Here is a 236,197-nt window from a genome sequence, read left to right as displayed (position 1 = left end):
GAGCCCAGGTTAGTTGTCTCTGTGGTTGTCTTGTGATAACCTTGATCACCCCCCACCCCCCACCCCTCCCACCCCCTGCTTATGCAATTCTTCCTCCCTCTCTTCAAAAGGATTCCTGGAGCTTGGCCCAGTATTTAGCTGTGGATCTCTGCTTCTGCTTCCATTAGTTACTGGATGAAGCTCTCAGATGACAATTAGGGTAGTCACCAATCTGATCACAGGAGATGGCCAGTTCAGGCTACATATCCACTATTGCTAGGAGCCCTGGCTGGGGCCATCCTTATAAATTTGTGGGAGTTTCCCTTGCACCAGGTTTCTATCTGACCCCAAAATGCTCCCCATCAAGACATCTCTTTCATCACTCCCCCTATTACTGTCTATTCCACCTGAACCCCATCTATCATGTTCCCATCCCCACCTGCCTGCAGGTTACCCAGGAGATCTCTTCTATTTCCCCTTCCCAGGGAATCAATGTATCCGTCTTTGGGCCCTCCTTGTTATCTAACCTCTCTGGGTCTGTGAATTGTAGCATGGTTATCCTTTACATTAATATCCACTTAGGAATGAATATGTACCATGTTTGTCTTTCTGGGTCTAGGTTACCTCACTCACGGTGATTTTTTCCTAGTTCTATCCATTTGCCTGCAAATTTCCTTATGTAATTGTTTTTAACAGCTGAGTAATACTCCGTTGTGTAAATGTACCACATTTTCTTTATTCATTCTTCAGTTGAGGCACATCTAGGTTGTTTCCAGGTTCTGGCTATTATGAATAACACTGCTATGAACATAGTTGAGCAAGTGTCCTTGTGGAAGAAATCAAAATTATACAATGGAAAAAAGAGAGCATCCAAGCATAACTGGATGTAGGCATGCAGAAGAATGCAAATAGATCCATATTGATCGCCCTGCACAAAACTCAAGTCCAAATGAATCAAAAATCTCAACATAAGTCCAGTTACACTGAACCTGATAGACAAGAAAGTGGGAAGTAGCCTTGAATGCATTGGCACAGGAGACAACTTCCTGTAGAACACCAGCACAGACACTGAGATTGACAATTAATAAATGGGATCTCATGAAACTGAGAAGCTTCTGTAAGGCAAAGGACACCATTGACAGGACAAAACAACAGCCTACAAAATGAGAAAAGATCTTCACCAATCCCACATCTGACAGAGGGCTGATCTCCAAAATGTATAAAGAATTCAAGAAACTAGACATCAAAAATCAAATAATACAATTTAAAAGATGAGGTACAGAACTGAACAGAATTCTCAACAGAAGAATCTCAAATGGCCAAAAGACACTTAAGGAATTACTCAATATCTTTAGCCATCAGGGAAATGCAAACCAACATGACTCTGAGATTCCATTTTGATCATCCTTTCAGAATAGCTAAGATCAAAAACACTAATGACAACTTTTGCTGGAGAGTATGTGGAGCAAGGGGAACACTCCTCCACTGCTGGTGGGAGTGCAAACTTGCACATCCACTTTGGAAGTCAGTGTGGCAGTTTCTCAGAAAACTGGGAATCAATCTTCCTCAAGAACTAGCTATACCAATATTGGGCATATACCCAAAGGATGCTCAATAATAAACCTTTTCTTTAGCTCATCAAGAATCAATGGATGTACTGGCCAGAGGCCTCAGAATTCTTTAAGATTTTGCCAAAAGTTTGGGTACATATTTCCTGATATTTAGAATGATCAAAAGATAGTATCAGAAAACTCTCAAGTAAAAAGGACATTCAAACTTTCCTTGTCCCATCAACTTAACAGTACTTAAAAAAAAATTGAAGTATCATCTTCTACTTAAGAGTTTCACCATCCAGTTCCATATCAGAATTGCAAGATTCTAGTGGCTTATTTTCAACCAAATCATATTTGATGGCTAGTTATTTTAACTCATTGTACTCTGTGTAATCATAGTAGCAGATTCACAACTAAACTACAGGCCCTGGCCACCCAATGAATAGTATTTTAACAGAGAAATGCATTCAAGGGATCTAGCCAAGCATGCTAGATATAGGAGATACTTCCTTTCCCTATCTTCTTTGAGCTTCTGTCATGCAGAGCATATCCAAATTCTCCCCATGAAAAACTTGGCGGGGAGTGGTAACACATGGGAGTGAAGGCTTTCAGAGCTTTGGGCTGGGCTGGCAAGCATTGTGAGAAGCTATGACATTTTTCTTGCTCAGTTTTAGAAACTCTGCCTCAGTTTCTCCCCTTGTTTTCACTAACCCTGCCACAAACAGCCTCTTCCTTCAGAGAGAAGCATCTGTCTTCTGATTTTGAACTAAAAAAGAGCCATCCATAGTTCCCTGGCCTTTGAAGTGAATACACAACTTTCTCCATACTCTAGGCCATCATATTTTAAGTAGGATCTACAGACTAAAGTGAATCCTGGTTAATGGTAACTCTTTTTCCTCCTTAAGGAACTCATGCTTGGCTTGCCTACACTTCAAGGGAAACCTAGTTTTAGGTTCTCACAAACTTTTTTTTTTCAAAATCTGTTGGCTAATAAAGGTTTGGAGTAAGAACATGATCAAAGGGGATGGGGTGATGTGGGGGACAGGAGTTCATGTGTCGTAGTTTCCCCTAGTGTAGAGAAGCAATGGCCAGAAGAAGAAATGTTACAGATTTTCTCATGCTCCTTTGCTCCAAACACCCTCCTGAGGAGCCAGAGATTCCAGGGCTGGGGACAGCTACTCAGAAACTTATAAGGAAAGAACTTAAAGGAATCTGAGAGGCATCATCCTTAGTTAAAACACCATCAAAAGCCTGCTGTTGGGTGGGAGTAGGAGGATCTCTGTGAATTCAAGGCTCCCTAGGGCTACATAGCAAGACCATCCACTATCACACTCCCCAAAAGACATCATCAAAAGAGACAAGGGATAGCTGGGCATTGGTGGCATATGCCTTTAATCCTAGCACTCAGGAGGCAGAGGCAGGTAGATAGATCTCTGTGTGTTTGAGGCCAGCCTGGTCTATAGAGCGAGATCCAGGACAGGCACCAAAACAAACACAGACAAACCCTGTCTTGAAAAACAAAAAACAAAGAAGAGACAAGGGACACTGGTGAAAATTCAAGTGGCAGACAGTGAGATGGACAATGGGGTGAGCTCATTCAAAACACCCACATCTAAGCACAGCATAGGGAGACTCCTTGAGCTGCTTTGAGGAGGAGGTGTGGGTGATGGGAGGTGGGGAAATGCATAGAATTCTTTTCTAGAGTTCTCAAGCTCTAAGAGGGAGAGAAGATTCTGATGGTGCAGACTTAGTTATCAAACTTAGTTATCAAACCTTGATCACCACAGTCCTGTCTGACATAAGGATAAGAGAATGCCAGAATGGAAAGAGTCAAAGGTCTTGAAGACACCCCCTGAAATGAAGCAGGCAAATGCCTTCCAGCTAGTTATACTGCAGGTTAGACCTCCTCTGCCTTCCGGCGCTTGTGTGTGTAGGGACTCCAGACACCTCGTTAGTTTGGATCTGGTTTCCTTGGACTTTTGTTGAAATGATATTTGTTATTGTGCCACCCCATTCTAACTGCAAACTACAGCTCACTCGTTTTTTCTTCTTGATCGTTGTAGCCTATCCTGCTGATCAGCCTAATGAGTACACTTAAGGTCTACTAGGCCTTTCCCTGGACATATGCAACCATCATTTTGTGCTCTTCCTTATATGCAAGCTTAAAAAAATTCAGACACACCCCTGCACTCTCTCAGGCTTGGGGACCACAGGTGCCACTATGAAGAAGAACGAATTTGGGTGATGGAGAGGTGGGAAAGGGCTGAGGTCACCAGTGGAGTTGGCAGAGTGGCGTGCAGCTGCCTGCAGACTCAGCCCCCGTACATGCTGCCCAGCTGCAGGATTGCCCTGGCTCTGGGCAATGAGAGAGGCCCAAGATGAGGAACAATTCACTTTCTGGATTGGACCTCCCTGAAGGACCAACATGATCCATGATGCCACATGAGGGCCATGTGTAGGTCAATAGCCCTGATGGGGCTGGAGCTGGGTTGATGTTCAAGGCTGGTGTTACTACCTAGTACATATGGATGTCCATGGTCCATGCCATAGCCTGAAGCCATCTTGATGTCCATGGGCCATGCTGCCACTAGGGGCCATGCTGCCGTTAAGGACCATGTTGATGTGTATGGCCTGTACTGCCACTTGAGGCCATGGTAATGTCTGAGTCTGAGCTGCCACCAAGGGCCATGTCTGAGTCTGAGGCCCTGCTGCAGCTAGGGTCTGTGTTGACATCCATGGCCCTTGTTACCACTGAAGGCCATGTGGCTATCCATGGCCTATGCTGCCACCTGAAGCCATGTTGATGTTTGTGGGCCATTGGAGCCATACTGATCTGAGTGACCTGCACTGCCACCTGAGGCCATGGTGATGTCCAGGTCCATGCTGCTGCAGAGGGCCGTATCTGGGTCAGTGGTCTTACTGCAGTCAGGGTCTGTGTTGATGTCCATGGCCCATGTTACCACCAGAGGCCATATGGATGTCCATGGTTGTGGGAGCCCACAAAGGTTTTTCTAGTGAGTTCTGAGCTTCCTTTACACAGCAGGGCTGCATTAGGAGATGGCTTGACCACGTGCAAGGTCACCAGTGTTTGGGATGGTCTGCACTTGGCTGTGCTGGGGGGAGGCCTTTTGCTCCACCCCTTGGCATTCCTTTAAAAGGCCCTGTAGTAGAGACAGAAGGGGCTGGTGGATTAGGATCCAGGCCCTCCCAAGCTATCCTGTGTTTTCTGTCTGTTTCTCTCCTCTATACTTCTAATATTTCTCACTTATCTCTCCTCAAGAGTACCCTGGGGGAAAAAGAGAGAGCTGGTCTCCCTCACATGGTCTATGCTACAGCCTGAATCCCCGCTGGTGTCTATGGTCTGGGCTACCTCCAAGGGCCTTGTCCATGGTCCTACTGTGGCTGGGCGCTGTGTTCATGGCCTGTGCTGTCTCCAGGAACACATGGAAGCCTATGATCTGTGCTCCTGCTGACTATAAAGAGCAAGGAAGCTACTTTGGCAGTGATATGATGACTGCAGATGCAGTTGAGAAAGAGGGACATGGAAGGCTTCTGCAACAACCCTAACCCCCTAACCACCCCAAAGTGACAGCCTAAACAGGAAGCTAGCAAAGAAAGCTCTTAAGTGTGATAAGGATGCTGAAGTGTAGCTCTCCACAATAGATGGCTTCAGGCAAGGGTGTGGGAGGGGAAGGTCCCAGTTGTATTTAAGGAGCAGGCCATTGAGAGCTTGACCACACTCCAGTGAGCATCCTGGAAGGACTGGGAAGTGAGTGTGATGGTGTGTATGATGTGAAATTCCAAAAGAAAATGGTGAAAAAAGTTGTGCTAATTTTGTTTCTAATTTTTCTTTACATTTTTCTTTACTTCTACTGTTCTTTCCTTCCTTTCTTCTTTCCTTCCTTCCTCCCTTCCTTTCTTTTTGTGGTGCTGGTGATCAAGTCCAGGACCTTGACAATGCTTGTCAGGTTACCCACCACTACACTACATCCTTAGTCTCTGTTCATTGGCCTGTTAGATACCCCAGACAATCACTTTTGCCAGAGGGAGTGGCCAGAGCAACAATGGGAGCTAAAACAATATTGGGTGCCCATTTTCTCATGTATACATCTGTGATCAGACACAGCAATCAACAATCAAAGCACAGGTGTTCAGGATTTGGAAGACACAGTCCTCTTTGCCCAACCCAGCCCCCTCAAACTGTATTCAGAACACTCAGTGCGCATATACTTAGCTGCCTGACACAAAGGGTCAGCTGCTAGGAATCAAATTTGACTAAAATAAACCACACTTTACAGCCCAAGCCTTATACTTTAGGTTTCAGTACTTCTGAAGTTTCCAGAGTCCATAAATTATCCCATCCAATGACTTTGCCAATGAAATTGTTGTCTAGGTCAGAAGACAGAATTGCCGTGCTTTTTTGACACCTTACTTTCCAGTCATCTCTCCACAATCAGTTTGATAGATTACTGCTCATCCTTTTTTTCACATACTTGAGTTCATGCAACAATTATAATTCTATAACCCTGTTGCAACTGGCTCTACTCCTTAGCGGCATCAATCATGACATCAATATTCCCTTAGTGGGTAAGGCCATCAAATCCATCATTTAACAGGTTCAGGCAACCTGTGCAGGTCTGGGTCAGTGGTCACAGTCTACCTCTCAGTGATAATTATAGTTTTCCCTCAAATCTGAAATTTTGCAATTTTTAATGGATCAAGTAGCAAGTGCTATAGAAGCCTCCAGAAGTTTCTGGTGAATTTTTTTAAAGTAATGCTGTGGTATGTAGGGCATGTATAGCGCTACTCTATACGAGGCTTGGTGATCTAGTCTCATCCTTGCCATGGAGCGTGTGACATGTGAGACACAACATTCAACTCTTGTGTCTTGGCCCATTTAAGCTGCTATAACAAAATTCTGTAAACTGGCTTATGAACAAGAGAAACTTGTTTTGGAGGTCAAGAAATCCAAGATTGAGGCAGAAGACTCACTGTTTCCTAATGTATAGATGGAGCTTTTTGTTTGTTTTCCTACAGTGGAAAGGGCAAACATGTGTCTTTGAACCCACTTATAAGAATATTCATGAAAACTGGGGTGCTCCAGCCTTCATACAAGGGGAGGCACCTAGTCTTATTGCAGCTTGCTATGTCATATTTAGTTGATATCCATGGGAGGCCTGCCCTTTTCTGAATAGAAACAGAGGAGGAGTGGATTGTGTGTGGGGGGGGATGGGTGGGGGGGGGGCTATGGGAGAGATGGGAGTGCCAGGGAGGAGAGGAAGGAGAAACTGCAGTAGGAATGTAAAAAAAAAGAAAGAAAGAAAGAAAAATAAATCCACATCAAAAAAAAGAATACTCAGGAGAATGAATTACTTCCCCCTAGGTCACATCTCCCAGTATCATCATCGTGGCAGTTAGGATTTCAGCATGTCATGGTGGAGGGCCTGACTGTTTAAGCTGCCTTCCAATCTTTACTCTCCAATCTCTTAGTTCTGCTAATGTGGGTGATGCAAGCCCAGAACATGGCAAGCCCTGGGGAATTTTGTTCATTATGCTGCAGCCAGTGCTTCTCAGGGGTAAGCCAACGTAGCAATGAGCATCTTTGAGCACACATATATTCCAGAAGTTGTTGGCAATTGCATCTTAAAATGATCAACTTAAGTTAAATAGGTTTATACTAAACTACAAAATCCAAGGCCTAAGTGAATAGAGGTGATTATGAAGGTCCAGGAGACAAAGAACGGAGGGGACCCAACACATGTTGTAGAAGCACATGGGAAAAAAATGGAAGTGGAGAGAAATCTTTATAAAGCAAACCCATGTTTGTGAAGACATTTTATATGACCCCTCCTGCCATTGTTACAGCTATGCTGAAATCCATTTAAAATCCAAAAGCAAAGTGAGTGTGCCGTTTCTGTTTCAGAGTTATACATTCTTATTATCTTGCAAATGTATTCATCTGTTTCTTCCTGGGAGATTCTTCCTCTTAAGTGGTTCTCGGTTTACTTCTCTGGCCACTGTTCCCTTTAAACTGAAGTGCTCTGAGCCCTCCTTGTTTCCTCTGGGGTTAAGTACCGCTGCCTGCAGCACTGTAGAGGACTACTTACTGATGATTTGGTGCCTGCTCTTTTCCATGCCCATCACTCACCATTCCCTTCCTTTCCTGGCTTCAGTGACTTTCAGGTATTTCCCGGCATATGTGTTCTGGCACATTCCTTCATGGCTCAGTTCTTCTGCACACCATATGAATACTCTACTTGTGTCTGTCTGGTGAAATTCTACTCTTTTTTTAGATTTTATGCTTCTATAAAGTTTATTTCCCTCCTAGACATGGTCTCCCTGTCTAGATCAGGCTGGCTTCAAGCTCTGAATCCCCTGCCTCAGACTCCCAATATATGTTGACCACGTTGGCTGCCTCTGTAGTCTTTACTGACCTTCCAAGACAGAAATGAGCACAACTTTGCAGAAGACTTTGTCTGTGCCACACAGCTCTGTTTAGGCACCTACCACAGTATAATCACAATGATTCAACAATCTGAGTGTTTCTAGAGAACATGGACCATGTCTACATAACCTCTGTGCCTTCATGGCCTCACATAGCTCCTAACACACAGGAAGGCCTGTTTATCTTCAAATACCTTTAACAAATATTATTTTTTGTTTAAAAGCAGGAGGTTCCTATGCCAGTTTATATTGTTAATAATCTCTTGGATCCAAGATTTGGTATCTAAAATATGTGATATTCTTCCATTAATTTAATGAGAATTTATTGACTATTTACTTTAACTTAGACATGGTAGGATAGTGACTGATCAACAAAATCAGAAATGTGCTTTACTGGTCTCATGGAATTGAGAATTTATTGAAGATCTTCAGACACAGTGGGACATGACTGTAATCCCAGTACTCAGAAGTTTGAGGCAGGAGGATCAAAAATTTGAGGATATTCTGGGCTATTATCTAGTGAGACCCCATCTCAAAAAAATTATTCAAAAAAATTATAAGTTATTAAATAAAAGAGACTATATTTCAGGTTTGGCCCACGGTACCAATGAGACTGTTCACAACACTAGCCTTTCTGACGTGTGGGTTGTTGCCCATTGGCTTACTTTTCATTCCTTTTTGTTGATTCGTCTTTTGTTCTTCAGCCTAGAAAACTATCTTAGTCAATAACTATAATAACCCAAGAAATAAACACGCAAAAGACTTGTACATCTTATTTTAATCCAAACAAAGTTTGGCCTTTGGGACTCTGTGGAGAGCTGGGATTTATCAATGGCCATACAGTTTTCCCAGGAGCTTTTGCCTTGACAGCAGTATTTAGTTTCACTTTAAAGAACAAAAGGGATGCAAAAGAAATACTCAAGAGACAGCATAAGAGGACCAGGTGCTTGGACGGGAGGGCCAACTCGTAGGCAATGATGGGTTACTGAGATGTACTCAAGCAAATAGCAGCCTGCTGTGAACCAAGGCTACACAAACTCCTATTTCAGACAGTGTGGTGGGAGGAAAGAAGGAAGCTACCGGATGGATGTTTTGAAAGAGGAAACAAGAAACTAAACCCAAACATAAACCCAAACCCAAACCAAAACCAAAACATAGTTCCTGTGAAAATCCGATACTAGAAAGTTTGAACAAACTCAAACCAAGTTCCTTCAGGTTCCTATTAATCTGCTACCTTAGGAGAGTTGGTTGGGTCCTTCTTCCGAGTTGAAGTTAAAACCAAGGGCGGGTTTAGACTCAAGCAGACTAGTGATATACATTCAGTTAATTAGGCCAATTCAAAGGCATAACAGTCAGCATCACAGGGAGCTGGAATTCTTTTCAAAATGTTTAAGATGGAGGTGGGGGAGGCTTACCTTCCTTAAATCTGGCTATATTGTGTCCCTCCTGTCCCTTAGCTGAAGGTGATTACTAATTAGCAGTTGCTGCAGAAGAAGATGCAACTTGTGGTGGGGACATGCTGCCACAAGGGTTGAACTCTGAACCTCAACTTTAATGTACAAAGAGAACAAAAGGACACGCAATGTAAGTTTGCATTTTCACTTTGAGTCCAAAATAGTAATCACCTGAATTACAGCTAATTTGATTTGCTGAACTGACCACTGTGAAAAATAAAGTTTTATAATACGTATAGCTTTAGATTAGCAATCAGTGGCTCATATTTTTTTCCACTTTTCTAGGGGCCTTGAGATGGACAGTTTTCTTGATTGTACTGTGAAAATAAAAGCTATGAGGCCAGAGATGTAGTTCAGAAGTAGAGAAATTGTACAGCATGTGTGTGGCACGTGGCTGTATCCCCAGTACTAATAAAATAAAGGTTATAGGTCAAGTGGTGCTTGAAGGACATAGGCAGAATACATAGCCAGTTTATTTCACACCTTTTCTCAAATACAAATCTCACTGGCCTTTGGATATGCTAATATTCCAAAGAGTTTGGGATCTGGTCTAGGACTCCTCTGGAGCCATTACCCTGTCTGTTCAAAGTAATCTCAGAAAAGCTCACAGAGATGCATTCTAGATCTACAAACTTGTGTCAGTAACGACTATAAAACTTGGGCTTCACCCTCATGTAAGAACAGCAAATATCTATACACAAATGGGTAGTCCTGTTATCAAAACTGGACCGTGCCCTTGTCCAGAATTATAATAGCTTTTCTGTTGTTGGTTGTTTGCTTAATTTTGTTTGGCAAGTGTGATGCGGGAAGAGGGCTTCTGTACTGGTTTGCCAGCCAAGCAAGGCTAACAAAGGGCTTACTCTGGCTTCGGGACAGAAAGCAGTTGCTCTCCAGGCCCTGGAACGGAGTCATATCCACTCCCCGGAACTGAGTGTGGATCACTGCCACTCGCCAGTGAAGAAAGAAGGCCACTGCCAAGCTCTCTGCCACTTGCAACTTTTGCCTTGACTGTCCCCATCAGCCCTTCAAGGGATCTGAACGTGGACGACTTCTTCATGTCTTCAAGCTTCCTACAGATGGCTGAGCCCACCGAGGACAGGGCGGTCGAAGTCTTCTGCTTCATGCCGGCGTTGGAGGCCTGGACACCGTGCCATCTCTTGGACAGATTCTGCCTCAGCCCCACCAAGGCCATGCAGCCTAACTTCTTCCGGAGTTCCTCACATCGCTTCTCCTTGGCTGCCAGCTGGTCGTGTAATGTTAGGATCTCTTCCTCCAATCTAGTGAGCTCAGATTTGAGCTCCATTTGTTCAGCCTCCGTCAGATCTGGTTCTGAAGCTGGGTGGGATTCATTTGCGGACGCAGAGGTCTCTGTCATGGCATCTGGCGCAGACAGGGAAACGTCTTCGTCCAGGGAGTCCAGGTCCAGTTCTTGGTAGAGAGAGTCTGGTCCTCGGTTTGTGGAGAAATAGTTGGGGTTGGTGGAGCTGTAGTCTAGGCCTGCAGGCTCAGACTTCTCGCCAGTGGAATAGGACTCTGGATGAGACGGGTCCATATCTTGGGCAGCAAAACTCATGTGCTAGCTAGCCAGCCTTTATCCTTGCCAGAGAAGTGGACGCTCTGGGTGGGGACCCACTTCCGGTTGGTAGGGGTTGGGTGGGGGGGAAATGGAAGCTACAGAGGTGGGACTTCCGGCCCAAAGGGCTGCCAGTCATTCAGCACCTCGCTCAATGGCTGGCTGCTCTGAGAAGGTGTTTCAGTGGCTTGTTTCTGCATCACAAGGATGTTGTGAGGTAGGCAGAGCCCAGATTATTACTGAGAGAAATCTTTTCCTCTAGCAGTAGTGACATAAGCCAGGTGTTCATACCAAATTGTGTCGACCCTTTTCTACCACGAGCGTTTTTTCAAACCCTTGGAAATCAATAAGAGGTTACTCTAACAGAACTTTAAGAGAAAATCTAAAACATAAGTAAATAAAAGGGGTGTGGAGTTCAAAACTTCCAGGCTTGCCCACCTCCCCATCTTCTTGACCCAGGTTTCCAAAGGAGCCCTGAGAAACTCTATGGACCCTTAAGATAGATTTGAAAGTAATCAGTAGTGGGTAATACAGTCCCAGTGAAGTATCAGCAGTGCCAGGGGGTTGCAAAGCAGTATTCAGATTAAGTCTGGACAGCCATGATTGGCTTATTTTGAGCGATGAGTGGATGGGAACAGTAAATCTGTAAGAGTGGGTTTTGTTTGGTTGGTTTGGGTTTTGCTTTGTTTTAGAATTAAGCGCATTGAATGCAAAGACTATTGTACCTTGAGGATTTAGGGATAAAACATCTGCAATGGACAGCATGGCTTTTTAATACTGCAGCTGTGCTTCCTTTCCCTACCTGCATCTATTCATATTTCTGAAAGCATGTCTGTCTACACTTGATGGTTGCCAGTTGTGGGAGCTGGTCTGTCCAGCAAACCAGAGCCAGTTAGATGGAGTCTGATAGGGCAACCCACTTCTTCCCTCAATTCACTCAGAGTTTGTAACTCACAGGCTGAGGAATCAGAGCACAAACCCAGAGAGATCACGTGTCTAGTGTCACTCAGCTCCTTGTCCTATTCCCAGGAAATAGCCTTGATCAAGTCTTAGTTCTATCGATCTTGTTGAATATTCTGCTTGTCTTTGCAAGCAGGACATGGTGGAACATAATACACCCCTCCACACACTTCAGGAATTTGCTGTACCCATGTCTGTGTCTCTGCATCTGAGCCAACTTTAGCCCTCTCTCGGGTTTATAGTCAATAACCCTTTCACCCCACCTGGTAGTGCTTATTATTTTTTACTTGGGAGGGTGTGCTTCCCTGGTTTAAAAAAGGATACTTGCTTTATTGAGAGTATGAAGGTTGGTGTGGGATTTGGCTGTGTTTATGAAGTTCTGAGAATTACAGCAACATGTCCCTAAACACCGTTTTGTTCCTGGATAGACTTTTCCTCCTTTGTCTGTTTAAACTCTAGTGGTTTCAAAAGTACTTCCAGACTCTGAGTGCTCTCTGCTCATCCCCAGCTGATAATTAAAGGTTTTAAAAGCAAAAAGCCCCTGGATTTAAGCTAGTTAACCTGGGACATACATTGATCATTCAGAATTCCTATTTCAAATTACCAAGTCGGGACTTCCACCTGATTTTTTCCCTCCTTGGATTGTTTTGACCACTAACCTCATTGTCCATTCTCTTGTGTTTATGTTTCTCCACTCTTCAGTTAAAAATACAATTCTTTGTTGGCTTTGATTCCATTTGATACAGTAGTGTTTCTTTCCCATAGGAAAATGAGTTGGCCCATTTCTAACACATGGTTTCCAGGTCCTAGATCAAGACACGGCTTCTCAAAGGAGGGCTCCTCGTTGGCAGTGTTCTCACCTCCTGAGCAAACCTAGATAAATAAGTGCCACAGTGGAACAGTCTATTTGATTAGGCCTATGTTTAACTATATCCAAAACATTTATATTTTGAGATAGATCTCTTAAACGAAACCACTTAATTTACAGGGTTCCTAATGGTTGTTTTCAAAAGCCATCTTTTTAAGGTGTAAATATAGCTAACAGGAAATAATCTGTGTGATATAAAAAGACACGGAACTCCTCATCAGACACTGAAAGCTTTTTGAATCCATGTAGACAACAACATCAATCAATTTAGGAACTGGTGGTTTTTCCATCGTTTGTTTATAACAAAGCCGAAGCTGTTAATGACCTACATTTAGTAAAGAACCAACGTTGAATTATTTACCTAGTATGAGTGATGGGTTTATAAAAGTCCCTCCAAATGTAAAAAGTAAATGAAATTTTTAAAAAAAAAATTCTGTTATTTGTAAAAATCTATTTTATTAATAAAAATTCTTGAATATAAATAAAACAGTCCCCTCCACCAGAGATCCGTCCTGTCCAGATGTTTAGACCAGAGTTTCCTCTTTACATACTGGGAAAGGAGAGCATGGTGGGAAATAAGCCCTAAGAGCAATGTAAGAATGTAGATAAAGCTGGCCTGTAAGTCAGAAAAAGACTTGGTTCATTACATGCAGGTAGATAATAGGTTGTCTGCCCCTGCCAAGGAAAAACGAACATGGCATGTTTCTCTACTTATGATCTAGAAATTCAGAGGGTGCTTTAGAATGGAGCAGGGGCTGAACAGGATTGAGATTGCCACTGGGTTCTCACGACCCTCTCCAACTTACACTCTGACTGAGTTGAATGCCTTTCTAGCAGAGGCATAGGCCATACTGTATTCAAAGGAGCTGGTGACATGTTTCTGTATGTATGACTCATTAGAAAAAAAGGAAAGTTTATCTACAGACTACGCAGATCTTGAGTACCAGGAGGCCGGGTTTCTATCAGAGCAGGGTTCCGAGTGGTGGTAGGCGTCCTTCTCTTAAGTGCCTAGGTACAGGGTGTTTATCTGCCTAAGAAGAGCACTGAGATACCAGAAGGGTTAACCCTGAGCAAAAAGGACTCCCAGAAGTAACTAGGAGCAGATTCAGAGTGGGGGTTGTGTGTGTGCATGCGTGCGTGAACAGCGTTTATATGTGCCTGTGTGCTAAAGTCCTGAGGCTGGGCATTGATGGAGCCAGCAATTGGGGCCAAAGCATTCCGACTTCCTTGTATCTAAGGCTGCAGGTGTCTGAAAATACAAAGGCTATTAATAGAGCTTCCAAAGCTTTTAAAGGTTATGATCATTGTGGTGGATTTGCTGCAATGTAAAAATCCCACCACACCCTGGACTACACTCCCTAGCAGCTTAGCTATTCTTGTCTTAAAACTGTCGTGCCTGCTATGGCAACAGCATAATAATTACTTTATTTCCTCGATCCTGGGGCACAATCAATTATAAGGCACGTCTTCTCCTTAATAAGAGGTTTCTAGAAGGAAAGCCCAACAATATTAAATTGCACATTGATTTCTGAAATGAAATTCCGATTTTAAGAATACTAAAATGCCACAAAATGAGTATTTTAAAGTTGGAGAAGTGCAGTAGTGATCAGCCAGCTGCAGACATCAACACTGCTGTCTGGTTCTACCACAGCTGAGATCAGGCTTTCCTTCTTCCTATTCTCAGAGAGAAGACAGATGAGGAAGTGGCTTTTTGTTCATTTCTGCTATAATAATAAAACGAACGGAAGAAGAACAAAATATATTGATATTTATGCATGGAAATGCCACAATGAAACCCTTTATCTTACATGTCAACTTAAAAAATTAAAACAAAGCTGGGCGGTGGTGTCAGATGCCTTTAATCCCAGCACTCAGTAAGCAGAACCAGGTGGATCTCTGTGAGTTCGAGGCCAGCCTGGTCTACAGAGCGAGTTCCAGGACAAGCACCAGAACTATACAGAGAAACCCTGTCTTGAAAAAGAAAAAAAAAAAAAAGAAAAATTAAAACAACAACAAATAGAGACAGCCAATGTTTACTGACTACATCCCAGGAATTGTTAATATTTTCACATTAGTTCGCTCCTCAATATTCTTTTTTCTTCTTTCTTTCTTTTCTGGCAGGCAGGTTTATGCTCAGCTAGCGTTCATACACAGCTTAGGACAAGGTGTTGCCCACAGTGGGCTGAGCCCTCCTACATCAACTAACAATCAAAACAATCCCTCATAGACATGTGCACAATTCAGTCTGATCTAGGCAATGCATCAGCTGACTTTCTCCTCCCAGATAATTCTAGATTACATCAAATTGACAGTTAAGGCTAACCAGGTGATAGTCTCAGTCTCTCTCTCTCTCTCTCTCTCTCTCTCTCTCTCTCTCTCTCTCTCTCTCTCACACACACACACACACACACACACACACACACACACACACACGGGTGGGAGCAAGAAAGGAAATATTATGAGGGTTAAGCACCTAGCTCTCTTGCCCTGGTTTAGAAGTCCAGCCTTACAAACACATAAAAAGCTATTGACGTCTGTGAGACTGTCTTCCCAATTTTATAGGTCATGAAGAGGCATTACCTAGAGGACAATTGTCTGAGGATACACAGTTATTATTTGTAAAATCAGGGTGTTAATCTCCTAAGCTAGGTTGCTTTGAAAAGAAAAAAAAATTCATTTTCAAAAAAAATCTTTATCTTAAACTTTCTGAAATGTATCATACACACAAAATGTCTATGTACCTTTGATACTCATCAGTAAGCAATTACTTAGCAGCTATGCCTAAGAAAAGACATATTTCAATGACCTCACAGTTGCTTGCATGCTCTTCTTGTTCTCTCCTTTTCTGCCCAGTTAGTCACCACCAACGTTTTAGATTAGCCATTCCTTTTTTTTTTTTTTTTCCTATGTAAGATTTTTACCTCCTGTGTACCAACAGAAAATGTATTATTCAGTTGGGTCTGGTTTTGAACCTTATATAAATTTAATCACATCTATGTATTCCTCCCTGACTTGCCCACTGTTTCTAAGATCCATCCATGTTGATAGTGTCACTGTAGTCTACCCATTTTCACTGATGGGTGGTATTTTATGATGTGCCTAAATCTCAATAGATTTCTATATTTTGTAATTGATGGAAGTTTACTGAGACACTAGGTGACTCAAAGATCAGATTCTCCAGTGTGCCTCCCCAAGGTTCACGACCATCTAAAGTACATTCTCATGCATATAGTTAGTGTTTTAGGGCGTAAGTGATTTTATTCACAATTAGACTCCCCTTTTCTGAAATACGTCCTGATGCTCACTTAAGATCTTCCTTCTCTAGCCCCATTTCCTACCACTACCTGGTACTCATTCCGTGCGGGACTTCTGGCCTACAGCTAATTGCACTTCTGCAAACTGAGTTCCTTCACACTCTCCTGCTTCAAAGCCTTTGCCCGTGTCCTTTGCTCACTCTGCCTGGAAGTTCGTTTCTCTCCTGCCTCTTTCTCACAGGTGTCTTCTGGGTGGTGAAGCCTTTCTCTAGTTTGGGGTTTTCCTTGAGCGGCCAGAGGTCCCGCTGTCGGTTTCTCAGGGTTTAATTCATTTGGCTTTCAAAAAGTGTCAGATTTCAGGAAGTAGAACCCCACAGCTGTTCAGTGCCCGGAAAGGCATACCAGTTCTGCTTTGTGGGTTGTAAGTGTAGTGGGCAGGAACTATGGAAACACCACTTAGCATTGTCAGTACCTAGCTTTTCCAACTCCCTTGGTTAGGGCAAGTGTTGTGGGATATTTGTACACTGTGTGAAGATACATTGCTGTGATTAGTTTAATAAAGAGTTGAATGGCGAATAGCTAGGAAGGAGGTGTAGGTGGGATTTCCGGGGAGAGAAAGGAAGAGGAGGAAGAATCTCGGGGCGCAGGAGATGTCAGCAGACACAGAGAGAAAACAAGAGGTGCAAGATGAAAGAGAGGTAACGCCGTGTGATAGAACACAGATTAATAGAAATGGATTGATTTATGTTATAAGAGCTAGTTAGGGACAAGCCGAAGCTATAGGTCAAGCTTTCATAATTAGTAATAAGTCTCGGTGTCATTATTTGGGAGCTGGTAGTCCAAAGAAAAGTCGGCTTACATCTAGCGCCTAATGCCGGCCATGTATATCCACATAAGGCCTGAGGAAGAGAGAAAAACGTTCAGAGCACAGAGTTGAATGTGGCTTCCTGGCATGGCTTCCTGGTGACCATGGTCTCTTGGCTCCGTATGCAGAGGTGCGGCTCTTTTAAGCTGAGCACTTGAGCAGCCAGGCTTACTAGGTAAACCCGGAATCAGCAGCTTCCCAGAACTGGGACAGCTAGGTGCAGCTGCTGCTGCTGCCTGTGGACCCTAGGCGGGTGGAGCCAGCCTCCTTGCACCATATGCTAAATAGAGCTGCCTGGCAGTAGCCTAGCAGTTTGAGATTTGGCTCACATGGTCAGAGGAGGCTGCAGATATGCGTGTGTGCACACAGTCTCTCTCTCTCTCTCTCTCTCTCTCTCTCTCTCTCTCTCTCTCTCTCTCTCTCTCTCTCTCTCACTCTCTTTCTCTATTGAGAGCCACTGGTAGAGAAAGTTCAGGAGAGTATACAGCAGTGACAACTAGAGTTCAGAAGGTCAACCTATCAGAACTAAGGGTTCTGTTAGAGGAAACCATCACACAAGGCGTTATGGGATTACTGCCTTTTGAACGAACTGGCTGCTGTTGTTGTAAACTTCTGGTGCAGTAACAGCTATGATTCTCCCCATTTACCATGCATCTCCATGTTAGTGTACTTGTAATCTCACGATTGCATCTCAATCTTGGGCACAACTTTCCCTATACATTTGGGGTAATTGGACAACTGTTCCCAGCTGTGTTTATTTTTCATTAACATATATCTGGCTAGGGCCATTCTCCAGACAAAAGTATTTCAGCAAAGATACCTTTTTCCAAGGACAAAACTGCACATAGATAAACATTAGCTCATCTCACTCACAGATAGAAAAAAGAACCACTAACAATTAAATCCGCAACCCCTTACCTTCACCCCGAGTTATTTACACAGGACCCTAATTTAAGAGATTTACTGCTCACATTCCTGGGATGAAGTTTTAGCCATTGCTAGATACTGAGTTAAGGCAGTTACTTCCCACTGACCCAAGGAGATTGCCTACAGGCCAGGCAGGCAATAGGTGCCAAGCTTCTTTCTTGTGCAAATTAAGTTTTTCTTCCTCCTCAGCCAGGTGCTATTCCTAGATTTTCTCCTCAGCAATTACTCTGAGTGAAAGTGCTTTTACTAACCGAATACTACATGCTCTGACACAGGTTGCTTAGCCTCCTAACATATGTCCCCCTCCCTATCAGAGAGCAGCTGCAGCTGGGATGAGTGGGAAAAGTGGCACCAAAGACAGTTTACTTTCTTGTGACTTACTGATCCCTAACATTGTACCTAGCATTTCTAGATTATAGTTTGAGCACATAAATTCCCTGATTGATCTTAGCCTTTAGTTGACCCTACCAGAGAACTCCCCTGTAGTCACTCCGCTTTTGGGTTGTAATTGGAAGCTGACAATTAATTGCTTTATGTGTGGGTCCTTATCACCTCTCTCTGAGACCCTGAAAACTTCAAGCTTTGCATTGCTTTACCAAAGAATTACTGTGTGGGTATAAATACTGGTTCTCTGAGAGCACTGGAAGAAGAGGATTGATGGAGAAGAACAAAGATGAGGACGGAGATGGAAAGAACTAGGTAGAATGATGAGAGAACAGCAGAAGGGACTGAGAGGAGCTAAATAAGAGAGCAGAAAAGAAACTGTGTAGATAGAATCACCATAGAAGAATAAAGTGAATGGACTGAAGAACTCAGTGTGCTTAGATTCATTGAATATCCCTCAGATTAGAATCCTCAGCTGGTTGGTAGACTCTTCCACGGACCCTGGGAGCAAACAATATAGGCTGGACCTAATATTGCTTGTGTTACTTTCTCTCTCTCTCTCTCCCTCTCTCTCTCTCTCACATACACACACACACACACACACACACACACACACACACACACACACACACACACCAGAGCAAGGCAGACAAAACCTCTAAACAGGTTACAATGTGTTTAAAAATGTACTTAGATGCTAAATAAAAAAGATGGGTATGGACAGTCATAGAAGAATATAATAGTTTAAAAATAACAGTGTTTAAAGAAAGAGTAAAGTAATAAAAACTTAAGCCATGTTAGGATGGGGAATACACAGGACATTTGAATCCTGTATGGTGCTTTGTTGACTTTGAATTTGAATTTTTTGAATGCTGATGAACAAATGACAGCTGCTGAGAGATGTGGATTGTGGAAGGAACTGCTGAATTAAACCAGCCTAGATACTTAGAGATGTCTTGACTTCGAAAAGTAAAAAAAGTAAAAAAAAAAATGTTGCATTAGGGTACAGGTTATGCCTTTATGCTTCTCCTCAAAATTAATAAAAACCAAATTTGACTGGGGGAGACCTCTTGAAAATCTTGGCTACAGACATAAAGAGGAAAACCAAGAAAGACTACAGGACAGGTGAAGTATATGCTGATCCCTCTACTATGGGAACAGCTCTAAGACTGAATAAGACATGATAAGTCATGTTGACTACAGAGTCCTGGTGACTTAAATTACATGCCATCCTTTCATATGGCACGGATAGAGGTTTGGCTGTACAATCCAAACAGACTTATAAAGTTGGCAGCCTCCTTTTACCTTCTCAAACATAAAACAAAAAATCAGCTTTAATTGTACAAACCACATATTCCATACTTGTGTTCATACACACACACACACACACACACACACACACACACACACACACACACACACAAACACACACACACATATACATGTTACCTTTAAAAGTTTGTGTGTTTTCAGAACAAAAGGGCCAAACACCAATAAAGACAAATAGCCCAGGGATCCAGCCTCTCAGAATGCCTCTGTTACAGTTTCCTCAAAAGTCTACATCCAGAACAACTTTAAAGCTGCCAGCTGAGATGGTCCATATTCACAGACTATCCAGCCAAAACTTGAGATAAGTCCAATATTTTTTTATCACACAGAGACTAAACAAAAAAATAATACAGCTAGCTTTCCAAGGACTTGACCATTATCCCAACTTTCTTAGGGTCCCCTAAAGTTGCTGTCACCCTCAGACATTAGGAAGCAGTCTAGAGAACACAATGCCCACATTCCCAAGAGGTTGGATGGGTGGTTTTTGACCATTTGGAGGGTTATGGATGTTTGCCATCATTTTGGGGGGCCCGTTACAAGTTGTTCCTGGTCATGGTCAGGGAGGAAACTAAACAAAGGAGGTTAGATTCAGGGATCTTTTTCTTTTTTTTCTTTTTTTTCCCCCCAGACAGGGTTTCTCTGTGCAACTTTGGAGACTGTCCTGGAACTTGCTCTATAGACCAGGCTGGCCTTGAACTCACAGGGATCTGCCTGCCTCTGCCTCCCAAGTGTGCGCCACCACTGCCTGGCTTCAAGAATCTTTTTTTTCTAAAAAGATTTAAAAAAAGAGATATAAAAATGATGGGCAAAAGGATAGATTATTAAATCTACTTTTAAATTGAAAGCAACTATTAATCTCAAATATTTTATGTTGGTATGGATTTTTGTATATTGATACAAATTTAAGGTTATTTTTGTTATAACATACTGTATATTTGTTTCTATTCTTGTTTAAGGTATGGTACCTATAGAGTTCATTAAAAAATGTAATGTAAAGTTCTAGTCCTTGAAAGCTGTTTAGGATAATAAAAAAATACAGGTTAGTAGTTAGTCATCTAACAATCAAACTTATAGTCATCGTAGGTATGCTTTTAAGGTCAAACAGAGATATACTTTAAATAGCTAGATGGTCTTCAAACACTTTAGAGACCTACAAAATGTGGCATTTATAATGTTAATAAGACTTTTCATGACAGTGAGACACATCTGCTCCTGGAAGCACCAATTTACTTCAAAAAAGGATGATGGAGATAGAAGAACCTTCATATGGAGTTTGCTTTTGTTGTGGCTAAGTTAGCCACTGGGCAGGGAATTGCCCTTGCCTTGACTGCTGACAGTATGATGTCCAGATTGGACAAGAGGACACAAAAGAAGGAGACTAACAAACATGGTCAAGACAAGGTAGGACAGTCTTTCAAATTCCTGCTTCACAGAAAAGTCTTTCAGATATTCTAGGCCTGTAGGCTGAAGATTAATGCTCCAGCACTACAGAGGAACCTTGGGTGACTGTCCAGGCAGCCACAAGTCTCTTTCTATTGCCGGAGCATTGTCAGTTTTAATTTGTGCAGGTATACCCATGATGGCCATAACGTCTAGCAAATGAGTGATTACAGAATCAGCTTTTTCAGAACTCAAAGCAGTTGCCCATTGAAATCCTGAATAAGTATCAATGGTATGGTGTACATATTACAATTTTCCAAATTCTGCAAAGTGAAACACATCCATCTGCCAGATTTCACTCCTCTGAGTACCCTTTGGGTTACATCCTGCTGGTAATGGCGTTTGATTGTAAAAGGAACAAGTAGGATATTTCCTCGCAATTTCCTTGGCTTGTTGCCAGGTAATGGAAAAATCCTTTTTTAAACCTTTACTATTTACTATTCTGAGGCCTCCAGCACATTTAGTATCAACAATTTATCAATCTCATCATTACCTTGTGATAGAGGGCCAATATGGGATCAGATGTGAGTTATATATAAAGGATGACTTCTTTTCCTGATTATATCTTGTAACTGAATAAATAGTGAAGTTGATTCTGACTCATCAGGAATAAATTCTGCAGTCTCAATATGTAATACCACTCTTTCAGCATACTGAGAGTCAGTTACTATGTTGAGAGGTTCTGAAAAAATTTCATTAATACCAACAATAGCATACAATTCCGATTTTTTGAACTGAATTATAAGGACTGTGAACCACTTTATTTAAATTTTCTAATTTGTAACCTGCCTTTCCTTGTTTGTTGGCATCTGTATAAAATGTATGAACTCCAGATATGGGTTTTTCCCATACAATTCGAGGCAAAATCCAATCAGCTCTCTTTATAAGATCAATTCTACCACTTTTGGGATATTTGCTGTTAATTTCTCCCAAAAAATTACTATAAGCTCTTTGCCAAGGTTCACTTTCTGTCCATAATTTTTCAATGTCCTCCTTAGTTAAAGTTATGACAATTTCTGCTGGATCTATTCCTGCTAATTGACGAAGTCTCAATTTTCCTTTCAAAATCAAGTCAGAGATTTTTTTTCCACATAAGTTTTTAATTATTTATTCAGTTTATTTGGTAAAAGTATCCATTCCAGTATAATATCTTCCCTCTGCATTATATTCCTGTAGGAGAATGCCTGGAAGGTAAAATAACCAAAATGCAATCCAGCTTTGGATCAATACGATCCACGTGCCCTTCATGTACTTTCTTTTCTACCAAGGCCAATTCTTTCTCAGCTTCAGGTGATAATTCTCTTGGACTACTTAAGTCCTTGTCACCTTCTAAGGTTTTGAACAAATTATTCAATTCATCATTTTTTTTACCCCAACAATAGTTTGTAGATGAGAAATGTCTCCAAATAATCTTTGAAAGTCATTAAGAGTCTGTAATTGATCTCTCCTAATTTGCAACTTTTGGGGTCTAATTTTTTGTAGCCCTACTTTATATCCTAAATAATTAATAGAATCTCCTCTTTGTATCTTTCCAGGAGCAATTTGTAATCCCCAGCAAGGCAAAATTTTCTTTATTTCTTCAAACATTCTTTCTAAAGTATCTGCATTTGAGTCAGCTAGTAAAATATCATACATATAATGATAAATTATAGATTTAGGAAATTTTTTACGTATCACTTCCAATAGCTGTTGTACAAAATATTGGCACAGGGTTGGGCTATTCAATATTCCTCATGGGAGGACCCTCCATTGATAGCTCTTAACTAGTGGAGAATTATTATAAGTAGGCACTGTGAAAGCAAATTTTTCTCTGTCTTTTTCTTGTAAGGGTATTGAAAAGAAACAGTCTTTTAAATCAATAACTATAAGAGGCCATCCTTTTAGTAACAGAGTAGGCAAAGGAATTCCAGATTGTAGAGAGCCCATTGCTGAATTACTTTTTAATTGCTCTAAGATTTGTTACCATTCTCCATTTACCAGATTTCTTTTTAATAACAAATACAGGAGAATTCCAATACTTCCTGTGTGTCTGTATTTTAATTGACTTTCTGTTCTACCTTCTCATTGATTGTAAACCCAACCACATGACCTCCTCATCATTGCCTGTCTGTACAGACCTCCAGGTCTCTATGGTTGGTACTGAGATTAAAAGCATGTGTCTCCATGCTGGCTGTGTCCTTGAACACACAGACTCCGCCTGCCATGTGATAGGGATTAAGGGTGTGTGCTACCACTGCCAGACTTTTGCTAAATGTCTGGCTATTAGCTCTGATACCCAGGCAACTTTATTAACATACAAATAAAGTCATATTTCAGCACAAATAAAATATCACCATATTCTATAGTTTTGGGAGTTGCTTGCTCTGCACTTCCTGTTTACTTAGGGAATATTATGTACTTCTTAGGTCTTTGATGGGGATTAAAGACTAGATAGCATTCAGTTTTCCTTGTTACAATTTTTTTTTTAAATTTTACATAAAAGATACAAAGTTTATAAGGTTAAAAAACATAACCACAAACCGGGCGGTGGTGGCGCATGCCTTTAATCCCAGCACTCGGGAGGCAGAGGCAGGCGGATCTCTGTGAGTTCGAGGCCAGCCTGGGCTACCAAGTGAGCTCCAGGAAAGGCGCAAAGCTACACAGAGAAACCCTGTCTCGAAAAACCATATATATATATATATATATATATGGGTTAATTTAAGTTATAAGAACTACTGGCAGGGGTTGGGGGGAGGTTGGAGAGATGGCTCAGTGGTTAAGAGCACTGGCTGTTCTTCCAGAGGACCTGGGTTCAATTCCCAGCACCCACATGGCAGCTCACAACTGTCTGTAACTCTAAGATCTGACACCCTCACACAGACATACATGCAGGCAAAACACTAATACAAATAAAAATAAATAAATAAATATTTTTTTAAAAAAGAGCTACTGGGAAAAATAGCTTAAGCTGTAGCCAGAAGGTTTTCTCCAGTCCCGCCTGGCCCTGCAGTCCCTACATCAAAGACTCCCAAAGGATATAATATTACCTAAGTAAACAGGAAATGTATTGTAAGCAACTTCCAAAATTCTGGAAATGACAGAGACAGCTGCCTGCCGGGACAGTCATCCAAAGTTCCTCTGTAACATTGGGGCCTCCATCTTCAGCCTACAGGTTTAGAGTCCTTCAGTCGCTTCTTCTTGTGTCTTGTAGAATGTCTGGTAGTCTCCTCTGCAAAGCAGGAACTTCAAGGACCATTTTACCTTGTTTTGGCAAATTCAGTGGTCATTTTCCTATGGGTCCTGCATGTCCAGTTTATACAACGTATTATCAAACAGTCGACACAAGGGCACTTTTTTGCCCAGTGGCTAACTTTTGCCACAAAGAAAGCAAACTCCATAATAAGTTTCTTCAATGCCCATTATCTTCTATGAAGTAGATTGGTGCTGCCAGGAGCAGGCATGTCTCAATGTCTGGAAAGTCAAAGTTCTTAAAACATTTAAAATGCCATATTTTGTAGGTCTTTGAAGTGTTTGAAGATTACCTACCTAATTGAAGTATATCTATGTATACCTAGAAAACTTAACTAACATGACTATCATAGATGATTAATTATTAATCTGTATTTCTTAATTATTCATTACAATTTCAAATGAGCTGCACAAACATAGTACCTTAAACAAAAGTAGAAATATACATACAGTATAACAAAATTAACTTCAAATTTGCATCAATAAACTAAAATTCATAGAAATGTAAAACATTTCAAACATGTTGTTGCTCTTTAAATGTAGGTTCAATGCTGTAGATTTTGCTCTGTATAAATAACGTGCTGATTGGCCAGTAGCCAGGCAGGAAGTATAGGCGGGACAAGTAGAGAAGAGAATTCTGGGAAGTGGAAGGCTGAGGCAGAGAGAAGCTGCCAGCTGCAACCATGAGAAGATGTTAAGATACTGGTAAGCCATGAGCCACGTGGTTGATTTAAGATATAAAAATAGTTAGCAAGAAGCCTGCCACAGCCATACAGTTTATAAGTAACATAAGTCTCTGTGTGTTTACTTGGTTGGGTCTGAGCAGCTGCAGGATTGGTGGGCGAGAGAGATTTGTCCTGACTGTGAGCCAGACAGGACTGGAGAAAACTTCAGCTACGGTTCAATAATCTACTCTTTAATCCTATCATATCTATATCCTATCCTCCTTTTTTCTTTTAGAAAGACATTGACTATGACCAATAACAATTTGCAACCAACAATCTAAAAAAAGACAAATATCCATAATCATTTTTTGGGAATGTGGTTGTATTTTTCTAGGCTACTTCTTGCTGGATAGAGGTAGTCTTATGGGGATCATGAGAAAATTTGAGATAATGGTCAAGTCCTGAAAAAACTGGCTATAACCTTTGTTGATAGGTACTATCTGTGATGGTTCGGGAGGTCTGGCTTGATCAAATCTGATCCATCTTAACCTGGAACAAATCCATAGGCTCTTGCTTCCTGTGGAAAACAGAGCCTCCTTTCCAAAGCAATATGTCCTTAGATCCAAATTTTGAAGTCAAGATACCTTTAAAATATACATATTGGTTTAACTGAGCAGCCTTTATTATTAAATGTCTTTCTGCAGTTAAAAATCCCAAAGACAATGTAATTCAGACTTTCTGTGTGGTTTCCATCTTTACATGGCTTATTTTTTATATTACTTTTACTGTCTCTTTAAAGACTTTATTTTTTAAAACTTTTTCTTTATATAACTGTCTATATTCATTTCCCTTTTTATTCCAAGCCTGTGTATGGCGATATTGTATTCCCAAAAATATTGTGCACCCTAATAAACTTATCTGGGGTCAGAGAACAGAACAGTCACTAGATATAGAGGCCAGAAAATGCTGACACACATGCCTTTAATCCTATCACTTGGGAGGCAGAGATCCATCCAGATCTCTGTGAGTTTAAAGCCACACTGGAAACAGCCAGGTATGGTGACTCATGCCTTTAATCCCAGGAAGTGAGCCTTTAATTCCAGGAAGTGATGGTGGAAAGCAGAGAGGTATATAAGGTGTGAGGACCAGGAACTAGAGCTGGTTAAGTTCAGCTGAGATTCATTCTGGATGAGGACTTGGAGGCTTCCAGTCTGAGGAAACAGGATCAACTGAGGAATTAGCGAGGTGAGACTGTGGCTTGTTCTGCTTCTCTGATCTTCCAGCATTCACCCCAATACCTGGCTCCAGGTTTGTTTTTATTAATGAGAACTTTTAAGATTCATGCTACACCTGTGCACACTTTTATACACATTGTAAACTGTTTAGGGTTTATTTCATCTGAATCTGAAATAAATTGTGAATCTATTGCTTTAAACTGCAGAGTGGTTAGAACAGAAGCAGCAACCTTGGCTGTTGACTCTGCCCACCTCAGCTTTTCAACATGGTGGTGGTATGTTTTCCGCCAGTGTGTAGCCCAGAAACCTTTGTGTGTGTGTGTGTGTGTGTGTGTGTGTGTGTGTGTGTGTGTGTGTGTGTGTACTAGCAAAGGCTAAATCCACCACACTCTATGCTGCACTCAAGTCCATATGCTGTGAACCCGCCATACTGCAGCTCAAGTCTGCATGCTTTGTACCTTGGCTTCTCTATATCTTGGTTCATATGAGGCATGAAGTAGAAAGCTGTTTTTGGCTCCATTATTGTGTGTTTAGAAGCCCTTTTTAAACTCTTTTAGGCCTTATGAAAATTCGAGAGGCCCACGTTGGTACACTAAATTGTAGTTGGAAGTTTTCTCTGGTCCTGCCACGTCTCCACAGACCTGTGGCCTGCTTATAAAATAATCACTCAGAAGCTTATATTAATTATAACTGCTCAGCCATTAGCTCAGGCTTGTTACTGACTAGTTCTTACACTTAAATTAACCCATAATTCTTATCTATGTTTAGCCATATGGCTTGGTACCTTTTTTCAGTTCTGCCTTGTCATCTTGTTTTCTCTGTATCTGGCTGGTGACTCCTGACTCAGCCTTCCTCTTTCCAGAATTCTCCTTATCTGCTTGTTCCACCTATATGTCCTGCCTGGCTACTGGCCAATCAGCATTTTATTTATCAACCAATCAGAGCAACACACATTCACAGCATACAGAACATTCCACAGCACTAAGCTAAGACCAAGCTTTCATAATTAATAAGACGTCTCAGAGTTGTTATTTGGGGACTGGTGATCCAAAGATAGTCTGACGAGAAAGCTTGCTACAGGCAAGGACACAAATTACATTCTCGTTGTTAAAAAAGAGATGAATCTTTAATTGAACTTAAGGCCCACTCAACAAGAGAGAAATTATGCCTGGTAATGGAAACCTAGCCAGATACCCAGGACTAGTGAAGTCAAGGATCTTGGAAGAGAAACTACAACCACCACTTTACTAAACCAGCATAATCCCTAACTACACTCTAAATATTTATCTTTCTCTTCATAACAAATGGAAACCATTAGAGAAAACCACAACCAATCAAAATGCAGCTGTGGATCCCAGTCCAAATGGATACATCTACAGTGCATCTCCTGCTCCTAAGACTCGGGGATCTTTTTGGAAGAACAAAAAGTTTGCTGTGAGATTGTATCTCATAGAAATGTCAGAAGAAGCTACACCCATGAAGTCTCACCAACATGGCTGTCTACACATGTGCTGAATGAGGAGGACACTGATAGACTTGCTAAAGTGGAAGTTGAGGAAACTCAAAAGGCCTCAACCCTACACAAAGACGTACAGGCCACTAAGGAATGCAGAGAGCGGGATAGTCTTCCCCAGGAAAGGGTACATGAATCAGTTATCCAAAACCAAATAATCAGCCCTGGACCCATATATACAAGTAACATTATACAGACTGAGTAGGTATATTTTTATATTTAGGAATACACACACACACACACACACACACACACACACACACACACACACACACACACCGCCGCTGCCAATTAAAGAAAAAAAGGCTTTGAACAAGTCTTTGGGGAACACATGGGAAGGATATGCTAATCTCAAAATGTGGTTTTTAAAAGGAGATGGATAAATCACATTTTTACTTGCTTTTGGACAAGGAAACCCCACGGGACTTTCTCCAAAAGTAACAAGGTAAATTCACTCTTTTTCATAGGAGTTAATTTTATTGCATTGGAAAGGAAATCTCCCATTTGGTTTCCTCTGTATATTTTATTCAAGCTGCTTATTTATTGGACAGCTCACTAAGAAATACCCAAAGGGATAGGTAGAGATGGGAAGTAAACACCAAATTAGTTAGTTACATATTTATTTATTTATTTATTTATTTATTTATTTATTTATTTATTTATTTATTTTGAGACAGAGTTTCTCTGTGTATTAGTCCTAGCTGTTCTGGAACTTATTTTGTAGACTGGGCTGGCCTTGAACCATCACAGAGATCCACCTGCCTCTGCCTCCCTGGTGCTGGGATTAAAGGCATGCACCACCACCTGGCTAAATTAGTTGCATTTTAAAAATAAACTTTTCATCCAGGTGCCAGTGGTGGATGCCTTTAATCCCAGCACTTGGGAGGCAGAGACAGGCAGATCTCTGTGAGTTTGAGGCCAGCCTGGTCTACAGAGAGAGCTCCAGGACAGGCACCAAAACTACACAGACAAACCCGGTCTTGAAAAATAAAAAAAAAAAAAAAAAAAAAAGCTTTTCATTTTAGAGTAGGTTAAGGTCTAGACAAAAGCTGAAAGAGGATAGAGTTCTTTTAGCCTTTCACTTAGTTGATTTCTTATCTACCACACACATTTGTCACAGTTGAAGAACTGTTCATACATTGACATTCATTGAGCGCCACAGTTACACTGTTTAGGCCCTCATGAGTATGTGCGTTCTCAAATCCCATCCACTGTACTTCACTTCATTTTCTCTTAATGTATCCCTGGCCTCCTCTAGTGTGCGACCATTCTTCAGACTTCTCTTAGTTTTGATGTCCATGGAGTTCTGAGGAATTTGGGTCAGGTCTATTGTAGAATGTCTGTCAATTTGAAGTTCTCTGATGCTCCCAGGTGCAGACAGGGGTGCTGGGTTTTGGAGAAGGTGATCAGAGAGGTAGGTTAGCATTGTTTGCACTGGGCTTACTTCAATTGCTGTCTTGGTTCGAGAGCCTGGTGTAGTAGAATATTATTTTAAGGTGTGTTACTTTTGTTTATGTTGCATTTGTTTAACTCTGTGAAGCTGTGTTACTGTGCCTGTCTAAGACACCTGATGGTCTAATAAAGAACTGAATGGCCAATAGCAAGGCAGGAGAAAGGATAGGCTGGACTAGCAGGCAGAAAGAATATATAGACGGAGAAATCTGGGACAGAAGATCTAGCAGCCAGAGAAGGAGGAGGACTCCAGTGGTCAGCCACCCAGCTACACAGCAAGCCACAGAGTAATCATAAGATTTACAGAAGAAAGAGAACAGGAAAAGCCCAGAGGGAAAAGGTAGATGGGATAATTTAAGTTAAGGAAAGCTGGCAAGCCAAGCTAAGGTCGGGCATTCATAAATAAGATTAAGCCTCCATGTGTGGTTTATCTGGGAGCTGGATGGTAGGGCCCCTAAAAAGAATAAGTATGGTGATATTTTATTTGTACTGAAATGTGATTTTATTTGTATGTTAATAAATAAAGTTGCCTGGGGGTCAGAGCTAATAGCAAGCCATAGCCGAAGCTGGGCGGTGGTGGTGCACTCCTTTAATCCCAGCTCTTGGGAGGCAGAACTAGGCAGATCTCTATGTGTTCAAGGATACAGCCAGCATGGAGACACACACCTTTAATCTCAATACCAACCATAGAAGACCTCGAGGTCTGTACAGACAGGCAGTGACGAGGCGGCCATGTGGTTGGGTTTACAACCAATGAGAAGGCGGAACAGAAAGTCTTTATAAAGACAAACACACAGGAAGTAGCTCTCTTGGCTGAAGAGGACAGCTGCAGAGTGAAGGGTAAGGCTCTTAGCTCTGACCTCTTGGGCTTTCATCTTTGCATTGGCTCTGTGTTTCTTATTGAATAAGATGGTTACTTTTACAAGTAAGAAACAAACAACAACAACAACTTGGTAGTGAGGACATAGAGAAGCCAGAGGCCATTTAAACAGAAGCTCAGCCATTTATTATCTATGCAGCTTTGGAAGGTTACACCATCTCTCTAGTCTTTGGTTTTCATCTATAAAGTAGAAGCAGTAATTCCTTAAGTTATTCAATGTAGAAAAGGTACTTAGAGTAGTGGCTGGCAAATGGGAACTATGATGTATGTGTGGGTGTATGACACTGTTGTTAATGTTCCTGGCTGGCATGAGATTTACATGCTTCTACTGTGTACAGCTCCCAGCTCTGTTTATCTCAGACAAGTAAGCTATTTATTTTTAGTGGTAGAAACTAAAATTGTAAACATTGGCTGTAAAAGATCTTTGTCTTGCTGTTTCTGGGAATTTTGAATTTATCTCCAAATAGTTTCCTTACAAATTGTGTCCTCAGGACTGGAGAGATGGCTCAGGAGTTATGAATGTTTGTTGTGCAACCATGAGGACTAAAGTTTGGATCCCAGGTCTCATGTAACAATTGAGGCATCCTGTGACTATCCCTAACTCCAACTCTGAGAGATCTGATGCCCTCCTCTGGCCTCCATATACTCACAGGCACAGACTCCCTCCACAAGTATACAAACACACACACACACACACACACACACACACACAGACACACACACACCATGTACCAGTGGGTGCTTCTGCAGAACCTGTTTTGTGAATTTTCATTATCACTTAGTACAGCTCACATGTTAACCTGGCATTCATGTACCTATCAATTACATACTCACTTGAGCATCTTGCCCCCTTTACCCACTGAGCCATTGACATGCTTTGTTCCCTAGGCCAGGAGAGCACTTTTGACTAGTTATTGATGATGGCGTTATGACTGCTTTCCTCCCTTTGGCCCAAGCAGAAGGATCCTCAGAACTTACTAGTATTAGAAACAAAGACTTAACATTGTTCACTGAACGTTACTGGTTGGTGTGGACACCCTTACAAAGGAAGACAGTTGCACTTGCAGACTGGTCAGTTTTCCGATGTGCTTTCCAGCTTTCCATCTGTGATTCTAAGTGACCATTTGAAATACTGGTTCCCAGTGTGAAAACATTCCTTAGCTGTTTGGGTTTCTGAAAATTCCATTAGAAACTTCAAAAAAAAATATTTGTGAAAATCCAAATGTGCACTTCTTTTGGATTTTTAAAAAAGACACAAGCCTCGATGACAAGACTTGAACTCACTATGTAGCATATACTGGCTTCAGACTCATAGTGATCCTCCTGCCTCACCATCCTAAATCCTAGGATTATAGACATGAACCACCATGCTTGAAAAAAATGCATATCTTAATATATTTTGGTCTCAATCTTGCTTTACTATTTTTTAAACTCTGAATTTTACCATCTGTTTTGTTTGTTTCTTGGTAAACTGGGCCAGTGGTCACAATAGAGGCACTTGTGGAGACTCTTGTGAACTCCACGTGTATACATGTGTATGCAATTGGGTGCCCACAGATGGCAGTTAGGTATTGAAAAGAGAATTTCTCTGTTTTCTTTTGGCAGAAGGAACTTTAATTGAGTGCTTACTGCAATCCATGGGTACTTTAAAGGATACCACATTCTTACAACAGTCCTGGGAGGGGAAACCGATCACTGCTCCCCTTTTTTGCAGATAAGGAAGCAAAGGCAGGGAGGTTAAAATCTTGCTCACATTCACAGAGATCATAAGTGGCAGGACTGGAATTCGAACCCAGGCCTTTCTGAGTCAAGATTCCATTTTCTTTCCAGTTGTCTGATCTCAGTATGATATTTGAGATGCATATATAACTCTCATAATACATTTCTGTGGATGTGTGTGGGCATCAATCCTTCTAGAATTACTTTGAAAAGAAAGGTGTATGTAAAGTGCCCACATCTTAGGTGTAGAAGTCAAGGAACTTGGAGATATGTATGCACTCGTATCACCATCCCCAGATCAAGGCAGAGTATTCCTAGCAGCCCAGAACACTGTCTAAAGCCCCTTTGCGATCATAACCTGGCCCCCGTGCACACCTAACTAGCAGCTTTTCTGGTTTCATAGCAACACACAGCTTTTCCCTTGTGTGAGCGTGTGTGGAATTGGCAATAAACACTCTTCTGTAGCTTCTTTCTAAAATTTTTATTGCATTATTTATGTTTGTGTGTGTGCACACACACGTGCACACATACAACTCATGAGACGTGATTCTCTCCTTAACCACGTGAGACCTGCAGATTGAACTCAGGTCGTCAAGCATGGCGGCAAAGTGACTTCACCCACTGAGCGGTCTCAGCAGCCCAGCTTCTTTCATTTGAAACAATCGCTATGGGGATTGTTTATGCTGTTCTTCTGGAGCTTTTCCGTATGTTTATAAATAGACAAGGGGGCGTTTCATTTGTGTTGTCTTTCTGCTAAGTGTTTTCCTTTCAGTGCTGGGGCTTGAACCCAGGACCTTGGGCCTAGTAGGCAAGCACTCTGTTGCCGAGCTACCTCCCCAGCTTCTCAAAACTGGTGTTCTCTTTTGGCTTTGAAAGTAATGTTTTCAAAGCAGAGCATTTGGAAAGTAGGGAAAGGCACACAACGGAATTCTGCTACCCGGAGATCATCACTCAAGGTCCTGATTATACCCTCCCAGCGTGCTTTCCCTGTGTGCTGTGTTTGCTAGCTTCGGATTATATGGACACTTCTGTCTTATAACCTGCTATTTTCTCTCAGCGGCTCATATCAACATTGCCCAGGTCGCTAAATATGCATTCTTTTATAATGACTTAAGACTATTTTTAAAATACTTTTATTTTCAAAATTATCCTTTTTTAATGTTGGTGGTAGGGAAATATGTAAAGTAGTCACAAGACATAAAACAGTGACAGAAACCTTGTCTTCCCCCCTGCTCCAAGCTCCCCAAAGTTTCAGGCTTTTCCCTGCCCGTGTGCTACCCTGCCGCTATTCTGGGCACATATAAACAGATGTGAGGACAAATTATTTTTCTCTTCCTTATGCGCAAATGTCAGCACACTGAACTAATTTTACCCTGTGCTTTCTTTGCTTTAGGTTTCAGAGAGAACACTTTATATCAGTATTTAAAGAGCTTTCTCGTTTTTTAAAATATAGGATTAAATGCTTGCACAAGTACAGAGTGCAGCTACACGGGAGGCCACAAAATGACATTCTGCTTCGTCAGTGACATCACTCACATAACACAGAGGGCGGTAGACTGTGCGTATCTCTGCAGAGAACAGCTAGGCAATGCCTATCAAAGCTGTGCAGGAACTCTGATCAACAATCCACTTCTAGGAAACTGTTTCCCTGTGTACTAGCCCCACGTATGACATCCTGTCCATGCTTGTGTTTTGTTGTTTTCATTTTCTTTAGAAATATTATATTCTGTCATAAATACCCAAGGCTTCTTAACTGTATACACACATTTAAATGCTTTCTTTTTTTGAGATGGTCTGACAATGTAGCCCAGGCTGCAGTCTTCCTGTCCCCCAAGTATTGGGGTGACAGACATGTGCCCTCAGTGATCGGCACCTTATTTTAAAAAGCTAGAAGAAATTTCTAACATAGTCTCTTTCAGGTTTTGGCTCCAAGATGACCGAAAGAAGAAACAACAGTCATACCCAAAAGGGCCGTGGCCATGTGCATCCAATTTGCCGCACCAACTGTGCTCAGTATGTGCCCAAGGGCAAGGCCATTAAGAAGTTCATCATTCAGAACACTGTAGAGGCCGCTGCTGTCAGGGACATATCCGAAGCAAGTGTCTTCGATGCTTATGTGGTTCCCAAACTCTGTGTCAAGCTGCATTACTATATGGTGGTATACCATTCATAGCAAGGTGTCAGGAATTGATCTTGTGAAACCCGAAAGGACCAAACACCCCCACCATGATTTAGACCTGCTGGTGCCGCACCATGACCTCCACCAAGGCCTGTGTAAAGAGGTGGCTTTGTAGGAACAGAAGGAAAACACCTTGAAGAAATAAAATGGAAGGTATACTTAAAAAAAAAAAAAACTAACATAGATAACAAAATACACAAAGGAAGGTGTGAACACAGTCCCTGCTTCCACAAATTATGTAGTCACAACATCTGAATGTGGGGAAATGACAGAGCTATCAGATCTAGAGTACAATGGGCGCGAGCCTTAGAGTGAGAAGACTGCCCTTGTGATCATAGTATCTCTCTCCCCTTCTAGGTAAGCACCACACGTCAGTGTTTTAGAGGAAAAACACTGACTAATAGACTTTCACACTTTGAGAACAGTCTTCAGAACATTTCACATGGTCTGGAAGTTACAAGTGTGTAGCCAGAGGTCCAGCCCCACAGTCCTGTAGTCACTTATAAAAAAAAAAAAATCACTCAGAGAGTGGTCCTCTTTTCCTCCTGGGCAGCTCAGGCACCATGGCCATCATGAATGACACAGTAACGATCCGGACCAGGAAGTTCATGACTAACCGTCTGCTTCAGAGGAAACAGATGGTTATTGATGTCCTTCACCCTGGGAAGGCAGCAGTACCAAAGACTGAAATTCGGGAGAAGCTAGCCAAAATGTACAAAACCACACCAGATGTCATCTTTGTGTTCGGATTCAGGACCCACTTCGGTGCCGGCAAAACAGCTGGCTTCGGCATGATCTACGATTCTCTAGATTATGCTAAGAAGAAGGAGCCCAGACACAGACCGGCAAGACACGACCTCTATGAGAAGAAGACGACCTCCCGGAAACAGCGGAAGGAGCGCAAGAACAGAATGAAGAAGGCCAGGGGCACCGCAAAGGCCAATGTTGGTGCTGGCAAAAAGTGAGTGGAGATTGGATACAGCCAAAGAAGTAGATCTGCAGTGATTTGATCTGTGGTGGTGTACAATTTCGGAGAGAACAAATAAACTAAAAGCTTATAAAAAAAATCACTCAGAAGCTTATATTAATTATAACTTCTTTGGCCATTAGCTCAGGCTTATTACTGACTAGCTCTTACTCTTAAATTAACCCATAATTCTTAATCTATGTCTTGCCACGTTTTCTGTGGCTTACCAGTCTGCTGGCATGTTTTTGTTCCTTTGGCGGCAGCTGACATCTCCTCTCCTCTGCCTTTCTTCCCCTCTCTCTAGTTAGAATGTACCACCTAACCTTATTCTGCCTCACCATTGGCCAAACAGCTTTACTTATCAGCCAATCAGAGCAACACATATTCACAGCAAACAGAAAGACATCCCACAGCACAGGTGTAACACTGTCAAAGAAGGAATGTTTCTGTACTTTTATGAAGGCCGTTAGAAAGAAACATCATTTAAAAACTAAGGTAGGTGGCCAAATGGCTCAGTAGGTATAAACACTTGCTACCAAGACCTGAGTTGGATCCCTGAGCCCTACATAATGGAAGGAGAGGTTTGACTCCAGCAAGTTGTCCTTGGATCCCCACACGTGCTGTGGCTCATGTCACCCTCCACCAAGTAAAGAGATAAGACGTAATATTAATAGTAATATAAACCAAAGGGGGATGGAGAGGTGGCTCAGTGGGTAAGATCCTTTGCTATTCAAGCATGAGGAACTGAGTGTGAATTCCTAGCTACATGTAAAACGCCAGACATGGTTGTGCAAGCCTGTAACCCCAGCACTGTTGGTGAAAGGGTCAGGAAGATTGTGGAGGCTTGCTGCTACCAGCCTGGCTCCCAATTCAGTAAGAGAGCCTGTCTCTAGAGAATAGAGTGGAGAGCGATAGAACTGCCTTCCTCTGGTTTATGCATGCACACTCGTGGGGGTGCACACCTGGACACACATGTGTCCACACCACACATACAATAGGAAAAATGCTAGAAGCCGTATAAAGGCTTTTGCAGTTTTTCTTCCTGCACAGTAAGGTAAAAGTTATTCAAGAATCCACTCTTCTTGCCCAATCGTAGTCTGTATCAGCCCTCGTGCCTCCTGCCTGCCCAATGCATCTTTGTGCCTGACTGAAATAAAAGTTTCCTGAACGTGAGTATTTGCACAACTCGAAGCTGTTCTGTACCCTACCAGTGCCTGCAACAAAGCATTTCAAAAACTAAATGTCACTGAAGAGAGCTGAGCTGCCCAGGAAAAGCAGCAGTCCTTTAATTCATCTTGTTGTATAAGTAAGGTATGAATCAAGAGAAAGCCCAGGATCCCCATGTTCCCATTTTACCACTGAACAGTGTCAGGTGGAGGCCAAGTGGGTCCCAGCCAGTGGAGCCCTGAACTAGAGGCTCTAGGTTTTTAGGATCTGGGAGCTAGGAAGAGGGTGCAGGTAAGAAATGCTTAAATGCCGAGTCAGAGTGGCATCAGGTATGCCTCCCTGCAGGTCCCTGGGAACGGCCTCTGTGGAGAGGCCCCCAAAGAGAGGTACCTGAGTGAGGAAGGCAGATGCAGAGGGCCCAGCTGGGACCTGAGTCCTTGATAGTGACTCCTGTCTGAGATCCCAGTACCTTGGCTGTGCCCCAAGTCTGGCGTAGGAGGGCAGATTTTTTCCCATGTATTCTGTAATTGCCTGTGGTCAGGCCTGAGAGATCACACACAGGCTTGGGGGCAGAGGCCAACCTCCTCCGTACGGTTGAAAACAATGTAAATGGTCCTCATTAGGGTACTGACTATGGCAAGCCGGGCCGTTGTTTTACAGTATAGTAGAGAAACCTGAGTCTATGGCAGCATGGTCAGGAGCCTTGCCGGAAATAGATGACTTACTTGAAATCAATGATTGACTAGAGGACACAGGGTTTAAAGAATGCGGTGGCCGCAGGGCTGGCAGCAGGGAGGCCATTGCTGTCCCTAGATCTGACTGAGTGCAGGAGAGAAAGCCGAGAGAAGCTCCTGGAGGGATGGGCAGTTCAGGAGACAAACATAACTGCCTCGGAGCTACAGCCTGCAAGGGGCCTGGCCTGTTAGTACCCAAGGAGGAGACAGCACCAGGAAACCATCTGTCTTTTGCTAACGCTTTTTCTCTGCTTCACCCAACTGAAACCAGAGGGTCAGCAAACCTGTTTGATGTGGCCTCTGATGGAGAAGGACATAAAATTTGGAGAAAGAAGAGAAAGTTGAAGTTGCAGAGGCAAACAAACCATCCGGTTCAGTAGTTTCCATGTGTAACTATATGTGTGTTCAATTTGGTGTCCATTATGCATTTAGTTTGTTTACAGATATAGCTTTTGCTCATTACTAAGTCATTTAATTAAATATTTGCATGCCTGTTCTAATTTTCATAAGGTAGATGGGAGAGAGTAGCTGATAAAAATCTCCAGAAAGCTAACACTAACGAGCATGGGGACCAGCTTGTCTTCCTGTGTCTTCGTTAACTCTAAGTATAATTATCGATCTTTGCCATTTTATTTTTTTATTTTTTTAAAGATTTATTTATTTACTTTATATACAGCATGTATGACCAGAAGAGGGCACCAGATCTCATTACAGATGGTTATGAGCCACCAGGTGGTTGCTGGGAATTGAACTCAGGACCTCTGGAAGAGCAGTCAGTGCTCTTAACCTCTGAGCCATCTCTCCAGCCCTGATCTTTGCCATTTTAATAGAGGGAAATTCTGACTTGCTGTTTTAACTGTTATGTCTTTGACTTCTAGTTTTACATAAACATACAAGACCAAGTTGCTTTTGGCATACCATATCACATATGACACTGGAGCTTCCCAGCTAAAAAGGGCCTCCTGATATCTAATGGTGCAGCCCACGGCTCACCTAATAGCTAATGGTGAAGCCCATGGCTGACCTAATGTCTAATGGTGCAGCCCATGGCTCAGAGCTTTGCATTAATGTTCTAGATCCTCACTTTGTTTGTTTGCTTCTTGGTGAAGACCTCCCTCCTGGCTTGTTGACTTCTTATCATGTCCTCATCTGGCCAGAGTTCTCTGGTGTCTCTTCCTCGTGATCTCATATGTAAGTCAGACTTTTCGAGGACAATTTAAGAAGAAAGCTTTATTTGGGGTCATGACTTCCGAGGTTTCTAAGGATGCCCAGATCCTTTGCCTTAGACCTGAGGCAAGGGGGCACAGCAGGGCAGGGGGATCCTGTGGTAGAGAAGGCTGCCACGTTCTAGAAACGAGGAAACAGAAAGTAATAGGAAGGGACAAAGGTCAAGCTATATACACTTTGAAGGCATACCACCAGAAACTCACTTTCTCTTATTATACCCTACCACCTAAAGATGCTACCACCTCTACAATAGTGCACCAGCTAAGGACTAAGCCTCGAATACATGATGAACATATCAGACATTTCATACTGAGACAACAATACCTTATTGAAATGAAATGGAAAACCATTAAACTGATTTCCTTGAGGCTCTGCGTCCAAAGACATTACAAACTAGGCTTTCAACTTAGAAATTTTGCGAGCTCATAAAAGTCCCTGCCCAGCCTAAGTTCCATGGAAAATCCTAGCTCTAGTCACTGGCCAATTATTTCCTGTCTAGCATTTGTAAAGCAGTTGAAGGGCAATGCCTCTTAAACTTTAACATACATGCAATTAGCCTGGGAGCAGTGTCCAGATGATGGATAGTGTTGGGATCCTTAGGCAGATCTTAAGAATACCCCTCTCCCATCTTCCCCCCATGCTGCTGAGAACGAACACTAGACCTTACAAGCACTCTACCATTGAGCTCCGTCATCAGTCCTTGGTCTTCTGAGACAGGGTCCCAGACCGGCCAGGAACTTGCTATACAGCCCCAAAGGGCCTCAAATTCAAGACCTTCTTCCTTCCACTACTGGAGGACTCAAATGCTGGGATTCCAAGTGTGAGCTGCCACGTCTGGGAAGAATCTGTTTCTACCCTCCTCCCAGGCAAAGCTGCTGCGGCAGTGATAAGGGCTGTATTTTCAGGAGCTATGATACAGACCACAAATACCCAGAAGCATTGATTTGGAAGCTTAGAAGAAAAAAGATTTGAGCTTTGTTTATAAGTACCACCTTATACCTAATCTATGTGTATAAATTAAATATGTGTAAAATTATGTATAAAAGAGCAAAGGCTGTTAGATACGGTTTAATATGTTAAAAATCATATTTGGTTTCAAATAGTATGCCAGCTGTTGTAGATCTTAGACCCAAACATTCCCAGCACTGTCACTGTCTGATTCTCTTTAAATATTCTACCTCTATCCTTCTGAATGGGAATGAGCAAAGATTCTCTCTTCAGAGAAGAAGTTAGGAGGTAGAAGGAAAAGATGGATGTTGGTAGGCATGGTTCAACCTCACTTTTTCTCAAAAATTGTATTGTGCCAGATATGGTAGTGTGTAACACGAATCTTAAATGGTCTTATTAATAAAAACAAACCCGGAGCCAGGTATTGGGGTGAACACTGGAAGATCAGAGAAACAGAACAGGCCACATCCAACCTCACCTCGTCAGTTCCTTAGCTGATCTTGTTTCCTCAAACTGAAAGCCTCTGAGTCCTCATCTGAATGGATCTCAGCTGAACTGCTGCTAAAAGCTAAAAGCTTAAAAACGCTCTAGTTCTTGGTCCTCATGCCTTATATAACTTTCTGCTTCCTGTCATCACTTCCTGGGACTAAGGCATGTGTCACCATGCCTGGCTGTTTCCAGTGTGGCTTTGAACTCACAGTGTGGATCTCTGCCTCTGGAATACTAGGATTAAAGGTGTGTGTGCCACCATTTTCTCACCCCTATGTCTATCTAGAGGTTGTCCTGTTCTCTGACCCCAGATAAGTTTATTAGGGTGCACAATATATTGGGGGACACAATATCACCACAGTAGTGCATGCCTGTAATCCATGCACTTGGAAGGTGGAGGCAGGAAGATCAGATTCAAGGTCATCCTTGGCTACCTAGTGAGTCTATGGCCAGCCTGGACTACATAAGCCATTGTCTCAAAACCAAACGTTCTGAACATTAAAAATACTTCTCAGGGGGCTGGAGAGATGGCTCAGAGGTTGAGAGCACTGACTGCTCTTCCAGAGGTCCTGAGTTCAATTCCCAGCACCCACATGGTGGCTCACAACCATCTGTAATGAGATCTGGCACCCTCTCCTGTCTACATAATAAATAAATAAATCTTTAAAAAAAAAATACTTCTCAGGCTTTAGGATCTATAACAACCACATGGGACGCTTGAGAACACTGCAGATGACGGGACCGTGTTCTGGTGTGTTAGTACTAGCAATGGAGGAGGCAAAAGAATGTGTTTTCAGGGGCACTCCAAGTGAGTCTGACAAAGTTGGATCTGGACCCTGTTTTGAGAAACATTGAATTTCCAGACTGGCAATCACCTCTGGAGAAGTAAAAGAAAATGGGCAAATATTCCCATCTGTTCGATTGTAGCCTTTTAATTCCAGTAAGAGAAAAACAAAAGACAGCACCCACCCATCTGCAGACAGTCTGCCAGCCCATCTCTCTGTAAATTTGGAAAATGCAAATCAACATCACCCAAAATCCACAGGAACCTAGGATTGCAGAGTTGGAGTCCCAGTGCTTCCTCCTTCGTTTCCATTTTACATGGGGTCCCAGGAAGCATACACCCAGAGGGCACATTCACAGAGCACACACCCCCAGACACAGATACACACACATATCACACACACCACACCACACACCCACACCACACATATACACACATGCACACCACACACAGACACCACACACAGGTACACAAACATATCACACCACACACACACACACACACACACACACACACACACCATACACACACCATACCACCCACACACCACATGCACACACCACACACACATACACACTACACACACACAACACACACAACACATGCACACCAACCACATACCACATACACATACCACACACACAATACACACAACACACACACACACACACATTTTATTAAAACAAAGGTTTAATCAGAATTTGTAACACACCGATTTTGTTGTTTCTCTCAGATGTTTTGTTGTCTGGCAACGATCATGACACTGGTTCTGTAGTTAGTGTAATGAACCCACTACTTCAGAAGCATTAATGTGACATGGCTACTTGATGTCACAAATGTTCACAAGCTTTTAGAGCAGTAAAAAGACTCTTCTAAGATCACATGGCTGCGAACAGGACCTCAAAGCTAATACTCAGATGTAGTGGGTAGCCATTCCAGCTTTGGTCTGGAAGCTCCAACCCCCATTGAGGCTTCGGTAACTATCATGCTTACAAGGTGGGGCCAAGGGAGGGCCCTGAAGACCCGAGATTGGGATGCACCCTGCTCTCTTGTTTCCTGGACCCTGGATGCTAGAGGTAGAGGAAGGGGAGTTCTCCAGAAAACACCTCCGGACTGCGCTGCGTCCTTCCTAGAACTCGAAACCTACCTATCCCTTCATTTGTAAGTTATGCCACTAAATAAATCTCCCTTTTAACTACGTGGAGTGGCCTTAATAATTTCACCAATACTCAGACATTAATTAGATTTGTAATCCAACGGTATGTTCACCATGACTGACTGTATAACACAATGTTGGTTTTATAGATCCCAGCTAGTTTTCTCCTAGGTCAGGGGACCTATTTATATTGACAGATCGCTTCCTTAGTTGAAATATTTTGAAGGGCACAAATGTCTTTTCCCTAAACAAACCACTAGATGGTAGTGTAAACTCTCCTGACAGTGGACTATTTGTTGAGTTTAGTTGAAATGGATTCAGGTTTGTATTCTGTATTTGCACCCATGTCTTGTGACTTTCCAAGTTGGTATTCCTTTGTGGGGAGGCTGAGATTATTCCCATCCTGGAGAAACTGTTATATGATAATTGCTTTTAGCATAGAAAGTCTAAGAAGGTGGTTAAAGACAACTGTAGTAACTTTAAACTCATCATCTGCAAAGAAATACTCTGCTTAGTACAAATAACCCACTTTTAAGCAGGGCGTTCTCAAAAGCTGAAACACAAATGACTGAGAAACACCTAGAGAAATGCTCAACATCCTTAGTCATCAGAGAAATGCAAATCAAAACTACTTTCAAATTTTATCTTACACCAGTCAGGATGGCCAAGAGCAATAAAACAAGTGACAACTCATGCTGGGGAAGATGGAGGGAAAGGACAGCACTTATTCACTGCTGGTGGGAGTGCAAACTTGTTCAGCCACTATGGAAATCAGCATGTCGGTTCCTTGGGAAACTGGGAATAGCTCTTCCTGGGAAACTGGGAATAGCTCTTCCTGGGAAACTGGAAATAGCTCTTCCTGGGAAACTGGAAATAGCTCTTCTTCAAGATCCATCTATACCACTTTGGGGCCCATATCCAAAGGACTCTACATCCTACAACAGAGACACTTGTACATTCATGTTTTTTTTTCTGCTTTATGCATAATAGCCAGAAATTGGGAACAATTTGGATGTCCATCAACTTATGAATGGATAATGAAAATGTGGTACATTTACACAATGGAATATTACTTAACTGTTAAAAAAATTAGAAATTTGCAGGTTAATTGGATGGAGTTAGAAAGAATCATCCTGAGTGAGATTAACCCAAACCTAAAAACACAATACTGCATGTTGTCTCTTATATGTGGATGTTAGCTTTCAATATGCCTGCTTACATCCCATATAACCAGAGAATTTAGGGATCTAGTAAGGAATTGGTGGGGGGAGTCTTCTAAGGAAGGAGAAATAGAATATATTTTTATGAAAAGGTAGGGGTGGGGCTGAAATAGGAAGATTAAATGGGGAAGTGGGGGGAAGAGGAGATTTGGTGGTTTGAATGAGAATGAACCCCTCCATAGGCTCATATGTTTGAATGCTTGGTCTCCAGTTAGTGGAACTATTTGGGAAGGATTAGGAGGTGTGGCCTTTATTGGAGTAGGTATGGCCTTGTTGGAAGAAGTGTGCCACTGGGGATGAGCTTTGAGGTTTCAAAAGCCCATGGCAGGCCCAGTCTCTATTTTTCTCCTCTTGCCTGTGGATCAGAATTTCAAGCTCTTAGCTACTGCTCCAGCACCATGCCTGTCTGTTTCCTGCAATGATGATCATGGACTAACTCTCAAAAATTGTAAGCAAGCCCCTAATGAAATGTTTTCCTTTATAAGAGTTGCCTTGGTTATGGTGTCTCCTCGCAGCAATAGAACAGTAACTAAGATGGGGGGACCATAGGGAGGGACAACTAACACTAAGGATTATTTGAGGACCATATGGACACCTACTACTGTAGAAGCTTCCTAACAGATATACGTATCTGAAAGAAATCTAAATGGAGTCACTGAACAATGGCAGAGACAATGCCTCAACTAGATATCTTATGTACCAAGTGAAACCTCCACTGCCAGGAATAGGTTACATCTAGTTGAATTTTATACCAAAAAGGCAACAAGGAAACCCCCAAACATCTCCAGCATTTGTCAAGACTATTGGCTGTGCTACAAGCTGATGGTAATTCCCCATTGCTGAAGAAAACACTTACGTATCTCATTGAATACAGAAAAGTTGAGCTGGTACCTAAGTAGGGGCTTCACCCCTACTGACTATTGTTCACTGTCCTGTATGGTACTCTGCACTTGATTAGGGGAGAAAGGTAACCATCAACCCAGCTTCAAACCCTGGGTTGTACAGTGGTGACCTGCCTGCAAGATATGATGCTGGTGGAATAGTGTCACACTGTGGGAGTAACCAAATACTCTCTGATTGGATTTAAGACCCACTCCACAAGGTGAAACTCGTCCATGACACTGCTCAAGTCACTAAGACCTTGAGACTGGACAGGCCGTGGACCTAAGGGAAAACCAAATACTATTGCTCTGCTACAGGAACATAGCAACAAGATATTGAATAATATTCTGTTATACCCATCAGTCAGTGCCTCACTCAGCCGTTATCAGAGAAGCTTCTTATGGTAGGTGGGAACTAACACAGAGACCCACAGCAGGATAATACACAGACAGTGCGAGATTTTGGAATACTCAGTCCTAAATGGCATGTTTTCATCAAACCCTCACCTCAGGCTCAGGGAACTGCAGAGGAGGAGGCAAAAAAAAATTTAAGAGCCAGCGAGGATGAAGGATATCAAGGAAACGGTGTTCCCCCAAGACAACGGGACTGATGCACAAATGAATTCACAGAGACTGGCAGTGTGCAAGAGCTTGCACAGGTTTAAGCCAGATGGGGTCCCAGCGCTGAGATGGGGAAGTGACAATGGGCCAACCAAGAAGCTACTTGCAATTGATGCCCACTTTCAAAGGAAAATATCAGTTTTCTCCAGTGGACTCTCACTGGGTATATTCACCACATTTCATAGGTAGGCCCTATGCCCGGCAGTAATGGTCAACACAAAATGAACTCAGTGGTATCTTTGTAGACTTTAGGTCTCATATTGCTTTGTTTGGGCACGTTTTTGTCTTATTGGTCTTCTACTTACATATTTTGGTTTCCATTTTGTGGAAAGTATGTGAGTTTCTTATTTTATTTTAAGACATGAAAGATGGAGTTGGGTGGCTAGGAAGGTAGATAGGATCTGGGAGGAGTTGGGGAAGGGAAAAAGTGTGATCAGAATATATTGTATGAAAAATTTTTTTCAATTAAAAACTTTTTTTTTTTTTTTTTGGTTTTTCGAGACAGGGTTTCTCTGCATAGCTTTGCGCCTTTCCTGGAGCTCACTTGGTAGCCCAGGCTGGCCTCGAACTCACAGAGATCCGCCTGGCTCTGCCTCCCAAGTGCTGGGATTAAAGGCGTGCGCCACCACCGCCGGCTTCAATTAAAAACTTTTAACAGAATAAAAAAGAAATATTCTGCTTTGTATGATTTTTGTCTTAGCTGCATTAAGGGTGGAAGCATGACTTATGTATGTACCATTAGCTAGTGGTCTCTCTCTCAATGTTTCTCTTTTTCTCTTTCTTTCTCTATTTTATCACTTTTTCTCATCCTCTCTTTCCCCCTTCCTCACTCCTTCTCCACACACTGTTTTCTCTTCTTCTTTGGAGAATCCTGATAAATACAACTAATAAGGAGATAGTTACAATAGATTACTTTAAAACGATCAATTTAGCATACAAAAGAGAAACTGAGTTAAATAAAGCAAATGGAGAGATAACTAGAAATCTCCACGACTGTGGTCTCCCACCCCAGTCACACTTCTCTGAGGCCTTGTGAAAGGAGGTACCCATCTGTGACCTGCACTATTGTGTCTCTAATGCTGACCACAACTTTTGCCACATCATAGGCACTTGGTAATATTGTTGGTTGAATGAATGAGCAGTTTTGAAATCTTCCAAACAGAAGGAAAGATGAACACTTAATGTCACAGGATCAGGAAAAAGTTATGACAACCATATACTCAGCAAAAAGTCGGTATCCAAGTCTGCACGTGAGTTCTACATCCCAGCTTTAAAAAGTTCAATAGAAAAATAAAAATGTGGACAAGAATTTCACAGCACAGGGAAGCTAGTCAGCTCATTCGCCAGTTAAACGGCCTCATTAAACGTCAAAGAAATGCACTTTATTAAAACAGGGACAGAACAACACCAACCAATGAGATTGTCAAGAAGCTGGTATTCTAACAATAGAGGATGGGCAAGAACATGGAGTAGAAAAAGGAATACATGCATTATGCATACGAGTGTAAATTGGTATAACTACTTAGAAAACAATGTAGCGTAAAAAATTATTCTACCCAAGGATTCTACAGTCCTACTCTATCAGTTCCAGTGATCAAATACCTGACAGAAGCAACGTAAGGGAGAAAGACTTAATTTTGGCTCACAGTTCAAAGGGATAGAGTCCATCACAATAACAAGATATGGCAGCAGGAGTGGCCCAGGGCTGGGACAGTGGAAGCATGAAGGGGCTGGTTACATGGTAGCAACCAGGAACCAGTGTGTTCAGCACGAATGTAACCCCATCTTTATGTCTCTGCAGCTATGTCCCACATCCAGAAGGTTCTACAACCTCCCAAACAACACCAAATGGGGACCAAGTATTCAGATACATGAGTCCATGGGGAACATATTCATCCAAAACATAACATACTCCCAGAGAAAGCCTTGCACATCTGTAATGGGAATCATGAGAAAAGTATGGGAATGTTCAGAGCAGTGCAGTTCCTAATGGAAAGACACAGAAACTTGATCAAATACCTATTGTCAGGTATATGTCTCTATTGATGAGCAAAGAGAAAGATGGCATGATGATGCCAGCTCTTGTATAGTCCCCAAAGAATGTCTTCTATATTGTCCAACCAGAAAATGCAGAATAAATGATTTTTTAAACCCAAGCAATGTAATTCATCATGTCCCTTCTTTTTCTTCCCACTTTCAAAATGATTTATAAGCCAGATGTGGTCCTTTAATCCCTGCTTTAAGTTCCTTCAGAGGCAGATGAAAGCTGTGAGTTCTAGGCCAACCTGGTCTACATTGAGAGGGTGATATAGAGAGACCTGTCTATAAACACACACACACACACACACACACACACACACACAAAACAAACAAACAAACAAACAAACAAACAAACAAACAAACACAACAAAATTTAACTTATAGTAGGAAGTATGGCTATAAAAGAGAAATAATTTGCCAAGTTGAAACTCTGACTTTACAAAGTCTAGAGTGTGAATGTATAAGAAAATACTTTTAAAAATAATTTCATGACCGACTTTGAAGTAAGTTTGTTAGTCTCTGACTTGCACACTGACTTCGTCTTCACTTTGAAACCCACTTACACCCTAATAAAATGAGCCAGAAAAGCCATGGGGAGGATGTGGTCAGTTCCTTTCGCAATAGTAATGACCTAATGCCTGCGAGAACTGCCTTTTCCTCATAGCTGAGGCCACTTCAGCCACTGATGAAAACAGCAGATGCCGTGGGACATGTCCCCTCCCGGTCAGCAGATGCGAATGGCCCTCTCATTGAAGAACAACAGTGCCAAGGAGTCTGTTTACTCCGCTAAGCCCCGTTATGAGAATACCAAATGTGCCCTCAAGAAAAGCACCATTAGTGTTAAGGGTTGAATTCCATCTCTCAGGAACAGAAAAAAGGCAAGAAGGAAGGGAAAAAAAGCCCGCTTGGGAAACAGGAGACTCAGTTAATATGCTAGAGGAAGAAAATGTAAAAAAATAAGATGCAAGCAAAGAGTGAGGAGATTAGAGGGTCAGCCACATTTGGCTCCTAGTGCTGGTTATTGCTAACTAGTCAAACTCTGATGTTCTGTCGTTTTGAGGAAGCTGATTAGAATGTTATGTCTCAGCTCCTTTATTTGAGGGATGGACGAAATACAAGAGCCACTTTGCAGAGTTATGAGAATATAATAATCCCCATTTCATTCTTAGTCTACTCCACAGCAGGGGCACAATGACCTTAAGAGGGGGTTCTGGGTTCTGAGTTGAGTGGCTTGTTTTATTTATCAAAGGTTGCTTTAGAAGTCTCTTAAAGGGTCTTTATACTGCCAAGTTCATGTTCTGTATTTAAGCCACCAGCTCATGATGACTATCCAGAAGGCACAATGACAGTGTAAATCTGCCACTAAACATGGGTTAGGTAGCAGCTAAACAACAATGGTGCAGATTTTACCTCTGTGAGTGACACTTCTGAGCTCCAGAATCCTACACAGAAGAACTTGTTTGACATCTGCACGTGGATATGTCAGGCCTTTCTAACTTGGCTCATCCAAACTGGAGCTCTTCCATCAACGAGTTGGCTCTTTCTCCATCTCAGTCAACTATGTTTTTGTGCATCCAGATGCTCAAGCCAGAAATCTTAGAATCATCGCCAAGTCATACCATCCCTTTCAAAAAATAAATCTTTGAGAATTTCTAACAATGTATTTTGATCATATATATGCCTCCCCCAACTCCTCCTAAAACCATCCTTACCCCATCCACCCAATTTCTAGTTTTCTTCTTCTTCTTTTTTTTTTTTTAACTGGAGTCCACTTTGTATTACGCAACTACTCCTGGGAGTGGGACCTGCCTTAGAATGTGATCATGCAACCATGGATCACACCATTAAGAAAACCGACTCTCCTTATGCCAGCAACTGTCAAATGCCAATGGTTCCTAAGTTAGTGGTGGGGTTTCATGGTTATCCCAACCCCTCCCATGATGACATTTTGTGTGGCTTGCTCTAAAGTAGGTCTCACAGTCGATGTGACTTTATATGCACAACTAGAAAATGGTTTCCTTGAGGTGATCTATCACCCCTGGCTATTGCAATCTTTCCATCCCCCTTTCTTTGAAGATCTTTGAGCTTGAGTGGAGGGGTGTGATATGTAAATCCCATTTAGGGTTGAACACTCCAGGGGTTCTCATTATCTGCATGATGACCAGTTGAGGGTCCCAGTCTCATGGTAATTGCCATTTACTACAAGCAGAAACTTCCCTAACTTCATCCCTTTCTAAAAGAAAATTTTTTCATATTAGAAAGTCAGTAAGTAGTCCATAAACCAGTCCTTGCTAAAGATAGTCAATAATGAAGATAACTTTGTTTCCAGGTGGATTTCTCACCTGGTCCTTGCTTTCTCCTGATTTGTTCTGTGTGTCACTTAATGAGTCTGCTCTCCAGAAAGTTCTCTGTAAGCCCCTCCTCCCCATGTATGTCCATGCCAAGGCTTCCAGGGCCATTTCTTCTATTCCACTCTTTGCTGAGGCTCGGCTCCTCTCCCGTTGCTTAGCATTCCCAGGACCTCTGCTCTGACTTCTCTACATCCTGACAAAGCTTCTGCTCCCTCTCTCCATCCAGGCTCTCTCTTCTCTGGACCATGTTGATGGCTTCCAATAGTTGACGGCTTTCATACTAAGAATGGCTTCATTTGTTAGTCGCCCCAGAACTCTCTCAGTTTTAGAAACCTAGACTTGGGGAAATGGAGTTTAGTTTAGTGGTAGATGCTTCCCTAGCATGGTCAAGGCCTTGCATTGAGCCCTCGGTACTAATAGGGGGGGGGGGGCGATGAAATGGGGGGAAGGGATTTTCATTGGCTTTATTCCTTACTTCTAGAAAGTTCTTCATAAAGATTTCTTTCTTTCAGACTTGTCCCCTTCACAGTCACTGTTATTTCCTGAATAGTTGTCTTTCTTTCCTTTCTCCAGTTTTATTTTTTCTTTGATTTTCCTCTTACTGGTGTGTCCTGAAGTCTCCAAAGAGAAACAGAGGAAGAAATGAAGAGAAGGATTTTTTTATGAGCTTTGCATGTGTTTGATTCTGCATTTCTGCAAACTTTTCTTTTTCTTTTTTAAATTTAATAAAGTTTATTTGTTACAGATGCTCTATTAACATTCTCTCAGATTGTCTTTCTCAAGGGGACAGTGCAGTTGTGATCCCAGTTTGTGTTTTTCTGACTATTTTCTTTCTTTTTTTTCATTTTTCTTTATTAAGAATTTTTCTACTCATTCCACATGCTATCTACAGACCCCCCTCCCCCTCTTCCCACCCCCCAGCTCTCTTTCCCATGCCACCCTGTATCCCCACATCCCCCAAATCGAGGTCTCCCATGGGGAATCAGCAGAACCCAGCCCACTGAGGCTAGGCAGATCCAAGCCCCTTCCCACTGCACCAAGGCTGTGCAAGGTGTCACACCACAGGCACCGGGTTCCAGAAGCCTGCCCATCTTGAGTAAGGTAACCCAGACTCAGAAGGACAAACACAGTATGTACTCACTCATGAGTGGATAATAAAGGGGAGGGAAGGGATGGCCAGACTGCTCCAGAGAGGCTAGCTAACAGGAAAAGACCCTAGGAGGGACACATGGATGACTCTGTGAAGGAAAAGTGGATGAGATCTACATGAGTGGACTGGGTGTGTGTGTGGGGATTGGCAGAGGGTGAGGAGTGGGAGATGAGAACATAGGGAAATGGGAGGGTCAAGCTGGAACAGGGACAGAGTGGGAGGGCAGGGAGGAAGATACCATGATAGATGAGGACATCATGGAAATAGGAAGAGACAGGGTGCTGGGGATGCTCTCAGGAATCCACAAGGTTGATCCCACCTGGGTCTGCTGGCAATGGTCCAGAGGGTGCCTGGACTGGTCTACTCTGGTGACCAGCCTAGCAAATAACCTATCTGTCATCATAGAATCATTGTCCAGTGACAGATTGAGGCAGATACAGAGATCCACGGCCAGGCACCAGGCTGAGATCCGAGAATCCAACTGATGAGAGAGAGGAGAGATACTGCAGGCGAGGGGCATCGAGATCATGATGAGAGGATGTGTAGAGATGACTGGCCACACTAGTGGAAGCCCATGAACTGTGGACTGGTGGCTGTGGAACCCCCATGGGACTGGACTAGGCCTTCTGGTTGTTTGGCTTGAACTGTTTGGGGGGCACCCAGGCAGGGGGATCAGGATCTGTCCCTGGTCTATGGGCATGCTTCTGCAAACTTTTCTTTTTAATATTCCTCCCCTGCCATCCCCTCCCACCCCCTCCCCTCCCCTCTCCTCTGCTCCCCTCCCCCCCCATCCCCTCTCCTCTTTTCTTTCCAAGTCTATCCAATTCATGAGAAGTTTTGCTTCTGTCTGGTTGTTGGGAACATTAAGAATTCAGCTAGGCGGGTCCCCTTCACCCTGAGTTGCAATGTTCTTTTGTAATGAGCCTTTTGTGGTCATTTCTCTCCGATACACCTTAGTTCAGGACAAACCTACTGTTTCTCAGCTTCCCCACAAGATCTGTGTTGACATGACTACATCTGGGACAGGAATGTGCTGCACATTTCGACCCTGAGCATTTAATTAAGTGCCAGGTGTCCGTGTCACCTTTGGCATATTTTTGGGGGAAGCTCCTTTCTGCCATTCTAGTTTGTTTTCTTGGGATGTCTTTCTCTTTGTGTAATGTTTTAGTTCCCAACAGGACTTTATATAGGAAATTTAAGCCATTCTCTACTCATTAATCTCCCAGAAACATGGTAATTATCAGATGATTCTTATTCATTAAGCTACAGTTGTATCAGTTCTTTTTATTGTTTTTCATTATACAATATTTTCTGTTCTGCCATCTACACCTTTCTAACTCTGGTTTTTCAGGTAAGATGAAAGTCCTTTTTGTACATGAGGCTGACGATGGGGTTTCCCATCCTGGGGTCTGAGCTGGGGAGGGCAGTGGCTAGGTCTGTGAGCAACATTAACAAATCCTACTGCCCATCAGAACTTTCTGTCTGTCGCTTCTTAACCTGGTGTGGTACTTGGGAATTTCCAAGAATTTGGAACATACTTCCCCAGAACTGTGGATAAAGGCCAAACAAATCTCCCATCTCTGTTCATGTATTCTGAAATGAAATCATGCTGTTAAATATTTTAATAAAACAAAAATCCACATCTCAGCATTCCAAAGCACACTGGTTTTCAGAAGTGTGTTTACAGCTGGGGGAACTTTAAATCTGTCAGCATATCTTATTTTAAAAACTGAAATGAGACAAACGGGATAAAGGTGAAATGAGAACTTCTGTCAGCAGCAGAAGCACAGGGAAAGAATTCTTCCTAATGTAATCTTGATGAAAATTTTACAAATTGCTGCACACCAAGACGAACTTCTGTCCTTTGTGTATTATGTATATATGTAAATAAACACCCCCCACCCACCCACCCACCCACCCACACCACCACCCAACACACACACAATTAGTCTCACTGTATGGCCCTGGCTAGCCAGACTTGCTATCTAGACTAGGCTGGCCACAAACTTACAGTGATTGGCCTGTCTCTGTCTCTTGGGTGCTGAGATTTAGTGTGTGCACCACCATACCCAGCTTGCGTAATATTTTTATAAAGTGCTTAACCCAGTTAGCCAAGCAACTTTAGATACATGATCTTATCTGGGATTTACAAAAGAAGTATGTAGGTGGAAATGAGCTGTTTCCCTTTTACAATCCAGGTAAGGTGAGCGGGGTTGGGAGTTATTAATGATTTGCTACTGGGTGGGACCCACGTGACAAACTGCTGTTCCCCTTATACTGACTGCTTTTTAACCTCCTTCAGTACTCTGTGCAAGTAAGGATGACGCCCACCTAGTGATAATATGCCTTAGTGTGTGTTTATAAATATTAACAATGAATGCCTGAAATTTATCTATACCCTGAGGCCAAGAGTTACTATGAAACAGGAGTTGAGATGCTGTAACATAATCAAAAATAAATATCTGGGTTCCCACCCTAGTTATTGTGCCTAACTCCTTAAACATTTGATAAGAGTGTCTTTTGTATGCTAACAGAATAGTTGGCCCCTCAAAGGGCTCACAGAGAACTTCAGATTAGCCCAAAAGGCCAGGTCATAAGTGGACTATTGGCAATTTCACACTCCCGTGCCTTATCCGCAGGAAGTGGTAAAGGGCTGGCTGAAGTGAGGTCAGTCACCAGTGGGAAATGATTATTCAGTATCTTTTTAATGGCATCAGCCTGAAAACCTCTGAAAGAGGGACTTCAAAGAGCTTCCTTCCTGTTGGGTGAACACACGAAAAGTGGCATTTCCAGAGAGAGGGGAACCTCAATATCCCCGCCCAGACCTCTTCCTTCTTACTGTTCCCGAGCTGTTTCCTTTATAATAAAAACGACAATGGCAGGCAGAATGGTTTTCAAGTTCTGGGGATCACAAAAGCAAATTACCAAGGGTGTCCCAGGAACCCCTGAAATTAATCAGGGAGTAGGACCAAGGATGGGGCTTAGGATCCAGCTCAGTGGGCAAAGCGCTTGTTTGGTATACACAAGACCCTGGGTTTCATCTCGAGGACTTGGGAGGGATGGAGATGAGGCAGAGTACCAGTGCCGACTGGGGACTTGTCTGGAGAACACCTGAGGTAGGGGTGGTTTTGTGAAGCTGAGCTTCCGTGTCAGAATTAAACTGTAGAACGCGCACACAGTATCTGATGAGCTGGAGAGTAGCTGGTAAGAGAAGACAGTATCAGCAGCCACAGCAAGCGCCGTGGGAAGAAACAACTTGAGATGCTGTTCGTGCTTGTGGGGCAGAGAGAAACTCAGTGGTGTGCATGGGACCTAGAACCTTGGTCTCATTTAGACCTCCTTTGCTGGTGCCGTCACACAGTCTTCCTGTAAGAAAAGATCCTCAACCACCTGGATGCCTGCACTAGCTGTGAACTTCTGCCAGGCTTCCCAGGCATCCTGGTTGATGGGGTCCTCGATGGCCCCAGATGAAGGACTTGCACAGGTCAGCCAGCTGGTTGGATGTGATGTACCTGCTGGCATCATCAGGAGACTTGAAGTCCAGGTCATACTTGCCAGACGTGAAGAACTCAGAGGCAGCCACATCTGGCCACTCGGAGCCCTGCTGGAGCCCCTAGCTTTGTAATCACGTGACTGGTCTGAGTCGTTTTTTCTGTCACCTCACTTCCAAGCTAGTATTGGAGCCCAGTGTCATCTCTAGGGTGGCCGCAGGCAAGACCCCTGCCCCAGCAGTTCTGCGGCAAAATAAAGCCTCAGTGACCCATTAAAAAAAAGAAGACCCTCAACAGTAAACAACATGAAACCATGAAGAAAGTAAGTTTGGATTTTAAAGTGTTCTATGCTGAAAACTGAGAGTCAAAAGATGAATTAAGTAAGCATCTATGTTGCTTCACTTGAATTTGTCCCACCTTCCCACTCCCTCCCTCTTCCTCCGGGGATAAGGTTTCTCTGTGTAGCTTTGGGGCCTGTTCTGGAACTTGCTCTGTAGACCAGGCTGGTCTTGAACTTACAGAGATCCACCTGCCTCTGCTTCCTGAGTGTTGGGCATAAAGACCTGTGCCACCACCGCCCAGCTTCACTTGAATTTGTTATGGAGCATTTTCTCTCTTCCAAGGAAAACAGTGACAAATACTTATATTCAAGCACGTTATTTGTAGCTTCCTGTGCTGTGGGATGTTCTGTATGTCCTGTGGGAGCCCTTCTTGGGTTCTTTGTGGCGTTACCCAGCAGGTCCGCATAGAGGATGATTAGGACCATGGGCCTGAGTGCAGGTGTTTGAGATGGTCTGCACTTGGCTGTGCTGGGGGATGGTCTGTATGTCAAGTTGCTCTGATTGGTTAATAAATAAAACCTGATCGGCCGTGGCTAGGCAGGAAAGATAGGCGGGACTAACAGAGAGGAGAAATAAAAGGACAGAAAGGCAGAAGGAGACGCTGCAGCCACCGCCATGACCAGAGACACTGCAGCCGCCACCATGACCAGCAGCATGTGAAGACGCCAGTAAGCCACCAGCCACATGGCAAGGTATAGATGTATGGAAATGGATCAATTTAAGATAAAAGCACAGTTAGCAAGATAAGGACAGTTAGCAGGAAGCCTGCCACGGCCATGCAGTTTGTAAGCAAAATAAGTCTCTGTGTTTACTTGGTTGGGTCTGAGCGGCTGTGGGACTGGCGGGTGACAGAGATTTGTCCTGACTGTGGGCAAGGCAGGAAAACTCTAGCGACATTCCTGTGCTAATAATATGTGACCCATGGCGTCCTTGATGCCTCATGGAATGATCAGGACAATTATTAAGAAAATGCACAGACAGGCTGGAGAGACGGTCCAGCAGTTAAGAGCATTAGCTGCTCTTGCAGAGGACCTGGGTTTTGTTTCCAGCACCCACATGATGGCTCACAACCATCTGCAACTTCAGCTCCAGGAAATCTGACACTCTTTTCTCGTCTTCACAGGCACTAGGCTTGCACATGGTATACATACATGCATACTGGCAGAACACCCATACACATAAAATAAAAATAAGTAAATCTTAAAAAAAAAAAAAAAGGAAACGAAAACCCACAGATTCTCTTATGAAGGTAAGATGGGCGGGAGGTTAGGGGTCACCCCTCTCGCTCCCCTTGCTGGATACATGTGGATGTTTCTGTTGTTTGACTGAGTGGGAGGTGTCTTAGAAGTTGTCTCAAATGAATTCTTCAAGAGAGGTGCTTGCTAAAAGACTCAAAGGAACATTACAGCTCTATGTGCCATGCAGTGGAGCCTGGTCAGGTTAAGTGGGTTTAGAGGCTCCTTAAAGATAAGAAAGAAAACAGGAGCTGAAGAGTTACCTGTTGTGCCTGTCACACAAGCAGGAGGACCTGAGTTTGCATCCCCAGCACCAACACAAAAAGTTAGGCATGATGGTTTAACTTTGTAAACCAGCGGTGGGGGTGGGGAGACAAGTGGACCCCTGGCCATCACTGGCCAGCCAGCCTACCCAATCAGTGATCTCCAGGATCAGTAAGAGACTCTGTCCCACAAAATGAGGAGAGTAGATGAGAAGGACACCTTATGACCTCTGACCTCCACATGTATGCGCACACATGCACACACATGAATGAACAAAGAACACACACATGAAGGAGGAGGAGGAGGAGGAGATCAATAGTGAGTCAAATACGAATCAAGGCTCTGAGACTCTTTATTCCAGAGCTAGACCATTTTTACCCATGAACTTAACCAAACTGTTAATGCTTTCCTTGTGTTCTTGGAAAAGATAATAATAATAATAATAATAATAATAATAATAATAATAATAATAATAATAAATAATAATATGAGAGTACAGTTCATACCTCAGGGCATTTGATAATTGGCTGTGTATCCTCAGAGTAGCTGATCTTCAGGAAGACATTTTAAATTGCACCTTGGTTATACTTTTTCAATAGATACTTAAATTAGATTCTTATGTATGGAAAACACTGGTGACAGAGGGGGAGGTACCCAAGCAAGGTTAGAGAGGAGGTGAGGGTGAGCAGGACTCTTGGCCTTTTCTGGTAATTTTCCTTAAGGACATGATACCTTTAAAAAAAAAAAAAAAAAAAAAAAGATCAGTGACAAATATGATTCTCAAAGTTGACCTTGGCTAGTTGTGGCTTGGGCAGAATTTCTTGCCTCATTTCTCCAGAAGTAAAGGAAGTGACAAATTATAGATTCTGCAGAGTCACAGGCAAGCTAAGTATTTAACTTTGTGTTAAGGGCTGGGCCCAGTGTACCTTGACAAATATTCAAAGCTTGCCAAATGTGTTCCTTCCAAGTATCAACACATAGGAAAAGGAAAGGCCTACTAGATAGTCTTACATGGATGGGGCAAGTTAAAGGCAGGTATTTGTCCTGTTAGTTTATTATCTGCACATTTACATACTAAACAATTGAAACAACAGCTTAGTTAGCAACAGCAACCTAAGACCAAGGCTAAATTTCTTAGGTGTTTAAAATAATAACAGCAGAGCTTTGTTTGAACACAGATTATTTCACTCATTAATTTTTTAGTAAGCATAGACAACAATGAGCTTTTCTATGACTTTTTTTTCCTATGTAGGTATGTGCACATATTTGTGTGTGTGTGCTGGAGTACATGTGTGTGCATTGTGCATGGAGGCCAGGGGTCATCCTCAAGTGTTGCTCTTCAGGAGCCACACATCTTATTTTTGGAGACAGGTTTGCTCATAGGTCTGTTCCAATAGGAATAGCCACGGAGGTGAGAGAGCTCCTAAGGGACCAATGGGGAGGAGAGGACCTTCCAAGGAAGGGGATGTAGAGTCTAGTGCTATAAAGAGATGAAGGGGGAACTAGAAAAGGAGGACTAGATGGAAAAGGGAATGAGAGGGCAGGGTAAAGGAGAGAAGATGAAGGTGGACGACTAACAGTAAAGACCTTTTGAAAAGCCATACGGAAATATACTGCCATAGAAGCTTCCTAAAATATAGACATACGTGAAAGAAATTTAAATGGAGTCACAATATAATGAGGGAGACAGTGTCCCAAGAAGACATCTTATGCCACCAAATAACACTTCCACTGCCAAGAATGGGTTAAATCTTGCTGAGCTATTGGCCAAAGGGGTCCCATAAGCCACTCCCAGGGGTTAAGGCTCCTGGTTACTCTCTATAATCTGATAGTAAGAGCCTACTACTGAAGACACAAGTTCTTTATGTCGTCAAATGTGGAGAAATTGAGCTGGAGCCCAAATGAAAGTTTCACCCCTACTGACAAGCACTCATGGTTCTGAAAGGTACTTTGCAGACCGGAGGACAAAAATGTAATTATCAACGGGAAGGCAGCAGGCTGAGAAAGCCTTGGAGAACAAGCCAGTAAGCCGTGTTCTTCCGTGGCCTCTGCTTCAGCTCCTGTTTTTAAGTTCCTGGTTGAGTTCTTGCCCTGACTTCCCCCAGTGATGCGCTGTGATGTGAAGGTGTAAGCCAAATAAACCCTTGCTATGGGATGGTCTGTATGTCAAATCTGTTGCTCTGATTGGTCAATAAATAAAACACTGATTGGCCAGTGGTCAGGGCAGGAAGTAGGTGGGACAAGGAGAGAGGAGAATTCTGGGAAGCAGAAGGCTGAGGCGGAGAGACACTGCAGCCGCCGCCATGACCAGCAGCATGTGAAGACGCCGGTAAGCCACCAGCCACATGGCAAGGTATAGATTTATGGAAATGGATTAATTTAAGCTATAAGAACAGTTAGCAAGAAGCCTGCCACGGCCATACAGTTTGTAAGCAATATAAGTCTCTGTGTTTACTTGGTTGGGTCTGAGCGGCTGTGGGACTGGCGGGTGACAAAGATTTGTCCTGACTGTGGGCAAGGCGGAAAACTCTAGCTACAAACCCTTTTCTTCCCCCCCCCCAAAAAAAAAGTAATTATCAAGTTTCATCCAGTGATCTACCTGCCTGCAAGATATACTGGTACAATAGTGGTCCAGATGGTATGGAGTAACCAACCACTTTTTAACATTTGATTTAAGGCACATTCCATGAGATAGAACCTATATCTGACACTTCAAAAGTGGTCAAGAACCTAGGACTAGAGATGTCATAGGCCCAGGCTACTACTATTTTTCTGCTAAAGGAACATAGCATAAAAATGAATCTTAATGACTGCATTGCTATATCCATAGAGCAGAGCGTCACTTAACCCTCATCAGAGAAGTTTCTTCTTACAGTAGATGGAAATTAACAAAGAGATCCTCAATTAGACAACGTGTAGAGATTGGGAGACTTTGGAGCACTTAGCCCTAAACAGGATGTCTTTATCAAACTCTTTCCTTCAAGGGCCAGGGATCTATGCAGAAGAGGAGACAGAAAGATTGTAAATGCCAGAGGTGGTGGCTGACTCCAAGGAAACTGTTTTCCAGACACAGCAGTGCCGATAGACACATGAGCCCACGGAGACTGTGACAGCATGCACAAGAACCACACGAGTTCAACCCAGACGAAAATCCCAGTCCTGAGAGAGGAAGTGGACATAACGTCCCACCTCTAACCAAGAAGCTATTTGTAATTGATACCTGCTGGGAAAGGGAAAATCAGTTTTTTCCCCAGTGGAGTGTCACTGGATGTATCAGTCGCTCTCCAGGACAGGCCCCATGCCCAGGAGTAGAGGGGCAACATAAAATAGACGTCACGCTTTTGTGTGTGCTTTTGATTTCGTTTGGGTGGGTTTTGTCCTATCTTCATTTTTCAGTTTGTCTGTTCTGATTTTCATTGTTTGTTGTTTTTTTGGTTCCATTTTGTTCTTCTTTAGGGAAAGAGAGCAAGAAAAACAGGAAGTGAGGTGGAGGGATGTGGGGGAGAATCTGAGAGGAGTTGGGGGAAGGGAAAGAAAAAAATTAAAATTAAAAAGCAGCCTCTCCAATACAACAGAAATTTAAAGAATATAAATAAAGTTACATAACTGTAAGTTTTGAGATAGCTATCAGATAGAATTATCATTTCTGATATAATTGAGTGGACAGATTACTTCCAATAACTTGTATCAAAGCAATACAAGTGAGACAAAATGTCAGTACACGTTTGAGTATTTTAATCAAATAGCACTGATTGTAAGAATGTGGAAAATATGTGTGTGTGTGTGTGAGATATGTGCTTGTACACGTGTGCAGAGGCCAGAGGTCAACATCACATTTCTTCTTCTGTTGCTCCTCTGTATTGTGAGACAGTCTCAAAACTGAAGCCTATCGGTTTGGCTAGGCGGGCTGGCCAGCAGCACTCCAGAGTGAGCCTGTCTCTACCCCTCTCCTGGCACTGGGGATTACAATCACTCTCGGTTTTTATGTGGGTACTTGAGGTCTGGACTCTGTTTCTCATGTTTGCTTAAAAGTCTCCTCAGCTCTGAAAATACCTTTTAAAAGAAAACAAAACTGAGTGAAAGTCACCTAAGTAAAGAGTCGGAAATTTTCGGTTAATTTTTAATGCAGGAACGTGTGTGTGTGTGTGTGTGTGTGTGTGTGTGTGTGTGTGTGTGTGTGTGTGTGTGTGTTTGGGTTGGAGCAAAAGTCAAAAGTCATTTGGGGGGGGGGAGGAGGTCTACCACAGTGAGCACGAGGAGGATGAAGGCAAAGTAGCCGCAATCCCTTGTCAGAGCTAGCCGTCGAGCGGACCAGGTAGCTGGGTGGAGGTGTGTGAATTGCAGACTGCCAGTCAGTTCCAGGCAGTGTCAGAGTTTATTTCACAGCCAGCTTATATACACACTTGAAGAGCAGAAGTAGAATAATGCACAGCGCAAGCATTTTCTATCCTGTTCTTGGGTCAAGGAGCAGGCAGTTTCATTTTCTATCACAATGTACCTTTGGCTGGAGCGTGTGTCTAGCTAGATAGTATGTTCTTTCCCATGGGAAATCAGGACTTTCTCACAGCCCTTTAAGGAGACTCTATGGGCTAATCAGGAGTTTCTCACAGCCCTGGAACAAGCAAGCCTGAACTCTGTTGACTCAGAATAGACTCAAGATTCAAACTGGGACACTGAGTCACTTGTGGACTCCCACAATCCCTTCTGTGAGAAGTTTTAGTTTTAAATACACTGAGTTGTGAAATAGCCTTCTCAGTTCCCTTGTCAATAGTGATGGACTGGAGTATGTTCATTTTCGTTCAAGACTCAGAACATTGGAGCATTCTGTGGTAAAGTCATGGTCACACGTGATTTTGACAAATAGTTTATTCAAGATTATAAACAATGTTATCAACATAATTGGCAACTTAATTATTATTTTAAGTATATTGTACAAATTCACATAGTCAACATTGTGGTTTCCAGGGGGATGGCATAGATTCTGTTTTTACTTTTGTATCTATAAAACAGTGAAAAATTAATTAAACGGTTATATCATGCTACAATTATATGATCTTATACAGCAATTCCTAGCCTCTTTTATGATACATCATACCAGCTATTATATACAATAGCTTTCATCAATTGAAAATTAAATGCTTACACTTTTAGAAATGGTCATATTGTATTCCATCAGTTTTTTGTTATTTTTTTTGCATTTACTGTAAATTTTAAGCCAATAAAAAAGTAGTAGAAATTGCTGTTGTCTAAATAAGCAAAGCTATTCCTTTAGCAGCTTGAAATATTACTATATGGTTGAATATAAAGTTCACTACTTCAGTAACAGTAAAACACACCAAAAAAAGTTCAGTGAACAACCTTGTAACCAATAGGTATATATAAAATTCTACAATGTAAAATAAACAAAGCAGAATAAAAGTGTTGGCATATAGATGGCAGAGAAAATAAAAATGAAGTTTAGGGAGTCGGAGATCTGTTAAGGATATGTTGGTCAAAAGAACCAAAGAAAGGGAGGAAGTTAAACTAATATAGTCCACAGTCAACAGTGCCACTGTGAACCCAAAGAACAAAGGATTTGTGTGTAAGGAAGCAAGCCAGAGATGAAAGTGATAGCTCTTTGGAAATTGGTGAGGAGGACACGGTGTGCCATAAACATAGGCCATGGCCAGCTCTCGAAAATCTGAAGTCAATTCAGTGTCTTTCTAGTGAGAGGACTTCTGAATTCACTGTGTGATCCCATTCTACTTGGATACCCTAACAGGTGTCCTGGTCAGTGCTTACAGAGGAGTTTAAGTTTGTTAAATATAGCCGATGATTTCAATCACAGTCGTGAACTAAAAATGTCTTCTGTTTCCTAATGTAAGCTTGGCTTGCTTAAATTTAAACTGATATCTTAAAAAAAAAATCGGAATTTAACAAAGGAAACAAGTAGCTGGGCATGGTGGCACATGCCTTTAATCCCAGCATTTGGGAGGCAGAGGCAGATGGATCTCTATGAGTTCGAGGCCAGCCTGCTCTACAAAGCGAGTTCCAGGACAGCCAGGGCTACACAGAGAAGCCTTATCTCCATCCCCCTCCGACTCCTCCACCAAAGGATACAAGCATTGGTAACATTATTCCACTTCACAAATACTGGCTTTCTTTCTCTTTAATTTTGTTTTTCAGTTATCCTGCCTTTTCACACATTTACCCTACCTGTCTAGGTACGTGGGCATTTGGAGCACTAGTTTCTTAACAGAAAGAGCTTGTCTGAGGGTTGCCTGGGGCATCTCCAATACATCTGCTTTATTCTGATTGAGAAGCTGTCAGTCATGTAGCAGCTGGCCCTGCACAAGCTGCTCTGGTGTGTCAGTCAACCTTTGATTAGGACCAGGGAAGATCGAGTATTTTTTTTTTTTTAAGGCTTGTAAATTGGACCCTTGTCAAAAGCATAGCACGAGCTATGGTGCTTGCTCATCTGGAGAGATCTGCAAGTGTGAGTTTGTTCAGGACTCAAAGCAGAGGAAAGTAAAAACCAAGGTGGAATCTCTCTCAGTCTCTTTACAAATGCCCAATGCCATATAGTCATGATTTTATTGAATGTGTAGTGATAGAGGAAAAGAAAAGACTTTTTACATATAATAAGATAACATTCCACAGCATCTTAAGCCATTCCCTTAGATGTCTCTTCCTTTCTCTCCCCCCTTTCTTTAGTGGTAACATTTAAGTCGTTCAACCCAGAGCCCACAAGCTTCTTATTCCATTAAACTTTAGAAAGCTTAAACATGATATTTTTGTTATCTTCATCCTCTTCTTCTATTAGAGCAAGCTGGTTATCTTTAACTCCTATGTACGTCCCAGGCTTTTTCTTACATTCAAATAAAACATAGTCGGAGGACTTTCTGTGAAGGACGAAATAGACCTGGTCTGGCAGTGGAACTTGACACTTTTGGAGCTGAGGAAAGAAGAGAAAAAGCCAATATGTGAATGGGAAGTCCAGGGCTGACATCGCCTTCCTGGGTTGGAACTCCTAGGAGAATCAGCGTTTATAACTTGGTCTCTCTAGCAAGTCTGTTGATGGAGTTGAGGAAGGAGGAGGGATGGGTGGAGGAAACAGCAGAGGGCACAGGGTGTGGGTAGGAGTGGAAGTGATTCACAGGGAGTTGGCCCATTGAGATAAGCTGCTTGGTGGAGACTGAGCAGATCTATACGTGGCCCTTCTGGATTTGGGCCCTCTTTTGCTATTTATTGTCTCTAATACAAAGAACATGGTGCTCTGTCTAGCAAACTTTCAGTCTAGCCAGCATTCCCTACAGATTGGTTCATTTCCAATTTAAATGTAGATGTAGTTTTATATACTTTTAATTAGATTGTTAGATTAAATCTGTAATTAAATTATTAAATACAGACCACTTATTTACATTATCTTTAAGGATTTATTTTATTTTAAATATGTCTCTGTGTGGGTATGTGCCCATGAATGTAGATGCCCGTGGAGACCAGAGGCATCTGACCATCTTGGAGCTGGAGTTACAGGTGGTTGTGAGTCGCCTGGCAATAAACCCTGGGGACCCAACTCAGGTCTTCAGTATAAGCTCTCAATCACTAAGGACTTAAGAGTGATTATGATTTTAATCCATCGGGTTTTGAGATGGTTTGTTGCACAACAATGACTGACTTCCTCTGAGGATTAAAAGAGACAGGACTGCTGGAGCATTAAGCAAGGACTTGATGCACCATGGCACTCTGCTTTTATTTTATTTTTTTTATTATATACATGCTAGATAGTGCATTATATACACTTGAGAATATTGTCTTGAGCAGAATGCTGACCACTGTCCACTGTTTCTGTTGATGTCCTACATGACTGGATCACTTTAAATTTTGTATATTTATAGAAATTGTCTTCTTTATAATGCTGTCCTGTTTTTCTCCTAACTTCTTGCTCTGACTTGTTTGTTCTTTGACATGGTCATCCTTTTTGGTCATGACCAGAGTATACCTGCCATTTATTAAGTAAGAATGGATCAGATGTAGAATTTTATGCTGCTAGTAACTGGTGATGTATGGACATGCTTGCTGACCTCCCCTTGGCAGGCTTGGAGCCAGAAATTATTTTAGAAAAGAATTTTTTTTCTGGAAGAACACAGCCAAATGGAAGGATGTGAGATCATTCTGTGTGGAAGTGCCTCTCAAACTGTAGTGAAGGGATGACGCTCTCGGGGGACTGATCAGACATTAGTTCTGATTCAGTTGTGGGGGAGCCTGGAATCCTGCTTTCTAGCAAGTTCCCTGGGGATTCTGTGCTGTTGTGGAGACCAGACTTGTGGTAACAAGACCACACATCCCGCTGCCCTTCTCCTCCTACTCCCGAGCAAGTCATTCAAAGCGACTGACTATGTTTTATTTACAATAGTATGCGCCCAACTCTGTCTCCAGAATTTCCCTAACATCTAAATGCACATCAACTGGTAGAATCGGTTTGTGGCTCTTACATAGTCACATTTCTGTTACCTCCACAGAGTGGTCCTCGTCGTTGGCCTTCAGCCTGATGTCCGTGTCTTTGATAGGACTCATGTTCACCATCAGCAACTTACCATCCACACCATCACCTAACAATGAAAATGATAGCGTGTGAGGTAAGGCATTTGCCACTTGGCTGCATTCTACCATTCTACAAGATAGATGGACAACAGATACCACCACACCAGAAGCTTTTGAGGTATCTATCGTGTGCTGTTGTGGGGGCCAGATAGATGCTTCTGTGGTTAAGAGCACCTGATGCACTTGCAGAGGACCTGGATTCAGTTCCCAGAACCCAGTGAGTGGCTCACTTACAGGGGATCCATTGCTCTCTTCTGGCTTCCTCAAGCACTGCACACATATGCAGGCAAAACATTCACACACGTACATTAAAAATAGAATATTTTTTAAAAGTCTCCTATTATAAATGATTAATACAATTTTACCTGTCAATTAAAATAAAAAGGACAGAAGAAATTATAAGTGAAAAAAACTAAGCCTTGTAACTCATCTTAATTTAACTTAACCCAAAGCATCCAAGATGTGAAGGAAAATAGATCATTAATTCATTTAGAAGTATTTGTACCCAAATAAAACTGAGGAGTCATTATCAAGTAAGTAAAAGGTCTTTCTTCCTATCTTTTCCTTCCTTTCTTCCTTCTTTCCTCCCTCCCTCCTTCCTTCCTTCCTTCCTTCTTTTCTCTTGTTCCTCCTCCTTCTTCTTCTTCTTTTTTTTTTTTGAGACAGGGTTTTCTTTGTTTAACAGCCTTGGCTGTCCTGGAACTTGTTCTGCAGATCAGGCTGGCCTTGAATTTAGAGATTGGCCGGCCTCTACCTCCTGAGTACTGGGATTAAAGGTGTGTGCCACCAAGTCTGGTCCAAGAGTCTTTCTAAATTCCTCAGAGGAGGAGGTTAGGTTTTTAATTTCTGTTGTTGTTCTGATCTTTTCTAGTTGAATTGATTCCAATACACACTACTTTGGGCATCAGCTTCCCTGTGTGCATGTGAAGCCACTGAGTTGTATTTTAATAGATGATCATAGAAAATTTCCCTGCCTGTGTTCTCACGACTCAATGTTGCTTTCGGGCTAAGTTCTGGCCAACTGAAGATGAGCAGTCATATGATGTGTAACTTCTATTTGTGTCCTGAAAGGGAAATAGAATTTATTCACCCACCTTCCTCTCGCTTGCTAATTGGGTATAGTGATGAGGTGTTAGACATGGACAGAATGATGATATAGAAGGAACTGCCTCTGGACAACCTTTGGGCAGGATCTTTTCAGCTGTGGCTGAAGATGGTCTATATTATTATAAGTAGCTTATTATTATAAGTATTATATGTAGCTAAGCCTTTATCCTATTAATCCAGAAATAGATGAGGTGGAATAAATGCTTTGAAGAAGAATGCATCTTACAAGGAGTGTGGGGTTGAAGATAATCTTTTGAACTGCTCTTTCTTTATTGTGGACTATTTTAGACTCATCTTTGTTCTGGATGAGAATTCAAGCAAACCCCCACCCCCACCCCCACCCTGCCTGCACATTACCTGACTCATTTGAGGGATGAGGAGACTCATAGTAACGTAGCAGCATCTTGTCTGAAAGACAACACGGTATCACTTGGTGAGAGACAATTTGTATCTGAAGGTTTCAGTTCCATCATACACAGGGCCAGAAAACCTTGCCCTTAACCTTGTCATATACCAATTAAAGCAAAACTTTAGTAGTTCTCACTTGGTGAGAGACAATTTGTATCTGAAGGTTTCAGTTCCATCATACACAGGGCCAGAAAACCTTGCCCTTAACCTTGTCATATACCAATTAAAGCAAAACTTTAGTAGTTCTCACAAAAATCTCAAAATATATTATGCTGTGATGAATTCTCCAACATGGGTGTTACACTGTTGATGGCAGAGAAATAGTCTTTCACAAATAGTCATTTACGCTAAGACGACATTGAAAAGGTTGGAAAGATCTAGTGAGTATTCAGCATTAATAAACACATGTGTTCTCTCCTTCTGTACTTCCCAATAGTTATTTCTCAACATCTGTATTCTTCCCTGAAGAACCAGACGACACTGAACCCTTCTTAACACAGGAAGACTGGAATTAGCAGAGATGATGAAACCCATTACTGTTGAATATCTCAGTTAATCCATTGTGGATAATTTGGTAGATTTTTTTTAACCTTGCCAGACATCATTACTAAGTATAGACATGAGGCAATAGTCTAAAGTTGTCTACCTTTTTCTTGGTCTTTTCCAGAATCTTCAACATTGATCACATAGCGTCCATTCTCCAATACTTTGAAACAAACAGATTGGTCATCGTATGTGCTCAGGGAAGCACAAGATTCTGTAAAAAGTGAAATTCCTGTCAGTAAGAATAAAAAACAAACAAACAATCCTCTGAACAATTTTCTTGGCTATTTTTTGAAGTAATTTCTCTCGAGAATTTTGTTTTTTAACGTGAGCTACACTTTGTCATTGTAACATAGGCAAAAGCCATAGTTGGCACCAGGGCGGGATTAAAGGTGGTAGCTTCCTGCCTGGTGGGGCTGGGGGTGAAGAAGAGGACAGACAGCTCCATTCCTGCCTTCCTACAGTCTAGGGAACTGTGGGAAAGAATGGCCATGTTTAGGAAGGCATAGGTTAACATATGCCCTTTTATAAAGCATGATTACTTAGGGATTTTTCGACACTCTAGGGCAGTGGTTCTCAACCCTTTTGGGTATTGAACAGTTCTTTCGCAGGGGTAGAATACCAGATATCCTGAGTATCAGATATTTACATTACAATTCATAACAGAGGCAAAATTACAGTTGTGAAGTAGCAACAAAAGTAATTTTATGGTTGGGGAATCACCACAACATGAGGAACTGTATTAAAGGGTCTCAGCACTAGGAAGGTTGAGAACCATTGCCCTAGGGGGATGCAGATGTATGCTAGTTTGTGCCTTTGCCTGAGATGCATACAGAGCACATGATAACATTTTTAAAGCATATATGGTTTAAACTGAAGCAGACTTGGATCCATTTGAGGAGCCTATATTAAAATTTACTGTATCTGCTACAGGTTACTGAATTTTGCAAATAAAAATAATATATAAAATAAGAATTTGTATGTGAACATCTAAAGCAAAGTAATTTAAAAACAGTTTATGAGAAATGAATATTGATTAGATTAATATTATTTGTATTAAATATATACTAAATACATACTATATATGATATATACTAAATTGTTTTATATAATATCCTATATTATATAAATTCTATAAAAAGTAATATATGTTAAAATAACAACATGTGATTTTTAATTGTGTTTCCTTAGTGGTGGGGTTGCTGTCACTTGTTAATTAATTAATTTGGGGATTTGTTTGTTTGTTTTTGAAATACTGTCTCACTCTACAGTTCTGGCTGTCCTGAGACTCACTGTGTAGCCCAGACAGACCTGAACCCACAGAAACTCATCTGCTTCCCAAATGCTGGGACTCAAGGCACATGCCACTCTGCCCAGGACTCTATTTTTCCCCACGTTGATGGAGATGAGATGCAGAGCCTTGCACACGAGGCAGTGTCCCACCTGAACTACATTCCCTGGGCTCTCTTCAGTTCCCGATGATCATGGTTTTACGTGGGACTTTGCACAAATGGTAAAAACTTAAACTATTCTTCGAGCCATACCATGTTAAACTTGTATTTTAAAAGATAATAGTTTTTTATTCTCTTTCATGGTGAACAATTTGAAATTTGGGGATTAATGCAGTTTTTTTCTCAAAGGATAATTTATTTTTCAGGACTAATGTAGACATGATTCCAACCTACAGCAAATATTCCAAAATATCCATGAAATGCTAACCAGAGAATACAAAGGCATAGTTACACCACACCCAGTTTGGATGCCATTGAGCCAGTACATGGGCAAGAAACAAGTTTCTGATACATGTTTGTTTTTTTTTGTTTTGTTTTGTTTTTGTTTTTTCTCGAGACAGGGTTTCTCTGTGTAGCTTTGGAGCCTGCCTTGGAACTCTGTAACTTACAGAGATCTGCCTGCCCCTGCCTTCCGAGTGCTGGGATCAAAGGCATGGGCCACCGCTGCCAGCGAAGATCTATCACCACCCAAGAAGATCTTGAGTCTGCTCTGTAGAGTAGCACTTGCCAAGGCCCCGTGTCATATCTTACACCTCACCACCGGCCCCCCAGCCCCCAGCAAGGCCCCTGTGAGTAGTCACACCTCGGATACTCTCTCTGACAGGTAAATCGGCGGCACATTCTTGGAAATTGGGTGTATTCAACATGGAGCGCTTCATGGCATCCCTTGGGTAAGCAGGGAAGTTCCCTTCACGCTTTCTACCTGCAAGACAGCAGTAGGAGTCAGGTGAACCCTCTATCTTCATTCTGCAAAGATGTCATCTTTTTGATGGGCAATATGGCCACAATGGTAAGTGATGCCAGGGCTGTAATCACCCAATGGTTTAATGGGATCGGTACCTCTTTAATGGGGAAATCTTCATTTTAAAAACCATTTTTTTTTCATTCACACTCCACCAGAGCACAGAGAAGAAAACTACTCACCACACTTGCAACACTCAAAAGCAGCCCCTGTGAACCATTCAGTTCACCTCTTTCACAGTAAAAAATGTCACCCCAAATGATTATGTACTGATTTAAAATCTTGTATCATCTGTTTTCACTCACCATTGTATCCATTTCTCCCATGTAACTAAAAACCCTCTCCAAAATGGCCAACACAGCATCATCCGTACTCTTTTCCTCAAGGAGAACTTGGATGAGGAAAACAATTGTATCCACAGATGTGGAAAGTAAAAGCTACTGGATGTTCATCAGTCTGCCCAGGGATGAACATACCTGATTTTAGTGAATAACCTTGGATGGGTTCTTTCTCAAAGTAACAGGCCTCCTTTCTTATGGTGAGGCCAGAACGAAGTCTCATGTAGTAGACATGGCAAATTTCTTTGGTCTTCTGTTGGGATCCTAACAACAGAAAAAAGTGTAGATTTACACAGGTCATATCCTGTAAATGTACACAGCGTCTCCAACAGAGACTGGAGTATCACTACTATTTGCATATAGTAAGGCATAGGATATGTTTATACAAAAGGAAATGAAGTCTTATATTAGTTACTTTTCTCATTATTGTGACCAAATGTTTGGCAAGAAGCAACTTAAAGGGGAAAAGTATTAGTCTTGCTCATGTTTCGGGTCCTTTTTGGAGGGAAAGGCGTGGCAGTGGGAGGCTGCCTGCTCACATCTCAGCAGACTGTGAGTGGTGGTGTTTAGCTGTCTTTATCTGTATCCTTTTTAATTGGTTCTGGATCCAGGCCATGGGATATTGCAGCTGCCCATTTTCAGGGTGGGTCGAAATTAATCCTTTCTGGAAAATGCTGTCATAGGCATACCCAAAGATATGCTTCAGTAATTTCAATCAAATTGACATTTGAAATTAACCATCACAGACCTTGGGATTTAACAGACAATAGGCTGGGTTGTATTTTGTTGCCAAATAAGTTGTAAAAACACTTAGGTCTTTAGAAATTTTTTTATTGTTGTTTTCAGAATGCCATCTGAGGGATCATGGCTCTGCATTCATTATGCATCAGCTGTTGCCTAGCTGAAGGGAATGTGAACATCCATAGGAGATTTGAGCTGTTTTTCTGCTTAACCCTGAATAAACTTTTAATAAACCTTTCTGGAGGGTGTCTGAAAACTATAAAGGGTATTGATACTAAAATAACTGCCATTAACCAAGTATCAGCCCTAGGCCAAACACTCTGCTAACTAATTTTATATGCCTTTTAACTTAACCACTCACAACAATCTTGCAAAGTATTATCATCTTAGTTTTGCAATGATATGAGGATGTTAGGAATCACAACACTGCCCAAGGTCACATGGCCCATGAGTTGTGCTAAGGGGTGTGTTAAATGTCCCTACAAACTCTTGTGCTTGAACACTTGGTCCTAACCTGGTGACACCCTTTGGGAGGTTGTGGAATCCTTGGGGTATAGGACCTTGCTGATATACATAGACCACAGGGGCCAGCCTCAGAAGACTATAGCCTGGTCCTCCAGTTCCCTCTTCCTGCTTGGTGCCATAGGAGAAGCTGCTGCAAGCTATGGCTGCTGTAGATCAAACTGATCCAGCCTCCATCCATGTCATGATGGACTGTGCATTCTAAGCCATGAAGCAAACTGAATTGTCTACCTTTAAGTCACTTTTGTAAGGTTTTGGCCATAGAGATGCAAAAGTAATTAATATAGCATGTTTGATATCAAAGCTATTCATTTGGCTCTACCTCCACTGACGAAAATGACCACAGGCCAGATGTGGTCATGCCTCTAGTCCCAGCACTCAAGAGGTTAAAGGAGGAGGGGGGTCATGAATTCCCAGATAAGTCTGAGCTACATAGAGCCTTATTTGGCCAGGGTGGGAGGTGGGGGTGAAATCTGCTCCTCAACCTAAGAGACTAGCCAAATGTAAATTCAATCAACCAAACTGAAAAAAAAATCAGTAATCCTGATTTTACTTAGCCAAAGAGAAATGTAAGTCTCATGTAGAACATTTCATTTGTGTCTTGGATTTCATAAATGCCTTTCAGGGTCACGTAACATGTGACTTCTAAGATCTCAGTATTCAAAGTGAGCTCTGGCACCAATGTCAGAAATTCTGGCATCTCTACTCCATAATGCAGTATCTATAAAGGGCCTCATTTTCTCAGTACTAAAACAGTGCGTTTTTTTTTTTTTGTTTTTTTTTTGTTTTTTTGTTTTTGTTTTTTTTTTTTTTTTTTTTGGTTTTTCGAGACAGGGTTTCTCTGTGTAGCTTTGCGCCTTTCCTGGAGCTCACTTGGTAGCCCAGGCTGGCCTCGAACTCACAGAGATCCGCCTGGCTCTGCCTCCCGAGTGCTGGGATTAAAGGCGTGCGCCACCACCGCCCGGCTGACAGTGCGTTTTTTAATATGGGGACATTTGGGCATACCAAGTCACTTCCACTCAATCACTGCTTCTGCACAGAGAATTCTGACATAAATACGAATGAAAGGATCAATTAAACTGTGATTTCCTGGACATTCAGAAACCATTGTCAGATTGGTTTTTTAAATCCTACCAAGAAGTGCGTGGGTGGGTGGTCCAGAGCCTCCGGGAGGGCAGAGGGGACATTGCTTTCTCTTTAGGTCATTCACGTTCTAGCTTCCTTCCAGCCCACCAGAGCTCTGTTACTCTCCTTGGTAGTCTCTTTCATTGTATTCCAAACTTTTGAGTTTGTAATTAGATAATTATATTTGGCCCATTCTTCTTTATTTGGGGGCCTGGGCATCTTCATTTTTGATTCTATCTTTTATCAATAATCAGTAAATCAATACACCAAAGGTCTTGACAAATATGTGGACTGAAAGTGGGTCAGTTTAGAGATTTGTCAGTTAATTAAGGGGAAAGGTTTTGGGGATTTGATGGCAGGAGCTGTGAGAAGTGTGAAGGGATTAATGCAAAAGACCATATTTTACTAAGTTACACTCTAGATTATCTAAGCCAGCCTATCCCGTGCTGTACCCAGTGACAACAGTGACAATATAAACTCTTCAAAAACAAGGTTTCTGTGTCCTCGGAGCCACCTCTGTGTTTCCCTTTCAGTTCTTATATTCTTAGGCACTTTTGGTAAGGTAGCATGTCTGAACATTGAAATAATAAGTATTTGATAATAGATTTCAAACAGTGTGTAAAACAGGAAAGCCGACGCTCTTACTTCTTGGCTTGCAAGGTTTTACCAAGGCTTTTCCAGCTGCGCTGCTCAGCTTTGCCGAGGACATTTTGGAGGTTGAGTATCTCATTGTAGGTCCCATTTTTCAGGTTTCTGTGGGATTAAAATATAATATAATATATAATATAATTAAAATAATTATATATTATATAATATATATAATATATAATAATTATATAATGTATAATATAATTAAAATATAATATAATAATTAAGCTATATGTACCTGAAATCACCAGATACAACCTCCTCAGCTAACTCAACATGAACTTGATAGCCATACAGAAAAAGTAAATAACTGAATTTGAGCATAGTATTCTGACTGTGCACTATGTGCTAGAATCTAGCCATAGAATAAGAAGAAAAAAAAAGCACAGAAAAATCTCAAGCTGAGTAGACTTATTGTTTGTGGCAATGTTTGTATTGAAACCTTAGGACAGTTTAGTTGTAGTACATAGTTATTAAAAAAAAAAAAAAAGTAACCATACAGATGTTGCATGGTTTTCACTGTAGGGGAAAGAAATAGAAATATGTAACTCAGAAGCCAAGACAAAACCCGTGTAATGTTAAATTTGAGTCAGTATTAAATGAATGCCCAGCAGTGTGTGCATGCATCATATTTTCCAACATTTTCTCCACTTAAAGGAACCATGACTCCAGATATTGGGCCAGGTTGTCTCAAACCCTATGGGAGCCTCCTTGGAGTTTCTGCCTGTCAGATTTGGCACCAGCTGAATATTTGAAAGAGTAATGAAAGCCGGGCGGTGGTGGCGCACGCCTTTAATCCCAGCACTTGGGAGTCAGAGCCAGGTGAGTTCGAGGCCAGCCTGGGCTACCAAGTGAGTTCCGTAGCAAAGCTACACAGAGAAACCCTGTCTTGAAAAACAAACAAACAAACAAACAAACAAAAAAGAAAGAAAAGAAAAAAAAGAGTAATGATGGTGATCAGAATAAGCATAGTTTCTCAATAATAAAGAAAGAGTAAGATTACTGATTTTCTCTGCTCACTCACAAGTTAGAAGATCAGGGTAACAAAGGAGAAACTATATTCCAAGGAGACAGAGTGGAAAATCACTGGGACTCAAGTGGCGGAGGGTTTATCTAATATGCATGGACAAAGAATAAGATAACGCCGAGAAGTAGGAAGCCCTCCAAAACTCCAGCCCTGGCTCCCAGCATGGGTGGAGGAGGGGTAGAGGGGCTGGGAGGGGTCAGGAGAAAGGGCAGCAGCAATCACGTGGCCAGTCGGGGTTTGGGTGGCCATCATGAGAACAGAGGCGCGGTGGTGGCCACGGGAGAAACCCGTAATTGACAGATCTCACAAGCGTTAATTCCAGGGCAGGAGTTTGGTCTGAGGTGAGTCCCCTCTTGCTGCTGCCTTAGCACTAAGGAGCCATCTCCTCACTCCCCGTATCCTAGAGCGTTGTGATCAGGAGCTACCTTCAAAGGGGTCTATTGTTTGAGACTGAGCAACTCTGGAGATCAGAAAATACAGGCAGGTGACCAGTGGGAACACTCTGCCATCGTGTCTGTCCAGGAGAAAACCCTGTAAGGAGACGGGATGACGGGTCCACTGAGAACTTTCGGTAACCCGGAGCCTGGGCTGTGGAAGGCACGGCGATCAGAAGTCCTGCCCCCTTGTGGCGAGGACTATGACCTGTAGCTTGAGGTTGTCGGTGGAGACTGAGGCCTCCAAGCCTCCAGTGGCAGGTTTCTGATAAACCAAGTCAGGCTGATTGCCCGCCCATTCAGACAGCAGTCCGCGCTCGGTTTGCTCTTCACGCTCAAGAAAACTGGGTGAACTTTGCCAGCTCGTGGGTTTCAGACTGAGGCTCTCCGGAATGAATGGGAACCTGCCCAGCCTATAGGATGTAGAGATCAGCGTGGGGTGCAAAGGCCCCATAAACGCAAAGGAAGAAAGCCTCTAGACTTTTATTAGAGTCTAGAGTGGACACAGCCGGGATGCAGATGAGATGCCCTCCACTCGCCTCACCTAACGCCAGCCTGCTTAGCGGGGGCAAATTCAAACCCACTGCCCTCCCCACACAGCCCTGGAAAAGCGCTGTCCCCCTTTTTATTGTCCTTTCATTTAAAACTATTGTTTATTATTTTAAATTTTAATTTTTACTCCTCTTCTAATTTTATCTGCTTCTTTTGTATTTGAGTTTTAAATCTCTTGTTATCTTTCTCACATCGTTTCAATCTTAACACGTTGTCTTTTCTCTTTTTAAAAAAGTTTTAAAAATTAAAAATATGATTACATTATTATTCAGGCAAATAGAACCATCTGATTCTGGACAGAGGCATCAAAAACATATATTGGAAAAACTGTAGCCTTAAACATTTTTACTGGGAAAACTGGATATCCACATGTAGAAGGAAAGCAGAAATCTATATCTTGTCTTACGCACGCGCGCACACACACACACACACACACACACACACAATGAAAGTCAAAATGTTATCTATTCTCTTTCTCCATTAGCATCCTATCTCCTTTCTCTGTTCAGACGGATTAAAAATTAGCTACTCTATAAAAGTTACCGCCCTGAAGTAAATGTAAAGCCATTTACCTGCATTAGGTAATAACCGTGGGGAGGGGTCCATGTGAGTCAGAACTTGGAATTTTGTTTTAAACATTCTGCTCTTTTTATACTCAAAGCCAATGCCCAGCTTCTTTGAAATAGTAATAATAAATTTCTGAAGATGTCAGCATAAGGCAGAGTTCTCTGAAGAAGTTGTATCTGTGTGAAGTATTCCAGACTTTTCTCCTTGGGTGAGCCAAATATTGTGATTATGGAGGGATGTAAGATCAAGAGCCAGGATTTTCTTGGACCGTCTCGGGCTCCACTTACTTTTAATAATGGAATCTGAGTTGATGCCCTCAGACTGTGATGTTCGTGTTACCACAAAGCTAAGGAGCGGTAAGATAACATACAAAACCTACAAAGAAAGATTTCCTTGTTTTTCTATGTCTATCTGCTGACTATGTTGCTTATGACTAATGCAGTTGCTGCATATATTGATTTATGACTTTCTTGGTCCCTTGCCTGCAAACCTTCATGTAACTGCTTTTGCTCAGGAATGCATCATTTAGGGTAACCTGAATCCATGCTACTGAATTATAATCAGTCACCATTGCTAGCTTAGAATAAACAATTTCCTTTAAAGCAGAGCTGTAACTTTTACAGAATAGTTAATTTTTAACCCTTATGCATGGGATAAAGGGTTAGGTAAACATAAGGTTAGCTTTTCAGTTGGACAGAACATAGTTTAAATAGTAGCATGTACCGGCAGGAATTGAGTCGGTGTGAACAGAATGCACGTTGCCCTTCTGAGCTGCTTCAAAAACAGTGATGGGTTTTGTCTGCTCTTTCCCCCAAGAGTATGTGTGTCCTAGAAACAACGTTTTTCTAGTCATAAAAATTGCCTCGTAAATAAATTTGTTTGTTGCGGTCTGTAGCCTATTTTCTTGGAGAGTTCGAATTCATGTTAGCACAGTAAAGACGCCATAGCCCCTCCCTGAAGCGTTGTGTTTGGCTTTGCTTTTCTCTACTTTCAGTGATTATCATAACCCTCTCTTTCCTTCATCACTCCCGTGGACTAGCTTGAGCAAACGCATGTGGAAGCACTCTGCCCTGAAGGACCACTCGCTTGCATGGTTGAACAAGATAAGAAGTCATCAAACTGGAAAGTCAGCGTCATTATTAGAATTACAAAATCCGAGGTTTGTAATCCAGAGCTATTCTCACATCCCATTCTGAAAAACAAACCACTCTATTCAATAACAAGCCGTTTATCTTTTATATATCGGAATTATTTGAGAGCCTATAAACAGTACTGTTTTCTCCCCTCCACAGCAGAGAGCAAATACTCTCTGATGTAGACTGATGAGGCACTCACCTCAGTCGTGGCAGGGAATAGCTGCTCCTGGATAACGTGCGTGCGTTCCTGCAGTCAGCACTTGCTGATAGGCAGTACAGTCACACTCCAGTTCTATTTATATGGAAGCTCAGATTAAGCAACGTAGGTGACAGTAACTGAGGAATGAAGCTATGCAAATAGAGCTAATCTGAATGGATTAGAATGTGTGGGTGTGTAGCTTTTTCCTACAGACAAATCCCAATACAGCAGTACGTTCAGAGTTCTTCTTAAGTACTAATTTAAAAAAAAACAAAAACATAATTTTTAAAACAGATGCCCAGTGGTGCCTTTTCTGGAATATATACAAGGGAACAGGTTGTCTCTTCTGTAGAAAGTTGGGTTTTCTTTTTCTAGGAAATTTTTTTTTCTGATTGTAAAAATGATATGTGTGTCCCTAGGAAAAAAATTTTACAAAAAGTATCAATGCTATCAATTTTTTTCCTCAATGTGGAAATGTTACACATGCATCTACTTTCAATTAGAAAATAGAATCATACTGCAAATATTTTGTGAACCACCTTTTTGCTCTCTGAAATTAACACTGTACCCTGGGTGTTTCCTGCTTTCAATCACATACATCGATCTCTCACCAATCCCTTCTTGATTCACAATACATTGGCTGTTTTCCGGCTTTTCTGCCTGCCTAACATTAGTGTTCCAGCTGAAGGGGGAGGAGGGCATTGCATGATTCTTAAAAAACTTTGAGGTTCATTGGTAACATACATTTCATAAAAGTAGAATTTGCTGGCTCAAGGGGTCTGGCATTTGTTTACTTACATTTTTATTTGCAGTTATTCCCATTGCAAAACATTCAGTGTGTTTTGTGAGCATAATTTTCTTAATATGTAAAATCCGAAAGGAAAAGAGAGGAAAGACCAGTTTAATGGCCAATAAAAATGATCGGGACAAAAAATAGTGAAAAAAAAAAAAAGCCAGGGTCATGTAGTAGGACAATACAAAATGCATGAAGCTGAATGCAGGCTATCCACACACTTCACAGAAGCCTTGGGTGTCAGTATGAGGAACTCCATAGCTCCGAGTCTTAAAACAAACCCAAAAAGGGCAAACTGTAATCCGTTATAAAGTGCAAATGTGTAGTGTGGCCTCCTTGGCTTTTAGAAAGTTACATTTAACAAATATTGCATTCTCACATTTTAGGCTAAGGACTGTCAGCATGAGCCCATGGGACACAATGTGAAATTTTCTTTTCCCTTTGTTGTATTATCTACATCTGGTCAACCAGCAAATCCTTTCCTGAAACGCCTATGTTCTCTTAGGTGTCTGCTGATGCCCTTTGCTGATCAAAGACGTTGACATATTGTCAGAATGTTAATCTGAGTGCTGACCTTTCTTTTCTTAGTGAGAATCTTACTTTGAAAACTTGACTTGGATAGATTGCCTATTGTTATAGGCAATATTGTTAAAATGCAAGGTTTTTAAGAAAATTTTCATTAAACGTGCATACTTAACTTGGTAAATCTGGATAACACTGAAAAGTTGAAATTCAACTTTGACACTCAAGAAAGTAATTAAATGCTTTGGAAATCGTTGCAAGGAAAGCCTAACTTCCCCGGGGTCCTGAGGTCATAGCAGTGATAGGCTTGGGTCTGTTTACAGAGGGCTGCCTCATGACAGTAACTATAATAAATCAAGTACTTGGTTGCGAGGCTAGGTGCCAGGGCTGCAGTAGTGAACTAAATCAGAGTTTTGCCCTCTGAAGTTTAGTCCCCATTGGGGAGGTAGCTACTGAGTAATATTCACACAGATACGTTCCAGAACACTGACGTCAGGAAGCAAAAGCAGAGGAAGTTCGGTCACAACACGGCGTCTAAGGTCCATCCGAAAGGTGCAAAGAGCGTGTGGAAGGGAGGGGCAGAAGTGCCTTCCAGGCAAAGAGCACTCCAGGACTAGGCACTCGATTCAAGACAGGCACGATAGGCTTGAAGGACAGGGGGAGCCTGGCCGAAACACAGTGGCTACCATGTTTGATGGACTTAGAGATGGGAGAGGGAAGGAGGCAGGTTTGGTAGAGCTCAAGGCACCAAAGGAAGTAGCTTGGCCTCAATTTAAAATATAGAAGAAGCCAAAGAAAAATTTTAAGTAATATGGATGTCATTTTCTTTTTCTTTTCTTTTCATTTCTTTTCCTTCCTCCCTCCCTCCCTCCCTTCCTTCTTTCCTTTCTTCCTTCCTCCTTTCGTCCCTCCCTCCCTCCCTCCCTTCCTTCCTTTCTTCCTTTCTCCCTTCCTCCTCTTCTAGACAAAGATTCATGTATCCAAGACTGGTATCAAAGTTACTGTGTAGGGGGACTTTATAAAATTACATTTATTAATGTATTCATATGCCATGGCATAGTCAGAGGACAACTTGTGGGAGCCACTGTTCTCCCTTCACTATGTGGACCTCAAGTATCGAACTCAGGTGACCAGGCTTAGCAGCAAGCACCCTTCCCCATTGTACCATCTTAGTGACCCAGCCTTGGACTTCCAATCCTCCTGACTCTATCTCTCAGGTGCCGGAAGTGCAGTCTGCCACCATGTCCAGTTACAGGATGCTGGGGTTTAAACCCAGGACTCTGTGCATGCTAAGCAAGCACTCTACCAACTGAGCTTTGCGTCCTGGCCTTTCCTTTAAAACAAACAAACAAAAAACAATGGTGCCACACTAGAAATATCTGAAGGGTAAGAGTTAAAAATTACTTAGTTTTTTTTTTTTTATTAATGTGTATGTGCCTGTGTGAATTTATTCTCTCTCTCTCTCTCTCTCTCTCTCTCTCTCTCTCTCTCTCTCTCTCTCTCTCTCTCTCTCTTTCTCTCTCTCTCTGTACCTGTGTCTGTGTCCACAGAAGCTAGAAGAGGGTGTCAGATCCCCTGGAACCAGATTTATAGGTGGTTGTGAGCTGCTGCCAGATATGGGTGCTGGGAGCCACCCCCAGGTGCTCTTCGAGAACAGTATGCACTCTTAACTGCTGAGCCATCTCTAGCCCATGGGTCAGATTCTTGAGTGAGGAGAGTGATGGTAACAGCAGCCAGTGTTAGGCCAGCATATGAGAGCTGGAGGCTTTTCCACTAGTTATTTAGATATGATTATCTCTCTTTTATAGGTGAGGCGTCTGGCAAAGGCTACATTGATAATGTAGATCAGAAACCAGATCTGATATCAAGGTCTCTTCTGGAGGATATGGAGAGCATTGACAGAAATGGGGTGATGCTGAAGTCCAGGGCCTCACGTTCCAGTTTACCACTTTGCCATGCTTTGTGCTCTGTCATGGGGAGACCATGCATGAGTCTGTGGTGGGATCTCAAAGGCCTGTTGCTACTCCATAGGAAAAGACAGTGTCCCCCAAACGGCCGCCCTAGTCTTGTCTGTGTTGCTGTGATAAAATAGTCCCACAATAAGCGACTTGGGGAAATGATGGTTTTTACTCACAATCCCAGGTTATATAATCCATCGTTGTGGGGCAGTCAAGGCAAGAACTTCCAACAGCTATTCATATCACATCCACAGCCAAGAGAAGAAAAATGAGTGCTTATATGTTTGCTTGCTTGTACTCAGCTCAGTTTCTCCATTCCTGTACTGTTCAGGATCCCTTGCTAGGGAATTGTCCCACCCACAGTGGACAATTTCACATCCATTAACCCAACTACGACAATCCCCCACAGACATCCATCCAGGCTGGTCCACTGCACACAATCTCTTATTTAGGCTCTTTTCTAGAATGGTTCTAGGTTGTGTCAAATTGAAACCATTGCATGGTCCTAGCTGTTAGAAAGGAAAAGAAACTGAGATCACAGCTGTTTCCTAACTAAGTATGACACCATCTCAGGACAGTAATGATGCAGGGTGGCCTCTCACACGAACCCTCTGCTCTCCTGGGTATAGTGATTTCACTTCTTTCTAGTGGAAGTCAGAATACAGGATGTATAGGAAGGGGAGGCTGAAGTGAAAGCAGCCTCCTCATTGAGCTGGATTGCTTTCTCCTTCCTTCCTCCCACTGCTCTGAAATTTCCCTCTCCAAAGGAAAGGAAATGTTCCGTGGAGAAACCTGACAAATCAGTGAGTCAAGACAGGTCACTCAGAGAAGACAGGGATGGTGTTACTACTGGGAAGATTTCTTTAAAGCCTTTAAAGTGAGAGGCACTCAGTATTTTTTAAAATTATCTTTATTTGTGTACACACACACACACACACACACACACACACACACACACACACACCATCTGTGTGCCGGTACCCAAGGAAGCCAGAAGAGGGCATCAGTTCTCCTAGACCTGGAGTTACAGGCAGTTGTGAGCAGCCTTACATAGATCCTGGAAACTGAACTTGGGTCTTCTAGAAGAGCAACAAGTGCTTGTAACCACAAAGCCGTCTCTCCAGCCCCATCTCTCTGCTGTGTTTTTCTGCTTCTTCTCTGGATATAGTGTTCTCCACTGATTTTCATACCTGCCAGGACGTGCTCCATCAGTCTGTATCACTTTCTTCCATACCCTCTACTTCTCAAAGGACAGAATTGTCTTCTTTGGTGCCTACCTGCTCTCACACCTGCACACCTTTACCCACCTGTTCTTGCCAGTGACACCTGACGACATTTCAATTTGACCCTTGAAACATAATTCAAGTGTTTATCTCCCTAACAGCCCACAACTAAGACAACTTTATTGCTTTATCTCTTACTTGCTTATCACTTCCAGATCTGTTTCTCTGCCCCTTTCCTTGGACTGCTAACTCATTGGGAGCCAGGGCTGTGCTGGCGTCATCATCATTTTCCAGTGAACTATCCATTGCAAGTACTTAGTACAAATTCTGTAGTTTGGATCAGTGCGTGCAAAATCAGCATGAACTACTTAAGGCAGGTATCACCCCTGAAGATATATAGGACACCACTCAAACTCCAAAGGTCTACAGAGCAGGGCAGATGGAACTCTGGGTAGAGATGTACAAACTGGCATTTCCGCTATTTTTGACCTATGGAGTAATGATTTACATATCTTAGCCTAATGGAACTCAGACTGTTCTTGGGTAGCAATTCTTCCTAAAGTATTTAAAGTAGCTGACCTGCTGACTGGCTTGCCCATGCTCTGCGATCTTAGATAGACCATTCAAAGTATTCAGTTCAGAATGTTCCTTTATTTCTCACCTTCCTCTCAAACCCCACTGTAGTGGGCAGCCATTCCAGCTTTGATCTGGAAGTTCCAACCCCCACTGAGGCTTCAGTAACTGTCACGGCTACAAGGCGGGGCCAAGAGAGGACCCTGAAGACCCAAGATCCGGATGCACCACCTTGCTTGGTTCCTGGACCCTGGACACTGGAGGTAGACAGAGCAGAGTTCTCCAGAGAACACCATCTTCCCCAGACCCTGCAACCTACCTATCCCTTCATTTGTAAGTTACGCCACTAAATAAACCTCCCTTTTAACTACGTGAAGTGGCCTTAATAATTTCACCAATACCCCACCTGATACTTTATGTATTTTGGATGTTCCCTATCTGGTGGGTGCGTTAATTCTGTAGTGATTTTGAATCTCTCTCTCTCCCGCAATGTGCTGCTTCCCCTTCTTGGGTCTTTCAGTGTCTCTATTAGATTTCCCATCTTCAAAGTGAGATGAGTGCATTTCACAACATGTGCATTGCTTCCGGTCTCCCAGAATCCCCTTTCGTACCTGCACCTGCCCCTTGCTCATCCTAAGGATGCTGTCCTGGTCCTCTTCCATCCACTATGAGCTCCTGCACACAGGATGAGGCAGGCAAGTCTGAAGTGGTGTTTGCTTCATTTTGTTTTTATGTCTTCAGAAAGCTGGCGGTGCCAGAAGAAAGCTGTGTGTAATGGCACGAAAAGTATGTGCGACAAATAGACCTTTGGCTTTAGTTTAACTCTCAAGGGTAGAGCCAGTTTTTCTTCTACATTTAGAATAGGTTTTAAATGAAACAACAAATAAATACATAAATGACTTATAAAAATTCAAAATAAATATGAAATATCCAATGAATATAGCTTTGTTTGTTTGTTTCATTCATTTTCTCTTTTTCAATACCCAACCAGGAACACATTTTAAAATCTACACAATATAAATATAATTAACACTTGAATAAGGACCGTGTGACAAGTGTGTTTTACATGGTTAAATATATAATATATATAATTAACACTTGAACAAATATTGTGTGACAAGTACTTTGCTAAGTGTTTTACATAGTTAACTTGGTCATCAGAGCAGTCTCAACAGAGTGGTACTATACTCTGTCTTATACAGATGAAGAAAATGAAGCACAGATATGTAAGTAATTGACCCAAGGTACAAAGGCTAAAAGCCCAAGCAAACACTTTAAGGAAATGGGTGGAGTGACTCAATCCTGCTGCATTCCAGATCTCCCTCACCACCCTCACATCCCAGCAAACTTCCTCTTCCATTCTGAGCTTATGCTTTTCTAGGCAGCAAAGGGTTTTGCTGCTAAGAAAACAAAAACTAGAAGCTGGAGATGTGACATTAGATCAATGTCATCTGTATTATTTGACCCCATGAGTGAAGGTCACACTCAAGATTCAGAGGATCATGGGATCTGGTCTCCATAGAGAACAGATTTAACAGTATAGTAAAGAGAAATCTATATGCTATAGTTAGAAGAGGGAACTCTCAAAACATTTCAAGACAGAGACTCCTTTTCTGAAAAAAGTAACATTTCGTAAAACTCTAGTAGATAAACAAAGAAGCAAAATCATTGATTTATTGATAAAAGCATGGTTTCTAAGTTTGAATTTGTGTTTGGTCAATATAAATGCAATTAGACACAAAATTGTTTCCAGCACAATGGTGAATAGTTACCATGGAAACCTTCCTGACAAGAATGCTGAAACTAAAAGATTAAAAAGAATAGGCCTGGAGAGATGGCTCGGTGGTTAAGAGCACATACTGCCTTTGGAGAGGATCTGGGTCAGTTCCCAGTTCCCACACATTGGCACACAACCTTCAGTAACTCTAGTTCCTGGGGACCCAACACTCCTCTGGTCTCCAGGGGCACCAGGCGTGTATGTAGTACATATACATACATGCAAACAAAACATTCATACACATAAAAACAAACAAGTCTTTAAAAGAAAGAAAATCAAGCCGGGAAGTGGTGGTGCACACCTTTAATCCCAGCACTCAGGAGGCAGAGGCAGGTGGATCTCTGAGTTCGAGGCCAGCCTGGTCTACAAAGCGAGTTCTAGGAAAGGCTCAAAGCTACACAGAGAAACCCTGTCTGGAAAACAAACAAACAAACAAACAACAAAAACCCACAAAAACATAAAAAAGAAAGAAAATCAAAGGCTGCATGTGGTGGTGCACAATAGTAATCCCAGAACTCTGGGAGATGGAGCCAGAGGACCTAGAATTTGAGGCTGGTCTGGGCTGTGGTGTCCAGATCAATGGCAAGCAGGCAAGCTCAGTTCTTTTCTAAAACTGTCCTTCATGTCCCAGAGAAAAGCTAGAAAGTTACACAAAGGGCCAAGGTTGGGAGCAAAGGCCCAGGACATGCCTAAGCCGGCACTTCTCACGGGAAGTTGGTGCCTAGAACAAGGCCTCTCAAGAGGCTGCACTCGGAGCAGAGGAAGGATTGAAATAGATAAAGGCAGAACACTAAGAGAACAGCTAGGAAGCCTGTCTCAACCACATCCCTTTGAGAATTTGTCTTCTCCTTACAAGTCAGGCCCCACACGAGTGTATATTCGGTCTTCATACTGACCCTGCGCTTCCTAACTACTGACCTAGAAAATTAAATGTAAAGCAGTTTTAATAAAACAGTGTCCTAAAACAAATGGGAACAGCAAACACAGAGTTTAAAGACATTAGCCAGACTAAAAAGCAGCTATTCCATGGGTGTTTCAGAGCAAATGAATAGTTTACAGTCCACATCCACAAAATGAGTAAGAGTTCTTATGAGGGTGAGAACCCGCGGAGAAAAGGAGCTGAGAGCAAAGACTTCATTCGTTGGAACAATCTGGAAAGTAATGTAAAAATAACTGGTTTTAATCTGTTGCTCAAGTATTCTCAAAGAAATAGAAAATAGGAATTTGGAACCTTGAATAAAAACATAGCACTAAAACTAACACCACGTCAGCGAAGCAGCAGATTCGACACAGGTGAAGCAAGTCCATTACCCAGGAAAGATGTAAAAGTGTTGGTTCAGATATGTCCAGAGACACAAACAGATGGGAAATGTGAAAAAGAGGGTAGGAAATTTGGAAGGTAGATGAGACAGTTGACTGTGCGTCCAAAGACGCAATATTGAAGATAGAATAGATGAGAACTTTTCAGAGCTTCTTAAAGATAACAATTCACAGATCCAAAGATTCCAAAGGCTCTTGAGCAGGAGAGGAGGGGGAGAAGGACTCCATATATTGATTTGTTGTTGTTGTTTTATCTTTTTTCAAGACATAGAGTTTGTCTGCATAGCCCTGGCTGGCCTGGAACTGGCTCTGTAGCCCAGGCTGGCCTCGAACTCACAGAGATTTATGTGCCTCTGCCTCCTGAGTGCTGGGATTAAAGGTGTGTGCCACTGCTGTCTGGCTCATAGCTTGATTTATTACTTGTGAAACTGATGAACATTTAAAAAGGAGATTATAATGTTAGTTCTGGAAGACAAAGAAAATATTCGTATGAACAAAAACAGAGTTTACCGTAAGCTTCTAGGTGGATGATTTATGTCTTACATTAGCCCCAGAACGTTAAGGTTAACACCAGATGTTTGCAGAAGTGCTCTGCCATCTACTAAACACCACTGAGACTGCAGGCATGGCCCCAAACACCTTGTTTTTCTGGTGAGGCATGTGACAGTGAGCTGGAGTCTGCTGGACCCGGGACCAGAACCCGGTCGTTCCACTCAACTCAAAGGGCAATTGTTGTGAATGTTTTGCTCCCATCCTCCTGTTATTGCTTTATCATGTTAAACAACAGCAAAGAAAAAAACAAAATGTGAGGAAAATTACAGTTCAATCTATCAGGGAGGGTTTTTGTTTTGTTTTTGGTGCTATTCCTGTTTCGTGTATGGGATTTAATCACTGACCGCATTGCTAGTCTCCAGGAAGACTGCTCTGCCCTTCACCCTGTTCATGGTGGAAGAGAATGTAGCCTGGACTTGTTTCCTCCTTGTGTGCAAGAAGGTATGTAGATGGAAGAGGAAGATTATAGACACGTGTTTAGAGCTCAGGCACAGAAAGTTTGGCACAACGTTGCGTGGAAGGCAGCCGAGGATAGACAGGAAGGACAGACAGAAATCTCAGTGTACACAAAGGCTTTGTTGAGAAATTAATAGACAGGGCAAGGGCATGGCTTTCGAATCAGTCAACTCACTGAGGTGGGGGAAATCCAATTTGTTTCACTTCAGCTCACCAGTTCTAACTGGTGTGGCTTGATGTCTAAAATGTCTATACCTTAGGCCCACAAAGGAAGACAGTTTACAAGAATACGGAACAGTGACTTCGAAATGTTCACACTGCTTATTCACAAAGAGAAAGGATCATACGCACTCATGACAATTTACTTCTAGTTCTCAGCTAATTTACCACAGAGATATCCCACCAGGTTTGAAAACATTTGTGGTTGGTAGCAATACAGTCCAAAGAGATTGCTTAACTGAGGATGAAAAGTTGCTCACTAATGTAAGCCTGGAAATAGTACCGAAATTCCAAAGCCTTAGATGGTTTCTGCAGCATGCATGATTCCAGATCCTAGCTAGAATAACTTTTATGGCAGGGCCCTGACTTCCGTCAGCTTGTTTGCTGTTTAATTTTTAAGGGAAGCATGAGATTTTCCAGACTCTAACACGTTGGATTTGGGAGCCCAGCCTCAAGTAAAGTTCACTGTCTCTTTAAATTGGTTCTCCCGTAAAGGAGCAGGCTTGTTGGAGTCTGTGGCATTTCTCAGTTACACAAAACACTAAAAAGAAGTTTGTTTTTCTCTGGACACTACAGGACTATGCTCAGAGCCAGTAAAAGTATCCTTAACTGCATTTGGTACACAGGATGCTCCAAGACGCTTCTAGAACAGACCCTATGCACCCCTAGATGTCATTGAAAGGCAACCTTAGAAAACAATAAGAACCAACAAGAGGAGTTGTGAAAGGGTGAGGCATGTGTTTATAGAAATGAGGAAAGAAGATTCTATACTTTAATGGTTAAGACCCAAAGAAGGATACTCAAAGCAGTAGATACAATAGCAAAATTGCCCTGGTGGAAATGTACCAACTCCATTTAAAAAGTTTTCATATATATCAAATGAATATCTGTGTTTTCAAGCCAGGCAGGTTAGTTCACATCTGTGACCCCAGCACTCAGGATGTTTAGGCAAGAGGATTACCACAAATTCAAGGCCAGCATGAGCTGCATAGTGAGTTCTAGGCCAGTCGGGGTCACACAGAGAGACACTGTTTCAAAATAAAACAAATATGTGTGTATATTCATATATAAATGTGTGTATTTTCAAGAAGGGAAGTCAAGTGCTGTTTAGTAAAGTGCTTGCTAATTAATTAAAAGAAAGTTTCAAAAATTTGCTTTGCCTGAACTTTTAAGAAAAGATTTATCATTTTATGTCAGTTTTATGTGCACCACATGTGTACAGTGCCTGAGATTGACGTGCATCACATGCATGCAGTGCCTGTGGAAGCCAGAAGAGGGGATCAGATCCCCTGGGACTGGAGTTATAGACAGTTGTGATCTGTCATACGGGTGCTGAGAACCCAAGCCAGGTCCTTTGTAAGTGCAGCCCATGTTCGTAAATACTCAGCATCTCTCTCCCCCAGTGCCTGAACTTGTTATCCCCAGGCTTCTGATGCCCATCAAGAGGTAAGAATTGTCCTCGGTGGAATGTGAGGGAGAAAGCTAGCTACCTGGATAGACTCCCTCCAGAGCCAACCCATAGCTTGAGGTGCTTTCAGTGTCGCATGTGATAAAGTGAACAAGGCAAATCATTTATTAACTAAATTATAAACCACTTCAACAGTATTGTTAATTGAGAAAATTAGTGGGACAGATTATGATTGATTTGTAATGACTCAACAATATCCTAACTAAATTTTCCTAATGTATAATACCTTCAAAAGTCTAAAAATTCATTGTTCTTGCCAGGAAGTGGTGGCGCACGCCTTTAATCCCAGCACTCGGGAGGCAGAGGCAGGCGGATCTCTGTGAGTTTGAGGCCAGCCTGATCTACAGAGTGAGTTCCAGAAAAGGCGCAAAGCAACACAGAGAAACCCTGTCTCTATAAAACAAAAACAAACAAGCAAACAAAAAAAAAAATTCATTGTTCTTGTGTTTTTTTTTTAAACTGTGGGATTAGATAACCTCCTTTTTTTTTTGTTTTCTCTTTATTTATTCTTTGTGTCTTTCACATCATGCCTCCGGATCCCACCTATCCCCACCCAGAATAAAACAAAATAAAATTTAAGAGAAGAAAAAAGGGGGCAGAGAGAAAGGGAAAATCTCGTTATGGAAGCTGCAGTGTGACCCAGTGAGTCACACAGTAAACCCCTTTATCTGTACATTTTTACATGCAGGTATTCATCACAAAGAATGGTTGGTCTGGTTCCAGGACCCTGGGCTCTGTTGTACCATCGATACTGGGCCGTCACTGGGACTCTTCCTGGACATCCTGTTGCTGCCCCTGTCATGGAAATCCTGGAGCCCTGTAACCCTCTTCTTAAAAAATAAAAAAATTCTACTACAGCAGAACATTGGAACAAGGGGTTATGACATGATCTCACTGTATGGCCCAGGGTGTCTTTCAGCCCTCTGGTTTCCACCTCCCAAGGCCCTGTGCCGGCACACCCAACAGGAGAACATTTTTAAAAGTGCTCTTGATCAACTGTTTTTTCCTCCAAAACACAAGTACTATGTGAGAGCTTGCTTCTTTTACTAATGTTTTCTTCACTTATTAACATTGCTTTGCAACTAGGGCATGGCAGAAGATTGCTCTGTCCCCAGACTCCAATTATAGGGGAGATTTTCATTTATTTTCCCCTAAAGTGTTTTTAGTGCAAGTCTGGGGTGGGGGAAAAAAAACAAGCAAACAATATTTCTTCAGACTGGCAGAGCATGTTTCCCGGCGAGGTATCAGAATAATTAAAATGAGAAAGATAGAAAAAAAAACCCACAAGCATTGACAAATTTGGGGAAGATCTGGAATTTTTATGTATGATTAGTAGAAGTGCTAATTTGCTTCTTCCACTATGGAAAACAACGTGGCATTTCCCTCTAAGCCTCAACAAACGCACATCTTTGGTCCAGAAGTTCCACTGGAAGGTATGCACTCAATACTGAGACACAAAAGTGTTCACCAGAAGGTACACAGGGAATGTTCTGAGCAGTCCTGGGCATCCATCTCTAAGTAGGGAAGAACACACACGTTGTCCATCTGCCTTCTAACAGATGTGCTATGCTGCATTTATTTTGGGGAATTCTAATCAGTTATGTGAAGTTAAAACCTGAACAACCAACAAAACTGCATCTTAGAAGCACAGATGTTGAGGGAAACGCAGGACACACCCTAATGTATTGTTCAAAACTGCACATGAATTACAGTCATGCATTGCTTAATGATGGGGACACATTCTGAGAAATACATCATTGTGTGACGGGATTACATGGTGTAGTTACTCGAACTGAGATGGCTCATGAGCCATATCAGCACTATAATCTTATGGGACCACTGTTGTGGTCTGTCATTGACGGAAGCATGATCATGCACAGAGGACCATGGATGGCATTGGGAAACATGATAATGGTTGCCTTTGAGATGGAATATTAGAGGGGTGAATGCGGAGACTTCTGGGGTCCAGTAGTCTTCTCATTGTTTACATAATTACAGAGGTTTGTGTAGTTCATGACAGTTCATTAAACATACAATTTGTTTAATTTTGTGCCATATTCTGTATATTTGTTAAAAATCAATAAAATGCCAGCTTCTTTGTTGTTAAGGGAGCGAGATCATCAGTGGATTCTAAAATACATGGATTCTACACTCACGGTGTTCTTGGTCAGAATTGATAAGAAAAATTAAAGTAATTCTTAAGAATTGTTATTTAGTTAACAAGGATTAAGTAACTTAAAAATAAATTTTAAATTTAAATAAACTATCTGAACCAATGTTAGGAAATAGTTGACAGGAAAGATAAAAATCCTCTCTTCTGTTAGACCGAAGATGAGCTTCTGATACGCTTGATTAAACACTAAGTTTTCTGTCCTTAAAGAACTGAAAGGTGATCATATTAAAGGGGATAGCTGAGATGTCTACGAGGTTATGGCAGAGTCCTTGGAGCAGCTTTCAAAGGCTTCAGCTGCCCTTCTTAGGTGTAGACATGAAGTCTTTAAAAAACAAAAAGCACTGGGTGGTGGTGGCACACGCCTTTAATCCCAGCACTCAGAAGGCAGAGGCAGGAGGATCTCTGTGAGTTCGAGGCCAGCCTGGGCTACAGAGTAAGTTCCCGGTAAAGACTCCAAAGCTATGCAGAGAAACCCTGTCTCAAAAAACTAGAAAGAAAACAAAACAAAACAAAAACAAAAGGCAAGGCTAGAGATGGCTCAGTGGGTGAGAACTCCTATTGTGCAAACACATGAGGACCTGAGTTTGAATCCCCAGCAGCCACGTAAAAGGCCAGGGGAGGCCATCTGTGTGCCTGTAACTCCAGTACCTTGGGGGACAAGGCAGGAGGGTCCCTGGGACTTGTGGCTCCAGCATCACTCTAGGTTCAGTGAGAGACCTCATGTCAGGGCATCAGGCAGAGAAAGTGATAGCGCTGGATACCCCTGGCCTCCGTGTGCATGTACACACACACACACACACACACACACACACACACACACACACACACATGTGCATGCAATCATTAGAATTTCTCAGACAAATTAGTTGATTTTGAGAGTTACAGAGATAAATTTTGTTTTTGAGGAAAAAAATCTCTTTTCAAATATACATTGTTCATGGCAATCTCATTTCTTAGTCAACAGTGGGTCTCAGCCAGATATGATGGATCATTCCTTTAACCCCCCCTGCTCTTGAGAGTCTAAGGCAAGAAGAGTGTCATGGGTTTGACGTGAGCATGGGCTACATAGTGAGCTCCAGGCCATCCTGGGCTACAAAGCAAGACCCTAACTCAAAAGAAACAACAACAGAACAGCAACAAAGAATGCCACCACCGCCACCACGACGACGACATAAGATCCTAGTGTCCACATAAGCATAGACATGTGACCCAGACCTGACCAATGAAATGGAAGAGGAACTTCACCTGGAATGTCTGCGGAAGTTATACTCCTGTGTGGTGGGTTGTATCTCTTTGTTCTCATGGGATAGTAAAATACCATGTCAGCATAGTCACCAAAAAAAAGTGTGTGTGTGTGTGTGTGTTTATATAAAAATGATTATAGGTATCATATGTGTATAAATCAAGCATGTTGTAGTTACAGATGAACAGATAATGACAGAATGACTTTTCAAGACTTTGAGCTGGAGATGATGGTCCCTGTAGTCGCAGCACTTGAGAAGGCTCAAACAGGAGAATCATGAACCCAAGGCCCAGTCTAGCCTTCATAGCCCTCACCCTAAAATAGACTTTGAAAATCAAATTTCACACAGCCATGAGGGTAAATAGGGAGTGATGAACATGAAATGCACTTCCTCAGGGGAGAAAGAGGATCTTTCCAGATCATCGAATGGGAGGACGTTTTAAAGTATTAGAAACATTTTGTTGTTGTTGTTAAAAAATGTTGTGTTACTATTTTTAAATTGTGTGTGTGTGTGTGTGTGTGTGTGTGTGTGTGTGTGTGCCACAGTGTGCTTGTAAAGGTCAGAGGACCACTCTTGGGAGCCAGTTTTCTCTTCCCACCTTGCTTCTGAGGCAGGGTCTTCCTGTGTCTACCTCTGTGTCGCATAAGCAAACACTCTTCTGTATCCACTTCCCATCTATCCCTAGAACTGCTAGGATTACAGATTGGAACCACTACATCCAACTTTGTATGTGACTTCCAGGGGTTGAACTCGGTTGTCAGGCGTGTGTGGCAGGAACCTTGACCCACTGAGTCATCTGACTGGTCCCAGCTGCATTCTTTTTGATGCTGAGTAGCAAATACATTTTACTCGATTTTTTTCTTCAGAATTTACATTTACATATGTATTGGTTTTTAATGTATGAAATGTTTCCTAATATAAAAGCTTCAGTTAAACATTTGCTTCATACACTGAGCTGTTGAACAGACATCCATTTTCCTCAGGAGCTAATATAACTCCCTAGTTAAAAGAAAAATTGTAAATACAACCAACATTAAGGGCAAGAGATGTGGCTCAGTGGTTAAGAGCACTGGTTGCTCTCGAAGAGGACCTGGTTTTGATTCCCAGTAGCTACATGGCATGTCATAACTATCTTTGACTCCAGTTCCAAGGGATACGATGTCCCTCTTCAGGCCTCCACCGGTACAAGTCATACATGCAGTATACATACACACAGGCAGACAACCACTCAGACCATAAAATAAAATGAAACACATCTTAGAAAAAAAAAAAAAAGCCCAACAGCTGGGTGGTAGTGGCACACACCTTTAATCACAGCACTTGGGAGGCAGAGTCAGGTGGATCTCTGTGAGTGTGAGGCAGTCTGGTCTACAGAGCGAGTTCCAGGACAGCCAAGGATACCCAAGGAAACCCTGTCTTGAAAAACCAAGAATACGGGACCTGTTCTTAGTGCATGGGCTGGCTTTTTGGAACCTAGGGCCTATGCTGGGCCTTTGCTCAGCCTAGGTGAAGGGAGGAGGGAACTGGACCTGCCTCAACTGAATCTACCAGGCTGAGCTGAATCCCCAGGGGAGTCTTTGCCTTGGAGGAAGTGGAAATGGGGGGAGGATGGGAGTGGGGAGAGGAGGGAGAAGAGGGGAATCCGTGGCTGACATGTAAAATTAAATTAATTATAAAATTAAAAAAAACAAGAATAAAATAAAATAAAAATTATAAATAAAGCCCAACATCAGCACTTGAAAAATTAAGCAGAACAACTTGTCAATTATGGCAATTTGACTCAAAAGAAGAGCTAACTAAAATGACTTAGCCAAAACAATCATGAAACTTCAACTTCACAGTGGCATTCAAAAGACAAAACGCCAAGATGTTTTCTGATTAAAATATGATTTCATATCACCTTTATTCTAAAGTTAATTTAAATGTATCAATAGGTACAGGAAAAGTCTCCCTGGTACAAAGGCTATCATCACTTCTAGTGTAGCTTTTATGGATTTTCTCTTGTGTCTGTGATGTCCTCATTGGAGGGCAACAGGAACACTCACGTTGTAGAGGAGGCCGTTAGAGGTTCTGCTCAGCTCCATGTGTTTCACAATGCATTCACCGCCACACCTTCCCACGCCAGCTGGCACAGTCAAAAGCCAAAAAAAGAGTCCCTCCCAGCACCGGCATTCAGCTGCCAGGCTTCATAGACTTAATTGTGTAAGACTGGCTCTCACTTCTGCTTGTTCCCCTTCTTGGGCATCTCCAGCTGCCGCCTAGCCCTCTGTTTTCATTGTTTTCACCTAGGATTCCCAGTGGGCTCTGTCTTGGTTACTAAAAGCTGGGCTGAAGTGAAAACATTAAGCAAAAAAGACTGTTGAACATGGGTCTTCTCAGAGGTGAGACTAATGAACAGCATCGTGTACCGAATATTAGCTAATGATCAGACATGTGAAAGCTGAGAGTCTAGGGGTTTTCCATGCACAGATAATGAGGGAGCCAGTGAACGAAGCATCAGTCCACACCTTGGCTACTTCATCCCACAGTCTAGTGATGATGCATTACACGTTAACAGAAATACCACTTAGAGATCTGAAGGGGCACCAGCATGGTGTGACAGACTTCACAGGCTGCAGCAGCTCTCTGCAGATCCCTGCCTCCATGGCTTTAAATGGGACCCTTAGCAGGCTTGGTCTTCCTGACCTAGTTACTGGGTTTGGCGTGAAAACGACTAGGGGAAAAGACTTTTAAGTACATCTCTTCTCAAAGCTAACACAGAGATGTCCCCTGTTTTATCAGAATACTAATGGCCTTAATGCATCTGTATCTGAGTCTGCTCTCATGGGTCTGGCACTGAGGAGAAAGCCTTCCACTTGATATAATGAAGAGGATAACAGTCAGATGCTCAGCCTGACTGTCACATTCTAGGCATGGCACTCTTCAAACAGTTAAGTTGTTTGAATTCATTGAGTTAAGGGCGCCGGATTTATTATATTAAATGTCTACTACATAATGAAAATTAGGATGTTTTCACAATACATACTCTTAGATTAGTGGAGAAAAAAATATGTGCCTTTTTTAATAATAAAAAAAGAATCTATATATCCATTCCAGTAATAGGGACGTTTTGTTATGGAAGTCAAAGCAGGAAGCTAAGCTAAAGACTGTCACTAAGTCAGAATATTGGTACCAGTTTCTCTGGCTGAAACTTTCAAACAATATTTGAAAGAATTAGTGTTCATGAAAGCTTAGCACCACTAGTAATAATTTGACAATATGAAGATGTTATATAGAGATCTGATGAAATGTGGTTTTGCTTTTGTTTTGAGACAGGCTCTCATTATGGATGCCTGGCTGGCCTGGAATTTGCTATGTAGACCTGGGAAGAACTTACAGAGATCTGCTTGCCTCTGCCTCTCCAGTGCTTTGATTACATGCATGCTCCACCACACCAGGCTACAAAGTAGTTTTGAATATGATTGGTGTGAACATGGACAGGTCATATACAATGTATGCATAAAAGATAACAGAAAATACAACCCCAGGGAGGAAAAATCTGGAACTAATAAATTCAAGGTTGAAGAAGTTCTGTTTGGTTGTGAGAACAAGTGATGAAAAGCTTACCATCCTTTATGAAAAACAAAAATGAAACAAAACATGCATGGTGGCTCATACTTGTAATACTAGCACTTGAGAGCCTGAGGCTGGAGGATTGCCATGAGTTCAAGGCCAGTCTGGGGGGTTCCAAACTAGCCTGGGGTACAGTATGAGACTGTGTCTCAAAAAAACCCAAAACTTTCTTTAAGAAGGTAAAAGGGTGGGGTGGGGCTGTTAAGAGAGCTCCGCTGGTTAAAGCGTTTACTCTGCAAGTCCAAGGACCTGAGTTCAATCCCCAGAACCCACATAAAGGTGGAAGGAAAGAAAAGACCCTACAGAGTTGTCTTCTGACCCCCCCACACACACATATGAACAAAAAAAAATAACTTGCTTAAATATCATTTCTTAAATATCTGTCATTAACAAGTCAACAAGCTAAAACTGGTTGAGACTGAGCAGAGCAGCCTTACACAACTACCAAGTTCCGTTAAACTCCTCACAAAAATGTCCAGTCCCTATTAGGATTCCATGGGAATTAATGAGCAAAACAGTCTTCCGATTATATTTTTTTTAGTGCATTCTCAGATGAACTCAAACTGCTAAGGAATTTTTTTTTGTGATCATTTGATTTACGAGTGTTGAAAGTGGAGAGAAATTAGAGGTAAACAGTAAAACACCCAGCCAAATTTGTGGGCGGATCCACCTTATTCATAGCAACAGGAATAGCATAAGAAATAGAGAAGAGGTGATGGGAACCTCTCCCTCAGGTAACAGTGGGTACAGCTTTGCCCAAATAGGTGGAAGACTCTAATGTTTTTTCACTAATATTTTATATTTAAAAATTATGGGAATTTTAAATCAAAGGTGTTCCTCCCCAGAGAGGCTTAGGGACATTAATGAAGTTGGTTTAGAAGCATGCTTACTTTTTTTGTTGTTGTTGTTGTTTTCTTAATGAAACTTAGCCTTGGATTTTAATCCCTGATCTGAAATTTACCAGCTTTGCTGTTTGGGGTAGGTACAGTCTTTCCAAATCTCACTTTCTTGGTTTCACAAATCACTATGGTAACACTTATGTCACAGAGATACTGCAAGAACAGGGTAACTCAAGGTAATCTCACGTTCAGTAGAGGGAATCATAATCTTTGATGATCACCTCCAACTTGTGGAGCCAGTCACAGAACTTCTCTTGAGTAGGGTTTTAGTGATGTTGATTTGATGGTTTTGTTTTGTTTCACATTTCACACCAGAGGGGCCAAAATCAGGTTCAGGAATGTTGAGTAAGATCCAAATTCACATAGCTAATAAATGATAGCTAGATGATGGACTTGAAGCTGCCACCGAAAACTGTGGCCTTTTCCCCCCATTACCCTAAATCATGCTTCCCCTAAACAAAAAGAAAAAACCCCTCAGGGGTATAACCTACCAATGGCAAAAACAGTATGTTCCGGGAGTCTGCAGCAAGGAGAAAGTACCCCAAGCTTCCCACACCCTTTGGTCTCCTCTCATCTTGAGATCTGCCTGCCCTGTAAGAGTTGTTACCTTAGACGTGCCTTTTGTGGGATATTCAATCACACTGTGAACCTCCAGTTTGTGTTTATGTTAATTAAATAAAATCAACCTTAGGTCTGCAGGCCAAGTTAGCAACTAGTTGACAGAAAGTAATCATAGAGTGTCATAGGGTGTCTATAAGATGATAAAGAGATGCACAAAAAGTAGTAGGGAGGGACTTAGGTAAGCATGGATTCTTTTGTTTTGGTCGAGCAGAAGAATGCTCTCTTTTAGGGACACCAGCAAAGAGAGAAGGTCAGCTAGTTGCTACTCAGCCTCTCTGAGCTAGCAGGTTTTCACCCCAGCTTCTGACTCCCGAGTCTTATTAACGATAGAGATTTAATTAAAAGCTGTATTTGGCAGCAGTGACACAGCCAGTGCCTGTGGGAACAGAACTTCTGCCAGGCCTGAGTGGCCCAGTTGTGCCAGAGAAGCAAGCCAGTAACTGTGGAGCCACATCTGCTGGCTAAAACAGCAGCAGGTTATAACACAGGCTCTGTGCCAACGGAAAAACAACAAGTGCCTGCAGGAGGCTGGAAAGAGAGTTCAGTGGTACGGTATTTACCAATATGTCCAAAGCCTTGGGTTTGAGTCACAGCACTACAAAACGAACAAAAAAGAAGTTCCCTTTGCACACCCACACCAGAGAAGCGGTAAGGAATGGATGAGACAAGAGGCTCTACCACAATTTCCTGAAGTCTGAACCAACCCTCGTTTTGCATTGTTCCGTGGAACTGTGATTCCTTCCTCCCGCTGAAGGAGGTCACATTTGATCCTGCACTGTCTAACTGTCTCTTCTGCAAACTGATGCACAAAGGGGAAATTCTCCCCCTACCCTTAGACTCACAGTGATTGCAAAAAAATGTCAACTGTTGCATAAAAGATGCATTGATGTTTGGCAAAGTCACACTCAGGTTGTTAAAAACCAAACAAACGCCATATTATTAAACTTCCTCAGCAGTAATATTCCCAGTCACATATTTATCTCCTCAAAGCACTGCCCCCTTTATAGCGTTTTCTTTTGATGACTTGATTTGTGGATGGAAAGTAACTTTTGACAACTGATACTCCAGTTCTCTTACAAGCTGCTCACAAAGCTCTTTTCCTGTAAGCCTTGGCAGACCCAAAGAGAAGTCCCCACTTCTTACTTTAAAAACAAAAAATCATTTTCAACCCTATCTCAACCTGTACATGAAAGTTACAGTTTATCATGGAATCGTTTTTTCTCTGTAAATGTGAAGTATATACTGCAAGTTAACAGGGATCCAAAGAAATAGCATTTAGGTGGCTGAGGAAGTCAGAAGCTACTACTCACCTTTGCATGAGAGATCGCAGAACCTCTCAGAGAAAAATGGGGAAAATGTGAAACTCAAGCTGGAGAACCATAGAGCAATCTGCGAGGCATGCTTAACTGTTTAAGGGAACTCTCTCACTGTGTGACAAGGTTCGGGGCGCGCGGGGGGAGGGGGGGGCAGAGTCTGAAAAATCAGAGGATTCTGAGATGCTTGGAACATAGCACTGTGCATCATCTGGGAGGGAACCAGAAGGGAAGCCTCAGGTATTTGAAAGACAAACATGAAAAGCAGTTGTCCAGGGTGCTGTGCCCAGCGCTGGACCACAGTATCAGTCAAGGATGATGAGAGGCAGGCAGGCACGTGCAGTCTCTGGCTCCTGTGTGACTCCAGCATGGGCACTTCATGCTGTATTCTTTACTAAAACAATCTGAAGGGCAAACATACATCTAGAACGGTTTTTCAAGCTGTGGGTCACAACCCCTTTAGGGGTTCAACCGACCCTATCACAGAGGTATATCAGACATACTGCATATCAGATTTCATAGCAGTAGCAAAATTATATTTATGAAGTAGCAACGAAATAATTTTATGGTTGGGGGTCATCCCGACTGTCTTAGAGGGTGGCAACATTACTCGGAAGGTTGAGGACCACTGATTTACAGAGAGGTAAAGTAGAGAAAAGTATAAGGAGGAAGGATTGTCATGAAGGACAAGCAGCCTTCAGAAGAGAGTCTCTCAGGTGAATAGTATCAAAATATAGATACGTTTTAAAAATGTGTCCATGTAGGTAATCAGCACCTTATTTTATCTTCCCCCACAAATGCTCTATTCTGTTTTTTTCTGTGATCTTCCTTTTACTGAGAGTCACTTGCATGCAATCGCTAAGCATAAAAGTAGAAAGTCGAGTTATCATCCTGCTTGGTAAGGTTTCATGGTAGGAAGGGATTTAAATGCTAACATTGTCTACTCAGGCACTTTATCAATAATTTAAACTGACTGACAGGAAAGCAATTGGCACTCTGAGTTAGTAGCAGCTGTTTCCATGGGTTCCTTCTCAGAAATAAACAGGGAGGGGAGCTCTGCAGTTCTGAGATTTTTCTTTGCAAAACCTGACTAAAAATTTCCCACGATTTGGTCTCACTCTTACCTCAGTGATCTTGTCCGGATTTCTCTCTTCAGCAGCTGCAATTTCTCCTCTGTGCAGAGCGTCTGAGCCTCTTTTTTATTGCCCAGGATTTGGCAGAGAACCAGACAGTCTTAGAAGGGAGATGTGGGAGGTGGGATTTGGGCCAATTTTTCTCACTTCTTTTGACAAAGCTAATGGCATTGCTCTTTTCAAGATTACTGCTGGCATTCTCTAAGATTCACCGACCTCTGCCTCCCCTCCTGCCTTTTCTTTATATGTTGATTTGTGTATGTGGCGGGGGTGGGGGGTGGGATGGAGGGGTGGGGGTGGGGGTGAGGGTGGGGGTGGGGAGGAGGTGAGGGACAAGGTCTTGCTGTCTGACCTAGGCCTTTAATTCAGGATCTTCCTGCCTTAGCCTCCAGGGCTGGAACTACAAGGTCACCACACCAGCTCTTCTCTGTCATGGCTGTAAATTTTAATTACCAATGATGGGTTTTATGTGTTCCCCCCCCCTCACCCCTTCTTCCAGACTCATGCCAGAATTATCTCACATGTAGCCCTTCTCCCATCTTCAGGCCCCAGTTCTTCTTCTACCTCTCCCCCACCCTTCACGATCGGGCTCATGAATTCCTAACTTCTAAGTTAAAGCCCCAAGTGTTACCTCCAGCACTCTTTTTATTGGCAAGCTTTTGATTTTTATGTTTCACTTTTGCCACTGGCTTATTTTGAAATCTTCATTAAGACGCCACATTTTTCTTTCAGATTCTTATATAATAAAGTCATTCCCTGTTGCATATCAGAAATATGCAGCTTATCTGCAAATAAGAGCTCTCAGAGCTCCATGTATCTCCTCATAGCTGATCTGCCTCCACACCCTGGCCACAGAGTAATTAAGCTAGCAATAATAATGATAATAGAAAAGAAAGCAAACACCAGTGGTTTGAAGAATCCACACCAGGAAAGAAGAAAAAGATCCTTCAGGCTAGCTAAGGTGATTGTCTCATGGGTGTAAAGTTACCATCGAGACAGCACAAATCTAGGCTTCCCACAGAGACCAAACAAGCTAGCTTGAAGACAAAAATAATAAAGGCATGTTTCTAGGGATAAGCAGTGTTTACCTTCTTGCACAGAGATGTCATTGCAAAGAGGCTGATCTGGAGTTGAAGGAGAGCCAAGCGTGGGAGCCCAGCTGGGAGACCGGCTCCCACATTTTACAACAGGGTACTCCTGAAGAGAGAGGGATAAGAGACATTAGAATGATAGAGGGGAGAGAAACAGATAGAAACACAGGATAGCCTTGGGAGGGCCTGGATCATTATCCACCAGTCCCTTCTGTCTCTTCTAAAGGGCCATTTATAGAAATGCCAAGGGGTGGAGCAAAAGACCTCCCCCTAGCACAGCTAAGTGCAGATCTTTCCAATCAGTATGTGGTCAAGCAATCCTCTAATGCAGCCCTGCTGGGTAAAGCAAGCTCAGATCTCACTAGGAAACCTTTGTGGGTCTCCACAGCCAACTTCCTTGTCCCTTCAAAGGAACCTTTCCCTCAGCCACTAAGCAGTATCAGGAACAGATCCCTAGTGTCAGCCCGTCAGAGCCTCAGATGTCAGCATGCCAGGCTGGATGAGCTTGGAGGAATGTGCACTGTCTGGTGGCAAGTGGTGAAACATGTGTTGTGTGGTGGAAAGTGCGGGCTGCCATGTTTTAAGAAAGGAACCAGAATGCCAGGTCACGATGCCTTCAGTTCTGTGAAAAGATGTGACTGGATGGAGAGGACAGGGGAGAGAGAAGCTGAAGGAAAGATGGAGGACATTCTCAGAATGTCTACCCTCCCCACTTAGGAGGAAGAGGAAATTACATGTCCTACAACTTAATTCTAAAAATAAATTTTTAGTGCACTTTCTCTACTCCTTAAGGAAACAGTTGGTGAGATCTTTTCAGGTCCGCTCACTAATGAACAATGAAAAGTCCATAAAGAGAATGGAGATGGCTTCCAGTAGAAGGGCTCTTGGTAACCCTAATTCACCAGGCAGGCTTCAACCTACTGATTCATAGGTTAGTGACCATCAGACACATCAGACAGCTACCCATCTTGGGAAGATTTCAAGCTAATGCTCGATATCATTCCCAACATCCTTGCTGGTTCCCTTTTTGCTGTGACGAGAAATGTGGCTAGAAAAGAAAGTGTTGCCTACCAAAATGGATGGTGCCAAGTTCACTGATTGGCCCAGTGTTTGCTTTGTGGAAGTCACGGACATGCCTCAAGGTCCCTCTCTTGGTTCTCCACATTAGGGCCTGAAAAGACCTACAAACCACGGTCTCTCAGAAATGGGGCTATTAGTGGTAGCAGGAGACTAGTCTGGTGATGCTGGCTATAATCTGAAGAGACCTAAGGACTTTGTGGGGGCACTTAGGGACCCAACCTACCTGTGGTTGGGATCCTGGTTTATGCTGTAGAAAAGAAATTCAGGCTGAGACATCACAAAGCAAAGTTGGATTTATTAAGAAGGAAGAGAGAGAGAGAGAGAGAGAGAGAGAGAGAGAGAGAGAGAGAGAGAGAGAGAGAGAGAATGCATTTTAGATATAAACACAGGCATTTGGAGAGGCAGATGTGACTTGAAAATAGCTGTGTATGATTTTTATAGCTTTTAAAGTCAAATTGCTTTGAGTCCAATTTCCAACCAGGGTCAAAGATGAAGCAAAGTTTAAAACTTCAGTAAAAATTTAACGTTGTGAAGTTAAGTTTAAAACATGGGCCAGTTGCCTAATTGCTCTTTGCAGAAGAAATTTCCTTTTGTAAATGAAATTATGTGGTGGTTTATGAGGTATACCATTCAGGTCTATGGGTGCCTGTTAGGGTCAACTCAAAGGTCACATTGCATTTAGGCTCTGAGTGAGCATGGTTTGCTATTTGGCACTCTTTTCTAGGGGGAGTTTCTTAGGAAAGTGAGCATTTCCCTGTAGGCAATCTTCATAACATGGTTTTTAGTTGTGTTTGAATACTTTATTTTCACCAATGAGAATCGCAAACTAGATCCAAATGAAACAAAGGGCTTTCCCCCCCTCCTCACATTCATTTAACTTTTCCCAACTTTCTGTCTTGCCTCGGGAGACACTTGATGCCAGATCCCTGTCTCTTTTTAGTTAGACCTCAGACAGTACTGCCCCAGGGAAGAGTCTGTCTGTGTATCTGACATTAGCCAGCCTCAGTTCTCAGACTTTCTGAGAGCCAGAACATTTTTTCTTTCTTTCTTTTTTTTTTTTTTTTGAGATGGAGTCTGGCCTAAACTCACAGAGTTCTGCCTCCCTGCTGGGGAATAAAGATGTGTGCCACCAACCCAGTCCCTAAGATACAATCTTAACCAAAACCTGTCAGTATGCTGACCTGTGGGAGTAGAGTCCCTATAGTTGAAGGGAATATCACTATTGCTTCAAGTCTCTAGTATGGGGAGGCTTCAAGACCCTAGAGTTCTGCAGAAGAAATGGAAAAGCTGCCCATATATCAGGATGCCCTACTGTGTCCCACAACTAAGGCAAGTTCTGAGAGAGGAAGTCCATCAGGATGCCCTACTGTGTCCCACAACTAAGGCAAGTTCTGAGAGAGGCAGCCTTTTCAGGATTTGATCCCAGAATGCTGGGGCACATCACAGGCCAAGAGAAGCTAGAAGTGAAATGACTTCTTGGTGGGTTGCTGGACTGAGTGTGTTGACGGAGTAGGGATCTGTGCTCTGGCTATAGGCACAGCTTCTGAGCCAGCCAGTCCGACCTTCCCTCCTGGTCTCTCGTTAGTGTAAAGCTGTTTGGGGCAAGTTCATCCTCACTACAGGACCCTGACTCTCTTGTCTGATTTGATTGCTTACCCATCCCACCCACTGTAGTTGGTTGTTTTTTTTTTTTTTTAACTCTTTGGGGACCAGCCACCCACTTCGCAAATAAATACATACAGACTTATTCTTATGTATGAACGCTCAGCCTTAGCTTGGCTTGTTTCTAGTCAGTTTTTCTAACTTAAATTATTCTGTTTCTCTCTAAACACATTTTGCCTCTGGGTGTTTTACCTCTCTCTCCATCTATCTATCTATCATCTATCTATCTATCTATCTATCTATCTATCTCTATATCTATCTATTTATCTATATCTATATATCTATATATACATATAGATATATATCTTTCATTCTTACTCCTTGGCTGGCTGTGTGGTTGGGTGGCTGGCCCCTAGCATTCTCCTCACCTCTCTTATCACTCTCCTCTCTCTCTCTAGCCTAGATTTCTCCTCCTATTTATTTTCTCTACCTGCCAGCCCTGCCTGTCCTTCTCTCCTGCCTAGCTATTGGCTATTCAGCTCTTTATTAGACAAATTAAGTGTTTTAACAGGCAAAGTAACACAGCTTCACAGTTAAACAAATGCAACATAAAAGAATGCAACACATCTTTGCATCATTAAACAACTATTCCACAACATAAATGAATGTAACATATCTTAAACTAATATTCCACAACAGCCTACTTATGCAGAGTCAATTCTAACTTTCCTAATTCATGATCACATTCACTTATTTCCTGTACAGGCTCTATTGTTTGATTATCAGCCAGTTTCACTGTTTTATAGAGTGTGCAAAATTTCATTATGTTCTTATTTATTAAAAATATTTTATGTACATGTGTGTGCATGTGAGTGCATGTATGTGCACCAGTGTGCAGGAGCCTGTGGAGGTCACAAGAGGCATCAGATTCTCTGGAACTGGAGTTACAGATGACTGGGAGCCACCATGTGGGTGCTGGGAACTGAACCTGGGTCCTCTACAAGAGTTGCATTTAGGCCGGGCGGTGGTGGCACAGCACTCGGGAGGCAGAGCCAGGTGGATCTCTTTGAGTTCGAGGCCAGCCTGGGCTACCAAGTGAGTTCCAGGAAAGGCACAAAACTACAAAGAGAAACCCTGTCTCGAAAAATTAAAAAAAAAAAAAAGAGTTGCATTTAAATGCATTATTCTTAACTGCTGAGCCATCTCTCTAGCCCCAATTCACTCATTTTCAAGAACGCAGTAAACAGTGTTATCATAGTGTTGTGCTGGTTTTAAGTAGGTGTTAAATTACTTAAGGGAGTTGTAGTTCTTTTCTCTTTGATGTAGTAACCTCAAGGGTATGTCTGCCAAGGCTTACAATTTCCTCCACCTAAAACTGGAAAGGAATCACTTTCTTATTGGTGTCATAGGAACTTACCGCAAACCCAATGGCTGAAAAGAACATGTTTATTATCTTACGTGTCTAAAGGTTACAAGTCCCCCACCAGGCTCATTAGACTAAGTTTGAGGTTTTGCTATGGTTTCATTCCTCTCAAGAATCATAAACTAGGAGCAGAGGCTGTGAATGGGAAGCACAGTTCCAAGGAAGGGATTTACAGATCAGAATGGGAATCTACCAGCCTACAGAGACCTGGTAACGAGGGAGGTCAGCAAAGGAAGGCTTTGACCTTTTCTCCCATCTGATCTATTCCAAGAGTGACTGATCCTTCAGCTGGAGTCCCCCGATGAGAAGATGGATGTGTTAGCAGACTCCCAGTGTCCCACATCCGTAGCTAAGCTAAAGAACCAGAGACGTGGTGCTTCCCATGACTCCCATACAAGAGACAGAAATAAGTGCTTGCTGTAAAGATCAGCTTGTTTCTGCACCCCATCACTCAGTGAAAGCTTATTAAATCCTGTCACCTTGCCTGGAAGAGACTTTGCACAAGGACAGCCTATAAAGTCAGGCTAGAGCATGTGGTGGTAATCTAATTGTATTGAAATATTATTTTGATTTGTACTGAAATATTAATTTGATTGTATGTTAATAAATAAAGTTGTCTGGGGGTCAGAGCTATTAGAGCCATAGCAAGAGTGTGGCGGTGGTGGCACACGCCTTTAATCCCATAAGATCTCTGTGTGTTCAGGGATACAGCCAGCATTGGAGACATATGCCTTTAAGACCTAGGGGGCTGTACATTCAGACAGTGACGAGGCAGTCATGTGTTTGGGTTTACAACCAATGAGAAGGCAGAACAACATACTTTAAAAATACGAACCGACAGGAAGTAGGTCTTTTTTTCGCGAAGCTGGGACAGCAGGAGGAAGGGTGAGATTTTAGCTCTGAGCTCTGACTTCTTGGCTTTCTCTTTTACATTGTTTCTGTGTTTCTTATTTAATAAGACGGTTGGTTACATCTACATCTGGCGCCCAACGTGACAAGAATCCATTAAAAACTGCTTGGCTTGGCGGTAGGTCCGCTTTCCCGCAAGGGCGGCAGGCGGCCCGCGGCGGCGGCGGCGGCGGCAGCGGCGGCACGCGGCCGGCGGCGGCGGCGGCACGCGGCCGGCGGCGATCGGCTTCTTAGTCCGAGCTGCTGGCGTCCTAGTCCGGGTAGCAACTTCTAGCCCGGGCCTAGGTCTGTGAGCAGCTTGCCTAAAGCCGGTGCTACAAACAACTCAGACCTGCCCTGCCGAACAGGGCCCTGCCTGTAAAACCAACGCACGTGGTCGGAGCTTAAGGAAGCCAGACCCAAGCCTTGACTCGGCACAAGAGGGAACACGTGGCTGCATTTAAGCTTTAGCCGGCTACGCTTTCTTGTGCGTTCTCTCTTTCCTCTCTCTCTCTCTCTCTCTCTCTCTCTCTCTCTCTCTCTCTCTGTCTCTGGATTTACACCTGGGACACTAGGTGGCTGCTTTGAAAATCCCCTCGGATTTCTACTGTTCTACGCAGATTTGGTAAGTCATAATATATCAGATATTTTAAAGGAAACTATCTAAAAGAGAATTTTTTCCACATTAAAAAACAAATGGGTTTTATGTGTACATTGGAAGAAAATTGGTTTTTGTTCGAAATTTTAGGCAGTCTGGCAATGGAACAACTATATAATATTAGTATTGGTGGAATTATGCACCTCATCACTATAATAATCCACATTTTAATATTTAAAAAGATAGTCAATTTAAGTGCCAGGATAACAGCGTTAGAAGAACTTGTTAAACCTGTAAAAATTCAGACAGAAGAAATTAACAGTGAAGTTGTCTCAAGTCGGGATCATAAGGTTGCAGAAAGAAAGCCTGTTTTCACACAGTCACCCTTAATTTATCCTGTAACAGTACAGCAGATGCCTGATCAAATGGCTACACAAAATACTTGGGCTCCAATTGAAATGTTGGATTTAAAAAGGTTTAAGGAGGCAATAGTATCTTATGGCATGCATTCCCCATATGTAAAGCAAATGTTAAACACTTGGTCAACATATAATAGGATAGTACCTCAGGACTGGCGGGACCTCGCACAAGGTGTTCTGGAACCCAGCCAGAGACTTCAATTTCTGACTTGGTTTAAGGAGGAGGCTAAAAACATAGAAAAACAATGGAGGGATAAAGGAGTACAAGTTTGCCAGGATCAGCTTATGGGCGAAGGCCAATATGCTTCAGCACAAGCACAATGTTTATATGATGTCCAAACCCTAATTTTATGTCGAACGGCAGCCTTGAATGCATGGGACAAAGTTGAGGAACCAGGAAAAAAATCTGAGTCATTTACAAAGGTGAAGCAAGGCCCAAAAGAGTCTTTTACAGATTTTTTACAAAGACTGGCTTCAGCAGTAAAGAGAACGGTCTCGGATTCAGAAGCTGGTAAGGCAATAATTGAATCTTTGGCCTTTGAGAATGCGAATGCAGCATGCAAAAGAATAATCAGGCCATTAAGGGCAAGATCTGCACCTATGGAAGATTGGATTAGAGAAACAATTAATGTTGAAGCGGATGAGCATGATGATACATGGGTAGGAGAAGTAATTTCAAAAGGTTTGAGGAGTGTTAGATGTTTTGGATGTGGAAAGCAAGGACATTTGAAAAGGGACTGTAGACAGGTCATTTCCAGAAACAATGTTTCTTCAAGGAACAATGGCAACAGAATGCCCCTTCCTTCTGGAGTATGCAGAAGGTGTGGTAAGGGAAAACACTGGACCAACGAATGTAGATCAACAAAGGACAGACAGGGTAATCCTTTGCCTCAGTCTTCGGGAAACTCCCAGAGGGGCCTCAGGCAGGCCCCCAGTGCAAATCCAGTTCAAACCTTTCCGGCAGCCATAGAGGAAATGCCTGCTCTGGAGAGCGATTAAATAACCAAATGCCTATTGGAATAAATCATGCTGGTCAGAATGATGAAACAGAGAGAATAGAAAATTCAGGAGAAAACATAAAGAAAATTTTTTGGCAAACTTCTATTAATGAACAAAGACCAAAATTAACGATAAAAATAAATGGTGTTTTGTTGTCTGGTCTGGTAGACACAGGTGCGGACGTTACCATAATTGCACCAGAATTTTGGCATCCAACTTGGCCTCTTCAGGAGGTAAACGTTCAACTGTTAGGAATTGGGACATTATCTCAGGTGAAACAGAGTGCAAGATGGCTCGAATGTATAGGTCCAGAAGGACAGAGAGGAAAATTAAAACCATATGTGGCTAACATAACTATGAACCTGTGGGGTCGAGACTTGTTGCAACAATGGAATACTCAGATTAACATCCCTCCAATCTCAGAAACAAATCATAAACTAGCACATGTTACTGAGAGAAATATTAGAAGATATTGTTCTAATGAGTGGTCACCAGCCATCCATATTATACAAGAACAGGGCACAATAACTGATGATCTTCCAAAGACACCAACAGCTCTACCTTTAAAATGGTTAACAGACAAGCCTGTATGGGTCCAGCAATGGCCTTTAACAACAGAGAAACTCCAGGCTTTAGAAGAGCTGGTAGAAGAACAGTTAAATGCTCAGCATATTGAAGAATCAACCAGCCCTTGGAATTCTCCTGTATTTGTTATTAAAAAGAAATCTGGTAAATGGAGAATGGTAACAGACCTTAGGGCAATTAACAAAGTAATTCAGCCAATGGGTTCTCTACAATCTGGGATGCCTTTGCCTACTCTGTTACCAAAAGGATGGCCTCTCATAGTTATTGATTTAAAAGACTGTTTCTTTTCAATACCCTTACAAGAAAAAGACAGAGAAAGATTTGCTTTTACAGTGCCTACTTATAATAATTCTCAACCGGTTAAAAGATTTCAATGGAGGGTCCTCCCACAGGGAATGTTGAATAGCCCAACTCTGTGCCAATATTTTGTACAACAGCCATTGGAAGTGATACGTAAAAAATTTCCTAAATCTATAATTTATCATTATATGGACGATATTTTACTAGCTGACTCAAATGCAGATACTTTAGAAATAATGTTTGAAGAAGTAAAGAAAATTTTGCCTCGCTGGGGATTACAAATTGCTCCTGAAAAGATACAAAGAGGAGATTCTATTAATTATTTAGGATATAAAATAGAGCTACAAAAAATTAGACCCCAAAAGGTGCAAATTCGGAGGGATAGACTACAGACTCTTAATGACTTTCAAAGATTATTTGGAGATATTTCTCATCTACGAACTATTGTTGGGGTAAAAAATGATGAACTGACTAATTTGTTCAAAACCTTAGAAGGTGACAAGGACTTAAATAGTCCAAGAGAATTATCACCTGAAGCTGAGAAAGAATTAGCATTGGTAGAAAAGAAAGTGCATGAAGGACACGTGAATCGTATTGATCCAAAGCTGGATTGCATTTTGGTTATCTTACCTTCTAGGCGTTCTCCTACTGGAATATTAATGCAGAGGGAAGATATTATATTGGAATGGATATTTTTACCAAATAAACCAAATAAAAAATTAAAAACTTATGTGGAAAAAATCTCTGACTTGATTTACAAAGGAAAATTGAGACTTCGTCAATTAGCAGGCATAGACCCAGCAGAAATTGTCGTACCATTAACTAAGGAGGACATTGAAAAATTATGGACAGAAAGTGAACCTTGGCAAAGAGCTTGCAGTAATTTTTTGGGAGAAATTAACAGCAAATATCCCAAAAGCAATAGAATTGATCTTATAAAGAGAGCTGAATGGATCTTGCCTCGAATTGTACGGCAAAAACCCATATCTGGAGTTCGTACATTTTATACAGATGCCAACAAAGAAGGAAAGGCAGGTTACAAATCAGAAAATTTAAGTAAAGTGGTTCAAAGTCCGTATAATTCAGTGCAAAAATCAGAATTGTATGCTATTCTGTTGGTATTAATGGATTTTTCAGAACCTCTCAACATAGTAACTGACTCTCAGTATGCTGAAAGAGTGGTGTTACATATTGAGACTGCAGAATTTATCCCTGATGCTTCAGAATTAACTTCACTATTTATTCAATTACAAGATACAATCAGGAAAAGGAATCATCCTTTATATATAACTCACATTCGATCCCATACTGGTCTGCCAGGCCCTCTAGCACAAGGCAATGAAGAGATTGATAAATTATTGATAGGAAATGTGCTGGAGGCCTCAGAATTTCATAAAAAACATCACCTTAATAGTAAAGGTTTAAAAAAGGATTTTTCCATAACCTGGCAACAAGCCAAAGAAATAATAAAGAAATGTCCTACTTGTTCCTTCTACAATCAGACGCCATTACCAGCAGGATGTAACCCAAAGGGTACTCAGAGAAATGAAATCTGGCAGATGGATGTGTTTCACTTTGCAGAATTTGGAAAATTGAAATATGTACACCACACTATCGATACTTATTCAGGATTTCAATGGGCAACTGCTTTGAGTTCTGAAAAAGCTGATTCTGTAATCACTCATTTGCTAGAAGTTATGGCCATCATGGGTATACCTGCACAAATCAAAACTGACAATGCTCCATCATATGTCTCTGTTAAAATGAAACAGTTTTTTGCTTATTACAATATAAAGCATATTACAGGCATACCACATAATCCTACAGGTCAAGCAGTTATAGAAAGATCAAACAGAACTCTAAAGGATATGCTAAATAAACAGAAATGGGTAACAAAAACCCCCAGAAATAGACTGCATAATGCTCTTCTAACTTTGAATTTTCTGAATGCCAATGAGAAAGGAACAACAGCTGCAGAGAGACATTGGATAATAGAAAAAACTACAGAATTAAATCAGCCTATATACTTTAAGGATGTGCTGACCTCAGAATGGAAACCAGGGTATGTATTACATTGGGGACGTGGTTTTGCTTTTGTTTCTACAGGAGAAGATAAGCTGTGGGTACCATCAAAATTGATAAAGGTTCGATTTGAACAAGAGAGACCTCTTAATTAGAGGAGGTGATAGTTCATCAACCAGCATGAACATCCAATTTAAACTAACTTGTATCAATAACACATGCCTTTTCATTTAATCAGATAATAACTTGTCAAAAGGAAACATCCCCAAAATTAGTCTTGGGGAAAGGTTTTTGTTTTTGTCTTTTAGGAGAATGAAGGTTAAGGAATCTGAAGAACACTGGACAAATGAGACAACTGAAGAAAAGGGACAAATCATCTATCCCAAGAAACAGAGTGAAACGGTGTATGGGTATATATTATCTAAAAAAATTTTATGTCTTCCTAAATGTTTGTTTCTGCTTTTCTCTAAAGATTTAACACTATTGGTCTTCTAACAGTCCCAGTTCAATTAAAATTTAAAGCTGACTTTGGAGTTGGAGAATGGCTCTCTCCTTCTTTAAAATCAAGCATGTTGTTAAAAGGAAAATGCAAACTCCCTGTATCATGCCAGAATAAAAGAGCCATTTCTGCTATGGTACAGGACAAAAGCAAAATTAATTAAGGGACTATTCTATTACTAATCTCAACTCTTTGATTCTATTCTGATTCTTTAAACTGTTCTCAAAGTATAAATTTTATATCAAAATTTACAAGATTAATATATATATATATATATATACATTTTAAACTTTGTTAAGATATGAATGGTCACATAGAGTACTAACTAATTCTAGAAAAAAGGCTAGCTGCATATATATGTTTTTGTGTTCGAGTCTCTTATCAGTTTTCTGCAGGAAATCACGGCCTGGCCTAATATCAACTGAAGTCTCCAGAAAGAAGATGGGGCCCCACAACAACAACAATTCCACGTGGACAATAATAATATCATTAAGCTGACAAACATCATCCACAGATCAGCTTCGAACTACAAGGTGCTCAGAGCAAATTTGAGATGACTAGCTGAGATGATCCAGTCTCAAAGACTACTTGAATAAGGACTTGAGATAAACCCTCAACTTTGGCATTATACACAGACTGGATAATGAAGGATATAGTTACCTCTCCTAGAATTTGACAATTAACCTAAAATTTTTCTTTCAGGATAAAGAAAACTTCGCCCATACCCAGCAGGAAGCAATTTTAAGAATACGACGCCCACATTCCCAAAGAGGTGGTGTGGGGCGGGTGGTTTTTTGGTCTTTTTAATGGGTTTTGGGTCTGGGATAATTTTCAGTATTTAGGGGGGTTGGTTACAAGTTATTGTCAAGGGTTAGGAAAAAGGCTAAGCAAAGGAGATTAGATTTAAAGTTCTTGTTTAAAAAAAAAAAGAGAAAGAAAGAAAAGAAAAAGACAATTACTAGTTTTAAATACTTTACATTGGATTGAATTGTTTTATATTGTACACAAATTTGAAACTGATATTGTTAGAAAATGCTATATGTATATTTCTAATTGTATTTATTCCATCCATTTAACAATGTAATGCAAATTTCTGATCCTTGAATGTTATTATTATCAACTATTAGGATATAAAGAAATGAAAGCTAGTAGTTAGACATTATCATAGAACTTGTAGTCATATTAGATATGTTTTAAAAATTGAGCAGAGATGTTTTAGACAGGTCATCTTCAAACCCTTCAGAGATCTACAGAATATGGCATTTAAAATGTTTTAATAACTTAGAAAATTTTTCTTTTTTGAGACATGTCGGCTCCTGGCAGTACCAATCTACTTTAGAGAAAATATGGGCATTGAAGAAACTGCATATGGAGTCAACTTTCATTCTGGCAAAAGTTAGCCACTGGACAACAAAGTATCCTCGAATCAACAGGACAAAATGGACAGACAGATCACGAAACAAGGGACTACTGATTCTTGCCAAAACAAGTGTGGTTATGGCTTTATCAAAAGGCATCTTCTGAGGCCAGGACAATATGGCCCCATCCCTGAAGTGGCCTTCGCATCCGGAAAAGGTACGGTGCCCTTTTCTTCGAAGGCAGCTTAACAGGCAGAGGGCCGATGGATTCTGTTGTACAATGGAACAGCAGCTGAAAGCTCATGCCTCTCAAAAGTAGACTGGCATTTAATAGAGGGATGTGGAGAAGAAGGGGATGCTGAGATGAAGCCATATATATACAGCCAAGAAGAATGGACAGCTGAATTAAAAAACTGTCAACAATTTCCAGAATTTAAAATCCTGAATCATGACAGGACACTAGTGGAATTCAGGTGTTTCTGGTACGTGGACTGCTCTCACCCAATGTGAGGTTGAACTGTTGACCTTGTGTACATCCTACTTCACAAATGAGTCTGTCAGATACACTAAGCCTATAGGCTGAAGATGATGCCCCAACACTGCGGAGAAACCTCAGGTGACTGCCCAGGTAGCTGGCTGTTTCTGTCAACTCACAAAATTTTTTTGGAAGTTGCTTGCATGCACTTCCTGTTTTTATTTTTGTTAGCTAATATTATTCCCTTCTTGGGTCTCTGAGGGAGTTGAAGATTAGTTAGTTATGGTTGAAGATTAGTTAGTTATAGTTGAAAATTAATTAGGATAGAAAGTACATTAGATACATCTTGGAATTATCAAAATAGGATAGATAATGGAATTATTTTCTCTGATTCGTCAAATACCTGTTTAGGTATTTATTACTTGTATATATTGTATATAGTTATTGTACTTTTGTATATAGTTTTTCTTTTGTTAGTCATAACCTTTTGCTTTTTTTCTTTTTATTAAAATAGAAAAGGGGAAATGTGGTGGTAATCTAATTGTATTGAAATATTATTTTGATTTGTACTGAAATATTAATTTGATTGTATGTTAATAAATAAAGTTGTCTGGGGGTCAGAGCTATTAGAGCCATAGCAAGAGTGTGGCGGTGGTGGCACACGCCTTTAATCCCATAGATATCTGTGTGTTCAGGGTCAGAGCTATTAGAGCCATAGCAAGAGTGTGGCGGTGGTGGCACACGCCTTTAATCCCATAAGATCTCTGTGTGTTCAGGGATACAGCCAGCATTGGAGACATATGCCTTTAAGACCTAGGGGGCTGTACATTCAGACAGTGACGAGGCAGTCATGTGTTTGGGTTTACAACCAATGAGAAGGCAGAACAACATACTTTAAAAATACGAACCGACAGGAAGTAGGTCTTTTTTTCGCGAAGCTGGGACAGCAGGAGGAAGGGTGAGATTTTAGCTCTGAGCTCTGACTTCTTGGCTTTCTCTTTTACATTGTTTCTGTGTTTCTTATTTAATAAGACGGTTGGTTACATCTACAAGAGCAGAGTTGAAAGGCTCGGGGTGCAGAGAAGCACACAGAAGCCATCCAGCCCACAGTCTAAGGATTCTCTAAGGCTATTTGATCTATCAGTCATGTTTGTCTGAGGGCATGAAATCTAGTCTTCTGATACTCAGTGATTGCAAGATATGTCTTTTTTATCCAGATACTTTCAATCTGTGTGTAAAGTTTCTCTTTTGTAGAGAGTATACTCCTGGGTTTTCCTCTTTGTGAATTCATCTGGAGGTAGTGCAGTGAGACCCCTCTCCTTAGGCAGATCCTATGTGCATAGACTCGGATTCCTTATACCAGAGTAAAGAGGGTACAAAAGCCAAAGGCTCATTAGAAACAAAGCCAGAGCATGTCCAATGGTGTCCCTCTCGGCCATTTTCATCTTTCCAACATTTGTTCCATGCTGTGCTAGTTAGTTTTTGTTAACTCACCACAAACAAGGTTCGCCTCTAGAAGACTGGCCTGTAGACAAGTCTGTAGGGTAAGTTCTTGGTTAATGATTGCTGTTAGAGGTCTAACCCACTGTGGGTAGTACCACCCCTGAGCAGGTAGTTCTGAGCTGTATTAAAAAAAAAAAAAAAAAAGCTGAGCAAGTCATAAAGAATGAGCCAGAAAGCAGCACTCCTCCAAGGTCTCTATTTCAATTCCTGCCTCCAGGTTCCTGCCTTGAGTTCTGGCCCTGACTTCCTTAAGGCTGGTGGACTACAACTCTAAACTAAAATTAACCTGTTCCTCCCCAAGCTGATTTTGGTCATGGTGCTCATTACATAAATAGGAACCTAACAAAGACACAGTCCAGAGATCTTTCCTTCTTGAACCACAACCTTAAACTGAACACACTCAGGGATGTTCTCACCCTTTAAATGATTTTCTGCATGAATACATTTAGGCAAGCTTCCTTTATTTGAGGAGGGCTTTGCTTTGGCAATGACACCCATGACCTGCTTACCTCCTGTGGGTGTTCTGTTGGAACTTCTGGCTGACCCCTGTACAAGCTGGAAAACCCTGTCTGCCCTACTTCACATTAAACATTAATAAAACACATCAATAAGTTTAAATCACAGATTAGGTAGACTGATCTCCACTCAGAGCAGAGAATTCCGAAATGATGAGTTAACATCTCTCCACACCCAACGGTATTGTAGTGATCTGAAAGAAAATGGTCCTCACAGGGGGTGGCACTATGAGGAGGTGTGGCTTTGTTGGGGGAAGTGTGTCACTGTGGAAGGGGATTTGAGGGCTCATATATGCCCTTAAGTGTGACAGACCACTTCCTGTGGTCTGGAAGTCAAGGTGTAGGGCACTCCGTTACTTCTCCAGCACCAAGTCTGCTTGCACACCATGTTGCTCCATGATGATAATGGACTAAACCTCTGAAAATGTAAGGGAGCCACCACCATTAAATCTTTTCTCATTATAAGCATTGCCGTGGCCATGGTGTCTCTTCACAGCAATAGAAACCCTAACTAAGACATATCAAATAGCTTCTGTAGAAACAGACCCCCTACTCCTCCATGTGAAGAAACAGGGGCTGTGTGCAACCCTGGCCTGAGGAGAATTTATAAGGAAAGGGGGGTGTTTGTGCATAAACTTGGATGTCTCTAAAACCCAGAGTGGGAGCCTCTGAAAAGATGCTAGAATGTCAGAATTGGGGAAGAGCAAGGCCTGTGGAGAGTTCCTTCCCTATGTAAGTAAAAGAAAATGAGGTCTACTGGAAAAGGGAGTTTAGGGTCTCCAGAACAGCATTGCACAGCTTGCTGGTGTCTCATCTCTCAGACTGAAGCCTAACCCTCTATCTACTGTGGCCCACCTGAGAACAAAGACAAAGCTCTTCTCCCAGTGCCTGAGGGGAGACTTTTTTTTTTTTTTTTCCGTTTTTCGAGACAGGGTTTCTCTGTGTAGCTTTGGGCCTTTCCTGGATCTCACTCTGTGACCAGGCTGGCCTCGAACTCACAACAATCCACCTGCCTCCCAAGTGCTGGGATTAAAGGCGTGTGCCACCACCGCCCACCTAGAGGGAAGACTCTTATTAGGTTACTTCACCAGCAAAATTATCCTCAGTGATGACACATCATGATAGTAGAAGCAACCCACCACAATAATAGCTAAGGAGAAGGTCCAAAAAGAGAACTCTTTATAAACAAAATTCAACAAAATGTCAAAAGAAATATGTTCATATGGTTTGTTAAGTCAAAAGATTTTGGGGATTCTGTTTTTACTTAACACCACCAAGCAATTCAGTAGATTTTTATGGTGGTGGTAGTGGGGGAAGCTGTTGATTTGCCACAAAGATACAAAATAAGAAGGAGGAGAGAGAGGATCTTTTGGAGAATACATCTGTCAAGATGATTTTTAGGGACTTCTAGAACAGGTAGGAAGGAGAGATTCCATTTTTAACTGATGAGAGGCTGGAGAGATGCTTCTGTGGTTACAAATGGGTACTGTTCTTGCAGAAGACCTGAGCTGGGTTCCCAGAACCCACAACAAGTGTTTCACAACCACCTGTAACTCCAGCGCCAGAAGATCTATTGCCCTCTTCTGGTCTCCTCCAGCTCCTGCACCCATGTGAGCTCTCTCTTAAAATTTTTGTTTTTAATGTGTTTGAATGTTTTACCTGTGTGTGTGTGTGTGTGTGTGTGTGTGTGTGTGTGTGTGTGTGTGTGTACTGCATGTATACTGTGCTGACTGAGGCCAGAAGAGGGCATTAGAGCTCCTGGAAGTGGAGTTATATATAGTTGGAAGTTGACATGTGGGTGCTAGGGATCCCAGCCAGCCTAGTCACCCCCTCCTCTTAATTTTAGACATAAATAGATAAAATCTTTAAAATACATGGAAAATTACTAAAATAAATCAAGAAAGAAGTAAATTAGAGGAAGATTAAATAAAAGTAAATTACTCATCAAAATATCAAATTCTAGCTAGGCATAATGGTGCACGCCTTTAATCCCAGCACATGTGAGGCATAGGCAGGTGGATCTTTATGAGTTCAAGGCCAGTCTGGTCTACATAGTGAGTTCCAGGATAGCCAGACCTACATATTGAGACTATGTCTCAGGAGGGGGAAATCATGCTCTAACCATCATTGGAAATCTCACGCCTTTCTAGTTATAGTGTAGAAAAAAAGACTCTAAGGTGAGGTTCCTCATTTATTTCTCTGCTGTCGCAATAAAACACTAACCAAAATCACCAAGGGGAAGGAAGGGTCTATTTGGCTTACAAGTTACAGCTGTCCATCATGGAGGGAAGCCAAGATAGGAACTTGGAGGCAGAGGCCATGGAGGAGTGTTGCTCACTGGCTTGCTTCCCATGGCTTGCTCAGCCTGCTTTCTTACACAGCCCAGGACCACTTGCTTAGGTACGGCACTTCTCACACAATTGGCCTACATGAAAATCTTATAGCGGCCTTTTCTCAATGATGGCTCCTTCTTTCTTGATGACTGTAGCTTGTGTCAAGTTAACAATAAAACTGACCGGCACAGGAATATTGAATGTTTTAGAAAGGAATTCAATTAGGAAGCTATTGCAATAGTTTAAAAGTGATGATAAAGGCCTATGCTGAGGTGACATTTTTATTTGGAGTATATTTTGAAAATGGAATCAGCAGAAAAATTTAAAATTGAACATTAAGGGAGAAATTGAGCTTCAGAGAACCCCCACCTCAGCCCTGCTGTGGGATGGTCTGTACGTCAAATGTGTTGTTCTGATTGGTCGATAAATAAAACACTGATTGGCCAGTAGCCAGGCAGGAAGTATAGGTGGGACTAACAGAGAGGAGAACTGAGAGAACAGGAAGGCAGAGGGAGAAACTGCCAACCACCACCATGACAAGCAGCATGTGAAGATGCTGGTAAGCCACAAGCCACATGGCAAGGTATAGATTTATAGAAATGGATTAATTTAAGATGTAAGAACTAGATAGCTAGAAGCCTGAGCCATTAGGCCAAACAGTTTAAATAATATAAGCATCTGTGTGTTTATTTTATTAGTGGACTGTCAGACTGCCGGGGCTTGGCGGGACTCGGAGACAAAACTCTCCAGCTACACAGCCCCACATGACATGAGTTATCATTTGCTGAGATTGGGATAAATAGGTAAAGATAAAGTTGTGGTAAAAGGAAAGACTATCCAGAGCCCTTTTGGAGACTCACTGATTATAGGTCTCTACTATATACATTTAAGTGGAAATGCAAAGGGCCAGACAGAGAGTGCTGGAGTTGGCATTTATGTGGTTTTGTCATTGCTCAAAAAAAAAAAAAAGACCACAAGGCTTGATGAAATTAGACAGGGAAGAAGTGAAGACTGAAAAGAGAAGAGACATGAAGATTAAACCCTGAAGCGTTTCAACAGAAAGGCACTGGAAAAAGCTGGAGAATCCAACAGCTAAGGCAAGGAAGAGACACTAATGAGGGAAGAGTAAGGAACATGTGATGTTCTGGAAACTAAGTGTAGACAGTCTTTCAAATGTCATGGCTGGATCAAACCTTAAGATATTAAGGGACATTTGTAATGACAAACCAATACTTGGTAATTTGTCTGAGATTTTGAAAAGGATGATTACGGTGGCAAGAGCTGCTTTAGAGGAAGGGTGGGAGGTTATGAAACAATTTTGCCAAAAGGAATGTGGTTCCAGAGGATCTTGATGTGCTGTTAGGGAAGACAGGCTGCTGGTCACAGTCCATGCTGATCTCAGAGAGCAAAGAGGAAATGGACTGATGCAAAAAAGATTAGGATGACACCCGGGCAGAATGTTGAGGCAGACTCTCCACGGGATATGTATAGGCTACTTTTCTCATCACCAACAGAACTCTTGGAAGATGTCACCTAAAGAGAAGTTTGTTTTGGTTAACAGCTTCAGACATACAGTCCTTCGTAGCTGAGAAGGCATGGAAGCTGAAGGAGCTCAGCCTGTGAGGCCAGGGCTTGTTCACATCTTGGTGGGTCAGGAAGTAGAGAGAGTGGACTAAACACCAGGGTATGGTCCATTCCCCTAGCCAGGTACCACAATCTCAAACAGTGTACCAGCTAAGGACCATGTACTCAAATACATAAATCTGTGGGAGCATTTCAGATCCAAACCACAAGATGTGATACACTTTGGAGTTAGCTAATATTAGACCCATCCATTGTTTTAGAAATAGAGGCAGGGTACATGGCATCATGCAACATGGACTATCAATTGGGGTATAGTTTCCGTGAAATTCTGTTTGCTTCTGTGTTGCCTAGAGGACTAAGAATGAGGCCGTTCAATGTTTGCATGGAAAGACAAGAACAGAACAGGACTAGAGATGTGTCTTGGTTGATGGAGTGCATGCCTAGCATGTACACAGCCCTGGGGTCAATCTCCAGAACTACAGAAAACTGGGTATTGTGTCACATGCTTGTAATCCGAAGGGAGGTAGAAGCAGGATGACTAGAAATTCAAGGTTATTCTTGTCTATGTAGCAAGTTGGGGGTCAGGTTGGTCTACATGAAACCCTGTCTCAAAACAAAAAACAAAAAACAAAACAAACAAACAAACAGACAAAAAAGATCAGAGAAAATTAGAATAGTTTTCTGAATCTTGAAATGTTGACCGGGAATACATAAGATTCTGGATAAGCCTGAGTACCACCTACATTTGGCCATCTTACATTTAAAGTGAGACCCATCAGCATACTTTTGCCTTTTTCTTGAGATATATTCAGCTGCTCTAGTACAAGTACTGAACAGATAGATAATTGTATTCAACTAGGAAGGATTAAGTTTAGGAGATGAGAATAATAGGAAGAAACAGAAGTGAAGGAGGAACTGAAGGTGTTTGCAAAGCAATGAAAGTGACTGAGCATGGAGGGTAACTAGAGGGAAACCACAGTAGCTCAAGAAATGCACAGTGCTAACTGAGGTGGTTAGATCAGTGGACTAAGGACCCATGTGATAATAAAATATTTCACGTTCATTAAAATGGTTACGATAACATTGGTGGTGAAGAAGATGTCTTTAAAGCAGGTATTCAAATCTCTAATGATGATAAAGGACCAACCAAGACAGTGATGTATGGTTGGATAAAAAGTGAGAGGATGGTAGGCATCATATTCTGATGAAATAGGTCTTACTTATGTCAATGACTTCCAGTCTCAAGTTTTCCATTTGAAAATGAGACCGTCTCTGTGTTAGGAAGACAGTTACCACTGTCTTCATGTTTTAGTTGACCTCCTCTGGATTTCATCTAGCTTTATTATGTCTTTAATATTTTTGCATTGGGACTTCTGTAATGGAAGTCTCCTGTGAAACAACTGTAAGTGGTGAAAAATTTAATGAAAATCTCTGAAAATTGTTCTAAGGGCATCCAGCAAATGGTGAAAAGTATATTAGAGAAATCTTTTCAATAATTTAGTTTTTAACAGGTGCATGAAAAATATATGTGATAGATAATGTGATGTTTTGATATATATGTGTGTTGTGTATATTCAAAACATGTTACACCTGTCTATCTTCTCAAACATTTGGCATTTCACTGTGGTAAAAAATTTTCAACATCCTTTCTTCTAGCCTTTTGGACTGTCCAGGAAATGGTTGATATCTAAGGTCATCACACTATACACTAGCATACCCAAACTACTTGTTCCTATCCAACTGTAATGTAATAGAGCAGTCAACTTTGCCCCATCTCTCTCCAAAGCTCTCCTCAGCCTCTGGTGATTCCACATTTGGGTGTGATCATGATTATGTCTTTCTATGGCTAGTTTATTTCACTCAACACAGTGACCTTCAGTTTCCTCTACATTGTCACAAATGACAAGGTTTCATTATTTGGGTGATTGAATAGAATTCTGCTGTGTAAGTATAACACCATTTTTTAATGGAGCAAATGTTGTATGAAGCTGCTTTTATATTAAAAAAAAATTTGGGGGACAGGAACAGGAGGATTGGGTGGGGAGGGGGAAGAGAGAAGGTTTTGCAGGAGGGAACATGGGTAGAGACAGCTAGAACTGAAGGACATTTGAGGGTTGGTATGGAAACCTAATGCAGTGGAAACTTCCCAAAATATATGAAGGCGATCCCAATAAAATCTGCAAAGAATGTGTGAGGCAGAGTTCCAACTGGCCATCTCTTATTACGAAACGAAGCTTCTGGTAATGGGACTGGGTCATATCCAATTGAGTTGTCGTCCAAAAGGGTCCCATGGAAATCCCCAAACAACTCAGGTTGCTACCAAGACAATAAATTGCTCTCCACAAACTGACAACAAGGCCCCATTGGAAAAAAAAAAAAGATTAAAAATTTAAAAAATCAGCCAGGCAGTGGTGGCACACATCTTTAATCCCAGCACTTGGGAGGCAGAGGCAGGTGGATCTCTGCGAGTTCAAGGCCAGCCTGGTCTACAGAGAGGGCTCCAGAACAGCCAGGGCTACCTACACAGAGAAACCTCTGAAAAAATTAATTTTTTCATAATTTATTTTATTTTGTGCGTATGAGTGCTTTGCCTGTATGTATATATGTACATCACATGTCTGTCTGTCTGGTGCCTGTGGAGGCCAGAAGAGGGTATCAAATTCCTTAACACTGGAGTTACAGACAATTATAATCCACTATATGGGTGCTGGGAATTGAACCTGGGTCTTTTGCAAGAGGAGCAAGTGTTCTTACCCACTGAGCCATCTCTCCAGCCCATACACCACATTTTAAAAATTCATTTATCACTGATGGGCGCTGAAGTTCCTTCCTTTGTTTGCTACCATGTTGCACCGACCAGTTCCTGTGTGTGTGCCCAGCAGCAGGATTGTTGGATCATGTGGAATTCTCTCTTTTCTTTTTAGCCAGGAATTTAGATTGATTTGTATCACTGCCTAAACATACGATCTACATCGTCCTTTAAAATAACACAAGCCATGAAAACAGATGGTCTAGACTCTGGATTTTCCTTTCTTGTCTATTCTAATGTCTTCATCACACTAGGGAAGCACACTGCAATCCTAGGACTCTGTGGTTCTAAGAAGAGTCTTGATGCTACTAGTTATTCTATTCAAGAGTCTGATGTGAGAAACAGCTTTCAGACATGCACTATTTAGTTTTTAACTGGTACATGAAAACAAACTTGTCTGTAACAGTGAGATAATGTGGCATTTTTAATATATCATTTTAAATAATGTTAAAGCAATATCAAGAAGATATTCAAATTCCTAGAATATGTAGTAGCATTTCTTCCATAGAGCATGGCATTGACAATACTGGATTATCCCTTAAACACCAATTACCTTTCTTCTCTATTCCTTTGTCCTCTCCACAGAACAATATTCCTTAGACTGTTCAGCCTTGTAGCTGCATCTGCCTTAGTACTGTAGCTCACTAAGTCATACACAGCAAGGACCTTTCGAAAAAACTTCTGAACCTGACATGAAAATATAGTGCAGTCTAGTTGCCAAACATACTCTATTGTTAGGCAAATCTCTGTGTTCAGCAAACCTTTGCATTGAAAAGATTTGTGGTTCTCTGAACAGTAGAGGTTGGCTTGCTACTACGTTAAAAATGGGGCTTTAACTGTGGCCCATGTTACCATCGAAGGCCATGTGGATGGGTGTCCATGGCTCGTGCCCTGCAGAGGGCCATGTGGATGCTCATGGTCAGTCTGTACTGCCACCAGAGACCACACTGAAGTCTGTTGCTTGTGCTGACCCTGGAGACCATGTGGAAGTCTGTGATCCCTGCTCTCACTGACTATAAAAGGCAAGAAAGCCAATTTTGTGGTGATGTCAATGACTGCAGACTCTCGGAGACATAGAAGGTGTGACAACCCCTGCTCTCCCCCAGCCCCCTAAAAAAAAGTAACAGCCTAGACAGAAAACCATCTAAAAGAACTCTTAAAAATTATGATAAGTATGCTGATATTTTATTTGTACTGTAATGTGATTTTATTTGTATGTTAATAAATAAAGTTACCTGGGGGTCAGAGCTAATAGCAAGCTATAGCAGAAGTCTGGCAGTGGTAGCACACACCCTTAATCCCGATCACATGACAGGCAGATCTCTGTGTGTTCAAGGATACAGCCAGCATGGAGACACATGCCTTTAATCTCAATACCAACCATAGAAGACCTGGAGGTCTGTATAGATGGGCAGTGATGAGGAGGTCATGTGGTTGGGTTTACAACCAATGAGAAGGCAGAATACAAAGTCAATAAAAAGGACAAACACGCAGGAAGTAGGTCTCTTGCTGAGGAGGACAGCAGCAGCAGTGAAGGGTAAGGTTTTTAGCTCTTAGCTTTTGCTCTGACCTCTTGGGCTTTTAACTTTGCAATTGGCTCTGCGTTTCTTATTTAACAAGACGGTTACATCTACAGATAAGGATGCTGAAATGTAGCTCTTCACAGTTGAGGGCTTCTGGTGGGGGGCAGGGACGGAAAGGATTCGGGTTTTCTTTAAGGGCTGGGCACTGGGAATTTGACCGTGCTCCAGTGAGTATATGGGCAACACAAATTGGACATGCTTTTCTTTCTTTTTCTGGGGTGAGGAGTCACAAGGGTAGAGGGCAGGCTTGGGAGGATTAGGAAGTGAATATGATCAGGGTGCATGATGTGAAATTCCCAAATAATCAATAAAAATATTATGTTGGAAAAGTAAGATCAGAGGGGGACATAAAAAAGAAAGATACGTACTTTTATCTTAAGCATGTTAATTGATCATTTCCATCTGCTTAAGCATGTTTGGTCTAAGTGAATTGAATTGAGTTTCCAAAGGGAATATCCATTTATTGTTTCATAGCCAGAACAGTTACATTTCTTTCCCACAGCACTTGTTTATCACATTTCAAGTTCAGCGTTCACATTGCAGCTTAAGGAAGAGGCCTGAAGCAATCAGGTACCAAGTGTCATGTACCATGGCTGTGAGTGAGATACTGAAGATGTTGTGGACACTGGCAGCCTTCACTGACTCATCTCGTCATTTTTTTTTTTTTTTTATCAGAATTGACTCAATTAATCTCTTCCTTTCCTGGAAGTGCACACAGGTTCTAACCTCAGATAGCTGCTAACGGGAAAGTCTGTGTCATCCCTGTACCCAACACAGAAGAGCACTTTTCTACTCTGCGGCAGTGATTTATCTCAGATGGACAAAAGGACCACTCTCTTTCCCCATTGATTTCTAAAGAAGAAGAAGAAAAAAAAAAAGCTCCCCCAAACCATCTATGCATTTAATTTTTTCTTTATTCTTCAGAATTTCATACATATTTCATTTAAGATGACCAAAATATTCCCATTTCCTTTCCCATCTCTACCCCTATACCCCCCACCATCCCAACTTAATACCATTTTTTAAAAAATATAACCCCCTAAGAGTACTTTCTGCTGCCCATATGAGCCTGGAATTTTGGCTGGCTCTGATTACTATTCCGGGGTTGGACTGTGAGACAGCATGCCTCTGTGTGGGTTTCATATAACTCTTCCTTTGGGTTAGCCCTCCCTCCCCCCTTCTGGTTCACCCCTTACCTCTACACCCCTTCCTGCTTAATCCTTTCTGCCCATACCGTTCTACATCCCTACTTTTGCTTTACTTATAACCTACTGCTCCCCCCCCTATTTAACAAGTATGCCCTCCACAAAAGGCCCCTCTCTAGTTTCCTGGCTTCCCCGTGTGCTCCAACTTAAACACAGAACAAAAGATTAGAACCGGCATCCTGACACAAGAGGGAACAAGCAGAATCTGTCTCTCTGGGCTTGCCTCCTTGGTCTCTCTCTTTTCTGGATCCAGCCATTTACCTGCACATTTCATGATTCCATTTTTTAACAGCCATAAGATGTGCCGTTGTGTATATGTAGCGCTATTTTCTTATTCATTCATCTGCTGATCGACTTGGCGAAGTCAACTCCATTTTCTAGCTGTTGCGAACACAGTAGCAATAAACACAGATGTGCAAGTGTTTCTGTAGTAGGATAAAAGCCCATTGTGTATGTGCCCAGGAGTGTGTATATGCACTGGGTCATATGGCAGTTCTATGTTTAGTTTTTTGAGAAACCTCCAAACTGATTCCCAAAGTTGCTGGACTGGTTTACACTCCCGCCAACAGTACATAAGTTTCCTTTGCACCATTTGCTGGCATTTGTAATCTTGCTGACGACCATTCCTGCTGTGGTAAGATGAAATCTTAAAGTAGTTTTAATTTACAGTCCCCAATGGCCAGGGATGTTGAGGACTTTTTTTTTTTTTTTTTGGTTTTTCGAGACAGGGTTTCTCTGTGTAGCTTTGCACCTTTCCTGGAACTCACTTGGTAGCCCAGGCTGGCCTCGAACTCACAGAGATGCGCCTGCCTCTGCCTCCTGAGTGCTGGGATTAAAGGCGTGCGCCACCACCGCCCGGCAAGGACTTTTTAAAAATAATATCTTAAAAAAAATTATAGCCAGGCAGTTATGGTGTGTGCCTTTAATCCCAGCACTTGGGAGGCAGAAGTAGGTGGATCTCTGTGAGCCTGGTCTACAAAGTGAGTTCCAGGACAGCCAGGGTTACACAAAGAAACCCTGTCTCAAAAAAAAAAAAAGACAAAAACCAAACATGATTATATATAATACATATAATATTGTGTATTATATAATTTGATGTATATTTTATGTAATTACATATTTTTATGTAATTTTATATATAATCTATAAATATATGTATATAATTATATCATTTCCCATCCCTTTCCTCCCTCCAACTTTGGTTTCCTCTGTTGAACAGAGCTTTTTGGTTTCAGGAAACCCCATCTGTTGATTGCTGATCTGCTTTCCTCACTCTCAGGGCCGTGTTCAGAAAGTCCTTGCCTGTGCCTGTAAGTTTAAGTGTGCACCCTACCTTTTCCTCTAGCGGCTTCAGAGTATCAAATCCGATGCTGAGGTCCTTGTTCCATTTAGACCTGAGTTTTCTGCAGGATGAGGATTAAGGATCTAGTTTCATTTCCTGAATCTGGAAATTATCGTCCAGGTGCCATCTGCTGAATATGCTGTCTTTCCTCTAAAGTGTATTTGGGCATCCTTGTCAAAATTCAGGCAGCTGAAGATTTTTTGACTTATGTTTAGGTCCTCCAGGCTATCCCGTTGATCTGTGTATCTGGTCTGTTTTCATTACCACATCTTTGTGTATAATTTGAAACTAGGTATGGCAGTTCCTCCTGTAACATTCTTTTTGTTCAGGATTGCTTTTACTATTCTTGGTCTTTTGTGTGTCTGCATAAAATTTTTTATTTTTTCTTGTGTCGGTGAAGAATGGCATTGGAATTTTAAGTGGGATTGCTTCGAATCTGTAGATTGCTTTTGATAGAATGGACATTTTTACAATATTAATTCTTCCAGTCCATGAGCATGGGGTGTTTTTTCTTTCTCTAGTGTTTTCCTCAGTTCCTTTCTTCAATGTCTTAAATTTTTCACTGTAGAGGCCTTTTATTCCTTTGTAAGGCTTATTCCCAGATTGTGTGTGTGTGTATTGTGAAAGGAATTGTTTCCTTAATTTTTTTTCAGTCTGTTTGCCGTTGGTATATAGAAAGGCTACTTTGTGTGCGTGTGCGTGTGCGTGTGCGTGTGCGTGTGCGTGTGCGTGTGTGTGTGTGTGTGTGTGTGTTGATTTTGAGTCCTACAACTGTGCTGAAAGTGTTTACTAGATCTAAAAGGTTTGGGTAGATTCTTTAGTGTCTCTTATATATAGAATAATAGAATCTGAAACTTGGGATATTTTAACTTCTCTTTATATCCCTTTTGTTTATTTCTCTTGTCTTATTGCTCCAGCTAAGATTTCAAGCACAATATTGAATAGAAGTAAGAGTGGACACCCTTGTCTTGTTCCTGATCTTGTTAGCAACATTTTGAGTTTCTCTCCACTTAGCATGATGTTGGCTGTAGATTTGTTATGTATAGCCTTTATTATATTGAAGCACGCTCTCTCCATCCTTAGCCTCGTCATGACTTTTATAAGGAAGAAATGTTACCTTTTGTCAAAGCCTTTTTTGTGTGTGTGTGTGTGTGTGTGTGTGTGTGTGTGTGTGTGTATTAAGATGACCATGTGATTTGTCTTTTATTCCATTAATATGATGAATTACCTTTATTTATTTACATATGCTGAACCATCCCTGCATTGATGGAATAAAGCACATTTAGTCATGATGAATGATCTTTTTAATGTGGTGTTGGATTCAATTTATGAGTATTTTACTGAGGATTTTCACAATGATGTTCATCAGGTAGATCAGTTTGTAGTTTTCTGTGATTTTTCTCTGATTTTTATATCAGAGTAATATTGACTTCATTCAAATAATTTTGAAACTTTCCTTGTTTTCTATTTTATGGAATGTATCAGTTATGTTTCTATTGCATTGATAAAAAACTACGACCAAGGCAGCTTATATAAGAAAGAGTTCATTTAGGTTTACAGTTCCGGGAGGGTTGCGAGTCCATGGTGCTGGGGAGGCATGACAGCAAGCTTCAGGCATGGCAGCTGGAGCAGGAATCCGAGAGCGCACACCTTGAACCACAAACAGGAAACAAGGAGTGAACTAGAAATTGTTTGAGTCTTTAAACTCTCACAATCCATCTCCAACACCACCACACCTCTTAAACTCCCCCAATAGTTCTACCCACTGGGGACCAAGCATTCTAATGCCTCAAGACTCTACTACCACATGGTTTCAAACCACCACACGGAGTGATTTGAATAGTGTTTGTGGTTGCTTGAAGTAGAATTCTGCAGCAAATCTGCCTAGTTCTCCGTATTTTTAAGGTAAAAGGCTTTTATTACTGCTTCAATCTCATTGCTGGTTATAGATGTTTAGACTGTTTACTTCATTGTGGTTTAATTTCAATATGTCAAAAACATCTATAAATTCATCCATTTCTTTTAAGTTTCTCAATTTAGTCAAGTATGGTTTTTAAAGTATGCAATGATGATTTTCTGGATTTTATTGATGTGTGTTGTAATGTTTCCATTTTTAGCTCTTATTTTATTAATTTGAGTCTTCTCGCTCCTGCTTTTGGTTAATTTTGCCAAGGGTTTGCCATTTTTCTTTATCTTTTCCAAGAGCTAGCTCTTTGCTTCATAAATTCTTTCTATTTTTTTGTTTCTATTTCATTAATTTTGAAATAGAATTATTTTGATGATTTCTCATTGCCTATGGTTTTGTGGTTTGTTTGTTATTATTGTGTTAGTATCCTTTAATTGTTCCTGTGGAATCTTCAGTGTGTTCATTTTTCCCTTTAGACTGAAGTATTCCTTCCACTGTCCTCTGTAGGGCTGACTTAGTGATCATAAATTCCTTTAGTCTATTTTTACCATGGTAAGTTCTATTTTTCCTGCAATTTTAAAAGATAGTGTTTGGGGTGTGTCAATTGTGTCTGGATTGGCAGTTGTGGTTTTTCAGACCGTGGAATGCATCTTCCCAGGCCCTTCAGCTTGCCATGTTTCTTTCTGTTGAGAAACCACGTGTTGCTGCGATAGGCCTGCCTTTAAAGGTGACGGGGCCCTTCTCTCTTGTGACTAACACTCTTATCTTTTTGGTCTGTGTATTTAGTATTTTAAATGTACTGTGTCATGGCGAGTTTGTTTTCTGGTCCTGTCTACTTGGTATTCTCCAGTCATCTTGTACTAGATGTCTAGATGGCTCTTTCTCTAAATTTGGGGACATTTTCTTCTTTGATCTTATTGAAAATATTTCCTATGCCCTTTCTGTGGTATTCTCCTTCTTCTATGTCCATAATGTGAAGATTTGGTATTTTCATGCTGTCTCCTATGCATTTTCTTATGTTATATAACATTCTCCTATATCTATATAATATATTTAACATATGTGTGTGTGTATATGTAACACTGATCTTTATTGTATGATCAATTCCTCTACTTTGTCTTCCAGCCTGGATGCTCCATTTTCTACATGCTCTGCTCTGTCACTGAGACTATTCACTGAGGTTTTCATTTGACTCATTGAGGTTTTTGTTTTGTTTTGTTTTTTTCTTAGCATCATTTCGGTTTGGAGTACCTTTAGCAATTCTATTTCTTTACTGAATTCAATTTTCATACCTCATGTTGACTTCCTTATTTTATTCAGCTTTTTGGTTTTGTTCTCTTGGAGTACATTCATATCTTCCTTAAATTTCTTGAACATAGCTGGGAATTCTTCTAAATCATTTTCACCAAGAGACATTACTATGGGATCAGAAATCTTTGAGGAAGACACATTATCTTGGTTTTCATGTTGTTTTTTGTTTCTTTGATGGGACTTGAACACCTAGAGTTAGTTTGCTGGTTGAGGTTTCTTTCAAGTTTTCTACTTTTACTTTTTAAATTTAAGACCCCCCCTCCAAATTGTCCAGTGGTGGCATCTGTGATATTCAGGAGAGAACCAAGTCATAGTAGGGTTGAGGTGTCATTTGCCTCTGGGGTCAGGGGCTTTATCCCAAGCCTTCCTTTGAACATCAGGTCTTGTCCTGTCAGCTCATGCTTCCTCCCTGTGTCTGCAGCTTTTGATGGTTGTGGAACTCAGTATGTGCTTGTGGGCCTTACTCAGAGTCAGCTATGGTCCTCCCTCCACACGCCCAAAGATTCAGCTGAAGTAGTTACAGGATGTGGAATTTCCCTCCAGGTCAGATACAGTTTTTACCCTCAGTCCCTCAGCTTCCATTGATGCTGCAGATGTGGAACTTCCCATGTTTCTCTGGTCTAACCCAGAGCCAGATGTGGTTCTACCTCGGGTCCCCATCTTCTCTCATTATATAACCCTAGATCATGATGTGTTGCCCATGCTGGCCTTGAACTTGCAGTGATCCTGATTCCTCTGTCTCCTGAGTGCTGGGGTTACAGGCATGTACCACCATGACTGACTCTATTTTTAATTTTTTTCGAAGAACCTCCATACTATTTTCCATAATGGATATATTAATTTATACTACCATGTGGAGACCCACAGAGGTTTCCCAGTGAGATCCAAGCTTGCTTTACCCAGCAGGGCTGCATAGGAGAATGACTGGACCATGGGCATGGTTACCAGGTGTTTGGAAGGGTCTGCACTTGGCTGTGCAGTATGATTTGATCTTGCAAGGGGTGGTCTTTTTGCCCCACCCCTTGACATTGTTATAAAAAGCCCTTTTGAAGAGATAGAAGGGGCCGGTGGATTTTGATCCAGCCCCCCCCCCCCCAAGCTACCCTGTGTTTCTGTCTGTCTCCTCTCCACTATCTTTCTATCTAAAAGTTTCTTTTTTTTTTTTTTTTGGTTTTCGAGACAGGGTTTCTCTGTGTAGCTTTGCGCCTTTCCTGGAGCTCACTTGGTAGCCCAGGCTGGCCTCGAACTCACAGAGATCCGCCTGCCTCTGCCTCCCGAGTGCTGGGATTAAAGGCGTGCGCCACCAACGCCCGGCCTAAAAGTTTCTTATTCCTCTCTCCATCTCATAGGAACCCTTTAAAAGGTGGAAACTGGCCTCCCACACTACTTCAAACAGTTTACAAAAATTCAAATTTTGGCTGCTGATGGAAATGTAAATGGTGTAACCACTGAGGAAATCATTCTGGAAGTCTAGCAAAAGATTAAACAAGTCTCCCATAGAGAGCAGGAACTGCATTCTTAAATATACAGTGGAGAAAAAATAAAAGCACGTGTCCATTTAAAAAAAGTGTATATGAGTGATTGCAACACATTCATAACAGCATAGGGGAGATTTGAAAAATCCATTGACTGGAATATTATTTGACAGTAGAAAGAAATGAAGTCTTGGTATGTACAATAACATGAATGACCCAGAAAACATGTTAAGTGAAGGCTGTGCACAGTGTGTTGTCTGATCCCACTTACATGAAAGACCCAGAATCTGCAAATCTTTAGGCGTACAGATATAGATGAGCAGTCATCAATGCCTAGCCTGGGATAAGGAGGGAACAGGTGTGATGGTACACAGTGTGGAGCTTCACTTGAGATGATGAAAATGTAAAATTGATGGTGGGGACGGCTGCGTAACTGTGAACATGCTTTAAAATACTGGCCTGTATGTCTTTACATGAGCAAATCATGTGCACAGAAATTGTATTTCAGTGAAGCTGTTAGTTTTTGACTAGTGATTGGAACAATTATAGCAACCACTATCAAAGCCTGATTTCTCACATAAAATGTCAGTGCTGTGTCTACGCTTTCATTCTCTTAACTGTCATGCTTATTTCAAGTTATCCCAAAATAAGGATTTTTGTGATAATCGCTCATGACCATTGGTATCAGATGAAAACATTTGCTTTAAATTCTTTTGCTATGCTCGATGACATTTAGAGCACTTATTACAACTTATTTTCAAGAAAGAACAAAGCGCTTCTCAGATCTGGGTAGAACACTGTATTTTTAAACCTTTTATTCCTGCTCTTATGTGTTTTGGAGAAAGTGGAAGAATATTGGCTTGGATATCCAGACACTTTCAAGTCAGGAGTAGCGGCCCTTGCCTGCAGCATTCAGATGGCAGAGGCAGTAGATTGTCAGTTCAAGGCCAGTTTGAGCTACATAACAAGCTCTTGTCGGGGGCGGGGGGTGGGTGGAGAGAGAGAGAGACAGAGAGACAGGGACAGAGACAGAGAGAGACAGAGAGACAGAGAATGTGTTTGACTTTCTAGACCAAGCTCTACCATTTTCTAGGCCAGAGAGAACAGCAGACATTCTTAATTTTATGCACATTTGTCAAAAGTGGGGCCTTTTTGATAATTTGTAGTTATGATAACTCAAATTATAATGAAAATATATTGAAGGAAAAATGTGAAATTAAGTGCCCTTATATTGATTTCTACACTGAAAATAAATGGCTGTGATCAAAGTCTGGTGTATTCTCGTTGGAGGGGCTCCTTCACTAGTCAGAGTCACAGGTCACACTGACGTGCTTCTTTCCTGGGACTCCTTCTCTTAGAGGCAAGAGAAGCCATCCCAGCTTAGCCAGGAAGACAAGAGCTAGGGCTTTCTGAGGAGAGCTCACTCCCATGTACAGGAAGCCTTGCAGACCTACATGTAACTTAGGAGCAGACCCTTGTGTAGTCTCATCTAAACGTAAGATGGTCAGAGGTGAGGGTCCTTAAAGTGTCACCCATAACTGGTACTGTATGAGCTGGTAATCCAGATCAGCAGCTTTTTTGAACAAAGGCATTATCCAGGCTTTTCCGCCATTTTTATTTATTTCCTTTGGACTTCAAATGCCTCTCTCTAGTGTCTGTGCTCTAAAAGGTTGAGGGAGATGCTGTGATGGGATGTGTTTTCTCTCCTAACATCTGTTACAACTCATACAAAGTCTTAGGAAATATGAAATTTCTGTACAAATACACAAACCCACTCCAGCTTTCCAGTTATGGAAATATCTGCAGTAAAGAGCTGCAGCTAGTCTTTCTTCCAAGAATGTAGGTATTTTCCATACACCAGGCCATAATTTTTCTGAGTGTGACTCCTCACTTATATTTGAATTAGGTTTTCCTAAAGTGAGGATTTTGTTTGGGCATCACATTTCTCTTCTGAGAAATAGGCTTTCTAGAAATTGCATTCCTTGCCAAATACTTAATTTCCCTCTAGTTGACTTTCTCGGAGAATCCATTTCTGTTGTGATCTAGGTTTTGTTGTTGTTTTATTGCATCTTAGTTCTTAGGATAAGATTTACTGACATGAAATCTCAGGAATCTATGTTCATAAATCCAAGCCATGCTCTGGCAAGTGCCAAATGAGGGTAATACAGAAAACTGAAATGCCTGAATACTTACAGAATGCCAGGCACTTTTCATATGTCATATCATTATGTGCACAACCTTGTCATTTCATCTACATAATGGTCCTGTGAAGGAAACTGAGGATTAGCTAAGTTTCTCGCCCAAGATAACAGTGGAAATAGATAATGGAGCTCGGTTTTTAACATAGGGCTGTCTGTGCCTTTCTGTGGCCGCCACTGCCATTAAACAGTGTGGTTGCTTTCTTCTCAGCCCAAAGTCTGCACGCTTCCGGGAGCTGTACACAATTGGCATTGCTCTCCATGAACTCTCCATCCCCACCCCCCATTCCACTCACAGCTCCTCTCTTCCCCCATTTTCCTAGTCTTTCCCCAAGACCTGCCTTTGACAAAATCTAGTCGCAACTACAAGGAAGCTTAGGAAACCAGTTGGCAGACCTTTCAGCCCCCTGCCCCCCAGGGAGGAGCATCATAGCATTGACTCTTGTCACCCTCTTGGTTTTACAGACCTCTTTTTGTGCAAACTGTGTAGCAATTCAGTGTTCCGGGGCTGAATGGCTTGGAGTTTTCTCCTGACTTCAGGAGAAATGGGATTTATTGGAAAGACATTCGGTGACTCACACTGGTACGGGAAACCTATAGAAACCAGTTTATGAAAGAGCAGGATCCGAGAACTAAGACGTGATGGAGTTGGGACTGCAAAGCACTTTTGTTCAATGGAAATCACCATTACCAGTTTCCCTTCTTTAGATTTTTGAAGGAGTCGAAGTCCAAAGGAAGAGAACTAAACTGGTCAGCCTTGGAGGGCAGCCCCTTCACTACGAGAGGCAATTTTTCAAACCAGTGCAGGAATTCTGTCACAGATATGAAAATAGTTCCTGGGCAGAAACAAAACACCACCAACAACAACAATAGGAACCTACAAACCGGATAGCCCCATAAGCCCTCTGACTCATTTGGTTCTCCTCTCTCTCCACTTGAGTCCCTCTCGTATTCTTCTAGGATCAAGGGATCCTCTCCCTTGATGGGTGCAGGGCCATCTTCCTTCCCTAGCTGATTGCCTGGAGCTTGGTGAATCATCTGGCCTAGGAAGCACTTTTCCCTTTAACAGCTCTTCTAAGCCACAGAGCAGGTGTTGCCGTTCAAATGGGAAATGCCTTCACTGACTCATGTGTCTGAACACTTGCTAACCACCTGGTAGTCCACTTTTGGGATGCTTTGGAACTCTGGGGACTCAGGGATGGACACTGGCAGGCGTGAGACACTAGAAGTTGCCTTTGAGGCCTACATCCCAGCCCTGCCTCAGGTCCCATCCTCAGCTACTTCTCTGACACTGGGATGTAGAAACCCCAGCCATCCACCACTGCCATAAACACTGTGGTAGTGGACTAAATCCCTTGTATTGTGAGCCCAAATAAACTCCTCCTCCCCTAGGGTGCCTTTGTCAGGGACTTGGTCATAGCAGCTGAACAAAGAAAAAAAGCAGCTAATACACCAGGTTTCTGTACACAAGTGGAACCATGCATATATTGACTTAACTTGGAACTTTGGGAGAGGATCCCTTAAGAGAAGTCCAAGTTTCATTTGAATGTGAACAGAGTTTTAATGAACTTTGAATCTGATGAAGATTTCTTTTTTTTTTTTTTTTTTGGTTTTTCGAGACAGGGTTTCTCTGTGTAGCTTTGCGCCTTTCCTGGAGCTCACTTGGTAGCCCAGGCTGGCCTCGAACTCACAGAGATCCTCCTGCCTCTGCCTCCCGAGTGCTGGGATTAAAGGCGTGCGCCACCAACGCCCGGCCTCTGATGAAGATTTCTTATCATCTTCTGCATTCCCTATGGAGGATGAGCTACAACAGTCATGTTTTTTGTTGTTTGTTGTTCTTCTTTTGAGTGATTGTGTCTATCGAGTATACAGCCAGTGGGAGTAAAAGAATAAAGCAGTGAGCAGCAGATTGGGGTGCCTCTGTAACGAAAGCGCCAGCTGGAGCCTCTGGTCGACAAAGAGGGTCCTGGGGCAGAAAGTCTTTCTCTGGGTGAGACTTTCAATTAGCCATTAGCAGCCTACGTGTTTTTCTATCACGGCATAAATTGTAGCCGAGCTTTTTTTTGGAGAAGGTGCCTTGGGATGATTGGCCTGTTTAAGAACACGATGTCAAAGGATTTAGTCTCTTTTTATTTTTAAGCCACGATGTTTTGGGATGTCTTAATGTTTTCATGTTCCCTTTAAACTGTGCTGTGGGACCAGCCCATCCCTGAAGAAGGGCTCATGGAAGCTACTCTAAGACAAACACGCTTAGGTCTGAAGTGTGTGTGTGTGTGTGTGTGTGTGTGTGTGTGTGTGTGTGTGTGTGTGTGTGTGTGTGTGTGTTGGGAGGGTAGCTCATCTCCAGAGCCAGCCTCACAGTGAGCTCAAACAGCACATCCATTGACAGATACAGCGTAAGTTAAACTCTGCAAACACCAGCATCCCAAGTGACCTTCTGAACTCACAGCTTCCCTAATGAGAACAAAAATCAGTGGTGTTTTCTTGTTCTGTCTACACCTTTCTTTCTCTCAAGGAATGTTTTCTGGATTCTTTTGTCCTTCTGGCTGATCTAGTCTCCATATTAAATACCTATGGCTACCATTTATTATGCATCTGTTTGTTTGGAAGCGTTATACATATTATTTAATTTATTTTGTCCCAACCCGAAAAAATTCTCAGTACAAAGATAGCACAATCTAGGGTCAGCAAAAGTTAAATACAGCATTCATATCTGAGTCGGAATCAGCCTGGTTTCCAAATCTCATGCTCTTGTATGGGATCCGTGCTGCCTGGTGTGGACACAGGAAAAGGAAGAAAGGTTGTGAAGTCCACTCCTGGCTCCGGAAAGGTTTTTGTTTCAGAAGAGCACTTTGGACAGAGGGATGTGGTGATGTAAACAGAAGTAGAGGAGCAGGGAAGCTTTTACTTTCGCATCTATTTGGGTATATCGTATTATTTAATACTGATACCTGCAATTAAAACAAAAGTTTGAAAGTTAGCTCAGATGACTGAATGCACTTTTTGCTTCCTTCCTGCCTGCCTGCCTTCTTCTTTCCTTCCTTCCTTCCTTCCTTCCTTCCTTCCTTCCTTCCTTCCTTCCTTCCTTCCTTCCTTCTCTCTCCCTCCCTCCCTCCCTCCCTCCCTCCCTCCCTCTCTCTCTCCCTCCCTCCCTCCTTCCCTCTCTCTCTCTCTCTCTCCTTTCCCTTCTGTGTTTTGTTTACAGTCCTGGGCTTAGCAGATAAGTTGATTGACAAGCAAGAGGACTGCAGTTCAGATGCGTAGACATACAGAGATGTCAAGTGACTTATGAGGACTTGCTTGTAATTCCAGCCTCCGAAAGCAAAACCTTGGGTCCAGCAAGACTAGCCATATCAATGTCTGGGTTGGACTGAAAGACTCTGTCTGAGAGATTCAGGTGGAGCAGCAATTAAGGAAGATTCCAGATCTGTACATTGAGGTACACGCACATACATGAACTTCTGCACACATGTATATGCATGCACATATACTTGCACACCACAAACACGTGTAAACAGGAAACATCTCTGTAGATAGAAGTTTCTCGGTCCCACCTAGTCCTGTCTGGGCAGTAGCTGCTTTTATAATACTCAGAGGCTTAATATTAATTACAAAACTGTTTGGCCTATGGCTCAGGCTTATCGTTAACAAGTTCTTAAAATTTTAAGCTATTTTTTTGTTTTGTTTTTTTGAGACAGGGTTTCTCTGTGTAGCTTTGGAGTCTTTCCTGGAACTCACTCTGTAGCCCAGGCTGCCCTCGAACTCATAGAGATCCACCTGCCTCTGCCTCCTGAGTGCTGGGATTAAAGGCATGCAGTACCACTGCCTGGAAAACTCTTAAAATTTAATTCAACTCATTTCTATTAATCTATGTTTTGCCACGTGGCTTCTTCATGGCATTACCAGTGTTCCATTACATCTTGCTCCCCACCCACCCAGCAGCGTCAGCATCTCCTCTCACTTTGCCTTTCTTCTCCTTGTCTCTCTCCTTAGCTTCCCTGCCTGGCTCTATTCTGCCTTGCCATGGGCCATAGCAGCTTCTTTATTAACCAATGGTAACAACACATATTCACAGCATACAAAAAGACCATCCCACAGCACTAGACAGTTACAGTCACAATCCTCTCATATCTTAGCTAAGAGAATGTTAGGTACTAGATTCAGATTCTTCAGGATAAGACAGCATTTGGAATAATCTCTGTAATTTTCCATTTATCTATGATCTGCACATTTAGTATGTTTCTTACTTGATGTTGTTCTTGTTGGTTATAGTTCCATTTTTGTTTATGTTATTACCCTTTATTTCTCTTAGACAATACTTGATAATCATTCTTATTGTATATAGTTTGCATTAGGTTTAGAACTTTCTTATTTAAACAAAAAGGGGAAATGTAGTGGTATTTGCTCCACCCATGATCTTGGGATATATGGCCCAAAGGAGCTAATGCTTCTTGCCTGTGGATGTGACCTCTTAAAAGGAAAGTTAGAGGGGTCATGGTCTCTTCTTGGCATGACTGGACACTGGATGGCCAGGTGCATTCACTTTCGGACAGAATAGAGGAAGATTTCAGCTGTTTACTTAGTTCTGTGTTTCTTGAGTATATTTCCTCAATCTTAATAAATTCCTGCTTAATAAATTAAGCAGACCCCCCCCAAGGATTTCTCACATCAAATCTGTTTACAAAGCCCTCTGAAAAGTCAGTTGTATCATTGAAGGCACCTTATCTTTACAGATTTGAGGAGGATTCTGTGTCTAAATGAAAACAGCTGTGCTCATCTCCCTTGCAAACGTTACATTCCTGGAATGATGAGTTCTTTACGTGTATTTGACAAGCTTACTGGAGCAGAGAGTAAATGCCAGAACACCCAAAACACAGGAATCATTGTATAAAACCTCATCTGAAGATGCACAACACTGCTGTGTTGTGTCTAAATGGAAGTAGCTGTGCTTGTCTCCCTTGCAAACATTACATTCCTGGAATGATGAGCTCTTTGTGTGTATTGTGATCAACGGTGACAAAGATTATTTCTTTGAGTTCCCAAAGTATTTCTCCTAAACAGCAGTGTGAGCGCCTGTCTTGCTGGACCCTCTCATCTCTCCTCTGCCTCAGGGATCAACTTGCTGCAGATGGCAGAAATCCAAATATCTTTTGTCCCTTCCTGGTCATGGAGTTTGTTGTCAGATGTATTCAGAGTCAACATCTCGGACCTCATGGGTCCATTAAACCAGGTTGAGCCACTCTTCTTCAAAAAACCAATTAAGCAAGTAATAGTAATAAACAAGGGTGGGGGAGAGTTATTTAGTGTGGCCAGCCACATTGAGAAGATGAACCTGGGAGGTACCTGGATCTTTGTCTCTCTTCTCAATGTGGCCACATAGAACAAATCTCCCTTTTCTGCTTTCACTATTGTTTCCATAATTGGCTAATTAAGGATGGGTGGCTCTGATACAGTACTGTTCTCCAAGCCAAACTGCCACCATTGTCATGAGTTCAACTGTGACTGCTTGTAAGACATCACCACAGCTGGCCTTGTTGACTGCCGGTAACCTCACACAATGCATTAATTGACAGTCGTAGGATGTGTTCAGGACCATCCTCGGAGCCAAACTGTCATCATCTTCACGAGTGCAGCTGTGTCACTTGCAAAAGATGCTCACAGGAGGGCTTGTGGCCTTTGGGTTTGGTGACTGTCGATAGTCCCCACAGGAGGAGAGGCGGGGGAGGTCTTGGCACTCCCACCCAAGTATCCAGCCATGCCTCTTCAACCAGTTGTATACAATTTCTTTCCTAAGTGCAAGTGGCCCCAGGAAGGGGCTAGAAATATACAAATTGGGAGGGGCTGGGGGGGGCCTTCATCTTCGGAGCCATAGGGAAGTTGTTGTCCATGTGCGGTGCAGACCGTCTAGTGTGGCTATTTCAAGGACACTGCCACTCCTGCCCCAAACTTCTCACCCATGCTCTGTAAGCAAGGCTAATAAACCCATTGGTTCCCCAGGGTGAGCTGTGGTGGAATTATACCTCGGGCTGTCTGGGGCTTTATAAGGAAGGGAGGTAGATGTTGCCTAGTTTCTCCTCACCACAGAGAAACTTATCACAATGGCCCAACCTGGTTTATTGCAGCAGGGCCCAGGCTGTTACTCTTGTAACTCTCATCGTTTAAAGGGGGCGTGGTTTGGGAGACCTTGCCTTGGAGGAGGTGGGAATGGGGGTGGGTTGAGGGGGAGGACTGGAGGGTGGGGAGAGGGAGGACTGGGGAATCTGTGGTTGGTATGTAAAATGAATAGAAAATCTCTTAATTAATTAATTAATTAAATAGGACATGGTGGGCCTTGGTTTCCAGCCACCTTTCTCCATATGCAGTTTCCTTCTCTAGGACTATTCTGTGTTCATATCTACAACTGCCTTATCAGTCAATGACTCTTAACTCTATGTCACAACCCAGAATGCCTTTCACATATCTCTCTGTCTGCCCAAATCTGACTGGGACAACCCACCGGCATCTGCAGTGATCTGCTCTGAATGGGAGCATTCTCTAATCACTCTGCTCTTCGTGTTCCAGCGAGTGGTTCCAGCGAGTGGCTTCATATTTATTGTCCAAATAAAACCCTGGGTAGTTTCTTTGGCTCTTCTTTTCCTTTGGCGTTCTCCACCCCACAAACCTCCACTTAATGGATAACCAAATCCTTCCAATTCTATTCTCCAAGTATCTCTGGAATCCACGTTCCTCTGTCACGGACCCTACAGAACTGGTAAATGTTCAAGTAGCTGATTTAAAATGTGCCAGAATGTGAGTAATATCCACGTCTTTAATAGTCCACTGAAAAATTCCAAGGAAGAGGCTGAAGAGGGAAGTGTGGTCACTCCCTGTTTTCTCCCGTGTGGATATGCTGGTGGCATCCATTTACCATTAAAGGAGCCACAAGTGAAAGGCTGGATGCCTGGGCCAAAGATGAATAAGATAAGGGAAGGGTAACCGTGGGGAAACACTTAGCATTGAGTCCAAGAGGGAAAAGTGCCTTTAAGGTTCAGAGAGAAGAAAAAGCCCTCCAAGTGGAGGTGCTTGGATGAGGAACAACAGTCCTGTGAAAGCATGGCGGACCGAATCCAAGCCTGCGACTCCAGAGACTGCGGTGCCTTGGCTGTGCATCTTGTCAGTTGTAGAAAAGATACGCTCCCCTCCCTCACCTCCCACTCCTGGCCCCGTGAGGCCTCCCTGAGAAAGCTCTGTGATTTTGCCCAAATCCTAATCCTACCACCTCTGTCCAGCTCCCCTGGCCCAGGACATAGTCCTCTCTAGCCTCCAGAGTCACAAGATCCACCTCACAGGTGCCCTCGAAACAGACCTCCCATCCTCCAACCTGATCTTTATTATTAGTGTGCATGAGCGTGGTGTAGGTGTGTGGCATTTGCATACATAAAAGGAGGTGTGTGAGCCTGTACAAACATGTGCAGAGGCCAAAGAGGTTGTTGGGTACCTTCCTCTATTACTCTCCACCTCATTCCTTTGAGACAAGGTCTCCCTCTGAATCATGTGGTCATGTTTTTTCAGCTAGGCTGGCTGCCAGTAAAGCCCAGTGATCCTGCCCAGTCTCTGCCCCTCCTCCCACCAACACTGCTGGGGTTGCTAGTACATGCAGAACCACACCTTGTAGCAAGTCTTTCTCTGTACTGCTTTCTCCCAAATAACAACACAGATATTTATTATTAATTATGAAAGCTTGGCCTTAGCTTAGGCTTGTCCCACTAGCTCTTATAACTTAAATTAACTCATTTATTCTAATGTATGTTCTGTCGCGTGCCTCGTTACCTCATCTCTCCATACTGCTCATGCTGTTTTCTCCTCATCGGGCTGGTGACCCCACCTTTCTTGCTCTCTGACTTCCCTCTGTCCCCAGAAGTCTGGCTAACCTCTCCCTGCCTAGCTATTAGCCATTCAGCTCTTCATTAAACCAATCACAGTGACACATCTTCACACAGTGTAAAGGAATATTCTGCAATATTTTCCCCTTTTTTCCTTAAGTAAAAAGGAAAGGTTTTAACTCTAATGTAGACGAATTTCTAAATAGTCTTACTAAATAAGAAACATGGAGCCAAATATAGGGGTTAAAGCCTTAGAGATCAGGGAAATAGTGATAGCCATTAACCTTACCTCTCCAGCTCTGCAGCTACCAAAAGGGGCTACTTCCTGTCTAACCTGCGCCTTTATTGCCTTGCTGTTCTACCTTCTCTTTGGCTCTTAGCCCAGCTACCTCACTTCTTTGTCACTGCCTGTCTGTATAGAGACTCCAGGTCTCTATGGTTGGTACTGGGATTAAAGGCGTGTGTCATCATGCTTGTCTGTTCCCTAGTGTGTCCTTGAATACACAGAGACTCACTCTGCCTGCCATGTGATCAGATTAAGGGCATATGCTACCACTGCCTGACTGTTGTGTTAATGGCTTGCTATTACCTCTGATCTCCAGGCAAAGTTTATTTATTAACATACAAATAAAATATCACCACACTCTAACATAATAAAACTATAAACAGTAAGAATCAGGTAAGAATTACATTGACAATGTCCAGTCTATTTGTATTTGGCATATTTGGAGGAAAATACTCTATTATCTATCTTATCTTGATGAATTTAGAGTTTTACACCTGAACCATTTCCTATCATAACTTGGATTACCATCTTAAAACTATCTTTTTAGATCTCAAAACATTTTTTAAATAGACAATTTAATCTCTTATGTCTCTCAACCTTATATATTTTATATCTCTTTTGTGAGTTTCTTTTCTGAATTTGGTAACAAAGAATATGTAACTATAACTATTTCATCTTCAAGTCCCATAAAGTCTCTACCCAAGAAAGATAAAATATTATCTGAGTATACAGGAAATTCAGAGCAAGAAACTTCCAGAACTGTGAAATGGCAGAGAGAGCTGGCTGACTGGACAGTCACCCCAGGGTTCCTCTGCAATGTTGGGGTATCCATTTTTGGCCTACAGGCCTAGAATGTCTGACAGACTTTTTTGTGAAGCAGGAATTTTGAAGGACTGTCCCACCTTGACTTGATAAAGTTCAGCAGTCACCTTCTTTTGTGTCCTGCTTGTCCAACAGCATGCTGTCACCACTCAAGGCAAGGGCAGTTTCTTGGCTTGTGGCTAACTTTACCACAAATGAAAGCAAACTCTGTAAGGAGGTTCTTTAATACTTGTCATTCTCTTTTGGAATAGATTTGGACCTGCCAGGAGCAGATGTGACTCACTGTCATAAAAAGCCTTATGTTATTAAAACATTAAAATGCCATATTTGGTAGGTCACTGAAGTGTTTGAAGACCACCTATTTATTTAAAATATGTCTGTGATTGACCCTAAAAATATACCTGACATGACTATAAGTTTGATCGACTAACTACTAACCTGTATTTCTTTATTGTCCTAAATAGCTTTCAAGGACTAGAACTTTACATCACATTTTTAAATGAGCTGCATAGGTACAATATCTTAAAAAATAAGTAGAAACATATAATGCATTATAACAGAAATAACCTTAAACTTGTATCAACATACAAAAATATCTTAGAGTAGAAACATATATACAGTATAACAAAAATGACCTTAAATTTGTATCAATATACAAAAATCCATACCAAGGTAAAATATTTGAGACTAGTGGTTGTTCAAAAGTAGATTCAACAATCTATCCTTTTATCCCATCAATTCTATACTATATCTCACCTTTTCCCTTTAGAAAGAGATCTCTTAATCTAATCTTCTTTGTTCAGTTTTTTTCCTGACCATGACCAATAACAACTTGTAACCAACACCCCCTAAAAGATGACAAACATCCCTAACCCACTGAATGACCAAAAACCACTCACCCCATCTCTTTGGAATATGGGCATTGTGTTCTCCAGACTGCTTCCTGTTGTCTAGGGGGGATGGAATCTTTAGGGGACCCTGAGAAAATTAGGATAATGGTCAAGTCCTGGGAGTGCTAGCTGTACCATTTGTTGTCCAGTCTCTGTGTAATGGAAAAGTGCAGCACTTATCTAAAGTCCTGGCTGGAGTAGTCTGTGAGGCTGGACCATCTCAGCTAGCAGCTTTGAAGAAGTTCTGGATGCAGAATTTTGAGGAAACTACAACAAAGGCATTCTTAGAGGCTGTATTACCTGGGCTACTTGTCTTTATTGTTATCTGGTGCAAATATGATTTAATATTAGGATCTTACATGTCCATATCATTAAGAACCCCCAATAGAAATGGACTTTAACTCAAATGGTTAAAATGAAAAGCTTTGGCAATGGGTCTGGTTAGGCAGGTATGGGCAGGATTAAAGAGATGGAAATATGTGGAGTTGTGTTCATCTGCAGGCCTAAGAGCAAGAAATGGTTATTCAGAGGGAGCTGGAGCCACAAAGGGGCATCTGTAAGGACCTGCAGTCAAAGTGAGGTAAACCCACTGTGACAGATGTAGAACTGAAGCAAGGGAGCCATGCCATGGACATTCCAGGGATGGACCCAGCTGGAAGCTAGTAGGCGGATACCGGGGTGAAGGACCCAGTGGGGGTCCTCATTCCAGGCAGGAGCAGAGAATGCGTGTCCAGAACTAGTGAAAACAGAGCAGCTCTTCTGCTTGAAGCTACCCATGTGCTCACACCGCATGTTGGGAGACACAGCTCCTAGGTATATATGGTTTCCGGGACCCCCTGGGCTGGGCAGGGCCTGCCTCACCAGTTCAGCACATGCTCTATCTGCTCTTTCTCTCCCCTTCGCTGTGCCCGGTGTATGTGGTTCTCTCATTCCCACAACGTTGTCAGAATTTTTCTCCTTTTTCCTCTTTTTTTAGTTATCCTCTCTTTAGTCTTGCTTTGTGTCACTCACTCACTGTATTTCAATTAAATTGTCACTCTCTGCAGGAAGTCTAGTGTCATGTGATCCTGACCGAGCTTATCATAGGTTCCCACATGCTATTTCTACTTCAATAAAATTCCCAATTTTGGGAAATTTTAGCAAATTTTTCTTGTAGCTCCAGTCCTATTAAAAACTTTGGGCAGCTCAGACTGCATCTACCATGTTCAGAGTTGTGTTCCCAGGATGCATCTGGTACTGGTAAGAACTTAGATACTTACAGAATAAACATGTATTTAGTATATTATATGAACTTTTTGTTAATTTTCCTTTTTCTTTAATTAATAGTGAAGCGCAAGTCTAGTCTGCTTAGTGGGTGGATTTCATAAGACAGCATGGGCCAATCCTTTTTACATGTATGTAAATATGTGTGTAATAAATACATAATATACATAATACATGTAATGTGGGGATTTAACAAGGCAACTCCACATAGTTAAAAAGGAGGTTTACTTTGGGGTAACTTACAGCCAGTAAAGGGGCTGGTTACAGGATCCGGGAGAGGTGAGGTGAAGTCCAGCGGGGTTCTCTGGAGAACTCCGACTTGGTCTTCCATCCAGCATTCAGGATCACAAGGAACCAAGAGGCCCTGCACGTCCAGATCTCTGGTCTTAAGGGCTGCCATCTTGGCCCCGCCCCAGGGGCAGGCATGGCAGTTATCAGAAGCCTCACTAGGGGTAGTACTTCCAGGTCAAAGCTGGAACAGCTACCCACTACATACATAAACACGTATGAATGTATATGTGTGCTACATATATATCATTATACAAATATGTGTATTGCATATATATTATATAGGTTAATGCTAAGTGGTATTATTTTAGGAATCTAAAAGTATGATCTAAAACCTATCATTTAACACCATTCACTACAAGAGAAATTTAAAAAAGAAACCCCACATAGTCACACCAGTACTTGATAAAATTCAGTAGCCTTGCCTAGTAAAATCTCCACTTAATGAATTGATGGTTTGTTTCATATTACACTTTACAGTCTATGATGTTGGGAAGCCAGGGCAGGAACTCAGATGGGAAGTGAAGCAGAGTCCATGGGGAAAAGCTGCTTACTGGTCTGCCCACTCTCTCTCTTATAGAACCCAGGCCCACCCACCTCAGGAGGGCACCACCCACAGTGGACTGGACCCCCCCAACTCATCAGTTAATATCAATTAGCAATTAAGAAACTGCCACACAGACAGTCGGGAACCCGGCGGGCCGCGCGGCCGGATGAGGGGCGCGATGGAGCCGGAGCCGGAGGTGCTGCTGCAAGAAGCCCGCGAGAACGTGGAGGCGGCACAGAGCTACCGGCGGGAGCTGGGCCAGCGGCTACAGGGGCTGCGGGAGGCGCAGAGATAAAGGAGAGTGCTTCACAGACAAGAGATGTCCTCAAACAACATTTCAGTGACTTAAAAGGAACCCTTGGAAAGCTGTTGGATGAGCGATTGGTGACTCTTTTGCAAGAGGTGGACACCATTGAACAGGAGACCATCAAACCGTTAGATGACTGCCAGAAGCTCATAGAGCACGGAGTTAACACCGCAGATGACCTGGTCCGAGAAGGTGAGATCGCCATTCTTGGTGGTATAGAAGAACAGAATGATAAATTGTGGAACTTTACCAAAAAGGCCGCACACATTCAGTTGGACAGCTTACCAGAAGTGCCTTTGCTAGTTGATGTGCCCTGTTTGTCAGCTCAGCTGGATGATTCCATTCTCAACATAGTGAAAGACCACATTTTTAAGCATGGAACAGTAGCTTCCCGCCCACCAGTGCAGATTGAAGAATTAATAGAGAAACCTGGAGGCATCATAGTGCGATGGTGTAAGGTGGATGATGACTTTACAGCCCAAGATTACAGGCTCCAGTTCCGTAAATGCACTGCAAATCATTTTGAAGACGTGTATGTAGGTTCTGAAACTGAATTCATAGTGTTGCACATAGACCCCAATGTTGATTATCAGTTCAGAGTCTGCGCCCGAGGAGACGGCCGGCAGGAGTGGAGTCCTTGGAGTGTCCCCCAGACAGGCCACTCCACTCTGGTGCCTCATGAGTGGACAACTGGCTTTGAAGGGTACAGTCTGAGTAGTCGGAGGAACATAGCACTGCGAAATGACGCTGAGTCCTCGGGCGTTCTCTACTCCAGTGCTCCAACCTACTTCTGTGGACAGACACTGACCTTCAGAGTTGAGACTGTGGGACAGCCCGACAGAAGAGACAGCATAGGAGTGTGTGCGGAGAAGCAGAACGGCTACGACTCTCTGCAGCGGGATCAAGCTGTGTGCATCAGCACAAATGGTGCAGTTTTTGTCAATGGAAAAGAAATGACTAATCAGTTGCCTGCAGTTACCTCTGGATCCACTGTCACATTTGACATTGAAGCTGTGACTCTCGGAACCGCTAACAGTGAAGGCGGAAACGTCAAGCTCCGGGTGACCATCAGCTCCAGTAACAGGGAGGTGGTGTTTGACTGGCTGCTTGACCAGGCCTGTGGCTCTCTGTACTTCGGATGCTCCTTTTTCTACCCGGGGTGGAAGGTGCTGGTGTTCTAGCATCGTGAGGGCTCGGCTTTGGGGTGAGCATCTCTATCCTCAGCCTAGTTTAGTTGTGCCTGACTTTTAAAAGGTGAACTTACCTCTGGGACCACCAGAAATAGAGAGCGTGGCTGGGTTTGCATTGTAACATTTCAGTAAGGGGCCTGTGGTGACGGCGCAAGCCTTTAATCCCAGCATCAGGAGGCAGAAGCAGGTGGATCTCTGTGACTTCGAGACCAACCTGGTCTACAGAGCAAGATCCAGGACAGCCAGGGCTACACAGAGAAACCTTGTCTCACCCCCCTCCCCCCCCCAAAAAAAAGTAGTATTTCAGTAAGACGTGAGCTGAATGGGGTGGACAAAACCATAGTTCAATTTTATTTTTAGCATAAATACCAAACTAGCTTTAAAACTGCATACTTGCCGGCGGTGGTGGCACACGCCTTTAATCCCAGCACTCGGGAGGCAGAGCCAGGCGGATCTCTGTGAGTTTGAGGCCAGCATGGGCTGCCAAGTGAGTTCCAGGAAAGGTGCAAAGCTACACAGAGAAACCCTGTCTCGAAAAAAAAAAAAAAAAAAAAAAAAAACTGCATACTTTTCCACTGTTCTTCTTCCTAAAGCGGGTCGTTAGAACAGAAAAATGTCACATGATTAAATCTTCAAGATCAAAGGCCGTAAGAACAACAGAAGAAGGCAGCTAGAGAGCAGGGCTCTGTAGTACTTGCAGTCCTGTTGCTCCTCCGGCCCCCACGCCTTGAGTGGGCTGACTGTTCCTGGGTTCAGTAGTCTCTGGGTCAGAAAAGCTTAGTGGTTTCTGCGTGTTCACAGTGCCTGAGCAAGCGTCTGTGACAGCCAGTGTCAGCATCCTCCCTCTTCCCTGGCAGTGCAAGACAAAGTAGGATGGAGGGAGCCTGGCTGTGGTGGCGCACGCCTTTAATCCCAGCATTCTGGAGGCAGAGCCAGGCGGATCTCTGTGAGTTTGAGGCCAGCCTGGTCTACAGAGCGAGATCCAGGAAAGGTGCAAAGCTACACAGAGAAACCCTGCCTCAAACCACCCCCCCCCAAAAGAAGAAGGATGGGACGGAGGGTCTGTATTCCTCACAGTGAAGCCGCTTACAGTAGTCCACAGCAGTGTTAGCCAGTTCATATGTGCATCTCGCCTCAGCCATGCACATGGGCCCATGCAGAGCGAGTGGATAGTCCAGTGTAATATCAGGTTGAGAAATGGTCTTTCGATGGACCAAAGAAATATAGGGGAAATACTTGACCTATTTTTTTTAAAACTTAAATTTGTGTAAAATATTTATTTGACTTACTTAATATGTAAAAAATGCGGTCTTGTTGTACCAGCGTACAGATGAGTGTTAATGTGAATTTTTTCTTTTTGTTTTTACCAGTAGTAAAAAAGTGGAAAAACAAGTGTGATATTTTTGTAAGATAATTTATTTGGGATTTATGTTCCCTTTTTGACAATCATGACCTTTCCTCCTTCCCTTGTTTTGTATAAGTAAGTGCCTTTTCTCATGTTAATAAGAAGTTCTAGAGTGTAGGTGCCTTTATCCAGCCTTCTGAAACAAAATAAAAAAATCAAAAGTTAAAAAAAAAAAAAAGAAAAGAAACTGCCACACACACATTGCCACAGGGCATTCTGATTGGGGCAGATTTTCAGTTAAGGTTCAGCACACGCCTTTAATCTCAGTGCTCAGGAGGCAGATACAGATGGATCTCTGTGACTTCAAGGCCAGCCTGGTCTGCAGAGTGACTTCCAGAACAGCCAGGGCTGTCTCAAAAAATAAAAACAAAAACGAACAAACAAACAAACCCTAACCATCACAGCTTCACCTAAAAACACAAAAGGGGTGGGTGGATCTTGGTTCCACCTAGGAACAGGTTCTACCACTCATAGATGGACAAAGATTAAGAAAATTCACTGAGCCCAATGTGACAGAAATACAGGAGTTTCTATAGCCAAACAAGATGCAGTTTGGGGACACAGAACACAGGATTATCCGTAGTCTTAAGGTCACAGTTGCACAGTCAGATGCAAAGAGGGGTCTTGTGCACTTGACCTTAGGAAGAAGGAACTTATGAGCCCCAACATGTTGTCTCCTGGTATACCTTTTTTTCCTTTCAGTATTGTTTTCATGTGTATGGGTGTTTTGTCCACATGTCTGTCTGTGCACCACTTATGGGCCTGGGCCTGCTGAGGCCAGAGGAGGGTGTCAGATCCCTTGGAACTAGAGTTACCCAGTGTTGTGAGCTGCCGTGTGGGTGCTGGGAAATGAAGTGGAGTCCTCTAAAGAGCAGCCAGTGCTCTTAACCTCTACACCATCTTCTCTCCAGCCCCCCTTCTAATGAACCTTTAAGGCAAACAGCCCTAGGCCCTAAGGTGACTTGGTTACAGTCATTTCTTAAGTCCACAGAAGATGCTGAAACACCACCTGATTTTTCTTCCCCAGATAACTTTTTCTCTTCAAGGCTCCTCTGGCAGGAAGATTGGGCTTTGAAGTCAAGGATTAGTGCCCCAGGAAAGGAAAGGCAGATGCCGCAAAGCACAGGGCAGCTCCATGTTTTGGGAAATCATTAAACCCCTTTGGAACTGACAGATTATCTGTAGGCTTCAATTAGACTGACTCAGAACCAAGTGAGGTAGAAAATTAACCTTAGATTATCTGATAGACTTCAATTAGACTGACCAAGAAGCAAGTGAGGTAGAAACTTAACCCTCTACCATTTTGATTCTCAGAACTGCAGACAGCTGTAACCACAGGTTGCCTAACTTGTTCCTGGAGCCTGTCAGTGACCAGTTGGCTATGGACTCATGGTGTTAACGCTTCCGTGCATCCATTACTGTAGGTTTCCACCTCCTTAAACCGCACCCTTTGTTCTCCTATTCAGAACAATCTTCTGGTTTTAATCAAATCTGTCTACCAAATCCCACTCCCCAGAGCCGTCAAATCAAGTTCTTTTGTACTGTCTAGCCTTGATATTGATCATGGATATTTATTAGATTAAGTCCAGACTTTCAAAGACCCATAAGCTAATGTTTACATGGTTAAAACAGAAGCTTATGTAGACAAACATAGATGAAATTTCAGTTGGAGAAGTTCCATTCCATGGAAAGGTTGCTTGGATGGAAGGGAAGGTTCAAAAATAATACTGTGTTCATCCCCAGTATCCTTCGATTTTGCTATGCTTATATCTAAGTGTTTTTATGACACATTGCCGGCTCCCCCCCCCCAACCTCCCCACCCCCGCAGTGCCGGGCAGTGCTCACTTCTCTCGTGTGGACTGGCAGCTGGGGTGCAGGAGGATGAGGAGGAGTAGGTCTCCTACTCCTCTTCCTCCTTCCCCTCCTAGGCATTTTTAAAGAATAGATTTGAGCTGTAGTAGACACCTAGACATTATGAATTTAGTATTCAGTTACAAACATCTGCAAGTAGCCACATCATTTCCTATGTTTGAATGAGAGATGCTGTGAAGTTGGAGTTACCAGAGAGCGTTGCCGGATAACACTTGGTATCTGCTCTTGTCTTCCCTTTATTTACCCCAGTCAGGAGCATGCTAGATGGAGGGTGGGGTGGACACACATTGTTAAAAATTTAATTATTTTGTGTTTATAGGTGTCTTTCCTGCATGTATGTTTGTGTACTGTGTGTGTGCAGTGCCCACAGAAGCCAGACAAGGATGTCAGACACTCTTAGAATGGAGTTACGGACAGTTGTGGCTGCCATGTATGTGCTGGGAATTGAACTCCTGGTCTCTGAAAGAGCAGTGAGTGCTATTACCTGTGGAGCCAGCTCTCCAGCTCCTGGACACAAGTTCTTTCAGATGCAAAATGACAGAGGGGAGAAGGCGCTAGCCTCTATGGCATGAGAACATGCCTAGGAAACATGAGATTTTCTACGGGAGCAGAGATGTGGGGGGATGCCAAGAGTCTGCCTGGACATCTCTTTTCTCACAAACTTGTGGGTGCATGACCATCTTGGAATGTGTCTGTGGTGAATGTTGGGATTTGTACAAGTTAACTATTTTCAGTCATGGGACAAGCTAATTAACTTACTCATAAATAATATACCATTTCTTCCTCACCTCGTTCACATGAAAGAAGTGTTTTTAAATTCTACCTTTGCAATCGGTCTGTTTTGACTGGCAAACCACATTCTCATTCTTCAAAATGATTGCCCGTGACTTGGGACCGAACAAAGCCTACGGCAGCCATGACTCAAACACTGTTCCAGTCATACCTCTCCGGAATTAACACAGAAGAATCCAACTGGAAGGATCCTTCTAGAGACTGATTTCAGCCAAATTCCTGTGAGTGTGGAAAGTACCCAGAAGAGTAAGCAGGTAACTTTTTTCATCCTTTTATTTTTCCCTGCAGGTAGAAAGATCTACCTTTATTATTATAAGTTTGGGGATCCTTTGTTTTAGATGAAAGGAATGGGAATGATGGCTAGGGAATGAACTGCCATGTCACAGACAGTGTGACCACATCCAGCTATTGGAAAGGGAAGTTGGAAGAGGTTGGTGTTTCTTGAGGCTTTTTAGTGATTTCAGAGCCAATTTTATGATTTTTTGCTACCACTGTATTCTTGTGTCAGTATTTTTATATTAACACATTATTACTGTGATGTCACATTTTGATGTGTTAGCTATATTTTCCCACTATGCACTGACGTGAAATCATGCACATTATATATAATTCGAGGGAAGGATTAAAAGAGTCCCATATAACTCAAGTTAGCCTCCACCTCTCATGTGGTGGAGACTGACCTTGATCCTTTTGACTTCCCCTCCCACAAACTGTGATTACAGGCATTTGCTACCGTGCCTGGGAAACATTACAATCTTAAATGATTATCTCTACACCCAGAGAGGCTGGATGGACCACAGTTTGGAAAACGAGCTTACAGGCTTCATGAGGATCCTTTCAGCTTTAATATTCTAGCTGATTGTCTTTTGCCACATGGGGAGCTGGTATTAGACAGCTAGCTAGGCATGGGGGACTTTTTGTATTCCCTCTGGTTCTGCCATTCGTTGGCTGTATAAACCAGGCGAAACCTCTTACCTGCATTGGCTTTTCCCACCTCATTGGGTTGCTATGAGTCAAGGAGACAACTAATGCCAAGTGTTTACTGAGTGCTTACCCCTGCAGCATGCACTTGGCTGAGTCAACCATTATTAGCAACACCAGAATCACAGGACGACAGAACAAGGCTTTGCTGCAGGGCACTGGAGCTCTAGAGATAACACAGTTTTAAAGCTACCGAATGGGCACATACTTGACTGTCTTGGGAAACTGCTTACGGGCACTTTTCGTTAAGGTTATCTGGCTTTCTCTGAGCCTAACACCAGTCCCCTTGAGATCAGGAGGAAATGAACTCAACAGGTAAAAGAGGACGACTCTAGTTCCGGCGCTTTTGAGACCCCATGCTAGTCTTAACCTGACAATCCCCCTGGCTCAGCCTCTCATGGGGTGGAATTTCAGGCCACCATGCCCTCTTTAGGTGGCTGTTTCGTTCCCATGAAAGAGGTGTTTTTAATGCTGCCTTTGCGATCGGTCTATTTTGACTGGCAAACATATTCTGGCTTTCTCTGAGCCTTAGGTGCCCTTTTAGGTGTGATGGGACCATGTCCTCCCCACAACATGCAAACCACACCACTGATTGGAAGGGAATGTGTTTCTGTTTGCTCTTAAACGAATTAGGGCTAGTTCTCATGAAGGGTGGACATGGGAGTCGAGGTAAGCTTTGAGGAGGAAACTGTTTTCCTAAAATTCAGGAGAACAGCCCTGCCTTGACGTAAGTTACTTTATGAAAGTGACTGTCTCTGCATATTTGAATCTTTCATGGTTGGTCCTGATCGCATTATCTAAAGTCATTAGCCCTCTATCACAGATGAGAAAAGTGAGACAGAGAAAATGAAATAACCCGAAGCCGTGGGACTGTGAAGTGGCCAAGCAGCGATTCAAAACCAGATGTTTTGGCTTAGAACATCTGTTCTTACCATACCAAACCCAATGTCTCAACATTTGCCTTTTGATGATGTAACCTCCTCATCCCAATTTAAAATCAACCCCTAATCTGTCTAGCCCCTATTCAGAGGAATAACAGCATGATGATCAAAGGTAGATCACGATGCTCACCTCAGCCACCTGCATATTTCCCTGCATAGAAAGTGGAAATGGTCATAATGCCTATTTCATGGGGCTCTTGTGGATATTAAATAAAGGGCTTGGAACTCATAATAAACACATCGTAACTGTTGGCTATAATTAGTTTCTTCCCTCAAGATTGAATATAAATTTATCATATTTACCACAAAATACTTGAAATTTAGACCCTTCTGTGGTTTTGTCAAAAGTGTCTGCAGTTTTGGAGAGGTTCCTTCCTGTGGAGCTGCTGGAGTTCCCAGCAGAGTGATCTCAGGGTTCCTCCCTGGACTCTGTGTCCTGGCCTGGCAAAGAATAAATGTGGCTCATACTTGAAGGAAATTCTTTCTTGAGTCTTTTTCTATAACCAAGAGCCTTCCTCCTCACTCAAATCTTTATTTTTCTTTTCATTTTGGAGAGCTTTCTTTTCCTTTTTTTTTTGAGGGGGAGGTGGTTGTTTGTTTATTTTTAAATATCTTCCTTCCTCCTCATCAAAAAGTTAGTTTTGATAGCTAATTTGCAGCAAATCTCTGGATTTCTATAATGTTCTTCTCATTCATCCTCTTTATCTGTGTTCTTACCAAAACAGAACTTTAGAAACCTATTTCAGAAATAGTGCAGTCATAAGCCTTGAAGATCATTTCTATAAAGAGCACAGAAAATGTATCACTCCCAGAAAGGGGATATTTCTTTCCTTTTGTAAATAGGAACATCTGTCCTTACCGTACCAAACCCAATGTCTCAACATTTGCCTTTTGATGATGTACCCTCCTCATCCCCACTTAATATGTGAAATAGGAAAACAAACAAACAAACAAACAAACAAAAACCCCTTTTTTGGGGGGGCGGGGTTTTTGAGACAGGCTTTCTTTGTGTAGCTTTGGCTGTCCTTGAACTAGCAGTCGCGGTCTGTGTTGATATGCATGGCCCGTGTTGCCACCAAGGGCCATGGGAACACCCAGAGTCTGGGCTGCCACCTAGGGCCAAGTTAGTGTCTGAGGGCCATGCTGCTGCCAAGGCCATATGTACTTGAGTGGCCTGAACTGCCTGCCCCTGGGGGCCATAGGGTCATCCAGACCGTACTGGTGCCTAGGGCCATGACAGTGCTGATGTCTGTGGCTCAGGTTACCGAGGACAGTAAGAACAGGGCTACAGAGTCGGCCCCGCCCCTCACTGCCGCGGCTCTGGGGAGAACCTGCCTGCCCCTCACTCAGGAGAGCTGGTCCTGCACCTAGCCTGAGCAGCACAGTCGAGCTGACCCCACTGGCCGGGTGCAGGTGAGCCCGCCCGGAGGCTGTGAGAGTGGGAGAGCTAGCTCCACTGCCTGTCTGTCACGGGGTGGTGTGGGCGAGGGAGAGATGACTCTCTTGACCCTCAACACCTAATGCACTGGGAGGGCTGGTCTCAAGGTGACCAGAGTGGGAGAACCTGCCCTGCTCCTCACTAGCTGCAGCACACGGGAGAGCAGACCCTGCACCTTGCCTGGGCAGCACTAGAGCTGGCCCTGTTGGGGGGGTGCTGGTGAGCTGACCCTGAGGGCATGAGAACAGGAGAACTGGCCCTGACCCTTGCTGTCTGCTGCGGTGGATGAGTTAGCCAGGGCAGTGCTGAGGACCTCACCCTGATGGTGACGATGAGGGAGAGCTGATAGCCTGATGAACCCAGCTACCACCCAGGCTCAGGGCTATGAGTTGGTCCATCCCAACATCCACCTCATCTGTGAACTGCTGGAGCATGTGAAGGGGCCGGATCTGCAGATCCAAAGCTCCAGAATCTCCATGACACAGGACAAAAACAAGATATCTAAGAGGAGTCCCAGTGAGGGCCCAGTATTGAGGGTGTAGCAGAAGCCAGAGGCCTCGAACCAGACTAATGACTAATTGTAATGAACACTTACAAGTAAAGATGTATGACCTAAAGGGTATACAGTGTGACTCACTGTGTCACACTACGGCTTCCAAACCAAGACTGTTTGTTTGGTTGGTTGGTTTTAGTTTTTAATTTTATTTTATTTTGGGAGGAGGTTACAAGGGCACAGGGTACTATGAAGGGACAGGGAGATGAATGGAATAGGGATGCATGATATGAATGACACAAATAAAAAATAAAAATGCATCAAGGATGCTAATGCACGCCTGCAATCTCAGTACTCACTTAGGAGGTGGAAGCAAGAGCATCAGAAGTTCAAGGCCAGCCAGCTACCTGAGACTTGGTCTTAAAAACACATTAAAATATTACTTACATACTCTGATCCATTTTACATTAATCTGCATAAATTCATTTTACCTTTTTTTTTTTTAACAGGGTCTCTCTATATATCCCTAGCTATTCTAGAACTTGCTATGTCGACCAGGCTGGCCTTGAACTCTCAGAGATGGATCTGTCTCTGCTTCTTCTTAAGTGCTGGGATTAAAAGCATGCACCACCATGCCAAATCCCATATTTTACCTTATTTTTAAGATTGTTTTTTTAATGTGTGTGAGGTTTGGCCTGCATGTATTTGTGCCACTTCTCTACCTGGCAAAGGCCAGAAGAAAGTGTCAGATCCCCTGGAACTGGAGTCACAGATGGTTGTAAGATACCAACCACATGGTTGCTGGTGAGCCAAACCAGGGCCCTTTCAAGAGCAGCAAGCGTCTTTAACCACTGAGCTGTCTCTCTAATCCTAGACACTTATTTTTTAAAATACCATACCTCATTTAAGACTCAGTCCCAAAATCTTTCAGGATTCAGATATTTTGTTTTACTTTAAAAAAAAAATTTAAATCTTAATTTGTGTGTGTGTGTGTGTACACTCACTCACATGTAGAGGTCAGAGGACACAGGGCTTTGGTCAAATGTAGATTCTGGGGCCCAAACTCGGGTTTGAAGGCTTGATAGTAAGTGTCTTTACCTGCTAAGCCAGCTTGTAGATGTAAGATATCCTAAGTGGATATCTTAAAGGTTCCTTCAGAGAATATTCTCAAGGGGGAAAATTTAGTAGTATATTCTTGTAATTAGGGTTTTTTGGTTGATTTTTTTTTTTTTTGAAACAGGGTTTCTCTGTGTAATAGCCGAAACTGTCCAGGAATTCACTTTGTAGTCCAGGCTGGCCTTGAACTCACAGAGATCCATCCACCTACCTCTGCCTCTGGAGTGCTGGGATTAAAGGTGAATGCCACCACACCTGGCTGTAATTAGTTTTTAAAACCAGATAGTGTACTTATATGACTATTACACATCGAAATTGATATCAAATACCTTCAGAAATATGGAAATTGGGGGTGGAATTCAACACTTCAGAGTGCTTGTGCTCTTGCAAAAGACCTAGGTTTGATTCCCAGCACCCACATCAGGCAACTCACAATTGCTTGTGACTCCTGCTCCAAAGGATTCAACACTTTTTTCTGGCCTCCATGTGTACCTATCTACCTACCTACACACACACACACACACACACACACACACACACACACACCCCACAAATTATAAAATAAAATACATATAAACTTATATAATTTAAAAATAAAATAAATCTTTAACTGTTTTAAAAGAGCAGGGCTAGAGAAATGGCAGCAGCCAAGAGTATTTCCAGCATCCACATGATGGCTCACAACCATCTGCAACTCTAGTTTCAGGGGATCCCGTGTCTTCTCTGGCTTCTGCAGGTTCCGAGTATGTACAAGGTACACACATACATGCAAGGCAAAACACTTCTACATAGAAAATAAAAGTAAATAAACTTCTTTAAGATTATTTTGAAGATGTGTACAAATTTTCATTCTTTATAGTTGGCATCCTCTTTGACCTGGCAATTCCATCTGAATAACAGTATCCCAAGGAAGAAGTCACATTAAGATGTAAATACTTACACTGATATACATACATTATTGATAACAAATAAAGACTTGAAAAGGGAAGAAATATGTTAGTAGAGAATTGGAAAACTAATTATAATATACCTGTAACACAGAATAGAAGGGTCCATTAAATTAATTAATTAAAATTTGGTTAGTGTCAATTTAGATTGAATGACAAAGGGAATTACTATTTTGAGTTTGTTTTTTTTTTTTTTTGTTTTTTTTTTTTTTTTTTTTTTTGATATGGAGTCTCCCTGTGTAGCTTAGGCTGACCTCAAACTCAAATTCACTTTGTAGCCCAAGCTGGTCTTGAACTCATGATCCTCCTGCTGTAACTTCTCAAGTTCTAGGATTACAGATTCATAGCTCTATGCCTGAATAAGACATGAATTAATTAATATGAAATTTTGTTTGCATCCATGCCTATGCATACACTTAAAGGTATATTTAGAATTGTGTCCACTTAAAAGGTACCTTTGGCTCTTTTTTTTTTTTTTTGCTTAATTTTAAAATTCTATATTTTGAAATAAACTACAGTCAGAAATTTTTGCTTCAAAGATTGTTCTAGCAAAAATGAATATATAAAAACATAAATATGTATGTAATTATTAAAGACAGGACCGAAAACACATCCTCAATTCCTTGACTTCTTATCTAAGCAAAGACTCCTTGGAGTTTGCCAAAAAGTTTTTCCAGGAATGCAATGATTCTGCAGTGAAACTCCACCGCAATCCAAGTTCCTGCAGGTCTTTCTTGACCCTGAGTTGTGGCTCTAACCGAAGTGTAAACAACACTATCAGCTCTCCAGTTACGAAGCACCCTGGAGCCAGCGCCCTGACCGGAACTCAGTTACTCAAAAGCCAGCTCACACAGCAGGCTGTGTCTTCCACTATCCTCACTTAGCCTTAGTCAAGTCATACTTGTGCCAAGGGTTTTCGATTCTTTCTAGAGATTTCAATTGATTTTTGTGTTGGTTCTTCTTGACTCTCAACTCGCTCGAGTGAATTGAAGTTTTCTTAAGAGGTTAGCCAAGTGCACACGGGGGTGTGCCTGTGCACATCTACACAGCACAACCATGTACCCTAAGAATGAGCGGCTCCATCAACAGGTGGGGGGCCTGCAAGGGAATCCATGAGGAGGGAGCAGGAAGGCACAGTGTGGAAGGATTCTGTCTCTACTTGATGGCTGACATGGGGTGAGCTTCTCTGCTCCATCATGCCCTCCCCACCATGAAACCTCTAGAACCATGGGCCCAAATAAATCTTCCTTCTATGTTGTTTACATCAGGTATAATTTATAACAGCAACAGAAAGGCAGCTAACACAATTTTTAACTAATACATAAAAGCATAAAAGTTGCACACATTTGTGGGATACCATGTATTGCTTAAGCATTACTTACTATACGATGCTTAAATCCAGTTGCATACATCTATCTGCTCGAACATTTATTATTTCTTTTTAAAAATATTTATTTATTTATTTATTTTATTTTATTTATTTATTTATGTGTAAGGGTGTGCTATTTGAATGAATGTATGGATCACATGCAAGACCTGGGGAGGTGGCTGGGAAGGCCAGAAAAGGGCATTGGACCCCTGGAACTAAAGTTATGAATGGTTGTAAGCCTCCATGTAAGTGGTAGGAATCGAACCTGGGCCCTTAAACCACTGGGCCATTTCTCCAACCCTGTTACTTCTTTACAGCAAAAACCAAAACCAAACAAACAGGACAAAAACCTTTTAAAATTCTCCTGTCTCTTCAGGGTAGACAACATCATTGTTTATTCTAAACTGCAACCCCATACCCATTCATCAACCATTTCCCATCCTCTCCCCAAGTTCTCAGGTTTTTTTTAGGTTGAGAATTCAAGATACTTTGAATTAAGCTTTTTAAATGACAGTATTAGAAACATCCTTTGGGCTCGTGTATCAAGTCCTCAGCCAGTTGTACTACTTTGGGAAATGCTGACAACTTAGGAATTAGGACCTGGTAAGAGTAAGCAGGTCACGGGGGTGTACCACCGAAGTGTGTTTTTCCCCTGGCCCCTTCCTGTCTCTATCTCTCTTTCCTGGTTGTCATGAGATGGGCATCCTTTATCACGTGCTCCTCAGTCATCGTCTTCCTCCCCTCAGGCCTAAAACAATAGATCCATCCAACCTTGAGCTGAAACTGAGAGAAAGCGTTTCCCTTTTAAGTTGTTCCTGGTGATCTGTTTCAATAATGAAGAAGTAACACAGAACTCTAAACTTTCAGTCCACTCACAGGTATTACAATGTTTAGTCTTGACTGTCAGTTTGATTGCTCGAGACATGTCCTAGGGGTTAGTAACACACCCTTTGGTAGGTTCGTGAGAGCATTTCCAGAGAGGATTCTCCAGGGAAGACCCATCCTGAATGCAGGCGGCCTCAGCAGGTAAACAGGGAGTACAGCCACTCAGGCAGGCATTCTCTCTCTCTTTCTGCATTCTGACTGCCATGATGTACTTCCTGTCTCACCACAGGCAAGAACAGTGGGGCCAAGGGAAAGGGACAGAAACATCTGAAAGTGTGAAGCAAAATAAGCCTCCCTGTCCTTTGAGCTGTTTTCTCTTGTATATATCACAGTGACAAAAGAACATGTCCCTCAGTTGATCTCAGGGCCAACAACATCGGCAACCAAGATAGACAGTCGTGCTACATGTCAATTAATCTCTAATCACACCTATGATTTACAGTATTTCCTCTCATTCTGTGGATTGCCTTTTTACTTTGTCGGTAGTGACCTTTTACTACATAAAGTTTAAAATTTTTTAGCAGTCTGATTTGTTTTGTGTTTGGGGTGCGTGTGTGTGTGTGTGTGTGTGTGTGTGTGTGTGTGTGTGTGTGTGTGTGTGTGTGTGTGTGTTTGTGTGTGTGTATTGCCATAATCAAGAAATTATTGGCAAATTCCATTTCATAATGCTTTCTCCCAATGTTTTAATACAAAGTTTTTAATGTTTTGTTTTGTTCTTTTTCTTTTTTGATTAATTCGAGACAGGGTTTTTCTGTGTAGCCTTAGCTGTCCTGGAACTTACTTTGTAGACCAAGATGGCCTGGAATCCACAGAGATCCACCTGCCTCTGCCTCCAGAGTGCTGGGATTAAAGGCATGTACCACCATCACCTGGCATACAAAGGTTTTATTATTTTAGAGTTTATATATTGGATCCATTTTTAGCTAAATTTTATGCATAGTAAAGTAAGATTCCAACCTCATGCTTTTCCATATATGCTCTTCAGCACAGTTTAACTATTGGTGGCATGAGCACCCTTGTGAAGAATTATCTAACCAAATGTGTAAAGGTTTACAGTTGCATTGGGTAAAGAAGTGGCCGTTTGGAGGGTGTGCTACCAAATCAGGGGAAGGAGAGGCAGCCCAGAGAGTGAGGCTTTATGGTGACAGAGTGGTCAGATTGAAAGGACCAAGGGACACTGGGAGGCAGAGTCAACTGGAGGTACCAGGGGCAATTCAAGCATTCAGCCTTATGTGTAGTTACTCAGTTGAAGTTTGCCAATTCCTGCCAACACTGGAAAGTTAAAACATCAATAAGGTTTAACCCCAGACTTCAAAATCCCGGTCTAATTCAAGATTAAACTGGCTTAGCCAGGAAATTTATTCAAGAAAATTTAAGTTCTTTGTGACTTGGTGGTAGATAATCAAGTGAGTTACTATGCCTTGGTTGAACCATCTCTGTTTGATAGTAACTATGTACCCCACAAGATTTTCCAGGAATCAAATGAACTGATATTTATAAAATATTTCAGTGATGCCTGGCAACTACTCACTTAGTCTACTCATTCTGAATCATTCAAGCCAGTTTCTTAAAGCCCAATGCTTTGTAGGCTTCACTCTTGGCTTAGTATGTGAGTCATGAGTCATGGTATCTCAAATTCATACCACTGATATGATCAAAGAACATTAACACTTCAGCTGACTTTGTAGAAATCTTTTTTAATATTTAGTTTTTATTGTTTCTAATTACATGTATGAATGTGATTATGTGCGTGTAACTGTAGCACCTAAGGCAAGGCAGCTGATCTCCCCACTCCACCAGCTAGAATTACATGTGGTTATGAACTGCCAGATGTGGGTACTAGGAACCAAACGTGGGTCCTCTGCAAGAGCAGTACATACTCGCAGCCACTGAACCATCTCTCCTTCCACCAGGAAGGTCCCAGTGATTGACCTCAGGTGTCAGGCTTGGCACCAAGACCTTTCCTTCACTTGCTGAGCCATCTCACCAGCCCCCATTATGCCTTTAAAAGAAAAAAACAAAAAACCACTGCTCATGATAGTGTGCGTTTGATGTCCTGAAATTCATAACAAGTTCATCAGAATAAGCATTAAAAATTCAGCGGTGGAAGCACCTGAGTTTATTTCACATCACAGCCACCCAGAACGCATACATTGTCTGACACCATGTAAGTCTTTGCTGAAGTGTTAAGTCCTTTGACTGAGATCCCTTGCAAATAGCTACCGAGTTTTTCTAGTTAGGGTGAGGTGAGATGCTGTCTCCAGAGCCCTTTTGTTTAGAAGAGCATTTCCTCTTAGCAACTCTTCCTAATAGTTTCTCAGCCCCAAACAAAACAAAACAAAACAAAACAAACAAAAAACTTCTTAAAGTATTTCTCAATTCCAAACTCTAGGTGTTGTGGGTTATCCACCAGAGAAGACTGCTTAGACCTGAGTTTAAGCCAATAGAAAGTTTTTATTAGCCAGCTGGCAACTCTACTGTGTGTTTGGGATCCCAGTGTAGCCCTGAGCCTTTCTCAGGATGAGCTTTTAAGCATAAAAACCTCATTTTAGGTTGACATATTTCAGTTAACAAGAACAGTTAGCCAGAAGCAGAGCTCCAGAAGCCAAATAGCAAGGTTAGTATATTTAGGGACTTTCCCAGAACTATGGACTTTGATGGATTAGGTCTTTCTTTTCATTTTTTGGCAGGTGGTGCTGTCCATGTGCTGAGTTTTACAGCCTGAATGGCACTTCCATCATGGAGTCAGTTGTGCTAAGGTCTGGGGGCCTGTTACATTGGAGAATTTTGGTCGACCTGTTTGGTCAAATATAGTTATGGAAATCATGTCATAAATTGCTTGCCACGGAAATGTAAGAAGCTCTCCGAGGAAAATCCCTGGGCAAGTCATCAGCTTGCCAACTGTGAAGACAATTTCAAAGTTGGGTCTTTTAACAGCTATTTCCTCTGCTTGTTTGGAAATAGACACTCAGGTCTCTTCCCAGCCTCAAGGTCCAACTTTATCATATAATATGGTTTCAACTCCTCTTCATCACACTGAGTGTTAATTTGGAGGCACACTCATTAAAGTAGTTAAGATGTTGTGTAATAGCTTCAGATTGTCTAGGTGTGGTAGCACATGACTTTAACCCTAGCACTCAGGAGGCAGAAGATGGGGGACCTCTGTGAGTCTGAGACCAGCCTGGTGTGTGGTCTGTATAGAGGTTTCCAGGATACCCAGGTCTACACAATGAGACCCTGTCTCAAATAAATGATAGATAGATAGATAGATAGATAGATAGATAGATAGATAGATAGATAGATAGATAGATAGATAGATAGATAGAGATAAGGCTGCAGCCCAACAGAAAAGTCACTGTACTCTCTATCCTCTATGGAGGTGAGTGTCATAGTTTTGGCCAGAGATGGAAGGAGATGGAAGGAACAATTCCAGACAAAACAGTTGTCTTGGTGGTGGTTACTTCTGTAGTTTATTATTGCTGACTACCTACAATTGCTCACTGTTGACCATTGTTTATACTGAAACTGGGGGAACCCTCTAGCTTCATTTGCTTTAGTGGCTTTTAAATATTACTCTTTGAGATGAACAGCGCTGAGCAATATATTATTCATCCCCCTCTAGTTCTGCTAGGGATGACATTTCCATCAGAAGCTGCCAAAGGGGTCAGAATTTTTTCCCTGGCCAAAGGTGTATTACGTACTGTCCAACCCTGATCTGTGTCTTAAATGGCGGGGTTGGACGTTTGTTTCCAAACGAGACGTAAGTCATTCAACTTACTCATCTGTGACTCCTCTTTAGATTTTTAGATCTCAGCACATGCAGCATCTTCAGACAATATTAAAATGTTGCCAAGGACTTGCTAATCGTGTTATGTAATTAAGACTACAATGATATTTGACTTCCAGGGAAATGATGTATTTGCTTAAAAAAAAAAATTCCAGATAGATACTAGCCCAGAAGATAAAAACCATTTATTAACACAAAGATGTTCTAGAAAGGACTAGAGAAATAGACAGTCAGCAGTTAAAAGTGCTTGATGCTTTTGTAGATGTCTGGGAGTCTGGATCCCAGGACCCACGTTGGGCAGCACACAACTGAATGAACTTTAGCCCCAGAGGAGCTGAGGTTGTCCTCTGGACTCCTCCAGCACCTGCACTCACTTGCATATACCCACATTCAGACACACACACACACACACACACACACACACACACACACACACACACACACACACACACCATATATACATAAATTAAATAAAAACAAATATTTAGGAGAGTAAATAAAAATGTCCCAAGTGACAGATGGTTAGGAGCCTGGATTTGTGCGACTCAGCTTGCAATCTTCTGCCTGTTGCTCCTCAACTCCTTTTCTCCATATAAAAGTTCCTGAATTCATTCTTGGGTTCCCAAAGATCAGCTTCTACTGTTAGGGTCAGCCCTGGAATAAAACTTAATTTCTGAGCTGCATAGTTCAGCAGTTAAGATGGAGTACTGATCTTCCAGAGAACCCATGTTCAGTTCCCAGCGCCCCCATCAGGTGGTCCAACAGCAGCTGTAACCTCAGATCCGAGGGAATCTGACACCTCTGGCCTCCACAGGCACCTGCACTCACATGCACATGCCCCCCACCCCCAACACAGAAACATAAAAGAAAATAAAAGTTTCAAAACTTGATTTCCTCCTCGCTAACTCTCAGTCCTTGGATACTGGCTTTTCAGCAGTGAACAGCTGGACTGGGGTTCGGTAACGGTACCAACTGTTCTGAACAACTACTTCTTCCAGACTGGTTCAAACCAAAGATAAGGTTCTCACTGGCCTAGAACAAAATGTGAAAAATGAAAACAATGTCAGGAGTGGAAACTGGCGGCAGTTCTCTCGGGGACGGTATTACCCTTTACTATGATGTACTCCTTCTGCTTGATTGGTGAAGGAGAGTGTTCTGACCCTGTTGTTCCCAGTCTCCCAAAGACCACCAAGAGACCAAATCCGATGCAAATACAGAGTCTTTTTATTCTGAGTTAACTCGGGACTCTCCATCTGATGCAGCAGCCGAGCAGGAGAGACCCTGAGTAGCAATGGGGCAGGATTTTTAAAGCAAGGGGGCTTGGGGTCTACAGACTACATAAAAGCAGACTCAGGATTGGTTTATGTGAGTGGCAATCATGGCAGTAACTTTTAATTGACTAGTTAGTTAGGGGTTGCAGTTATCCATTTTGGGGCAGGCCTGGACATGTCCCAGGCTTTGTCCTTGAACTACCATGGAGGGTGGCTGGCCTAGCATGTACTGACTGTGGGAGCTAGCTCAGTGGTCAGGCTTTCACATTGACCCATGCACGTATGTAGCTCTAAGTTGGTGAGGGGTCCCAGACAGTAAACAATTGGCTGAACTTTGAGCAGTCAGAGTATGAGCAGAAAGGGAGCTACTGCAAGGACTATGTTTTTTGTCCATAACCCTCCCAGAAACTGTTTGCTTAAGTCTCAGGAAACTGAAATTGAGGCCTGATCTCTGAGAGAAGACTGGGCAGCCTGTTATGGCATCTGCCTGGTCCTTTCAACCCTGTGTACAGTCTGCTAAACCTAACTACAGTAAAACTATATTTATGTAATATTCAGAACTAAGACAATTATTTTGATTATTCAGGTCATTAGCAGTATGTGTTTATTTCAATAGAAACCCTTACAAACTCCAGAAAGAATCCTAAATAATTGAAGATTTCTTCCTTTAACGTGGCCCAAAATACCTACAAGTGGCCTCATTTGTTTCAGAACTCAAGATTCCTTGAAGATGAGGAGAACTCTGAGCTTACATGGAGTTGTCAAGAGAAGAGAATTAGGGTCTGGTGATGTGCTCAGTTGGTAGAGTACTTGTGTAGTATATACAAAGCCCTGGGTTCAGCCTCCCACACTGGGTGAATTAGATGTAGTGGCAAACCCCTGTAATCCCAGAATTTAGCTGGTGGAAGTAGGAGAAGTTCAAGGTCATCCTCAGTTTCATAGCAAGTTCAGGACCAGCCAGAGATGCATGAGACCCTATCTAAACAAAAGGAAGATTGCTCAGCAGATAGCACATTTGCCAGCAGAGCTGAGGACATGAGTCTTCAGGACATCCTGGACCCACAAGGCGGAAGGAGAGAAAGAACTCCCAAAAGGTGTCCTGTGACTTCCATATGTGCTCCTCCATACACAAATCTTAGAAGCAATGTAAAAAGGGAAAATATCAAAGAAATTGATCGCTGGGACTTTTCACAGCAAACTTTTCATGGAGAAAAATATATATAGCTTATAGCTTTCATCTCTGACTTCAGAGAAGCCCAGCCCCGACCTTATTACTCCAGTTTCCTAGAGTCCAACAGTGCCTGATAAAGTAATGACAATCTTGATCTTTCATAGCACCCATATCTGACAATGTTGCCTGGGTCTACTCCTTCGCCCTGCATACCTCGGATTTCTCTGTGATCCAGTTCCACACTCTGCCATTTTTGGTATCCAGAATCTCCCTTCTACATTGCTTTTCTCAGATTTATAATCCTCAGTACTCCCTCCTGATTCATTCACTAATTTGTCTAACATATACTGGATATCTTTCTTGTGCCGACATTTCCCTAGGTTCTGAGGACAAAGATGAATAGTTTGGATTCTTTCCAAAGGAAATATTTGTGTGTGCACACACATGCCATGGCATCTGTGTGGAGGTCAGAGGACAATTTAGGAGTCAGTTCCCCACATCCGTGGAGGGATCTGGGGATCAAACTCAGGATGTCGGGTTTGCAGAGCGGGTGATTTTACCCACTGAGTCATCTCACTGGTCCTCGTTTTGGTTCTTGGAAGATGTCTGACTTGGTGAAAACCAGGAAAAGGGTAGACATACTAACCACTAGTACTGCTGCATTCTTATTATTTAAGCGAAGGTGCATGCTTCTAGTACACACAGTGCTGTTTCTGCTCAAACTCAACAATATCGCTCTGTCACAGACTGAAGAGAGAAGAGCAGAGGTGGATTAGTCAGGAGGCTTTAGAGGAAGGCCGGAAGTGCTTTATAACATTCGGACAAGTTCACCGAGGCTCTGCTGCACACTGCTCTCACAGAAATGGCCCCAGAGCACTGGCCCTTACACTTCTGTTCTAAGGGAAGTGTCCTTAGCTCTCCCTCAGGGATGTGTGCCAGGGTACCACTGTAGATGGAATTTAAACAAGTGCAAAACACACAGGACTTTGCAAGATACTAAGAGTGTTTCAAAAATAAAAAAGGAAAAAAGAGAGTATTTGACCAGATAATAGATTTTTAAGAATTTAATGAATTAAAAATTGTATTAATTTTTTCACACAATGTATTTAGATCATTTTCTTTGCCCTCTCCCAGATCCTCCCCACCTTGCTCCCCACCCAACTTCATGCTCAAGTGTGTACATGTGTGCTCTCTGTCTTTCTTTCTCTCTAAAAAAGGAACCAAAAAGAAATCCAAAAATGAAAATCAAAACAAACTAAATTTTATCTAATATAATTTTTGAAAAAGCACCTCTTACAACCAGGTAATTTATAAGGAATAGAGGTTTGCTTATCTCATAGTTCTGCAGATGGGGAAGTCCAAGCTTTTGAAACCAGCATCTCTTGAGGCCCTTCTTGTTGCCTAGTGAGACAACATTCAAGACAGAGAAAGCCTGCTGTTCCTGTCATAACCCAGTCATCCAGGAATAGAGCAACTCAATGATTAATCACTTTTTATGTTACTAAAGTAAAATACCAGACACAGCTACTTATGAGTAAAACGTTTATTTAGCTCAGAGCTTTAGGAGATTTGAGGTCATGGTACTACATCATCTTAAGTTTTACCTGTGTCAAATGGTGGTGGATGCTATGATGTGAGGACAAGAAAGTGGCTATATCTTGGGCCAGGAGCCCAGAAGAGCTTGCTCCTTTTATAGTGACACTCAAGAACTACCAAAAGGGCCACGTGGGAGCTGCGTGAAGGTTCCCAGAAGACAGCCCTTATGCTCTTAGTGACTTCAACACTTCCCACTGAGCCCTGCTTCCCAACAGCATCCCCTAAGGACCAAGCCTTCAGCTACACTGAACCCCTGGGGACTTCTGACCCAAACCGTAGCACAGTTTAAGAGGTTAAAAACCTCCACCTCAGACTCCCTCCTCAAAATGCCATTAGATATGAATGTGGAGATTGAGCTTAGTACAAATGCTGGGAGACACATCCAAACCATAGCCAAGCACTTGCCTGTTGCTACAATCATGCTGTGTAACAAACCATTACCGAGTTCAGTAACTCAGCATAAGCATTAACTTCAAGCTTGGAGAGCAGTAGAGTGGTTTGTTGATTCTGGTGGTACTCTTGTTACAGGTGGGACTCATCTCCTGGCTGGCTGGCTGTTGGTTGATCTAGGATAAGCTAGGCGAGGAAGAATGACTCAGCTCTGGTGTCTTATCCTCCAGTAGTCGAGCTCCTGCATGTTCTAAAGCAGTGGTTCTCAACTTTCCTAGTGCTGCGACCCTTTCCCCATGTTCCTCATGCTGTGGTGACCCCCAACCATAAAACTGTTTTGTTGCTACCTCATAATTGTAATTTTGCTGCTGTTATGACTCATAATGTGAGTATCTGTTAGGCAGGTTATCTGATATGTCATGCCTGTGAAAGGGTCCTTTGACCCCAAAGGAGTGGAGACTAACAGGTTGAGAACTGCTATTCTAATGAATGCAAATTAACAAGAAAGAAGGGAAGTATGTAGAATTTGAAGCCTAGGCTTAGGGCTAGACCAAGACACTTCTGTTGTGTAGCTCTTTAGAGTTTAAAGAACACAGACGTAAAGAAACAGATTGCACTTAATCTGGAGCTCACTGATCACCTATACTAGCCTGATAGCAAGTCTGGAAAACTCTCCTGGCTCTGCCTATCCATCGCTGGAGTGACAGATGTGCCATGCCCAAGTTTTTACATAGACTCAAGGGATAGAATTAATGTCCTTATGCTTCCATGGCTTCCCTGGTTTTAGGAAAAAAAAAAAAACCAACTTTCCTACCTTGGTCCTGTGGCAGAGAGGAAGAATGGTTAAAGCAACATTAGTATTAATAGCAAGGTGAAGGTCAACATACCAGAGGGTAAAAAATGCCAGATAAAGGAATAAAGCATTGCTAGTGTTGGGTTGGAAATGTTCACACAGTATCTTACTGATCTACTCAGAAACACAGCAATCATGGGGCCTTCATTAGTCAACTCTCCATCCTTTGACAAAATACCAAAGAAAACAACTTGAAGGAAGAAAGATTGATTTTCGCTCACAGTCTCGGAGGTCTCAGCACATATTCCATTATTTATGGGTCTGTGGTAAGGCAGGATATCATGGTAGCGTCAGTGTGGTAGAGAGCAGACTTGCTCTCCTGATGGCAGCCAGAAGGGAAAGAGAGAAGTGAGAGCCAGAAGGGACAAGGCACACCCAGGGCATGGCCTCAGTGAGCTACTTGCTTCAACAAGGCTCTACCTAGTTCAGTTTCCACCACTGCCCAACAGTCCTCTCAATTATGAATGCATCACCAGATTAATCTGTTGGTAAGGTTAGAGCCCCATGATGCAGTTACCTCTGAGCACTGAAGTGTTTAGGGATCAAGCCATCATAAACCCTCACAGCTGCTTCAGATCCAAGCCCTAAGAATGCTTACTCCATTAGCTTTAATCAGAAGCAATCCTGAAGACTGTTATAAGATTTTCATGTAGTTTATTTTTCTCCTTTGATATTTCCTATCTTCTCACTTCTCCCACAATCCCACCCCACTACCTTACATACTTTAAAGAGCCTATCTCTTGATTTGTTTTTTTTTTAATCCAAAGATAGAAAATAAAAGAAAATGTTTACAGAAAACAGCAAAATTAACAAAAAGAAGGATGCACACCCCAGCCCCGCACCCCAGAGACTAGAAAAGGATTTTGCAGGGAGAAGGACAAAAAAGAAAGGGACATGCATGACAGTTTAAGGGCAGGCGACCTTGCGACTGATTCCTGGGCATCAAGGAGAGCATGCAGAACAAGCAGGCAGAGAGAGAAGCTTCTGCAAGACCCTTCAGACTCCATGTAAAGGGAAACAAGACTTGCAGGCATCTGAAGAGATGTGGCACATTTGCTAGAACTCATGAATCCAGGAGCTGACTATAGGAGGCCATACCTGGTCTGACTTCACTAGCTTGTGTGACCTTGGTGTCTTTTGGCTTCCTTGTTCTGCAAAATTGGGATAAAGAGAGAACCACTTTAAAGGGCTGGTATATGCATAAAATTAGCATTTGCAAAATGTAGCCATTGCCTGGCCCATGCGTGATAAGCCTAGGGAGGGGAAGTCGTCATTCCCATCACTGTCATCTCGGCAGTAGTGGTTTTGGTCCCATGACTAGTTGGGCTTTCAGTGTCTCTGGAGGTATTTGGTAGTGACAGCTGTCACTCAAATGTATCCATCGCTCATGTTTTCACACCATATAAGTCCCAGGGATTCAGAATCAACCCCGGAAAAAGAAGAGGAGAATCCCGAGTTTGCCAAAATCTTGTTTCTGCCACTCTGTGAAAATCAAACCTTGGAATAAGAATAAAAGTGATTTTGAAAAAAAAAAATGAAGCAAATTTTACTTCTTCTTACTTCATGCTTTGGGATTATTGTCCTCTGCATGTGCATCCCCTGGACTGGACTGAACACCTTCTGGTTGGACTGTTGGCCTAGCAGATGAGTGAAAGAATATGATTCATTTTCTAAGTTCATAAAAATAATTTTAATAATTATAGTAGACATCAAAATGTCCCTCTTCACTGCTTTCAAGTATTCGGTAATATTAAGTAAGAGAGGAGAGGAGAGGAGAGGAGAGGAGAGGAGAGGAGAGGAGAGGAGAGGAGAGGAGAGGAGAGGAGAGGAGATAAGAGGAGAGACATCAAGTAATCGTGTAATTACTACCTCCCTATAGTCTTAATGTCACCCTAAAAGGAAACTACAACCCACTAAGCACGCTCCTCACACACCCCTTCTCAGTCCCTGAAAATCTGCTTCCTCTCCCTCTGTGGATTTACCTGCCTTAGGTAACTTGTGTAGTGGATTCATGTGGCATGTAATCCTTTATTTCTGTTTTGTTGTTTGTTTGTTTTTTAACTAGAAGGATTTTCAAGTTTTCAAGGTTCATCCATGTTATAGCACACATGCATTCTTCACCCCTTTCCTCACCAAATAGTCCACGACTACTTATCTGTTTATCTTGTTATCCTTTCTTGACATTCAGATCATTTCCACCTTGGGCTACTATGAGTAGTGGTCATATGAAATGGATGTTCATGTATTTCTTGGAGTACCTGTGTAGTTGGAGTTTTCTCCAGTCCTGTCTGGCCCACGGTCAGGACAAATCTCTCTCACCCGCCAGTCCCGCAGCCACTTAGACCCAACCAAGTAAACACACAGAGACTTACATTGCTTATAAACTGTATGGCTGCAGTAGGCTTTTTGTTATCTAGTTTTTATAGCTTAAATTAACCCATATCTATTAGTCTCTAAGTTGCCACATGGCTTGTGGCTTACCGGTACCTTACATCTCTCCACCTCAGCCTTTCACTTCCCAGAATTCTCCTCTCTCCTTGTCCCTCCTATACTTCCTGTCTGGCTACTGGCCAATCAGTGTTTTATTTATCAATCAATCATCCACAGCATACCTGTTTCGATTCGTGAGGGACTGAGTAGCTAGATAATGTTGGTAATCATGTTTAACTTTTTGAAGGATAGCCAGACTGTTTCCACAGCAGGAAATGTGGTTGCTGATTAAATCAAAAGCCTTATATCATATTGTCCTTTTAACATCTTTGGGTGGCCAGACTATAATCTGTATCAGTTTTCCTTTAGCTCAACAATTCTCAGAATCCCTCCATTCTCTAGTCCCTAGAGCCTGAGCTGAACTTCAGGGCTGCTTTTTCCCAGCCAATGGCTGGAGCTTCCCTTTATCTCTTGGAATAACTCCTGGAACAAGATGACCAGATCCACCCTGTCCACATTCTCCTCATTCTTTTGTCCTAGAACTAAGTCTTGGCCCCTCTTTCCCAGGGAATGTGTGTGTGTGTGTGTGTGTGTGTGTGTGTGTGTGTGTGTGTGTGTGTGTACACTATATAGTATTACAAACTGAAATCTGCCATTACCTTCTTCAAACTAATTGATTCTTTTGTTTTCTCATTAAAATAACATGCACACAAAAGAACACAAATATTTGAATACAAAGAAGGTTGTGGCAGATAAGCAAATGTATTTCTAATGACAAAGCAAATCTTCTGGTTTGGGTGCTAGAGATCAAACCTAGGACCGTGCACATGCTCAGAACACACTGCACCTCTGATCAATGCCCCAGCACTAGCAAGCTTTCTTTCAACCTCTGTCTGCTCAAATAGAACTCAGCCAGCTTGCCCAGAGGTTCTGCTTGTGTTCCCTCTCAGGAGAGTGGCTGTCCTGACCTTTAGAGGAATCACTTCTTTGCTTTTCTTTCTAGCCTCTCACTCAGCTGTGAGTCTCTACCCGTTGCATTTCCTGTACGTTGGTAAGTGGATCCCAGGGACAATCGGAATCCAGGTTCGTTGTTTTGAGTGAAGACTGCTTTTCTGGTTCTGTGCCACTCACCTGGAGACATCTACTGTGTTTGTTGTTCAGAGTCATGGAGACTTAACACTTATAGCCTTCATTCATTCAATATCATAACATGTTGACATTCCAGTGCCATTATTTCTCCCTCATTTATTTGTTGGCAGAGTATATCGAGAGAAACATCTGCTCCTCTGCCGTTTAGTTTTTCAGCAAGACTGCTTGTATTTTGAAGGCACACATTGGACTCTTGCTCCCTCCTTACTAAGTTTCAAAATAAACAATCTCTTGGCATCTTACCGAGGTGCACAATTAGAGTTTCAGAGGACACTGTTAGGAGCAATTAGTCCGGTGCGTTTTGGTCTGCCACAGCTGTTGCCTTTATTGATGCTGCTTGCCAGTTTTAGGAGGTTCTTTTTTAAATTAGTGTATATTCATTGTGCAAAATTAATGGGTTTCATTATTTTCACACACAGGTATCATGTATATTGATGTCATTCACATCCCCTCCCATTACAACCTCTTTGCTGCTGCTCCGTATTATCACGCATGTGTGTCATGTACATTGGTCTCACTCACATCGCCTCCCACTATACTCTCCTCCCCATTGTGCTAGTGAGGAATAAATGGCTGCTGGTTGCATCACAGGATCCACTAAACTAAATCTGGGAAGTCCCTGGAAGAAAAAAAAATCATACTTTTAGAATCTGCTGGCAAAGTGTGGGTCTCTCTCTACCTCAGCAAAAGTACCATGGAGCACTGTACCTGTTGTTAAGATAAGAGTAGCTAGGAAGTGGGATTCTCTTGGGACCCACCTCTGCACCTCCCCCAGCCCAGTGCAGAGTTCCCTTACTCACACATGTGAGCAGGAGTTTGGGTGAGACTTGCGTCTTGAGAGGTCTCCTTTTCCTCTGATTCCCACTCTGCCCCAGCCCCTTGCTTCTCCAAAGGACACTTCCCAATTTACAAACACACTATTCCTAGTTAAAGGAGAAAAATGGGAGCATTGTTTTGGACTCAGAAAAACAAAAACAGAAGCAATGTCTCCAGAGACCTTTACTAGGACACATCCTTCCGAAAGGAACTACATGGTGACCTAACTTGGAAATACAAGGGTCCCAGCTGTGTTAGCAAAGGCTTCACCCTGACCTCTGAGGCTTGGACACTAACACCTGACAAAATATTGCATCACAGTTGAATTTCTATAGTTCTTTCATATTTCTTTTTGCAAACCTGTGTTTCCACAGAGTTCTCATGTAAGTGCAATCACATGAGAGTTGTCCATTTGTGTGTCCATGTGAGTTGTCCACTTGCCATAATGTTCCCAGTATGCATCGATATTGCATTCATTTCTAAAGCTGAACAATACCCATTGTATGTGTGTATATGTCCACAATGCATTTTATTTCTCAGCTCATCTGTTGAACTTCAGTTATTGTGAATGGAGTTCCTGAGAACGTGGGTAGATGGGTTTCTGGTTGAGGACTAATTTCTTTCCTTTTTCTTTATTCTTCTCTCATACAGTACATCCTGACCTAAGCCTCCTCCCTCTTCCCCTCTCCCCAGGTCCACTCCTACTCTGTTTCCCTACAGAAAAGAGGCTCCCCAGTGATATTAACAGAATACAGCATAACAAGATGCAATAAGACTAGGTATAAACCCTCATATCAAGGCTGGACAAGGCAACCCAGTAGGAGGGAAAGGGTCCCACAAGCAGCAAAAGAGTCAGAGACACCCCTACCCCCACTGTTAGGAGTCGAAGAAAAAACCCAGATTAAACAACTATAGCATGTGGGCAGAGGGTCTAGCGGAGGCCCATGGCATAGTGTTAACCTCTGTCATTAGATCTTTGATTCATTTTGAGTTGATTTCGTTTGTGCTGTACAACGTCTCTGCCAATATAAACAGTGTTCAGCGGTATTAAGTAGCTTTCCCAAATCAGCTTTCTAATAAATCAAGAATTCCGTAACTCTCTGTCACTTCCCATCACTTCCTTTGCTCTTCCCTGATCTGAGTGAAGTCACTTCCCCCCCAGTTACTGCTCTAATCTCTTTTCTGTTCTCTTTGATTCTGATCCAGCCCCAACAGGCTCATTTTGGGGTAATGCCAAACAGCTTCTTCAATACCTGCACTGGCTCCACACTATTCTATCAGTAAAAGCCAGGCTTTTTCATTGACCCTTAAAACTCTAACGTGATCCAGTTACCTCTGTGTACTTTTCTTATCACTCTAATCTCCCCCACGCTCACAACAAACCTCTTGGTATTTCTCAAGCAAGCCTCACACATTCTGGCCTTGTGGGCTTGGCCCGCTGGCCCCCTCAAATTGGAATAGTCTTCCCCCAGCTACATCCATGACTAACTCTTCATCTCCCTCGAAATGTCAAAGCGGAGGCCTTCTTGTGTAAAATCGCAGCCGATTACTTCATGTCCGTTTCCCCAGATTCGCCTACTGTCTCTAATGTTTCCTGCTGACACGTTCCGATGTTACTTCGTTGTTTCTTTATCATGTTTCCTTTCTTCTGTCTCTCTTTTCTCCCATTGGATTGTCAGTCCCCCACTGACTGGTAATTTTGTCTGTATCACGCTCTGCTATACTCCTAAGTTTTCAGAATAGTACTTGGCATACGATGAGCATCTCATGTGTGTTTCATTAGTAAGTGAAATTACAGGACAATATAATGAAACCCAAACCAGGACAGACTGACAAAATCAGTACTCAAGTACTAACTAGTTGGGCTTGTGTATCCCTCCTGGTGTTCAGTCAACATGCCCTTATAAATTACTTCCTGTTCTCTCACTATCCCAGTCCTTTTTCACGGGTCACAGCAACCTCCTCAGGCTCCTCAGACATCAACTCCCCAGGTCAGTCTGTCCTGGAGAAGCACTTTCTTTTGTTCACTCTGGCTGCCTGTACGTTGTCTGTTTACTTCTTAGACTGGGCATATTAACCAGTAAGGACTGGTGGAACTGAAGGCCATGTGTGGGTACCAGTAGAGGCTACAGCTGAAGAGTTGGTGTCCCAGCTATTGGTGGAGCCCACGAGGTGGTTCAGTGTCCAGATCTTATGGCAGCCCAATTTGAGGTGACGAAATTGAAAAAGAAGGCAAGAGGGAGTGCTTTTGCTTCAGGAGGCCAGCCTGCCCCTGAGGTTGCTTCCCAACGCTCCGGTGGCCACCGCAGCAAGTGGCATACATGAAACTGTTCGATGGAAATCCCAGGAGCTGGCTACTAACGACGACGTGACAAAGTCTGAAGATAGGGACAGCTAGGAAGAATTTTCTCTGGGGAAAAGGTTGTGTTGCGGAAGGAGCTGCTGGACTACCTCAGGATAAAAGCCTAGCAGCTGATTCTGTGCTGATGGGCTTTCCTCTCCTGCTCGGTCTTGCAAATAGAATAAGTCGGGCAGCAGTTACTAGTGTTTTGGAATAGTAACTGGTTTATAGAAAGAGATTTTGCTCCAGGATTGGAAAAATGGCTTTACGCTTTGTTGACTTCTCTTTAAAAGAAACAAACAAAAAATCTGTATTGCCCACGGCCCATTTCCGCTTTCATTAACCTGCTTGGTTAGCAGGTTTTTCGACCATGTGGTTTAGGTGATGAGCCATCTTGCTGCAGCTCATCTCTTGGGGTAGAGGACATATCCGCCGAGGGCAGCAGCCTAAGTCTGAGGACGTGCAATGCCAACCTGAGGACAGAGTATCCCACTTCTTCCACCCCACGTGAAGGGTCTTAGCCTAATCTCCACAGGTCAAGTTGCTATTCAGAATATAGATGGGATTGGTGTGAGTGTCTGAAATATCTGAGGAAATATCTCCTGGTATCTGACAGACAGTTTGAACAGTTTTATTTAGTAACATGCAACATATCACTAAATCGGTTTACATAAGAACTGATGAGATTTTATAGAGGTCCAGTGCTGTTTCATTGTTTGTTTATATGCTAGGCATAAATATAATTCATTGTTGAAAATGTACTTAGCTTACTCAAAAATCTTTCGACTTGTGAACAAATCAAAAGACACTGAATGTCCAGAAAATACCCACAATTTCCCCTATTTTATTGAAAATAGATTTTTTTCTCACATAATATATCCTGAGTATGGTTTCCCTCCCTGTACACCTCCCAATTCCTCCCCACCTCTCCTCCCATCTGGAGCTACTCCCTTTCTGTCTCTCATTAGAAAACAGGCTTCTAAGGGATAATTAAAATAAAATAAAACAAAAACCTAATATGTCAGAATTGAACAAAACAAACAAACAGAAGGAAAAGAGCCCAAGAAGACACAAGAGACAGAGACCCACTCATTTGCACACTCTGAAATGCCACAAAAATACTAAACTGGAATGTATACACAATATAATATATACATAAAGGAACTGGAGGGTAAAAAGAGAGAAGGAAAAATATATATAAATAAAATAAATCAAAATTAAAAATAATAATATAATTTAAGAAAAGAAATGGAGAGAGAAAAGGAAAAGCCTTGACATGACATTATGAGACAAGGGACCTCCAAAGACACTGTTGAGTTCATTTTCTGTTGGCCGTCTACTGCTGGGCCTGTGCAATTCAGCTCCTATTAGAGAGAGCTCCTATCAGCTCCTTTACACCTTCAGGAGCAGGCACCGGGCACAGAAGATACAAGAAGATTGAGGCACCATTAGGAATTTTCTCTAGGAAAAGATGTCATCTGGGACCATTCGTTCGTTCCAGCACTGCCTCAGGCTGCATCTCTGGCCCTCAGACAGATAGGAAGATGCTAAGAGACAGGGACTCCTGGCCTTGGGGTGGAGTGTTCTCTGTGCAGCCTTCTAGATATACTCTCCGCCCTCCTCAGGACTGCTCTCTAACCAGAGAGGCTAGTTTTAGAGAATTCTAAGAAACCTTGCTCTTGTGCTTTTTGGTTCATGGGCAAGGGTAGTAAGCTTTATCGACCTAAACTGCACAGCCAACAACCTCAGATTACTACAAGTATCCGTTTCCATCTCCTGACACCTGAGGGCACTTCCAGAGCTCTGCAGCTTGAATCAGTGCACGCTGCCATTGCAAGTCTGTTCTACATGTCTATCTTATCGTGGACTCTAGCTAAAGATCAAACACCCTTGGGAAACACCTGATTAGAACAAGGCCAAGATTTTATTTCCTAGGCTGCTTTCCTCATAACTGTGACTAAATACCTGACGGAAGCAACTTAAGGGAGAAAGGGTCTATTGTAGCTCAAGAGTTCAGAAAGTCCAGGTAGGAGCATCTCTGTCTGTGCTGGTGGGAGAGCAAGGCAACTGCAGTTCATGTGGAGGCTGGACCAGGAAGAAGCGCGGGGATGATTGGAAGAGGCCAGGGATCACATATCCCCAAGAGACAACTCCCAGGGACCTACTTCCTTTAGGTAGGTTCCACCTCCTGAAGGTTCCGTAATAGCACTGTCAGTTGAGGGACCAGATATTCAAGTACATGAACCTGTGGGGAACAAACCGTGGCAGCTCCCTTATTGCTAGGTCCCTTTGGGTTGGCCCTTTGCCTCCACCAAGAGCCAGTTACCATTAGACAGTTTCTTTCTAGAACTGTGTTCTGTGGGCCCACCCTGTTCCCTGGGTTTGACCCTCCTGGATGGTTCCTTTAACCTTACCCAGCTTGTTATAACTGGCTCTTCTGTTAACTCTCCTTATTCTGCCTGTTTGGGCATGCTATAGTTCAAATATTTTTCTGTCTATACCAAAATTCGTGTTGAAGCTTTATTCTTCAATGTGCAGTATTGCGAGATGGGAGTCTAATGGGAGGTCATGGAGGCCAAGCCTCAAGGACAGGCTTAGTTAATGAGAAGGTAGGCTTTATAATGTAAGACAACCCCTCCCCATGTTTTGTCTCTCCTCCTGATCCTTCTGCCCTCCCTCCCTCAATCCTCCACCTCCCCTTGCATACACATGAGGACTTAGCCTTCCACACCTGCCTGATCTTGCACTTCCCAAGACCCAAAACCATGAGCCAAGATAAACCTACTTTCTTTGTAAATTACCCAGTGCTAGGTATTCTGTTACAGCAACAGAAAATGGACTAAGTGCCATGGCTTTCCTGTCAGGACCTGTTTTGATTGAGCATTGTTACCAAAGCTGGAAACCACATCGGTGGGGCTGTTTTCAGAAGACAAAACAGGGCACAGTGGGGTGTGCATGCCTGAGACCATAGAACCTAAATCCTTAGCCAGAAGAGGCAGCCTTGCCAGCAGCCAGGGTGGCCCACAAAGCTCATCTTCCCCTTCGTCTTGTTCTTGCAGCCCTGGTCCTTGCCCTGTGTTAGAATAGGTCTGTCCTCTGTATGCCCTAGACATTCCTGGCGTCTTTATCTGTTGGTCTTTCTGCACCCAGGCTTGTGCCTTCAACTTTGGGGTTTGGGTTTTGGTTTGGTTTTTTTTTTTTTTTTTTTTGGTTGTTTTTTTGTTTGTTTTTGTTTTTGTTTGTCTGTTTGTTTTTTATGACTGTTTCCCGAAACTGGATTGAAATTTTGCTCCTCTACCCTTGATGGATGAGGCCAGGCTTTACAGCCCCCTCCCTGGTAAGGTGCAGTAAGGGGAGGGTGGGAGGAGGGTGGATCCGTGGCAGGAAGCTGTCAGTTCTCAGCCAGTGCTTTCTACAGTTTCTTCATCTTTCTCTTCTCCCTGGGAACAAAACCAGAAGTGTGGTCCACAAGCACAGGTTCTGAACATCATGAGCAAACTTCGCAGTCCTTGTTTGAGGACCAATGAGGTAGGTGGCTTTCTGGACCATAGGAGACAGGGATCAAGGGCACTAGAGCACAAGGTGGTCTCGCTGCAGAATGACCCTCAGAACAACCAGATCGCCCCTATTAAGGATATGCAGTCGTGGGGCTTAGCGAATCTGAAGAGATCACTCCAGGTCTTGAGAAGATGCCTCACACCAGTGCTGTTTGCTCTTCACTTCCCCCATCCTAGCTCATCTCAGGCCCCTGCTTGTCTCCCCATCCCATCCTAGCCTCCTAAAGCACAGAAACTGCCCGCTATGGCTGGTCTCAAGGAAGGTCAGTTAGCAACACTAAGGATTATCTAATGCCTGTGTCCAGGATCACCTCCCCTCTTCTCTTTCTTCCCTGCATCGTTTTTGATACACTCGACCCCTTGCTAGTCAAACTGTCCGGGGTTATAGAGCTATAGATTGGGAAACTGAGAATTGAGTAGCTGACTCTAATACGATTTCTGTGGTTTCCTCTGTCATTAACAGAGGGACCAAGGAATGGGTTAAAAGGACAACACTTTCTATAAATTTAAAACTTGAAATTCAAGGATGTCTTTAAAACAACCACGACCACAATCACAGCAGCACCTCGTTATAGTGAGAGCCAAGTGATTTCATCTCACTGACACTGTGTCAAATTTGCTGAGATGTAAAATTTGGTAATGAGAAAAGTTGCAAATGTATATTAACACAGTTATGGTTACAAAGTTCAGGTTTAATTCCATGTTTATGGCGAGTCCTCTCCCAATATTTTTTCCATAGCACTGGGTATTGAAACCAAGCACTTTACTACTGAGCTGTAGTCCATAAACCCCTACTGGCTTCTTTTTGTGGGGGGTCCAGGGTCTTGAGCCTTAGATACAGCTAGAAAAAAATCATAGATTCTCCTAAGTGGTTCTGTACCTTATTAAAGCAGAAGTTCCCAAATAAATGATGCTTCTCCCAAATCCTTCCCAAGAAACAACTACTTTGTCAGTTCTTGGAAATGAATTTGCAAACTTTCTATAAAGCATGATCCAGTGCTGGCATGGCATATGACTCACTGGTGAATCTATCAGATGATAAAGGCTGTGTACCAGAAAAAAAAAAAAGAATATGCTCATGAGTGGGGACAGCCTAAATGGGATATTGCCTTTGCAGAGGTAGGTGATGTGGAGAAATTGTCCTGGAGTACAGTACAACAGTGTATTGGGTCCTTTGGTATGATGAAGTTCCCCATGCTAGATCCCCCAATAAGAGATACAGAATCTGTGCCCTAAGCCTCATGCCTAAGCCTTTACTGCATCCTCTACTTCATTTCATACTTCACTTGGTCCAGCACCACTCTAACAGAGAGCCCTTCTTTTCTGTTGCCTGGCAACCTCCATCCATCCTGACTTGTCCAAGCACATATACATTCATGGATATAAACCAATACAGTATGTCACCACTGAGTGGCAGTTTTTACATTCTTTTCTTTAGAACAGTGGTCCTCAACCTGTGGGTCTCGACCCTTTGGGAGTTGAACAACCCTTTCACAGGGGTCACATATCAGATATCCTATATATCAGATATTTATATTATAATTCATAGCAGTAGTAAAATTATAGTTATAAAATAATGAAAATAATTTTATGGCTGATGTCCACACAACATGAGGAACTGTATTAAAAGGTCATGACATTAGGAAGGTTGAGAACACTGCTTTAGAGCATTGAGGTGGCCATAGACTCAAGGTGGGATAAACTGTGGTCATCAGTTAAAGTGGCTCCACTTTCATAAGTTTATATGCAGATGTTTTATGTAAGAAGAAGATTCTGATCATGAAAGATGTTTGAAGGCTGCTGTGGTGGTTTGAACTGAAATATCTTTCATAGGCTCATTTATTTGGACAATTGGTCCCCAATGCTGGTCAAATTATTTTGGAAAAAAACATTAGTGGGGGAGTGAGTCACTGGGGGCCTGATCTTGAGGTTGACAGTGTGGGTTCCACTTTCTATCTGCTTCCTAATTACAGATCCAAGATATGAGGCAGACCAGCTGCCTCACACTGTTGCCACCAAGTCTGGACTGTCATGGTAGGCCATAACTCCTTAAATTTTAAGCCCAAACAAACTTTTTCTTCCTTAAGTTGCTTCTGGCCAGGCATTTGGTTAGAGCAATGTAAGAAAGTGAAACTGGCCTGTTGCATGAATCCTAAATGTTCTTATTATAAAAAACCTGGAGCCAGATATTGGGATAAATGGTGAAAGAGCAGAGAGACAATGGAACAAACCACTAGAGAAACTTCCCACCACTACCAAATCCTCAGGCCAAATGGAAGGCAAGATCCTATCTCCACAAATCCTCTGACTGAAAGCCTCTGAGTTCTCAGCCAAAAAGCTCTAGTTCCTGTCTCCTTCACACCTTATATACTGGTATTAAAGGTGTGTGACTCCAAAGGACTGGGATTAGAGGTGTGTTCCACCACTGCCTGGCTCTGTTTCTCTCCTAGAATGAATCAATCTCATGTAGTCCAGGTTGGCTTTGAACTCACAGAGATCTAGATGGATCTCTATCTCCCAAATGCTAGGATTAAAGGTGTGTGCCACCACTGCTTGGCCTCTGTGTTTAATCTAGTGGCTTGTTCAGTCCTCTGATCCCCAGGTAAGCTGTATTTGATACATAATATATCACCACACTAGCCATTCCCAAAAAGCAACTCACAGGTTCAACTCAATCCATATCATCATTCCAATGCAGCTTCACATAAGTTGAAAGAGTAATCTTAACAGAGGAAGCCTACAGAATGGAAAAAAGTCTTTACTAGCTATACATCTGACAGAGCATAGTATCTAGGATATACAAAGAACTCCAAAAACTAAACATAAAAACCCAAACAACCCAATTTTAAAAAGAACATGTAATTGATAAAGACCCACACACACACCATTCTATAGGCTGCCTCTTCTCTGGAATGATGGTGTTCTTTCTTGTACAGATTAGTTTATGTGGGCCAGTTTATTGGCTGTTGGTCTAAATACCTGTGCAGTTAGAGTCCTATAGCAGCTTCCTTTAATGTCTTATTACTAAATAAAGCTCAGGAGTCAGATATTAGGGTGTAAATCTGATAGATCCACAGAGAGCTGGAGAAAAAATCAGCTGCCCTCCTCTCCACCTTCCCAGATCAAAAAATGCCTGTGAATCTTTCCAAGCCCCTCCATACTCCTCTCTGTGTCTTCCTGTCTTCCTCTGGGTCCACCAGAAAACTTTATGGCTCATTCCAGCCAGCTGACTCCACCCTCTGAATCAAGGTTTAATTCCATTGACTGTCTCAGAGCAACAATATAAACAAACCTCCTGCAACATTTCCCCCTTTCTGTCTAAATAAAAAGGAAAGGTTTTAACTCTAATATAGTAAAACTGTATACAATAAGAACAATTATCACGTAAGAATTACATTCACAATGTCCAATCCATTTGTATTTGGCAAATTCAGAGAAAATACTCCATTATCTATCTTCTGTTGGTGAGTCCAAAGTTTTGTACCTAAATTATGTTCTATCATAATTAAGGAAAACTGTAATTATAATTATCTAGTTTTCAACCCCATCAGAGACCCAAGAAGGATGTATTACCTGAGTAAACAGGAAGTGCAGAGCAAGTAACTTCCAAAACTATAGACATGACAGAGACATCTGGCTATCTGGACAGTCACCCCAAGGTTCCTCTGCTACACTGGGGCATCCATCTTCAGCCTACAGTCTGACAGACTTTTCTGGGAAGCAGGAAATTTTGAAGGACTGTCCCACTTTGTCTTGTCTGAATTTGACAGTTGCCTTTCTTGTGTCCTGTTTGTTCAGTTTGGATAGCGTGCTGTCAGCAATTGAAGCAAGGGCAGCTTTTTGCCCAGTGGCTGGCTTTGCCACAAATGAAAGCAAACTCCATATGGAGGTTCTTTAATGCTCATCATCCTTTTTTGAAGTAAATTGGTGCTTCTGGGAGCAGATGTGTCTCACTGTCATGAAAAGTCGTGTGTTATTTAAAACACTTTAAATGCCATATTCTGCAGGTCTCTAAAGTGTTTGAAGACCATCTATCTATTTAAAATATACCTCTATTTGACCTTGAAAACATACCTAACATGACTATAAGTTTGATTGTTATAGATGACTAACTACTAACCTGTATTTCTTTATTACTCTAAATAGCTTTCTTTCAAGGACTAGAACTTTACATTACATTTTTAAATGAGCTGCATAGGAATAATACCTTAAAGAAGAAATAGAATACAATATAGTATAACAAAAATAACCTTAAATTTGTATCAATATAAAAATATCTTAAACAAGATAGACACGTGCTGTGGGATGGTCTGTATGTCAAATTGCTCTGATTGGTCAATAAATAAAACACTGATTGGCCAGTGGCCAGGCAGGAAGTAGGTGGGACAAGGAGAGAGGAGAATTCTGGGAAGCAGAAGGCTGAGGCAGAGAGACACTGCAGCCACCACCAGGACAAGCAGCATGTAAAGACTCTGGTACGCCACTAGCCACGTGGCAATGTATAGATTTATAAAGATGGGTTAATTTAAGACAAAAGAACAGTTAGCAAAAAGCCTGTCATGGCCATACAGTTTATAAGTGATATAAGCGTCTGAGTGATTATTTTATAAGTGGATTGTGGGACTGCGGGGCTTGGGGAACCTGGAGAGAAGCCCTCCAGCAACAGACACGCATATATATAGTATAAAAAACTTAATTTTTTATCAATATATGAAAATCCATGCCAATGTAAAATATTTGAGACTAGTAGTTGCTTTTTTTTAGTTTAAAGGTAGACTCAATAATCTACCCTTTTATCCAATCATTCCTGTATCCTCCCTTTTTCTTTTCAGAATGAGATCCCTGAATTAATCCTTTGCTTAATTTCTTCCCTGACCATGATCATGTAAACCCCCCCCCCAATGATGACAAACATCCGCCAAATGACCAAAAACCACCCACCCCACATCTTGGGAATGTGGAAATACTGTTCTTAAAATTACTTCCTGCTCTCTGGGTGTGACCGAATCTTTAGGGGACCCTGAAAATTTGAGATAAAGATCAAGTCCTGGGAGAGATAGTGGCCCAGCCGTATCTGATGGGAGTGGCAGAAGTCGTAAAGCCAACACCGCTGCTTGACAAAGACCCAGCAAAGCTGAGCCCCATGATGACTGCTGTGCCACCTTTGGTTTTCATCTCCATCTGTTGCATACTTGAGGGACTTTTAATATTTGTACAGTTTAGGGATATTGGATTGATGGAAAATTTCTCATGAATAATGTATGACTTTTCTCAGGAATGCTGCTTCTAAGCTTCCCCAGGACAGTCCTGAACATACTATTCCCCCTGCTTTTAGGAGATATCCATCTACTTGATGGCCTTTATTACTCCTTTTTGTTTATTAAGCATATCTTTTAAAGTGTGCTTAGATTTTTCTATAATGGCTTGTCCTGTAGGATTGTGTGGTATACCTTTAATATGCAAAAAAAAAAAACCACCCCTGTTTCATTTTACTAGATACATGTGGTGGAGCATTGCCAGTCTTAATTTGTACAGGTATCCCCATGATGGCCATAACTTCTACTAAGTGTGCAATTACAGAATCAGCCTTTTCAGAACTCAAAGCAGTTGCCCATTGAAATCCTGAATAGGTATCTATGGTGTGGTGTACATATTTTAATTTTCCAAACTCTGCAAAAACACATCCATTTGTCAAATTTTATTCCCTTGAGTACCCTTTGGGTTACTTCCTGAAGGTAGTAGAGTTTGGTTATACAAAGAACAAGTAGGACATTTCCTTATAATTTCCTTGGCTTGTTGGCAAGTGATTAAAAAAAAATCTTCATTCAAACCTCTGTTATTAACATAGTATGTAGATGTAACCAATCGTCTTATTAAAATAAGAAACACAGAGCCAATGTAAAAGAGAAAGCCCAGAGGTCAGAACTCAGAGATAAAATCTTACCTCCTGCAGTGCTCCTAGCTTCCCCAAGAGAGAGCTTCTTCCTGTTTGTCTGTCTTTAAATAGTCTTTCTGTTCTGCCTTCTCATTGGTTGTAAACCCAACCACATGACTGCCTTATCACTGCCTGTAAGTACCACCCTCCAGGTCTTAAAGGCGTATGTCTCCAATACTGGCTGTATCCCTGAATACACAGAAATCTACCTAGCTCTTGCTATGGCTCTAATAGCTCTGACCCCAGGGCAACTTTATTTATTAACATAAAATTAAAATCACATTTCAGTACAAATAAAATATCACCATAATAGTATTTCTTATAAAATTCTGAGGTTTCTAGCACAATTCCTATCAATAGCTGATCATTTTTATCATTACCTTATGCTAGAGGGCCTGATAGCCCTGTATGGGATCTGAAATGTGTTATATATAAGGGATGATTTCTGCTTCTGATTATTTCTTATAATTGAATAAATAGCAAAGTTAATTCTGAATCATCTGGAATAAATTCAGAGGTTTCAATATGTAAAACAACTCTTTTTGCATATTGAAAGTTAGTAGCTATAGTAAGAGATTCTGGAAAATCTAATAATATCATGAGAATAGCATATAATTCTGACTTTTGAATGGAATCATAAGGGCTTTGAGTCACTTTACTTATTTTCCCTGATTTAATAACCTGCCTTTCCTGATTTTCTTGCATCAGTACAGAATGTAGGGGCTCCAGAAGTTGCTGTTCCTCATACAAGGTGAGGAAGAATCCAATTAGTTCCTTTTATAAACTGAAGTCTCTTATTTTGTGGATATTTGTTGCTAGTATCTCCCAAATAAATGACTGCAATGTACATTTTTTGCCAGTGTTCATTTTTTGCCCATATTAAGGAAATTTCAGCATTAGTAAAAGGTACCACAATTTCTGCTAGATCTATTACTGTTAATTGATGAAGTCTCTACTTTCCTTTCAGAATCAATTTAGAAAACTTTTCTACGTAGGTCCTTAACTTTTTACTCTGTGTGGCAAAATTATGCATTCTAAAAATATTACCTTCTCTCTGCATAAGAATTCCTGTGATAGAATGCAAAGAAGGTAAAATAATAAAAATACAATCAAGCTCTGGATCCAATCAATCCACATGTGCATCCTGTAATTTCTTTTCTACCAAAGCCAATTCTCTCTCAGCCTCATCTGATAATTTTTTTTGAACAATTTAAGTCCTTATCACCTTGTAAGTTACTTAGTTCTTGAGTTGTTAATACAATTGTGGGCCTTAGCCAGTTAATATCTCCCAGTAATCTTTGAAAGTCATTAAAAGTTTGTAATTGATCTCTCCTTGATTTGTGCTTTCTATGATTGAATTTTTTTTGTAAATCTATCTTATATCTTCAGTAATTAATAGAATCTCTTCTTGGTATTTTTTCAGGAGCAATTTGTAATCCCCAACAAGGTAAAATTTTCTTTATTTCTTCAAACAGTTTTTTTCCTATGGCATCAGCATTTGAATCAGCTTGTAAGTTATCATCCACATAGTGGTAAATTATAGATTGAGGTAACTGCTTACAAATTATTTCTAATGGCTGTTGTACAAAATATTGACACAAGGTGAGGCTGTTTAACGTCCCTTTTAGAAGAGGGGGAATGAGCCTCTTGAAGAGCAGATGTAGGGAAATGAAGAGTGGCTGGGACACAGCATGGCAGGGGGCTAAGGCACCTGCCAGGAGCAGTGGCAGGTGACTACCCAGCGAATGCAAGGAGACTGCTGCTGGCTGTTGCTGCTCTACACAGCTGGGCAGAGAGCACACGTGGTGCATCTGGGGTCAGGCTGTAGCCAGAGACTGCAGTAAGAAAGGCCATGACTCACTGGGAGGGTCTGGGGCAATGCAGGAAAGCAGCTGCTGCAGTGGCAGCTCCATCACTTTGATGTGACCTAAGGCCCCATGTTGGGTGCCAGAAGTACTGGCTTCCTTTAATGTTTTATTAATAAATAAATCTAAGGAGTTAAACATTAGGGAATAAACCTGGTAAATCTACAGAGAGACAGAGAAAAAGATCAGCTGCCCTGCTGTCTACCTTTCCAGATCAAAAAAGGCCCACAAATCTTTCAAAGTTCCTCCTTATTCCCCTCTTTGTCTTTCTATCTTCCTCTGAGTCTACCAGAAAACTCTATGGTTTATTCTGGCCAGCTGAACATGGACTCCACCCTCTGAATCAAGATTTAACTCCATTGGCAGTCTCAGAGCAATAATACAAACAAATTGTCCTGCAATAGAGTCCTGTTTCAGCAAGAACTGAAAATAACTGTTAGTGGCTCTCTGCCCCGTCTCAGCTGTACTGGTGCTGCTCACCCCAATGTCTGAGAGCCATGGTGCTCCTTCTCCAGTTAAGAGGACTTGCTTGCAGCAGATGGGCTAGTTCTTCCACCAGCCACGGAAAGATGACTTGAACATTAATTAACCAGGTAAATCACACTTGTGGCTGTTTCTAGACTGGACTCAACAGGAAACTCTGGCAAGTGGATGTCAGAGGAGGGTGATGCTGTGAGCATGCTCATGTTATATGTCTTCAGGTCTGAGAAGTATGCAAATCACTCAATTCCTCACCTCAGAGGCTCCTGATCTCCTTGCACACACCTCCTCTTCTGCTACTCACAAACCCTAAAGTGAGACCAACTTGCTTTAATCTATCTTTGTTTAATGAGAGTTTTAAACCCACTGTGAAGAGCCACATTCATGCTCAAATGTCCCTTCCTCATCTTTTTCCCCAGATAGACTCAACATATCCCTTACTCAAGTTATATGTTGGAAAATTTTGAAAAAGCCACACTACTCAACAATTAAAGAATTTGTAAGTAAAATACATCATAAAACACAGGAAAGTTGGGTTTGGGGAGATGGCCCAGTGAGTAAAATATTTACCACACAAGCATAGAAACTCAGATCCCTAGCATCTGTATAAAAACTGTGTGTAACAACATGTCTGTAATCCCAGTGCTGGGGGTGGACACAGGCAAATCCCTGGAGCTTGTTGGCCAGGTTAGTCAAAGTGGCAAGTTCCAGGTTTAGTGAGAGACCTGGGGTCTCAAAAAATAAGGTAGAAAGAGAGTAAGAGACCTGAAACTCACCTCTGACTTCCACACATGATTGCACCAGAGAGTGTATTTGCAATAGACATGTATACACACATATGAACACATACAAACACACACACCATACACCACACACATGAAAACAGGACAGTGTGTTGTAAGACTTTAAAAGCAATCCTACTAGGGTTTGAAAAGATGGATCAGTGGTCAAGAACACTTGGTGGAATTTGTTGAAATTTTTTCTATGAAGATACAGAGCAAAATGTGTTATAGAAAAATTGGAGAAAAATAATTCATGATGTTTTTCAGAAATAAACATAAAAGTATATAAATAGCAATTGTTTTACTAGTGGCATGGAAATAAATGATTACTTTTAAATTTGTCTTAGTAACAATTTTTAAATGAAAACTAGTATATAGGATTCAGAAAGATTAAGAATGATATTTAAGTAATACTTTATTTCATTGAAAAGAAGAAATGAACAAAAATAAGAGTCATTTGATCATTTTTCATTGTATATTTTTATTGTCTATAGTACTGTATTACCTAAGAATATTTTCATAGACATATATATATATATATATATATATATATATATATATATATATATATACTGTAGAATGAGGATGTCCAGCCACACCACACTCACTCTCCCTTTCTTCACCCTCCGCCTCACGTAGGTGCCTTTTGTTCACCCAGACAATTTTACTTCTACTTCATCATATACACACATGATTTTACCTAAGTATATAAAATCAAGGAAAAATATAATATCTGTCTTTCTGGAAACTGGTTTAATTCACCTAATATTATTTCCAGTTGAATCCCATTTTCTATAAATAATGTAACTTCATTTTTTTCTGTGGATGAACACCATCCCTCTGTTGTAGCCACCTGGGCTGGTTCTGTAACTTAGCTCTTGTGAATAGTGCTGCAATTAACAATGATGTGTGTCTGTGATAAGTGACTTCCAGTCTTCTAAATAAATACATAAGAGTGTTATATCTGGGCCATATGATAATTCTATTTTTACTTAAAGGACCTCCATTGCTGTGGAACAATCTTTGTACACTGTAAATATGTGTTGCTCTCATTGTTAGTAAAACGCTGATTGACCAATAGCTAGGCAGGATTTTGGGGGCAGAGAGAATGCTGGGAAGAATAAGGGTGGAGTCTCAGGAGTCATGAGCCAGATGCAGAGGAAGTAGGATGTATAAAAAATGAGATAAGAAGCCATGAGCCACATGGTAGAACTTTGATAAGAAGTATGGGTTAATGTAGGTTGTAAGAGCTACTTAGTAACAAGCCTAAGGTATCAGCTGAGCATTTATAATTAGTACAAGTTTCTGTGTGGTTATGTGGAGAGCAGCTGGCAGAACAAAAATGTCCACCTACACTTCATACTGATTTCCACAGTGGCTGGACTAATTTACACTCCCACAAATTGATTGTAAGGGTTTCCTTCTGTCCTTTCTGCTCTTCAACCAAGACTACACTAAGAGTCCAATTAATGTCTCAGTCAAGATCATTATGATGAGTAAAATGAGTTAGTTATGAACTACTTATGGAGAAGCGGACAACTATGAACAGCTACATTTTCCTGAAATTGGCCCCACCCCAAACTACCACACTCCCAATTTTATATGGCTCCATGTCTACAACAGAACTGATTCAAACCTGAAACAAACCCACAGCCTCTTGCTTCCTGTGGAAACAAAAGCAGAGCCTCCTTTCCAAAGCAACATATCCTTAGATTCAAATTTTGAAGTCAAGGTACCTTTAAAATATACATATTGGTTTAACTGAGTAGCCTCTACAATCAAATGTCTTTCTGCAGTTAAATATCCCAAAGATAACACAATCCAGATTCTCTGTGTAATATTCATCTTTACGTGGCTTATTTTTTATATTACTTTTACCTTTTCTTAAAGGCTTTATTTTTGAAAACTTTCTATTCTTTATATAACTGCATATATTCTTTTTCTCTCTTTTAAGCCTATGTACATTTTTACACACATTGTAAACCATTTAAAGTCTTATTCCATCTGAATCTGCCTTATTGTGAATCTATTACTTTAAACTGCAGTGACTAGAACTGAAACAGCAGCCTTGGCTGCTGGCTCTGCCCAACTCAGCTTCCCAACATGGCAGAACAACGTTTACCACCAGCTCTGGGAACCATGCTCACTGCCAACTCTGGAAAGCAGTGGGTCTATGCTTCCATCCAGCAGCATGTAGCCCAAAAACCTTTTCTTTCTTTCTTTTTTCCTTTCTTTCCTTTCTTTCTTTCTTTCTTTCTTTCTTTCTTTCTTTCTTTCTTTCTTTCCTTTCTTTCTTTCTTTCCTTCTTTCTTTCTTTCTTTCTTTCCTTCTTCCTTCCTTCCTTCCTTCCTTTCTTTCTTTCTTTCTTCCTTTCTTTCTTCCTTTATTTCTCTCTTTCTTTCTTCCTTCCTTCCTTCCTTCCTTCCTTCCTTCCCTTCTTTTTTTGTCTGTATTGGCAAAGGCTAAATCCACCCTCAATCTCTGGTGTCTGCATGGCCTTTGATGGTAATGGGAGCATTGGACATCAGCACAGAGAGACCCTGGCTCCAGTAGAGCCAAGGACCCTGACATGGTCCTCAGCTGCAGCTCTGGCCCAGACATCATCATGACATTGAGTAGCAGTGCAGGCTACTCAGATCTGGATGCATCCTGGTCCTCTGACACCAACCTGGACTCAGGTGTCTGATCTGACCCTGGGCATCCTTGTGTTGCTAGGTGGCAACAGGAACCACAACTCATATCTGTATGGCCCCTGATGTGGCATAGCCTTCTATATTTTTCTTTCATGAACTTTTGTTTTGTTTATTACTCATCAGTAAATTAAGGGTCACATCAACTTTCTTCTGTGTTTTCTTTTAGAATTTTTATAGTTTTGCAATTGGATCTTTAGATCTGGTTTTTGTTAGTATTTATATAGGGTATAAAGCCTGTGTCTCTTTTTCTATATAAAGGTGGTTACTGTGGTCCACATAATTTGTAGAAAACACTGCCCTTTCTTCATTGAGTGCTTTTGTATTTTTGCCTAAAATCACATTAGCTCTATTTATAAGATTTTGTTTCTGTATTTTCTATTTGTTCCACTGATCCTTCTGTATCTATCATTTCATTATCAGCCTGCTGCTATGATTACTATAGTTATAGTGAATCTTTAATTTAGGCAACATTAATCCTCCAATTTTTTATCAGTATTGCATTAGCTATTTTATTTTGCTTTTTATAGTGAGATTAGTCCTTCCAACTCTAGTAACTCTATATTATCAAGATAACATTTAGCTTTGTGTAACAGACTGCAATGGAACAATCTATTCTTCCAATGGTGGGCAATAACTCCTTGATATAGACAAAGGTAGAATATACATAAAAATAAATTTCCCAAAGTGATTTCATTTGTGCCTCATGTTGTCTGAGCCTGTAGTCATCTCTACTGCTTTAATTGTAAATAGCCATCTGTACCCAGGTTTGAATCAGTTCTGTTGTAGACATGGAGCCATATAAAATTGGGAGTGTGGTAGTTTGGGGTGGGGCCAATTTCAGGAAAATGTAGCTGTTCATAGTTGTCCGCTTCTCCATAAGTAGTTCATAACTAACTCATTTTGCTCATTATAATAATCTTGACTGAGACATTACTTGGGCTGTTAGTGTAGTCTTGGTTGAAGAGCAGAAAGGACAGAAGGAAACCCTTACAATCAATTTGTGGGAGTGTAAATTAGTCCAGCCACTGTGGAAATCAGTATGCAGTATAGGTGGACATTTTTGTTCTGCCAGCTGCTCTCCACATAACCACACAGAAACTTGTACTAATATAAATGCTCAGCTGATACCTTAGGCTTGTTACTAAGTAGCTCTTACAACTTACATTAACCCATATTTTTGCCTGGCCATTAGCTCAGCCCTACCACTGACTAGCTCTTACATTTAAACTCAGTCCATTTCTGTTAATCTATATGTTGCCACATGTTCTGTGGCTTTATCTGTGTGCCATTATAGGCTCATGGATTTGAACAATTGGTCCCTGATGGGTGGCGCTGTTTGGGGATGTCTAGGAGGGGCTTTTGTTGCTTGAATCTTAGGCTTTGCTGGAGGAAACATCAGTAAGGACAGGCTTTGAGGTTTCAAAGTCTTACCCATACCAATGCTAGATCACTCACTCTCTCCCTCCCCTGCTCCCTTCTCCTCCTCTCTGACTCTGTCCTTTGTGTGTGTGTCTCTGTCTCTGTGTCTCTCTATCTCTGTCTCTTCCTGTGTGTCTCTGTCTCTCTCTGTGCTATGTGTTTTCAGTTCAAGGTACGAGCTCTCAGCTTCCTCTTTTAGCCACCATATCTTCTGCCTGTCATTAAGCTGTTCCTGGACCTCATGACTCTTACACTCCAGAACTGTAAGCCCAAATAAATGTCCATAGGTTGCCTTAGTCATGGTATTTTATTACAGCAACAGAAAATTAATGACTATAGGGGGAGTAAAGAATAATTCTACAGTAGAAAAACCTGACAACTCTAAAATGTTACAGAAGGCAGAGCAGAAAGAACTCAAAATTGGGACAAAAGAGGGATGAGACATAAACCCTGTCTTCATAACATGGCAGCCATTACACCCCTGATCTCATAGCAGATGTGGACTTACGAAACACTGGGCCTGTCAACATCCAATCACGGATCAAGGAGGGGCTCCAGGGTTCTGGTGGAGGGACAGTCATTGCTTTTAGTTGCATGTTAAATGGTGATCCTGCCAGGCTCTAACAGAGTTTTAAACCTGTGGCCACACAGACAGTCCTAGTTAAAATCAAAGGGTCACAAAAACAAAACAAATATGGGAAGGGACTTAGATGGGAGGTAAAAAAGCTGGGAGGGAGAGAAGAGAGGGCGAGGGGTAAAAATATGACAATGTCAAAGGACAATTTTTTTACAGTAAAAAGGAAGAGAAGGAGCTGGAGAGTTGGCTCAGCAGCTAAGAGCACTCATTGCTCTTCCAAAGGACCTGAATTTGGATCCCAGCACCCACACTGGGCAACTAACAGCCAACCATAACTGCAGTTCCAGGGGATACAACACCCTCTTCTGGCCTTTGCAGGCTCTGCATACAGGTGGTGTGCATACATACATGTAGGCACATACACATACACATAAATAAATAAATCTTTAAAAAGAAAAACTTGACAAATATTGCATTAGCCAGAGTACCGATGTCCACATCAATAATGTGAGTGTGGTCCCAGGATGCACCTTCCTGTAATGTGATGGGAATGATTCTGTATCTATGCCATCTGCCTTCAAAGAACCTGTAACCCTAATCTAACCATGGGGAGGAGGACGAAAATCTCAAATGGGTGAATTTTTATAAATACTTGTCAGTCACTCGCTGATCTCAAGGTCATCTAAAATCAAGAAAATACAAGAAATTGTCAAGCAAAGAAGAATCTAAGATGATGGGATTTCTAAATGTTAATGTGGTAGCCTTGATGGAGTCCTTGAATAGAAAATGTATATTAGATAAATCTAAGATAATCTAAATAAAATATGGACTCAGCATTGGTGGATCAATATTGATATTAAGTTCCATGGTAGCAAAAATCCTACACTGATATAAGATACTAATGACTGGGGAAACTGTGTGCAAGGTGGAGGAGAACGCTGACCTTTTTACAGCTTTTCTGTGATTATAAACTTTTCTAAAACATTCATTTTTCTTAAATGGAGAAAAATAATCACAGGATTTGGGAGGCTGAGGGATAAGGATTACTAGTTTAAGGCTACCCTTACATACATAATGAGTTCAAGGCTACCCTGGAGTATGTTGTGAGTCCCTATCTCCAAAAACTGGAGAAAAAAATTAGAATATAGCATTAATATAGATAGACCAGTATGCAACTAATGGAGATTTCACAAACCGAGGGGGAAAAACATATGAAAATTATTAAAGATGGGAGTATGTCCCAGAAGTAAGAGATTCATTCCAGATGAAAGAACCATCTGCCTAGTATTCAGAACAAATGACATATTTTTAAACAATCATAAGATTATTTCATTTTTTTTTGTAAACAAAAGAAAATAAAAATGTTAAGGGGTCAGAGAAGAGTCACACAGTGCAATAGAAAATTCTGAGCTTCTTTTTTTTTTTTTTGGCTTTTCAAGACAGGGTTGCTCTGTATAACCCTGGCTATCCTGGAACTCACTCTGTAGATCAGGCTGCCCTCGAACTCGTAGAGATCTGCTCTGCCTCTGCTCCCGAGTGCTGGGATTAAAGGCATGAACCACCATCGCCAGACAAAATATTTAAACCACTTTAATAAAAGGGGGGTCAGGGAGTCTAACGTCCTAGAGGTATCATCAGATGTAGAATGCATTGGGAAATGCTTTAAATATTCCATGGGAAAACTATTCTTCCTAACTATAGCAATAACCAATAGAACAATAGAATCAAGGCATTTTATATGCATGTGTGGCATCAATAAATGTTCTTCCAAGTATTTTTCTTAGGAAGTCATGCTGAATGTGCTTTATCAAATGAGACACTAAAAGAAAGTAGAAAACGAAAGATCCAAGAGTCACGAGCCAGGCAACAGTGGCAACGTGCGTTCCCGCTGTGATGGCGATGCAGGGTCCAGGGTGGTCTCTGTATGGCAGTCCCCAATAGCACCAGGCACATGAGAGCTCCAGGAAAAACAGCCGGACATCAATAAGACACCTGAAATTGGAATATGTGTTGATAGTTTGTTGTAAAATGTAGAGGAATTGTAATAAGTACAAAGACAATCAAGCAATTGAAAAGTAAAAGTCCATTATGGAAAACATCATTATCAACAAAGGAAATAAAGTCTTAGCATATTTCATAAGTAATAAAAATATTGAGGTGGATATAATAAAGATTTAGTAAAAAAAAATGTTTTGCTTTGCTGGTTTTTTTTTTTCTTTTTCTTGGTGGTGGAGGGGGGGAGACAGGGTCTCTCTGTGTAGTTTTCAAGCCTGTCCTGGATCTCTCTCTGTAGACCAGGTTGGCCTCAAACTCACAGAGATCTTCCTGTCTTTGCCTCCTGAGTGCTGGGATTAAAGGCATGCACCACCACTGCCTGGCTTAGTAAAAATTTTTAATAAGCTTCTAGGAGAATAATAATGAAGGAAACAGATAAAACAGGGTGCATCTTAGTTGGTTACTTGCTAGCTCAGACTGTCCTAACAAAGGATCACAAATATTAGGAATTGTTTGTTGACTTAGAAGTCTAGAGCAAGGCTATGCTCTCTCTCAGAGAATCCCAGCTGGCCTCTTCACACCTTTTAATACCCCCAAGAATTCCTTGACCTGGCATAGCATCACTCCAATCTCTGCCTCTGGCTTCACATGACACTCACTCCATGTCTTTCAAGATGGATATGATTTCATTTCAGTATCCCTTCTATTCAGTATTTAAAATTGAAGCCACACCACCCTTCAAGTCTCTCCCCACCGTGAACTTCATTGATTTCTGAAGACCAGGAGATCTAAAAAAGAAGCATCCCTATAGGGACTGATTGACATCTGAGGGTGTTGAATCCACTGAAAATTCAAGTCCCCGGCAGTCATTCAGTGGGTCTTCTGTTATGAAACAAAACACAGCAGATCTCTCTTGTGGCATACACTGGCTAGATGATCACCAATCCAATTTCACTTCCTAAGTGCACAGTACAGCAGCCCTGGCAGTGGGTGCCACTATGATAAGCAAGTATGTGGAGAGATGGGAGAGGCGGAGAAACAGAGCTGTGCCTGCGCTGTAGAGAGAGGCAAGAACTGGAGACGAGATGGCGATGAAGACCAGGCTGATGTGAGTGGCCTGCACTGCCTTCTGAACCCAAGGTGACGTTGAGATCCATGCCACTGCTGAGGGCCATTTCTGGGGCTGAGGTCCTGCTTCAGCTAGAGTCTATGTTGCTGTCCATGGCCCATGCTACCACCAAAGGCATGCAGATGTCCATGGCCTACACTACCACCTGAGGCCAAATTGATGTCTGTGGTCCTGCCTGCCTCCAAGGGCCTTGTCTGGATCAGTGGTCCTAGTGCAGCCAGGGGCCATGTTTATGGCCTGTGCTGTCACCAGCAAACATGTGGCAGCCCATGATCTGTGGTCCTACTGACTATAAAGAGCAAGGAAGTTACTTTTGTGGTGTTACCAGTGACTGCAGATACACAGTTGACATAGAGGGACATGGAAGGTTTCTCTGACAACATCTACCTCCATCCTAATCCTCCCCACACAAAAAAGTAACAGCCTCAACAGGAAGCCATTGAAGAGAACTCTTAAAAACTGTGATAAGGATGCTGGTGTGTAGCTCTCCGCAACTGATGATTTCTGGCGGGAGTGTGGGAGGCAAAGTTCTATTTAAGGGGCAGGCCACTGAGGATTTCACCATGCTCCAATGAGTATATAGATAAAACAAATGGGACTTGTTTTTAATATCTATTGTGGGGTCACAAGGGTGGGGTGTGGACATGGGAAGACTGGGAAATGAGTGGGATTGGAATGGATGGTGTGAAATTCCCAAATAATCAACTAAAAAAAATCAGATTAAACAATTTAAATAGACCTATAATCCCTAGTGAAATAGAAGATGTCATTAAAAATCTCCCAACCAAAAAAACCCCAGGGAGGGCCTGACAGTTTTAGCACAGAATTCTACAAGATTTTCACAGAAGAGCTAACACCAATACTCCAAAATTATTCCACAAAATAGAAACAGAAAGAACATTGCCTGGTTCATCTAATGAGTCCAAAGTTACCCTGCTACCCAAACCACATAAAGACCCAACAAAGAAAGAGAATTACAAACCAGTTTCCCTTAGATGCAAAAATAGCCAATAAAATACTTGCAAATTGAATCCAAGAAGACATTAAAAAATCATCTACTGTGATCAAATAGGCTTCATCCCAGAGATGTGGGGTTCAATATAAAAGTCAGTAAATGTAATCCACCATATGAACAAACTGAAATAAAAAAAACCCACCTGATTATTTCATTAGATATAGAAAAGGCCTTTGACAAAATCCAACACCCCTTCATGATAAAAGTCCTGGAGAATAGGGATATAAGGGACTTATCTAAACATAACAAAGGTAGTTTACAACAAGTCTACAGCCAACATCTAATTAAATGGAGAGAAACTCAAAGCAATTCCACTAAAATCAGGAACAAGACAAGATTGTTCACTCTCTTCACATCTATTTAATATAGTATTTGAGATTTTAGGAGGAGCAATAAGACAGCTGCTGGACATCAAGGACATACAAATTGGAAAGGGAGAAGTCCGAGTATCTTCATTTGCAGATGACATGATACTATACATACATATGTGACCCTGACAATTCCACCAGGGAACTCCTACAGCTGATAAATACTTTCAGTGAAGTGGATGGATACAAGATTAACTCAAAAAAATCAATAGCCCTCTTATATACAAATGAGAAATGAACTGAGAAAGAAATCAGGGAAACAACACCTTTCACAATAGCCTCAAATAACATAAAATATCTTATTTAACCCTAACCAAGCAAAGTAAAATACATGTATGATTAAAAAAAAACTTCAAGTCTTTGAAGAAAGAAATTGAAGAAATCAGATGGAAAGATCCCCCATGCTCTTGGATCGGTAGGATTAACATAGTAAAAAATGGCCATCCTACCAAAAACTCTACAGATTCAACACAATCCCTATCAAAATCTCAACTTAAAATCATCTCTAGTGAGGTAACCCCGAACCAGAAGTACAAACATGGTATGTACTCACTTATAAGTAAATATTAGCTGTTAAGTAAATAATAACTAAGCTACAATCCATAGACCCAGAGAGGTTAAAAAAAGAGGAAGAGTCTAGGAAGGGATGCATGGATCTCCCGGGAAAGCGGAAGTAGAATAGAGTTGGAGAGGTGGAGGGAGAGAGTGTGGGGAAAGATGCTTAGAACTGGGGGCACCTGAGGGGTGGTATGGAAACCCTTGCAGTGAAAACTTCCTGGAATTTATGAGGGTGATCTTAATGAGGATTCCTAGTAATGGATGATATGGAATCAACTGACCTTCTCTTGTAGCCAGGTAAGACTTCTAGTGATGGAACTGGGTTGCTTTCAATTGAGTTGTTGGCCAAGGCGGGAGGGTCCCATGGAAATCCTCAAACAACCCAGGCTGATGCTAAGACAGAGAGTCTAAATTGGAGGTCTCTATCAAATCCCTCCCCTCAGTGCTCAGGGAATCTCTTGGAAGAGCAGGCAGAAACATTGTGTCAGAGGGGATGGAGGATACCAGGAGAACAAGGAAGTCCCTCTAAATCGACTAACCCAGGCACATATGAGCTCACAGAAACTGAAGCAGCAAGCACAGGGCCTACATGATTTTACCCGGGGTCCTCTGTGTATATATTCTAGCTATTAGTTTAGTATTTTTATGGGACTTCTGACTGTGAGAATGGGTGAGTCGCTGACTCTATTGCTTGCGCTTGGGACTCCTTTCCTCCTGTTGAGTTACTGTGTTCAACTTTGATACAATAGTTTATCCTTCATCTTATGTTTTGTCATGTTTGGTTGTTATCTCTTAGAAACCGGTTCTTTTCTAATGAGAGACAGAAGTGGGGTGTATTTGGAGGAGAAGGGAGGTGGGGAGGAACTGGGAGGAGTAGAGGGAGGGGAAACTATAATCAGGATATATTGTATGAGAAAAGAACGTATTTTCAATAAAAGGGGAAAAGAGGGAAGGAAGGATGGGGTTTAAATCTAGGAGCTGACTCTGATTCTGATACTCCTGAGCAAAGGAGTCGGACTGTGTGATTGTTTACATAGACGACAGAACTAGAGGGAAGTCCACAAAACTTCTAATCGTGTTTGCCTCTGTGAGAATCAGGAGAGAAATGGGCTGGAAGATGTAAAGGTAAGCGAGGAACTGGAAACTCTTAAAATAAATATTCTGTGGTCTGGATATGCTTTGAGCATGCACCCCCAAAAGCCTATGAGCTCATGGCTCGGCTGTCAATGTCACAACTCAGAGGAGGTAGAAGCTTTAAGGGAGGGGGGAAAAGTAGTTAGGTCGTTGGAGGGATTGCTCTTGCTAAGTGTTAATAAAGCTTTTCTGTTTGGTTGGTTTTGGTTTTGGTTTTTTGAAACAGGGTTTCTCTATGTAGTCCCAGCTGTCCCGGGTTTTGGTGCCTGTCCTGGAACTCACTCTGTAGACCAGGTTGGCCTCAAACTCACAGAGATCCACCTGCCTCTGCCTCCTGAGTGCTGGGATTAAAGGCGTGCACCACTGCCTCCTGGCTAATAAAGCTTTTGTAGGACCCAGGTTAGCTCCTGTGTGAGACGGTGGTTAGAAAAGAGCTGGCCTGGGCCTGCTCTATATAGCTTGTAGCCTCCTGTCTCTCCATGTGATCTCTCTCCATCAAATGTGCCATCTACTATCTTGTGATATAGCCGAGATGGTCCCCACCAGATGGGAGCTGAATAGATGGGGACAACCCAATCTTGCCCTTTTAGCCTCCAAATCTATGTGTTAAATAAACTTTTTTATACACAAATAAATAAATAAACGAAGTTAAGACAAGATTGTGGTATTGTATTCCCCCAAATATTGTGCATGCTAATAAAGTTATCTGGAGTCAGAGATAGAACAGCCACAATATTAAACATAAAGGATAGGCAGTGGTAGCACACGCCTTTAATCCTAGCATTCCAGAGGCAGAAATCCATGTGTTCAAGGATACAGCCAGGCATGGTGACTCATCACACCTTTAATCCCAGAAAGCAAGCCTTTAATCCCAGGGAGTGGTGGTAGAAAGCAGAAAGGTATATAAGGCATGAGTACCAGAAGCATTTGGCTGGTTAAGCATTTGGCTGGTTAAGCATTTGGCTGGTTAAGCTTTCAGGCTTCTAGCAGCACAATTCACCTGAGACCCATTCTGGATGAGGACTCAGAAGCCTCCAGTCTGAGGAGACAAGACCAGCTGAGGATCCAGCGAGGTAGCTGTGGCTTGTTCTGGCTCTCTGATCTACCAGCATTGACACCAATAACTGGCCTCGGGTTTGATTTTATTAATAAGAACTTTTAAGATTCATGCTACACAAGATGTTATATGTAAATGTTATTTCTATCTTTCAATGGTGATGCTATACAGTGTGCTAATTTTTTATATAGTTATAATTTTAGCTTCGGTGGGGAGATTTCTGATTTTATCTGAATATTTCATATAGCCTCCTTAAAGCTAATTTTAACCATGTAACTAAATTCTCATCAGTCAGGGGGTAAATTAGATGTTTTTCATGGTCAGTGTTCAAAGCCGTAGATGGTACACATCGGTACTTTAAAAATATTTATTGAGTGAGCTGGTTGAGTTGAAGACTTCCATAGGTCTCCTGAAAGGAAACACGATGAACAATGCCTTTGTCCTTTCTTCCAGCCTGGTTTTTGGAATATCAACACTTAAACTGTGTGAACTGTCTTGGACCATGGGGATGAAGGCTAGGGGCAGAGCAGTGACGAGAAGTAATCCTTACAACTACAAAAAGCAAACAAAACAAAACTCTGCATAATGAGATACCTCCTGTCTCTGTATTTTCTTTACTTAATAAAATGACATCCACTTTGTTTAAACTACTGGACTTTTTAAAACTTACCCAGTAAACCCTAGTCTTTTTTTTTTTTTTTTTTTTTTTTTTTTTTTTTGGCTTTTCGAGACAGGGTTTCTCTGTGTAGCTTTGCGCCTTTCCTGGAACTCACTTGGTAGCCCAGGCTGGCCTCGAACTCACAGAGATCTGCCTGCCTCTGCCTCCCAAGTGCTGGGATTAAAGGCGTGTGCCACCACCGCCTGGCAAACCCTAGTCTTAACAGGAGCAATGATTCACCTTCTAACAACAAAGTAGCAAAGTAGTTTCCAGGAACATGGCAGAGAGCCTGGGAGTGTCTCGATTACGATTGAACTTGGACAATAGCAGCAATTTTATCTGGACAGAAGTTGATATTTCTCCCATTAATGAAACTGCCTTCTAGGAAGTTCAAAGTTTGGTTTGATTTTTCCATAGCTTCCGCTGAACTCTGTGGAATGGGACATGTGAAGCTTTGCTAACATTGCCACAGAGTTCCCAAGAAGACTGTTCAACAACCCCTGCTTGGGTACTGCTAAGGGCCAATATCAAGGTAATCTTAGTAAATGGTGTTTACATCTCTCCAACTAGTAAAGAAACATAAAATGAATACCCTTACACAGAAGCAGCCAACTCCTCACCATCCTGCAAAGACAAAATGTTAGTCATTTCACAAACCATGAATGGATAAAAATCAGCCTCACGTCTCTGCCGCTTCTGACATAGAACCTTTCCCAGGTTCCTGCTCAAACTCAGTTAAGGCTAGGCCTGTGCTTGGCACTGTGCTTTGGATGACCAGAAGGAACAGAGCCACGTCCCTGTCTCCCAGGAACTACAGTTTAACAGACGGAACGTAAATGCATAGGGACTGCCATTGAAAGGAGATGTAAGACAAGAGCCATCTATTTTTACCTAGACCTTGCTCACCTACAGCCCTCAGCCAGAGAAACTTCACTTTCAGTGAATTCCTCCAGAGGATGTGAACATTCCCCAGGGTAAAACTCAAGAGGCCTGAGCAGACAGGAGGATGCTGAAACACGGTGACACTTCAAGAACTACAGGGTCAGAGCAAGAGGGCCTTTGTGGTTCTCAGGAGGCTGAGGCAGGAGAATCACCACAAGTTGGAGCCTGCTTTGACTATACAGTGAGTTTGAGGCTAGGCTGGACTATAAAGCAATCTCCTATTTCAAAAACTTAATTAATAACATGTATGTTTTCAGTCTATTAGCCATGCCTGGCTTTTTACGTGAGTGCTGGGGATTCAAACTCGGATCCTTAGGTTTGCACAGCAAGAGCTTTACACACAGAACCATCTCCACAGTCATGGATGTTACTTACTTTTCATCCCAATGAAGGCTAGAAGCGATCTGGGTTGCCAAGGTTATGCAGAACTGCAGGGCTGGAACAAGACTTCCCAGATGTGCAAAAGCAAGAGGCCTTTTTCCAGCTGTTTGAAGGTTTATAGGCCTATGACTTCATGCCTTTTAGCTGAGTTTAAGACCAATTAAAGAGCAAAGACAAAAGGAAAATTTTCTTCTCAAACTATAAAGGAATACTTCAGGTAGATCTGCCTGATGCATTGATTCGTTCTGGTCACTTACTTGACACAGCTTAGAATGGCTTGGGAAAAAAGCCTCAGTGAGGGGCTGGAGAGATGGCTCAGAGGTTAAGATCACCGACTGCTCTTCCAGAGGTCCTGAGTTCAATTCCCAGCAACCACATGGTGGCTCACAACCATCAATAATGAGATCTGGTGCCTTCTTCTGGCTGGCAGGCATACATGTAGGCAGAATATTGTATACATAATAAATAAATAAATCTTAAAAAAAATTAAAAAAAAAGCCAGTGAGGATTGCCCATAGTAGGTTGCTCTGAGGGTTTTTTTTTAAATTGGGTTAATTAAAGTGCAAAGACTGTGGCCATCTAAATGAAATGTCCTCCATTGTCTTTGACAATGTAGGACAGTGAAGATAACTTCCTCCTCCTTCTCTTCCTCCTCCTCCTCCCCCTTCTTCTTCTTCTTCTTAGTCTTTTTTTTTTTTCTTGCAAGACAGGGTTTCTCTGTACATAGCCCTGGCTGTCTTGGAACTCACTCTATAGACCAGGCTGACTTCAAACTCACAGAGATCAGCCTGTCTCTGCCTCCCTAATGCTGGGATTAAAGATGTGTACCAACACAGCCTGGCCAATGAGGACTTCTTGCACACCAGAAGAGGGCACCAGATCTCATTACAGATGATTGTGAGCCACCATGTGGTTGCTGGGATTGAACTCATGACCTCTGGAAGAACAGTCAGTGCTCTTAACCTCTCAGCCATCTCGCCAGCCCCAGTGAGGGCTTCTTAATCGTTGGTGAATGACAGTTGATTTGAGGAAGAGAAGTTGATTTTATTGGTGGTGGTTTTGAGTGTGGCATTTATTTACCTTTTCAGTGTCACTGATACCTTCCTGCTCTTTTTAACCTCATATCTCTTGTCACTGTAACTACCTCTAAGCAAAATTTTTCAATTTTTCATCTACTTATCTGACTTTCTAACATCTAGCCAGACACTGAACTGTAATCACTATGGATGGCTTCAGGTACTCCCACTGTTCCATTCACCTTGTTCTCCAAAACCCAGCACAGAAAAGGTGTTGTGTAAACACGTGTTAGACAAATAAGGAATCAAACACATGATTCCGTTGTGCCAGGAGATGATGGAATATTGAAAGAGGAGTCAACATAATGTTTCCTCAAGCACAGTTCTGCCAGCAGCTGGCTGGCTTTGATACTTGAGTGAACTGTCTGGACCTCTGTTTTCTCATCCATAAAGGAGCAAAGCAAAGGCTACCTCATAGAAGTGGCTCCAGAAGTGACTAGCAGCATCAACCATGGAGGCTTTCTAATTAATTTCCATGTAAAGGCATGCGTTCATTACTCTTCCATTTGTGTCGGCCACAGATCCCCTTTCTGTCTGTGTTGTGAGTTTTGTGTCCCTCCACCAAGAATGTCAACGTTATTAAAGAGGATAAAATATCGCATCGTTTCTGTTGAACATGTTGTTAGGAAGGGAGTAGATAAGACATAGAAGTTCACCTTCTAGACTCAGGGCTTAGTCCCAGATGAGCACCCTTGGCTGACAGTCCCTGAAGCAGACAGAGCTAGCTGGTGGGCAAGAATGTTCGAATCTCTTCTCTCCCTTCATCAGTGGTAAGATGATACTAAGCTCCAGCAGTTTGGCCTTTTCCGGTCTACCAAGGGTATTCTCTGGAAGTAGGGTGTGGGGATTTTGGACACTTAACGAAAGGATTGTTTGTAAAGAGTGTGAATAATGGAAGGTGTGCAAGGAAAAGAAACAATATTTTAAGCCCAAAGGGATTTGTTCACTTTAAGATTACAACTCAAATAATACAAGGGCAGGAAAGAACATGTATTTGAGTTCTACTTGAAAGTTACATAAGTTTGATCTTGAAAGTTAGCTTTGGTTAGGAATGCAGGATCAAATGATAATCAGAGTAGCCTGGGACCATTCATGTCCCATGCCTTGAGACTAAACTCATGCAGTGAGTGTGTGGAATGGATTCCAGAGACAATATGAGTGGCCAGCCAACCTCTCTAGGCATTTTTTATCTGAACATCTGGCTTCTGGGCTTAGCTCTACTACTTGGCTGTGTAACCTGGGGTACACATCTTCACCACTGTTCACTTTCCTGAATGGGTTATGAAGATAAAAATGGGACTCACTCAAAAGACCCACAGAGAAGATTAAGTATCGTTCATAGTGTTCAGCATGACCCCACTTCATAGTAAGCTTTCAATAAATATTAGTCACTAATTATTTTAAACTGTAAAGTGCATGCAAAGGTAAGAATACCATACTTTTACTTTTGTCCTACAGTATTTGTATTTCAACAGGGATTTTTTTTTTAAAAAATGAAATAGTTAAATTAAGAACTATTCGTCACTGAGCTTCTTTTCCTCGTGAGTTTGAGGGATAATAATATTCTCTTTCCTGGGCTGAAGGTACATCTCAGCAACAGAGAGCTTGCTTAGCATGTGCAAAGCTTTGGGTTCAATTCCCAGCACTAGAAAAAAAAGATATTTTTGATGAAATCATGGGGAGTACTTAACAGCATCATGAGACAAAGTACAAAGCAATTCTAAGTCAGCCAGCACGACTGTAGACAGTTTATCACTGTGTGAAATGCATGTGTCTTGAAGTCACAAATGTCTTACAGCTACTGGCATCTTAACAAGACAGGGAGAAAACACTGGGCCCCATTTCTTGTTACACAGTGGGAATTTTTCCTAGTCTTGAATGAGGAGTTGGGAAGATAATGAAAACTATCAACCCCTCAACACGTCTTGTCTTTGAATGTAGTAGACGCGTTTTCATCAAAGGAGTTTTATATTAAATTCTTGTATCTCCTTCTTCTTATTCAATTGTGCAGTTCTGGTCCCAAAACTGTCCAAACACCAGCTATGCCTGCCAGGCTGGAGGAGGGAGAAAGATGTGTGCTGACATGGGCTTCTGATAGGGCTTCTATGGGATCTCTGCAGGAACTCCTTCCAGATGGGTGGTACTGTGCCACACTGGCAGCTGATGGCAATCTTCAGTCTTTCCAAACTAGCTCCATCATGCTTCTAACCTCAGACATACTAAGGAGATAGTATCTATCCTTAAGGGCTTTGGTCTCTGGCCCTCAGAGCTCCTCATTCCAACCCAGAGGCAACAGCTCAAGCTAAGACAAATCCCAGCAGCCCCTCTTTTCCCAGTACTGGAGACTAAAGTTTGTACCTGCACTTTCTAGGCAAGTGCTCTACCACTAAGCCATACTCCCCGCCCAGTTGACACATCCCTGTTGTACAGCCTTGAGTTTGACCTCTCCAAAGCCCCTTCTCTAGTTATCTGAGACCCAATTTTCCAGCTGCTCCCTTCTGCTTCTCCAGACCCTGCCGTGGGGCAGCTCCTGGCAGTAGATAGCTACATGCTATTTTTGTGTTCTTTTGCTTTTCTTTTTCATCCTTCAGCTTTCTAGTTTTTGGCCTTTCATAAAATTCCCTCTGTTAAGCAATAGTGTGGCCTCTATCTCCTGTCACAGTACAAATAAATCTATTCCCAAGAAAGCTTAAAATTTTCAAGTGCTCAGCATTTACTTTTAGGCTTGTAAAAACAATCACATCTACGGATTACTCTAAAATATCAACTACAAGAGAGCATAGCCATTTCTTTTTTGTTTTTTTTAATTCATTTCACATACCAATCCCAGATCCCCCTCTCATCCCTCCTTCCGCTCCCCATTTCTATCCCCCCATTCCTCATCCCTTTCTCCAACAGGGTAAGATCTCCCAGGGGGGACAGCTAAGCCTGGTACATTCAGTTGAGGCAGAACCAAGCCCCTCCCCACTTTATCAGGGATGAGCAAGGTGTCCGACCATAGGTAATGGGATCCAGAAAGCCAGCTCATGCACCAGGGATAGATCCTGATCACACTGCCAGGGGCCCCTCAAACAGACCCAGCTACACAACTATCTCCCGTGTGCAGAGGGTCTAGTCCGGTCCCATGCAGGTTCCACAGCTGTCAGACTAAAGTTCATGAGTTCCTTTGAGCTTGGCTCAGTTATTTCTGTAGATTTCCCCATCATGATCTTGACACCCCCCCCCCCTTGCTCATGCAATTCCTCTCCCTCTCTTCGACTGCACTCCCAGAGCTCGAACTGGTGCATGATTGTGAATCTCTGCATCTGCCTCCATCAGTTACTGGATGAAGGCTCTCTTTGTCCAATCAGAGCTGGCCGAGTCTGTGTTGAGCATAGCCATTTCTAAGCAGCACTCTATCTTGAATGAGTCTGTTCAACATTATTTAAATATTGGAAAGCAAGAAAGTCCTACCTCATCAGTTCTGATCCAGGCAAACTTTAGTGGTAGTTCTTTTCCTCTGGGGAGTATATTTTAAATTGAACCACACAACTGTCAGTTTGGTGGGGTTTAGGGAGGTATGCATGCACTTGAGAAAGAAAACTTTCTCTGACCCCAAAGTCTCACTCTACTTTTCACTGGGTCACAGAACATTTCTCTGTTACTTCAGTGGAGCAGAGAACTCCAAACTAATCATGATCATATAGAGGGAATGAGGAGGGAAGGGCTGGGGTCAGGAACCAACTTCTGTGAAGTATTTTCTCCATTCCTGGTTCTGTCTCTTGTGTGCCCCCCAAGAACCCAGTGCTCCTGTTATCCACACACCTGTTTCACAGGTGAGTACCCCAGGGCTCAGAGGCATTAAACAGCTAATCTGCTCTGAGTGTATCCTCGAAGTCAGATTCCAGTTCAGCCCCCTGGGATTCAATTTCCCTCTTTCCTTTAGAAAACACTACCTGGGGGCCAGAGAGAACTTAGTGGGGTCAAAGTGTTTACCATTTAAGCTCGATAACCTGAGTTCCATCCAGGGAACTAATGTGAACAATCAGATGTGGTGGTGAGCCTCTGTCCCTCCAGAACTCCTAAAGAAAGATGGGAAATAGAATAAAGAGAATTACTTAGACACTCTGGAGCCAGCTAGCCTGGAGTACACAGTGTGGCAGAAATAAGGGACACCCTGCCCTACAAGAGGAAAGGCAAGGATTGGTTCCTGAAAGTATGTGATCATACACACACACACACACACACACACACACACACACACACACACCTCTCAATTCTAGAAATAAAGTGTAGCGATAATGCTGTGAACAGTTGTTATTTGTTGACCATGTAAATAGAAATCCAGTAGTTGTTTTATCATCATCCACGTGGTCCTGCTCTCCCCACACCCTTTATAAAAAGTTCACTGCCTTTTCTCAGGAAAGCAGCTTGCCAAACATAAGTCTCCATGAACTTCAGAGCAACCAAATACCTGCATGGCACAACTTTCTAATATGTCTTCAGTGATGCTTGCCATACAAAGAAGCCTTCAGTAAAGACACTCAGCTGAGAAAAATAAATATGGATCCAGGCATAAATATTGGTGGAAATAAAGAGGTCGCTGACATTTTTGAAGAAGAAAAATGAGGAGAAAGCTGAGAAGATGTCAGCATTAGGAACCTTGATGATGGAAACAGGGATGGAAAGAAACATGGAAATGCCAGGAGCCAGATGAGAAGCCTCTGTCAGCCTCCACCCCACAGTGCCGCCTGGTAGAAGAAACACCATTTCTTCTTCTCTACTTTCTTTCTCCTCTTGAGCTTGCCTGTGTCAGAGAGTTTTCAGTAAATGTGGTTTTATGAATATTTTTCCATTAGTATGCGTAGGATAGATTTGAGAGAAAGGGGAACCAATAAATGCTATGATATAATGCTCTATAATTCCTTATGACAGTTCCCAGAAGCGATTACTTGTTTTTTCTATTAAATGTGATTTCTATTAAAGAACATTTCTGTTTAGGGGAACTAGCCTGAAACAAAACTTTCACATATGCCTGTTTGTGGTATACACAGGTGTGAATATGTGTGTGTACAAGTGTGTTTGCCTGCAAGGGTGCAGATGAAGACCAGAGGTGATCATGAGAATGTCTTCTTCAGTTACTTTTTCTCCTGGTGTTTTTGAGACAAGGTTTCTCACTGAACCTGAAGATCATTGTCTCAGCTAGAGCGACTGGCCAGTGAGCTCCAGGGACCCTCCTGTCTTCACGCTCCACCCCAAAGCATAGGTGTTACAGGAGTTACAGATGCATGTGGCCACATTCAGCTTTTATGCCAGTGCTGGAGATCCAACTTCAGCTCTTCATGCTTATGCAGCAAGCGTGTTAACCACTGAGCTGTCTCCACAGCCTAAGACTTTTGAAATCTGCTAGGTTTGCCTCTAACACTATTTCTTACCATTGCTCTGCTTCCTTTTCAGGGAGCCCTTGCTTTATGCAACCATCACCCCCACCACCCCACCCTACTTTTATCTCCTACTATAATGACTTGGACATTGCCTCCTGCCCCATACTCAGGCTTCTACCCTACCAATTAACACATACTAAGAGTATAATGTACCCATGAAGTCATTAAGAAGGTGCTGAGATATGGCGGTGGCTAAAAGCTCATTGCCAAGTTATGAGAACTTATAACATTCTGTGCTTTTTTCACTTTCATCACTTTGATGGGTGATGAGCAGTAGTCAGAATTATGATATAAATGACACTAAACACTCTAAAGAATATCTGCATCCCCGGAGATTCAAAATTCATCCTAAAGGGAAAATTCCACTGACAGGTGGATATTTTAATAGACAGCAGGTAATAAGAGAGAAATATGCTTGGGCCATAAAGTTTATTTAAAATACCACAGAGAATTATTTTCATATATTAATAGTTATTTGCACTTGCTAGTAATTGTTTATCCATGTTAAATGAGCGCCACGAAACAAGGGAAACTACTGATACATTGGTCAGATTCATGGAAAGACAAGCGGAGAAACCCATGGACAGTAGGTAGACAGACAAATGCTGCTGGGCATCTCGGGGACCCAAAAAGGAGGGCAATGGTAGTCAGAGACATGAGACTTGGGGTTAACGTCAAGAAGGAACAATTTTTATTTTCCCACTGCTGTTTATATGTTGTTTAGCTAACAATAGCATGACAAGTAGAGCTTGAGAAAATAAAATCTTTGACCTCTTCATCAAAGTTCTTCTGTTTGCACTTCCCTGTCCTTGTGGACTTGTTTCAACCCAGATGACACTCTTCCTAGGCTTTATCTCCTGCCTGAAGTTTTCCATGGTCATGGGGTCCCATCAGGGTCAGGGAAGGAACTGCAGAGTATCTGGACCCCAACAGACAGATGGCCTACGATGACGGTAATGTCTATGAAATCTTGTCACCTATGCGATAAAAAGCATGACAAGAATTGACAAGGCAAGAAAAGAAAACTAAAGCCATCCTGGCTGGAGATGCTGAAGGACAGTCCTGTAACTGTTGGGGCTGGAGAAACAAAGGAACGAGTTTGAAATGAAATCTTAGATGCTTAGTCTCATCGAGACAGAAAAAGTACATTAAAAAAAAAAAAAAAGGATAGCCAAGCATAGTGGTAAATGCTTTGAGGCCAGAAAGTCAGGAGTTCAAAGCCATCCTTAACTACACCGAATGTTAAAGGTCAGCTTGGGCTCTGAGATGCCCGTCCCCTATGTAAGCATTGTTTAATAACAACAAGGATTGTAATATGATCCTATCACCCATAAAAATCCCTGATGCTATATCAAATATGATATGAATAGCTATGATATCCACAGCTTAAAATGATTGAAAACTATACACATGGATATAAAATGGAAATTAATGTACCCTCCTCAAATTGTTGTATTGAAGAACTTAAGAGACCTGGCAACCGAACTGCAACATCTATGGGTTTGGAGTCAACTTCGTGACTTTTAGAAGATACTTATACTCCATTTAGAAAACTCTGAGCATTAGAATCAAGTATTTGAAAATAAGTAAATAAGCTAGGCTCAGAGATAAATATGCCTGATCTCGTCTATATGTGGAATCTTAAAAAGTTGTTCCCATTGGAGTAGAGAGTAGGATGGTGGCTATCAAAGACCAGTGGAGGGAGGGACTAAAAAGAGGACATACTGGCCAATGGGTACAGTGATACAGTCAGGAAGAATTAATGCTGGTGTTCTAGAGCAAAACACAAATATTACATGCTTATATGTACTGTATTCCAGTTATGTTTTTTAAAACAAGGGTCTTTATGTCAAATAGTTGTCTTGTTCAATAGATAGCCTCTGGGCACATATGGCTGCTTAAGTCTGGATTTAAGCCAAAGTTTGAAAACCTTAAGGACTTTACTTCCTTGTCACGTTGGTTACATTTTAAACACTCAAAAGCCACAGACAGCTAGTGGTTATGACCGAGAATGGATATACAGAACACTTCCATCCCTGCAAAGTTCTATCGGGCAACTGAAGTGCTTAAAGTTCTTAAAGCTTCACAAGGAAGTATCCACTGATGATTTTGTAGATGGAGATTTGCTTTAAAATACACCGGCAGAGGTAGAAGTAGAGCAAATAAGGATATAGACAAAACAAGTTTATCTTGAAGGGCTTATCTTTGAAGCTGGATATTGAGGAAGAAGGAATTATATAATCCTCCCTACTAACCATTTATTTACATTTTTCCAGAAGAGAAAGTTAAGACATCTTCAACACTCCTTGCCTCAAACATTCAAGGTGTGGGGTACACTGTCCTATGAATAACCATTTTCTTTGGAATCCTTACAAAAATAATAAAAATGGTCCACATGTGTATGTGACAACATTCCACATATTGCTGATACTTTAGCTTGTATGGTGTTTGATACTTTGTAATTATTAAATAAAAAATCCTAGAGAGCTTTTATCAAGCATATGCATTCATCCTTTCTAAAGTCTGTTTGGTTTTACATTGTTTTTAAGTAGTCACAGGTGGATCAATGTAGAGAATGGATTTGGGAGGATTCTGAAATGTAAGTGGAGAAGACCTGAAGTTACCTCCCCGAGAGGAAGTGAATCTGTCTGAGTGATTGAGTGCAACTGAGAAGAGCTTACACCCACAAACCTGTGGTTAATTACATTTTGACAAAGCTATCAAGAAAACACAATGGGAAAAGGGTAATCTTTTCAGTAGGATAATCTTTTCAATAGATGGTGTTTGGGAAATGGAGTATTCACACGCAGAAGAATGAAAACAGACCCCTCGCTCACTCTTTATGCAAGAATCAGATAAAAATAAAGACTTAAATATAAGACCCCATAATTAAGGCTACTAGAAGAAAATATATGGAAAAAGCTACGTGAAGTATGGAAATGATTTCTTAGCTATGACCCCAAGACACTAACACAGTAAGCAACTATAGGTTAAGAGGTATCAAGTGGAAAGGTTTCTGATGACAAGGAGAAAATTAATCATAACACACAGATTTGGAGAGGATATTTGTAAATAGTATTTCCAATAATGTGATAATATGCAAAATACACAAAGAACTCAACAGCAAGAAAATAATCTTAAATACAGACAAAGGTCTTAAATGAACATTTTGTAAGACAAAACATACAAATGGATGATAGATATATGAAAAATACTTCACATCTTTAATCACCATAGACATGCAAAACACAATGACTAACACTGTATACTTGTTATACTGGTTATTATTTTTTAAAAAGATTAAAGATAATGTGGGGAAGATGGGGGAAAGGGCAATTCATACCACTGTTGCTGATCACATAAAGCAGTACCTTCATTTTGGAAAATATGAAAGCTCCTCAAAACACTGAAAGTAGAATCAGCGTATGATTCAGCTATCTTTATACTTGGTGTGTCCCCAAAGTGAGTGGAACAGAAGGAATCTCCAGGCTTGAATATTCACAGCAAAATTATTCAGAATAGCTAATGTATGGAAAGAGTCTAAGTACCCATTGATGGATGAATGGATGTTTTTAAAAACATGCTTTCAGGCCGGGCGTTGGTGGCGCACGCCTTTAATCCCAGCACTCGGGAGGCAGAGCCAGGCGGATCTCTGTGAGTTCGAGGCCAACCTGGGCTACCAAGTGAGCTCCAGGAAAGGCGCAAAGCTACGCAGAGAAACCCTGTCTCGAAAAACCAAAAAAAAAAAAAAAAAAAAAACATGCTTTCAATCTGGAATGGAATTCTATCATCTTTAAACAAATAAAAAAACAAAAAACAAATAGATTTTGTCATTTGTGGCCGTGTGGACAAACCTAAATGATATTGTATTGAACTAAGCTAGGCATGGGGAGAATAACTACATGATCTCACTTATATGAGAAATCTTAAAATGTTTCACTCATGTATTAAGTAGAGAGTGGAACGGCAGTTACCAAAGGCCAGTGGAGGGAGGAACTGAAAAGGGGACACAGTGGTCAGTGGGTTCAAAGTTAGTTAGACAGGAAGAACTAATGCTGGTCACAGATCAAAGCACCATGACTATAGTTAATAATGCAGTAATGTTTCAAAATAGCTAAAAGTATGTTTAGGTGTTTTCATAAGGAAAGAATAAATGTTTGTGGTGATGGATAGGACAGTTAGCCTGACTTGGCCATTGCATAATGTATACATATATCAAAATATCACATTTTAGCTTATAAATACATACAAGTATTTGTCAATTAAAAATAAAATAAGTTTAAAAAACTAACCTTACATGTGTGAGGGATGAATGTGAGAGGACCACTTCGTGGGGTTGGTTGTCTCCTTGTACATCTACATAGATCCCAGGGATTGAACTCTGGTCACCAGACTTACAGACTAAGCATTTTTACACACTGAATCATCTTATTGACTTAAAACACAACTTTGGAGATTAAAAAAAAAAAAAAAGCTGAGTTACATTACCAGCTACAGTGCTGAACTCTGCCGAATTTGCTCCTTAAGTATGAGGACAGGGGGAGGATTGGTGTCTTCTCAGTTTGGATAAATTACAGTGTGGGTCTTAATGTGGCTAGAGGGAGTAAACAGTTGGCCACATGCATCTAAAGTCAGCAAAGGGACAGAGACTCCGAGGCAGTACATTTTGTGCTAGAAACAAAAAGGATGAATTAAATGACATCTGGTTCTTCTGGACCTCATTCCCACCTCCATCTCTTCATCCCCCCAAAGGAACACACATATCTAGTGTGGCTGTTCCCAAGCCAGCTCCATGATGTTCTGCTGAGCGACTTGCCCATTGCTTACACAGGCATCCTTCCTGAACGCAGAGTGACATGATTGGTGCTTCAGAAAGGTTACATGGTGGAAGAGGAAACCCAGGAAGTTCTCATTGTTATTCTAATCAGCTACATCTCTAATAACGAAGGCCTAATCTGATCAGTGCAGTGGGCACGAAGAAGAGAGAACAGACTTGGGGAATACTTATGCTAATTAATTACTCTTATGAGATTCCAGGCACATAGGCCCACTCGGATTATCTCAAGTGATAGATTGTAAAGAGGAGTGAGGAAATTAAAAAGTGAAACTAATTATTTACAGCAGAGAAGTGGCTCATTGTCAGGATGTTACACAACTCATGTATCCTGTTATTTCAATTTACTCAGATTTCTGACTACACATGACTTCAATACCCTGTGACTTTTACATTTAGATTGTTCCCACTCACCTATTTCTGAATCCTTTAGCATCTGAATGCTTCTCAATCTGTCTTACATTTTAACTCCCTAAGAGGAAATATGCTTGGTTGAATAAGCCATTAGCAAATATAGGATGGCCTTGTCAAGAAGAAAGCTTTTCTCCTCCCTTGTAGGTTTCTCCTGAGTTGGATTCCAATCCTTCTTTAGCTTAGTTTTTGTTTTATGAGCAAAAATATCACCTGTTAAAGTTCAAAACAAAATTTGGTTTGTTTCCACTGTTGTCAGGTGAAGCTAAAAGTATGTTTTGGAAAGTTTCCAAAATTATGGATTTCTCACAGAGGATTTCTTACTTCCTTGGTCTTGAAGTCTAAACAACAAGTTTTAAAGTGTGCCATGATTGAATATAACACTCAAGATGAACCACAAATATATATCCACAGAGTCTAATGTATGAAGTAGAGTGCCAATTTATCAATTTGCATGCAACTTATACATTTTCTTCACTAGAAAGACTCATCTGCATCTGTTACAAGAAGAAATATACAATCAACAATCCAAAAATTAAACTCAAAAAGTAGAAGACAAGGGCTCAAAACACCAAGGAATCCATTGCAAGAGAAAAGTAGAGATGGTCAAGATTGACAGGCAAGGGAAGTCCCAGTATGAGAGTGTGCAAAGCCTGTAGAGAAACAGGTACACAGCGAGTGTGAAACAAGAGCTGACCCATGCATGGAACAGATGAGTTTGTTCATGCTAACAGTCAGTATGCAGCTCTGGTGGAATTTGGCACTAATTAATGAAAGGAACAGAACATTGAGCAGAAAGGCAGTTAGAGCTACAAGAGAAAGAACTTTTGAGTCATAAAATGCTACAGAGGCATTCTGGAAATGTATGGTACATACTTTTGTAATATCTTTGAGTCTCCATATAAAAACAACAACTGGTTGCCAGGTGGTGATGGCACACACCTTTAATCCCAGCAGTTGGGAGGCAGAGGCAGACAGATCTCCGTGAGTTCGAGGACAGCCTGGTCTACAGAGCTAGTTCTAGGACAGCCAAGGCTACATAAAGAAATCTCATGTCAAAAAACCAAAAAACACAAACAAACAACAAAAACAAAACAAACAGCTAGGGCTGGAAAGACAGCTCAGTGGGTAGGGTGCTTTCTGCAAAAGCCTGGCAACCTGTGTTCACTCCTTAGAACCCACAAAGTAGAAGAAGAAAGTGGACTCCTGAAAACTGTCCTAAATATACACACACAACATGACATGCACATGCCTTCTCTCTCACATACACCCAAAAAATAATATTAATAATAATACAAAAATTTAAAAACTGCAACTATACAGTACATCAAAAGATGTCATTTACAATACAATTGAATGGTGAGTTATTCCCACAAACTCTAAAACACAAGTAGTTACAAAACTTCTAGAAGAAAATGTAGGAGAAGAATTCTGCAATCTTTGGTGTACACAAATATTTCTTAGGGTATAAAAATCATAAACCATAAAAGAAAACGATAATTTGAATATCACCAAAATTAAAATAATTACACTTCAAAAGACACTACTAATATTAAGAAAAGACAAGACTGGCACAGTGGCAGATACCTATAATTCCTACACGCCAGAAGCTGAGGCAGAAAGTTACAAGTTTGAGGACAGTCTCAGCTACACATTGAGACCTTGTCTCAAAATGAATAAATAAATAAGCAACCTAAAAAGGGTTACTATATACATGATCTTTATATAACTAACAAGGGACTTACATATTAAATAAAGAACACTTAAAATTCTTTTTTCCCCTTTTATTTTATTTTACAATACCATTCAGTTCTACATATCAGCCACAGATTCCCTTGTTCTCCCCCCTCCTGTCCCCTCCCCTTCCCCCCAGCCCACCCCCCATTCCCATCTCCTCCAGGGCAAAGCCTCCCCGAGGACCGGGTAGACTCAGTCCAGGCAGGTTCTGTCCCCTCATCCCAGGCTGAGCCAAGCGTCCCTGCATAAGCCCCAGGTTTCAAACAGCCAACTCATGCAATGAGCACAGGACCCGGTACCACTGCCTTGATGCCTCCCAAATAGATCAAGCCAATCAACTCTCTCACCTATTCAGAGGGCCTGATCCAGTTGGGGGCCCCTCAGCCTTTGGTTCATAGTTCATGTGTTTTCATTCGTTTGGCTGTTTGTCCCTGTGCTTTATCCAACCTTGGTTTCAACAATTCTCGCTCATATAAACCCTCCTCTTTCTCTCTAATTAGATTCCTGGAGCTCCACCTGGGGCCTAGCCATGGATCTCTGCATCCAGATTTCTCAGTCCTTGGATGGGGTTTCTGGCATGACTATTAGGGTGTTTGGCAATCCCATCACCAGAGAAAGTCAGTTTGGGCTGTCTCTCGACCATTGCCAGCAGTCTATTGTGGGATATCTTTGTGGATTTCTGTGGGCCTCTCTAGTACTTTGTTTCTTTTTTTTCTCATGTGGTCTTCATTTACCATGGTCTCCTATTCCTTGTTCTCCCTCTCTGTTCTTGATCCAGCTGGGATCTCCTGCTCCCACAGGCTCTCTGAGATACCACCTTACGCCTGTCAGAATGGCTAAGATCAAAAATACTGAAGATACTTTATGCTGGAGAGGATGTGGAACTAGGGGAACTCTCCTCCACTGCTGGTGGGAATGCAAGCTTGTACAACCACTTTGGAAATCAATATGGCACTTTCTTAGAAAATTGGGAATCAATCTCCCCCAAGATCCAGCTATACTACTCTTGGGCATATACCCAAGAAATGCTCAATCATACCACAAGAGCACTTGCTCAGCTATGTTCATATCAGCATTGTTTGTAATAGCCAAAGCCTGGAAACAACCCAGATGCCCTTCAACTGAAGGATGGATAAATAAATTGTGGCGCATATACGCAATGGAATACTACTCAGCAGAGAAAAACAATGACATCATGAGGTTTGCAGGCAAATGGATAGATCTAGAAAAAATCATCCTGAGTGAGGTAACCCAGACTCAGAAAGACAAATATGGTATGTACTCACTTAAAATTCAATAAGAGGAGAACAACTTGATTTTTAATTGTCAAAATACTTAGCAAACACTTGACAGAAAAAGTTCAAAACAGCCCTATACCAGTAAACATATTAAAAAATATTCAGCAAATTATTTATAAAAAAATTAACCTCAATAAGGTTTGACTCTTCATTCATTAGAATGGCCACAATCCAACAGTCTGAAATGTTATTAGATGAAGCTCATCCCATTTTGGAAAAGCCAGTGTCTGAGAGGTCAATGTTGGAGGAAAGAAAGGCTTTGTTCAGAGGCCCATGGAGGGAGAAATAGAAACTTTTGCTGACAAATCAACTTCTTGACTCCAGGGAATTAGGGGTTACAGACATAGTGGGGAGAATGAGGGGGAAAGACAGGCCAATGGGGAAGAGGGGTATACATGTCTTTTCACGGAACAGACAAAGATACTCCAGGAACTCGGGTGTCACATTTTTATGTTTCTTTCGTGCTCTGAAGTTCCCAGTCATGGTGGCTGGTACGTATCTTCTATACTTGAAGGGGAAGGAGATAGACAAGACAGGGCCAGGTCAAGTTAACTTTGTATAATTAAGAAAACATTGCTTAGTGGTCTGCATGTCTACACACAGCAGTGACTAGACTCTGACCCAAAGATAAAGGCACCAAAGGAGTCGGACACAGTAAAAACACAGAGATGCCAAACCTTTACATCTCATCCTAGTAAGCCTCCGAACATCTGCAGGCCCACGGAATGAGTTCATGGTTTCCTAAAAAGTAGACTTCATGTCATTGAAAAACAACCTAGGTAAACTTTATCATCATCACCTATGGTGCAAAGGTGTTGTATCACAGCAAAACTACTGGGAAAGCAGTAACATCACACTGGAGTGTAACCTTCAAAACTAGCCTTCATTTAAGCCAGCTAAGAGTAAGTAAAATCACAGAGTTTGTCTTCGTTTTTCCCTCAGTAAAAATTGCCAAGTGTTGGGGGTGCTAGAGAGATGGCTCAGTGGATAAGAGCACTGACTGCTCTTCCAGAAGACTTGGGTTCATATTTCCAGTACCCACATGGCAGCTCACAACTGTCTGTAACTTTCACGGGACGCAACACCCTCACAGACATATATGCAGGCAAAATACCAATGCACATAAAATAAAAATAAATAAATTATTTTTTAAAATGCCAAGTGTTGGTGAAAGTATAGGTCAGCCACTTTCTCATGCACTGGTCAAATCAGAAAAGGGAAATTATTATGGCACACTGCAGCAAATCTATTAGACTCAGCCACCCAACTCCTAGATACTAACCCAAGAAAAATGTAAACATGCTTGCACAATAACTTATGCAGAAACATTCAAAATGGTTTTATTTAATAGTCACTCCAAACTTTAAACAATATAAATGTCCACCAAAAATGAAATAAAATATGGTACACCTGTTTAAGAAAGTATACTGAGCAATAAAAAGGAGCAAACTGCTAAGCCATGTTTAACCATGCAAGTTGGATGAATCTCATTTATTTGAGTAAAGGAAGCCAGACCCAAGGAGTGCCTATTTCATAATCCATTTATATGAGGTTCTAGAAAAATGCAAATGAGAAACAGTCTACAATGACAGAAAGCAGACGTGTTGCCTGGGCCAGGAGCAGATGAAGAAATTGACTACAATTAGACAATCAGAAAATTTAGGAGTTCATCTTGGCACTAATACAAAGGTATTGTATTGATCTGAATAAGAATATCCCCCATAGGTCTAAGAGTATCTAATCGTAATAAAATTTCATTAACTATTTGTTAGATTTTTAAGTATTTGTTAATACATGTTTTCGCTTTAAAGAACAGCCTTACAATCCTTCTCTATGCCTGCCCTAGTAGAGGAGGCTAAGCTAGGAAAGAGTAAAATTTCTATTTTTTTTTTTTCATTAAGGGTAGCATCATGGTTAAGCTGGGAGAGACAAGAGACTCTTCTGGTTGGGAATCTAAGAAGTATAGTCTCGTGGGTAAAGACTGAGTTTGGTCTGTATTCACTGCTTTTGGGGCAGATGTGGAAACTAGAGAAATATTTGTTAGGCAGCTAAGTTTTCAGCAACAAATAAAGGGAGAATTTAGTCAGTGCAAAGAGAAGCCAGACCAAGATGGTGACCCTAGAACATTATCACTCGAGAGGAAGGAATAGGGGTGTTATGAAAGAGAAGATAAGAATGGATAATCACAAAGTTAGATGGGAAATTAGAAGGATGGTTAATGTAAGTCAAGGAGGAAAGCATTCCAATACAGAGAATGTCGAGACAGAGTGTACTGGGAACCACAAGAAGGAAGGCAGGCAGGACTGAAAATGTCCTTTGGATTTGGCAATTAGGTGGGTTCAAAAGACATGCTGTATTGTGTCAGAGCCAAAACCGGTTTAGCTCAGTAACCGCAGTTCCTACGGGGAGCTAAGGAAACCTACTCCCAAACCCCATTTCCATGTTACCCATTCTACTGACATTTCTGGGATATGAAGACTTTGCTCTGGATTATTATACTAACTGTACTTGAATTCTAGAAGCTCAGTTATCAACCTGTTCTTCCTGGTGTTCCTCACAGGCTGAAACATGAAAAGAGTCTATGCTTCTGTGTTCAGAACAGCACGCAGGTGAGATAATGCTTGAACGACAGCTTCGAGGAACTCATAACTGATGGTACGGTACAAGAACTAAAAGTCTGAAGAAACCTTGTTGTCGAACCCAACATTCCCCGAAACTTGTGTGAGCATATATGCTTTTCCTTTTCTTTTTTAGGACTAGTATATCTTTTAAAAAGTTTTCTTGTTGTTTTCCTTTTTACATTTGTTTGTTTATTTGTTTATTTATTTATGTATTTATTCTATGTGTATAGATCAAAGAACAATTTGTACAAGTTGGCTCTCTCTTTCCTTCGTGTATGTTCCAGGATCAATCTCAGGTGGTTAAAATTGGCAGCAGGTGCCTTCACCCTCTGAGCATCTCACCAGCCCTAAATATTTTTCCAATTAACAGTCAACAATTCCTGAGGTAACATTTCCTGGAATATTTTTTGAAAAGTGTCTCTGAGGGGCTAGATGGTTCTCAGCATCCACAAGGTATCTCACAACTGTCTCTAACTCCAGGGGATCTGGTGTCCTTGCCCTCTTCTGGCCTCTTCAGGCACTGCATACATGTGATGTACTTAACATGCATGCAAGCAAAACACTCATACATATAAGATATTTTTTTAATGCCCCTTGAGGAATGAGGAGTATGTTAATACTAGGACTGAGTAATGAGTACCTGGATTGAATTTGAGACGGGACTGGTTAGATTGAGGAAAGGCAGAAGAAATAATGAAGAAAGAAGAGGAAGCTATGGAGTTGATGTCAAAGGTTTCAACCAAAGCAACTCTGTGTGATGGGGATCTTAGATGGGAAGTCTTGAAGAATGCTCCTGGGAAGAAGGAAAAAAATGGTCAAATGACACGTGGCTCTTGTAAGTTGAGGAGTCACATTGTGTGTGTGGAGGGTCAAACGGAACTGTTGTGTCCACGGGATTTATGTAAATTGAGTAGGTTCCTGTAGTGATTTTGTGACAGTCAGGTACTCTGGCTTTAATATGCTTTATCCTTTCTCAAATTCATGTTGAAATTTGGTTCTTGTAACAATGTAGAGAGAAGATTGTGTTGTGGAGCCACTGCCCTCTTGAATGAATGGACACAGCTCTTACAGGACTAGATTATCTGCTGTAAGGATGAGTAATTCAAAATGAAACTGTGCTGGTTGGTGTTTGTCAACTTGACATGAGCCAGGGTCATCTGGGAAGAGGGAACGTCAATTGAGAAAATGCCTCCATCAAATTGGCCTGTTGGTAAGACTGTGGTTCATTTTCTTGATTGATTGATGTGGGAGTGCCCAGCCTACTGTGGATGGTGGCATCCTTGGGCAAGTGGTTCTGTATTATATATACATATATATTTAAAAAAACAAGTTGAACAAGACAGTAATCAGCATTCCTCCATTCCTCCATGGTCTCTGCTTGAGTTCCTGCCTCCAGATTCCTGCTTTGAGTTCCTGCCCTGACTGAGCTGGGAGTTGTTAAATGAAGTAAATACTTTCCTGTCCTTAGTTGTTTTGGGCCCCAGCATTTATCACAGTAAGAGCACACAAAGCAGGACACAAGGCCACCTCCTGTGTTTATGGTTCCTCACACCCACCGGTCCTTCTGCTTGCCCACCCTGCAGCTCTGGATCAAAAAACCCATGAATTAAATAAACTTATTCTTACTATAAATTATTCAGTCTCCATTAGCCCATTATAGCAAAGACAGCCCAGGTAGACCAGATACTAAGAAACCGTTGTTCTGATTGTTATGGGACTACTGCAAAAGGGAAGTTTTGATGGCAAGAGAAGAGCCGATGCATTAGGAATAAAACTCCAGTATCAGAATGTGTCTGGAGATGGTTAAATACGCAATGGAAAATTTGAATGAGAGCCTGGAGATGGCACCGTGGGTAAAAGTGGTTGCAGCACAAGCTTGACAGCCTGAGTCTGGATCCCTAAAACCCATGTGAAAACTGGACCTATTTCCACTGACCTCTGCATATACGTTGCGGCATGTGCTCACCCTCATGCACCAACAGGTACAGACGCATACACAAAAACAAATGAGTGTTCAAGAAGGAGGTAAGGGGAGGGGGAGGAGAAGGGGTTTGGGAGAGAGAGGGCAGGGACTGAGCCATTGGTGGTGTCCTGGGAACTCCTGGCCGTATTTTGTTTGGTGAGTCATCAATTTGATACCTGCTGGGCAAGATGGCCCTTCTGAGATGTAAAGGAAATGACCACTTCCTGATGAAGTCTTGGGTGAGCTGGTAGGGAGCTTTAACATTGGATCCCAGGACTGTAGGCCTGTACCTATTTTAATTGATTGAGAGAATACTCAAAGCAGTTTGAAAGCAATATGTACAAGTTAAAGAATCCACCGTTGCTAGGGAAAAAAAACAAAAAGCAAAAAATCTTAGAGTGAAACTGTAGCTTGATTTTTTCCGCCTTGCCCACAGTCAGGACAAATCTCTGTCACCCGCCAGTCCCACAGCCGCTCAGACCCAACCAAGTAAACACAGACACTTATATTGCTTTCAAACCATATGGCCGTGGCAGGCTTCCTGCTAACTGTCCTTATCTTGCTAACTGTGCTTTTATCTTAAATTGATCCATTTCCATACATCTATACCTTGCCATGTGGCTGGTGGCTTACTGGTGTCTTCACATGCTGCTGGTCATGGCGGCGGCTGCAGCGTCTCTGGTCATGGCAGCGGCTGCAGCCTCTCTGGTCATTGCGGCGGCTGCAGCGTCTCCTTCTGCCTTTCTGTCCTTTTATATCTCCTCTCTGTTAGTCCCACCTATCTTTCCTGCCTAGCCACGGCCGATCAGGTTTTATTTATTAACCAATCAGAGCAACTTGACATACAGACCATCCCCCAGCTTAACAACATGCTTACAGCCAAGTGCAGACCATCTCAAACACCTGCACTCAGGCCCATGGTCCTAATCATCCTCTATATGGACCTGCTGGGTAACGCCACAAAGAACCTGAGAATGGGCTCCCACAGGACATACAGAACATCCCACAGCATGAAACCCAGCATCTTTCCAAAGCAGAGGTCAATGCAGCAGCTGAATTAATGGCCAAAGTAATAAGAAAGTAGGAAGCAGTAGACAGAAGTAACAGATACCAGGGTAGTTTAGGACTGAACTTCTGAAGGCCAAGTTAAGTTAGGCCATGTGTGACCCCTTTCTGCGCTCAGCATGGCTCCTGAGGCCTGGGGTAAGCTTGATGAGATTGTTCCCGCCAGCAGAAGAAAAGGAGGATGGGGTGAAAGGATGGAGACTTGGAGCTGCAGGGTGGGCAAGCAGAAGGACCGGTGGGTGTGAGGAACCATAAACACAGGAGCTTGTGCCTAAAGAGTCTGTCAACTCCAAAGGATGGGAGAAACTGAAAGGTACAACTGAGTCGTCCATTAGGTTAGACCATCCTAGCGATCCAGAAAGAATAGATTTCCTCCTGCTAGTCGGCTTCATCCTGAAATTTCTTTTAGGAGTGGTCTGAACTCTGTCATGTAGGAACAGAGAAAGCAACTGACACCATGTTCCAGAGCTGAGCCTCAGAAAAGTAAATGAGTCCCTGCGTAGAAACAAGTCCATTTGAGACTTCATTGTGACTTTTTAAAGCTGTACCATTTAAAATATTTTTTTTTACTGAAGCAAAAGCAGTTATCCAAATATTCACTTGAAAAGATGTCAGTTTAGAAAAACTTGTGGTTCTAACAATTTTGGAGAATGACTTTGGGGGAGGCATCAGTGTCCCAGAAGACCAGTGTTTGGCTTCTTAGTCCCTGTAAACTCAGGGACCAGCCCCCCCCCCCCCCCCCGCCCCATGAGTTGTAATACAGTTTTCAATTCAAACTTGGACCCTATTGTTTGTCCTCATTTCTGCTGGCAAGACCCTACTAACATGCTGGAATGACCCAGCCTTCATACGGAAGTGTCTGCCAAAGAATATTTTAAAGGCAGAATTACGACTATCCTACAAATAAAAAGTAAGAATGTGCCAAAAGACTTTAACTTTTTGGCAAGGGACTAATACAATGTAACACCTTCCTCGGAAGAGAACTCAAAGATACATACGTGTACCTAAAGAGACAACAGGAATACCAGAAATAACTGAAAAATGAAGCAAAACTGGCTGAGGGTGAGTAACTAGATTGCCCCTCAACTAGACAGAATTCACTTGTACATCATGAATTAGAATCACAGGAGTTGCTACTGGTTTCCAAAATTTAAAGCTAAAAATAGTTCATAGACCACTAGAGGCACAAGACTCATAGAATCCAATAGCCTGGAAGGAGTATGCTAAGACTGCCAGCTGCTGCAGTCTTTCTCCATGACCCACCTCCGTGTGCCACTCTCTTCTTCCGCCTTGTGTTTTTAAGACCATATCTCTGACCTTATTTTCCCAGAATAACATCTTCTAGGCATTAACTCTTCTGTGAACGAGGCTGTCGCGGTTTGCCAGGTTTTCTTCAATTCTATTGATTTTTTTCCTTTTCTCTTCTCTTGGTGTGTTTGTGACATGATTTCCTCATGTATCACAAGTCAGTCTTGAACTCTCTGTGTGCTTCCTTCCTCAGCCTCCAGACTACTAGGGTTAGAAATGTTTACAACCATACCCAAATTATTCTCCCCATATCTTTCTGGCTATAATATGACTAGCTGTGGTGGTCCATGGCCTTGGAGTACAACATTTTTGGATGCAAGCACTGTTAAAGACGAAACTGTAGTAGGCCATGGAGTTATGTTGACATGAAATCTATTAGAAATAAGTAGCCATGCCGTTCAGGAAGAGAGGAAGAACTGGGTCTGGGTGGAGTAAGTGGGGATTAGAGGCTATTAAATAGGGCGAGCTACTTAGGGAATAAAGATATGGTTGAAATAAGAATAATGCCCAAGAAAATGGGTATCGCATGACAGAGTAGTGTGACCCACTATGAAAAGATCAAGGGCTCCTGGGTGCTGTGGAGAGGATACAGGCATCCTTAGTCATAGAATTCTATGTTATTTCTTTTGTCCAGAGTCCAAGCTAAACACCAAAGGTATGTGCTGTGGCACTCTGAGATGCTGTAAAACAAAGTCTTTATAATGCATTTCACGGTCCCTTGGCTTCAGGAATTCAGAAAAAAAAATAGGAATGGTGTATCAAATTCCAATATTGTTTTCTTTAATGCCTTCAACTTTCAGTTAAATCATCTGCCCTGGGATGGATTTCCTCCTCGCTGTTCTTACTACCCCGGATTTGGAATGACCTACAGCTAAACGCATAAAGCATCTCTCAGGAATACTGAATCCAGAACAGAGGCTCAAGGCCCACCTATATCTTGCCTCCAGTGTCTGGAAGACCACAGCACAAGTTCTTAAAAGTTTCAAAAGATCTGGAGTCAAGTTAAAACACTTAGCAACCAGACTTGTTGCTACACAGTCAAAAGCCTACCACTTGGACTTTGGGTTATAAACAGAGGGAAAGACATTCACTTTAAAATAAAGCTTTTCTCCCAAGTATGTTCACTGGAAGAAATTAAGTTCACTAGAGAGAATATATAGAGTAGAAAGAAGAAAAAACCATCTAACATCCTATCAATTGCAACGTTTGATACTTGTGACAATTTCTAATTGTATTTCTACCCCCAAAAGTGGTGCTGAGCTGGGGAGATAACTCAGGTGTGTAAAAATACTTTCCACACAAGCATAGTGATCTGAGTTCAAATTCCCGAACTTCCCTATGTAAAAAAAAAAAAAAAAAAAAAAAAAAAAAAAAAAAAGCTAGGCATATTGCCTGAATGTTCGTATCACAGTGCCCCTCCAGGGAGATGGAAGGCAGAGACCGGAGAGAACACACACACACACACACACACACACAATGGTTCTGATCCTACTATATGTGTGTGTATATACATACACACACATATAAATATATATATATTTAACATAAAGCATTTTATTAAAATTCACTAAATTGGGCCTAGAATGTAATTCAGTTGGTAGAGCACTTTTGTACAAAACACAAAGCCCCAGGTTCCCTCTACAGCAACACATAAATAGGCCTTGGTCACACATGCCCGTTTAATCCAGCACTTAGGAGCTGGAAATAGGCATATCAAAAGCTTAAAATCATAAATAAATAAACAAACAAACAAACAAACAAATAAATATTAAAGTCATCTTCTCTTAGATACAGAGGTCAAGGCCAGCTTGGACAGAGATTCTGTAGAAAGAAAAAAAAGAAAGAAAGAGAGAGAGGGAGAAAGGGAGAAAGGGAGGAGAGGAAGGAAGGAAGAATGAAAGAAAGAAAATAGAGAAAAGAAAACTGTTTTTACTTTAAAAATTACTAAAACTTGTATTTATATGAATAAATATTAGTCTGGACCCATAACTCATATAACATCTACAAAAATTCATTCTATGTAGATCGTAGCTGTAGTCAAAGCTAAAACTACAAAGCTAAACCATGAAGTCCAAACACTTAAGCTAAAACTATGAAGAAAATAGAAAAATACCCTCGCAATCGAAGCAAAGTATTTTTAGACCAAAAAAGTCACTAACTATAAATAAAAATAGCTTTAAATATCCTGCTCACCATGAAAAGCTCTTTTTAAACATGAAAGAAACAAAAGCAGGTTGAGATGTAACATTTTTCCACAGTAAAGAATTTTAAGTATCTAAATGTATCGAGTTATGTGGCAGTTTTAAAGCTGACCTGTTATAATGAAGTACTGGTGCACAGGGAAAGGAAAACACATTGCTCTATATAAACACTGTGTCCTAAGTGGAAAATGCAATGCCTTAAATAAAACTGTTTAAAATTGGCTCCCCCAAAATAAAAAGAGAAGTAGCAGAATTGGAAGAAAATTTTACAATTCATAGATCAAAGAATTTGTATAGGTAATGTATGGACCCTCTGAGCGTGGTTCTCCACCTTCCTTATGTTTCGACCCTTTAATACAGTTCCTCATGTTGTGGTGCCCCCCTCCCCCACCATAAAGTTATTTCATTGCTACTTCATAACTGTAATTTGCTACTGTTATGAATCATACTGGAAATATCTGATATGCAACCCCAAAGGAGTCATGGCCCCCATGTTGAGAACCATTGCCCTACGAGCTATCATGTGAAAAGGATAATCTAGTTTCACACTTGAATTCATTTCAAGGCATGGTCGGTAGCTGCAGGTCATTCTTAGAGGAGGAGTGGAGCCCAGCAACGGGGAGGCAGAGGAAAGCAAGCATATCCTATGATCTGGAACCGGGTCTCTGTCACAAGCTTCAGTCCAGCCAAGTGCTCCACAGTGAGTCCCTGTCTCAAACAAAACAGGAAAAACAACAACAGACCAATCACCACAAAAACCCGTCTTTCCTTCAAACTCTCATGAAAATGTCTTCAGGCTTCAAAGAAGAAAAAGAAGAGGGGAAAGGGAGAGGAGGAGAAGTGGGTGGATTCGTTTGCTACGAAGCAGGAGCAGCCCTGATTGGGTGGGGGGTGGGGTATTTACCATCAAGGAAAAGAAAAATTAAAAGAGAATATCAAGGAAGAGTAAGGACCTGGAAAAACCAACTCAGTACGCCTAAGAGTTGGGTTTACTTTACTTTGGCTAAGGGGTCTCCACAGTGAGACCCTGTCTCCAAACAAAACAAAATGGAAAAGCCACAAAACAAGCCAACAAACGAAACTACCTGCTTTCAGAGTAGTGGTTTTTGGTTGGAGGTGACAGTGTCTCTCACGGGAGGGATACTGGTGTTATCTAGAGGCTTTTAGGGCTATCAGGGTGCACATGATGAGAGAAATGATTCTAACATATATTAGACAGAAACAAGGGGTGCTACCAAACAAACATCCTGCTGTGCTCAGGGGTACCCCACAACACACACCTGTCCCCAGAAGAACCACTCTGATTTAGAAGGAAAAATTGACAAGTTAGGCAATGATACAGGGAAAGACATTGAATTTGGGTCATTTATTGAATCCTAAAACAGCTTAAATACTCATTAGAATTTACATCACCTAAAATGATGTAAGAGTAAAAGTTCTAAGGCTATAAGAAGTAAAACTTGTAGTATATGGATGTACCCTCTCAATTCCCTTTAAAAATTTTTAGTTTCTGACTTATATTCCCATGCCTTATGTAGTGGTTGGTGTTGTCAACAGAATCTAGAATTATCCTGGAGAAGGGTCTCTGGGCATGCCTTTGGGGAACTACTTTGATGATGTTAACTGGGGTGAGAAGGTCCACTAATGTGGATGGTACCCATTCCCAGGACTGGGATTTTAGGCTGTATGACATAGAGAAAGTGAGCTGAGTATAGGCATCCATCCCTCTCCGCTTCCTAAACCTGGGTGGATGTGATGAGGCTTCTGCTCCTGTGGCCTTGACTCTCCCACCACGATGGACTACACTTTGGAACTATGAACTAGAACAACCCCTTTCTCCTCTACGTGGTTTTTGTCAGATGTATTTTATCACCGACACAGGAAGAGAAACTTAGACATTGATACCAAGAGGTGATAAATCTGACCATGCGTTTCTGAGGCTGTTGACACTGTTTTCTAGCTGGAATGTGGAAGAGTTTGTCATCTGGGGTTAGAAAACTACAGACTGTGGGAAGCCTTCATGGTTATCTTTGTGGGGGGAAGGGGTTCAAACATAACAGGACCAGCTTAAAGCCCCTGCTGCCCTGATTCCCTTGTCATTGTGGAGCTGTGAGCTAAAGTAAACCCGGTCTTCCTTAAGTTCCTTTTTTTCAGGGCATTTTTATTACAGCAAGAGGAAAAGAAACTGAGACAGAAATAGAGATGGCATTGTGGTGGTAGGCGTTAATTGTCAACTCGACAGAATCTAGAATTTCCTGGGCACATCTGCAGGTGAGTATCTTGATTGATATGTTGAGGTGGAAAGACTTGCCCCCTGAGGATCCTGGACTGTATGAGATGGAGAAAGGGAGGTGAGCGCAAGCCCTCATCACTGTTTCCTAACCACAGACTCATGTGACCTCAACCTCCTGAGGTCATGACTTCTCCATCTTGAACTGTGAACCCAAATAAATACTTCCTTCCTTGGGTTGCTTTTGGTCAGAATGCTTTATTTGTTTGTTTGGTTGGTTGGGTTGGTTTGGTTTAGCTTTTTTGTTGTTATTGTTTTGTTTTGTTTTTCGGGACAGGCTTTCTGTTTGTAACAGTTATGGTTGTCTTGGAACTCACACTATACACCAGGCTGACCTTGAACTCACAGAGATCCACTTACCCTTGCCTCCTGAGTGCTGGGATTAAAGGTATGTGCTACCACCGCCAGTCAGAGTACTTCAACACAGCAACAGAAAGAAATGAAGACATCCTGGCTCCACATACCACACCAAAGTGATGCGTGTGTTCGTCTTGGGTGCTCACTAGTGCTACAGTTTATTGTGCACATAAATTACTGTTAACCAAGAGCTGTCCCTGGCAAATGTTCACGAAGTCATTTCTGAAGCAGCTCTGGAAAGGGAGAACCTCAGAAAACATCCCCAATAGGTCAAATTCTGGCAACACTGCCTATTTTCAAAATCAGTGTCTGTTGAATCCAGTCCCTCTGGACTGGATGTCTGGCAGGAGATGGTTGTTGTTACTGTAAAAGTTAAAAATCATTTCCAGAAGATACTGGTGGAAGGAGGTCCCGACCAGATCCCTGATATCTGGCTTTGACCCTAAGTAACATTTCTTTTTTTTTTTTTTTTTTTTTTTTTTTTTTTTGGTTTTTTCGAGACAGGGTTTCTCTGTGTAGCTTTGCGCCTTTCCTGGAACTCACTTGGTAGCCCAGGCTGGCCTCGAACTCACAGAGATCCGCCTGGCTCTGCCTCCCGAGTGCTGGGATTAAAGGCGTGCGCCACCACGCCCGGCCAACATTTCTAATGATTCAAACTTTATGTTAGGAGAATGATTAAAGCTTTTATTCTTATACACACCTGCCTTTCAGTGTTACTTTAGAAATTGCTGTCTTAAAAACCAAATATCACAAACAAGAAAAAAGAAAAGAGGAAAGCAATGATACTATCATTGAACTTCTCTGTGAAGTTAAAGCAAAGTCTACTACGGGTGCCCTGAAATGTCATTTTCGCTGTGATGTGATTGGATGATACTGTTCAGTTAGAACTCTGTTTTCCCTTCAGTAAATGACAGAAAACTAAGTGTCAAACATTATGGGTGAACTTAACACTATAGATTTAAAGCAGAAGTCAGGGTCTCAGTAAGTGAAACTCCCAGAGTATTAGTACACGTATGTAGGGATTTGGCTGATATGAACTTTGCCTTTCAGGGACATATTGTTAGGAACTTAGCAACCAGCAACAGAATTAACAACAGTTTAAGAACAGAGAAAGAGGAGGAGGACGAAAAGGAGGAGGAGGAGGTAGTAAGAGGACTCATTAAAGGCTACCTAGTTACTCACAGATGCTGTTGGAGGATGAGAAACCAAAGGAATGCAGGGGCATACTGTGGGTGGAAGCTGGCTTCGCAGGTTCGTCACTGCCACTACCCTAAGTGCCAGAGGAATTAAGGCACCTATGATGCTTAGGACATAGGGCCAGAAGCTCATTTTCTACCTGAGCCACACCATCCCTGGGATCTCTGGCCCTCTCCTCACTCTGCATTTGAAGAAATTGGAGTCTCCTGGGAATACATGTAGACTAGCAACAACCAGCAATAATGCTTTAAATGAAGTTGCAATGTCTTCCTTCTGAGTCCCAGTGTGCCTCAAAGATGCGGAGGCAGCATGGTACACTGTGGGGTGGAAAGTCTTCTGCTCTTGCTCCACTCTGCAGTTTTAGTCTCACTGCACAAGGTCACATTATCTACATCCTAAACAGGACTGAGGAAGGGACAGGACAAGCAGATGGCGTGCGTGCTTGTGTTCTCTTAAAAATTGTCCCACAAGACAAGGGAGTCCACAGGGAAAATCTCAGGTTCCTGGTGTAACTTCAAGCATTTACTAAGCCTGAAATGATTTGAGCCATCTTGGCCCCATGATAGTCCAGTGATAACCCGTCTTTTCCTGACCTTCTCTTTGAACTTATGCTTAGAAGGACAGCACCCCTGGGTGTCCATTCATTCATTCTCCCTGAACCAAATACCAGTTTTTCGCACTTGCTCCTAGACCCAGCTTTGTGCTGGGACTTAAGCTCCTCATAGTCTTCCACAGATATACTACGGTTTTCCATCTTTGGCACCTAACAGTCAAGGTCATCTCAGCAGAGGTGAGCAAAGACCTATACTATGCAGAGGCTGCCCCGGTTGATGTGAGAGCGCTTTCTAGAGCCCAAAGGTGGTATGAGGCAAAGCCCTCTCTATTCGCTGCCCTTCAGTCTGTCTTCCTTCTTCATCACAGTCCTTGGTGGCCAGAAGGTGACACTCAAGCTTCTGGATTCCTGTAAGCTGTGTCATCTGTATCCCAAACTCTTTATCCCTTGGCAGAGCCTAAAGTTAAACAGAATATGGAAGGAAAAATATCCAGTTTTCCAATGAGATAGCTGACCACATTAGTAATAGGGTTAGGAATCATTTTTGGTTTAAAAGAAAATGTACTGCTTCACTATTAATTAATTCTTTCCTTTAACTAAGAGAATAGAGTGCTGTACGTGTATAACAGATTAAATTGTAATTGTTACTTGACCTTGTAAAATTAAAAACAGAAATACCTTCTTTTTCTTATTCTGAAAGCTCTTTTTAAATGGGGTTTTCCTTAAAGCTGGAGAGATGGCTCAGTGGTTAAAAGCACTGGCTTTTCTTTCAGGGGACCCAGGTGTGATAGTGGTTCACAATTGTCTATTGCTGCAGTTCTAGGACATCTAATGTCTCCGTGGACACTTCATGCATGTGGTGTACAAACATACATGTGGGCAAAGCACCTATACATATAAAATTTTTTAATTAAAAAAAGAAAACAAAATTTTCCTGAATGCTAAGAAAGATCAGTTGAAAGGGTTTTTTTTTACCCCCTTAGAGCATGAATGGAAACATTCATATATTTTAAAGTAATTTTATTAGTGCTTCAAAAATATTAAATTCCATATATATGGACATATATCTACAACAATTTGAAGAAATCTTTTGTCAGTGGACATAAAACAGATTTCTTAAAGCAAGTATATTTAAATAAACCATTGTTAATAAGAATGGACTAGCTAAGTCTTCTGGTTTCTAAGCCATGAAGAATTCACAGTGGTAAGTAGGAACACGGTCCCCCACTCCTTTGTGTCTAAAAAAGCTCTGGCTTTTTGTCTTCCCTAACTCCAGATTCTCTGCTGATGCTGTCACCCATCTCTTTAGCCCAGATTCACCCCCAAACAAAATGACGGGGCAACTGAAACTTCACTAAAACACCGACTTTCCAAGCTAATACAATGTTGAAAAAAATACTTTTGTCAATGAAAGACAAGTAATCCAATGGAGGCTTGAGAAACATGACTCAGTACTACACATTCATTCGGTTTATTCATTTCCTGTGACCCATGACTTCCTCTGTGTCAATATTCATCCTTTCCTTCCTACTAATTCTGCGGCTTGGTGTGGATTCTCACACACTCAGCATTGATCACAAGAAATTCAGCTCTTTGATATTGTTAAGTATACATTGATTTTATTCTGAATGAAAAATTTCAAATATATACAAAAACATAGATTATACAAAAGCCCTCTATTCATTTATCACTCTGCTTTAGCGAGAGTTTCTCAGAATTCTGACTTCATCTAGACCTCTTGCTCACTTCCCTACCATCACCTCCCCCACCCCAATTTTTTTGAAGTAAAAATTGTTATTTGCAATTAGGTGTTAGTTTTGTCCATAGAACCTGCTCTGTGTTGTTTGTGTGTGTTCCTCTGTTTTCTATACCAGGCCATAACATCTTAGTTAGTGGGCTTGCATTTTATCTGCTGGAAATTTGAGACTTTCACTTACAATTTAGGAATATTGTGACTTTCCGGGACTAATTCTCTCCCATCATTCCTCAGCCGTCTATGAAGCCTCCTTACTTTCTTGCTCAAGTGGATTGCCTCACTCTTCCTGACTCTTAAAGCAAGGGTGCCACCTACTGGTAAGATTTAAAATGCTTTCTCATATAATTCCTCCTCTCTCTAGGCCGGAGCTCTCTCCTGGAGCTCCACCTGGGGTTTGGCGGTGGATCTCTGCATCTGCTTCCACCAGTCAGTGGATGAAAGTTCTATCATGACAGGGTATTCAGCCATCCGATCACCAGAGTAGGTCAGCTCTGGCACTCTCTCGACCATTGCCAGTAGTCTATAGTGGAGGTATCTTTGTGGATTTCTGGGGACCTCTCTAGCACTTCTCCCTATTCCCATGGGGTCTTCATTTATCATGGTGTCTCTTTCCTTGTTCTCCCACTCTGTTCCTGATCCAGCTGGGACCTCCCACTCCCCTAAGCTCCTCCCCCCCACCCTTGCCCTCCATTACCCCCCACTTCCACCCCCAGTTTGCTCATGTAGATCTTATCTATTTCTCTGTCATTGGGTGATCCCTGTGTCCTTCTTAGGGTCCTGTTTTCTAGGTAGCCTCCCTGGAGTTGTGAGTTGCAGTCTGGTTATCCTTTGCTTTACATCTAGTATCCACTTATGAGTGAGTACATACCATGTTTGTCCTGAGTCTGGGTTACCTCACTCAGGATATTTTCTAGTTAACCTCATGATGTCATTGTTTTTCTCTGTTGAGTAGTACTCCATTGTGTATATGTACCACAATTTATTTATCCATTCTTCAGTTGAAGGGCATCTAGGTTGTTTCCAGGTTCTGGCTATTACAAACAATGCTGATATGAACATGAGCAAGAGATATCAAGACCATGATGGAAAAAGCACAGGGACAAATAGCCAAACTAGCAGAAACACATGAACTGTGAACCAAAAGCTGAGGAGCCCCCATGGATCTGGACCAGGCCCTCTGGTTAAGTGAGACAGTTGATGAGCTTGAACTATTTAGGAGGCTCCCAGGCAGTGGGACTGGGACCTGTCCTTGGTGCATGAGTTGGCTTTTTGGAACCTAGGGCCTATGCTGAGACACTGCTCAGCCTTGATGCAAGGAGGGGACTGGACCTGCCTCAACTGAATGTACCAGGCTGGGCTGAATCCCTAGGGGAGACCTTGCCTTGGAGGAGGTGGGAATGGGGGGTGGATTGGGAGGGAAAGCTGGGGGTGGAAGGAGGGAGGACAGGTGTGGTGATATTGTGTTCCCCAAAATATTGTGTACCCTAATAAACTTATCTGGGGCCAGAGAACAGAAAAGCCACTAGATATATTTAGGATAGGCAGTGGTAGCACATGTCCTTAATCCTAGCATTCCAGAGGCAGAAATCCATGTGTTCAAGGATACAGCCAAGCATGGTGACTCATGCCTTTAATTCCAGAAAGCGAGCCTTTAATCCCAGGGAATGATGGTAGAAAGCAGAAAGTATATAAGGCGTGAGGACCAGAAACTAGAAGCATTTGGCTGGTTAAGCTTTCAGGCTTTTCAGCAGCAATTCAGCTGAGACCCATTCTGGATGAGGACTCAGAGGCCTCCAGTCTGAGGAGACAAGACCAGCTGAGGATCCGGCGAGGTGAGATAGCTGTGGCTTGTTCTGTCTCTCTGATCTACCAGCATTGACCCCAATAACTGGCCTCGGGTTTGATTTTATTAATAAGAACTTTTAAGATTCCTGCTACAGACAGGGGAATCTGTGGCTGATATGTAAAATTAAATTAATTATAAAATAAAAATATTTTTAAAAAGAATAAGCAAAAAAATAAAATAAAATGCTTTCTCACACTGTGGTGATTTGAGGATGGCGCCCCTAGAATTGGATGTTCGAATGCTTGATTCCCAGTCGGTGGAAATGCTTTGGGAAAGATTAGGAGGTGTGGCTTTGTTGAAAGAGGTAGGTCAGTGGGGGTGAGCTCTGGGTGAGGTTTCAAAAAGCCAGGCCATTTACTCTCTCTGCCTCCAGCTTGTGGATCAAAGCACAAGCTCTTAGAGTTGTTGCTCCAGTGACATCCATGCCTGCATGCTGGGATGCTCCCGCCATGATGGTTATGGACTCGTCCTCTGAAACTGTACACCCCCAATAAATCTTTCTTCTATCAGTTGCGTTGCTCATGGCATTTTGTCATAGCAATGGAAAGGTAACTAAGATATTAACTGAACTTAAAATTCTTAACCACGTTGTTCCAGCTTGCTTTCTGTTATTGTGATAAATACCATGACCAAAAGTAACTTGGAGAAGAGAGTGCTTATCTCATCTTACAGTTTTCCGAGGGATGCTAAGGCAGGGACTCAGGGCAGGGACCTGGAAGCAGGAACTGAGGCAGAGACCACAAGGAAATGCTGCTTACAAGCGTGCTTCCTCTGACTTGCTCAGCTGCCTTTTTTTTAAAAAAAAAAAAAAAAAAGATTTTTTATTTTATAATTAATTAAATTTTACATGTCAGTCACGGATTTCCCTGTCCTCCCTCCTCCCACCCCCCCAGCCTTCCCCCCTAACCGACCCCCCATTCCCACCTCCTCCAGGGCAAGGTCTTCCCTGGGGAGTCAGCCCACCCTGGTAGATTCAGTTGAGGGAGGTCCAGTCCCCTCCTCCCTACACCAAGGCTGAGAAAAGTGTCTCAGCATAGGCCCTAGGTTCCAAAAAGCCAGCCCATGCACCAAGGACAGGTCCTGGTCCCACTGTCTGGGGGCCCCCTAAACAGTTCAAGCTAAACAACTGTCTCACTTATCCAGAGGGCCTGATCTGGCTGTGACATCTGTCACCCCATTGATGCCAGGGTTGATTCGGCTGATCTGGCTGGCTAGGCAGGTGTCCCCTTCCTCCCTCACTGCTCTATGTGCATCCCTCCCGAAGCTCAGTCGAAGAGGATGACCTTCCCCGAATAGAGGAGGACCAGTCTTTGGTCAAGGGTATAAGAGTAGCTGCGCTCCCCTGCTAGAACCTCCATACAAGCTCTCAGCTGCCTTTTGTTTTGTTTTGCTTTTGTTTTTCGAGACAGGGTTTCTCTGTGTAGCTTCGTGCCTTTCCTGGATCTCGCTCTGTAGATCAGGCTGGCCTCGAATTCACAGAGATCCGCCTGGCTCTGCCTCCCGAGTGCTGGGATTAAAGGCATGCGCCACCCCACCACCGCCTGGTTCAGCTGCCTTTCTTATACAACCCAGTACTACCTGCCCAGGGATGTTACACCCTTAGTGGGGTGGACCCTCCTCTGTCAATTAGCAACTGAGAAAACGACCCACAGATGTCCCACAGGTCAGTCCAGCAGAAGCATTTCCTTGGTTATGATTACCTCTTCCCGGGTGTGTCAGCTTGATTACTAACTGACTATGACATGTGCCAAATAATTCTCCAGCACATTAAAGTTTTGGACTCTTCAGATTAGTTTTAGACACACACACACACACACACACACACACACACACACATATATATATATAAATATATATATTTTTTATATATTTATATAAAAATGTATATTTATATTATATATATATTTATATATATATATATAGAGAGAGAGAGAGAGGATCACAAAAGAAACAAATTGTATGCAATCACTGTTGCAGCCAGGAGTCCATTGACTCCAGTTAAGAAGCCATAACAGATAAGGAAATGTGATTACTGTTCAGGTAGAAGCAATTCCTCTCTTATTTTGTAATTAAGAATCATTATTCCAGAAAGGCTTCAGGAATTGCATCATACATTGTCCTCACAATTGTAAATATTTATATGTTTTATAAATTTTTAGAAGGGTTATTGAAGGCATGAGGGACATTTCTATTCAATAAAAATGATCTACTTGGGCCCAGCAGGTAAAGGCATTTACTGACAGAACTCATGATCTAAGTTCCATCCCTAGGACTTACATGGTAGAAGGAAGAACCGACACCCTTCAGTTGTCTCTAAGTACACACACACACACACACACACACACACACACACACACACACACATTAATGAATAACTAAAATTTTTTTAATTGGTGATTTGGAGAAAAACAATGGGTTGTGTGTCTAAGTTCTATGAATTCTAGAAATTTGGATGCTTTTGTCAAGGAGAGAAGGTAAACTCCATAGAGAAGCTGAGAAGGCTGCTCTGCAGTGGCCCCGCTTCCCCTGCATGCTTTTGCGAGGCCCAAGAAGCAGGCCAGAGTACAATTAAATGTTATTCTTCAACTCCTCTAAATAGTATCTGCCGCGGGTTTCTGAAGTCCCTCGGGAGGACTGACAAAGTAGCTCTAATCCCACTAGAGGGCGCTGTTGAGTGCTGGTCAGATGGAGAGCAGGACAGCCAGCCGTCTAGAATGAGAAACCCAACCTTACAAATAACCCTCAAGGAAAAGGTACGCAGATGACCTCAGGAAGAGGAGAAGAGAAAACTAGGGGAGACGGCAACATGGTACAGTTTTTCCTACATTCTTATCGTCTCTCGTTTTTTTAGATGCTGCAAATCCTAGTGAAGTAGGTTTTATTACTCCCCATTTGAAATAAACTTAGAGTTTATTATTCCCCATTTAAATAACAAGGAGGCATTTACTTTACAGATCTTCCTGAGTTCTCTAAGGACAAGCAGTATTCAAGGTAGCTACTGAGACCTTGAGTAATTATAAGGGACAATGTCTGACTGCTGACCCATAGTGATCATGTGACATCCTTGTAAAATAAATCCCATATTAAACCTGAGATACTAGGGTATGAGGTGTTATTACTCATTACTCCAACATAATAACTCATCTACAGACCCGTTTAAATTCGTTGACAGCCGGGCGGGATTCTGTGGCAAGGGCATCTGGTCTGAGGTATTTTTCCAGAATCCAGGACTTCCCAGTGTTAGTTTATTTTAGTATTCCATGAAACACTTCTCAGAACACCTCTCATCTACCAAGTGCCCAATGTGCTTTTAAATGCAACTTAATTTAAGAAATTAAATATTTGTATACTCATTCCACAAAAAAATGCATTTTCCTCCCAATCAAAAAATTGTATTATACTACATACCAGTTACAAACAGATAAAATCCCCTGCCTTTGTGAAGCTTACATTCTAGAGAAGACAAATAATGAATATTATGTTAATGTATATATGTATTGTAATATGCATATATATTGCACTAGAAGGTACACGCTTAGGAGATACACAAGGCAGAGAGGGCAGGTAAGTGACTCCTTGCATGAGGTATACATATATTAAAGCTTGAAAAGTTCTGATAATAATGGAACAATGAGCCAGAGAATGCTGTGCTGCAGAAGAAAGGATGGAGGTGCCTGTCAAATGCAAATCAGCTCTTTTGGGAAGCGGGGAAAGAACCCAAATCAGTTTCGGTGGGGGCTGGTACAGCCTGACACTAACATACAGGTGCAGAATCATAGCCCACCCGAAGTTTGGGGAGTTTTGTTTTGTTTGTTTTTATTTTTGGAGACAAGGTCTCTGTGTAGCCCTGGCTGTCCTGGAACCTACTCTGTAGACCAGGCTGGCCTCAAATTCACAGAGATCCACCTGCCTCTGTCTCCCAAGTGCTGGGATTAAAAGTGTGCACCATCACTGCCCAGGAGCATCCTAAATTTTTTTGAAGATTTTTTTTTTTTCTTTTTATTTTAAGGCAGGTTCTCATTAATCAACTTTGGCTGGCCTGGAACTCACAGAGATCTCTCTTGTATCTGCCTCCAAGGTACGATGTATGTAGCTCCACACTTAGTCCCAAGATTTGTATCTTTATATTTTAGACATGAGTATGTATGTATTTGTATGTGAATGCTTATGTGTATTAGTATATAATTAGAACAAATCTTGTTATTTTTTAAAGTGCTTATATTATTTTGTTGCTATAGCAAAAATAAACTATAGACCACAAAAGATATATCAGAAAGATTATATTCACATTTAACCAAATTAATCCTGCTTCTGTTCCAAAAGTTTATGTATTACTTTTTGCTCTCTATACCTCATATGCCGTAGTCATTATTAAGCTTTGCTCCTGTGCCGACCTGTGCCGAACAGCTGGACTCTTACTTCGTTTCTCCTAAGCCTTGGCTTTGATTCCAATCACGGTTACAGATATTAAAGGTCCCTTAGAGCGTCCACTCTCTTTGCGCTGGTAATGCCTCATCTCGGGCTTATTCCCATAATTCTAGACACCTCCCGTTCAACTAAGTTTTTGTGTTGTTTTGTTTTAAAGTCCCGGGGGCCTTATCAAGAAAAAACCAAGTAGAGAACTCTCTGTGGGCTTGGGTCACAAGAGCCACCACTACAAAAGCCACCATTGAGATGCTCATTACTCAAAATCAAGTGGCCCCTTTGGAAGTCGGCAGTCGCCACACCACCTCATTTTGCATATACTGTTATTTCCCAGGGCTAGGAGCTTTGCAATTAGCAGTCTCACCTTTACACCACAGCCATGAGAGGACCCAGCTCTGAAAAGCATAGTTCCCCATCCTTACAGAACCTCCTTCATCTCCATAACCATGACAGAAATATCTACTCTGTCTATTCCTAATTCTTTCCCTAAAAGGTACCCAGCATCCTCCCTGTTCCTTCTTCTCCACCCCACCCTGGCACAGTCTCCTCGAGCTGAAGCGTCTACAAAGCAGAGAAAACTATCTTCAGACAACTGATCCTTTCCTTATAAATAGCCCCCAAGGAAAAGGTGAGTAAATGACCTTGGGGAATGAAGAATAGAAAAAAAAAAAAATAAGGAAACAGTCCCATATCAGTTAATGCTGTACAGTGTTTCTATATTCACATTTTCTCATATTTAGCTGCCACATTGACCCAGTGAAGTAGATTTCATCACTCTCCACTTAAAATGAACAGTGGTCTAGGGGAATGGCTCAGTGCTTAAAGCCTTGCTGGGCAAGTGTGAGGACTGGAGTTGGGATCTCCAGAATCCACATAAATACGGGGCATGCATGGCAGCCCACCTGTAACTCCAACCTCCAAAGGCAGAGATCCTCAGAGCAAGGCTGCTGGCCAGACTAGCCATGTCTGACTGATCTGGATTTGATTGACAGATCCTGCCTTGTAGAATAAGGTAGAAGTGTAATCAAGGATGATTTCCTACAACAACCTTGGGCCTCCACATGCAATGCAGTCACACACCTGTTCCCCACAACATACATAGACACATATTCATGTACACACATGACAAATGGGGAGAAAGCAGATAGATAAATGATAGACAGACAGACAGATAGATATGGAACAAACTGGGGACCCAGCAAGATGGGTAAATGCATGTGCTGCTACAAGCCTGTTGATCTGAGTTCAATTCCCAGAACTTGCAGGGTGTGAAAAAAATCCTGCAAATTGTCTCTTGACCTCCATATGAGAACCGTGGCGCGCGCGCGCGCACACACACACACACACACACACACACACACACACACACACAAAATGGATGCTATTTATCAGTATGGAATTTCACTTTGACTCTTGGTCTTTTTTGTATTCAATATCTGTTTCCTTTATTAAGAGAATCTTATGCTCCTGGGGTTCTTCCACATTGTGGATATCTTCTCATTTACCTTTCTCTGCTGTATTGATGCTTAAAGGAAGGCTGAATTGAAGAATAGTATTTCAAGAAATCAATTAGCATGCTTTAACATTTATGTTGAGATCTGGGTGTGGTGGTGCCCGCCTTTAATGCCAACACTTAGGAGGCAGAGGCAGGCAGATCTCTGTCGAGTTTGAAGTCGAACTGGCC

At 41.9% G+C, this 236,197-nt stretch overlaps 2 protein-coding genes, 1 long non-coding RNA gene and 3 pseudogenes across 5 annotated transcripts; 4 read left to right on the top strand and 2 right to left on the bottom strand.

The window, feature by feature from the left end:
- Positions 1 to 8,736: 8,736 nt before the first annotated feature.
- Positions 8,737 to 35,170, bottom strand: Tpd52l3 (TPD52 like 3). The gene is made up of 3 exons (XM_042262574.2): positions 35,096 to 35,170; positions 12,623 to 12,836; positions 8,737 to 11,338 (listed from the first exon to the last, which is right to left on the bottom strand). Exon 3 carries the CDS (start codon positions 11,001 to 11,003, stop codon positions 10,287 to 10,289), a length of 717 nt encoding a protein of 238 aa, XP_042118508.2. The 5' UTR covers positions 11,004 to 11,338; positions 12,623 to 12,836; positions 35,096 to 35,170; the 3' UTR covers positions 8,737 to 10,286.
- On the top strand, positions 33,534 to 34,102 carry LOC107401092 (small ribosomal subunit protein eS26 pseudogene; annotated as a pseudogene).
- On the top strand, positions 34,431 to 34,939 carry LOC102915136 (small ribosomal subunit protein eS24 pseudogene; annotated as a pseudogene).
- Positions 35,171 to 59,815: 24,645 nt separating the features above from the next.
- On the bottom strand, positions 59,816 to 97,139 carry Il33 (interleukin 33). 3 transcript variants are annotated; one of them, XM_006975817.4, is made up of 8 exons: positions 96,998 to 97,139; positions 71,233 to 71,340; positions 68,338 to 68,463; positions 67,703 to 67,822; positions 65,712 to 65,822; positions 65,015 to 65,065; positions 63,461 to 63,558; positions 59,816 to 61,901 (listed from the first exon to the last, which is right to left on the bottom strand). In XM_006975817.4, exons 2-8 carry the CDS (start codon positions 71,327 to 71,329, stop codon positions 61,710 to 61,712), a joined length of 795 nt encoding a protein of 264 aa, XP_006975879.1. In that variant the 5' UTR covers positions 71,330 to 71,340; positions 96,998 to 97,139; the 3' UTR covers positions 59,816 to 61,709. The 3 variants fall into 3 exon arrangements, with proteins under 3 accessions (XP_006975879.1, XP_076418214.1, XP_006975880.1); XM_076562099.1 differs by lacking the exon at positions 96,998 to 97,139 and adding an exon at positions 80,831 to 80,855; XM_006975818.4 differs by lacking the exon at positions 96,998 to 97,139 and adding an exon at positions 75,151 to 75,301.
- LOC121823377 (uncharacterized) lies at positions 72,473 to 80,590 on the top strand. The gene is made up of 3 exons (XR_006064797.2): positions 72,473 to 72,603; positions 74,855 to 74,974; positions 80,331 to 80,590. It is a non-coding gene; the product is annotated as an uncharacterized LOC121823377 (long non-coding RNA).
- Positions 97,140 to 142,207: 45,068 nt separating the features above from the next.
- LOC143270865 (cytokine receptor-like factor 3 pseudogene) lies at positions 142,208 to 145,156 on the top strand (annotated as a pseudogene).
- Positions 145,157 to 236,197: the final 91,041 nt, after the last annotated feature.

This window comes from Peromyscus maniculatus, chromosome 1 (genome assembly GCF_049852395.1).
Source record: "Peromyscus maniculatus bairdii isolate BWxNUB_F1_BW_parent chromosome 1, HU_Pman_BW_mat_3.1, whole genome shotgun sequence".
Taxonomy (NCBI): domain Eukaryota; kingdom Metazoa; phylum Chordata; class Mammalia; order Rodentia; family Cricetidae; genus Peromyscus; species Peromyscus maniculatus.
The sequence above is the reverse complement of the archived record's forward strand: the minus strand, read 5'-3'. Positions and strand labels throughout refer to the sequence as shown.

What these genes read in the sequence shown, in the direction of transcription:
- Tpd52l3 (XM_042262574.2), bottom strand. Translation starts at nt 11,003, where the DNA reads ATGAGTTTTGCTGCCCAAGATATGGACCCGTCTCATCCAGAGTCCTAT.
- Il33 (XM_006975817.4), bottom strand. Translation starts at nt 71,329, where the DNA reads ATGGGACCTACAATGAGATACTCAACCTCCAAAATGTCCTCGGCAAAG. An exon ending in AGGTTATTCACTAAAATCAG is followed by an intron (nt 67,823 to 68,337) that starts GTATGTTCATCC and finishes GCTGTCTTGCAG; the next exon opens with GTAGAAAGCGTGAAGGGAAC. An exon ending in TGGAAAAGACCAAGAAAAAG is followed by an intron (nt 65,066 to 65,711) that starts GTAGACAACTTT and finishes GTTGTCTTTCAG; the next exon opens with ACAAGATGCTGCTACGTTAC.